A 252,045-nucleotide genomic window follows, 5' to 3' on the forward strand; every position below is an offset into this window, starting at 1 on the left:
TTGAGCAGATCAAATTTATGACCTCTGCACATGCAGTACCACAAGGTATATTATTGGTTATACAGTAAATCCTACAGTTGATCAATATCAATATTCCAAATGGGATATTTCTGCTGTGATTTTTCAGTGACACATGGGTTCTGCTTTCATCACGCATGTAAATCCTTGAACTTTTGCAATCATGTAAGTGTTACACTGCAAGATTAAACAAGCAAAATATTATGCACTGAATACATTCATGTAATGTTCTACCATTTCTTCAATAAAAAGCCAGTAATCACCTGCTTCATGGCCACACATGTAATGCCGTAGACTGCAGTTAAACTAGCGTCTCCCAGATGTGAGCATGTAAACTGAAACAATGTGGTCAGAGTAGCTTCCTTGCATAAACAAATGTTTAAAATGTAATTTATGACATACTTTATGTAAGTTGATCCCAGCTCAGAAGGCCTCAGTGATGCCGCTGTCATAATGATACACAGCAGAGATGAATTTTGCAATCATGACAGGCCCTTAACGCTCAATTAACAAACTTATCGGGATGATGTCTTTAAAAAACAATAAATGATGACCCATCGCACTACCACACCGAAAGCATCGGATTATGCGCCAGAACAAATACGGCGATTTGATGAGAAAATTCCCCCAATTTATGCTTTCTGTGAGGTGAGAGGACTGTATAAACATGCATTTTTGAGTCCTACAGATGTGCCAAGACACAGCCGCTCAGTCAAGTCCATATTTATTGAAAAATCAGTGCTGGATTTTGCCCAGATATAATTCTTGTCAGGCTTCATATATTTCTATTGTGTAATGATCTGCAGATTACAATGATAGTGCAGCTGTCATTTCATAGATGATGAAAACAGCTGAATGCAGAGCAAAAAGATAATAAACTTTGGTCTGCCGAGCTCTGGTGTAATTTGGACTCGGCAGCTACATCATTGTAAAGAGGGACGTGCAGCACAGTGCTGTTAATGCATGAGATCTGCTGTCATTTAAAGAATGCAGATGTTCCAGACATGTTCCAAAAGTCTGGGTAATAAATATGATACAGAGCAGTGTATAGAAAAAGAAGCCAGTCAGTGGTTAAGAAAAGTAGTAGAACAAATCGGAAAACAGAAAAGCAAAAAAGTGACCCGAGTGGTAAGGAGTTCAATAAAATCAGGTGAAGTGCATTGTGAGTTCAGCCCAGAATAATACAGCAGAAAAAAACCCACCCACTTCTAATCTCAATGTGCCAGACAGGGAGTCTGTTTACCTGCGGAGTGTTTACAAGAAACCTGGAATCCCCCTGCTGCACAACAAAAGGTGGACGTGTAAATGTGTGAGTGAGCTGTGTTTGTTACTATGTGTGTACTACATGCACGATTAGAAGCAACACTTGAGCTCAGCAGCCCATTCTCCAACTGTATCTCCAGTTCATTTAGGTGTGACCAGCTTTGTTTGGAGCCTGGCCTCCTGCTCTCTCCCGGCTCTCCGAGCCGGGCCGCAAGGTCGAGTGAGAAAGAGCCTGAGCGAGAGAGGGAGCAGCCCTGACCTCCGGCGCTCGCTGCGGAAACAATGGCGACGCGCCTCACAGTGACAGCGGGAGACAGGAACAGGCACAAACACAGGAACCGTCCATTCTGCCACTGAGACAGACCTGCCGAGGCCTGAGAATCTGGGGGAGGAACTGTCTCTGGCTCGCTTCGTCTCTCTCGCCTTTTCTTGATATGCCCTAATATGACAAAAAAGTGATGCACTTGTTGATTGTATGCTGTTGTTAGCCAGTGGTCCCTACGGGAGACGCTCCGAGCGCCACAGAGTCGTAGGGAATAGCACAGGGATATTTTAGGACACAATGATGGTCTTTTTTCTTTTGAGCTTATGTACCTTGCGGAAGAATTCAGAAGCTCAATTCACAAATAAGACAAACACGTCCATCAGAGATGATTTGACCTAAATACTACTGGATTAGGCTGCTAACACACCAATGTTCTAATGTTTCCCAATATAAAGTAATAAGGAGTTTTCATAACATCTTATTGGAATATGTCAAAGTGAAATACTGTTTATCAAGTATATGAATCATAATTAGGTCTGTAGAGTTACTGTGAGGACAAATATCCAAGCTATGTTTATGCCTGCTTCTTACCTATAGATAACTACCTGACCATTAAAACACACCTAACGTGACTTCTAAGGTAACTTGTTTGCAGCAAAGGACTTTCCTCCCAAAATCTTTATTACACACACAAACGTAGAACTAATTATTGAGGAAGTCGGACATAATATCAGCCATTTCCTCAATTTCCTCAATTTTGTCTTGTTTCCATTAGTCCATTCTTAACTAAAAGTTGAGTGTCTGTGTGTGTGTGGGCCTCACACAGATGTGTGTGTTTATATGGTGGCACATGGAAATACCAGCCCATATTCAATCAGTTCATAGTAGAAATAATGATAACAGCCTCCAGCTGATAGTTAAATAAGGGCGTGGGCATTCTTGAAATGGCCCAAGAATTTGAACTAAAAGATTTTATCTGATCCCCTGAAAATAAATCCGCTCCACACAATTGAGGGTTTTTTTTTTTTTCTCGACTTAGACAAAGTGAAATATTCAGTTTATCATAAAACACTGCAGTTGAAGTTCGCTTATTAATAACTGTTATTGACTCAGAAATTTGCCACGTTTTTCCTCTGAACCATAATAATAAAAGGCATTATTGATTCTAAGGAAATTATAAAAGCTTCCATTAGAATCTAATAATATCCTGTTATTACACTATACAGAAAATTGTAAACATTTTCTCAGCTATATATGAGGTGCATGTAGGCATTAGAATGATTTTATACCTATGAAATCTGTTATGAAATTACACCTAAATGAAGGGAAGAGCTACACTGACAGGAACGGTTGAGATAGATGACAGGAAAGCAGGGAAGGACGCGCAGCAAATGTCCCAGTGTGGATTCAAATCCTGACCGTTGCATTAGCCTCACAGCACATGGGGAGCCTTCTTAACCCGGAGACCTAAATAGCACCCCACCCTGAGACTAATTAATCACACATGCAACATTATGAAGCCATATTGGAGCCCTAAATTAATCATCTCTGTATCACCTTGATAGTCTTCGTTCCTGAAGCCATGGCTCATTTGTCAGCACCTTCTCTTGAGTTTAAGAGGAAAGGAACTAAAAGTTTAGTTGTTGTCTTAAACAAAATAATGAGAAGGATTAAATTTTTCCATTTGGTTCTTTCAGCTGCGCTGTGTCATTAAGAGTAGGTTCTGGGAAAGCTAACATGCTTTTGAGGAATGATTTTCTGGCAGAGATTTAGATTTCTCTCTGTGGATGTCACATGACTAACAGTAAGTGCAGTGTACAAAAGTACATGCACTGAAACTGAACTCAAGCTAAAACCAAAAGACAGATTCATGCTGGACAATGAGACTTCTTTATTTCAGTAGTGAAAAAAGAAAATGGAACCCTTTATTCAAAAAACATTTTAAAAATGTAAACTCATAGAAGTAGGAGGTAACTGAGGGGACCTGCCTGGACAACCTGGATGTAGTAGAGCTGGAAAGGAGGAGAGTTGTGTAACAGACAGCCTGAAAAGAAGGGTGACCCCCAGAAGTCAGACAGGTATTAGACCAGAAAAATGTGAATGAAGTGAATCTGACAGCATAGGAATACGTAAGTCACGAATATATAGAAGAGATCGATGCTTAACACAAGAGGAAAGATCTTCCTCAGTGAGTTTGTGTACAAACTTCATTCGTAAACAGTGGCTCATCATCCATCATCTGACAGTGAACATTTGCATTCAGGTCAGAGTCGGTTTCCTGGTCACTTAAAAATACAAAATTTTCTTCTTCTTCTTCTTTTTCTCCAAAGGTAAGCTCTAATAGACGTTTACAGAAAAGGGCATTGATTGAAGGGCCAGAGTCTTGGACTCACAAAGGAAGCAAGACAGAGTATATGTGTGACTGAAAAGTTGAAGCTGCAAGAAGCACAGGCGGTGAAAAAAAATGAGTTTAAAAACTTAGGGTCAACCATCCAAAGTAAAGGACAGTGCACAAGAGAGGTGAAGAAGAGAATGCAGGGTGATGACTGTCAGGGGTGATGTGTGACAGAAGAATAGCAGGACGAGTGAAAGGGGAGGTTTACAAGACCTGCTATGATGTATGAATTGGAAACAGCGGAACAGACAAAAACATAGGAGGCCGTGGTGGAGGTGGCAGAGCTGAAGATGTTAAGCTTTTCATTGGGAATGACCATAATGGACAGAATTAGAAATGAGTACGATGGAGGGACAGCTCATGTTGAGCGGTTTGGGGACAAAATTAGAGAAACAAGGCTGGGATGGTTTGGACATGTGCAGAGGACGTGCAGCGGATACGCTGAACAAATGATCCTGAATATAGAGCAGCCAGACAAAAGTGAAAGACCACAAAGGAGGTCAATGGATGCAGTAAATTTGGACATGCAGAGGGTTGGTGTGACAGAGGTGGGTGATCAAGATAAGCCGAGGTGTAGGTAGAGGACACTATGAGAGGATGTTGCATAAAAACAATCCACTGATTACAGGAAAGTGCACAAAATGTCTTAACATGAAAGCCACACATTACAGCAAAGCTGAGCAAATATTTTAATACATTTTTTTCAACAAATGAATTTAACACGATATTGCACCAGAGCGAGTCATAAAAGTGTCAATTTGCCATAGAATGAATATTTTAAAAATAGATGAGCCAATATAATGAGCTAGGTTCTGTTATGAATCTTCAGAATGAGTGAAACCAAGAGAAACTGCACAATAATATGGTATAAAAGTAAAGTTACGGGAGAAGTGCCATGAGGATTGCCAGGATTTATACATCGGGGAAACCAAACAACCTCTGGCGAAGCGGATGTCACAACACAGAAGAGCTACCTCGTCAGGCCAGGACTCTGCAGTCTATTTACACCTACAGGCCAGTGGACACTCTTTCAATGATGAGGATGTACACATCCAGAACAGGAAGGAACGCTGGTTTGAGCGCGGAGTCAAGGAGGCCATTTACGTGAAAAGGAAAAGACCATCTCTGAATCGAGGAGGGGGCCTAAAGGTACATCCTTCGCCATCTTACAATGCTGTGATTGCAGCCATTCCCCAACTCTCTGTGAATGGTACTCATGGCCATTGATCAGTGGTCTTTGATCAATGATCATGAGAATTTGCATATTAATGATCAAGGAACTGACCTCCCAGCCCACTGTTCATTCAGTGGACTAGTTTCAGTCATTATGCAAATGTACTGTTTATAAGATTGGGGAAACCTGCAGTCAACTGAGACTGAAGAAGTCACTTTGATGAGTGACGAAACATTTCTCCCACTGAAAATGCTGCGTCCAGATGAACAGAACCAACTTTTGGGGATAAAGTTAATGCTGTTTGCCATCTGTTTACTTTTCTGAGGACTCTCATTTTTTTGCATGCCACACAAGTGCAGTGTACTCAACAGAACTAAAATTAGCAATGCAACTGCACAACAACCTCATCTGACTGTTTACTCTTATGCACACGCATGTAAACCAAGGATCCAGGACTCTTGCCAGAACCCAATAAAAAGGCCACTGACGCTGAGATTTAATACATTTTTTATTCTCTATATGCATTATGTTTGAATTCATTCAAACAAATTACTAATGCCACTAAAAGTTGTTCAAACTTATGAAAAGGGACAGCTGTATTGCCACCCTTTATGCAGCGTGGACATTTTTGGGGTTACTTACAGCAGCCTTCTCCTTAAAATGCATGATATATGTTTTGGGGGGGTTTTTTTGCATCATTTGCATGCTAAGTTCTTTATCGCCTGTATCTACATCTATAATAATTCCCAGTCTATTCTTTCTGTGTATATATATCAATACTGTATGCTTCATCTCATAAACTACAGTCTACACAATGGAGCTGCTGATAACAGTACTTAAGCTATAAACCTGCCAACCATTGATATACACCAAAACCCGGACTTCCTCTCTTGCACATTGTGCTGTATTCAATGTAAGTAATTGAAGCCACGAGTGGCAACGCTACAATAAGTGACCAGATTACATCACTCAGCACCCAAAGGGCACTCGACACCCCACCTCACCCCACCCTCACACCCTAGTGCTACCTCCTTTCCTCATCCAGTAATGTGGCATTGTTCATTATTGATGAGATTGACCTTGAGGAAATCCCGCTTAGCTCTAAAGTGGAGACTGTCAGTCTGACATGTGCTGCCAAGGTAAACAGAGTTAATCAACCAAATCGGTCATCTTTATGCCCGTGTGACACCTTCCTTATGTGGATTAAGGCTCTTAGTCCCCATCAGAATTCAGGAATGCAAAACTAAGACTGGAACTGGCACTGGGAACACTGGGGACGTAATGTTGGGAGCAGAGTAGTCTTCCTCCCTCCATCCTGTATTAGTCTCTGAGGCCGAGCTTGAGTCGCTCTCCTCTTTTCAGCAGGAACCCCCCACTGGGTGAGGCATCGCTTTCAAAGAATTCAAATGTACAGCGTGACCCACAATTCTTTTCTCTGTAGGTCGGGTGTGAGAACGGGGCCTGCAAGTTGGCTTCAATGTGTTTTTTGAGGGAGGGAAAGTGTATAGAAAAGATTCAGCCCAAAGAAGGGAACCGCTGACCCAAGTGTCTAATGGCTGTTAACAGTTAATGATGTACATTTAACCCATGAACTCTGCTGGGCTTCCTGCAGGGTGGTGCAGTGTTTCGTGCAGGTCTCGTACCATATGCATTGTGAGTACCTAATTAACCTTATAAGGACAGCTGGAGCATATAGCCAATCCAATGCCATTTGGGAATACTACATGCAGAATAAAGAGTCTCCATCTCTGCACATTTTCAATTTATCCTTAAAAGAAATTCATTTTTACCCCTGGTACTGTCTGAAGATTCACACACAGAAATAGAACATTTTTTGTTGTGAATTCCCTGGTGAAAGAATGCTGCTATGTTATCAGAAAAAAAAGAAAAACAATTTTGGGTCCAGCTCAAAGTTGGAAATATTTGGACTCCACGAATTAAACTAGGAGACATTTTACCCGAGTACACAATAGGTGTTGTGATGTGTATTACCCATTGTCTATTGTCATATTCCCCCAGCTTCACCCTGTGTTACCCAACAACACATCCATTTGACTATTACTGGAAAAAACATGGAGTGAACCAGAGAATCTGTAACTTTTTGTTTTCATACATATCCCTCCAGCAAGTTCTTTGTCTGGCTTTGGTCTGCATTGGCAGGGTGGTGACACTCAAGGCTTCGTAAAAACAACTGATAAAAGAGAAGATGGCATAAAGCCTGTCAGTTAGCTTGCCAGTACAACAGAGGCTGTGCAGAGAATGTCTCCTCTTACTTTGCCTTTTCTCCCTTTCTTTCCTGTTGATTCTTTTATTTGCCACTGGTTGAATATATATTTATATAATGTCATGTTTAGAAAATGTTAATGTTAAATAATATACATATATACTGAGTCATAATATGTCTGTGTTTAATTTTGATTTCCTAATAACATAGACAAATGTTTGCAAACTGAATACAAGCAGTAGATTCAGTTTGCACATGGCTGATATGATATGATATCAGAAAGCCTTGGATGTACTCCTTGTTAGCAGGGATCAGTTGGATCTCCTGTTTTTTGTGGCTTTCAACCAAATGTAACTGTTTTCAATTACAAAATGGGATTTCCATCACTAATATATAATGTTTCTAATCAGACTTAAGGTCATCACCATATGTTTTAGATTTCCTTGGCGACATGGTGGACTAGGATGTACACAGGATCAGTAAATCTAGGAGGCTAAAAAAAGGCAAATATCCAAGATTTGCAGAGCAAGATTCTTTCTGGGTTATTAAAAAAACTGCTTCTGTTAAGTGATTGTGGAAGCACAAAGAGAAGTTGTGATTATAGAGGCAAATCTAAACTCTTATTCAGTTCTTTTCTTTTTTCCATGGGGGGGGGGGGGTATCATTTGTTCTTCTTCTGCAGTAAACTCACAGATGTGCAACAGTGCAGCCTTTGTTTTATGACTACTACTATTATGTGAGTCAAGCTGCAGAGCTTTGTCTGTAGCATAACCTCACAGTTCATTGATGACTATTTGAAACATACAGTAGAAGAATGACTGTTTGCTTCCCTTGTCTCATAGGCTTTCTCCATCCTGCCCTCTCATCCACCTGCACATTCTAATGAGGTGATCACAGCACTTAAATACCAGACTGTGATCACATTGCATGCTTGCCCCATGTGTACACTTTCCTCTCTTTGTTAGCCCACAGCCTCGCGCACACATGGAGGCCTGGGCTGTTTCCTGCAGCCAAACACAGGGATGTATGTTTCTAATTATAAACTTGATCTCAGGTTAAACACACTCCCTGCTGGCCACCGCAGTAACCAGGATTTATGGTGCCAACGTTTGGGCTCTCACCCCAGAAACCAAGCAGTGAAGCTGATCTGTTGTTGTGTCATTCACACGGGGAGAAAATAAATCTAAGGCAACAAATCTAGTTAGACGTGTGCGTCACTTTTGTATTTGTGTTGGCTTCTCAAATATAAACTTAACCTGTCTAAGTGTGAGCGCAAAATGTTTCTTAATAGGCCATTGCAGGGAGGCCAGGAATGCACTTTGAATGGCAGTTACTGTTTGTTAGTTGGAAATGTGCTAAAAACAAGGTGGAGTGGTTTTATTTCCTTTCTAATGGTAAGATTAAGGTATTTGGTTAAGGCCATGCAAATGTTTTATTACTTGTAAATTAAATTAAATTATTTTACTAACTAGTTTTCTGGTCAAGGATGGTAGATTCGTGAAAAAATATTTCAGCAAATATGTTTTGACTGGTCAACTCACAGTAATGAAAAACCCAAGAAAGTATTTGTTAAAAAAGGACTAAACAGAGAAAACATACCAAGTTTTTCTGAGCTAATCACTTTGAGCTCTTCATAATAAACAGACCTGAGACTTCATCCGACTATTGGTAAGAAAGCAAATAGGTGAATTTCCCAAAATGAGGAACTAAATACTTAAAAGCATCTGGCAAAAATATCAGTATTAAATAGTGCAGTGCTTTTCAACATGAATGTTGTGCAAAATTTAAAAAGTACAGTACTGTGCAAAAGACTTGATTCCTCTTGTTTCTTTATATTTTCCTTCCAAGGAGCCAGATTTTGTTGTAATTTTTAGAGTGATCTTGAGCAATAGTTATCGAGTGTTTCTGGACATTTTTCTTTGGCTGCTTTTTTACCGATTTTCAGTCCAGTGCTTGTACCTGACCATTTTCAGAGTAATGCTTTTTTGGGAATAAACATAATTGGCTCCCATTTCTTTAGTCGAATTGATGAAAAAATCAAAGATAACAAAGTTTGATAGACATAAAACAGTATTTTTGCAGCAGCAAGAGTCCAAAAATACAAAGAGCAATTAGCCAAAGGTATCTACAGCAGATGAACAGTATCTGAAAGTCCTTACCTTAAGAAATATTGGGGGGGGGGGGGGGGGGGGGGGGGGGGGAATCCAGAAAAGACCTGACACAGGACTTGGGAGATGCATCTCGTCCTTCAGTTGATTATTCTACTGTTCACTGAAGCGTCATCAGAAATGTTCTCAAGGGTTGCTATCAAGAAGAAGGGAAACAAAGGGAAAGGGCTGAGGTATACCAACTTACACAAGATCTGGCCTGAAAGTGGCAACAGGTCTGATGGAGAGATGAATGTAAAATCTTTGGTTCAAGTAATCATAAATATGTACAGAGGAGATTGGATATATGCCCCTGTCATGGTTTGGGGCGGAATTTCAGCCCGTGGCTTTCAGGATCTTATTAAAGTTGATGGAAATATGAACACAGAAAAGGACCGTCAGATTTTGATCCACCATACGTTACCGTTTGGAAAACGTCAGGCTGGCAACAGCTTCATTTTTCAGCCTGACAATAACCCCAAACACACTGCCAGTAAAAACATACCTGGATAGAAAAACACACAATGAAACACCATCAGTCATGGATTGGCCTCAGAAGAGCTTGGACATCAACATTATTGAAGCAGTGTGGAATCATATTGACGATAGATATATTCAAAGAAGAGCTTCTAAAATGTCCTTCAAGAAACCTGGAGAACTATTTCTGAAGACTACTTCAAGAAATCACAAGAAAGCTGTCTGATAGACTTAAGACTTTAGTGAAGAATAGTTGGTCTAACCAAATACTGACTTTCAAACTCCACTGAATTTTATAAACTCTGGTTTTGCCTTATATACTGTGTTTCCATGCATGGTTTGAATATATAATCCAATAAAGCATTGCGCCTATTTCCAATTTTCCTAGCGAGATATAAAGGTTGAGGGGTTACTCAAGACATTTGCACAGAATTGTATTTAGAGGAATGTCACAACAACAGGAAGGAATGCCAGTTTGTGTTAGTCAGAAAATGTCAAGGGGCTGTTGTTGTTGTTATCCCCAAACAGTATTTGAAATAAACAACATCTAAAATGTGATTCAAGCCAAGACGAATCCAGCTCTGGATTATTTTAGCTTGAGTCTTTTCATTATTCAAAATAAGAGGAAATCCTTCAGGGACAGGAAGGTTTCCCTTTTGTGTAATAAAGATCCAAAATGTTGTGCCAAAAACAATCTGGAATGTGGTAAACAATACAGGGGCACACACTACCCGCATGACACACGTGTGACTACGAGGTCTTGGCGTGGCTGGAAGTTCATCATAGTAGAGTCATGCAAACCCCAGGGAGCGATGGGCTTAGTTTAGCACCTACAGGGAGTTGTACAAACACGATAGTATCCAGGTTACACTGTGGTAAATGCCTGCCTGGCACAACACAAGCAGCATTTGGCATACTCAGGCGTATTACACATCAGTTCAAAAAAGCTGTGCATGCCTTCCTATATATTGTTAATGACTAATGAATCAGAGAAAAGCAGCCAAAATATTCAGAAACACAGGAAATTGTATTCAATCTAACAACAAAATCACTAGGGAGGCAATGGAGTCGAGGTCAGTGTAATATTGTTGATCATAGGAAGCTCGTCTCAGAGTGTTAACAATGACCAAACAAACAGAGGTGGGTCTGCAGTTGGACGCTTCGGATCAGGACAGCAACAAGTACAAGTGGGGCTTTCCTACAATCGAGTGGAGCTCCGGGGCCTGCTTCAAAACATGAAAGAAGCGCTTCGAGCTGCCAGAATCCTTTTCAATAACCTGAGGTTTTTGCAAAGGAAAAAATTCCAATCGAGTACCTTTGTTCCTTTGTTCATGTTCTCAAGTGTTCTTCTGGGAGCCCATAGGTGAACTGAGGGTGTTCTTTATCCAGGGTGTGACTGCAACCACAAAAAGTAGTTCCCATCTTAGACACATGTATAGATTATCAAAACAGCAAATTAACCCAGCCAGAAGAGGAATATGACAAAAGCGTGTTAACAATACATTTCCCATGGAATGTCGGGTGATGCAAGAGATGTGTTTATGACTTTGCATCTCTCAAATCCTGAAGAAGCAATAAAATAAATAAATAAATAAGTAAATAGAATATCAAATAGTATAAGGCATAAAGGTAACACTGGGGTTAGATGAACTAAATTGAATTATAGTGTTTACATTCATAGTTTTTCAGTGATGGATTTTGACATATTGTGCTCTTTTAGAAGCGCTTTTTGGCATTCTCTAGTTGTTCCTTGTTTAGCCGCCCAGAGACAATAGGACATTTATTTTAAATCATGTTCTTCTAAAGTGAATCTTAATCTTAATTGATTAATTTTAAAAGAACAGAACTTGATTAAAAGATCACACCGAGCGGTTCTGAGTTCAGTACAGAGCTGCTCAATTCAGTTCCAGGAACATCAGAGATGCGTCACATGGAGTCTAGTGACACCTGGCGGTGTAGACAACACACTACACAAAAGGGTAGCGATAACTGGAGTTACATGTGCTCTTAGCAGAGGGGTTATGCTATGAAGGAAGTTTTTCACAGCCAGGTTTTCTTTGCCTAAGCTGGCTCGACAAAACTTCAAAGCCCAGTTGGAGATGAATTTGAACTTTCTCTGTTAAGAAAGACTTTCTGTTGCATTTTTTTCATTGTGGCAGAAAAAGATTAATGCTGCCTAAAATACTTAATCTTTGGATTTACCGAGGGGTAAAATAAACATTTTAATTCAAATTATGTTATTCTCAATGCTGTTGTTTATTTTAAGGTGATTGCTGCACATTGCAGCTTTGAAACTTCAAATTTATACATTCAAACATGAAATATCGCTGTTAATATAGTTTAATAAAGGAGATGTGGAAACTGCTTCAATTTGTCGCCATACGAAGATGAAATTCATTTTACTGATTGAACAGGTGTTCTTTGTGTGTTCTGTATTAACAAAGAAAAAGAAAGCGAGGAGGATGGATGGATGGAGGACATCCAGCTAGTGAATCTGGAAGTACAGAGAATTACCACAGAGGAAATGAGGGCAGCTAAGAAGAGCTATGAGGATGAAGAGAGGAAAACTTGTTGGTCCAGATGACATAACTATGGAGGTATGGGAGATGTCTAGGAGAGAGGGCAGCTGGCTTTATAATGGAGTGAAGTGTGGTGCTGATTTTCAAGAACAAGGGTGATGTGCTGTAGGAATTACAAAGGGATAAAGTTGATGTGCCATACTATGGAGCTATGGGAGAGTTGTTAAGGACTTCGCTGATAACAGAGGCTTGCAAAGAACACAACAGATGTGATGTTTGTTTAGGAGTGTTGATGGAGAAGTACAGGAGTTTGCTCCAAGTCAGGAGTTTCACTACAAATCTAGATATCAAAGATATTGTGACAAAGGAGGGAATGTGGTACTGTATGAGGAAGTCAGGAGTGGCAGAGACATATTTGAGGGTGGTGCAGGCCATGTAAGAGAACAACAAGACAGTGATGAGGTGTGAGCACAGGGCCCACTAGAGGAGGTGAGGCCCCTCACCTCCTCTAGGTGAGGCCCCTCACCTCCTCTAGTGAAGTCTATTTCTGATTGGTCTGAGATATTCACACCAGTGGCCTACTAGAGGTCATTTTGCAGGGCTCTGGCAGTCCTCAACCTGTTCCTCCTTGCACAAAGGACCGTCCATGGTCCTGTCCTGCTCTCCTAGAGTAACTACCTTTCTCCTGAAAGCTCCTCAATGCTCTTGAGACTGCACTGGAAGACACAGCGAACCTTCTGGAACGTGTCATATTAATGTGCCATCCTGGAGGAGTTGGACTACATGTGCAACCTCTGCAATTCCAAGTATCGCCTTATGCTACCAGTAGTTACAGATGAAGACGGAAAAAAAAATGTCAGTGACCTCCACTTGTCAAACCATTCCTGTTTTGGGCATTGTCTGTTTGTTGCTGCTCTAATGCATCTGCTTTGAATTTCATTAACACCAAAGCAGCTGAAACTGCTAGTCTGCTATTTAGCTGACCAGATGAGTATCACAGAGGTTTAATTGACTGTATGCATTTTTGAACAGTGTATAAGTAGGCTGGAGTGTAAGTGCCACCATATACACCTATCTTCAATTAAACCACAACCCACAGGATCTAAACAAACAAATATCCGAAATACGTGACTAATACCTGACTAAATTTAAGCCGTTGTACATCAATAGGGATAAATACCAATCAAGAGTATCAAAACAACAAACGAACCTTTGATTGGTGTATAAGCTGAGGACTTAACCAATCAGAATGCACCTCAACTAAAGGGAACCCACCGATTGGTTTGTTGTCACGCGTGCCCCGTGAACGTTGAATCCTGCAGTTTGGGGACGAGCAGTGCAGGCGGTGTTGTTGTGACAAGGTGAGTTAGCTTTTCATTGTCGTATCCCTAAAACATTGTAATAACACGCTGTTTGTGTTTGTGTTCACACATACAGAGCCGCTCTTTAACGTGTGAGCAGCACAGTGTAACTATAACGGTAGCTACTTACAAAACACACGTACGTGCAGCGTCAGTTTTGTAACTGTTCCCTTCAGATGTCAGCTGTGGCTATCGGCCTCTGCCTGTGAAATATTTCTCCCAAAACTAAGGTTTTTAAGAAGATGCGTTAAAGGGATAACACAGTAATTCCTTCACCTGGCGCTTGATCAGCTAACAGGGAAATGTGGTGCATTAAAGGACACAAACTGCTTTTGCTGTCACGTTAGAAAGTGATATTGTAACCTTGTAAACAGGCTGTTTAACCGTAACCGTATTAGGCTACATAAGCATATATATTTTTTACTTTAAATAAATAATTTTAACTGGTGACAAGTTGTTTATTTTGATGATTTAAATCTTTTCTTTTATTTCCTGCTCGTATTTGTTTTTCTTTAAATATCTGCCTTTTCTTATTAAGGGCAAAATATAACCAGTATAATGGAAAACGAATTCCCACCAGAGCCCAACAGTGCCAAAAAAGGAAGAGCAATGATTGCTTTGGACGATGGCGATGATGATGAAGTTCTCAGGTATGAAGAAAACAAAGTAAATAAGCAGCAATTTATTTTTGCTGCTATTTTGTCATTCAGATAAACGGCTAAGTGTTCTTTTGTGTCGCCCTTCCTGTCCTTTTCTGCTTCACAAGTCCAACAGACCTGTCTGAGCTGTTGGCCGAGGGGACCAAGGAGGCCCACGACAGAGCAGAGAACTGCCAGTTTGTCAAAGATTTCCTCAGGGGACGCATTAAAAGAGAGCTGTTTAAGGTTTGATTATTCACTATATAAAGGCAAGAATTAAGGCAGCTAAAGTGTCTGTGAACAAGTGAAAGTAATGAACTACTGTACACAGGAGAGCATCACACAAAGGTCTTCAGTTTGACCCTGTATATCAAAAGTGCTTAGAGACATAGGCCTACATTTGGTGTTGTCAGTGTGTAAAGTCTCGATCTATGCTTTGCCTTGGTTCTAAGGCATGATCAGAAAAATCCTGCCAAAGAAACTGGCAAAATGTGAGCTGTCTGGAACATCAGTTTATCAAATAAAATCATATTTCTCCATTTAACTGTATATTATGTATATCAGTTTCTGCTAGATGAAACATTTTATGTCTGACTCTGACCCACTTATTCTCCCCTCTTTCCTCCGTCTGCTGTCAGAGAGGCACAGCAGCTCTATATTTTGTCTACTCGGCTATGGAGGAGGAGATTGAGAAGAACAAAGATCATCATCATATTGCTCCAATCTATTTCCCAGCAGAGCTGCACCGGTGTGAGGCCCTGGCCCAGGACCTTGAGTATCTCTATGGAGAAGACTGGGAAAACCGGGTCAGTAGGAAGCATATGGAGGATATATATGTCAGTCCCAGAGGAGGCTGGCCTTTTCTGGCACTTAAATTATGATTATACAGGTATCATCATCCCAAAAGCTGTATTTAATCAAAGGTCCTCTCTGCTGAGAGTGTTATATAATGAATTTAACACAGAAAAATCTTCTCCAGACAAGGTTTGTATAAACTGGACTTTCACAGTTGTGTTCTCTCTTCAGATTAGCCTATCTGCAGGCACCAAGCCTTATGTGGACCGCATCCATGAGGTGGGGGAGAAGGACCCGATGTTGTTAGTGGCCCACTCCTACACCCGCTACATGGGTGATCTCTCAGGTGGACAGATCCTTAAGAAAGTGGCACAGAGGGCTTTAAAGCTCCCCTCAACAGGAGAAGGTCTCAATTTCTACCAGTTTGAGGGAATCCACAGTCACAAAGGCTTCAAGCAGCTTTACCGAAGCAGGATGAATGAGCTGGAACTGGATGCTGAGACCAAAGACAGGATTGTGGAAGAATCTAATCGGGCTTTTGGCTTTAACATGATGGTGAGGAAACTGCTTATAGGAATTATACAATGTACAGCAATTTGCAAAAAGGTGCATTGTTTGAAAGAGAAATTTAAAGCTAATAAATATCTAATTTTATTATTTACAAAAAGGTATTCACAGAACTTGAAGAGCTTGGAAAGACTATCAAAGAGGAGGTCCAAGATGCAGGGTTTGGACACAGTCATGCAGAGATGATGGAGGGTGGGGATATCAACAAGTGCCCATATTATGCAGCTAAAATGGGTAAGAAATGCATCTGCTTTACTGTATTTATGAAATTTGTTTCTAGCATTTCATTCTGCAGATAGAAAGTTAAAAACTTGGTGCTCAGTTTGATAATAGTTTATAGACTTGCCTTTAAAAGATTGGACAGTGTCATCATGGACTTCAGTTAAAAAGGGATCCTTTTAACTGTGGCATGTCTGAGTGCAAAGGGTCAGATCATTCATAGCTACAAAGTTACATGAAGCACCTAATTCAATTATCCTGTTTTTTTCCCCCCTCTTTTTTCCTGTATTCTCATCTTTATGTCTCCTCTGAACAGCTGTTAGTGGAAATCCTACGCATGTGTGCCAGTTAGCCATGACACTTCTCAGACATCCGCCCTGCCAGGTGGTTCTGGCTGCCTGGATGGCTGTCCTCGCTGGGTTTACTGCCTGGTACTTTATGTGATCTCTGACACACTTGATCTGCTGAAGAACAGTCATGGACACTGTTAGATCCAGCCAAACTTCATCTTCCTTAGTTTGACCAGTACTATCAGAAAGGGCCAAACACTTTATCAGAAACTAGATGATTTTTGAAATTGTGCCAAGAGTTTTCCCCTATCAATCCCACTCTGCGTTCCACTGAATGGAAAACACAGCTTTCTACTTCGGAAACAGCTTATGGTGGTGAAAGAGCTTTTGCAGTGATGCAGTTGTTTGAAAAGCTATTTTATGATGCATGCACTTTGAGTTAAGCGACACTTTATGGATGTAGAAATATTAAATGCATACTCTTCTGTTAATGTTATTAAAATGTTTTTGAACAGTTTTAGTGTCAAGGACTCTTATGAGAGTTGAACACTTGAGGCAAAGTAACCAACCAAGAGAGGACCTTGGTCAGGGAGGACTGTAAATATGCAATAGATTCTAAAAACATGTTTCCACTTTGTTATGGTGGAGTTTTTATTGTATACATTTAAAGATAAACACAGTAAGGTGTGCAAAGACAAAACAAGAAAAATCTGAATTGTTTCTGAAGCAACTCAACATTAAAATATTTTATGAATTAATTCTGTTCTTTGACTTTTTATTGGTCAATTTAAAAGTTTCCTAATATAAAATTTCTTCATCATTTGCATGTGCTATGTTTAAATTCACCAATACTTTGTATGGATCAATTTCAAATCATGTTCTGCAACTGAAAACATGAAGGAAGTGAGAAAAACAAACAAATGTGCAAAAGAGCAAGAGAAAGCCAACAATCCCCCCAGAGGCACATACTGATGAGTCAGATTAAACTGAGTGAGTGCTTATAAATCACGTATTGTGAGTGTTTATCTGGAGTTGATAGGATTGCTGCTGATGTGTAGAATTCAGTGGAAACATCTATGCAGAGTTTTAGGCTGAGAAAGTTCTTACAAATGAGTGTAACTGAAGACATTTGGATTTGAAGTGGACACAAATTTTAATGTTCATGTTTTTTTACCTGAAACACCTGTTGTCAAAAGATCTCTACACACTTAACAGCTTTTGTGGAGCATTCATTAACTGTGTATCAGGTGCACAAGAAGCCTTCATTAAGCAGGATGTAACTAAGCTTTGAGCTCAATTGTCATGGTCAAACTGATGGGAATGTTTTTGGAGTTTTGAAGGTTTTTGATGCAAAGAGATCCCTAAAGTTCAAACAATTCATTTTGCACACACCATGAATTTTTAGACCGTTTTTGGAAATGTATTTCCCCCTTACACAATGAGAAATGAATTCCGCATATGCATTATTTCAGTTTTCATTCAAGATCTTGAGTTCTTGCAAGCACGAGACACACTTCTCCAAACTTTTCTGAAGTCAGCGATTTTAAAGGATTGCATTTTTGTCATTTCATTTCACCCTGAGACTGAAGCAGAGTGGTCTGCTTTTCACCAATATCTATTTACTTTGTCTACATTTAGTCCTTTTGTGAAACACATGTTTTGCATCCATCATCACATTCACCTTTACTTTCCCAGACAAAGCTGTGCCTCTCTTCTGCTCTGTTCTAATATTATGAATACAATCGTTATCCAAATGATTTGCAAATCTCATGATTGTTTTATTTTTGTCACAGTACCAAAGTCAATCCAATCATTCTGGAACTGTCAAAATATGTCACTCTGGACTGAAGTGGTTAACCAGCGTTACATTCATAGACCTCCACATGTGGCTAGCTCTGCTAACGCTGCAATTTTGAACTTCTAGACAAACTAAAATCGGTCCAGGTCCATAATAACAGAGTGAAAGCTGTTCTTTCATGAGACATGTAGAGTCACATGTTTTTTGTTTTCTTGTTTTTTTCAAAGAGGAAATAAAAGGTTTTGTGAAGCTGTGGCCATATGTGGCAATATTTCCATGACACATGTTTATGCAGTGCTTTTCTACTGTTACTGAGAACTCAAAAACATTTATAAAAGCTCTTTATCTATGATACACACTCCTTCATATTTGCAAATCACTTTGACATGAGCCAAGAAACCTGGATCAAATCACCAGCTGGTAGTTAACCTGCTCTACTTCTATTTCTGGATGTCAGAAAACATCTTAACCAAGATAGAACTGAAAACTCACAGGTTCTTAAAAACTCAGCAAGAGAAACTGGTCCCAAAGTGACATTTCTTTGAACCAAACCTGAGGCAAAATGTATAAATAATTCCCTGTTTCTACAGCCAGGATGCCCTAATCCTAGTCCAGTCAAAAACAATGTTGAAGAATACTTTCTTTAATGCATTTTACATAATAACAGAGTTTTTAGGTTTACACTTTAACCTAACACACAAAAAAATCAACATCGAGAGGAGACAAATTCTTTGGAGCTTGCAGCAAGAAGGATGTGGTGTAAAAATCTGACCTGTGGAGCTATCCTATCATGGTCTGATGATGCAACATGACTATTCGGACAATGTTAGGCCAATCTCACTTGATTTTTTATTTCAGCTGCATACATAGTCACCATTTAGTAGACAACTGTTAACCTACCACAGTCCAGATTTTTTTTTAAAATCTGCAATCTTACTTCTCAACCTTAATTAAGATTTAAAAATAAGAAAAGAAAAGAAAAATAATAATAAACCAGTAATTTATCAACTGTGGATGATTCAGATCTATGTCAGCTAAAATATCTTAGATATAAAATATAACAGCAAGCGTCCTCCACTGTATAATGCGTTTTAATTTAGAATATTGTTCATGGACAATAGATGCATCTCTTAATATGTTATATTTTGATAATACTATTCAGAATACCTCACATTTTCTTCTAAACAAATAATCATTTTAAACTTCCAAACACCTTTTTAAAAGCCTGTTCATCCACCACACGTCCAAAATGAGTTGAGAAATACAGAGTCTCCTGACTGCTGTATCTCTTAAATTTCAGTATGGTCTCATTTACGGAGTCCCCTGTGTCTCCAATGGTCATGACATCTGACACCGGCAGGTACATATCATGGCGCTTTCCCCAGAAAGTGAGGTGGGACACTTTGAGGGTGGTCTGAGACGGATCCAGATACATCATTCCCACCACCCTTCTGAAGAAGTAACTGGCAGTATACAGCATAGCACCAGCAAACAGAGCTATCCCTGTCGTGTAGCCGACAAGAAAGGTGGAGGCAGCTCCCTGGAAGTAGAGGACGTACACCGGGGGCAAGATGACCACAGTTATTGCAGTTTGGAGCAGTTTGAGCCTGGACACAGCTCTAAGGAGCTTAATGTATGGCAGGGTGTAAATCATAGTGTACTTCTCTGTGGACACATCCGAGTATTTAACAAGGGCTGTGATTTTAGGGATAACAGGTCCATGTAGGCGTTGCTGAATTGGCCTGAGACTTGGTGAACAAGGCTGCAAACTGTAAGGTGTTCGAGCTGTGAGCAGACTTAATCCTCTGGTGAAGGACAGGACGTGGGGAGTTAATCTGCACCGGAGAAGTGACCTGATCTGTAGAAAGATAAATAACATCAAACAGATAAAATCAACATGACATTTTTGGAGCCAAAACTGATATTATATTGATGATATAGAATATAGAATATTTGATCAGCTAACATCTATGAGAACAAACTGACTACACTACTTAATAAAATAACTCCTGGATCAGGCAACTGATGCATCAAAAATTAACATTAACACAAATCAAGACAAAACCCCTAAAAGTGCACAAACACCTTAGAATAGATCCCCATTAACAAAATAACTTTAAAAAATACGTTTAAAAAACTGCAAATTCTCTGTCAGTATTTCCTAACATAGTTCATCAATACTGTACATATGGTCTTTAACAATAAAGCTGACTTTGATCTTGCAAACCTTCCCCGTCACTCTTGCTGCTATCCTCCTGTCATATATCACCTCTGGCCTTCATCTCCACCCACTCCACCCTGCCTGTACTCTCTACTTCACTTATTTTGTGCACTGCACGTTGCTATTGCAGTAATATACAAAATATAATATTATGCAGTTGCTTAAAAAAATACAAGTGGTATTGTAGAGACGAACACTTGCAGTACATGTACAGCAGCTGCTGTGTAGCCGCTGTGTGGAATAAAACAACCTGAAGGTGCACATGTCTTGACTGAGCTGTCACCAACGACTGTAGAAAACACACAGCCCTGGCACAGCACTAATGACCTTCTGTGGCTAAAAATTAATCTTACTGATAATAAAAGTCAATGCTGGATAAGAGTTTGGATATAAAACGAGGCTTACCATGATCAGAGACCGGCTAAATGAAAGAAAAATGCAGAAACAAGAAAGATGGATCACCAAATGACATGACTTGAATGGGAGCTAACAGGAAGCAGTTATGCGGTGTAACCCGGATGTGCTCACCTTTAACGTCTCGTTTTTTTGTTAATGTTTATTTAACTTCTTTTTTTTTTTTTTTTTTGTTCCGAGACATCCTGTGAGAAAGCTGTCAACCATCGCTCTGTGACAGCTCAGTGAGAATAATAATTACAATTTTATTATAATTTTGAATAAATCAAATTCATTTTGGGGGTGTTAGCTTAAATGCGGAAGCATCCACCGGGAAGCGTAAATCAGCAGTTCCCTTCGAGTCACGGACTGGGGACTGTCTCTTTGTAATGAGTGTTTTATCGCCGGGCAAAGCATGTTCTTATCTCATTTAGGTCGTTTAAAGAAACTAAAATTAGGACAGTAAACGTCCCACACCTTAAATGCGGAACATTTTCTGCCAGGTGCTATTTTCTGCTGTGGGACAGGTGGAGAAGACAAAGACAGGTCAACGATGCTCCAGCTAGGAGATGAAGCCACCCTGTACTCCCTTATCTTCGTGGGGATCCTGCTGGGGACCCGAAGCCCGGTGTGGACAGTGATCCTCACCGCCTCCCTCTACCTCTTTCTAGCCATGTTCCGCTTCCCACAGGTACCGTCCAGCCGAACCCAGAAGGTGCTCCACCCAGTCAAGGGCACGGCGGGCACCGGCAAGGTGTCGGTGATCGCTCACCGGGGCGGCGGGCACGATGCACCGGAGAACACGATAGCATCTATCCGAGAGGTGAGAGAATGAGGTGGGGAGGGTTTTGGAGCGATAATCCTTCATATGCCCTTTTTTGTTATGGCAGTGGTTGCAAGGGGAACTACTGCGACGCCTTTAACTTCTGGTATTCACGCCCAGTTTGTATCTGGATAACTTATCAGCACAGAGAACATGCATTTTAAGGCCACCACTCTTCCAGCAGCACCTTGTATCACAATGTTATCAGCCAGTTCCCAACTAGCCAGCCTCGTTTAACTAATCTGCATGTTGAGATAAAGTAAAGATATGTGAGTAATAATTAATCTAATACCATCTGGATATGAGTAGTCCCATGTATTGGTTTTAATTTATACAAATAAAGATACCGATTACAGACCAAATGTTTATATCAGGTGTATATGAGGTGCGAGTGTTCTGAGCCAGAAATTTGCAAGTCAAAAAATACACCTGCTAGTGCTTTTTAGTGTACAGACTTTGTTGCAATGGTGTACCCTTTCGAATAGTATTTCTTAACTGTAATATACCCCCATTTATAGGTAAATGGACTGATTCTTACATAGCGCTTTTCTACTCTCCCGGAGTACTCAAAGCGCTGTATACAACATGCCTCATTCACCCATTCACACCCACTCATGCAAGCACTTCTAAACGCAAGTGCAAACTAATCTACATTCACACACAGTCACACTCCGATGAACGCAACGGAGGGCAATTTGGGGTTAGTATCTTGCCCAAGGACACTTGACATGCAGACTGGGGAAGCCTAAGATCGAACCACCAACCTTCCGATCAGTAGCTGATCTGCTCTACCACCTGAGCCACAGCCACCCTAGGTCAACACATAGAGTACAGATATAATCAGTTTGCTAGTCAAGTAAAATTTTCTTCAAATGGATCATGGCTTTATGGCTAATTTTGTTGTATAGTAGTTGCAAATTAAGTTGCAAAGTTCATAAGGAAGGTAGGAATGACTTTTGTTTTTCTAAGTGGGGGAGATTCGTGACCACCAACTCCATCTGAAAAAACATCCAGTGCTGAAAATTGTCTGTTCTGTTGTAGGCCAGTAAGAATGGGGCGACTGGTGTGGAATTGGACCTGGAGTTCTCCGCAGATGGCGTCCCAATACTGATGCATGATGAGACCGTGGACCGGACCACCAGTGGGTCAGGATTCCTCAGCAAGATGAAAATGTCAGAGCTGGCTAAACTCGATGCAGCTGCTAAACATCGACTCAGGTAAGAAAGAAGCATATAGTCAGGAAGGCGCAAACAAAGCACACGGTAGTGAGGTGCTTTAATGTGATACAGGTTCTTCCACTCTAATATACTAGCAGGTTTAAACATCCACTGAAATAAGGTAATTTTCCCCTCAAAGGGAGGACGTATGTAATCCGCTCAGTTTGTCTGTTTGTCAGCGGTCTAGCGTACACAGAAGCCACAACACAAGATTTAATTTTAAATTTTATTTTGATCGATTTGAGCTGATTTTAATTTTAGTGAACATTGGGTCATGGTTACACCAAATGTGAAATTCAGTAAAAACTTTGTAATCCAAAATTTATAATTTGTCTTTAAACTTTAAAGCAATATACTAGGCATTGTTAGAAATGAGTACCTAGGTGGTCAAGCATTTCACCTTGGCCTTCACTGCGCATGGAGAGAGCTGTACAACACACTTTTTTTCAATGTGACGTCATATGATGTCACAATGACGGCATAAAGTTTTGCAAAATCACACACTGGATGATTATATCTTATCTTAAAGTTGTTACAGCTTATCAATGCCAAAGATTTCAGCCAGTTCTGCTCCAATCATATGGGTAGAGATAACAAAATACACATATTCTAGTATGTAATGCTTCAAGGTCAAAAGTCAGGGTCACACAAATAAGAAAATACTTCAGTTTCTACTGGATCATATCCAACGTTTAAAGTAATATATTAGTCACTGGGGGGCATATGCATTTTTTTAACTTTAACTTATATGACTTTACAATAACACAGAAATATAAAGATTATATACTACACTAGACTTCCATATTAACAATACTCATTATACCAACCAATTTGTGCACTGTACCACTGGCAGCAAAACACCCCCGGAACATGATGCTACTACCACCATGCTTGACAGTTAGTACAGTGTTCTTAGGTTTCCGTCACTCCTACAAACACGTCTCTTGGCATTGTAATCAAAGAGCTCAATCTTTGTCTAATCAGACCATAAAACTTTTGTTTTGAAGGCTTTTGGTTTATCCATGTGGACAGCTGCAAATTGCAGTCGAGCTTGACGGTGTCAGTTTTGGAGCAGTGTCTTCTTTCTTAGTCAGCACCCTCTCAGTCTATGCTTCACTGTGGCACTGGTATTCCAGCAGTTTCCAGTTCATGACAGGTTTGAGCCTCAGTGATTCCTGGGTTATTTCCTCTCATCTAAGATTGACTGTGTGTGTCTTTGTCCAGACCTTGGCAAAGTGGTTACACATCTGAATAATTCATGTTTATGTACAACCGTTTTAAACGAATAATTTCAGACTCTTAACTCTTAACAAGAATTTAATAGGTTTTTGCTTCTCGATTTACACAAACCCAAAATTAACCCATTTACACACACGTTCAAATAATACTTTCTCTATGACAGTTTGATTGTACTGTGTTAGATAAACACTGTATTTTGCCCGAGGACGGCATGTAGATTGGATGTGCCAAGGATCAAATATCTGACTGAAAGATATAGCCCAGGGAAATATCGGAGCAGGTAAACGGCGGAGAACCGGAAACTTATGCTAGATGAGAGTGAACAAGTATAAAAGTGACTTTGGCAAACTGTATAGTGAGACGTATGAAAGATCACTGGCACAATATAAAAAGAAATCCAGTTAAAACGAGCCTTACTTGTTTTATTTCCACCAGGGACAAGTTTGCAGGAGAGAAGATCCCCACCCTGGAGGAGGCAGTGGAGGAATGCATCAAACTGCAGCTAACCATCTACTTTGATGTCAAAGGTCATCCAGATGAGGTAACGCCAGCAAAACTGCCTGCATAACTGAGAGATTGCACATCATCATCGTCACAGTTTGCCCGTGTTGATTTAAGTGATGGCTTGATACAAAATGATCACAAGTCCACCATTTCATTATTTCTACTTTTTTATTCATTACCAATAGAATGGCACTATAATACATGTCACCACTCTATTAGTTACACAAAACTAATCATTAAAATTAGTTGTGGCAAGCCAGGGTCATACCGGGGAATATCCAGAGAAGAGAAACACTACTAACACTGATGCACTTTAAGATGTCCAGAACACATGTTCCAGGTTTGTCTGTACTCAAACAAATAACAAACCCCTAAAACGCACACGGACACACACACACAGCTTCTCACGGATTGAGGACAGCACCACTGATAAGTAATGTTTTGTTTGTGTGGTAACATTGTGCATGCTGTTAGACATTCCTTGTTTGTTTGCTCTTTAACAACCAAATGTAACTTTGTTTGTGTTGGCAACATAAAAACTGAGCCAGGGGCAGTAGTCTCTTAGCTTAAAGTTAGGGTATTTACTCAACTCCTTAAGTGCAGCATTTGCACATTTTTAAGGAAGGGAAAGCTGCAGTTGTGGTTGGAGGTTCGCGTACTGACATTTATGATTTGCGGGCCCGCATGCCTGTGCATACACAGCTGCTAGTTACCACCTAGTGGTCGGAGAGGAACACCCACAAGCAAAAACATTAAATCTGCAAACAGCTGAATGACCTACCATAACCATTTGTTTCTTCTTCCTACTCAGGCAGCCGCAGCTCTAAAAGAATTGTATAAGAAATATCCGGTACTCTACAACAGCAGCATCGTCTGCTCCTTCGAGCCCAAAGTCATCTACAGGGTAAGACGGCTCATATCTGAAGAGTTTAAAGCTTAGTTCATGTCAGTAAACGCACTATTTTTCAGGGGGGATTTTTCTCTGTGGTTTTCTTTATATGATCTAGTGCAACTAGAGGAAAATTACAATTTAGAAGAAAATACACGGAGGTAAACTAATATGTAGTATAAAGAATCAAATTCCAGACATGAAGAGTTTCTGGTGAGTTTCAGGTCACGTAGCACCGTTTGTCTCCAAAGGGGTAATTTCAAGGGAGTTGCTTAGCTGCAATTACACACCCTTAAAAAGTACAAAAAATAAAGATGCACAAAGTTCAGACAGTTTGGCTGCACACAGTGAAACAAAAAAAAACCAAAAGAAGAAATGTAGAAACATGTTTGTGTGGGTCAGCTTATCTTATTTATCCTACATTAATTAACTTCTACTATAAACTAGAAGTTCAAAGTTCTCTATGCATGATTATGAACCCTGACCACTTTCAGAACATTTTTTTTTTTAAAACTTGCAGCACATTGGCAACGTGGTTAATGCTGTTGCCTCATAGTATGAAGGTCCTGGGTCCAAATCAAGCATTTGGCCTGGGCCTTTCTGTGTGGAGTTTGCATTTTCTCCCCATGTCTCTGTGGGTTCTCTCTGAGTACTCTGGCTTCCTACCATAGTTTTAGGGTTAGGTTAATTGCTGATTCTAAATTGGCTGTAGGTGTGGATGTAAGTATGCCTCTGTGTTAGCACTGTGACAGGCTGGAGACCTGTCCAGGGTGTGCCCCACCTCTCGCCCTATGGCAGCCGTTACAGGCTCCAGCCGCTCCGCAACCCTGAGTAGGATAAGCGGATATCTGTGTGTTACACTTTGCACCTGCTAGACACATTTAGGTGATGGATTACAAGACTAATTAAACAATATGAGCACACAGCTCTTAGTGCCTGAGCTCTTGGTTCCTATTTTCATTCATTTGTTACCAATTAATGTGAACGCTAAGATGACCTGACATCAGCTGACATGTGGCTCAAAGTAGTTTACAGTTTTAATTGTACTTATTTTTGCACAGTCTAAGAGTTAAGTTAAAAACGTATTGTAATAAATAGTGTTGACTCAGAAAGAGTGGGGGAAAAAAGTACACAAATTGCTTTATAACAAAACAGCATGCTTATCTCTCCCACATATGTGTTTCTGTTGTTGCTGCTGTTTTAATGTTCACCAACACTTTGTGTCTAGATGAGACAGAGTGACCCAGATGTGGTCACGGCACTGACCCACCGGCCTTGGAGCCTGAGCCGCTTCGGGGACGGTGCCCCACGTTTTTCATCGCTGTGGAAACATCACTGGATGACTCTCATGGACATCTTGTTGGACTGGGCACACCATCATGTTTTGTGGAAGCTCTGTGGCGTTTCAGCGTTCCTGATACAGAAGAACTTTGTCTCACAGTGAGTTTTGTAGCTGGAACATACAGTCATATGCAATAGACTTCATTAGAATACAGATGTGTTAGAGGTGCATTTCAATGGCACTGCTAACTGTCTTATTCCATGCTGGGGTTTATTGTTGTGGATCATCAATTGGAGGAAATCTATACAGTACATATATTTGTATATATTAAGTATCTCACTTTTACATTCATTTTTTATTTAAGTTGTACCAAAAAAAGTTATCGTTGCTTTGTACTCATCCTTAAAAGGTTTTTATCGGGTCATTCAGACCAGATGAACATCATTCACCGATTGTGTGTCCTGTCTGCAGGGACTATGTGCAGTACTGGGCCCAGAGGGGTGTCGAGGTTGTAGCCTGGACCGTCAACACACAAGTAGAGAAGGAGTATTACCAGGAGGTGCTAAAAGTCAACTACATCACAGACAGCATGGTGGAAGACTGTGACCCTCATTACTGATGTACACATAAATCCACTCCACAAAATGTTGGCATTTATTAAAGATAAGTCATTTAAAAAAAACCTGTCACCCATATGTAGGCTCAAGCAAGAGATCATATACTCCTTTTATTAAGAACACTTTCGCTGCTGTTTTTCTATGGGTGTATGTTTCCTGAAGAATTTTAACTGGGCGCCATAACAAAATACAAAGTAACAGATTTTATTACGACTAAATCACTTTAATAATGAATAATGATGAACTCGCCTGTTATATTTACAAACTTGTTAATGCAAGGTGCTGGTAATATGTGTCTATAATAGACCTGCAGCAATATGATGTATTCATCCACTCAGGACTACATTGGGGTTTTTGTTTTTTGTTTTTTTGTTTTTTTTGTATGTTTGTCTTGTTAGTTATGTTTATACAGTCTTTCAGATAATGCAGAGCACTGTGCGCTTTTTACTCATTAAAATCTGAAGAAATCTACCTTGAGATGATTTTTTTTGGTCATTTATGACATGTGAATACTATTTATTAAAGAAACATACATAAATGCTTTATAGAGCAGCATAGACAAACTAATAATAAGTAGGCTTGGTGATTACTTATGTTGTTAATGTATGGAGAAAACAAACTTTTGGGTTTTTTACTTTGCAGTACACTTAAAATTTTGCTCCTCGTTGTAATGGTTTTTTTTTTTGTTTGTTTGTTTTTTTAAACATTTATTTAATACTGCAGTGACAAGTACTCATTCTGGTTATGATCTCATTGTTCCTGCTTAAGGTGACAGAAGTGCTTTTTTCCCCAGTACTGTATATGAAACCACAAGGACATTTATGAGGGATCAATTGTGGCACAGATACACGAATGGAGTTAATGCATGGCTTTGTGTAAGGCTCAAGTGTTACCAATAACACAGTGCCTGTTTTTAAAGAGTAAACCATTTTTTAGCAGTATGACAGTTTTGTAACTGCTTTACTTGAATGGGTAAAAACTAAAGTTAGATGATGCTTGATGTTGCCGTTTGTCTGGAAAATCAACCTCATGCTTTTGCATTTCATATATGCTGAATGTAAAGTAAGCTGGCTTTACTTTTTTTCATCCTTAAACTTGAGTGTAGAATTTCAAAACGTAAATTACACAATTTGGTGTTGCCGTAAGGCTTTAAATGACTTTAATAAGCCTGACCGATTCTAGATTTTTGGGGCTAATGACTTCGAGCTTTTGGTGGTAATCACATTCTAGTATCTGATGATATCATTATATCTATACACTGTAGATATTACTGTACACCAGAGGTGGACAATTAATTTTCCTAAGTGGACACATTAGAAACTGGAACGGTTGTGAGGGTAAAATAAATATCAATTTTTTACTCAATCATAAAATCTATTTTTACTAATCAAATAGATCCAAATAACAGGAAAATGCATTAACAGCTTAAAGTAAAGTGACACGGACTCATTGCCTTAAATAAATGTATACTAATTTTACTTGTTTGCATATTTATTCCCATTTTGAGGCAGAAGAACCCCCTGTAATCAGACTATTTCTAATTTACCCCAGTTTTATTAACATTGGCCAGCCTATGCATCGGTCAGGCTCTTGTGAATAACTACTTGATTTTTTTTTATTTTTTTTTAAATAGTTGTGGGAATGTAGAGCTGCTTGGCCAAGTGAAAATGTTGGTCTGTCATGTTCTGTGTCATTATGTGACAGCTGTGGACACTAAAATGGATCAATAAAGGTGAACGGTTTGAGCTGATATCCTGCAGCGCATCATTCAGTAAACACAAAAACCTGGACATACTGTCTCAGGAGAACATAAAACTGTTCAGGTGTAGTGTAAAAGCTCATGCATCCACCGTTTGGACCCTGCTGTTAATGCTAAGCTTGTGTAGTGGGGACTGTTGATTATTAGCTTTTGGGCCTGCAGAGTCAGGCGATTGACCCAGATAGCGCAGATGAATGGGGGTTGAGTGAGAAGTGTAGTGTTGGATATCACCCTGGTTAAGCCTGTCTGAGCCGCTTCTTGTCCTGGCTGGTCTTCAGTTGCTAAATGCAGAATTTCAGCTCAGGCAGTTTGGAGGCACTCCGCTAATTTTTATCTGCGCAAAAGAATCAGGTTACCTGTGTGTTTAAGAAAAAGAAATGTTAGATTTCAGGTAGAAATTATCAAAGGATAACAATGATGATAAGTCCTCAGATAGATTATGGTGAGTGCCAAAAGCTGATTTAAAAACTAAAGGCCTATCCTTGTTAATACAGTATTTTATTTTAATGCTCACAATTGGTCAAACATTCTTAATCATTGTCTAATAAATATTTTTGAAGTGTTTAACCAAACCTTCAAACTGCACCAAAATGTAAGTTTCCTGTCAGCTTTCTTTATTACTGTCAAAGCGCCTGGAGATCTGCGCATTTGGTTTAATAGGTGAAAGGTGAGCGCTTCGAGGCTCCTAAAACCCGGCCTGAGGGGCGTTTAGTGACGTCACGCACAGGCGGACTAACCAGAAGTAAACAGAAACAACGCGACCGGAAACACAGCAGCTCCGACTTCAAAATAAAAGGCTTTTCAAAGTGTGGAAAAATTTTAAGATCCCAAGAAATGAATGTAATTTATTAATCGCAAGGTTGGGAAACAGTATGTAAATATTAAGTTTAACACAACAAAAATATGCTTGAAATAGCATGAAGCTCAGTGAACTAGAAAACAATGAAAAAAAAATCTTAAAAAGGTAAAACCTAATCTGAAATAACTATACAATAAAGTAAAAGTATACTAAAGAATAAAGTATAAGTATAATAATTATAGTAAAAGTCTAATATACATGTATATTTAAACTCTAAATTCAGCATTAAAAAATAATGGACTATGTAATAAAAATTAATAATAAAAATAATGGAAAGGTGTTGTTGTGTGTGTAAATCTTAACTATGTATAATTTATGTTGTTATTATAACTAATTCCAACTTAATTAAAAACTAAATTTAAACTATGATACGTTTTATTTATTTTGTAAAAGTAATACAAAAGAGAATAATTAAATGGAAAATCTGAAATAAAATACAGTGCTGTGCAAAACTTTATTTTGCTTCCAAGGACCCAGGTTTTCTTGTAATTTTTTTTTCCCGTGGTCCTGAGCAATACTTCTCGGGGCTTTTGTAGATCTTTTCTTTGGATAGTGGCAGCACCTTTACTCTTTTTCAGTGAATAACCAATTCTAGAGGGATGTTTGACAAGAAGAAGACAAAACGCAAACAGGAACACTTGAAAACAACTGCTTATGGAACATGACAAGAAGCCCAATGACCACAAGAAGTCAAGACACTAGAGGAGGATATCCCTAGAGGTCCATGCTCTGTTTGGTTCAGATGATCTTTACAACATTAGGCTGGGTTTTTAATGTTGTGGCTAATCAGTGTTTAAGCGCGTAGTATTTGTAGCTGCATGATTATCAATAGTATATAACTGTGTAGTTTTTAATGTGATATAAAAGTACATATGGTGTCATCTCAAGATTGTGCTTATCATATTTTAAATGGTGCTTCAGTTTAAAGTAGCTGTAGGCTTGTATACGGACTCAAAATTAGTTTTATTTGGAAATGTTCAGGCGGAAGCCCTGTTCTGCATTTGGACTTGCTTGACGCTAGCCCAGCATGCTCGCTTTCAGTCCTGAAGAGAATAAAGTGTGCAGTGCCCTTGTAACCTGTCAGAAATCAGAGGTGGTACAGTTGGTTCCGGAGCACCAGCAGAGGAGAGAGGGTAGGAGTGTCCGGCTTAGAGTGTCACAATTCAGGGACGTCAGGAAGCTTGCCCCCGCCTCCCATTAATGATCCCCGGCATGTGGAACTGCGTTCTCCTTGAATGACCTACACACAACCTATTGCACGAGTCCTGGACGTCGTTTCATCTCAGTTGAACCACCTGCCGGAGAGGAGCTGCAGCGGGCGGTCTACACAGCGGGCAGCAAGTCGAAGCGAGTCTCTGGCAGGCCTCGAGCCGACTGTGGAGCAGCTGACCTGGAAAACAATCATTTCGGGGCAGCCTCAGAAGGACCGGACAAGAGCTAGAAGTTTTAGAGTCAGCGTTCAATGCTCGAGGCCGACAATTAAGGAGAAGGGGCAGTGCAGAATTTCTCGAGGGTATCGGCGCTCACATGATGTACACAATCACCAGAGGTCCCAGCAAACTCGTTACACAACGGAGGACAGGTGAGTGAATGTGGCCGTTACCCTAAGGCGTGATGCAATGTAACGTCAGGCTGCTTTTGGCTCAAGAAAGCGAAAGTTTCGGGGTTGTTTCGTAAGGTGAAATGTTTCAGTGCTGGGTTACATCGAGCCTACAAACGCGTAATTTTTCCGTTTTTGCCCCAGGTAACACTCAGCAGGTCGAGAGCAAGTTCGGTGACTTGAAACTGAAGCCGACGTCCTGGCTCACGTCAAAGTGAGTATGTTTACTTTGTGTTTTTATTTAATGTTTACTTTTTTTTTTCTTTTTCTTTTTTTTGAGGGTTGCTTTGGGCGTGCTGCTGTTTGAGCAGCGCGAGCTCAAAATACTTTCCACGTGGACCGCGAGCGCGATCATATAACACGTCGGCGTGGCTTGGATCCATTATCGGACACAACTTCTCTGGCGGCCCGTCAGAGTTTCTCGGGCCAATCAGAGGCGCCATTAGTTGAGGTGTGACACTGCATGGTGTAGCCGAGAGCTCTGCTACCTGAGGGGCCAACCCAGCTCTCCAGCTGTGATTTATTAAGGTGTAGAAATGTGTTAATATAAAGAAAAGCCTAAATCTAGCCTTGATTGAAACTTCATCTACAAATGGCAAAACTAATTTAATGTACTGAGATAGTTAAGGTGGACTAACCGATACAAAGCTGCAGTCTCCAAAATGTCCAGGAAAAAAATGACCACTCTAAGAAAACTTTATTTTCTTTCTTGTGTGAAAGACTTAGATTTACACTTTAGATTTGCACTAATATATAACCCCCCACACCCTTCAAGAAAACACTAAGTAGGTCATGTATGCCCTTTTCAGCTCATGTTCACCCTGCTCATGAAGAACCAAGTCAGTCTGTCCTGTCATAATCAAAGTGGCCACACCTTCACCAAGTAATCCAAGCTGCTAAATGAACATAAGACTTTTACTCTCACTTTGTAACTTGACTCCTGTGACTGTCTTCATCCAAAAAGCTGCTCCTCTGCAATTAGCTCTTGTGTTTTCTCCATAGCTCTCCTCCTCCAAAGATCGTGTTCAATCGCCTCAACGGGAAACGGTACCACAGTGCGGCCGCACAGAAGACTGAAAGCCCAGCGGAGGGATTCACTCCTGCACACGAAGAGAATGTCAGATTTGTATACGAAGGTGAGGATGGGTGGTGATGTAAGTCAGAGTGCAAAGTGAGCCCTCCAAGACAAAAAGTCAGATCTTTATCTGAAAGGAGACACTGTATTAGTTACTAGAGTAGCTTTGCATGATTCGTAGTTTATAATGAGCCTTTTCAACCTGTTCTGGGCACTAGTGTAGCCCTTCAGTTCATCTCTTAAACCATTGTAGCTCCAGTTCCTCTTCTTTTTAAGACCTCTTAATACTTCCTATTGGCGGCCTCTCACAAAAGTTTGCACAGCAAGTGGTGGACCTGCGGTGCTCAGAGGCAGAGCTGTCTGCCTGAGGGGATCATACTGGGGCTTTCCACTCTCTCTGAAACCAAGCAGTTTAGAGCCCAAGCTTTTTGGTACTTGTACAATCAGTGATCTCACTTTTTGACACTTTGGTCATCTTTAATAAGCGTCTTTAATAGGCTGATGATAATTTGGAAATCAGATGATCTTCTGCAATACACGTCCTCCTCTGCATAAGAAGCTTTGGATATACAGATGTGCAGAATTTTAATATTTACTGTTTGTATTTTTACCGTGTTGGTCTGTCCATCCTGGAAGAGAGAATTCTCCTCTTATGCTTAGGTTCAGAATTTATATCCTTTTTTTATAAGGTAGTTTTCAGTAATGTTGGGTGTTGTTTTGCAGACTAATAACCCTTTTTTTAAAAGTGACAACTACCCGAACTACTGCAAAAATTCAACTAGTTGTCAGTAGGTCTCAGACGAGTGCTGCTTCTGGTCAGTAAACCCTAACAATGAGTTAAGTCCAGTCCCTGCACCATTCACCCCTGTCTTGGAAGATTATCCAGCATACCTCAGCGCCGGCCAGTATTTCATGCCATGCTCGGATTGAATGATTTGTGGAGCTGAATCGGCATGAGCCAGCTATCTGTGTTACTCTTGGGCTGCTGCCAGTAAAGACTGCTCTGTGGCGTCCTTTTGTGACCACAAAGTTCAGCGCTTCACTTTTGTTCTCTGCTCAGACACAAGGAGGAACCGCTCTCACGCTCTGTCGAGTTGTTCGAAGAGAGAAAACCTGCTGCGGTTTATTCCAGTTGAACATGTTCACACAAAAAAGATAAAATTATAACAAATGTAACCTGCAGACATGATTAGAAAGCGTTTTATGCACCCGCATGCACACGTTCAACTGGTTTATTGTTTAACATCCTTAAAGCCGTTAGACATTAAATGTTTGGCTGACTATTGGAACTCCAAGTAAGCAGAAGACTTGTCCACAGAAACTAAACTGTGAGATTTATCTTGATTATTAAGTGGAAAAACCTTCACCCTCAACTGATAAACACAATCCGCCTACCAGACCAGTCCTCTCAAGGTTTGCAGCCTTCAAATGAATTTAGATAAATAGTGGTCAGAGCTGTGTAGATGTGCCCTTGAGCTCAGCTGCTGGTTGAAGATTTATTTTTATTTTTTAGTGTCTTTTTGCATGAGTTCAGAGATTACAGGAAAAAATACAGCATTTGTATTTTAAACACCAGTGTATCCATCCAACATCCAAATGGTAATTACAACTCCACGCGTGTGTGACTGTTTGCAGTGTGGCAGGAGGTGGAGCAGAAGCTGGAGGACGGCGGCAGAGGGGAGCTGGCTGACAGCCAAGGGCCCGTTCAGTACTCCGAGAAGACCCCGAGTGCTGCGATGAAGAGTAAGTTCCCATGACTTTTAAACTACCTCCAGTCATTTAGAAACTAACGTGACCACACTCATTTAATGTAATCTTACTGTATGTCTTTATGGCATCCTAACAGATAAACCTCTTCCTACTCATTAAGCCGCTCAGCTTTTGAACCTGTAATCTATGCATTTATTATGTCTGGGCCTTTAAACCCCTGAACCGATTGGCTATTTTCATCTCTCTGAATGAACAGCATGCAAGGCAGAGGGCAACTGTTGTAATAGTATTGCTTTAATTTTTAACCTCCTTTAATTTGAGAACCTGGCTATTCCAGATAAACCAGCTGTGACAACCAAATGTAGTGCACACACCTACCTGTCTCTTCCACTTTCCTTCGTGTATCGCTACCCTGAAAAGCTTAAACCAAACCGGTTTCTAATACTGAATTCTTTAGAATGTGAAGAAAAAAAAATTATTATTATTATTATTATTATTGTTAGATTTTTTATTTTTAAAAAGACCGAAAGCTCTTCAAATCTGAGAAATTAACAACATATGACAAAAGGAGCTCTCCATTCAAGTGAAGGACAATGAATCGATCAAAGAGGCAGGCTGGAATTCTTCAGCTGTTAATGTAACATTTTGTTCACGTGTAGAAAACGTACTTGCTCATTTGATTCAAGTTAAGCTTCCGTCTCTTGTCTCTCCTGCTGTCCTCCCCTCTGTGCAGACTTTGTGCCCATAGACCTGGAGGAGTGGTGGGCTCAGCGCTTCCTTGCCAACATTGCCAACCTCTCATGACTGTGATGAGGCATCGAGCCGGGACGAGGAGATGCACCGCGCTGATGCATCCGGAACTTGCCGTATTTGACGATCGCCACACGGGTGGAAAGGAGGCGAGCCCGTCTCCGGGATCTGTAGCGTTGTGTCTAATTTGGAATGTGATTTGATGCCTCGTGCTTCACAACTGCTGTAGAGAAACCTGAATGCACAACGATGCAAACACAGCGACCTGACTGGGAACTCTTGACAGCATTGACTTTATGTTGTGCTGCTCTAACGGATCTCTCTCTCTCCCTCTCTCTCTCTCTACTTGAATGATGTATCAGAAGCTATGAGATCTTTTCCTTGTTCAACAACCTGCTTCCTTTCTCAAGTGTGTTCAGCTCTGTGAGCATCTTGGTTAATCTTTGGATATGGAAAAACACACAATGTTTTTTCAACAACTTCTGTGAGATGGCATTTCTTTGCGCTTAACTGGCTCATATTTTGTTGTTGCAACACATAACACCTGACTGTTGTGCAATACAACACACTGAGTGTAATATCAACTTTATTACATCAAGTGGTTTTGCTGTTTCGAATTTTTCAATCAAAAGCCCTTTTCAGATATAACTTTACTGGCTGTTAAAGTGACAGTATTGGAAAGAGTGACTATAATCAGTACAAACTTTAGTGAATGATAACTTTTTAATGTTAGTAACAATGGAGAAGAGAACAAAGAGCAGGGTGTATGTGACACGCTGTACTGCTGAAAGCTGTTCAGGCTGTTCTTCCGTGAGCTGATGTTTAAATGTTACTGTCTTAAGATTCCTGTCATGACTTTTATGGAAAAAGTGACCCGGGTGCTCATTTTGGACACCTTGTAAGATGCAACAGGAGTTTATGTCTGAAGGGGGCTAAAGCAGCCATTTGTAAACGCCACACTACAGCCGTCAATAATTGTGATTTATTTTCTTAATAAATGCAACATTTGGGGAAAAAAAAGACAGTTAAAATACACCCGGTCCTGGAGAAACGGTGTCAATATTTACATAGTTATAAACCAGTTTTTACTTAAGATGTTCTCACCTGGGAATAATCAGTCTTTGTCTTGATCATTTAGATTTTCTTGTGGTCTTTTCGGTTTTCAGACAAACGTTCCAAGCACAGAAATAAAATCTGCCATCTTTCAGTTTCTACATAAAACCATTCTTGCAGTCAGTTTAAAAGTGCGACTGTAATGCCTCCTTCCTCGCTTGCCTCTCTTTCACCTACTTTTGCCCGCCTTGCCTGTCCTCTTGACCCGCCTGCGGCTCGGTGCGGCGTGGCCTGGCTTGGCTGTGGTGAAGGTGATACACTGAGAGTCCAGGTAGTCCATGAGCTTGGCGGCCCCCAGGCGTATCCCCGCTGCTTTGAGTTGCTCCTGAAGCTGAGACAGAACCAGAGGCTTATACTGGAGGATCTGACTGTACAGCTTGGAGTCGGACAAGATGAAGGAGCGCACGGCTTTGAGTTGATCCTGGAGCCGGGACGCTGCTTGAGAGGCAGAAATCCCGCCATCGCTGTCGGAGTCGCCATCGGACGAGATGCATAATTCTGGATTGGACCTGATGAGAAAGAAGCGGTTAATTTTATAGACTCTATTAAGTGTCTAATTTTTAAAATGAGTGTCAGGCATCTAACTTGTATATCCGAGGGTCAAACGTGCACACACTAAGCAACAGCTGGTACTGGAAAGCTACTTCAACAGTTCCAAAATGTCTCAAAGCAGCCACATGTCAGTAGTTGTGTGGTCGTGTCTGACTCCAGCCAGGCGTGTAAGGGGTCATGTTGGCACCAAATGATCAATCACAAAACATGAATGAAATCAAGTTTTAACCTCCCAAATATGAGGAATTGTACCTGTAAAATGGGCTAAAAGCAACTCCTTATATTGGCTAAATTATCTGATCCAGAAACTCAGTTCATGGATGTGTGCAGGTTGTTTTTTCTCTCTCTGTCCTGCATTACTGGAGCTGCTCCTGTTTTTTCTGTGCAACACTGTAATTGTGTTAAAGGAAGCCAAAGATCCCTGAATACTATTGCCCTACTAATCCAACCACCAAGCGTCACTAAAGTAATCCCATTTTCCAAGAGAACTGAGCAGGTGAGTAGTGGTGCTTTTATACACACTGATCTGTTACCTGGTACAAAAACAGCATTCAGGCAAGTTACCTTAAATTCTAGTTCATATCAGTGCCATCAGCTCATGATGCAGAATATCTGTGTGTGAATTTGAATTTGCTGATAAAGTTTATATCACATATAATCAGCATCATCTTTAAACTTTTTCCCCATTCTGTGCATTTTAAGCTCTTTCTCTCAGGAGCGCTAACATCACGTGTCTTTGACTCATTGTTATATGGCTGTTATCTCCACTGTTAATCTCTGTTAATGTCATTTTAAATAGTGGACATAATTAGATGAAGTATTTTAAAATCACACTGGTAAGAGGAAAAATGACATTTTTATACATTTCAAATTTCCCCCAAATAATTTCATCCATAAAGGTTGTTTATCTTGACTTTATAGTTGTGCACTCACTACTGACTAAATTCATTGTTTTTTTCCCAGGTAGGAACAAAAAACAACATTCTAGAGCTCAATTATTAAAAACACTAAAAATGTAAGCACCCTCTGTATAGCTGTGGGTTGTGGTGTACACAGATGTACACTTTGGTGTCATTCTGAGGCAACAGCACAGCAAATCACGCACAATGACCATAGCAGGTTACAAACTCATGCTATTCAGCTGTGAAGGAGGGCAACGGTGTCTAACATCCTCTTCACAATCTTCATGCACTGTGTCAACTCTTGATGGACTTCAAATCTTTAAACTAAGGCGTTATCTTCTGAATGTTCACGACTGCCAAGAGATTACTTGGTGTGAACTTTTAATGTCATCTGATTTGTTACCAACACTAGTACATGTGCACACAGGCGAGCAACTCTGAATCCACCAGAAACATGGCTCCTGGAGAACACAGGTCACTGACTGAGTTTATAAGCAAGCGTGCTGTTATGTAACACCTAAGATGATCTACACACTGCGCAGTACCTTTCAGATTCTTCACTGGCTCCAGCTGAGGAGGTGTTGGAGCCCTGTGAGTTGGACAGAGGCTCCCCCACCTCATCACCGTTGTGCTTCACAGGGCACACATCAGCAGGTGCTTGGGGTTCTTTAAACTTCACAGTCTGGGCGCAGGACACTGGCCTGCTGGCAGGGGGCTTCATCTGAGCTGTGGCTCCTGAGACTGGGGCCTCATCCTCAGAGTCTGAGCTGACCAGCTGGTGTGTGTATTGGTGGATCTCCTTGAGTTTTAGGATCATCTGGCGCTTCGGTAAAGGCCGAACGCCAAACCTGCACAGAGGCGAAAGTTAAAGGCATTTGTAAGGCACAGACGGACTAACAGATGGACAGAAGGAAAACAGCCTGACAGCGAGCAAAGCCAGACAGACTGCGTTGACAGTGACACCAGGGGAGCTAATTGGATAGATTCCTCACTTAATCGCTGTGATTAGTTAGAAAAAAAAAAACAACTCGGCCTTTATCTAATCTTTAACAAGTGGATGAGAGTGAACCAACTGACCTGTTGAGCTTGTTCTTGAGCTCTGGCGTGTCCATGTCAGAGTAGTGGGGCATGGGAGTGATGGGCACCAAGGTGCACCGCCTTTTGCTGTGAGACAACACTGATGGAACACAAGAAGAAGACACTGTTTAGGCATAAAGTCTAATTTCTGCACTAGAAGTTCATAAATAGAAGACAAGTTCGTGCAGTCCTTTAAAAAAATCCCAACTAATTATTTATTCAACAGAAATTAAGCAATATATCTGTAATAGCCCGCAATCATATCTAACAGGTTTTGTTTTTTCCTAATCTAAATCAATAATTTAGGCACTGATTAAGTTATACTAATTGTAAAACATTTGAATGAATTGGTGATATTAAACAATATAGATAAAATGAACCTGATAAAGCAATAAGCCCCCCAAAAACACATTTATTCCTTGTTTTCCACTTGAATTTAACCTCCTAGGACCTGGCGTCCACATATGTGGACATCACATTTTGGGTTATTTAGACCAAAATACTCAATTTTGCTCTACATGGCCCTGATATCCACTTACGAGGACATTATACTGCTACTGTTCTATCAAAATTTTAAACAAATATCCTCACATGTGGCTCTCATTTTTCTTAAAAACAAAATTAAGGTAAAAAAAAAAATCTGGTAATTCTTTGTTTTTACATTCATCGGGCCCCAATATGCCCAAATATCAAAGAGAAATTAAAAATGCATGCTGTGGAAGAGTTTAGGTCTTAGGAGGTTAATCAATACTTCAAACTTTTACCACTCAATTTGGTTTTAACCTTGAAATGAGGCTCAGATATAACATTCTTTCACAATTAACAAGTTTGTGCTCATTAAAGTTAATGAGCACAACATTAATTAATGTTGCAGAGTCTCGACTTTAAAATATAAAGTGCCTTGAGATGCCTATTTTTTTTTTTTTTGGTTTGGTGCTTTTTAAATAAAAACAAACTGAATTAATTGTGGAGGTTGTTTGAGAACTTGTGGTCGATAATAATAATTATCTGTCTTTTTGTGATTTTTATTGCTCTGGAATGTGTCGGTTGCTTATGTATATAGGACTACTTTGTCTATATTTCTCTTGCTATAAGAGCTGTTTAACACTAAAATTTCTCATTTTTGGGATAATAAAGGTTTATTCTATTCTATTCTTTCTGTCTTGGTGGAGAAGAGCATGTTTTTAAGCCTGGCACTCGGTTTTTATTGTATGTGTAGCCCTGTGCAGGCTTGTTGTCCCAACCACAAAGGTACAGCGTGTGTATCACAGCATGTACAACCCTGTGAATACAGACAATAACTTTCTACTTCAGGCACAGGTTGTCTGATAGAGTGAAGAATCTGATTAAATTCTGAAACAACTTTCTAGTATAAATTATGTATTAGAGGAAAAATACTTCTTGATATTTAATTAAAATCAAGACCTGTTGATACATATTGGGATGTTTTTTATAATTTAGGCTAAAACAAATATTATTTAGTAATATGCAGTTTATATTTATGCTAGCAAATTACACAATAGAAATACTTACCTGGGGTCTTATGATAGGTTGAGGGGTTCACCCTCTTAGAGAGAGGAAGGTGTTCCTCCTCTTCTTCTTCTTCCCAGCTGTCCCATATTTTGGAGTCCAGGAGGCCGTTGTCAATCTCTGGTGTGGTCAGCAATTTGGCTTTAGGTGGGGACGTGGTGATGGAGGGACCTGCGTGCACCTGAGGACTGTGACATTTAGGCGTGGAAGGGGTAGTCACGCCACCACAGCGGTTTAAAGACTGGCTGCTGTGTCTGGACGATTCAGGTCGACTGATGGGAGAGGTTAATGACTGGGTTGTTTCTCGCTGTCCGCTGTCCTCCAGCCTCAGACTGAAGCATCCTGGATCAGCGTCTACACAGACATCAAGCCCCCATGAATCATTGAACGCTATGGGAGGCTCATCCATGGCCATGAAACTCTGCTGAAAACTAGATTCTTCAACATCTGCCTCTATTTTTATTTCTCCCTCCTGTCCTTCATTGAACATTTCTTCAGTACGATCGGAATCTGTCTCTCTTCCTTCCTTCTCATTCTTTAACCTCTTTTCATAAATGCTGGAATTATGAGAACGTCGCCTCTGACTAGAGGACACGGTGTGCCTCGGTGAACTTTCAAAACTATGAGAAGACAAAGAGCGTGGGCCTGAAGGGTCAGACACAGGGGAGAGGTGAAAGCTCCCCAGGTCTGTTTTCTCTGGGCTATCTGATGGTGCTCTCTCCCTTTTCTGACCCATTGAGTTCTGCTTACTGGCATGAGTGTGAAGCAGGGAGGAAGCAAGACGCATAGGGGAATGGTGGAGCTCCGTTTGTAAGGGAGTGCTGCTGTAAGGTTGGGGGTGGCGCTGAAGAGGAATATCACGCTTTGAAGAAACTTGGAGGGAATCAAGGTGAGTCGAGCTTGAGAGATTTGACAGTTTAGGCTGAGGCAGGGGAACTTTGAACCTCTCTCCATCGTTCCTTGAATCATCACTATTCTCTCTTTTTGGAGAAAAGCTGAAGTTCCTTTCTATCTTCAACCTGGAGACACTGCCCTTCATTTGGTCGGTGTCGGCAGAATCCTTGGTTTCACTGTTGGAGGGGTGAAGGGTGCTCTTAAGAGTAGGAGAAGAAAAAACAGAGAGTGATGATGGGGATGTTTGACTTCTCCGAAACAGCTGCGTCCTGCACATGCTGCTTCTGGTCTGAGTGGAGCTGCTCCTGGTGCCGCTGCCAGGACGGACAGGTGTGGACGGGATCAGCCAGGAAACTTCTGGAGAACAGTCTAATTGATCACCAGCACTGTGCCCCAAACTACTGGCCTCTTTATTCAAAGCTGGTTCATTGGCTGCTGAGTTGTGCCTGGATTTGATTTCTGTATAACTGGGAGAACGTGGTAAGGGGCTACGGGAACTAAGAACAGCAACATCCCCCTCAAGCTCCTCACTGGAGTCTGACAAAACTATGAGCTCGGGTTCGTCTTTCTTCTGAGCTGAATCAGGAGAATGAGGGGTGCAAATACTATAAGGACCTTGGCTTTCTCGCTTCATGTGTTCCAATAGATCTTTCTTGGGCATTTTCAATTCAACTGCATTTTTTCCCTTGTCTCCACTGCCACCCATGTCACCTACTTGTCCAGGGGACACACCTGGGACCGGCAAGTTGGATGTCCCTGGTGGAGGACTGATGGAAGGATCACTAACTACACTTGCTGAAGACTGAAGCAAAGCTCTCCCTGAAAATTCATATGATGGTTTACAGGGGGACTGCTGAGAAAGGTGCACCTTTGGCAGACCAGAGGTAGAAGCTAAGGAGGAAGGCTCTGCTTCCTCGTACACCCCCCACGAATCTGAGAAGAGACGGCTGTAGCTGCGATCCAGGCTGGGGTTGGGCTCACGTTGAAAGTCAGGTTGCAGTTTTTTGTCACTTAAGCTTTTTTTAGTTTCTCCATCTTCTTCCTCATCTAGCGCCTCCTCCTCCTCCTCCTCCTTCTCCTCCTCCCTCTTTCTCTGCGTGGACACAAACTCATAGATCTCCTCCAACTCTTCCTCATTCACTTTCTCCTCGTGAATCTCTCTATCGCCGGACGTGACCTCAGCAGCTTGATGATCCCCTTCCAGGCCTTCATCTCTTCCTCTGTCTGAATCTTCCCCGTCGTCACCGTCAGCATCGTCTTCGTTCCACATGGAGCGGAGGAGCTCGATGAAGGCCTGGTCTGTTTCCTCCTCCTGGGTTAAGTAGCTGCCCTCGTCTCTCAGAGTCTCCTCTTGCCCAAGATGACAAAGCTGTTGTAGCTCCTGCAAGTCAAACCTGAAACAGGAAAGAGAAACGAAAGAAAGAAGCTTTCACAACAACGTCAAATTTTAAGAGTTCTTACATGAAATTCAGAAAATATCAAAAAGAATAATACTTTTTTAAGTATTGTTTTTTAAATCATTTTAATGTTTTATTTTAAAAAATGGAAACTCTTAACAGAAGTTCTTTTCACACATGCATTGGAGCCCTGAACCTTTCTCAGCTTATGTAAAGCAGCTGTATGAGAGAACTCAAATATCTGACTCAGTCACATCACAGTCAAACCTGCCAGCTTCCAACATGCTCTCTCACATGTACGCTGTCTCCTCGTGTGTCTTACATGTGAGAAAGAACAACTGCGAACCACATCCTGACTGCATTCTCCAGATGCTGCCCATGTGTATATGTTTACAAACATCTGGGCTTCTAATTTAAGTGCAATTACGAGAACCAGCTCTGTTTAATAAAGAACAAAGCTAGACAACAAACAAGATCCTGGTTTATATGATGAAATATCGACTGTTTAAGGCATTTGAGCTTTTTTGAGGGAGCAGACATCCACTCTAGTTTTAGGTTTCGGCATTAAAACTTCCCTCTTTAATAAGGCATACTGTAATTGCTGGTTCAGGTGACCCTGAACCGCCCCATCGTTATGACACTATTGCCCTGGGCTACTAGGGGAACTCCAAGCGGCATTCTTTTTTTTTTTTGTTTCTCTCTCATTTTCAGTCTGCATGTATTTATGCCACTGCTGCACGCATGAACTTTTGCTTTGTATTTTGTGCTTGGGACTTTACGTCCTCCATCTCCTGGTACCTTTGTGCCAGCTCCAGCACATGAGGCTGCAGCGATGCCGGTAAGGAGAAGTGGGCTGTGTAGAGATACTGTAGCAGAGTAAACACTGCTTGGGCCGGGACGTCGCTGATCAACACCCTCTGAGCAGGAGGCACGCCTTCCTCCTGCACCCCAAAACCACTTTCATGCATCTGTGACACGAGCAGAAGAGCAAATAGACTCTGAAAAAGCTGAATTAATTCATAAGAAACTAAATAAACAACTTCAAACAAAACAAAATTCCCAATTAGTTTTTAAAGCGTTGAAATAAATTACATTCACACAGCTTATTCTTTCAAGCAAAATGAAATCTCAACCTGCAGCATCGCACACTACAGTATGCATCAGTGTAGACCTTTAATTACCTCTTACAATCATACTATTATTATTTATACTACTTACTTCAATTTTTACACTAATTAGATTATATTTCATACTTGCAAAACATGACAGAACAATATGCATAATAATGCGTCCCTGGTGTTGCACATCAGCAGAGCTTTGACGTGCAACACAGTAATAACTGATTTACCATTTCTGCCAGCAGGGGGCAGCGAGCATACACCATGAAGGAATGTGCAAAGAAGACTTCTCCACTGTCCACCTGGAGCTGGACATCACTGAGCTGAGGGTTGTTCACCATGCTGCTCAGGTCTGACGCCAATGTGGACAGCGCTACCTACAGGGGGAAAACCATCACAATACAATGACGTAAGTTAACATGTTATTTAGGTCCTGATATTTATTTTATTATAATTATTGCTTTAACAGAACACGATGAATTAAGGTGATTTAAAAACTGTGTCATCACAAAGTTAGCCTGCAGCATGCAGAACGGTTTGCATCACAGCTGGGCAGACGGGTGCTGAGCCAACCTGTGCACTGCTGGAAAGTTTATAAAAGATGACATCGTTTATAAACATGACATCATGAGTCATGTGAAAAAGAACGTTTTTGTAGGACTGTGCAACCATATGAAAAAACTAATTACACCCCATGACTCAGTAGGCTGTAGAAGCATATCTACCAGTAATAAACTGAAATAATTCTTTTATATGTGTGACTATATCAGTGTCTCTGTCTCGCATCACTGTGGAGGAATTTTGTCCCACTCTTCTTTACAAGATTGCTTCTGTTCATTAAGGTTTGTGGGAATTAGTTGGCAAATTCCTGCCACAGCACTTAAATCAGGTTGAGATTTGAATTTTGGGACAACTGCAACACCTTGACTCTTTTTTTTAGCAGATTTGCATCACTGTCCTGCTGCATGACCCAGTATGAGCGAGAGAGATGGGCTCAAATTTGACTCTACAATACTTTGTTATTCAGATGAGTTTATGGTCAAAACAATGACTGCAAGGTGCCCAGGTCGTGTGGCTGCTCTTCACCAGCACAGCAGCTCATACCAGCGTATGAGGTGTCTGTTCTGATGTGCTATGTTCGTGCAAAACTAAGCTGTGTTGCCATGTTGTTGTTTTTTATAAATAAGAGACTTTCTTGTGGTAGCCCCTCCAAATAAGACATACCTGTTCAGTCTTTTTCCTAATTTAACTCTAACATTACACATGTAAACTCTTTTCCTGTACAGTCTGAGATGTACTTGGGTTTTCTTCAGTTTCTCTGAGAATTGATGAAGGCCTGCTGGGACATCTACTCCCCATTAGTGAGGACGGCATTGTGTCAACACAATTGAATGCACCAGACCAGCAAACTGCCAAAACTTCTACTTCTTTTATAGAGGTGGTCAGAGTACTTCAAGATTCAAGATTCTTTATTTGTCACATGCATAGTTATTCAAGTACAACATGCAGTGAAATGTATCTGAGGAATGAGGAAGATGGTGTTGTTGACAAAGGTATTGCACTAACTGTTTAGGAATTACAGCCGTCTTTATACAGACCCCCATTTTCAGTGGCTAAAAATTTATTGGACAACTGACTGACAAGTAGCCGTATGACTGTTCACTCAAATAAAATATCTGGAGGTGATTCTTTATATTTGGCAGCTTTTTACAACAAACCCTTGTTTATACTCCAGAACAAGAGGGCCAGATTAAACTTGGCCTGGAAACATCTAGGGACCTTACTACAGATCTAACTGAAAGAAAATAAAGTGGTCCTACAAAAACAGTACTTAAAAGATTTGGTTAGATGAAATTAATGAACGTAATGGAAATGTTAAGAAACATCTTACTGATTGGTGGCTGTCTCCAACTTTTTCCTTTGGTTGCTCAGCTGCTGTCATCGCTTGGCTATGTCTTTCCTCAGCATGCATGTGGGCCCTTTCTGGCAGGAAGCCACTGGCACAGAGGTCAGCCTGCTCCTCTGATTCCTCCTGGATGAAGCCGCTCTCGCTGGCGTTGTCTGCGAAAAAAGGTTAAATAGTTTAGCCTCATGTTTAGCACAATGTTAAAATGTTTATAAAATGTCTATAAAACTTATATAACCAACACCCGCAGTTTTAGTTTTTCTTCAACATACACAGCAAGAACAGAAGACAGTGAACAAAGGTGTGTATGTGATGTGTTCACACATATTTTAGGCGCTTTGCCTTTTATTTAAATGTTCAAATTAAACTCTACAGGAAATAACATCATAATTTTATATCATATAAAATATCAAACTGTCAGTTAACTTATTGGTACAATTTTCACATTAGGTAAGGCTTTAATGCTGCTCCACTTTAAATAAAAAAATGTTTTAGGACATAATTTTTGTCTGCGTGTTTTACCTTTGGCTGTGTATCCATACTGTGTGAGTGTCATGCCTTCGTCAGCCAGGTCCATCAGGTCTCGAAGAACCTGACTGCTCACTGAGAGCTGCCCTGTGCCGGGCGTGGAGGGAGCTGGGGAGCAGGAAGCCGTCTTGGCAGAGGATGGTAGGATGGAGGTCCTGAACGCAGTGGTGGGAGTTCCTCCGCCCACAGGCTTGTCGTGGGAGCCTTCTGAGGCTGCATCAGTCTAGAAGTGGAGGAGTTTTTGGTCAGATATTGTAAGACATGCAAGATCACGCTCTTCTCAGTATGAAGATCCACTGGGACCCATTAGTGATTCCAAAACACATTTTTCTCTCAACAGTTTTATCTGTCCTTAAAGTTGCATCTGATTAAAACAAATGAACAAAAGAGTAGCTTCCATTCAATCTGATCGATTAAATCCTCCACTTAGTTCAAAACTGACGCAATAACACAATAAAAAATAAGCATGTCTTTGGTCTCTCTCACCATTGCTGATACCCAGGGTGAGAAGAACTCCCTGAGCTCCGGAACGTAGAAATCAGACAGACAGGTGGAGTCTCCGTCAAGCAGTCGGCTTTTCTCCCAGAGGGGGGCAGCTCCGCTCCAGCTATGCAGAGTGCTAGGGCTGCGAGGTGGGGTTGGGGGAGAGTCTGGAGGGCTGCGCAGGAGAAGAGCAGAAACACGTTCCTGCAACCTCCTCAGTGCCCCATCAGCATCCTGAATGAGAAGTAATGGAGCAGGGCGAGGGACGACTCCTTTTTTTCTCTTTCCACGCCCTTTACCTGCACGAGGGGAGCAGAGGATTTAGGTGCTGCCGCTATTTGAAAACTTCCTCATTAAATTTGAGTAAAAAACAACTTAATGTAACCTTTTAGTTATTAAATATCTAATAGACAGTCACATATACACTGCTGCAGGGCTTTAAAACGGCGACAGGTATGCAAACCCACAATCTACAGACTGTACTGTTAAACATTTGTTGTTCATTGACAAAAACAAGACGAAAACCTTCCTTGTTAAACCTTTTTCGCTTGGACTTTTCTTTGCTCACTTTTGCTCTTGAGCTGTTACTGGTATTTATTCTGACTTGGTTTGATAACTGAGAAATGACCGGTCCTCATCAGCAATCATAATTAAAGACAAAGCTAAACCAAGATCAAAGGCATGGTATCCTGGCTGCAGGGTGTGTTGATAATTAAATATTAAACTAAAGTTCAAATGTCAAATTAATAAACCACACCTAAGTTTCTGACTTTGAAAACTGAGTTGGGAATTCAGTAAATGTAAATGTGTTTTATCTCTTCTGTACTTTGGGCTTTTCCTCCTGTGACCTTGCTTAATGCAGGTATTTCTGTCTCTGGAGCTGCACGTTTCTGAGGTGTGATAGCATAAGAAGCTGGAAAAAGGAATTATTGTAGGAGAAGATTTGAATTTGGTACTCGAGTTTTATCTATCTTTATTTATCTTCTCCCCTCTCCCTGCTTTTTGAAAAACACAGATACCTGCGTCTGGCCTCCACTTCAGATCTTGAGTCACTGACGTGTGAGAAGTGCCAGTCTTTGTTTGATACTGCCTCTCTTCCTCTTTCTTTTGTTCCAGCAGGGAGGAGGACAGAGCCAGAGCCACCATGGTCTCTTCATCCAGGGGTTCGGGCTTTTTCTTGGGCTTCTTCCGTGCCTGCAGGCCTGGCTTGGTTGGGCCTTTCCTTTTGGTGCCCACAGCTTGAATGCTGAAGAAGACAATGGCTAGAGTTAGATGTCATCTATCTTTTAGTTATGCAACAAAGTTATTGTCTGACTTACAGTAAATTAGCAGTGGCAGCACTCTGGGTTTCCTCAGCTTGTCTCTGCAGAGCCTGTATCAGCACAGCGGGGGAGACGTCCATATCTGAAGAACAGCGCTTCAAGTGGACTGAGCGGCTCTTTTGGGACTTGAACTTCTTACCACAGATGGGACAATCAGGAACACCAGAAGGTGGTGGAGGAGGAGGTGCAGGAGCCGCAGGGCCACTCTTTTCACTCTCATCCAAACACCTGTACAGAGAGATTTTTGACAAAAATGAAAAAATATATATATTTTGATTATTCAGAGAGATACTTTAGGTAAAAGTTCATGTATCCAGAAAAGAAAATCAAGAATTTTCTAAAACACAGAAACTGAGGATGATTTTTTATTTGTGGAAAACTCTTATAACCTCAGGATTTCATTATTTTAATCAGATGTTTGTCATTATACTTTATGAAGTTATGACCTGAAAATTGGAAAAGTTATTGTTTTATTTTCAGACAAATCATTTAAATGCAACTTGGTGCACTCACTGAGTGGAATCCTTAAGCGGAGGTTACTTGTCCAATAAACATTCTCTTACAGTGCTTTAGCAGTGAAGACAGATTGTTTAATGTTATTTAGCCTCCCTGTGTGTCCACCAGTATGTAAAGCTATCATCTAAAATGCAATCAAAATCCTCAGACCTGTTAAGATGCTGTGTGCGACCCTCTGCTGTCATGTGTGTTAAGTCTCTGTGGCAAATCTGACAGAAGAAAAGCCCTCCATCCTCTAAGTCCACAATCTGGGCCTGCGCTGCCTCACTGTCCAGCTCCTGCTGCAGCTGCAGAGCAAGAGCCTCATCGTTGTCTTGAGGCTCTGGAGGAAGAGCAGAGCTGAAGGTATCTGGAGTATCTGCGAACAGCCCCGAGACAGAGAAATATACGGGTTAAAGTGAGGGATAGCAAGAATAACACAGCAACATTTCAGAAAACAGGATTTCAAAATAAGGAAAAGGTATGGGCCACATTTCCTATTTTTCAACAATAGAACCCAGTCCCTGGGTAACAGGTTGTTAGTAGTTTGTCAGCAGTCTACAGTTTATGAAGGTAAATTCTATATGGCCTATACTGAAATATAATGACGCAAATTTAAAGTGTAAAATTTGGAAAAAAATATGTCTCGGATCAATACAGACACAGAAAACCCTACACAAAATATTACAGTGTTTATAAGGTCTACATTTGTCTTCATAATGTTGCTGCTTTTGCCATGTTTAGACTGTGAGGCAGATTAATACTATCCTTGTGTCACAAATCACCCCTGACACTCACCATCAAACACTCCACCCTGTCAACACTGTCTTCTTCACCTCTTTTGTGCACTGCTCATTGCTTTTAATGGTTGAACTCAGGTATTTAAACTCATTCACCATTACTACCTCTACTGTTCAAGGTGTACCCCGTCTCTCACCCTATAACAGCTGGAAACAGCTTCAGCCCCATAAACCTGAATTGGATAAGCATAAGAAAGTAGGTGTATGCTTATTATAGTTAAGTAAACTAAACTAAACTGAACTGAACTAAAAGCTAAAACTTGATGTGAAAAAACTGTTAATTATGTAATATAAAAATAAAATCTAGACTAAGTAAAATAAAATAAGAATGTAAAGCAAATGTCTTTAGATTTTGTCAGTTTGATCAAACTTGTTATTGCAGCCAGTTTGATCAGACTCTTGTGCATCTGTTAATCCAGAGAGCAGAGATATCTCCTTGGCGGAGTCTTTATATTGTTGTATTTTCTTACTGTGCAGTTCTGAGCCTGTTAATTCTTGCCCCTGACAAATACCACACATTAGATAACAAAGGAAAACTGAATCTAATAAAAACCAAAGCTAAACATTTTAACTATAAAAACTAACCCACTCTAAACTGCCTGAACCTAAATTGAACACAAACACAACAGAAATAAAACTAATGAAAAAACAAAACTGAGCAGGAAAAGAGAGCACATCAAAGTAGGGAATGCAGTAGACTGGAGAGGATCATGTCATCTCACCCTGATTTTTTTTCTGTGTAAAAGGAGTATAGTTGTTCTCGTGGTTTGCTGGTTGGGTGTGATTTTTGTGCACCATCTTCTGTGGACTATCTCTCTTGAACTGCTTCATCCTCAGGAGCACTTTGTCTTTCGCTCTTAGGCCGCTTTGAGGACTTGGCCCTGCTTCCTTTAAAGGCTCAGCTGATGGCCAAGCATCCCCTGACTGATGTCCAGCCTCTCCATTGACCACACGCGTTTCTCCTCCACCATCATCGCCAGCACCACCAGCAGCAGCAGCAGCAGCAGGCTGGGTCCAAGATAGCCTTTTGATAGAGTTAACAGCTTTTTTGTTATTTCTCCTTCTCTTATCCTCTTCGCTTGCTTGACTGGAGGTCTGCCTCTCTGCTTTCCTCGCCTGTCTGGCTTCACCTGGTTTCTTGCGGACTCGTCTTAGACGCTTCGGGCTGAAATCTTCAAAATCCTGGTCCGAGTCATCCATTATACTGTACTTTTCTTCGCAATATGAGGCTTTTACGATCACCCTGCAAAAAGACAACTAGTTTAAGCTGGATCCACTGATGTGAAACGATGGAGGGAAAAAGTTTAATTTGCATGCAAGTAAATTTTGCGCGGGTAAATCTGTATTCAAATAAAAACAGTGATGCTATAATTACATGCACACTGAGACAAATGGAAATGGTTATATGTGGCGCAGATGTTTGACAAATCATGCCACAAAAGGTATGGAGTGAAAACAACAGCTAGCTACTTATGCTAGCACCTCTATACTTACCCATATTTGATGAATTAACTGTTTAATTTTCTGCCTCATCGTTTACAGAGGCCGCCGAAGAGTTTATTGTCATTTATTTAAAACTATATGTGGCGCTATAGAGTTTTTTATTAACTAAAAAGCCTGGAAGAGAGCAAACAGCACTTGTTTTCATTTCAAAGCTACTCCCCAAACCGCTTCATTTAAAACTTCCGGCCATGTGACGGTGAAATGAACGAATAACCGGGTGCTGTCGAGGTCATGTGACTAAAGCGAGCGGCTTTGGACGAAATCTATAAATAACAGTTTAATATAATCATTTATAAACGCTTTATTAAAGATTTCCAACACTTTATTAGTCGTTTTAAACTAAATAATGATTTTTTTTGAACCAGTTTAAGACCCAGGCTTGATTAACATGTTCCTTAAAGCAATCACACTGCAGCAACTCAATGAATTTACACGTCAACATGGTCAAGATGACCTGAAGTTCAAATCATACCACCGCAATGGGAAAGAAAGGTGATTTTAAGTGACTTTGCATGCGGCATGATTGTTAGCGCCAGACGGAATGGTCTGAGTATGTAGAAACTGCTGAGCTGCTGAGATTTTCCAAAACAACCATCTCTATGGTTTATAGAGAATGGGCCAAGAAAGAGAAAATATCCAGTTAGTTGTAGTTCTCTGGAACTTGTTGATGTCAGCGGAGGATGGCCAGACTGTTCCAGCTGATAGGAAGGCAACAATGACTCAAACAGCTGTTGCAACCGAGGTATGCAGAAGTGGATCTCTGCACGCATGACACCTTGAAGCAGATTAGCTAATGGAGAAAACCACAAAGCCTACCCGAGGATTGTTGCTGATCATGTCCATCACTTTATGACCACAGTGTAAAGATTTTATCCATATCGGATGGATAAGTTCTCTGTACTCAAAAAGCCTCCACAGTCACCAGAGTTTTGGGATGTGGTGGAACAAGAAATTCACATCATAAATCTGCAGCTACTGTGCGATGCTGTCATCAAAATATGGACCTAAATCTCCGAGGAATCTTTGCAGCACCTCACTGAATCTCTGCTGTGAAGAATTAAGGTAGTTCTGAAGGCACAGGGGTCTAACCAGGTACTAGCAAGGTATGACTTATAAAGTGACTGGTGAGTGGATAGGCTTTGATGAATACTGTTAGAATGTGAAGGCATGTAGAAAGCAAGCAAATTCAGAAACATCTTATAAATCTGCAGAGGTAAATCTACGGTAAGATTTACTATACACAGAGGAGTTTATAGTTTACGTCTTTGTGTCTAAGTGTATTTCTGTGCCTGGAGTTTACACAGAGGGACAGACACCGACTCAGACATCATAGACTTTTTAAAGAAAAAGACTCCAGTAATACACACTTAAAAGATCTTTCCAAACCTCATGACTTGAATTTGAGACAGGGACTAAATGATGTTACCTGACTGAAAATTTCATTACACTTTCACTTCTTAATGCAGTTTTTATATTTTGTAAATGAGCATTCAGATTCTAACTGGCTGCTACATGAGTGTGACTTCACCAACTGGGCATCACAACAAATTTCCCATAGCCATTCAAGTGGCAGAGACTCAGTGCAAGACTTTTGCAATCAGGATGATCTCCAGAAGATCAGAAACATTTGTATGGAGTACAAGCTATTTTCTAAGAGAAAGAACCAGAACTCATATTTGTGCAGCTGTGTGGATGTGATTATGCTGCACTGGCAGACACATAGACAACTGCTAAATCATTACCTGCTCTGATGAGCCTTGATGCTGCCACATTCAGATTGTAACGTCACACCTGGGACTGAAAAATTAACCTAAACGTGAAGTGCCAAAAAATTGTAGTTCCTTCACCGGCCAAGAGGCCATCTACACTGCATTAGTGAGTCAGTTTCCCTTATATCAAAATCGCACCCTACAGATTTCTACACTCCTTCATAAGGACTGTTTTTTTTTTTTAAATAACTTACTTTTTAAAAAGTTTATTAACATCTAAAGTTATGGGTGTAGCCACATACAACTATATCCGTTAAGTCTGCCTCCTCCACTGATTACTTTGAGCCACTAAGCGGCACTGGCCTTTTAGGGTATTAACTTGCACCCACCTGCAATCCATCATTCCACCACTTCTGTTTGCGAAAAACAAATAAGGTGGTAGCCAAAACACAAACAAATGGGTAAAATCAGTGTCTGGATTCCCCTTTTATGTACAGTCTATGCTGCATTGTAACAACTCTCGATGCTGATGGTGGTTGTCTTATTGGACTGCTTAGCACCAATCACCCATTATTTATATGGTACAGCCAACCTGAACTACTGTTGCTCGTTATGTCCATGTCTTTATGACCAGTGTTTCCATCTTCTGCTATTTTAGCAGGTCAGGTTTAGCACATCATAAAGTTCTTATTATTTGAGACTATTTTCTTCTAAATGACAATTACTTCAGTGCACTAAAATGTACTTCACAGGTTTCACAGACTATTGTGAAGGTGCTGCACAATGCCATCATGTACCAAATGTCTCTGAGGAATGTTTCCAGCAACTTGTTCAATCTAAAAACACCAAAAGATTAGCAAATGTGTACCTGACATAGTGGTTAAAATGAGTATTTTCTATAATCACACAGGTTCTCACTAGACTTTTTGTAGAGCCTAGCAGGTTACTTATTAATGCTTTGCACTTCGACTGAAAGAAGGGGGTCTTACTTTCCTGCTAATAATAAAAGCAAGTGCCAATTTTTGCTGACAATAGTCTGGCTTTGGTGGAAATGCATGAATCCGGTTCTAGTTCAGGCACCAGACTCACATGGGTGGAAAAGAGGCATCGGTCACTATTTGTAAAGTGCTGCATCGATAAATATCATTTTACTAAACATAACAATTCAACTCCATCTTTTTAAAAGTTCAGGATGAGGACTAAAGTTGAAATAAATGTTATTTTAGGTGACATGAAAACCAAACAGTTGTTGCTGGTAATGTAAAACCGGAAACAAATGAATACACACCAACAGGAGGAAGTGATGCCTCATTATTTAGTCAACAGAGTACTGGAGTTCTTCTGTTGCACACAGTTTATTTAACAATATGGTATATAAGTAAGAAATGAGTCTTTTACCAGTTTATACAGTGATTTCATTCGCTCTTCCTTATATCTATAGTATTTTGCTTAATAACTTGATTTACAATAGGAGAAAAAGTAAATCCCCCTAATTCAAGTTTTTTTTGTGAGAGGAATGAGGGTTGATGACATTTAGTTCTCCTCCAGGTGAATCTCAAATGTGCCCTTCATCCCCTGATAGCACACAACTTAGTGTAAAATTTGGAGAACTGGGCGTCATCCGAGACATTGCCTACAAACAACCACTGATCATTCCACCTCAGCTTAGGGGGCTGGTCTCTTTCTCGCACTCTCTTTACACTTTACAACATTTGTATGACAAAAAAGTATGACAAATTCTTTTTAATGTCAAAGCAACAACTTTCTACACCTGCAAGACAACGTTTCCAAATTCTAGGCCACTGAGTTGTAGGCTGCAGTCCTTATTGGTGAACCAATCAGCTGTATATCTCTTAAGCCGCGTGTCCACCCAAAAGTACCCAGAAGTCGTAGTCACAGAAATTTTTGTTTCCAAGGAAATAAAAAAGTTTAAAGGCCCGTGAAAATTAAGCAAAAGAAAAGAAAAAAAATCCACTGACATATCAAAAAGAGACGGCTGCTTTTACACCCTGGAGTTGGTGGTAAAGACGGGTACTCCAATCAGAAATGTTCAGCGCTTCAAAACCACCCAAAGCAGGGACTTTTTTTTTTTTTTTTGGTGGGGGTTAAATAATTACCCCAAACGTAACTGAAAGTATGGTCCCTAGTCCCTGGTAAAAGTTCTTGTGGTGGAAACGCGGCTTTAGTGACTGTGAGGGTTTGTGTCAGTGTCTTCATGTGCTCCTGCATACATGCCTGTTTACACAAACTGCTGCAGGCCATTTCCTACTTTAATACAAATGAGTGCTCTTCATACACACAAAAAGAATGGGAGCGGTCATTGTCCCTGAACGCATCTTCTTGCAGTAATAGTACAACACTAGATTACAATTGCCAGGAATGACAGCTTGTGAAGATAACAAAAACCTGGCCCAATTCCGAGACAAAATATTTTACAGTTTCCAAAAAAAGGAAAAAAAAAAGAAAACAACTCTCAAAGGTACAAAATAAAGATATGAATAATATAATGCAACTTTACATTTTTGTAAAAAAAAAAAAAAAAAAAAAGAAAAAGAAAGAAAGAAAGGCATGACCCCAAAAACAAACAACCCCCCCCCCCCCCAAAAAAAACAACAAAACAAACAAACAAAAAAAATTTAAAAAATGAGTACTGAACACATTTGGTCTCAACCAAAAAAATATATTCTTTGTGACTTTAATTTCATTTTAAGAAGCAACTTGCAAATCCCTCAACATCCCAAGGAAGAAATACCTACCACTTAGGGTTAGGAAACAATTACATTCCCTAAAGGTTTTGAATTTTTTTTGTTTGTTTGTTTTAAATGAACCAAATTTTCTTGTTTTGTTGCAACGTTTGAAACTTTTTACATGTCAGTACAAAAACCGTTGTCAGCCTTACAAAGAACAAACAAAGCCCTCTAACGGGATAAAGAGTTTGAGGGAAAACTAGGAAGAGGAGGAGTGGGAGGACAGGTCTGTGGGAGTGACAATATGTTCTTTAGTTCCCAGCAGAAATGCTACAATCCCTCCACAAACTTCTCCAGAGTGTCCCCTGTAGCATCTCCTACCATCCCCAAGTCATTGCTCAGCCCTCCTCTGTTGGGCGTATTAAGCTGCGGTAGCATGGCGCTTTGTTCTGGTGTCCCCAAGTGTCCTTGCTCCATTGACTGCAGTGGGCCCCCAAGCCCTGTGTGGGGTGAACCCGAGTGGGGTGGGGGTGGGTGCTGAGGTGAGGGTTGGGGCTGGTTCTGGACCTGCGGCGAAGGACTGGAATGTGGGGGCTGCTGCTGCGAGGGTGGACAAGGGGACTGGACTGGTGCTGGGGAGCGGACCTGGTTGCTGAGGGCGTTCGCTAAAGCAGGTTGGCCAGGGAGGTGGGCTCCGCCTTGAGGCTGCCCAGCCAGGAGGTGGGTTTGAGGGCTCATGGGGCTTGGTTGGCCAGGGGAGCCCATCTGCTGCTTTAGGACAGCCTGCTGCTGGGGAAGTTGCTGCTGCTGCTGAAGCAGTCGTTGATGCAGTAAATTTTGGGTCGAGTCCATCCCCATGCCAGACTGGGCCATCTGAGCCATTGGTGGGAGCTGGCCCATGGGGCCCCCAGGTGCCCCTGCCTGCATTTGCATTTGCTGCTGTTGTTGCTGTTGCATGCGGAGCTGGGAGTAGGTGGGTGTTGTACCCTGCGACTGAGCAGCAAACTGACCCGGGTGGCCCTGTGGTAACACTCCCTGCTGTTGCTGCTGCTGCTGTTGCTGTTGTTGTTGTTGCTGCAATAAGAGTTGCCTGCGGAAAATCTCCTGGATCTGGGGGTTTGCATTGTGCGCGGTGCTCAGCTGCCCTTGAGTCCCTAATGCAGCCATGCCCTGCACTTGAGGCTGCTGTGGTTGCTGTGGTGGCATCCCCGTCCTTTGCACTGCCCCTCCAGACATAGCCATATTCTGCATTGCTGGCATGCCAGGCTGCTGTTGTTGGCCTGCTTGTTGCTGCTGTTGCGGTTGTTGCTGCTGCGGCTGGTTGGCATGGTACTTGGCTGTTCGCTGTTTAATGAACGCAGCCATTAGCTGAGGGTTTGATTTGAGGATGTTTAGAACTTGCTGCTGCTGCTGGGGTGAGCTGGGAGATTTTAGGGTGCGGAGGAGGTCCTGCAGAGCATTTGGAGGTATAGCTCCAGCTCTCTGGGGAGTCTGTGGCCGGGCACCGGGCTGCTGTGGTATCAGCATCCTCTGGCTTTGCTGGGGTTGCTGCCCTGGTGGCATCATGGCTCGCTGCATGGTCATGGGCTGCTGTGGGGACTGGCCTGGAACAAGACCTGGTTGTTGAGTTTGACCTGGCTGGATGGGGCCTGAAGCTCCACCCCATTGTCCAGTGGCCATACCAGGTTGCATGACTGGTGGTCCCCGGGGCCCAGGCACCATCTGCATTGCTGGCTGCATTGGTGCCGTCATGCGCTGTTGTGGCTGCTGGGGATTCATGGGCAAACCATTCACGTTGACACGGTAGTTCCGCTGGTTCTGCTGGGCCTGCGCCATCATTTCAATGCGCTGTGCCATCTTGACTGCAGCGATGGGAGGTGGCTGCTGAGATAGCTGCTGTGATGGCTGGGGGGGCTGAGGGAGAGGGGACTGCTGCTGGTGTAGAGGGGAGGCCTGGGGCCCAGGTTTGCCCTGAGACACCGGTGCCTGAGCTTGGGCAGTGCGAGGTGCATTGGAGAAAGAGGGGGACATGACACCTGCTGAGTTGGGGGTCTGCGGCTGGTTGGAAAGAGGCTGCTGGGGTGTTTGGGGAGTGTTGGGCTGAGTGTGGGAAGTGGGAGTGCTAGGGGCAGCTGATGGCGGTGGGGATGGTAGCGGCATGGTTCTGCATTGCATGGTGGCCATTCTTCTCCTCATCAACTGGGCCTGCTGGAGCCTGTGCTGCAGCTGCTGCTGGCGAAGCTTGTGCTTGATGTTCAGGCAGAACGGGACAGGACACTTGTTCTCCTGACAGTGCTTTGCGTGATAACAGCATAAAGCAATAAGCTGTTTACATACAGGACAGCCACCGTTGGTTTTGCGTTTGCAACCCTTGGTGTGCTGTACCACTCGCTTCATCTTCTGGCAGGACGGCAGAGAGCAGTTGGCATTGCGACACTGACAAGCATGGACCAGGGACTGAATGCACCGTTGGATACTTAAACGCCGGCTCTCCTGTGGGCTCTTGGAGGCCTCCCCACTCTGGCCGTTGTTATCATCATCCAGGCCAAGACCCCACTTGACCATCTGGTGCTCGTGGCCCTTTGTGTTGTAGCAATTAATGCAAAGATCAAAGTCCTAAGAGGGAAAAAAGAAGAAAAGGGGACATAGTAATTAAAGTCCAACCAAAGATGGTAAACTAAAAAGTTTAACAAATGATATCTCTGACTCAGTTCATGTACGTCATTCCACATATCTGACAGATTTCCACTTCCAATCATCCTTTTGTTTTCTCCCTAGTTCCAAACTGACACAAAATAATCGAGTGTAAAAACAACAGTGCAGTGGAAACTAACCTCGCACACAGTGCAATGCCAGCGTGTCTCCACGTGGTGCTTGCACTCGTTACAAGTATAGACAAAGCGATCCTGTCCCTGGTTGTGCAGTTCAACAAGCATGCACATGGTGCTCCACTTGCACCTCCTGAGGGAGCTGAACTCCCAGTGCTTGTCCCTTGCCAGAGTCAGGAAGGCATCACGGCCATCCATCAGGTCACAGGAGAGCAATGGGTCGGGGTCCACGATGGGCGGCAAAGTGTTGACCATGGGCCCAGAATGAAGGTGAATCACGAAGAACACCTTCAGCAAAGGAGAGGGGGAAAAAAAGATTGAGATAGAAAATCAAAATAAAGTATGACTTACTTTTGTTATTGGGACTGTTTCCCACTAGTTAACCTTTTGATCACATCCATAAAATTATTGTTCATCACCTCCCGATTTTCACTACCACAAAAAAACAAGAAACAAGTCTGACCTCTTTATGCTTCTCCATGGTGGCGTACAACTTCTGAGACAAATCATTAGCTACATTCGGCATCCCAGGCTTCTTCTTATTGGCTCGGCTCACGCTGCTCTTGTTTTTATTGGTCTTCTTGTTGTTCTTCTTCTTAGCGTTTTTGCTGTCACTTGGTGTTCCCTAAAAAATATATTAAAGAAAACATGTTATGTATGAATTTTTCCATCATTATATATTCTCACTGCTGCTAAAAAGAATATCTCTAAAATTAGCACAGAGAGCACAAATTTTCACAGTTCATTAGTTACTCTCTGCCTTTGTTTGATGTCATCTTAATCTCATTATTAAATTCCACTGAAATTATTTTGATTCAAATATCCCTATGTTTAAGGTAGTAGTACATAAAAATACATTTTTTTAATTCTTTAAACTCCTTATATCGAATCATTCAACTGCAATGGAAAGACAAAGACAGTAACACAATACAAGATAGTGGAGTTTCTGCTGCTCTAGTACATCAAACCCTCGTATAATAGTCATACCTCTGGAGTTTCAGAGGCAGCTGTGTTCTCCTCCTTCTTCCTCTCTTCTTCCTCCTGCTCCAGCTCCTTGATGCTCTCTTCAAGCACATTAGGCCAGAAGTCACCTTCAAAGTAAGGCAGCTCATTGGCGCTGGTCAGTCGGTCTTCAGTTGCCTGTTTGAAGATATCCTGAGAGACGGATGGAAAACACAGTGGGTTAATCCCAACAACAGCTAGTAAGACATCTGATTAATATAACAAAGACCTCAGTAGTCAATAACATTATCATCTGCCCTTTACAATTTGGTCACTTTAGCTTTTATGTGGTAATAATATACCGTCCTTCATTTCGCCTTGTTACCTTGTAGTCATGCAGGATCCTCTCAGCAAAAGCCTTGTCCAACATCTTCCTGTACCACTCCTGCAGTCTTTTAGGCTTGGGGATCTTCTGGTCAGGAGGATGGCAGTGGAAGATGTAGTCATCACCTTCACTGGGAGGACATGCCCAGATGTGGGCCTGGGCATATCTGTGAACACATGTGAACAGTAAGTCAGGCCAAAGAGACAGTAATGACATTACCCCGAGACCTGGATCTACTGAGGCTTTTGCCAGTTGTGCAAGTCGTCAGGAAGAACAGATAAAGAATAGAGTGAGCCTTACCCAAGTTTCTTGACATATTCTAGATAGCCAATAAGGATCTCATGGTAAACGGCTGTTCGTAGAATCCGAGGTCTGAAGAAGTGAATACTGTCAAGGTATGATATGTAGACCCGTCTGCAAAGGTTAAAAAGAAAGAAGACATGGTAAATCTTACGTGAACCACAGAAAACAGCAAAGAAAAGTTATTATTTATTGCTGTGTGACATAATTAAATGCACAGACCTAGTGTTGGGGAATGGGCACTCAGAGCCATACTCCTGTACGTGCATGCCGAAGAAGCACACATCTACACCATCAATTTCCTCAAATGCGAAAAGTGCTTTGGTTCTATAAGGAAAGGCCTCTGGCATTTCACCTGTATCTACAAACCTGTTGAAACCAACAAAAGGAAATATTAAAATGTATAGCCATGATAATATGACTGAGCAATTTTGCATCTGAGGTTTTGCTGAATCTGGTGTCACATCATACCACCTAAAAAAAAATATAACAAATAAATGTTATTCAATACAGTGAATAGAATGTTAATGAACAGTTTTCTCCACTTTTATTGTGACTTTAGAAGCTTTTAGAAAGCTACAGCTACTGGCTTTCCACGTCTGTCACTGCTTTCAGCAGATGTGAAGAACACAATGGGACAATTCAAGTCAAGTTGCCTCTAGTCAATAAAAAGCTAAAAGCCTTAAATCATTTAACTTTAAGATAACAGGCTCTTGGAGGAGGGACTCCTCCCTGCAAAGATGGGACAAGCATTGTTGACTTTGATCCCATGGTGAATCTAACAACACCGTAAGGCCTCCTAGGAGGGTGTGCACGACATCTCATCAAACAGGCATGTTTCACAATTACTCTGAGTGGGTATAAAATCTTTATAGAGGACATTGCATTCTTTATGGCAATTAAAATAAGCTAGGGAAAAACACAAGCCTTGCCAGTTTATCTACAAATTAAGGAGGTTTGGCTACCCTCAACCAAACTGTTGACTCTTTGGTTGTTCATTTATTTGACTAAGGCAACTCTAGTAGACAAGTACAAAATATGTTACTTTCAATGGAAAACATTGTTTTTAAAATTCTAATATCCTAACATCCATCTTTCTCCTCTGTTAATGATGGTCTTACCTAGCTTTCATGCCTGGTTTAATCTCCACCGTTTTATCAGAGCTTGCCACCACTCGTACAAACACTTCCCCAGCCTCTGGGTGGTTTTGTCGCTTCAAGTATTTATTCACACGGTCCTCTATGTACGTTCCCAGTCGTGTTGCTTGCAGCCCTACAACAGACAAGCACAAGGCAGAAGTTTGAAAAGGGTCAAATCTGTTTCCTTGCATTTGAAAAATGAAAAGCAGGAGCTTCATTTTTCCAGGAAAAGGTACACAACAACCTGCAGCAGTCTACCATGGAGAGAACAACATCATTAGGACACTATTGATGGTCTATGTGAGACTATAAAACTTCAGATCACCAATATGTCACTAACATATTCCATCAAAGTCAGATATGGTCCTCCAGGCCTAAACTGATAATTAAACTACAAGGCTAACACCACACTGAGATGTATGCAGACCATGGGCACATGGAGGAAGTCTTAGCTTGTTAAGACAAATCTTCAATAATCTGTTGACATTCTGAAAAATCCAAAAATAAATAGCCGTGAAAGATGAAGCAAAGACTTCACATCTGAAATAGGAAGGAGTACTAACTTCTTGCTGAGAACTTGTTTTCCTTTCGTGTTTTTCCACTTTTCTTCAAACAGTTGTCACAGATAAATCTGAGGAAAAAACAACAAATCATATAGAGGGAGGTTAAACGCACTGTTAGCGTAAATACAAATTTGCAAAACTGTACAAAAAGCAATGACGGTCAAAATTCTCACCCAGATGGCCAAATGACCTCGTAGTGTAAGACGCATATTTGGTGCATCTTCCGTCCACAATCTTTACATTCAACAAACCTTAAAAAAAGAAAACATACAAAAAAAATCGTTAATATTCATCATCATCATCAGTGGGGCTGTAGCTTATTCCAGCTGTCACGGGGCACAAGGTGGGCTTAACGCTGGACACATCACTAGTCTGTTGCAGGGAATCACAAAGAGATGGAAAACCATTTGTGGATTCTCATCGACAGCTAATTCTGAATCACCAATTTCACATCCCCAACGAACCCAACACATATAGCTTTGGACTTTGGGAGGAAGCCAGAGTACAGAGAGAGAACCCTCTGTGTGGAGTTAGCATGGGATGCTTTCACTTTTCAAATTTAAAACCAAAGAAAATGCAAATACAAAAAAAGAAACACACACAAAATTTAACAGAACTAAAATATCACTCAGTTCTCACACATAGTTACAAAATACACACTATTCCAGTCGTGTTTCCCCGTGGTTATCATTTGTATGAATGTTGATATCTTTACTGCTCGGGCAGCAAGCAACATAGAGATCGTCATTCACGTCACTGTTCCTCCAGTCGTTACGCTCGTGCAAGCCAGCCAATACAAGAGCGCCTTTGTGGGAGGTTTAGCATAAGATTTGTGCAACATATCTAAAAATCACAGTAACCAATCTAAAAGACAGCTACATTATGACCTGTGCTCTCTAATCCAAGCCCTCACTAGAAAGAGAGAACTTCGACATCAAGCTACACTCAGCAGGTGGTGCTGCTGAGCTGCCCTTGGGCTTCACTGAAACCAAAGAGATTGATCAGAGAGAAAATATGCAGACTGTGCAGAAAAAAAACACACCAAAACAAAGCCAGATGTGGGTGGCAAGGGGAAAAAAAACTGTTTAAAGACGTGATCAGCAACACATGAGCAGAAAAAGGCATCAACACAGATGAGATTAACTCTGGGAAAAGAAGCAAAGACCGACCATTCTGCGTTCCTTTCACTGAAGGGTGTGTGGTTTGTGTTGACTTACGGTTCAGGGTCGAGAACATCGTTCTTCTTCCGCTCAAACTGGTCTTTCGATATCCTCCTAAAGTGTGGGCAAAATGACCAGAAAAAGTTAACCAAGTAATACCGTGACTATAAAATAGTAGATAAATAACACAGATATTGAATAGTAAGAAATCATTTTTCAAGCAATGTGTTCACATTAAGATGGTTTTAAAGCTAGAGATGTTGTCAATATTTCAGTGGATGTTCGCATCTTAACTATGAAGCAATTCTGCTGAAACAAATTGTTAACTTCACTTTTTTTAATTTTGAGAAGAAAAATATTATGATCTTGGATTGCAGTCGTTTTCTGTGGTTTGACCAAGGCGTGTGCAACAAACTGCATGTATCCAAACAGGAAATATTGGAGTCTGGAAACATCGTGTGGGATTACACTGTGCCAATTCCCAAGTTCGAAACACTGGACATCAGAAAAAAATCTCCCTCTTATGTATGTCTGGTACAGATTTCAACCATGAAGCAAAATCTTGATGTTGATTTAGTTTCTGTATTTTAAGAGACATTTTAAGGCATTGTTTTTCTATTATAATGAATTTAGTGTTGTAGGATTTTAAAGATCTGCAGAAGCCAATGTTTTACTTACGTCTGTGGTTGTGCAGGATCATCTCCTAACGTCACACTATCCCCCTGGATCTCATTGAAACATTTTTCACAGAAATGATACCTGCAAGAAAAAAACAAAAACAAACGCATTCAGCACGTTAAAAACGATAAAGATACCAGAATACAAGATTATCGTTGTATTCAAATGTGAGTCATATTGCAAAAGTTGATGTTAAGCTATATGATTGAGTGTGCCCAGGCAAATCGTACAAAATAACACTAGAGTTTTATGTAGAGCGGGGATTCCCTGAACTCCTACTGAGAGTGTAAATGGACTGCGCTGCAGGAGTCTCATGCCGTCTCTCTGCTGCTGCTGCGCTGCTCAAAAACGCTGCAATTCCACAGTTTATACAGGAGGGGGTGCAAGGTACACTGTGTAAAGCAATGTGCTGAATTCTACTGAGAAAAGAAGTCAATGATGGGGAAGGCAGCTTGTGGCCTAAACTAAAGCGTTATATTTTCAGTCATCACGCAACACGGGGCAGTGACACTGAATTCACATAGTCCCCTTGACAGATGCTGAGAGAAAAAACAAACACATGGCTTGATTTGGGTTTTTTTTGTCTGATGGTCATTTGGGTGTTTCTTCTAATGTATGACGCTGGAACCTGACAGTTAATAAATGCGAGCAAAACCATTTTGAAGTCTCATACTGTGCCAGGACTTGAAGGCAGAGCCATTAAAACCGTTACTGGTATGACAGCGATCCCACTACAGCTACAGATGAGCAGAACCCGGGCTCACAGGGGATGAGCAACAGTTCAAATGGCTGCAATTTCGGTCCATCAAAACTGTGCATGCAAATGTGCGATGCAAATGAGATTCCTCGGTGAGATTAAGCATGTAGTCACCCAACATTTGTTTTTTGACCTAGTTGAACAAAACACACACATGAAGTACATTTATTCATAAAAAGATACCTGTTCTGGTAACTGTAGTATGTGCCTCCAGTAGGTATGGTGCAGAGCTGCTTGCCATAACAACAGAGGGTTTGAGGGGAGAACTCGTACTGTAAACACAAGTGAGACGACAAGAAAGGTCAAGAAAGTCCAAATAAAACTGTTCAAGAAAAAAAGTTGTCAGAAAAAGTGAGTCTGAAGATTAGAATTTTGAGTTTTGGCTTTGGTTTGAAAAATCTTTGCCAAATTTCAGTTAGTACTCAAAATGTGGGCAGGTAAAACTTGGGCTCATCCTAGTGAAACATTAATTTAAACCGAGAGCAGAAGCAGAGTTTAACACTACATTTATAATATAAACAATATCCAAACAGTTATTTATAGAAGACAAAGAATATTATCCTGAAATAAAACTGCAGGCATTCAATAATCTATTGTCCACCCACTCAATCTCACCTTTCTCCCACAGCAGTAGCCCAGGCCCTGCATGACAGGGTCAATCTCTGACTCAAACACCTCAGCCAACTTAGAGCAGTACTTGTAGACACGGGATGTTTTGCGGTTGTAGAGCCAGGCGTTGTTGAACATCAGCCAGACATCATCCACATATTGCCAGGGCTCCTGGTACTGGCCCGTGTCAAGCTTGCGCTTTATTGTGGACAAGTCTATTGGGTTCTTCACAATGTCAAAGTAATCCTAAAGAGAGAAGGAAGAGGAAAGTTTTACACGATTAAGAGTTAAGATGGTGCATCTCAATTATCTGTTCACACCAGAAGTACAAGCAACACTTTGAAACATCTACAAGTGCTGCTGTGTTTAAGCAGCCAGCTGTTGTGTGCTACATACCGGGATACCCAAGAGCATAGGGTCTACTGGTTGTCTAAAGGGCAGGGACTCGGGGTCCTGCCTGTACAGACTCTCCAGAGTTGGCATCAGAGCCTGGCGCAACTCCTCGGGTTTAAAAACTGAAAAATATACAATGGAAAGCCAAGGTAAGGGAAAATTTTGGGTAAAGGTGAAGAGAAAAAAAATGACACAAAAATGTTTCTGTATTGTACGTTTAGTTACTTGACACGACCCCAAATTATTTGCCTGTAAGGGAAAACTACTTCTTTCCAAATTATAACCAATAGCATAACAATTTTTTCCCACCGTACCAGAGTTCTACAATTTCACTTACATTTCCCCGCACTTCTGCTCTTTGTAGGTTTCTATATAACAAAGTTTATTATTAAAGTTCAAAGTATCTCAAAAGTATCTGGACATTATTCTGTCAGCGCAACTAATGATGGTATTTTGACTTTATTATTGTATACATTAACAGCAATAACTAAAACTCTCCCTGATTACTGAGTAAACCTCAGTCAGAGTTTACGCAGAGTTTTTCATTCCCCTGGCCCTAGACTCACTTTTCCGCCGTGACTGAGATGGGGATGAGGTGGTTGTGCTGTTAGCTCCACCCTCTTCTTCTTCTTTGGGTTCCGTCTTAATTTCCGGCTTCTTCTCCTCCACCTCCATGGGCTCCGGCTTTTCCTCTGGCTCTTCCTTCTTGGCCAACATTGAAGCAGACTCATCTTCCGTCTATAAACATATAGGTAAAAGACATTTCATACCACAGTCATGTAAACAATAGAAATAGCCGTCTATTCATGACAGTAATACTCTTTAGAATAATGATTTTCTTGTTTATAACATCATGAGCTCAATTATTTGTGAATCCCTTGACTTTGTTATTCTAAGCTCTCAAGTTGACCAAATGCTTTATAAGGCATTTTGTAATGCTGACAGCTCACTAGCTACAACCAGCCAATGGTGTAGGCGGCATGTTGTTTTCTTCACAAAAACAGTGAATCCAAATTAGGTCATGATCTAATGAACAACTATCAGATAAGGTGCCTCTAAATTAAGATTAATTAAAATTATAAGCATAAATAAGTTATAGTTTAGGTTTTTACTGTATTTTAAATTGCAGTCACAGCTCACCTCCATCTTGGGCTCAGTTTTGCCACCAGTAGCCTCAAATTCCTGTTGATCATGGTGCGTCTCCGTTTTGACCTCTTGGGTAGGCAGGTCTGCTCCAACATGCTGCGAGTGCAGGTCGGCGCTGGCGGCAGAGGCTGGTGTGGGCACCCGATTATCCAGACTGGCTCCTGGCTGAGACAGCTGAAACACAAAGGGGAAAAAAAGGACAGGGAAGGACAGGGGCAGAGAGAGAGGAAAAAATACAGTCACTTTTTTTTGTTTGTTTGGGGATTTTTTTTGTTTTGCATGCAGGGCTCTGAGGCTATGACACGAATGCACACCTCCCGTATACATATCATTGCTCCCTTACGATGAGAGGTGTAATATTCCCATTGTGATGGGGGGGCTACAAACAGTGGTGAAAATGAAGTTATTAGACAGAAAAGGTGGATGTGGATGGGATGGTTTGGTACATGGCAGGCAGAGGGATGGGAGTTTGCACGGGAGGGAGGAGGGAGTCAAAAGTGGAGGGCATGCGAAGGGACTCAGTCTCACCGGCGTGGTAGGGGGCTGAGGTGGGGGCTGCGTCTGTGCTGCTGCAGGGAGCTCCGTCTGGGGTTGGGACTGGGTGGGGCAGGGCGGGGTGGCACCCTGGGCTGGGGCTGGGGCAGGGAGGGTGGGGGTAGAGCTGCGGCTGGAGGGCTGGGGGAGCGGCAGGTTAGTGGCCCCCCCAGCCGTAGAGGCAGAGGAGGCAGCAGGCGGAGGCGTGGAGTGCAAGGGGGTTTGGGAGGAGGCTAGCTGTGGGCCCAGCGAGGGGCCAAGTGCATTCATGGGGATGTTAGCACTCTGCTGCTGTTGCTGCTGCTGGAGAGAAGGACACACAAAGAGCAGGCAGACACACAAACACACGATAAGCAGACAAACATACAGTCATAAGGTCAAACAGACGAACACAACATAGCACACAATTTGGGGTTTAGAGAGCACCTTGTGATTGGTAAAAACAATTTAAGAGTAATTAGTGCGTTGTATGAATGGTTAAAGTAATTTGAGTTTAGTTCTTCAGCAACTAGTTGGAATTAGGCAAACTCTGAACAACTGTACAGAAATCAGCCAATCCAAATCCATTATGCGGCTCAGGTAACTACAGCTCCACCTCCTTCATGTCTCACCTGAGTGACAGCAGCCTGTGCCTGTGGCTGACCCATGCCTGGCACCACTGTGATATTCATTGCACCCGTTGCAGCAGCTGGAGCAGATCCTGGAGGAAACTGGTTCTGAGGCAAAAACTGACCCTGGTTGGCAGTCTGACCCACTCCTCCATTGTGTCCAGTCATCATGCCCTGGGCCTGGGGCATCCTAGAGGGAGACATTCCCATCTACGAGGCAGGAAAGAAGATATTACTAGGTGCAGTAATCTTATTTGTACACTTAAGTTAGCTTATGCATTCCTTGAGAGCGTGTAACTGGGTGCCAGCTCATGCTACACGCCTGCCCCATGTGTGGGTGTGATTTTTGTGGCCCCCGTTCTGCCCCCTTACCGCTGGGACTGAGTTTATGTTCATCTGTTGAGGGTGATTCATGGGTGAGGCAGCACGGGGTCCCATTGTTGCTTGAGACATCTGGGCATTGGGTAGAGTCATGTGGTTGAACTGGTTGATTCCTGTACAGAGGAGTAAATCAGACACTTCAGAAATTGGCACAGCAAATAGGAATAAAGAAATGTGACCCAAAGCCAAGCTGGTAGAGAGAGATGTTTTCCTGATTTAGTTCAACTGTAACTTCCCCATTCTTCTTCTTGCCTCTCTTGTATACAGCTCATTATTTCCTGTACCATACATTTTATGCGGTGTTAATAAGCATGTCTGGCTATCCTGTCTATTCTACCAGTTGTTTTATTTCACTTTTTGCTCAGTCTGAAACTCCCATATGTATTATTAAAAATGTACCTTGTGAAGCCTGCATGCGACTCATGATCTGATTTGGCATGTTGGGAAGAGGAACAGGTCCATCTGGAAAAACAAAACAAAACAAACTTGTACAGTGAGAAGAAAACAACAATAACAATTAAAAGATAAATAAATTGCAACACCAGCGACAGATGCTGCTGTGGATAGGCTGCTCAGTGAGTTCAGCTAATATAGCCATTTCAATTTCAAGCCATTTTCAATTTTAGACTGGGGGGGGGGCTTTTGAAAGTGATTAGACCTGTTAAGGAACATATATAACAGGGCAATATGGATAAAGCCTCTGGGCATACAAACATGACTACAAGTACAATTTATAACTCTGCCATAAGCCTTTCAAAGTGAGAGGGCTGTACAGGTAAACCACTGGTATTTTTATATAACCCTAACTGGGTAATAAATAAATTTGAAAACAATGTGATTTTACCCAAAACATGTTCATATAATCTTACACTTACTCTGTGGTCGTGGGCCCAAGGCACTGGGCTGGGCTAGGACTGGTTGCTGGGTTCCCTGGGCAGCCATAGGTGCCTGGTTGATGATCTGTTTCTGAAGCCTTGAACGCCTTTTCTCCTCCAACTCTTTTTGGATTTTGTATATTTTCTCAGCCAAGAAGTGATAGTACTCGTCCTAAAAGGAAGAAGGTTGGAGGGATGAAGAAAGGCAATATGAAACATTGAGGGAAAAGGCATGTTCTGTGAAATTTTGAACTATGGTAAAAGCCTTTGAAAAGCGTTTGATGTTGAATGTGTCAAGTTGAGCAATTCAAGTCAGTCCCTGGCTGATGCGGTTTTTCAGGATACTTACCCGGCTGTTAGCTGACTCATACATATCACCTTCCACCTTTCTGGCGTAGGCCACTAAGTTCTCCATTCGTCTGTCCTTCAAAGCTGCCGGATCAGGGGTAGGGAATATGGCTTGTACTCTGTTGCAGGAAAACACAAGATAAGATAAATAGAACTTCTGATAACTTCTACTTAATTTCAAACCATTGCCTTAAATATCCAGCCGTTCAAACAAAATCAAAAGGTGACTAACAGGTAAGGATCTCTCCAGCAGAGGTATACACTTACAGTTTGTGTACGAGGTGATTGCGCAAGTCCTGAGTGACGTGCTCATGCCAGGCTTTCCTGGAGCCTGTGGCAGAGACAGGTGCTGCTGTGGGTAGGCTGCTCATTGAGCCCACAGCTGACCCGTCTGACAGCAGCTGACTGCAGGTGCAAATGGAGAAAATTTAGAAATCACACATCCATGGATATCTATTCCTGTGGTTACTCAATTTAAAAAGATATATATAATTTAAAAAGAAACCTTAAAAAAAAACCCAAACAAACAGGCCAACAAGTATTTTTAATAAATGGAATGTAATTATTCTTATTATACTTGACAGAGACTGACTTGTTAGTGTTGAGTGTGTTGGGAAGGGAGTCTGTGTGCAGGTTTGTCTGTTCTGAAGTGGGCACACCCATTGCTGCATTTCCAAGAGCCATCGGGTTACCTGTGAATACAGAATACAGTGAGCAGACGGCACTCCCTTGATTTAAAAATCAAACTCAGTGAATAAAATATGGGTATGAACTGTCATTTTTTAAGCATAAAAAATTAATTTACCAAGTGCACTGATGGGTCTCATCTGCTGTGGAAGTTGTTGTTGAGCCTGCGTGTTCGGTGCACCTGCTGTCTGTCCTGCGCCTGGAGCCTGCTGGGTTGGAGCCTGTCCAGTGGCCTGACTGCTGTAGGGCAGCCCAAGTGCCGCATAAGCTCTCTGCATTGAGCTGGGGTCTATGGGGGTTGAGGTACTAATGGTGGGAGTACTAGGCTGGCCCACGCCTACAGAGGACATGGAGTTCTGGAGGCCTGTATTCGGGGAGCTTAGCATGGCTGGGGAGGGATATCAAAAAGTCAGCCCACAACATCCACATGACATCATACTGTTTTATATTGGCAACAACCTGCAACCTGCCTCTTACACTAATACTGCAACAAGTCTGTACACAAAATGCACATGTGAATACTACTAGCCAAGTGACAAAGACATGAATAGAAACATTTTTTTGAATACAGAAATAATTCAAATGCAGTCATCTTTTTAAAAAGAATACTTCAACAGATAAAAACAAAAACACACATACATCTGCATCCTTTGACTTCGGACAAGATTAAGTCACAACACGGCAGTATGATACAATCAGAACATTAGTGTAAGGCTAAATGCTTTAAAAAGCCAGGGACTGAATAAATGTATAAATCCCTTTAAGGGGAAGAGTATTCGCATATTTTTCCGGGTTCAGGTGTTGGTTGGGCTAAAAGACCAAAAAACATCTCTTAGTATGTGCAAAGACTCAAATCAAATGAGGCAGAACAAAGAAAAACTACACCGTCTGCATTGGCAGGAGCACAAGCCCCAACATCATGTTTTTTAACATGCAAGCCAAACTGGGGAAGACTAAGACTAAAATGCTTTAAGTGTTGAAATATGACGTGCCAAAATAAAATAAAATAAATCCAGGTAATCTAGGCAGAAGAACGAGATGATAGGACCTAAAATACAGCAAACCAGCCAGATGATAGCAGGTACATGAGAGAATCAACACTAAACAGGAACAACAGAAGCTTCCAGTATGTGTTGGAAAGAGCGTCAAACTCAGCTCTGTTCTGGTAGAGAGAAGAAGTAAATAACCCAACAGCCAATTGCTCCGTCGGACTCCATGAGCACACGCTCTCTGTATCCTCTCTCACCCTCGATCACACTGCTATACCTCCTGTGTGTCAGATTACAAGCCCAGCAGGACCACACTCTTATTCGCTGAGTGCTTTTAGTCATCACGGAGAAGCAAAGGCCTAGAAATAAATAGCCTGACTGACTCTGAATGCCAAGATATACATAATTCCAACACACACATTCCTGACTTTCGAAAGCGAGCCTTTCTAAAAATGTCACTACTGTCACCATTACAGCTCAATATACCAATCCTGTAATGACTGAGATACAAATTGAGGCCGTTGACAGAAAGCTCACCAGGTTTCAGCATCTTGCTTACCAAAAACAATCTCTGAAAACAATTTCAGCCTAGCTTTTGATTTCTGCGGATATAAGTGTCCTGACAATGCTTAGGCGATGGTGGGCCAGAGATCGCTACTTAGCTACTTACGCTGTTGGGTGCGTTTGTCGCTGGCATTCTTCAGCGGCAGGCAGACGGGACAGTCGTGTCGAGTGCAATTTTTCCAGTGGGAGATGATCTGTCTGGACGACGCACAGTGAGCCACTGCAAGAAGAGAGGACGAGAGAGGAACAAGGTTGAAAACTGTGATACCATCTGTCATATTTGGTCACATCCAACCTGACTAACTTGAACTCATTATGGTTGTTGCATTTATTCCAGTAAGACGACATTAAATTAAATTTCATTTTACTCCACACTAGTCAACCTGTGACCAACATCGCTTCTTCCCTCCTCCTTTTTTATGTTTACCAAGAATCCCCAGCTGCAGTTTTTACTTCATCTGAATAACATCTATCACAGACAAGGCACTTGTGGTAGATTACATCACTTCAAAAGACCCAGGTTGAACAATTCAGACCGGACGTTCTTGATGGATCATTGATTTAACATCTGATTCACAGTTGTTACTGGGTTCTGTAATGTACTGGCTAATTGCACATCTAACCTTAAGCTTGCCTCTTTTGGGAGAGTTTTTTTTTTCTCAAACTGCATAACAACTGACATAAGAAAATTCTACACAGAACACTAACACACAAAAACTTGCTACACCACTCTTGTTTACTTGTCCTCTGAGAAAAAAAGAAAGAAAATTACAACATACTGACACAGTAAATGAGAGACACTGGAGAACAGTCCAATAAGTTAGCTCACCATTTCAGCCCACTGCAGTAATTTTCCCTCTTGAAAGGCTGCCGGTTGAGCCTAGTGGAGAGGGGACCTACACTGCATTTCCTAATGGGAAACTGAACAAACCGGGGTACTTCATTTCATCTCTGGCCAGGCTAATGTAGTAGGAGCTAATCTGACAAGAAATCACAACCTGGCGCTTGCTTGCTCCTTGGCACTAAGTAAATGCTGGTCCACATTAAACTGCTACATGGATTCAAGGGCTAGGCAGAAATTAACATAATTATGTTTTATTATTTTTGTAAGAAAGCCAAAAGAGCTGGCAAAGACTCAAAGTACTGCTATCATACTGGTATTTTTTTTATAAATTCAGTATGCAAAGAAAGGCTCTCATATTTAAGTCCACTGCCAATCCAAGCACGACTCGCACTGCTCACACTATAGACTCTGGGGTTTCTCACTCGAGAATAAACGGAGCCAACAGACTTCAGATAAATCTATAATGTTAGTGATAACTGTGTGTCGGGGAACAAAATCTCACTACACAGTTATTTCAGTGGTGCTGAGAGGCAAGGATCCAAACCAAGAGGAAATGAGCTGGTATGGAGAGAGCAGACACAGACTCCTTTACACTTAACACACCTTGGCCCCTTGTGTGTTTGGCTTGCAATTGAACTTGAGCATTCAAGCCCAAAAGCTGTGTAAAGGACGCAGAGCCAAATTTAAATGAGAGTAGCTTTGGGGGAATTTTTCATGGTAGGAATGCTGGGGCCGACACAGAAAGGAGCAGACAGAAACAAACAAGGAAAAATTCACCAACAGAGTGAAATCAACTTATGGAAGGAGCAGGAGCAGACTTAGTCACAAACAACGATAAGTGTGGGAGTTTCCCTTGTGCAAAGTCTGGTTAAGATAAATAGACCTACAGCAACCATCAAACTTGCATATGATAAAAATGGACTTAAATTGGACTTAAAAACTAATATATCATCTATGAATAACAAAAAACAAAACAAAAAAAACCCCACACACAATAGAGATGTATGAAAATACTTATGAAGACATATTGAGTTAGGAGATGTTGTTACTGTTTGTTCCCCTGTGTTGCAGATTTGCTAAATTGATAAAGCTGACACGTCCATTAGTTTACCTCAAATAACCTAATCACAAAATATACATTTCAAACATATACAGAACAAAGAGGAAAAAACCTAACCTGTAGGTGATTGTGGAATTTTTAAAATTCTAAAGTACCTGAGGCAAAAGGAGACAGGGTTGAGAAACTCAATTTTATGTTCATGATCCAACAAATAGAGAGGACAAAAAACAAAACATCAAGTTCAGTGTCTCTCTTTAAAAATGACGGAGAGGCATGAACCATAAAACCTTTGGATGTCTCTAGAAGCACACTAGCTTCAGAAACCATGAGATGCATGAAGGCAGGAATTTCTGAATTTCTAAATTTGGAAAAAACAAGAACGGCTTTGGTAACCAAAAACCCACTTCTACCGTTCCATTCACCTTTCAGCACAACAATAACCCAAAGCATACTGCCAAGATGCAGCTGGAGTAGCTTTGGGACAATTCTGTGAGTGTTCTTAGTTTAACTGCCAAGATCAAGGTGCACAGAGCTTGTGGAAACTTGGCCAAGAAGGATGTTCAAAGAAGCAGTTCCTACCAAAGGGGCTCCTACATGGAGATTTATACATCTGAAAATGTTTGTGAATGAAATCCAATTTTAAATTTATTCCATGAATCTAATCGCTGTTTCAGGATGATGACAAAAAGGCATACTTCTACCAAAAATAGCAACACAGATGGCCACAATATGAGAATAAATGAAAAGAAAGCTGCTGCTAAAAAAACGTTATCCCAAATGCATGCTCAAATGTCAGCAGTTTTCTTCTTGAGGCAGCTATTGATCAGGTTTGTGTGTAAAATAAGTAGAATTATCACTGTTGTATGTTCTCCCCGGATACTCTGGCTTCCTCCCACAGTCCAAAGACATGCAATTTGTGAGGTTAGGTTAATTAATGATTCTAAATTGCCCATATGTGTGAATGTGAGTGTGAATCGTCTGTCTCTATGCGTTAGCCCTGTGACAAATTGGCGACCTGTCCAGGTTGTAGCCTGTCTCTCGCCCTATGACAGCTGGGATAGGCTCCAGCCCTCCCTGCAACCCTGATAAGGATAAGAGAATGGACGGATCACCGTGCTATCTATTCAAGAAACTATTTTTCCTTCTGAAATGGTAACACAGCAACTGAATCTGCAAATTCAGCTGTCAACACAACGCAACCTGAATTAAATAAACCTTAGATTCAGTTACCAATATTGGATCTTAGCAAAGAAAGCTCACCCAGTGCAGATTCTTTCCCTGGGGAAAGTCCAGTCTATGTGGCTCAAATTCCTGTGGCTTAAAAAAGTGATGTTATGATGTTTTAATTTCTAGCTGTATGTTGTTTTGTCATTTGTTTTACTACTCTTATGGGTAGGAGGGGTAAAAACAAGTTAATACTAAATAGATACAGGTATAGATAAAATAGACCATCTTTTTTGTTGTTAAGGGCAGTAGAGGCCTTAAAAAATGCAAAATAAACAAATAAAATAAAACAAATTTTTTGTTAAAAGCAGCTTGAATAAAAAGCTGCGGGTGTTTACTAAGAGCTAAGCTATTTTTGTTCTGACCCTTTAATGTCTCAATCAGTGTAAAAAGGGGTCGACTTCCATGAACTGTCCATCTGGAAATTATCGTTCATTTCCTTCACTTCATTTCAAATGCTTCTACTCACCCTGGCAGGATTTGCCAGCCTGGCAGTGCGTCATGTGATTAAGGACGTTCTTCATAGTGCGGCAGTGAGGCAGGGCGCAGGCCCTCACTTCCCCATTAGCCTGTTCTCGTCGCTGGCACTTATGTGCGTGGAGCAGCAGGACCAGCTGCTGCTGGATCAGCTTGCGCTTCTCAGGGTCGGCTGTGGGGCCTGCCGAAGGCACTGCCACACCTCCACCGCCGGCCAGCGGGAGCATCGCTGCCTGCTGCTGAGGCGGCTGCTGCTGGAGCTGCTGCACGGATGAAACGGGCAGACAAATGTCAAAGTTTTGATGAGTTATCAGCAATTCAACAGTGTGACTCAGAAATGGTGCCAAAAAGGAGATCATTTATTTGTAAATGGTACTGATAAAGAAAAACAAGAAAAATAAATGTTTTGTGTACAGTAATATCTGAATATGTCTAAAACGTACTGACCATGTTTGGCACGCTAGTAACAGCAGCTCCTTTGAGCTCATTAGGGAAGGGTGGCAGGCTGTTGGCAAGGGCAGACTTGTTCTGGAGCTGCTGCTGAGGGTTTAGCTGCTGGCCAGGTCCTGTAGCTCCCTGACCGTAGGACTGCGCCCCAAACGGACCATTACTACCCAGGCCCATCTGAAAATACGGACAAATGACCAATAAGTCAGCACAGTAATCGAGCAGTGTTGTTAGCTGCGGGAAAAAACCCCCCCACAAAAACAAAACCGCTTACAGTCCAGAATCCTGAAGGGACGGACTCAGATTGATTAAAGCACTCACAAGTTTAAAACATTTGATTTGATGTGGTTAAATGTTTACCTGAGGGACTATGTTAGTTCCTCATTTACAGCCTTAACATGCCAAAAAAGGTTCTGCCTCAATTTCAATGCCAATTTGTCATTACAAGACCCCCTCTGCCAAGACAAGCAATTGCGTAGCTGCGCCAGGATAATTGTGCCTGGTCCTGTTCTAAGCAGCACAGTGATGCTCTGGCATCCTGTCAACTCAGCATGACACAAGCTATTGCCAGGAAAGACTTCTTGACTACAGAGTCATTTTTCCTCCTGCTCCCTTCTTTTCTTAAGCTAGTTAGTAGGCATGGCGCAACTGAAAATGTTACTAACAATGCAGCAATTAACATGAGTCACCAGAAAAATGCTTTTCTACTCTAGCTTTTTTCTTTAATTAGCTATTTCAACAGGTAATTAATCATAAATTGTGATCTCAAGATCCTTTTGGGTTGTAGGAGAAATTGTTACTAAGTTTTATTAAGAAAAGCTTGTATAATAACAAATCTGCACAAATTGTCAGGAACACAATGTATCTTAAAAGATTATGACCCAGTTTCGCAGTCTCACATATGCGACTCTTATCACATATGTGGGTGGAGTTGTGCACCTGTTATTTACTCTGGAGGTGTTCCTGTCAACTAATTTCCCTCAACTAAAACAAAACAATGCCACAGTCTAAAGGGCATGGTTAAGCACCGTTTGAAATTGGAAATCTGTGGCATCAAACACACAATTTCACATCAGTGTGGCCAATGGCAGCTTGTGTTAACGCCAACCTATTTCACCTGCAGGTTAACATCCACACACCCTTGGAGAAGGTGGTTACATGCCACTTTAACTCAGCAAACAGTCATTCCTCTTCCAAGTTTGCACAGGTTTTTAAGCACAGACAGTATAAAAGATGGACACTGCCGCTGTGACGCCACCCATTGGTTTTGGACTCTACATTCTCAACTTTTGATGTGATACGGCATATTTGTTTTTCAAACCTAAATGTACCATATACCATACAACAAGCCATAATTTTAAGCAGATCAGCCATTAAAACTTCTCCAAATGCTAGTAATAGCTCCAGCTTCCTATTTGGGACACCCATCCAACAATGCAGCCAACTCCACTATCCAAGCGCTTGAGGTGCACAAAAAGTTCAGCTGACTCAGAGCCGTTAGGAGGAAGAAAACCCTTCATAGCTGCCAAAACTTAGTTTGTACCACACTGTAAATACACCTTTTTAATGCTGTAATATTGTGCATTTTAACATAGGAGTCTATGGGGGTTACCTTGCTTTTGGAGCCAGTCTCAAATGGTTACAAGAGAAACTGCAGTTTTTGACACTTCCAGACTGCCATTATTTTTCAGCTCCAGAGATTGCTCTGTGGTTTTTAGGATTGTCTCACATTCCTTGTTTACAACTTCCCGTCACAGAGACAGAGGTGCTGCCATTTACTGTCTGTGTAACATCTTAAAAGGCATCCAAACAGGAAAACATTCTGGTTACACCAACCGGAATGTTAATGACATTAAGCAACTTCAATGGGCACAAAAATTTTGAATCAAATCAACTGCAACCATCATTGTATAGTTATAAAATACAAATAAGGGATTTAATAAACATGTTCTTCTGGTGCACAACGAAGCAGGCAGCAAAGTTCAAACAACTACTGGTCTAATTGTGGGCTGCAGCTATCAATTATTTTAGTAATCGAATAATCTATTGATTAGTCCTCCGATTAATCGAGTAATTGGATAAGAGATAAAGTGGTTTCCATTTTAGAAATTGCAGTGTTGTAAGTTTAACTGCATATAACATCTGTCAGAAAAAAAAAACCTGAAAAAAGATAAACCCTTTGATTGTAGTTACATGCCATATTAAATTTAATTTTTTAAAGAAAACATTGTCTTGAATGCAAAAATATATAAACACTCAAGTTCTCTCTGGCAGAGTTTTATCTCCTGGATGAAGCAGATTTGTTGTGTGTCCATGTTTACGGGTTTTTGTGCATGTGTGTCTAAGTGTGAAGAAGTCGAGCGAAAAGTGAGTTTGCGTCTGTAAGACTTTAAAGGAGAATGTGGTGGCTGCAATGAAGAAAAGCGAGCATATCAGCATTCTGAAGTTTGTCCTGCGCTCTGACGCAAAGTTTCTGTGCTGCTGAAAACAGATGTGTAATGGTTTAAATGTTAATTAATATGTGTCATCATCACTGCTGTTGTGTTATTGGTTTTTGTTTAAAATTGGGGGCTGCGTGGGCTTAATGTTGTCATAAATACGTTTCTATTGCAGGTCTGTTTTCCGTCGCAAATGTGTGCGAAATAACACAGAGCCACGTGTTAAACGAAGCATCGAAGCAAAGAATGTTTGTCGAGAATTTTTTATTATCGGATTACTCAAATCGTTGGAGCTCTAGTGCATTCACAACTTAATCTACTTGAATGGGCTAGATAAACCAAACAGCTGTCAGCAGAGCCTAAAACAGAGAGCACAACAAACCAAATCAGCACTGCAATACAGCAGCCATGACTGTCATAAGTTTCAAAGTTTGACTGAAGGGTTTATAAAAATCCAACTACATCCAAACTAAAATAGCGCTCACGCTCAAGAAGTCTGAGTGCATACATTAAGATGTGTGCCGCTGGAGGGAATAAAATCCTTGTTAGTGCCTTGCATTATACACTGATTAACTTGCTGCTGCTCTCTCATCCAGAGAGCTGCTGGGAGACCAGACCAGACTCTGCCATGCCAGGCCAGGCTGTATCCCCCTCAGGCTGTTGACACCGCTCCAACAGACCAGATAAAAAAGACCCAGCTGAGACGACCAGACACTGGCAGGCTTTCAACACAGCTGAGCAGACGGACACACACCCACACCCACCCCCTTCGTTTCACTCTCTCCATTCAGTCCCCCGCTCTCTGACACACTCCACACATCGACAGGCAGGACAGTTGCCAACTATCATCTCACCGCGTTGCTGCCAGGCGAGACTGTTCAGCTGAGCTGGCCTCCCTCCTTCATCCCAAGTGTACTCCGCCTCTGTCATTTCAACTTATTAAGTGGTTTACAATACCTGTCTTTCTCTGCATCACTGAAATGGTAAGCAGCCACCCAATAAGCCGGAGAAGGCTGGACGAGTGCTCATGCGTATACAATAACAAAAGGAGCATGTGGCGGTAAGAAGCTTCTCACCAACACAAATGCCCAGAAAGAGATTTACAACCTGCGATTAAAGGACAATAGAGGAAGCCGCATACAAAGAATGGGTCTGGTGGTTTTCTCCTTCAGAGCAGTTGGTGACATGATAATCACAGAGGACCAGCTGAGCCTAAAACATGCACACGGACAAGGTTTCTCCTGGCTCAGAACGGGCCTCGAGTGGGTGACTACGCATGGCCATAAATGCAATCAGCCCAAAATGAGTCTGTGTTGTGTTATTTGAAAGAAAACTATACATTTAGTTGTTAATAAGCAAATACTATAAGTAAATAGATGAACCCTTTAAGACCTACCATAGAACCAAGTCCACCAGAGCTTATCTTTATATTTTTACATGCTGTAGTGCCATTTGTGGAAGCATTTCAAGTTGCTATACATCAATACAACAGTTATATCCCAAATTTTAATAATATATATGTAGGGATGGGTATCGAAAACCGGTTCTTGTTGAGAACCGGTTCCCACTGTTTCAATTCCTTGGAATTGTTTGCCATTTTTGCAAACAATTCCCTTATTGATTCCAGTCGCGCCGAATGACGTCACCGCGTTGCGGAGCGTCATTTACCTGGCAGGAAACATGGCGGCTGAAACGCTAAAAAGTCTGGTCATACTTTACGAGAACGGATGACAACAGGGCAACTTGCAATACTTGCAAAGTAGATATTTCATTTAAGGGAGGAAACACTACGAATATGCAAAAGCATTTGCTCACAAAACACGCGATGACCTTAAATGAATGTCGTCTTTTTAATTCCGCTCCGGACTCGTGAATCTCAACCCAGCAGCAGCGGTAACGTTTGCACGTCCTCTCCCGTTAATGCGGCAGGTAAATAATCAACTAACAGTGCATATTATGTTAGCGCGACCTGCCTTATTACAAAACCTGCCATTACTGTGAATTTAGGTGACCATGATGAGAGAGACAGACAGAGTCTGGATGGCTCAGATGCTGGCAGTTCTCGCTGCAGTCTACCGGTAGCGTCTCCTTTCAGGCCAGAATGTCACCGAGCAGTGACTAAGTTTGTGGTAAAAGGCATTTGCCAGACCAGATGCCCCCGATTTTTGGTAAGTGAATGTGTTTAATTGTAGGCAGGGACATTACTGGATATTCTTGTGTAATTGCTACAGAATAATTTATGTTATACTTCGTTATTGCTACAGAAGAATATTTATTTTACATTTACAATTTTTTCCCCGGGGACCCTGTGACACCCCATTGAAGAGCCATAGGCTGGATCTCTTAAGATCTCACTGTTGGGTTTGTAAGGCCATGTTACTCCTAAATTTCTATCTTGTTCAAAGAGAAGATATAAAACAAAGTTCTAAGCTAATCGACCTTAGTGTCCTTTTTTTTAAAAAAAAGAAAAAAGGAATCGATAAGAAAATCGATAAAGAATCGAATCGTTATACAGAATCGAAAATGGAATCGGAATCGTGAAAATCTTATCAATACCCATCCCTATATATATGCATTAAGTCCATAGTAACTACATAAATTGCCAAAAAGTGGAATAAACTACAAAAAAATAAAAAAAAATAACAAATTGAAAATCGTTTTTTTTTTTAAACATATATTTCTAGTCAGAGAAATGTAAGAGGCTTATCCCTCAAAACTGTAAATACAAAAAAGTTGCACAAAATAGTTTCCAACCATGGAAAATTTATTTTGAGTGTCTTCATAGTTTTATTTTTGAAATACACCAATTTTTATATACTGCAGGAAAAACAAAAATAAATATTATAATGTAAATTGGCAAAAAAACCAAAACAAAACAAAAAAAAACAGCATGTGCATCAAAATAAACAATTTCCAGCAGTGCAATTTGAGTTCTAAGCATCCCAGAAACAATACAGAAAAGCATAAAGTCAAATATAACTTTTAAAAACACCAGTATAGGCTTATAAGGCCCTGAAGGTAAAAAAAACCCCTACATTTTCCGCGAAAATGACGTCACTTCCGGTTTCGGGCAGATAATGGCAGACACACGATAGCTCGCGCTGACGTCTATTCCAACGTAGAAAGTGTTACGAACAGCTGATCGGATCAGCAAAGCACGTTTCTGGAATATTATGTTTTTGTTCCTGCAAGTGCTTTTTATGCATTTTTTGGGAAGCTATATGTGGAAGGAAACTGTGACCTAGGACAAGCTAATGGCACAAGTTGTAGGTACAACTCCTCCGGTTTCATATGCAAAAAAAAAAAAAATATTGCGCTAGCTTACGTGGTTCCAGTTCTACAGAGATTTAAAAATAGTTACGCAAAACGGAGCATGCCCGCTCCGACCAGTTTTAAAGGGTTAAACACAAACCCTATATGATTGGACACGCTGAGCTATGATTCATATTTGGCCATAAGCCATGGGGTAAAAATAAGGTTTTCTTTCTTTCTTTCTTTTTTTTTTTAAATTAAAAGTTAGACCTAACACTCTTTATTGCAGGGGTGTCAAACTCAATTGCACAGGGGGCCAAAACTCAAGGCACACTTTAGGTCGCGGGCCAAACAATATAAACATTTATTGGGCCATTCAGTGTCGTACTTTCCCTTGAATGTATCATTACACTGCAGCTCCATCTGAATCTGCACAGGTGCAGTTCAGCAAAGTCCGCTGACTTGGTTAAACATGACTTGGCAACAGCGAAAGTGAGGCAAGTTGCACTGGTGCATTTGTGACAGCTTCACTTGAAATGCCTTCACCGCATCATACATGCCATGTCCATGAACTGACAGATTTCCTTGCCAAGCTCAAAAACTCTATTGAGAATTTTTATCCCAACTCAGCCAACGGACCTCTGTATGATAAGGAATGTCGGCAAACTCTGAATCTAGTTCCCACATAAAAGACTGAAATTGACGGTGATTTAAACTTTTAGCTCAGATAAAATTTACGGTTTGCGTTACGGTGATCATTACATGCTCCATTTTTAGGACTTTACAGCACAGCCTTTCCTGGTGTATGATGCAGTGATATGCTGTTAACTCACCGGTACAGTTCTCCTCCTGCATCTTTACTCGCATCCTGCTGACTAGTCCACTTTTTTTCACCGCACAAAACCGGCGCTCGATCTGTTGTAAGTCCAACAAGTTTGTCCCAGGGCAGTTTCATGTCGGTTACACTTTGACATACGTTTTAAAAAATGTCTTTTCCTGTCGTTGTCCCGTGCATCGATTTAATGTTCAATATTTCCTCTCCACGGATGAAGATGGCCAGCTGTGCAATGTCATGTCTATACTTTTCTTGTCTATACATGTCTGTACTTTTCAGCTTATCCTGACGTTTTGTCTCGTAGTGCCGTCTTAAATTAAATTCCTTAATTACAGCCACATTAGCTCCACTAATAAGACACACGGGTTTACCAGCAATGTCTGTAAACATATATTCAGTCACCCACTGGCGCTGAAAGGCTCTGCTTTCAGAATCAACTTTTCTCTCCACCATTGTGAGCGGCTAGCTTCGCAATAACAGAAGTTTGACTTGATTGACGCGGGAATGTTCCCAGTTAGCCTAGCGTTCAGCAAGGAGGTTGCAGCGCTGCATTATGGGATCTGTAGTTTGTATATTATTAGCTCCTCATATCGCCGGGCCATGCGTAACAATAATAGTACATCTATATAAAATGATCTCGCGGGCCGGATATAAATGTACGCCGGGCCGGATGTGGCCCGCGGGCCTTGACTTTGACACATGTGCTTTATTGTCAACAAAAACTTTCTTTTTTTTTTTTTTTTTTTAACCAAGTAGGGGTTTGTAGTTTGACTTAAAGTGAATTGGCCCATAATTTAATTATGACAGGCAGCTAGAACAGAAAACAAAACAAAAAAAACAACTACAACTTTTTGGGTTATATTTAAACCTGCAGAACATCCGTGGACTCTTCGTGTACACCACTCCACTTTAGCTCCTGTTTTCCCCTTCCAGAAAGTTGGCATATGACAAATGAAGCCGTTAACTGTGTAACTTCAGCTCTTGACCTGAGGGCTACAAACTGTCAGTGTAGCTGCTAACGGGAAGCTTCAGCAACATGTAGCTTTATCTGTATTCTCATGCAAAATAATGATTCAGAACAAAATTATGAAATCAGAGATCATTCTAGGCTTTTTTAAAAATGTGAATAGTGACTCTGTCAGATGACTTTGGTTATAAAACTGGGATACGCTAAACAGGTTCGAAAACAGCTTGGAAGCAATGCCCGGCTTACAGTCTCAATTGCTATCATTTAGGCGCTTTTGATTTTTCTTGGCATTAACTGGCTGTGGGAGGCACCAAAATCTGTGCAGGAAAAATCCCTGACAGAGGCACACACACAAAAAACAGGCCTGTTTCTGTAAATGCTGACAGCCCCGTCACTGTAACTTCGACATCAGCTTTTAATTGTTTCTGTGGTTAAATCGTGTCTACAGACGCTGGGAATGACTCGACGCACATTCACTATCTCAGTAAGTCTCTTCTCAGAAGACTGGAGCTTCTGTGTATGTGTGTTGTGGTTAAGAACAAATTTGGTGTCTTGGCTTTGACACAGCCAGTTAAATAGATGGCTTCCTAGTGATTTCCTGCAAAACCACATTGGTGACAAGTGTACGTGTAAGCCGCAAATGACACTATAAACTCTCGCATAGACACACACATAATTATGCATCCCTAGACTAATCTTAACAACAACTGAACAGTTGACAGCAGTGTACCAGTCCCCTGCCAACAGTGGAGTATGCATTTTTTGAGTGCTTAGGACACTATAAACAAGTGGACTGGAAGAAAGAACTGTTTAGATGAACCATAAAACGTGACTAGCGAAGTGTATAGATACAGATGCACTCATGCCTACCTTCATCACACAGAGTGTGTGTTGAGGAGGGGCTTCAATTAAACTCCTAATCAATGATAACAAAAGCTTTGGTGTGTTGCTATAGTGAATGTAAAAAGTCATTTGAGATGAATCTCCATCTCATTACACAGCCAATTAAAAGCTATATAAAGCTAAGCTCTAGTAATTTTTTCAGATGCACGAAAAGCATTTCAAAATAACTGTCTATGCAAACCAAACTGTGTCCTATATAATTTGAGAATAACTGCGAGCTAGGGCTGGGCCATATCATACTGTTCACGGTAATACTGGTATAATGTTAGGCAATGATAAGAAAATGAAATATCGCGATAGAATATGGGTAAAACGCGCATGCGCAGTGCCTTTGTTTTCATACGCACATGGTGGAAAAAGCATGGCAGAGACGGAGAATAAGAAGGGCGAAAACGGATCGTTGAATGAAACGGATGAACCAGAATTGGTTTGTAAACATGGTGTAACTTCAGTGGTTTGGAACTGGTTTGGCTTTCGTCCGGCAGATGCACACCAAAGCACTTTTTTTGGTAGAGCATGCAAGCGGGCCGCCGTTATTACCAAACCGATTTTATGTGGTACACGGCGCTCAAAAATCTTTCAAAAAAATTTTTTAGTACGATATTGGTAAGCTACGAAGCCGCACCGCTTGATGGATTGCCGGGGCATTACGGCTACCGTAGTCAAGAGCCTCGCGGAGTAATACGTACTGTGCTTCAACATAATATTACCGCATTGTGTGTGTTTATAAGCTCTTTTTAAGTTTTGTGGATATTATACACGGTTATGCTCAGGATATATCAGCCAATTTCCACTGGAAATACCTTTTGGTTAAACTGTCAGCAAGGAATTTGCGTTTGCACTAATAAAGTTGTGCAGTTGTAAAGTATTTTGTCTCGAGTTAATTATATCGTCAGTTATATCGTTATCGCAAATTTTAAAATATATATCGTGATGAATATTTTTGGCCATATTGCCCTGTCCTACTGCGAGCTGTTAATTCCACGAGTCTAGATTTTTAACGTTGCCATTTATGAAAGGTTGCTACACAAAGCAAAGTAAAACAACATTTATAATGGGATTGGGCAATAAGGAAAATGTAAGATGTCTTTTATTAAAAATCAACTGAAATATAATGCAATAAAAACAATTCCATAGATCTCGTTTAATGCTAGTTCCTTTTCAGTTAGGATCTGCTGCAAATTTTAGGAAAGTTGAACAATTCTCCATATTTCACAAGATAAATTGTGAATGAGATTCTAAAAATAAAAATCACCCTAATTTGCACTGACAGGTCAAACGGATAACCAGCAGAAACATAAAAAAAATAGGAATTAAAGAAAAGAAAAAAATCCAGCAATTTCAATTCAATTTAATTAAAGGTGTTTCAAGAGTTTTTAAATGCGATTTCTATCCAAAAGGTTATTAATGAAAATCAACAGTATAGACCTTAAGTATGTGCCAAAAAAATTGAAGAAGAGAAAGGCACAAACATGTAAAATGCTTTAAAACAGATGTTTTCTGAGGTAGCAGAACATTTAACATAGTTTTGTGGTGGATCTTTAAAGACATGTCATATATTTAGGGAGAAACAAAACCTTTGTTTACAATATAAACTTCATACAGCAGTTTTAATTTCTGCTGTGTCACTGTAGTACTAAAAATTTTTTTTTTCAAAAATCCATGAGCACAGTTTTAAAGCTGCGCCAGGTGATCACATAAAAGGTCGTTGCTGTCCAATAATGTTGCTTTCACTCCCAAATAAGTGCGAACATTTGTGCATAGTAACAAGGCTCAACAAATCCAGCCTCCGCATCGGTTAAACTTTTTACAAAATAATTTTACTGGCTTAAATGTTAGCGTCAATTAATAGAGGATCACAGCATAAACTGGGCCCAGAATGACAAGATGCAAAAATGCCACATTAACAAGCTTTTCGACTTCGCCTATACAATGAGTGACCACCTAGTTTGTGTCCAGTGTTAAAGTTGTTCCAATACACCTTTTCATTAATCAAAAATGAATACTTCAATGCAATTTAAAACAAAACAAAAAAAATCAGTGCCACAGAAATATCCCGTGTGTGCCAAAAAATACTTGGGGCTCACAATTTGCGTGTGCAAACACTTGATATAAAACAAACACAAACAAAAAAATAAGCTTCACTCACCTTGTTCATGTTGCCTCCTTGCTGAGCAGTACTGAGGGTAGTGTGAGCTCCCATCTGTTGCCCTCCCTGTGTGAGCGTCTCTGCCAATGCACTACCTGATCCTCCTTGTCCTGTTGCAGTTCCCTGCATTGTCTGTCCCTGGTACTGCATGCCTGTTACCCCTGCCCCACGTCCTCTCCCAGCTCCAGGTACGAGGCCACCATTCATCACTTGCCCAGGCTGCGGCTGCCCTCCCTGGTTCAGGAGTCCAGTATGGCCCTGGTTGTTGTTAATCATGGCCTGACTGAACCCAGTTGTGTTTAAGCCCATAGTTGCAGTATTGTTGTTGTTGTTCTGTCCTGCTACTCCAGTTGGGGTTCCTGCTTTTTGGGCCTGAGGGGACGGGTGGTTGTTGGGGGAGCCCTGGCCAAGAGGGCTCTTACCCAGTGGTGCTCCTAACTGTGGCCCCATGCTGCCTGGCTGAGAGCTAGCTGTGCCTATATTAGAAGTGCTACCAGCCCGAAGGAGCTCTGAGAGCTGCTTGTGCTTGGCCGCTGCATCTGGGACGACAGAGGCACTGCCACCGCCAAGTCCTGACTGAGTGCCTCCTGGTCCGCCAGCTCCAGGTGCTGCTCCACCATTTGAAGGCATCCCGCCCATCAGGCTAATATCACCTCCATTGGGGATCAACTCATCTGGAAGGTCATTCTCCAAATCGTCCCAGGAGAGTGACCCAAGATCTATGAGAAGGGATAGAGAAGCAAAATGTCACACAATGTTTTATACAACCATGTGAATCAGTGCCAAGCATTCATTCTCCTCTGCATCAAATAAGCCTGTACTTAAATCACTGAGTACCAGAGCATCTAGATCTTCTTATCTACTGCTAGCAACTTATTCTACAATGCAACACATGACACTGGGAAGATTTTTTTCTACTTTTTAACAGTTTTGAGTCCCCACCATAAACATTCCAACCAGAGCAGAAAAATAGCCAGCATGGTAATAAAACTTTGTAACCATTTTTGTCCGTTATGGTTTTCATTTTTATGAGAATTAGAGGCATTTGCTTATCAAATGATCAGAAAATGAGAAAAACATGATTTTTATCAAATAACAGATTCAATACATTTAGTTAATGGACTGTAAAGGCTGAGCCATGAAAAATCCTGCTGTGTTTAAAAAAGAAAAAGAAAAAAGGGCTCTTACTCCTCAGTTGACCCTTGGTCTCAGTCCAAGTGTTCACAAACATTCTAATTATGAAATATTAATGAGCCAACATGCTAACTGCTGCTGCACTGTGGCCTTGTCCCTTGCAGTGCAAGACAAAATAAGCATAAAGCGTGATAAAGCATCGCTACTGGCTGACAAACACAGTGTGACAAGAGAATCCAGCAGCACTCGGGGTTCCTGCTGGGTGGCGTAGGAATATTTGTGTCACACCATCCAGAGGTGTGAGCATAATGGTGAGAGCCTAGGGAGCCACGATTTGTTTGAGAATTAGTGATTAAGATGGTGACAAAAGCACAGGAGCTGTGCATGTCTTACAGCTTTGAATCACTAAGAAGAATCAACTCTTTGGACAAACTGTGAAACAAGATCACTTTCCACAGCCTTGATCACGAGTTTACCTAACGGCACAAAATCACCAAAGAAACATGCTTCGAACCCTGCAGCTCTCCGTTTTTATTTCCCTCTATAAGTGACATTAACTTGCCTATTCAGTATAACGTGCCTGACGAGAGTAGAATTACCTGAAATCTTATTTGGCTAACTTGTTTCTTCAAAAGCATGTTGTGAAGCGGTTTGTTGGTCTTGTGTAAAGAGTGGAGGACATAACTGGAATGTATGCAACTGGCAATTTCTTCCACAAAAGTGCCAATTTACTGAATTTGTGCAACTGAAAGTAATGAAGCCAAGAAATGTCACTGTATGAAAGGCGCTGTTAAGCAAATCACTTTTCAGTATATGATGAACAAGACCTTAATGCTACAGGACTGAGGACTGCTGCTGGATGTCTTCATTGAGATTCAGTCAGGATCCCGGTTTTAATGAGGGCACTTGGCCTACACACTTCCCTGAGTAAACACAGGCTTGCAGATCTGCCTTGCGAGCTCGCTGTCTGTCCCCAGCATCAGGCACGCAGGTGCTCCATGTGGAGGAAGCTTGTTTGAGGCTGAAGGGACAATCCATCTTTTCCTCTCTCACTCCTCTCAGCCCATGCCGTCTATCAGGCAGGCACATGGATGCTCTCCAAGCAGCTGTATTTACTTCAACTACATACGCTAAGGCCTGGCATTGCATTTTTCATTTCAAAATGGAAATCTAAACACAAACACACCCCAACCTTGCCCCTAAGCTTGTTGGCTGGATACCAAAAATGCAAAGCAATGTTTTGGTTGGGTATGGCCACATGCAGTCTGGGGAACCCCAACCGTAAGGAGGGGGAAGGTGGGCATTAACCGTTTTAACATATGCACTGCAGCCCTGAAGTTTTCTTCAGACATAATCCATGGAGCTGTATGTAGGAATGCAAAAGTTTAAATCGGACCTTACAATAAAAGCTCCCTTGGACAGAGTCTGCATAAAGTTGAACCAGTGTGAATTGATGTGATAACCATCCGGAGGATTCTCATCGAAAAATTCACATGGGAACGTCGATTACATTTCACTTTCCACATTTCACTGTCTCAAAGGCAGAAGAAAACAAACATCCACAGGTAAAGAAGGGTCACTTACATGAGTGCAAATATGACAACAAAAATATGTAACTCGGGAAACAATGTGTGATTTACTCAAAAGTGGATACACACAAATCAGTGTGTCAACTTTTCACACATTCATTCATAAAGCTCCTTTATACCCTCCCATAGCTGACTTTATCACTCTCTCCCCCGCCCCCCTTTGGCTACTGTCTTGAGGTGATGGCTATAAATATCTACAAAAGCAGCCCCAGCAGTGGTCCCGCCTGGAGATTTCTGTCATCTTGCCCTAAAGCCATGTGCGTCTGCTCTCAGAGTGACAGGTGCAACATGGCTACTGGCATTCTTTTAATTGTTGCTCAATATAATATGGTGGATAGCAAAACAAATCCACTTAATAGTGGAAAGGGACTCTTATTTTAGGTTTCCTTTCTGCAGTAATAAATCCTCCAAGAAAGTATGCCATTATAACAACAGTTGGAAAGAACAGCAGAGGAAAATGACTTCACTGAGTAAATAAATACTGATTGTACCCAGAGACACTCAAAAACAATTGTCAAGAAAAGTTACAGACCTTCAGTTTAAAACATTTTTAAAAACCAACAAGACTACTTCTATTACAGACAATAGTCAAACTGCAATAGCTTTGATTCGAAAAAGAAGGAAAAAAAAAAAAGTATGTGTATGGTGTGCGTGGTCAGTCTGTCAAGCGATAGTTATGGCCAGCGCTAGCGGTCCAAGTGGAGGAGCAGAGGAGTTTGCGGCATTTTAGCAGCCCTTTGCTCCCCAATCCGACCGGGCTAAAGCTATTACAAAAGCTACTGGGGTGTTTAGCTGCAGACGGGAGGCCGTATTCCCTTGTGCAAAACAAGGAGTTTAAACTATGATGAACGTGCTTGAGCCACGCTATGATATCCCGTTGCGCGTCCACTTCAGTGACAAGATCGTACCCAGGCATGCATGAGCAGGAAAAGTTTAAAGTTATGGCTGAACTGTCCCACGCATCTTTTGCTGCCCAACTACAAACGGGTGGACCTCCAGGTCAACGGAAAGCTACGTGACTGTGACCGCTCATTATATCACAGCGGAGTGGTAGATATAAAGCCCTGTACTGCCCTATATTGCACCTTAATTTGTTTTTATATAATTGCGTGGAATGAGTCTTGAGTTGAATATTTTTAATAGGCAAAAAATACTTAAAAAGTTAATAAGTAAATGTTAAAATTTTGTCTTTTTTTCTTTTTTGCTGATCCGAAAATTTATCCGATCCGTGAGTTAAAACCGTGATCCGATCCGAACCGTGAGCTTTTTGATCCGTTGCCCCACTAGTACTCAGCCATATCAGAATTGTCATTTAAAGCAAAATCTGAAGTGTCTTTCCTCCTTTGTATGAACATGTGCTGGTAGCTGAAATCACCAGTTCTACATTGAAGGCAAGCACAAACATACAGAGAAAAGAAAAGAAACAGCAGAGTACAGCCAAGATGATTTTAAGAGCAGAGTAATAGTGACACTTCATTTTATTAAATCAAATGCATTAACTAGATAGCAAGTTATCCCAAGAGGCAGTAGCAATAAGTGTGCATGCAACTAGTCAACCAGACTTTTAATGTTGCTTCCCTTGCCAACTGGTGCCAGAAAAACTCTGAAATATATTATTTTATTTTTTGGCTTTTCAATATAGAGCGGCAGGTGATGATTGGTCAATGCTGACTTTTTCTATCTAAAGCACACTCAGTTTTGTCTCTGGTAGGGAGTGAATGTGGATCTGTAACAGGAAGACTTCTCTTCCCTCCCCATTTTTAACAAATACCATCATCTCATCTATGGTGAACAAACCCTTGTTTTTTTAAACAGACTAATTTAGCAACAGCAGTTAAGATCCATTTACACCTGCATGGAATCTGCAACTGGATACATGATATCTGACCCACAGGTTTGTTTCCTCTTGGCTGGCTGCTTGGATTTGATGACAACAGGGGAAACCAAGTTTTTGAAGTCTGCACCCAGTTTAGAAATGCATTCTCATTATATCATTTGTGGTTGCAATATGATCCAGTGATCTGTACTGTTTGTGTTCCTCATCGCATTAACACAGCTACATGCTTTAGTTTGGCTTGCTTGAATCAGCAGGAAGAGATGGTATTGTTCACCTTTAAACTTCGTGGATTTTGTTTTTCTTAAGAAAATACAACCAGAAACGTCATCCATTGGTAAACTTATAGTCATGTGGAGCTCCTCAAGTACTCCTACTTCCTCTTGGGGATTTAGTTTAAGTTTAATAGGTTTTCTGCAAACACAAACACATACTGAGCTTCAGTCTAACTCTTCTCTACCTCATGAAGCTAAAGTTGTTCCAAGTAAAATGAGCAAAAACAGAACAGTCAAATGGTCTGTTTAAGCTTAAATACAAGCACAGACATGAGAAATGAGTGGCATTTAAAATACCATGTCGCCCATTTTTATTGATGCCTATTAAGTCAGCTAAAAGCAGTAGGTTGGTGGTAATAACTCCGATCATCTGCCTTTATCCATTTCGCTGATCCTCACCATCATTCTCTCATGATTTCTCTGGTTGCCCCAAGGCACAGGCATAAATGCCTCAATCAGTGGCTGCATTGCAAGCTTACCGCCTGTCCTTTTAGATATTAGAAGTGCCATTTGTGCAGGAGTGAGCAAGAAACTGGATGTCTGGGGGTTGGGAGGTCCCTGACAAATCTTTGACAACTGAAACAGAACTAAGACGCAAACGAGTATCAAACACTAATTTTTCTTAGGTTTCAGCGCAAATTTCAGCTTTTCTAACCTAAGACAGACACAGATATCCTGAGGCCCAACCTACATACTTACAGAGTGAAAAGTTTTCGCTAATTAAAGAATGTGAGAGAATCCACAGGGCACAGTTAAAAAATTAAAATATGGTGACTATGAATCTTTACCAATGAAATAAAAAACAAAAACCTGCTCTTTCATTAAAATAAGTCAAAAGGTTAAATCACATAAACTGCATGCAAAACCACAATTTTTTGTGGATAAAAGGGGTAGAAGAGAAGGATGACAGATGGCCTTAACAGAAAGACGGGGGCTTGTGTTTGTTCTGCCCCACCAATTTAAAAAAGAAAAAAAGAAAAAACTCCCCAAGTGCACGAAAAACTTGACTACACGTAATGTTCTACCTCTCACTGAACTGCAAAAATGGTTTTCTTTATAAAAACCATTTTTAACTCATTTGTTTTTCTGACCCGTTGTCTGCTGTGAAACAAAACTAAATCGTACCATGCGATACTCTGGTCTTGCTTCCTTACCAGCTCCCGTTATAGAGGGTGTGGATAATGCTAATACAAATACCATTACTAATTCTGCTTATAGGTTGGACTTTTCATCTTAGCCAGTTTTCTGCATGAGAGAGAGAAAAAAAAAAAAAGACTACTTCCATTCATCTTAGGTGTGGAAAAGCCTCATCACCATAACTTTGACATTATAATTTTACACTGTATGACAGACAGAAAACATGCCAGCGGTGATTAAAAATATATATACACACACACACACACACACATCAATGGAGTCATATGATTGCAATTAAGTGAACAATTTGGAATCTGATCTCAGCTGGAACTGGTTCTCAATTCCCATTGCTACAAAGGTTTAAATAGGACTGCTCACGCATACACACATCACAAGGAGAACAACAGCGTATGTTAATGCGGTCATTTCTTTTTAAAATTTGGCTATTTTTCTCATACAAGAAACCAGGCTATGTTAGGAAAAGCGAAAGAGGAAAAGGCCAAATGTTAGGGCAGATGGGTGCTGCATATAAAGCTCCAGGCATGACTGTCATCAAAGAGGGAAAGCCAGCTCTTTATCTGCAGTAATTTACAGCTGATGTTACTGCTGCCCTGCGCTGTCCCATGGGGGTCCGTTGAGTCCCAACTGCAACTGGCAAAAAGTATAAAGAGGGGGCGTGGCAGGTTTATTGATTGATTACAGACATGTGGTGCCTCTGTCATGTGTGATAGCTCTTGTAATTTATAATCACTGATGTTGTGACTGCCATTGTTCCTGAAAGGTCTTCCAGCTCATTTTTCTTGAAGACTTGACAAAATCAAACACAATGAGGCACATGTGCAAATGACAGACACAGGAAAACTATTTTTTCTGGCTACATGTAGACTGTGAGGCTGGGCTTAAAGTCAGCAAATAATAAATACCACAAACTTAGTAAGCCATACACCTTTTTTGGCAGTTTATATATGTAATGCCTTTAATGACAGTGTAAACAAATGTAGAATCAAAAATAAACATACTTATGTTGCTCAATGAGTATTTCTGCTTTGAACGAATCCCTATCATATGAAATTTAAAATATATTTGCACAAGGGCTGTGCGATATGACCAAAATCCCATATGCCGATATCACAAAAATTTTACATTTTCTGTAAATTCTGTGAATTTCGGGCAACTCGACTTGCGTGAAGTGTTTTCAGCTGGGTGCCGTGTACCTGGAGTCGAGTGTTACATAAGTTGAACTGGCCGCAATTTTCTTTTTGAGTATTTATTACACGGCGTGCTGCGGGGAAAAGCCTGTTCTAAGGTTTATTTTTTTTTAAGCACCTGACAGCTCTTTTTAGCTTCTCGTCCGTAAACACACTGCATACTATTTCACGTGATTCAGTTTATTTTGAAAAATCTCAACAGGATCTTCAGCTTTATTGTGAAAGGTTTATGTGGAAAATAAACAAGCGGACGGTGGAGACACGCAATGGCTTTACCGTCGTTGTTGCTAACAACAATGCATAAAAACAGTCGCTTGTCCGTCCGTAGTGTGGTTATATTAAATATAAGAGAAAGAGAGAACTTTAAGAAATTCTACAGTGACAAAACGATGAAAAAATATTGCCGAAAACAGTTTATTTTGCGACACCACGAAACAAACGATAGCATAATATGAAATGATAGGCGTTTTCATATTGTCATCTGATATATATCGTTATATTGAACCTATTCTGCAATGTATATGGTTCTAAACTACTGTGATTATTGTTACTTGTGTTAGCAGCAGAAATGTGCAGCACCACTCAATGGCTAGACGCTATTTAACCCAGCTAATATTTCTGGTGCCAACTAGCAGTAGTAACCACATTTCAACATCTAACTGACTAGTCACACATGTCCCAGCTTTAAACATTGCTGTCCTAGGTCTCGTTTCCCTAATCCACAGCCGGAAAAAAGAGCAACCAAGTGTGAGAGTAAAGCCAACACAAAAGTGCCTTGATTCTTTTTAATGGTTAGCAGGGACACCCCAAAGTTGCAAAAGACTTCCACTTATATATGGCAGAAAAGAAAAAGAAAATCCCATGGCTATCTTTCCCAGTGAACATACATTAGTGATCATTTTAAGGGCTCAGTCACTTCATTGTGTAAATTATGGTCACTCTAAGAGTCAGAAAGAAGGATTATCAAGGATATGCCCATTAGTTAGCAACTTATCAATCACATAGATTGACAGTTAAACTCGCTCCTTGCAAGTCAAGTTTGGCCTCGAAAACGCTAAAGGTGGTCAAAACAAAAATGCTCCGCTCAAGGCTTGATAGCAGCACTTCACTAACAGAGGAAAACAGCTACCCTTAATGGCATCTACACTAAAAACAGCTTTCTTTTGTTTTCAAGACGTTAATGTGCCACACGCTGTAAACGATACAGTTGAAAAACACATTAGTTTAATGTTTCTTTTCTGGGCTCTAAAGTTTCAGTTCTTGGTTAAAAAGCAAACATACAAGACACCAGCTAAACAAATAGGACTTTTTACATCGTAACCTAATGTGCCTCGATTACAGCAAAAATCATAATCAAGATGACTTTGATTAATACAGTAAGCCAGAGTTTCTACCCACATCAAAAAGATTTTGGATACAGTGTATTTTCACAGAAGCCTTTCATATGTTTAAAATTTAAAAAAAAATAAAATAAAATCAAAACAATGGGTAAAGGGAGCAGGAAGGACACATGGGAGTCTGATAATACATTTTAGGTCCAGACTAATGGGTATTTTTATGAGATTTTTAACTACTCTAGAGCGATCCGGTTAATGTTGGGCTCCAGCTAAAATGTCATTGTGGCGTGAAGTGAACCAAACAGCAAAAATATGCACTATAAATGAAAGGTCTGTGCTTGATGTACAGCACACGGGAGAAAGATAAGAGAGAGAGCTTTGCAGTCAAAATTTGTTTTATCCCTAACACTTTGTTTTCACTGAAATACAAAAACTGGAATTGAAATTATACTTGGTTAATTGCTGACCCCTAGCTTAACTGTAATTGGGGGTGCTTCTGCACGTAAAGCATAAATTACTTTCCGATTATGGTGAAAATATGAAATCAACTCATTTTTGTATCTTCATACCAGGAGCAGCATTTTCCCATCACAGAAACAGCGAGCGCTGCAGAAATGCAGTTCAGCTACTCCACTTTTGCCACACAGTACAGTAGATGAGTTAAGAGTGCTGCAATAACTCGGGTTTTCACTGAGGGCTCACAAACCACCTCAACAAAAACAAGCAGGGACAGTCTACCAGGTGAAAGAAAAAAAGACATGTTACTCAAGTCTCCAGATGACTTTATAATTTCAGCTATAAAGTTTGGAAGAACAAGTCAAAAAGTTGATTTAAAATAAGCACTAGTCTTGTTTTATAATAAAAATGAACTTTTTAAGGGCCAAGTGGGAACTTGCATCCCCAACCTTTGCTTTCCAATTACAAGAAATATGACAGATACAAGACAGAAATTTCTTAATCACTCAGATTCCAATACTCAGAGCACACATACAGATTTCTATCTTGCATTCCTACACATTTATTTTCAGCAGTGCACACGTCTGCTGAGATGTGTGACGTTATAACCCTATCTGCACTCTCTGCAAGAATTCAATGAGTTAAAGGAAGCTAGCACCATCGAGACTGAGTGTGGCTATGTAGGCTTGCTCAGGGATAGATGGAGTGGCCATTGAGATGAGGGTTGTTTTTATTTTGCCTATTAAGGCTTCGTTTTATAGCCACAAGCTGAACCAAGTAGGCACCACTACCAAAAATTTCCCGTTTTCTCTAACTGGTGATTACACACACCTAAAGTCGTACCTGAAATAAATGGAAATGGATGAAAACTTTATCCGACTTAGAATTAACAGGTGTACAAACATTGGTTGGTATGTGATTTGTGATTTTGAAGACAATATTATTTAAGCTAATTAGGGCCTAGGTTACCTCTGTGAGTCTATCACGCCATGTGTACCTGCTGTTAATGCAACATCAGGCTACCACAAAAGACACCACTTTGCACCTGAGTCGAGAAATAATTACCATTTTAGTCTTTTGATTTTTCGACTGTAACCCTTCAAATTCTCTTTACTAACAAAAGCGTTATAGTAGAGCAATGCAAAGCTAATGCAACACCTCTGTAGATAACAGAAGTTTTATTTTTGCTGCAGGTAATTTAAAGTTAGTTGTTGTAGCCATGACCATTTTAGACGCTCAAGTTAGTTATTCTGCTGATCGTATTGTGTTAAGGTTTGCTGCAGAAGTTAAGGCGAGTGTACCAAAAGACTGGCATTAGCGTATTAAGGGTAGGTGCAGTAAATGCTCACCTCAGAATGAAACCACAACACTGCGGTAAAACCACATTAACTGCTACCGAAAGAACACCCAACCGACTGGATAACGTGTAACGTTGCTACACGGGCATCGGTTGATTTAATGCCAAGTAGTAAAAGAGAAGTTTCAGTGCAAATGTTCATTACATTTGGGTTTGTGTGTGCCGACAGTGTCGAGGCCTTTACCTTGTCCATCAGACGTTGACAGGGCAGGTGAATTCAGCTTCGGCCGCTTAGAGAGTGGAGGTCCAGCGTCCAGCAGGTTTTCAGCCATAGTTGAAATCTTGCCTGGTCGGTCGCTTAAGTTGATGATTCTGATTAGCTTATTAGTAGAAAGTTGTTCAATCACCAAAAACCTTCCCGGTTAGCACGTTAGCAAGCTGACAGCCTGCTAACGTTGGCTAACTGGCTAATAGCTAGCTAATTGCCTGCTACCAGCTAAAGTAACTGTTAGCGTTTAGCTACTCCTCGCCGTGAGAGTCGGTGTCTTTTAAAAGAGATGCAATAGCGCCCCGCTTCGCCACCGCCATTCACCCCATGATAATCCAACACCCAACACCCACATTATTATCGTTAAATACCCCAAAATAAAATATTCCCCATGTAAAAATCGAGCCTCACACTGACGATCCAGTTAAATCAGGTGGATTGCTGCATTCCGGGAAAAAAGTCGTAATTTCTAGATGTTCAAAGTACCCATTTTGCGTGACGTCAAATTTCTTCATGCAAAAATCGCGCGAAGCTCCACAAAAATGCACAATTGCATAAAAATGCCGTATTTTTGCAAATCTCTTCGAAAGTCACGATCTGCTCTCCGCTTGCCCACGGTAAACAATACTGCTCCCGAACGGCGACAGGGGCTGAATCACCGCACTCTGAAGGGGAAATCAGATATACGGAGCTTTTCTGCCCGACGACCACCAATCCAATTCCCGTTTTTTCGCACAAAATGTCTCCGAAGCGATATTACGATTTCGTTTTCGGCAGAAGGCCGCTGTCATATCACGGGAAGGATGCTCGATTTCTACGTAAAACCCAGTGTTGGACCGAAATCCTAATTCCGAGCCACGACAAGATGGCGGCTGTTGATTCCTTCGGTACAAAAAAGTTTTTTTTTCTTTTCCAGATCGGCTGTAGAGGGGGAGGGGCCGCGCATTCACGCCCTACGTGAAAACACCGTCACCGCTGACCGCTGGGGGCGCTACAGCACAACCAGTGATTCACACATGCACTTTACAACCCACTTGATCCCATCTTTTTTGTAAACTCGGGGCAAAATATATACATTAATGAATAAAAATATCTTTTTTAAGATGTTAACTTAAATATTTTACCTTATTTTTGCAAACTCACGTGATTTTTTCTGGAAAAAAGAAATTAGATATGAAATGTATGAATTTCCTTTAATAACTGGAAAAATACGAATCTCTGCATGATATAGGAGTTTTTTCGACTACAATAAAAATACTTAAAAGTTGTCAGTTTCTAGCCACTTATTTGTCATTTTTGAAATCGTGTTTTACTAACCTTCTTTTAAATTTGTTAACAGTTTGCAACAAATTATTAAAACATACCTTCTTGCAGTTAAAATGCACTTGGTTAATATGAACTGTGCCCCAACTTCAGTCATCAGCTGGCTGCTGATGAAGATCACAACCCTGTCTCCAATTTTGAGACCTTTTAGGTTAGGCCTAATCCTCCCTAAAACCTGGCAATTTGCATGTTGCCTTTTTGAGAATCTCTAAGTTGCTTCCCTCACCTCTTATTTAGTTTTAATAATACAAAACTAAATGACAGTACAGTCTGTCATCACTCATTATATGCACAGAAATTCAACTCTACGTGACTTTACACGTTACAGTATGCTAGACAGTCCAAGCTTTCTGCTTGGAGATTTATTTCTCTCATACTGAAAAAAAAAGAGGAATAAAGTCATATAACTCACACATAAGCAAACAGACACACAAAAATCAATCTGATAATACGTGTCTCTTATTCATTGTTGTTGGACAGAATCTGACACATGCACATGTATAAAAAAAAAATCATATGTGACAAAATAACTGCATATGTACAAACACTGAGCGCTTTGTGCAAATGTGTACAGATTACTATCACGTGTTGATAAATGATACATGGGTAATGTGCACAAAACGTACATTATACATCTCATTCATGAACATAAAACAAATACATTTCAAATCAAACAACACTGTTTAAAATCTGTCCCAGTGTAACTTAGAACACATACGGGTAGAATTTACTTGCAAATTATAATGAAAAGACGTGCAGCTGACATAATTTAAAATGAGTGACAATGTGATGCTTAAGTGCTGACACTCTATGCCTTTATGTATTTCCCTTATTTCTCTGTCATAAAGCAGAATCACACTTCTGCAAAAAGAAAAGAAAGAAAAAAAAGAGATGACTGAATGCCATGAACTTATCCTTTTTTAAAACGGGAGAACTAGCTTCTGCCAAAACTGAAACAAATCATTTATAAATACACTGTCAAAGAAGGACAGTATTCAGGTAACCTTTAAAGAGCAAAGCTTAGTGATTTGAATTTCCTGAATACTGGAAATATCTGCATAATAATTAACATATATGTAGAATGACATTGAAATGAAATAGGATGGCAGTATAGTACAGAATCAAACAAAAAATAAGGAGACTAGCAAAGAAGGAAACTACTCACATGCAAACAAGTCTCACTCACACACATCTCCCCCTACTGCACCCCAGATCACATAAGTCAGCAGCGTGTAATATTTTATTTATATGTGTGTGTACAGATTAGTGCTACTGGAGAGGATGTGCACCCACAAACCTGTGGAGTTCTTCCTACGCCACCTCAGATCTATGGCTAGTTAGTGTCACTGCTGTGCATGGTAGGGCTGCAGGCACATGGCCTAAAAATCCCATAGATCATCTAACAACGCAAGGCAACAAGACGGTGAACTTTCCTTCACAGCTGATACTCGATATTCTCCTTTATTTGTGTTACATTGTGTGCTATGCTTCATTAGATTTGGCAAACAAGAGCAAGTGGAGAAAATGCACAAGTAGTGTAAATCTTTCAAAAAATAATGATTCTGGGCAACAAAAGCAGGACTCATTTAACTATTTCAGCGTCTGCAGTGACGGCTTCTGGAGAAACCTCTTTGGAATTTCAGGGTATTAATGCTACAACGATTATGATAGTTGATGCTATGATTAAACATAGTCCACATTCAAAAGGCACAGGCCGTGTATGTCCAGAGAGCTTAGTGAAAGAGGTAAATAAACATGTTTTGCTACAGGTCCCGACAGCTACATAACTCATCCTTCTTGTCATTTTGGCATTTTTGCATGTGGACAGATTTCTGAACAGAGAAAGTCCATCTAACCCAACTGCTGACTAATTTTTTAAACATGTGGTGGTGAAAGCTGAAAATGAATAATCTATGGATAAGGCAATAGCAAACTGTCCCCATTTCTATCTTTTTTATATGATTGAGTTGACGTAAAACCTTATATTTCTCACACACTTAGGAAATATAAGAGAGAAACACGTGCTTTCAGGAGAAAAGACAAAGCACGAAGTGAGGAAAGAGAAAAGAGAAACGAGCAAGCGATTTAATGGGAGCACCACCACACTTTTCCAGATGGCTGGTTTGTGTCAGCAGGAAAGAACTGGAAAGAAGCACAAAAAAAATATCTGGAATTTATCAAAAAAGAAACAAAACCTGCACACAATGACCATTAATTTTCTCAAATATACAATCACAATCTATCCTCTGCATAATGACAGCTTGGTAAAAAAAAAAATTAAAAAAAAAAAAAAAAAATGAAAGAAGAAAAACTTTCTGGAAACCAAAAACTAAAAAAAATAATACAGTCATACTTTCAGGCACCACAAACAATCAGCTAGATTAGGCTGCACTGCACCCATAATCACTCAATTAAAGTGGCACAATTTTATTAATTCAGTAGAGGCCCCGATTGGTGAAAAGACTGTGACAGGATCAAGGTAATAAGTCCCAATCTTTCAACAGCAAATCACAAAGATAAAGGCAGACGACAATGATCTGTTGGGTAATCTGCACAGATGGGCTGACCATTGTTTAGATTTTTTTTTTCTTTTAGCAATGAAGGCAACAGAAATTAAAGAAAAGTCACAAGATTTGAGTCTGAGGTTTTACACACAGTACTGTGGAAACTGTCACTCATCTCTAAATTTAAACCCACGCCAACAGCCTGTGGACCACCCCATCACTGACCAAGAACTATGCAGTGATTGTCCCTCACAGTCCCATTTAAAGTTATACTTCACCTGAAATCCTTCAAGTATCAAGCGCTCACCTCATCAGAAGACAGGAATGGTGATATTCTGTATTTGACTTATTGACTCCAATGAAAACAAAATTAAAGCTGCCAATGCTGCCAATACTTGCAAGTATCATACTACCTCCCAGCATTATTAGGACTCTCTTATAATTAATAATGAGTGAAATCTGTGTTGTTGGTGTGAATGTGAGTATGGTAAATGGGAGTATTCAATTTATGGTAGTTTGAATGAGTGATTCTCGTATTTTGGCTATTTATCAGGATTCCAGTAGGAGCAAATGGGAGAGTGGCAGTATTCAGAGACAGGCCAACACGCTGCTGGCTTCCTCTTCATTCTTTTTATTTGGTCAAAACAAAAATACAAAATATCACCAGAAAGATATTTGGTCTTCCAAGCAGCCCGCCATATAAAGGAGTGGTTGCTGATCAAAGAAAAAGCTGAAATATCAGCTAGCTCGCATCGAGACAATTTTACACTACCTGTAAAATTGGACATGTGTGCGAGAGGTGAGCGTTTAATACCTGAAAGACAGATCCCAGTATATTTAAAGTGCCTTCCTGCATTTGTGATGGTCTCACTTTTTCAAACCACCTTATCTGTCCCTTATCTGATTAGATTTTGTGCTTTTGATTCTCTCACCTCTGTTTAAAGTTTCTTAAAAGCTATTTATTGGTAATAACTACTGAATACAAGTGGTCGAAAAAAAGAAAAACACTGTGCAAGACCTTTGCTTAATATGTGCATTGAGCTGCTACACAAACTAAAATCTCTGCAGCCTGCATGTCCCTTGAAAGTGAGACTCTGGCACAAATGAATACTGTATTAAGCCCTGATGTCAAAGCACAATACATAAATTAACACTGCTTCATGTGATTCCCTCATTCTTCCCAAAGTTTCCTGCTCCACCTGTCATTCTGCATTGGCACTTATATAAAATCTAAAATAATTTTCCCTTAAGTAAGGTCAGGACTTTGATCAAGTTAAAACAGTTGATATGGCACAACAATAATGATTTCTGTAAGAAATACTTGCATTCAAAATAAAAGCATGAAATAAGAAACCACAGCATGTTCTGTAGTCAAACATTGTTAAAACTTGTTCAGTATTCATATTTTTGTTCACTGTTCTAGTCCTGAAGGCACTTAATAACAAAAGCATCAACAACAACACCACCAACAAATCCCTCTTTCCCTTTTCAGCTTGTTCGCCATCATAAACTGCTGTGCTCAACACAGGTAAAACCCGCCCCAGGACTCAGGCAACACTCCCATGAAAGACATCGAGTACAATCTTATAGCCACTGCATCCACCGGTTTTGTTTTTGACGTGACCAGTCTGTCTTCCATGCCAAAGACACTTGCTTAAAGGAAAAGACATCCCGCCAACATCAGTAATCAGTCCTGGGGAGGCAGCAGCTGGGGGCAGTAAGAGGAATAGAAGACTGCGGGAGGAGACAGAAGGGATCAGAGACGAGCATAAAACTCCTCATTGAGTTTAGTTAGCTCATTCGCTTCCTCATCTTCATCCTCCTCTTCTTGAAGCGCGAGAGGAGCTGGCTGCACCTGGGAGGGGCCTTGTGCACCACTGGGCTCTGGGCCTAGTTCAGAATGGGGAGGGGTGTGAACGTCTGTGGCAGGGGGCTGTCCAGCGTCCCTATATCCTTCCTCCCTCACTTCTGTGGGCTTAACTGAGACAGGCTCAGGGCCTACTCCTGGAGGCCTTACAGCACATTGGGGTTGAGTAGAGAGCGTGGAAAGAGAGGAGGAGGGAGGAGTGGAAGAGGTGGAAGGGGCAGCCACAGGCTGGGCAACTGAAGTCTCACTGGCAGGTAATACCAGGGACGAGGGTCCAACTCTTACAGCCTGCTCTGCTTGATCCTGGTATATACTTTCCCCACTTTTTGGGTAAAGGAAAGTCCTCATTTGACCTTTGCCCTTAACATTCACAGTACCTCTATAGTCAAACTCTAAACCCATGGCACTGAGCACAGCATGGCTTTCCTCGCTCACTTGCACCCGACACTCCACGCCGGTGGAGTCCATGCGACTGGCAATGTTTACTGTGTCTCCCCAGATGTCATAGAGTAGCTTTGTGGTGCCGATGACCCCTGCCGTCAGGGGACCATGGTTAAATCCAATGCGGAGCTTAAACCCAAAGCCTAGCATATTCTTGTTGAAATCATCCAGGACTCCCATCATCTCAAGGGCAAAGTTGAAAAGGGCCATGAGGTGAGCATGCGGAGAATCCGATTCATTCTCAGCCATCTGCTCGACGTTCAGTCCCGACGCAGCCATGTAGGTGGCCCCGATTGTCTTGATTTTTTCCACGCTTGAGAATTCAGGTTTGCGAAGGAGTTCGTCAAAGTCTCCAATCAGCTCATTCAGGACACGGTAGCACTCTTTTCCACCTTCATAGCTCTCTTCATAAAACTCACTGAAGTTCACAATACTGGCAAAGATCACACCCACACTGTCGTGGTTCTTGGAGTAGCTCTGGGTCACCTGAAATATATGGAGAGAAGAGGGTCACGTTATAATGAACTCACAAGAGAGAACTATCTTCAACTGTAGTCAATAGTTTGAACGTGTGTATACATGAGATTCTTAATGAATTTAGATTTCATTGTAAATGAACACAACTGCCATTTTTTGCTCATTAACTGATAAAACTACTACTGCTGTATTTGCTTGATAATAGTTGATTACGGAGAACAAAAAACAAGAAAATGTTTATTTATTGATCAGTATTTAGACGATTAAGTTCAAGTTTAATAGTTCATTTAAATGGCAACAAAACCTTGAGCTGGTCAGCGACATGGATGGGGATGATGTTGCCGAGTAACCACTCAGCCTGATCTCGCATCATCTGGATCTTGGTGCGGTGCTTGTCAGCCTCGACGTTGCCATGGTAATGGAGACGGTAGCTGATCTCAAACTCGCGGTTGAGGAACCACACCAGGAGAAGAAGCAAGAAGAAGGCCAGGATGGCCTCTGAGATCAAAAGGTCAGAAAACATCTTAGGACCATTTTCTGAACTGCCGTCAATCAATGTTGAGGTGTTTGGTCTGTGGAAGAAAATGATGGGAGAATCAGAAAAGAATGAGGGACATATGGGAGAAATGATCAGGTGAGAATTGAAAGACAAAAGATGGTAAGGAGACTTCTACAGGCATTTCTTAGAGAATCTACAACATAGCATCTTAATAAAGGTTTAACATATATCTTGCAGTTCTGAGCCCAGTTTTTAAGTTACATGTGCTTAATCCAGATAACATGCAGTAATGCTGGGAAATTTAGGTTTAGCCTTGATCAAATTTGAATTAAGACTTTACCAAAGGGCAAGAGCACAATTTTGGACTTGCACTAAAATTTTGATTTATCGCAGAGCAGGCAGTTCTAACTCCCCAACCATAGAAAAAAAAAAATCAAAATCAATGGACACAATTAGTTGACTCTGTCAGCATTTATAACTCCATGTGTCCATCTCCAAATGAAAACAACATGTTTCTGCTGCTTCTCTGCAGTTTTTGCCAAAAGTCATTCTGGAAGATTTAGAAATCAGACTCAAGTTAAAGTATATGAAGGATAAAATTTCCCGCGAACTGTTCTGTCTGATTTAAAAAAAAAATAAAAAAATCAGTTTATGGATTTATGTGACAAATAAGATAATTTAAGGACTTATGCCAGTTAAATGTTTATCTGATAATGCACTTCAGCTAAAAACTGTAATTAGCACTAGAATTAGATAATTTATTCTCAATATAATATTATTTGAGGGGTTATTTATCATTATTCACCTTAATGCAGAACAGTTGATACAGAACTCAGTTATTTTATCAAGATGAAAGAATGAGGGGAAAAAGTACTTGTGTGTGATCTGTGATATACACAAACTAACCCTGTGAATACATTGAATGTATAACATATGGGAACAGTTTGTAAAGCAGGTGTGCAGCACAGTATTTGTTCTAAGTAACCACACCTGTTTTGCATAGGCCTATGTGATAACAGGCAAAACAAGAGGTGTTTTGTTTTCAGCTTTGCCTGGTCCGATGAGTCTCAATTTCTGCTGCAACATTCAGATGTAGGGTCAGAATTTAATGTGAAAAAACAAAACAAAACACTGATGTATCCTCCCTTGTGGTTCAATCTATTGTTGGTGTAATGGTGCGGGGAGCTCCCCTTCACACGGTTTGTTCCCCTCAGTACAAGTTTAGCACTGTTTAAATGCCACAGCCTACCTGATTATTTTTGCTGACTGTGCCCATCCCTTTATCCAAGCTAGTAGTATCAAAGTGTACCCAATAAAGTGGCCAGTAAGTGCATAACTATTAAGTATAATATCCTGGTGGAAAATGCTTTTTTAAAACCTTATTTTTGACAAAGTCCTATAAGTTTTTAAACTTTTTGTTTTGTCTTTTTAACTCAGATTTGACTGGTGATTCTATACCTATATATGAAAAATGTAAATTAAAGTGAATTTGCATAAAACTTCAAACTAGCTGACATAACAACGGTCTAGAGGTGTTTCTATCCCCACATCCCCAGACTTTTTTTAATGTTAAGTTGCTAAGTAACCACCAGCTGCTGGGCTACTGGCAAAGGTGGATGCTGAAGTTTTTCTTGCAAAAAACATACCAACGCTTTATGACCCATGTCTGTGTACAATAACTGCATGCATCTCACGCAAAGATAAAAAAAAGAATAGAAGATGATCTCCGTGGCACATACACACCGCTAAATGTGGTGCTCTCATGTCTGGTGTAGCCACTTCCACTGATTATAATAGAATTAAAATGCATACTTTAGCCACAGTAAAAGGCTGTGGCTACACAAATTATGGAGAATTTGGTTGTTTCAGTTTGTTTTTGTAATTCCCTTGATAAAACTAAAATAAAAAATGCAATGTAGAGGTTTACATATCTAACTGTAATATAAACAGGTGTATCGTGAAAGCCCAGAAAAGGAGCCAACAAAGACCAAAGAATACAAAGAAACAGCTCTTTTCTACTGCGGCCTTGATTAAGGCTTAGTTGTAGCCCTCATACAAGATTTAAGCCAGCATGAGCTGCATGAGTCATTTCCACCACTACTGGCATTTGCAGGCATTATTACTGCAGCACACAAAGAGAAAAACAGAGGAGGAGAGAGAGATGGATAGGAGAATAAAAAGCATGACCGTGTGAGCATAGGTTAAAGCTAGAGAGAGCTGTAGTTATGACAAGTAGAGAAAAAAGCAGTCGCTCCTGTTAACCCTTCAAATGTCAGTCATCAATCAAACCCCTGTTTCCACGGAGACACTCACCCTTGAACTGCTAAGCTGTTATTACTCGAGCTGAAAGACACAAGAGTGGTGTCAGTCAGAAGACCAGTCAAGAACAGTCATACACATGCACGCAAACACATACAATACGCATGCATGACAGCATATAATCAGGGGTTAAACTAGGCAGAACAAGCCAAAATGGTGTTTCGACATCTTCAATTACAGAGTAATTAAATACGATAGGTGGCTTAATACACCACAATATCAAGCTGGATCATGTTTCATTTGCTATAGTATGGGGTTCCTTCTAGCTGATGCCAGGAAGATACTCAAGAAATCAAAACGTAACATCACCCCATCATTATTTAGCGAACTAGTGATATGCTAATTTATTTTCAAAATAGTAGGTGGGCGGTTAAAATCCCAAAATCTATAGCAGCATCACAGGACAGCTGATCGCAGCCTTTCCACAAAGAAAACAAATCTACTGGAGCTCACAAAACAAATGAATTATAAATTATTCTGAGGAAAGATATTTTTCCTGATGAACTGCTTCACTGGATCTTGAGTGCTATTTGAATCCCTGCATATGATGTAGATATTCTCATTTTTGTTGCAGAATCTGCTACAGGTACAGTGTTTAAAAACTACCAATTCAAATCTGAGCCACAAACAAACAGGGCAGACTCAGTGCACCGATGCAAACCTCTTTTTTTTTTAGCATAAAAAAAGGACCTTTATTATTTACTAAAGAAGTTCAGTGTTAATTTTGAGACTAAAAGGCAATAATTGCAATATTTCTTGTAGTTCTATTGATTGCATGACGGGGTTTTGTTTTTAGAAATTTATTTTTCCCAAAGTGCAAACTTTGCAGGTGAGTGTATTTAAAATTAACAATACAAATGCTATTTAAAAAGGTTAGCAGGAGGCAATTAACTGAAAAAAGTGCTAAAAAAAAAAAAAAAAAACAAGAAAGGAAAAAGCCTGCCTTCTTTTGTGCCTGCTGTGGAGGTGATAGTTGCTGCTCAAAGTGTTAATTTGGAATGCCAGGGGGAGATATTATCGGAGTGATAATTGGCACGAGAGAATGGTTGGCATGGAAGCGCCATGTAAAACTTTGGCTCTGTCCTGTAGCTCTTACTGAGCGCTTGTCCTGAATGTTTAGAGCTGAGTCCCACATCTTTCTGGTCCTCTGTAATAGTGGCATTTTATTGAAACTGAGAAGAAGTCATCACACTGCAAATACAAAATGCATGCATGCTATGGATGTTTTAAAGGCAGCAAAGTTACGTTTTTACAGCGAGCAGAGCAGTTTGCGCCGTAGATTTTTAATCCTGTACACAGAGATCAGTTCATAATGGAGCACAAAAGCCTCTGCGGTGTCTCTGTGCATACACAGATGCCCACAATGTCACAAACTCCCTCATGTATTTTGCTTTTTTCCCTCCTCTCCATCAGATCAATTACATAATATAATGAAATGTGCAGCTATTAATGCGACTCGGATCGGAAGCATGCAGAAAAAAGCAAGAGCAATGTGTGCATTTACAGATGAGGCACAGCTGCAGTAACTTCATTATGAATGGATGGCAAATAGCCTTTTATGCTCTTCTCTACATCCTGCAGGTCAGCTGTTATACACAGATGCCGTGTTTATATGGTAGAACAGTTTGAAAGCTAAATAATATTTGAATAATCTCTGGACGAATCCTACATCTCACCCGAGCTCTCCGCTCTCCCCTCCTCAAAAGTCTCCATCGGTTTCTAACAGAAGACTTCTCCCTTTTTATCAAAACACATTGATTATTCTCCGGCTGACTCTCACTGATCTGAACTGCTGTTTCTGGAGAGAAAATGTGGAATACCTGCACTTACACTGTGCCATTTTAGTCAGTACATTGAGGATTATATGTAGTGAATATATGCATGAGATCTACAGACTAAACTCAAAAGGTGCAAATTTGTTTTACATTAAGGGCTGGCTAGAAATCACTGCTCTACCCTACTCTACCCTTGACTACTTAAGCCTTTTATAGGGATTCATGATAGCATCCCACAGAGTACCCTGCATTTAGTGTTTGTGTAGTGTTTGTGTGTATGTGCAGTTAGCGTCTCACCTTTCCCCATCCAGAGGACTGCACAACAACAGCAGCAGCAGCAAAGCAACCCCTGTAGCAGTGGCCAGGATTGAGCGCATCCAGAAACTCAGCTGACAGAAGTTACAAAACTGGATGATGGCCAGGATGGTGGCACAGCACAGGAACATGGTCACCTGAGGAAAAACAAAAGCTAGTTATTCAAATGTCTTAGCAAATACAACAACAACAAAGAATTCTTGCACATCCAGCTGAAGCATGTGCTATAAAAACACCTACTAAGCACGTAGTGATGTAATGATGTACTGGCTACTCTTCAGCTGTAAAATCCAGGTTTTCTGTTTAAGCACTTAGTGGTTATGTTGTGTAACACAAGTGCATCACACTACATCTTTCACCACCAGAGCCAAAGCCAGCATGTTGTAGCCCAAAGACAATCCATAGGCTTATTGAATAAAATATGATAAAAGCTTGAAGGTTTTTGGATCAAAGTACTACTGTTCAGTTCAGATAACTGCAACCAGAAAGTGCCTTAAGATGATTACCCTTGTGAATTATTGCTATATAAATAAAATTGAATTAATTAGCTTCCCATTTCCCCCACGGCAAATGTTTTTCTCTACAGTTCTTGTTGCCATTTCCTTGGTATTTCCCTGGATCGTGTCACCAAAACTGCAAAATATATGCTAAAATGTCAAGAGCAATTCAGGGAATAAGTGCACAGACATTTTCAGTTTTCAGGACTAGCGCTATAATTTCATGGAACATTTTTTTAAATTAATGAATCATTTTATTTGTTTATTGTCACAAATAGACCTTTACGACAATCAAAGGGATTCTATTTTGCTCATTTCCAATTTTCTCCATATTTTATTCTTGGACCTTACTATAGTATCTTTGCATGATTTTGATTTCAAAATAATCCTTATTCATCTTAAATTGGGCTGTGATGCGACACCTCACTTCATGCACACTGTGAAGCAAGATTTTTTTTGCACCTCTTCCTTTAAACTAGCTTTCTTCTGATTGGCTGGTCCTTGCAAATGATTAGAACAGCAGGTGGGTGGAGCTGTGGTGCTGCTGCATTCCCAGCCTAAGGTGGCATTATTAGGAATATCCTCTGTCACCGACATCTTATAGAGCCAAGAGCAGGAAAAATTAAAAAAAAAAAAAAAAGCTTCCTGGTAGATGCACTTTAATTTGAAAATCCTAGGCGATTTTCAGAAAAGTTGACTCTGGTCCTTGAGATTCAAACTTGTTTGAGATTTTTAGTAGGTGCACCTGAGGGATGAATTTAAAAATCTTACATCACCTCAACCTTGAGTTGTCATATTCACAAACTTGGGTGTCAACATTAACAATACCCCATCAACCTTTTAAGATTGAGGGGTAAAAACTGTCTACAACAGTGTTTAGTGCAGTCTGAAACCTGCACTTTGGCTTGCAGGGATTACTTCTATATATAGCATGAAAATAACTGGATGGATTTCAAAACAATGCTGTCAAAATTAGTTTTTCACCAATGTTGAAGATTTAGCACTGAACAAACTGTAGTGTGTTCAATCTCAAATTGAAATTCACCACATGAGCAAGTGTTGGGCCATCTACACTAAAGCAGAGTCATGCTGGAAGAGAAAACCTAAGCACAGAATAGTCCAAAATGTGTTGGTAAGCTGAGGCATTAAGAGTCCCCTTCGCTGGAACGTTCCAGACTCAGACTCGTCAGACAGAGTGCCAGATAGAGAAGCATGATTTGTCACCCTACAGAACATGTTTCCACTGCTCAGGAGTCCAGTGGTGGCTTGCTTTAAGCCACTCCATCTGATGCTCGGTATTGTGCTTGGTGCTGTAAAGCCTGCATGTAGCTGAACAGCCATGGAAACGCATGCAGTGAAACTCCCAGCACACAGTTTTTGTGCTGATGTTGATAAGTCTGCAGCACTCAGCAATCCCGCTCTGTAACTTTACATGGTCTGCCACTTCATGGCTGAGTTGCTGTGGTTCCTAAACACTTCCACTTTGCAATAATAATACCACTTAAAGTTGATCATATAATATCTAGGAAGACAGAAATTTCACAAACTGACTTGTTGCAACAGCAGCATGCTATTACAGTGCCACGCTTGAATTCAGGGAGCTTTTCACAGCAGCACCGTCTTTCACAAATGTTTGCCAAAGCAGGCTGCATGGCCAGTGGGCTTGATTTTATACACCTGTGGTAATGGGCGTGAAACAGCTGAAGCCAGTGATTAGGAGGTGTGGCCCAGTACTTTTGTCCATAAGATGTAGCTTTGTAAAGGGATCCTTGACCCAATAAAGTGAGCTGTTTTGTCATAGTTTTGGGGAAATGTCTTAGTGGTCAGGTCTAAGCCTGAATTTCAAAAGCAACATAAATGAAATATATTGTGATTTGTAAAAGTCTAAAACATAGTGATTTAGGCTCTTAGAAATACGCAGAGCTCTTTTCATGCAAAAACATGCAGACAGCAAAATGAATTTGGGGACATTTTCACGCTGTTAACGATTACATTGACAAGATAAGATCTTTTCCCAGCTCATCACTACACATGTCCTCCCCTCTCCCTGTCATGCCCTTCCACCCCACCCTAACACCCCACAACCCTCACTCAGCACTGTTATTGGGTCTTAACATCTTCAAAGGCATTAAAGTCCAGAAAACTGCATGTCTAATTAGCAACTCTCCCTGAGACTGTCGCTTTGATCTGCGAGCCCTGAAGCGATGGCGAGAGCTGAGGCGAGAGAGTGAGCAGGGTGGGAGAGAAATGGATAAAGACATAGGGTGTTGGAAAAACAAGATATGAAACCAATGCACATCTTGCAAGCAGCCGTTGGCTCCAACCTGAAATACGAGACTCAAACGTATACAGAGCTGGAAATGCACTTGACTTAAAACGCTGCAAAACAAGCGCAACTCACATCTTCACACATGCAGGACTCAAAGAAGAAAAGTTGACATTTCTGGTGCCAAAATCCATGCGTGTTCATTCTAGTGGTCCATTAACAGGTTAACACCAGCTAATGAGCTGTTTTAGACCATGATGAGTTTCAAATCAGCTTAGCGATAACAGTCAGAGTAAACCATTACAGCTACAAAGGATACTTCCAAAAGCAGGGACAACAGAGGCACAGTAGTTGCAGTTAAATCAGCAGCAATACAAGTACTATTAGTCCCAGCATGGCATCTTTAGTAGTAGTCCTGGCAGCAGCGTCAACTGCAATCTCGCTGAATGATACCAAGACGGAGCAACTATGACGGTGCAAGTTTAGTAGGGTTACATTTTTACTTTAAACTTCTCCTTGAGATACTTTCAGATAAGAAATGTGTCAAATATTTTGAGGCTGTGAACCAGAATATATTTGGGATGTTTAAGAAATTTTGTTCTCTGATCACAACAAGAGTTTAATTTTAGTGTTTACCTGAGGTTGCAGCTGATCACCTGAAGTGAGGTGGGACAAGACAGAGATGGCAGGGAGAGAGACCAACACGGCACCGATCACGTGACGAGAGACCCAGCCAGAAACTACCAGGAGGAGGGAGTGAGTACAGCTCATCACCTCCTCCAAGTAGAAGGCCATGCTGCAAGAGAGGAGAGGAGAAGAGAAGGGGGAATCATTTATTGTCTTAATGAAAATCAGAATGAACAAAAACTTTAAACAATAACTGAAAAAAATCAAAGTTAGACAGAAAATAAAGTAGAGAAAAACATGCCGCCTCTTCTCCTCTAACTTCCTCAATCCTTGCTCGGTCTGGGAAAAAACTGCAGCAGATTCTCATTACCCTTAATTATGATACATTATTAAAACAATAATACTGTCCAAGTCACAGCAAGAAGATGAAGATTTATTGCCCATTTAGGCAAGGCAATAAGTGAAAATTAATTAATCTTTAAATACTCTCCATGCACAGTCATTAAAGTAAGTACCACAAGAAAACACATCCCTAGCACTACTCAGAGTATTGGAAAATCCAAGAATAAGTTTGTTTTTTTTCTCTTTAAGCCTGGTATGAGTTTGTCATTGTGCCGGTTTCTAAGCCAGTAATTGACTGGGGAAATTTATCCATGGTGTGGAAGCCAAATAAAACATAAAACAGTGTAAAACAATTCATGCTAGTCTCAGTGGAAAGTCATAGTCCTGCATGTTGGTCTATCAGTAGTTTCAGTTCCGTGGCACTGAAGCCCAAGAGATACAGATTTTTATTCGACTGTGACAGCACTCGACTTGAAAACAAACAATTGCGTATTCTTACGCCCAGCTGGAACCGCACCGAGAGCAACGGTATAAATAACACTTCAGAGATTTTGCTATCCCGCCAGGAAAAATAAAATCTGGGGAAAACACTGAGGCCTTGTCATTGTTTCGTAAAAAGGTCAAATGTTGAGACAATGAATGTGTTACGTTATAAAATATCTTATACAAATGTTTTTATTGGCATATCGGTCAAAACATTTTTGATATACAACATGTGTGCACACTCACTAACACCCACAAACACTCTCCATCTGCATCAGCTGCCTAAACATCCTCACCGTATGGAGAGCACCAAGGACGCCAGCTCAAAGAGACCGGCCAGGGGAGCCAAGGCCAGGGCAGCGGTAGCCGGAGTGGATGAGCTCATGAGAGGTGGAAGAAAGCAGGCCAGGGTGAGGGCCAGGAAGACAAAACAGCTGAGGAGGACATCCAATAAGGAGCTGAAGGTAGTGCTTGCAAAAGTCTGCACCGGAACCATGTTTCTGACCTAAATGGGAAGAGTAATTGCAATTGCTCATTTTTACAGAAACTACACCCACACCTTGCAATGCACACATAAATGTATGGATGTTTTACAATCAGGTCTAAAATGTGTAAATCTAAATGCAAAACAAAGTTGAATGTTATGAATCTTCTATACAGACACAATGAAACCTTCAAAATATTTTTTTTTACCTTTTTTAGCAGTAGTACCCAGATCTGCGTTGTTTTTACATGGTTTCCTAACCTGATTTAACTTAAAAAAATGTTACTGCCTTCTGTAAACTGCCAGATTATTTTTAAATTAATCACACTTTTCCAGTGGGTGTTAAAAAACCCAACTAAATCCTATTTTCATCTTTAAAGGGGGGTGCAAAACAACAGTCAAAGCGACAAATAGAAGCTTTTTTACAAATGCAAAAATCACCTGAATTCTTCCAATCGTTTAACAATTCTTTCTAGAAACGAATGCACAAACTAAAACTTGTGCTGCTTTAGCAAATAACAAATATTATATCAATGTTTACATACTGAATATATTTTCGCAGCTAAACCCAAAAGTCATAGTCATGTGCAAACTCTTATGATCACACACTGTAGACATTTTGCGTGAAGTGATCCTAGTGTTGTGGGGTTTTTGTTTTTTTGTAGTAACACTGGTTTAACACCAGGTGGCTACAAGACTTTGAGGTCAATGCAGGCCAACTGGAACTGGTCCTGTGTGTGTGTGCCTGTGTGAGAGAGCATGTGGTATAAAATTTCGGAAACAAGAGGGGTACAAGGAAAAACTTACAACAACTCCACCCCATCGGTCAAAGAGACAAGCACGCAGTGACACAGAGAGAATCAAACGCTCTGCCTCAGATTCAAAAGATGCATTAGGACACTACTGTTTGTCATTCGTCTCCTTATTGCCTTCTGCTTTTTAACAGTTCAGTTTTTCTTACCCACGTAGGAAGCCCTCTCTTCTGCTGGGTACTATTTTTAGTTAAGCCTCAAGTTAATCAGTGAAGAGTGTTAAAATCACAATCGCAGGTAGGATCATCAAACAGTTGAGTAGAAAAATGTGTTTGTGTACTTGTGTGTACCTCTTTCTTGTAGCTGCTCCGATAGGCTTTTTCCAGAGGGCTCTTTAGAAAGTTAAGGCTGATCTTATTGATGGGTGGTTTGAAAAAGTAATCCTTCATTAGACTGGAGATCAGAGTAAGGAAAAAAAATACGACAAAAGGTCAGAAAAAGTTAAATGGTTCACTTATTATTTTATTGTGGGAAAAAAATGCAACAACTGTAACAACTCATCTACTGATTCAGGATAAAACAAACAAACTGTAAGTCTGAAACAACTGCTCCTACATTAGCATTAAACCCTTGAGTCCTCAAGTAATCATACAATGTTTGCATTTCATCTTTAAGAGCATCCTGAGAACTCTGTGTGTGGAGTTTATGCGTTTATCTGTGTGATCTGGCGAGGCGAGCCCTCAGTACAAAGGTTTATTCGTAATAAACCTTTAGAAAATTATGAAAACATGGCATCATATTCAATGCCAAAGTGATAACTTTTACCCACTCCTGCATAATTAGTCACCCTTGAGTGACCTTATCAGATCATAAATTCCACCTTTAACCACTTTGCTCACCTGTCCTCCCCTATAACATCCACGAAATGGGCGTCGCTCTTCTGTCTGTAGTTCTTGGCACGCAACTGTATCAAGGCAGAGTGATCCATGCCTGTACCTGCTGCCCCCGTGCCCCCAGCCATGCCGAGACTGGTGCCAGTTCCCGTGTCACATAGAGAACTCTGACTGGCCCGCACTGGTTCCTCCAGCGGTGGACTCAGCAGGCCGTTGACTGCCCTGGGGCTGTGACCTGGGATAAACTGTGATGAGTAGATGAGATAAAGGCGATGAAAAAGACAGAGGGACCAGAGTCAGAGGACAGACGACGGAGGTAAAAAAGAAGAAAGCACACAAAAAGCGATAAGCACGGGGCATGACTGTCAAGTAGCTTTAGTGACAAATGCTTAATCGAGTGCTTGACAAGTGCACCGATGCTGTCGCTGCTCGTGTGTGCGTGTTGTACCTTGGCACTGCTAATCTTGTGCTCTTCCTGGCAGCCATTCAGCACAGCCACATCATCACCCTGCTCTGCCACGGAAGACAGGACCGTGTTATGAAACACACAGGGAGGCTGGAGAGAGAGAAAGGCAGCAGGGGGAGAGTTTGACAAATTAAACATATCATACAAAAGCGGCTTGTGCAATAACAGCATCAGATTATATATGAGCTGAGCTGTGCGCACTGGCATGTTTTAAGTTTAAGTAAAAGTGAAATGATGAGCTGGAGTGTTTCAGTTTTATAATAAACCCCCCCAATAATTAAGACTTAGCAATGCATACGAGACAAAATAACTCTGTGTGAGTCACACAATGTTCAAAATGAGCTTCCCTTCATCACTGACTGGTTCAATAATGACACAGAAGCACTAGAAAAGCTTGACAATAGGTTACAAGAACTATTTTTTCATGCTGCGGGGTGTGGATAGCAACATTATGCACCAAAAGTACTTCAGTTTAGTATGTTACTATAGACAAGTGGTTCTCACTGCTGGGGCACAGAGCTGGAAAAAAAAGAATATGACCAAGGGAATCCTTTTTATTGTTAATGCCTGATTAAAACAATGCAGAGTGAGAAGTGTTCTCCATTTCTTGATATGACAAGTATAAGAGCCACTGCTTTAAGTGAGGCATTCATCAGAAGGACAACAAGCATCAATGCTAGTTTGAGTTCCTCATATGTGGTTTTAGACATGCGGAAAGTGTCTTTATCACTTTTTTCCTCTTACCCCAATCCGGTCAGGTGGTTGGTGTGGCAAAGGAGGCTCAGCGGCCTTCGCCCCTCCAGGTATGAGGTCTGGTGTGTGGGTGGGAGGACAGGAGGAGCGGCTGACTCCTTCAAAATCCTCACCTGGCAGTGCCATCTGAGAACAGCCACACTGCACATCATGATCCGGCTTCCTCCCTGATATCAGGTAGGTTTTCAGTTCTAACAAGAGAGCAAAAAGCAATGCAGTTTAGAGGAGTGTAGCATAACTTTCACTTTACTGGTCGAGTGAGATTACAAAGAAGTGAATTGCAGAGCACAACCGATGATAATTTCTTCAAAGTGGTGTCACATAACACAATCTTAACAGCAGTGGCTTGCAATTGCTAATCTATTACCCAAGAATTTGTAAAGACCAGTCATCAGGTGCCTCTGAATTCCCAAAGAAAGCAAATTTTCTTACTTACATAAAAAAATCAACTAAAATGGTGTAGCAACTTTTATATTAGGTTCTATTTCCCTGAGAGGCACCACTGCACAGGTCGCTGATAAAAATGGACTGGATTATGTTGAAAATATGGACTCTGGGCAAAATGTTTTTCGCCATTATGAACAAACAGATGGTCATATTCAGGAATATGAATATGAACTGCTGACATAAGTCATTTTTATGGTGGTATGTACTGAGATGATCCACCTGGGTTTTAAATGTTAACCACTTAAGTTGTAACCAAAAATCTGATGATTCAGTCAGGTCTCTAACTGATTTGTCAATAAACTAATTTAATAATGAAAGGACAGAAACAAAGTAATTTGTAGCTGTGTCAGGTGTGTGGATACAAAAAGGAAGCTCTAAGGACACACCCTCCCTTCCCAGATCAGCACAACGCTGACCGTTAGCCATTAATGGCATTTGAGGAGGAAATTTTATACTTGTAAAAATCATGGCTAGGTGTAGACACACACTCTTCAAGCACACATGATCCATGCTTAGTGGATTTACACAAATGCTGACAAGCCAACCGTAATGCAATATTGGTTGTTTCACAAACTGTGTTTGCATATCAACCCACGGCTCAGGCCTATTCACCCCGCTGAAGAGCCAACAAGGAAATATACAAACAGTGGATTAGAGAGATGGCCCAAAGCCAGCTACTATCAGCCTGTCCAAACATACAGTAACCTGGCTAGCTGGCCTCATTGTTCAAACAGCTAAAGACGCTAACCATATTAGCAAGGGGGGTGACTGGAAGAGCATCTAAAGGGTTACAGTGACATGGTCTATAACAGGTCGTGTGCTCTCTACTGTAAACTGACTCATGAAGTTACTATCATTGCAATGTGAACTATTTACTAGTAAAATTGAACTTGCTGGCCTGCAAAAAGATGTTTTCAATAGACTATCATTTATTCTACATAAGTGCTATTCCAGGTATGCAAGATAAGAGCTTTTAGGACAAATACACATTATTATCAGTGCATGCCTAGCTCAGCTATGTATGAGACCTTTTCAGGGGTTCTGTGGTCCTTGCAGCTTCATGCATATGCTATGTGCAAACACATGCTTGCATGCTTCATACACATGTATTAAAGATTTAATGTTTAATGTTTCCAAAAACCATTCAGGTGAAGACTGAACTGGATACATCACAGTAATGAAGTAAAGAAGTAATGAATCTCTGTCATAAAAATAAATGTTAGATTTTGTTTCTGTTTTCTTCTTGAAAAAACAAAACAAACAAAACTGAGGTATGAACTGTAATTCTGGCCTAAAAATTGAGCTACGAGCCAAGCTGTGGATCTGGAGAATCTGTACAGCCCTGAGAAATCACATTTCTGACAGATACTCTATTGTACAGTCAATTACTCTACTTGGGAGGAACGAAAGCATAATTCAAGAGTTCTGAAATAAAGATCTGAGTGCTCGTTCTATGAAATTCCTCGTGATCTGTCTGCATGCCAATGTACTGTTTTCATTTAACTGAAAAAAGAGAAAGATATGTAACCATGTGTCAGTCTGATATGTGTGACTGATGAGCATCCAATTTATATGTGAAAGCTTGTGCGTCAGTCTGATGCTGAGTGGGAGTGTTTGTAAGTTGGTCTGTGTACTACAGAAGATTATCAAACACACACACACACACACACACACACACACACACACACACACACACACACACACACACACACACATATATATTTCCATGTCTTTCAGTCCTCCTACAGGGAGTTAACCCTTCTACTCTCTTCAGTTTTTGTACTTTTATTAAATTAGTCTAATGGAGCGAAATGTGGATACAAAATTTTTACGCTCCTCTAAAAAGTCCAAGGGATGGTGTAAAGTAACAAAAAAGAAGACATGGAGGCTAAATTATTAAAGTTTTTTATTTATAAATAATTAAAATGAAAGAGACGGACAAGCTGATAGCCAGTACTCTTAAAAAAAAAAAAGAAACCCAGAAGTTGGCCAGCAAACAAAAGCCGCACACACACAGTTCACAAGCTGCACAAAAACTCTCTGGTACTAGAGCTCGCCTTTCTCTGGCCTTAAGTACTCTGGCCTAATTTCTGAGTAGAGTCAGCTGCACAAAAGCGTGGCACCTAAGGCGGGAGAGACGGTGGACACACCCACGCAGAGTCAAAATCACAGCAGGCCCAGCTGGGGCCGTAACAGATACTGTATTGGTACAACTGACACTAATACTTAGGTATCAATTTCTTTTTCTAACCTGTTGCTTTCAATAAAAGTCTAAGAAAACTTCCAACTGATAACAGTATTGGCTGAACTAATTTTATTATTAGATGTATAATAGCTTTATAGGGTTTTAATCCACTGTAAGATGCAAAAATTCTCTATTTAGAGATTAGAATCAACAGAGTTGGTTGAGTGAGTTGCAGTTTCACCAAAACTTGTTATTAAGCTTCTTATCACCATAAAAATCATTCTGTTAAACTAATTTAATCATTCGAGTGTCCTGTGCTTTATTTTGGGCCCTTGAACTAGTCAGTGTCCTCACCCTGTGCTACTCAATTACAAGAATCTGTGTTACTTTATGTATGAATAATTTGTACAACAGTGACGTGGAACTTCAGCTACAGCAGATTATCAGGAAATATATCCAAGTAATTGTTTTAAATGGATCATTTAGACAACGAGCCTAAATCGGAACAAAATAATGGAAAAAATATTAAGAAACACAATGACTGATGGTTTTGTGGATTAAAATTATGTGAATTAAATGCTTTGCACTGCACAATCAACATTTCATAACCTGACCAGACAACTAAAGAAGATTTTTGACTGCAATACTAGAAAGCACTGTTTGCGTCAAAACACCAAATGAGGGAATGTCTTTTGGAAACATATCATTCATCACCCTAGTGAGGTTTTAAAAGCCTGTGCCCAGAATCTATGTCAATGAGGCTAAAAGCTCTTCTGGAGGCAGTTGGCCCACAAGCTTAGTAACACACTTTCATTTTTCATAGATGAGAAGCCAAGAAATTCCTTAAGATGCATCAGTCTGACACCAAGAAAACTCCAACTGTACTGAATTGGCAGAGAAACCAGTCAGTAAATCTGATTACATAACCGGTAAGCAAGAGTGGTCTCGGTGGAAACTTTGAAAATTTGTGTTCCATCTGCATCTATAAGTAGGAGAAATTTTGACTTGTATTAATAGGAACTGCACCAGTGTTAATAACTTTAAAAAGTTAAAGAGTATAGATAGACAAACATCTATTTTGTGAATTTCCTTCTTACTCCAACATGCCTTCTTCATAACAAAAATGCTGACATGCTACAGACAAAGATACGGACAACCCAAGAACAGGCACTAGCAAACGGCACACAGATTGTAAAGATGGTGAAATCGACCTAGAGTATTTTGAAGGCCATTGAGCCTCACAATGCCTGGCATAATCCGCATTCCTTGTCTTCTTCCATTTCAGATTTCGAACGTTGTCAACAGCGTGCTTGAAAGTCTAAAACAAACCTTGAGGCAGTTAAAAGCTTGACATAACAGATAGTGAAAAGATGAAGTTTTCCAGCAGTAAAGTGCACAGCAGGTTGATGGGTGTGCGAATGGATTCAAAGGTATGAGTATCTACTACTTTCTAAGGGCACTACACCACTACGTGTCTGTCTATTGATCTTCTACAGGCTCTGTAAAGGCAGCACTCTGGGAGAAACTGACACCAGTACTCTAAGCCTCAATGCAGTTCAACGGGCTTTATTGATTTATTCAGACCAGCTGCCTGGAGCAGATAGGGTTCAGCTGGGGACAGCTACACATACTACAACCACACATACAAAAACACCACAATGCTCATGCTCTAAACACTTAGCCATATACCTAGACATCTATCAGAGTTAAGAACCTGACCAACCTAAATTATGTGGCAGGATATCTTAAAGTTTCTTCCTCTTTAGTCTCCTTTCGCATATTATTTTTCCAGACTAAGCCATCGTCAATGATTTTCATAACAAACATTTTAAACTCTGTGCGTGCATTGCTGCAACAGAAAATTACATCTGTCCAGCAACACCACCCCCCCCAACCCCCAAGAATGCTGTCTGTTCCTTGTCAATTAACATCAAACAACATTTGATGTATGTTACAAGACTCAAAAGATTTTTTTTTAATTATAGAGACAGATAAGATAAGACGTGCTGGCACTGCATGTAGGATAAAACCCAGTTGTTGCTGTTTTCTGCACAAACTTCCAATTTATTGAAGTACGGACAAACGCACAGAGAACACATCAGAGATGTAACAACTCATCGTGATTACATCTTCCGTGATAGCCATGTGAAGCTGCGTTGCAGTGTTTTCAGATCATTCAGGTAACCGAAATGGTAAATAAATTGGGAATACATCAGAATAGTCTAGCTTGTTTTTCCTTCATGTTCTATTTGCGATCAAATGTTCAGGCCTGTGGTTAAAAAAAAGACACAAACCGAACTGTGGTTTTCAATAATTATTACTTTATTATTATTCATCCTTTCACAATCTGTCCATGCATCGCTTCATAATGTTTGTTTGTGTTATTTAATAGATCTGCGTTAGATGATCTTAACACACATTGAACCCAGTTATTGAGGTTAAAGCCTGTTAAAGACTGCTAAATCATAAACTAACACACAATTACAATGGAAGAACATAAATAAATAAATAAATGACAACACAGCAAATGAGATTTTACATTAGCAGCTCCGATGTTATCTCCTCCTGTATTAGCTGGACTAGCTTCTTTATGAATTAAATTATGTTTTGTAACAGTGTAACGTGTCTCTTAAGCTCCTTGTGGCTTTTGTTTGGACCCTAAAATTATTTAAGAATGAATGGACATCCTAATGAGAAGGCCGAAATGTACCAGTGTGGTCAAGGAAAATATTTGCAACACGCAATGTCAAAACTAACCACATATGACGGTAGTGTTGACACATAAAGCGACAGCTACTTTCAGTTTGCTATCTAGGACTGCTCTGCTATGCCTTGTTTATGACAAGTTTCTTAGTTTTACAGCTGTATTAACACGCAACTTTAACTTAAAAATGACACAAATGACCAGATGACACTTAATGTCAACACTCATAACAATTATAATAACCAAAAACAAAAACAATGTTCTTTTTTTTTTTTTGCATATCTTACCTCCTTAGCGTATACCGTTTTCAGGAAATATGCAGCATCTCCATGTGGGAGACACGTAAAGTGGATGAATCAAACTAACATGCACACACAAAAGTACCATTTTCTAAGCGTATGACTCATCGAAGGTAGTGCAATGCGGTACGATTGCTCTTTTCCCTTATAGTCTCATATATTAGAAACCATCTCCCAACTTCTTAACACACGTGCACGGCTGGTTTTATGACACCAGATCCACACAGGCATGAATCAATTAATCAATCAGTGAGACATGAAGATGAATGGAGAGGAAGTAAAGCTGAGTCGTCACATTCCACATGCACACTTGAAGCCCATACACATCATGGCTACACATACTCACCTACACAAACACACACATGCACACACAGAAAATTACTCTCCTGAAAACAGACTCCCAACTCCCTGACACTGACACACATACAAACACATTACTCTATCAACATTAAAGAGCACCTACTGCACTTTTTCATTATTTACACTATATATACTGTTACAATGGCGAATGCTCAATAGTTTGAATTTTGTGTTTATAAAGTCCTGTAGTATACCTTTACGTGAGTGAAGAGATTTCTATGAAATACTGAGAAGTACTACTCCCTGAGCAGTTAGTAGTACTTGGAGGGCAAAATGGCAAAATAAATTCCCAGGAATTTAGTCCTTGTTTGAAAACACCTGGACCAGGAACCAATGCTTATCCCAGGGGAATTCTCCTATGATGTGACGCACAGTGTGTTTAATTTAACAATTTAAATGACAAATAATTATATTAAATATAAATACAAATATTTTAGAGCCTAATTTTAAAGATACAGTGTGTAAAATACCACTGCTAGATGTCAGATTGCAGTCAAGTGAATACTGTCTTCTTACCCCAACCAATTCAAGTGCACAATCCTTCTAAGGTGATTTGTTGAAGATCTCCTGAACTTTTGTGTCGGTAAAAGTTGCTGCTTTGGCCTAACAGTACCTGACAAGCTGGTGACAGGAGGTTAAGATGTATAATCTTCTGACACTAAGTGATTGGGCCAATAAATAAGCATATTTGTGCAAATTTTTGCTTGTTAGAGCCTTGACTTCAGTTCAGGAGATGAGTGTTGAGGTGAGGAGGAAGAGGATGATGTGGAAGGAAGGAGAGGGGACAGGAATGGAAGAGGAAGATGAGAAAGACGTAATTCAAAAGAGATAATATACATGTATAAATGTGAAATGGTTAGCTAGAGATATCTGTGATCTTTAAATTATTTTACGTGGCTGGTCTCGAGCCGCATACATAAAATGCGATCATTCAGGACGGTGAAATCAGTTTTGGCCACTATTTTCAAAGTGGAGACCAACATGGCGACTTCCAGCAGCTGCTCCTTTGCATATTTAATAGATTAAATCAAACTTTATAATGATGCAATCATCAATTTGTTGCAAGATTTAATAATCAATAGATATTTATGAGTGTAACATTCTTTTTTTAATTAAATAATATTAAAAATGACTTACTTTATCTTTAATATAAATGAATTTCAGATCATTTCTAAAGCTTTGATAAATTGTGATGGCCTTTTTCACTTTCCAATGTCATACAGCACAATGATTTGCTCGTACAGACAGGCTGAATGATTTTGCAGGTTTGCATTGATACACACCCTTAGTACATATAAACATAAACTCCTGAAAGGTAGTTCTACAATTCGTAAGCACAAACGTAAACATGAATTGAGACAGAGTTGCTCCAAAAAATGTGTACAAGTGTGCAACAAGCATACCGAGACAAATGTCTGGGCAAATGTTTTAAAACTACATCTGACATTTCAGACCATCCCCAGAGAGATGGCCCATTCCCAACTCACTACTTCCTGACAAATGACCTTTGACTTTATGGCAACTTCCAACCACATGATCAAAACAGTGACCCAAAGGTCGCCGACTCCCCTCTGGTCCCACACACAGAGAAGTGAACGTATGTGAATACAAAAGAGGGATGGAGACACTTCAGCAGACTAATTAAAGAACTTCCATCGTTCTTTGTCGTCTCATTCTTTCATCTTGCTGCTTGAACAATCAGAAATAAACAAATCCAGAGCTAAAAATAGATTTAAACTTGTTTCCCCCTTTCATAGATTTATCCTTCCAACTGTCCAATTTTATTCACGTTCACCTTCTTCTCCTTTGTCTCGCCAGACCTTACATCTCGCAGCACCTCTCGCTACCTATTTTTATAGTTGATCTGCCTCGTCTCTGCTGTCTTGTTCTTTCCCTTTTTTTTTCAACTATCTGCCTTCAACTTTCTCCCACCGCTCACTCTTCCCCTCTCCAGCCCTTCCCTTTCCTATCCTCCAGTTTTCTCCCTGGTCCGTGGCGGGTCTTGAGAACAGGGCTCGACAATAGCAGAAGCCTCCATATTTGGACACGCTGATGGAACCGAGGGATGAGGCTCTCACACGATCCTCCTTCAAATACCCTCCCATTCCTCCCTCTCATCCATCCCTCCTCCCTTCCCTCTTTTGTGCCATCATTTTAGTCCAGGGAGTTCCTCACTCTCTCCCTCTGCTTCATCCATTTCTTTTCCTTTGCACCACCTCCTTGATCTTTTAAATGTCATTGCTGGGATTTAATAAAGCGTCTATAGGGACCCTGGTGGGTTTCTTCTTGGGTTTTGGTCAAACACGAGACCTTGGTCCCATCACCCAAGGGTTTGTTTGCATATTTCTAAATTGGCCTAATCAGGAAAAGTTGTAAAAGTCTGACAAACAACACAAAATGATGACCTCGTTTATTCATATACATATTTTGGAGTTGGCATTAACGGATTAAGGTTGGGGTCATGGGAATTTCCTATTAACATCATGTTTTAAGAAAACATATTAGCATTTTCATCACCCGCAGTTTGTTTGCTCCACAATCAGGAGGTCCTACAAGTGTGTGAGTGCGCGGCATGCAGTACAGTGGGTTGACAGGAAAAGTGACGCACTCCAACTGCCACTGCGTCACTCTGATAAACATACAATCACGCACACACAGCTGTTAAAAGGCATTTAAGTGTCTCACTTCGCAGAGTCTCTTGAGTTTCGCTCGGGGAGGTTGCTGTTCAGCGGCAGAGGAAAGTCCTTGAGGAAGAAATGACCAACCTTGGTCTTGCTCGGGAGAGCTGATGACGACTGATGCATCACTTTTTTGTGTGTTTTAATGCATGCGCACACAGATGGGCACATACTAATCCTGACTCCATAGTGTGGTGGTTAAATCTAATGCAAAATACATGCAGTGCGGTGAGAGATATTTATTGTCTCCATGAGATCTTATCTGCTTCTTGTGCAAATGAACTTGATTTGCAACACTACAGAGAACAACTGTTGCACGGAGTGAATCATTCTGCTATCTGCCATAGATTCACAATGCCCAGTCACACAGTCACAAAGACACATACACACCTCCTTGCTGCCCAAAGCTAGTTTGTGGGAAATCCTTGGGAAAAGGTCATAACCACAAAATATGCTCCCTCTCTTCTTTTTCCCCTCCCTCTTTTTCGCTTCCCACTGATGTCACACAACTCTCTCTTTCCACAGACCACCAAGGGACGCCACTTTGCATTCCTATTATAGTATGATTTTACTGATACAGGTTTTTGAAGGCTATTAAAAAGATATTTGGAAAAAGAACTTCTGCCATGTTGTTGTTCAGTGGCAAACCTCCACTAAAACAGTTCACTGTCTGGGCAGTATTTACTTCTAAGGAAAAATAATTGTATTTTGTGTACAATCAATTTGTCTTCTTTGTTCTTTTTAAACATAATTGTAGGCTTTTGTTATTTGCTCAATAAAAACAATAGATAATCATTTTTTCATGATTTATGTGCATTTAATACATCTGTAGCATTCATTTCATTGTTCCTTATATAACATTCTTATCACTTTGACATTCAGATATATCTATTGACACTAAAGGAAAGGTCAGAGGTCAAATGTGACATGATATTTTACATCTTTATATGGTACTTTCTATATAGTTTACAACACACACCACACTTGTAGAATTCATAGTTTCTAAGTTATAATGATTTTTAATCCATTTTCTACCAATAAATCATTAAGTTTACCCTAAAGGCCTTGGTGGATATAAGCAGAATTTGAAGGGGTTGTTAACATGACTCCACTCTATATTCCTGCAAAGTTTCATCAGATTTCATTCAAAGCTTTTCGAGATCTCTTGTTTACAGACAGAAAGACATGCATGCAAAAACAGAACCTCCTTTGTGAAGGTAACCAGAAAGTGAAACTCTGTAAACTGAGAATCTCCTTTGTGGGACTGTCCGGCACCGTTATACGTGGCATGAACATGTTTTTAAATGGCAGGAGAAACCTGAGCAAAGCTGTAAACAAGGATGACATGTGAACTCCATACAGAAAGGCCATGGCTGGGTTAGAAGCTAGGACCATCTTTCTATGAACCACTTGGCCATTTTGGGTACAACAAACAAGTGTTTTAAGAAAACACTCAGTAACTCATAACTTATGTAAGGTGTGCACTTCTCGCTTCTCCATAATTGGATATGCTAATTCTCAAGGTCTCACACCTGCAGTCACGTCTTCTATGTGACCAAAGGGCATGTTGGGAAACAAAGGAAATTATTGACTGAACTTGGCAGGTTAGCGAAAAGTCGCCACACCCAGCAAATCAGATCCTTTGTTGAACAGATAACCCCCCTTTGGAAATCCTCAACAGATTGCCATTTTTTACTTAACTGTAACTACTAATGTGAGTTTTTCTTTCTTTTACTCGGTGAAATTATTCTGACTGTGGATACTGTGTTGTGGAGTGCTTGCACTGTGTCTCTATAATTATGCTTGCAGGTCATTTTGACCCACGTGCCATCAGAAACATACAAAACACAGACACAAAAAATCTGTTTTTGTTGTTAAAAATTACTTTATTTTCACTAATTACAACATTGAAAACATTGAGTAACAGTGACTCATCCCAGTGGCTTTATAGCGCGGCAATGTCAGAGGCAGAATAAACTGAGACTCAAGCTTATAAATGCTTTTGTTTGTAGCCTAACCTTAAACAACTCGTTTGCTATTTTTAACTGAGTTAGTGGCTCTGCAGGCCAGGTGAGTTTGCTATTTTTGTTTTTTAAACGAATGAATGATGTGTCTGTGATAACATCTCATAATATGTGATCATTCAAATGACTCATTGCCAAAAAATGATGCAAGTGATTTTCTTTTAGTTTCACAATGAGGTTCCCACTGACTAACTAATGTCACCACTGAAATATGATAACGGTATTGTCCACATAGCTGGAAATGACACCTAAAACTATTTTTCTACATTACGTTCTGTAAAAGAAAACAGACTCAACACATATGCTACATACATAGGGAACACTATGTATGTAGCATACAGTGGTCCTAATATGTCAAATCCAAAACTTATTTGAATTCATTCAATTAAAACAGAAAACTGTAAAAGCCAGAACGTAATACCTCCCTGTCTTTTTCTATTGCAGCTGTGATATTTAAAAAGAACATTTTACACACTTAAAAAGGAAAAAAAAAAGACATCTACACAAAACCTTGCCTGCAGTACAATGTGCCAGTCAAACATTTGAGCAAAGTGTTTGTCTTCCATTCTTTGCTCATGCCTTGACATATCTGGGATGTGACTGCCCAAATCTTATTCTGCCTGTTCCCCTCACAGGCTATAAACTCTTTTTCTCCGTCTCTCTCTCATGAGCACTTCGGCTTTTATAAACCAGTGCAACGGAAGCTCATGGATTTTTTAACAGGCTAGGGGCTGCGCTCCGTATCTATTATTCAGAACAGCCGTTTAACACAGCACCACTCCAGCAAACCATAGCTGGCACACACACACACACACACACACACACACACACACACACACACACACACACACACACACACACACACACACACACACACACAGGGCAGTAAAGGCAAACCATGATGCTGCCAAACTGACACGCGCAGCTGCTACGAATGTGGAATTTTAAACAGCTGTCAGATTACACAAACAGACATAAAGAGCAGAATAACTAGCAGGTAAATTAGACATATTATTGTGTCATGTGCAAACCCTAAATGAAAGTCCGCAGATGTCCACGGCCCAACCTTGAGCCACGTGCCAACGTACACATGTTCAATTTTTGCGATTCTACCAATCATAAAATCTCTTTGAGCTGGTCAATTAGTAACAGCGAGGCAGGAATGTCAGGTAGGCCTTTGCCCCCAGAAAGTGAATTATTATGGCAATCTACCATTCGATGGTGAAAGGGATGACCATGACAAGGCAAAATCTCTCAGGGTCTGATGGCACGAACTGCATCTTACCACATAACCATGATATCAATGGGTTAAACCCGGTCACAGACCATAATAAATGTTATCATCTACTCTCCGAGTCCTCCCACATTTCTTGTGTGCCTCTGGATGAATTCATCGGAATTTCGTCCCCAAACACCCGGACTGATAAAGAGCGGGATTTTTATTGTGTTTTCACATGATTTTAGTGTTTACACAAGCCAGCTTTATCAATCTCTACCTAATGTTGACATTTTTAGTCTCCACTTTAAGCTGCGCTAGCTATTTCACTATATGTCCAACACCCTTTGTACTTCACACAAAGGGTGGCACCTTTGCATGAAGTAAAAAACCAAAAAAAACCAATCAACAAGTAATATTCTAGCACCGTCACATGGCTTCATGTGATCATGCTGAAGGCTTCTGAATATGCGTTAAACGCAGGCAAACATATACCAAATGTAAAGACAGCGCAACGTGTGCCAACGCTGTTAGGTAAAGCTCCACTGAAGCTCAAATATGAACATGAACATGAGCATGTGCAAACACACAAATACATGATGGACTCATGATGGACAGAGCTATCAGTCATATGAGCAGGTGACTCCCGAGTAAGGTGTAGGTCGTAGAAAAGACTAGTTATAGATTAAATGTAGTTGTGTGTGTCTGTGTCTGTGTGTGTAGTCTTCTTGAGGACCAGTTTGATTTTTAAAACACAGACTGGAGGATGTTTTGGCTACTTTCAAACATCTCGCTGTTGGGTTATAATGGTTCGAGTTAGAATTAGATTTATTTACTTCTAATACAGGTTGACTTCATAATTTAATTTAATTACATGTACATGTACAAATGCATGTTTGTGTTTGCTATACATCTGCAATCAGACTAGGACAGGGCAGGGCACGCTTATCAACACTGAACACACACACATACACATTTGACTCATGTCATTCTTGGGCAATGGAAATGACAAACTTCTAGTGAAATAAGCCGGTTGTTTGAATAACAGCAAGGTGATTAGACAGCTGCCTGGGTGAGGGAAAACTAACTGTTACTACAGATCTATTTAAAGAAACAGATGCAGAGGATAACAGAGCGTTATTACAGGTCATTCAGACGTTAGAAGGAAGGGAAACTGTGTTTCTGTTAGAATCGAGACAAAGAAGACCATCTGTAGAAAGGTCCTGCTCCTATTATATTCTGCTGGTTCATTAGCTCCTGACAGTCAGAGTTACATTATGATTTACTATCAGATCTACAACATCATTTCTCTCTCTGGGACACACAGAGCATTAATGGTAATGGAATTAGGATGTACTTAATATAATACTGCAGGAGACCATTTTGCAAGTCATTTCTGAGCAATATGTGCATGTACAAGACTGGAGAGCAGAGCAGCGTCACGCTGGTAATGCTTTTCGGCTTTGAACGTCTTTATACTTTGCTAAACTTCATCAGGTGTCAACTGAAAATCATTTTAAATTTTAAAAAGTAGTAATATGAACTAAAACACGCACACAAAGCTTTATCAGGACAAACTAATTTGCTACGCCTACAAAAATCTCACTCGTTCAGCTTAGTTTCACTTGGATCATATTTTTCCCCATCCATGCCTGCAGTGTTGCTTCCATACTATATTTCAAGGATGTACATATTTGACTCCAGGTCTGAAAAATGAAGCCGATGGAGAAGATCAAATTCTTTTTAAAGGCCACCACAGGCCATTTTCTCCGGCTGCAAAAAGAACCCTGACTGTACGGAAGTCTATGAGAAAATTGCTTTACTATTTCAGTAAACATCTTTAAAATGAATTTTAGAAGTTTAGAGTCTTCCTCAGTACAGTATGATCTCATTTTGCAGTTTATGATTCTAGTTACAGTAAAACAGGAGGGCTTCACTACTTTGTGACTGACTGTTGCTACCATATGAATCTAAGATATTTTCTTTAGGTTCTCAGTCAGATACACATCTCACAGTCATGTCCAGTTTCATGCATCCATCCATTCATTTTCTTCTGCTTATACAATTAAAGTTGGCAGCGGGCTTGAGCTTATCCCAGCTACCATGGGGCAAGAGGCAGGGTACACCCTGGACCGGTCGACAGCCTGTTGCATGGCCAATACAAAGAGACAGACAACCATTCATACTCGCATTCACACTTACAGCCAATTTAAAGTCACCGATTAACCTGACCCACTCACGGCATGGCTTTAGACTTTGGGAACAAGGTGTACTACCTGGAAAGAAGTCATGCAGCCACTGGGAGAACATCCAAACTGCACACAGAAAGGCCTGATGGTGGATTCGAACCACCAAAGTGCGGCCCAACGTGACGTCCAACCTCAAAACATGACCATTTTGAGGTTGGACTATCCAGGAGGGACCAACCTCCTGCATGAGAGCCAATCAGCAAACAAAAGAGTTGATAAAATAGTTGGAAAATTATTTTTTTAAGCAGTTTAGAACACGTGTCAGAAACCAATGTAAACTTCCTAAAATGAAAACATAACAAATAATCTGTAAAGTTTTTCAAAGGAAAAAAACATATAAGTGAAATGTTTGATATTTCCAATTAAAAAGAGTGATTTTGGAGCCCGTGTCTGAAAAAAAAAGAGCTCTACATACAGAAACTACAAGTTTTTCACTGCTTACATCCCCCTGTGGTCAAACACTACACCACACCTAACAAACAGTCCCAAATAACAAGAAGAAGCTACTTTTAGCTGCTTCATAAACGTGGTCGCCACTGCAGGTAACTGATTTGATTTTTATGCCACATGTTCTTCCTGACGTAACCCCAAAGGGATTTGTGGCTCCTCTCAGGATCAAACAGAGCATCTTCTCTCTTGTTAGGCGAATGTGCAAACCTTATAAGTAATAATATAAGTATCAAAATAGTGCTGCTGCCAAGGATTTCAGTAGATTAGCATTTAAAGAAGCTAGAGGAATTAAATCAGAACTGTTTTTACTAGTATGTTACTACCATCAAGTCCCATAAAGCGTTTCATACTGCGCTTTATGGGACTTATAGGATTAGTGAGTGATAAGCATAAGCCCTGGTCCTCTTTAATTGCCTGCAATGTCTGTCACACCTAGAGTAAGAACATTAAGTAGTAAAAGTGGTTATAAAAGCCCAATCATATTGCCAAACGTTTAAAATATATATAGACCTAGTTTTTCCTTTGTTTTCAGCTCTAACGTTACTGTACTTTTGTACTTATCACTTTTATCATACGCAGCGGATACCGAAAGACACAGAGCCACTTGCAAGACCACCTAGAGAAGTGACTTCAAGTGACCTTTGAACCTTACAGTGAACGCATTCCTCCAAACAAACAGATCACATTCGAGGTGATGCACGTGACAATACCATGAGAGAGCTTTGCAAAAGCAGATGAAATGAGACAAAAAAACAAAGATTTTCTAAGAGAAAGAGATGAACAACCACACAGAGTTTACTGTCAGAAAAATGCGTTTTAAACGTTTAAAGCCACCCCGGCAACCTGAGTTCACCTGTGAGTGATAAACTGATGGGTACAGTAAAAGCGCCTCTGTGTACATAAGACACAAAGACTTTGATCAGCCATTTCTTATCTTTACTGTAAAACACACACAGGCGGAAGCACAAGCCCACGTTTTGTTTGACTAGCCAGCGCGGTGGTGTAGCTCCCAATGAAGGGTGAAGATCTGAAGAGCAGAGCAAATTATAGCGCGGCAGCAAGCGCACTGCTGTGTGTTTCTGTCTCTGTGTTACTGATCATCTCCTCCTGACATGTTTTGTTAAAAATAAAAAAATCAGGATTAACAGCTGAGAAACTGCAGCTACAGAGCGAAAGCATAAAATACTCTTTGGCTTGTGCAGCTGTCGTGGTTCTTTTGTGCAAAGACTGGTTACATCCATGATCCTTTTATCATACTGTCAATTTATAAAGCAGTTTTTAATGGTTAATTATCTACCACACCAGACATTTCATCAATACATGTGCGTGCCTGATAAATGTTCAGTGGTATTTCAGATGTTGTTCAGGGGTTTTTTGGGTTTTTTTCAGTGTTGGTTGTTGTTGGGGTTTTTTGTGTTATTTTACTGATCAGCTAAACGATTAGCAAATCCAGAATATACTTCTTTATACTGGCAAAACTCTAACTAATTAAATCACTGTTCAAGTGTTCCAGTAAGGCTTGAAAACACCAAGGTTTTAAACTGAAACAGCTAAAATGGAGTTCATATACATTACATGTAATTAATGAGCCAAGGAAAGCTTGTTTTGACATAGTGTGAAAGTCACTGTCTGGGCAGCTTTTGAATGTATTTGCATGAGATTTGGAACTTATTTTGTCACTTGGCCCATGAATAGTCCGATCGTGTTGAGACAGATAGGAGGAACGTGCATGGTGGCTTTCACAGTAAAATGATTTTGCTAACGTGTAAGATCTGAGATTAATGGAAATGCTGAAAATGAGCCAGTCACCTTTACCTCCAGAAAACAGTGGTTGACGCCAAATATAGAGAATAGAATACAAACGGCCAGCCCCGTGACACACTAGGGCTGGCCTGGTACGGCTAAGGATCTGCTGTTTGCAACTGCATATTTAGGTGACATGTTTGATTTAGCAAAGACTAATCAGCCTGAGGGCATGGACTTTCCACTGAAACTCCATGCAAGAGTAGGATGGACCAGTTTGTAAATATGTGTGCGAGTGTGTGTGAAAAAAGCCAAATGCATGCAGCTTGCATGTATACACGTGCAAGCTCACAAATATGTATACACACGGGCAGCACGTTTAGACGCATATCGAAACTGAAAAGGCGCTAGTGCTACGCCATGATACCATGAGAACAGTTCAAGGCCGATACCTTGAGTCTAGCAGACGTATAACAGGCTGCTATATTGCACTGTAAAGTAAAAAAATTGAGACAGACACTCAACAAGGGAAGACCAAATACGCATTAGCGCAAGAGATAAAGCAGGGATATAGAAACCAGCTAAACACGAATACGCGACAGAAATGTGCTTCCCTCACCACCTGCAGTGAAATCTGAGTGTGTATGTGTGCTTGAAGCTAAACGAGATATGGCAGGCCTGGATTAGAGAGGACGGAGGCGACACGAGCATTTGAGCAGAGCAATCAGTGACACAAGCAGGATTTAAATACGAGGCGAAGCAGGAAAATTGAGGATGCAAAAATCATCTCGCTGGAAATAAAATCTGCGTGTAAAATCTGACAGCACGAACAATAACATCAAAAGGGTCAAGCAGAAAAAAACCACACGCACAGGAAAGAAATACAGCAACACACACACAGGCCTAATGGGCTTTAATAAAAAGTTGCTGTAGATTTGGAGCTTTTCAGTTGTGGGTGTGAATAGATATGCATCAAATGAGCAAAGGTAAATGGAAATTGTCACGTACCACTGAGCTGAAGGGAGGATTTGGACCCAAAGTGCAGGATGCAGGACGCAGGACGTGAAAGCGCTTTAACTTTATTACTGGTAACTTAAGAAGCGCTGCTATAACTACCACATAGTTAAAAAAAATTATGACTTCTTGGGTCAAGTAAGGCAAGTTGTAAAGAAAACAGATTCCTCATTGTGCACTGAGATGTGATTTGCAGCTGCGTCATCCATTGCACAAATTGCATTTCTGATACAGGCTGTGCATTTGTAAAGGAGAGAATGGCAAGTGGTGTTGCAGTGAGAGAGAATGAATGAAAGCATGACACCGGAGCCGGCTCATTCAGCCTAGCGAGGGATCTATAGCAAAGCTGTGACTAAAGACAGACAGCAGACAGCACTAAAGCACTGTTACACAACAGGACCACATGTACAGGCCTGGGTGACAGGTGGGAGACTGAGGCAATGAATGTGTTACACAGTGAGGATGAGGGAAAGCAGAGGGAGAGATGTGGTACATGAAAGGGAAGAAGACCCCGACATGGGGTGAAGAGGAGGGGGAAACGCAGCTTACAGACAGAGAACACTGAAGAAACGCACAGAATTAATCACTCGCGCTAACAGCGACGGTGTCAGACAAGGAGAACGGACACCGTGACTCATAAAATCTCAGTTTCGCAACTGTCTGAGATTAAAGGTACCGGGGATTAATAACTACTCTGTAACCTATTTTCAAACCCAATAACTGACTAGGGTTGTGTGTTTGAAATTGAGGCGTATGGATAACAAAGGGAACATTGAGAAATGGGACAGCTCAGTTAGCATTTCACAGTAAGTCAATAAGCAGTATATCAGAAAAAGCTAGCTTGGAGACAGTGACAGTGACAGAATGAAGATGAGAGAGGCCATAACCACACAATAAATTGAGAAAAATGTCCAAATGGGAACATTTGGCTACAGCAGTTGCAACAGTTTATCTTCAGAGTCAAAGACGTCTTAAAGAGCACAATATTCTGGCAGCTTTACAAATCTCTGGTTTAAGGTGAGAAAACTAACACTGGGAAAAGCTACAAAAGTTGGTTAGCTTGCTGATTCTTACCTTTCTCATTACCTGCCTATTTCTCCAATCTAATATTCACACAATATTTCTCAATAAAAGTTTCTACATTGAGATTCTCTGAAACACAAACACGTCGATGTGCACCGACGCACAGAACAAAATGCAGAAAAAGATGCTGGTAGGTACAAATGGTATCACTGCTCTGCAATCGTACATGCACAGCAGCTCTGAACATGCAGATGAGAACAGAAATGTCAAATGTTGCCTGATTAGCTGGTCTTCATCTCGCCAGCTCTCAAGTCTAAGTGATTTAAAAGTGCAGAAGATGTGCAAAGGTGTGAATTTTGTTACATTTACTGCTAGCGCGTGGGCGTTTCCTGCACACTTTATCCAGGCAGCTCCCTTCCCTCCCTCCCTAAACCACATGGATTGTTTGCATTAATGTGACTGCATCTTAAGCAGACTACTTCCTGCTCTGTGCTACTCATGAGAAAGGATAACTGTGGAAATGATCCTGAACTGGATGTACCGGAAAACCGTGAAAATTGCTGTAATCTGAGTAGTTCCAAATGCAATTCACCTGGCACTGTCGGCAGCACATGTAGCAGAGTATGCATCACAGCTGAGCAGACGATTCATTAAGCTGCTTGTAAAATACATAGCTGGGAAGTTCCCTTTTTAGAATTACATATTAAGGGCAAATGCAATTTCTGTCAGTTTATCCATATTAGCACTATCTCTAAAAATCCAGTCTGCTCTTTTATAAAACAAAAACAAAACAAAGAAAAACACCTCTTTCTCTATGCAACAGAAGCAAACTGTTATTCTCATCTCTCTCCCTGAAGGAAGGAAACTGTGGGTTTCTGTTTCAGAAGGAAACTAGATGCCATTCTCCACTTTTCTCTCCCTCAACAAAAGCTGCTTGTCAATATCTCATGTTGTCACTGTTCGCCAGTCTAGAAATAGAGAGTGATGGCACCATTTAGAGCCAAGTGTGAATACGCTCTGACATAAGGCCTGACAATAGAACAGACAGTCTCTTTTCACAAGCAACCCAAGATTAGACGGCCCACGAGGAATTCCCTGCTGGATAGATTAGTTCCACTGATGCCGCTTTCGGCAGACTATTGAGACACACTCTCTGTGTCTATAGGAAAAGATATGTCCGGTGGTTATGTGTCATATTATCACAATTTATCAATTTTTAATTATCAAAAATTATGAAAGAAGTCTGTCATGTTTTGTCTTAAGAGTCCTAACTTAATCAAACCACCACCAGCAGAGAAAAGGCTCGAGCATTGGTATTTGGGAGGCTGTGACAATCACTGTTTATTTTTCACATGATAAATGACTAAGCAATCTATTGCAACTAACTAGACTAAATAAAATATCCTGCTCTTTAATCCCGCTAAGCCCACTCCTAAGAACACACAACTGTATGAATTGCTGAGATTCTAAAAACCACCAAGGACACCAAAAAAAATTCCTATACATTTTTTTTTCCTCAGCAAACTTTATGAATTATTTACTCATGGACTCCAAACCCTGTAAATGCTGAACAGGTTGCATAAAGCTTCAATTTCGTTCCATACTTTTAACCTTTTCCCTGCTGTCTGTCTAGTCCTTCCAACCTATCACCTCCTTTTCCTACAAACGGTGGGCACAATACGATGAACACCTGCTTAATCCAGAGGAATCCAGCAGAATACCTGCCTCAGAACAGTAAAGCCAGCCAGTCCTGCTATTATCAACCGCTATCTCCAGCTCCTGCTGCCCGACCGCGACAACAAATCCCAAACACAGTCAGAAATATGCAGCAAACACAGCACTGACTGAGAGCGCTAAGAAAACAAAAGTCACGTATGGAGGTTATTTACTTTGAGGAGCACAAAACAGATGGTTTGAAACTGGGTTTAAATAAAGAGTGCCTGATTTGTGCAGCCACGTTGACCTTGTTTGACTTCATGGGAACTGCTTGATCAAACATAAACTTTGTGTATCAGTCACGCTCACAAATCTAAGCCATCTCTGCTGTATATGCCAATGCTTATCCTGTTACCCTTGTGCCACAAGCATCCATTTATGTCAATATTATGCAAGTTTCCTGCCTGTAGTGAGGACTTCAAATCCATTTGTTGTTTTGGGAGATTAAAAGGTTCTAATCACAATGACACAAGACTCTGTCTGCAGACTTGTGCTCCCAAATAGCACTTTTATCCCCACAAAACCGTTACTGTCATAATTAGGGTATTGATGGAGAGGGTGATATATGTCCTTGAGCAACAACGTGACCTTATAAATATGCATTGAATGCTGTATAAGAGTTTAAATGTATTGCAGTGGTTTAGTCAAAAATCCCACGTGCAGAGACAACATATTAACTGACTACTACTTGAATGACATCCAACTGACAGAAACCAAAACTTGTCTCTCTTCCTGGTGCTCTAATCTCTTAGTCTTGAAGGTTGATCTCCCACTTCTGCTGGTAGACTGTTTCAACAGGAATAACTGGTCAGATAACATATTTTAGTGCTGTCTAGACATGCAGTGACCCTACTCATTCGCAATGACCAAGTGCTAAGATGCACAAGTTTAGTTAGCTCTCAAGCTTCCACCTGTGTGAATTTATTGAAATGTGATAGCCCGCTCTTCCTGCTGTTTAGCAGCTAATTAGCTCTTTATCCCAGTCCAGTGTTCAGTGTGAATGTTACAAACTCAAAGAACTTTGAAGATAAACCAACTGGTAATCTTTAATTTGTTAATGTATCTTTTAAAATAATAATCCATGTCTAAGCAGAATTCAAAGGCAGCGACCCTCTCTGTGTGACTGTCATGTAAAGAAGGAACTCACCGAGAGTTGAACGACCACTTACCCTTCAGTTTCTCCATCACGCTCGGCCCGGCTCTCTCTGCCACACGTCCATCTTCTCTCAGGTAACGGTCATCCAGGAATCCGGCAGTGGCTCCTGATAGGTGAACCTTTCCTGCCACACCCAGTTGCTCCATCAAGTTAGCCAAATTGACATCATTTGACCATACGTCAAATTTAAAGCGTTTTATTCCAAGAATCCCACACAGGACGGTGCCTGTATGGACTCCAACACGCATGCTGACCGTCTCACGTGTCTCCTGGCAGAACTGCTCGATGGCTTGGATCATGCCTAAGCCCATCTCTACACAGCAGTAGGCGTGGTCCGGTCTGGGCTCAGGGCAGCCTGCTACGCAGTAATAGCAATCACCCAGAGTGCTGATCTTTTCACAACAGGTTAGCTCACAGAGCCGGTCGAAACGTCCAAAAAGGTCATTGAGAAGGCCCACCAAGGCCGGTGCCGACTTGTTGGCAGACATTTTGGTAAAACCCACAATGTCTGCGAAAAGGATGCTGACAGGGTCCATGCGTTTCATGTTGAAAGGCCTAAATATTATCTGCCCACTAGGGATTGAGGTCTTTTTGCGTTTGTGATTGTTGTGGGGGTTATTCTTGGAGTTTGTGACACTTTGGGATTGTGAAGCTCCACTGCCCCCTCCGCCACTCACTGAAACTGCTGAGGCTGAGCAGGCACCAGAGGAATATCTCTTTCCAGAGTTCTCACCACCGCCCTCATCGTCACCCTGCTTCATCAGCTCGTCTGCGACCGGTCGTGGCATGACTGAGTGGATCATGCGCTCCTTCAAGGCCTTCTCAACCTCTAAGTCCTTGCCATGCATGATAGCCTGGCCCACTTTGAGAAACGTGCTGCGAGAACGCACGTCTGACATAATGAACAAATGGATGCCAATCACATGGGCACACAAATGGAGCAGAGCTTTGGCGGGTCCCAGCCAACGGAGAGTGTCAGAAGTCTTTTGAAGGAACGGCAGCCATCCTAATGCCTCAAATAATATAGAATACAGCAGCCCCAACATCACAGAGGCATACAGGCGGACATGGAGGACACTATATAAAATCAACAGCACCTCCATGCACAAAGAAAAGGTTCCCACAGAGGAAATACAAGGGGATGAACATACTGGTGTGCTGTCCTGTAAGGGATGTGAGGCATTCCCACCACCGGCCCTCTCCAGCCCAGTGTAGCCATCGGTTTGTATCTGTGGAGCTAATGTGATGGCGAAGGTAAACGCTATCAGGAGCAAGGAGGTTTGGTTGTACAGCAACGTGTATGACTTTGTGAAAGTAAACAAAAAAAGGAGCACTAGTAAGACTAAAAAGAAGGCTGTAGGGGTTAGGAAGGTGACGGGGTTGCAGCAGTCACTTCTGACCCCAAAGTACACCCCCCAGAGCACAGATGCTACTGCCAGGTAGAACAGCACATAACGGAACTGCCGCTGGGTCTGAGGAAAGCACCTCTCTTGGCACGCCTCCTCCAGGATGGGAGAGTCGAACTTGGGGTCCCAGCACTGAGCAGCAGAGCGTTCAAACAGTTGCGGTACCTTCCTGTGAACCCTGGATGTGGAGGTCACAGCCGGTCTGGAGTCTGCCGAGCTGCAGCTGGAGGAGATGCTGCATTTGTGGGTGTTAGGGTTCGTTTTATTCACAGCCCCACGGGCAGCAGCCCCTCCTCCTCCTCCTGCTCCACTGTTGGCAGCCCTCAGGGGCTCATGTTGATGCACACGTGGCGCACTGTTGGTAATCCGCACTGTCACGGCGCCGTCCCCGCTGGAGTCGCATGCCACCTCCGTGTCACGCATAAGAAGCTGCCGATGATGCTGTAGAGTGGCCATATTGACTGGTGTGACGCGGAGACGAGGTGTCAGATATTAATATTTTATGTTGATATCTCCCGATGATTGCTCAGGCAATTAGACGCGGTGCGTGGGCACAAGTGGCACGCAGAGAAGGGAGGAGGCGGCGGTGATGGAGTGACAAACAGGCAGACAGAGGGGAAGCGAGAGCAAAGGTGTTTGTTGGAATAATCACACTGCATGAATGGTGAGCACGGGACAGACGTATTTGCTACGCACGCAGCAGCCCGCACACTCACTCACATAAGACGCGCCGTTCCAGTTTCTTGAGCAGTCCATTATCCGACCCCGGGTTTGCGTCAGTACTCACATTACATGTATCCTTCTCCAAAGAGGCTCTGGGTATGAGCCCGGCTTTCTCTCCAGCTGCGGTAAAAACACCGTCATCACTCTTTCTGCCTCCTGAATAGAACATCCTTCTCGGAAAGGAGCATTTAGTGATGCATCTGTTTTTGTGCCTTTATCAAGTCGGCCCTGTCGTTACATGACTGGAAATGACCTCCTCTGAGTGTGCGCAATATTTCGGTACTACTGACATTACAGTTAGATGCCGTTAGGGAAAAAAACCCTTACGAGTTCCCTCATTCCACAATAGCACTGTTTGTTTGGTAGGGGGGAAAGCATTCAAGGCGAATGTTTCATTGTGTGAGCAGATGCTAGATTTAGACTGTCAACAGGCTTCTGGCTACAAAAGTTACTCTGTCCCTTTTTATCTCCACAACATGCGGGACAAATGATCCCTTTACACTCCTTGTTTAAAAAAACAACAAAAACCCCTAAAGTCTGTGTTATGAACAAGTAGTGCTGACACGAAAACGCGTGGACACTTTAAATTCCCTCATTGTAAAGGATCAAAAGAAGTAAACTGTTTTCAAAAAGGTAATGTATGAGCTTTATTCTCCCTTTACACAGAATGTATGTTTTTAAGTACTAAATATTTAAATTCTTGTTTGCCTAAAATAAGGGCAAACGTTTAATTCCCTTATTTCCTTTTTAAAGTTTGTCATTAAGCTCTGTAATGAATGCGGCTTTACCTTCCACTACATCCACTGTCATTGCATGGCTCAGGCTGCTAAGGATTTGCATTTCTTATTCCCATATATTCCCCTTTTATCTTTACAGCGGGCCCTTGCAAATATTCCACACCGAGTTATTTCGCAGTCCTGTCCAGTCCAAAACCCAGATCATAAGAGGCCTGACAGGCAGGCCTATTCCCACGGATCCAGCCCCGTCCTTTCCTGAACTCCCTCTCCGGATCTCCACCGTTTGTTTCCCCTCTGCCTTCCAAAGAGGGGCTCGGGGAGGGGGTATGCGCTATTCAAAGACGCATGATCAGAACAGAGAAGAGCAGAAAATAGGCTACCATCCGCTGGCCCAAATTAGCGTAGGTTTGCCTCTGCTGGGAGTGTCTGCAACTTGTTGCGCGCAGTTGGCAAAACATACAGCTATGAGGAACACCCTCGGTCGGAACAGGCTGGTCTATAAATAGTGATGATCAAAACTGTTGCAAATAACAACACCGACGGCGTGTAACATCTTAATGCTTTTCTTCTCCTCCTCTGTAGAAAACCAGAAGCGCCAAAAGCAGAAAACGTTCCCGGTTTTAAAAAGTCGCAAAACGTGTGCAAGTCGTCCGCCACAAGCCTCCTCCACTTTCCAAAAAGCTCCCAAACTTTTATCCCAGGCCGTATTTCCTGCGTTTGGAGAGGAGACCCAGTTAGGAGTCTCTAGATATTTGGAGCTGAGGCTGGATTTCCTCCCCTCGCATTCCCTTAGAGCAAAGAAGGCGAAAATCCCCAGAGCAATACAGAAAACCCTTGGATCTCCTCGGTGGGATTAAAAAAAAACCACCCACCAAACAGCGGTGTCTTCTAATCTCAAGCAATTCCTTAGGTCTGGATAGTGCTAGTTTTCGCTGGCATGTGTGTGTCCAACAAACACAACACTGTGCGCTCTGGCTGTGGTGCGTCCTCTTCCGTCCGTCGTTGGTGCCACCCTTTCTCTCCCCCCCTGATAAAGCTCTCTGCTGGAGTTGGTGTGGTGGATATAAACACATACAGGTTTGTGGCGGCTTTCGCGGTCTTATCCAGCCGAACGTGGTATCTCCTCTCCTGCAGCTTCCAGGGGTCTTCGCTGTGACTGAAATCCTCGCCCCAGCTGGTGTGCTGGTTGTGACCGAGGAGCCTGTAAAGCAAACCACAGTTTAAAAAACATGGTTTCCGGTCTTGCTTTTCAAGAAACGCAAAGACAGTAAAACATTTTTCACCCCCCTCCAAAAAAAAAAAACCCTTCACCTCGCTGCTCTGTAAAGGATAGTGACTCCGAAAAAAACACGGATAGAAACAGGATCACTTAAAAAGCGCACGAACAGCATTTTGTAAGTTAAAGTTAAAAAAAAAAAACCCCAAAAACGTTTAAAGCTGGGGAGGGGTGGGGGGCAGCAGGTTTTCACAATAAAAGCAGCGCACCACTTACACCTAAATAAATATAGTACATTAACAGTATTTTGTCCATGGCAGTGTTTGTGGCGGTTTCAGTTAAAAAACAAAACAAAAAACAGTTTGCTTCGTCACAAACAGAAATATCATTTATCAAAAAAAGAGAAAGGTATGCTGTCGTTGCCTGGCCTAGTTTGCAAGTTAAGCCAGTTTTAATGTTCTTCATTAAAAGGAACCATACAAAAATGTTATAAATGTAATATATATATATATAGCTACATATATAGCTACAGTAATACTTTATTACAAGTACTTGGTTTTTATGTATTTAACTGGAAAATAAGTAACTCAAATAACTAATCAAATAACATAAGTTTTCCAATATTAGTCAGCACTCACCTTAAGCTAAAAGCTAAAGTATAATTAACCTCATATCAAGGTTACAGACAGCAATAAACCATTTAAAAGTGATCTTAATTTACCATAATAATACGACACAATTGCCAATTGATCATTTTAAGCTAGACTCTATTACCTTCCTCGATCAGTGTTTGTTGATTGGTGGTTTCCATAAATAAGTACGAAGCTTTGCTGCATCTGGTCAGAGGGAATAACTGAATGTTTTCTGAGTGATTATCTTCACGCCTCTTCACGCGCTTAACAAGCGCTGTTAAATTAACAGTTTGTGCTTATAAAGCATTAATTACAGTAACACCCACAGAAGAACAAGATATTAATCGGCGTGGTTCCTTTTTTGTTTTGCTTGAAATATCATTTCCTGACTGTGGATATCTTGCACTACACTCCGTCATATCTGATGTGTCTGTTGACTGGAACTTCAGATGAGTCAAGTTTTCAGGTTAGAAGATCAAATATGGCAGTCTTTCCTATTGATTAAACCCATTGATTAAACCGACAGTTAATTACTTCAATGCTGGCCTTAAATAGGGGGGGGGGTTGACATGACGGTATGCATATGGGACACTAAAACTCGTATTAAGTATTGGGTTATACTATAAAATACAACATTTTTTTTGTTCTGGTTAGACCTTGTACATCCTGTCTGATAGTAGCAGAACGTCTTACTTTGTCTTTGAAACAAATGAACTGTCAGTGCCTAACTTGTGCATCCTGATCCACATCTATATTTGTAGAATCCAGCAACCAAACTCTTCAGATTAGTCTGATGTGTAGGAAAATATGAAATCTAGCACTTTTTTTCCAGTTGTAAAATACTAATGTTTGCAGTGCAATCAGATCAGATCAGAATCACAATACATTCGTCTTAAGTTAAGAAGTACAGTAATGCTAAATTTCATACCATGCTGGGCAATTGTGTAACCACAGTAGCAGCACACCATGCAAATTGACTACAATATGTATGAATTAGGGAATTAAGGACTTTTGCAAAAGTCATTGAAAAGTGGTTAAATGGTTAACTCCACAACTTTGACATTTGATGCAATAGCAATTATCCATGGCAAGCTTGTGGATTAATATCAAATGTATTTTTTTTTATGTCTAAGGTGTGTTGACCCTCAAGGATCAGTAATGTGTGCTTTGATATTGTGCAGCACACTGTGTTCACTGAAGCTGAATCAAATAAGCGTTGACCCGCCCGTGAATAAGAATATGATAAACAAGGTAATAAATGTTTATTATGCTTATTTAATGTATTTGTGAATCTTTAAAGAAGCAATAACGTTTTAACTTTGAATTGAAGCAAGTGGCCCTCTGAAGTGTGTGTGTATGGCATGTGGGTGGCGTGTGCATGCTTGTGTTCAAGAGCTTACAAGAGAGGCCTGTTTGAAGAGCTGATAAAGCTACGCTGATAAGTCTGCGCTGACACTGTGCATGGCCCCGTCTGTCAACTCAGCAAACACAGATTATGCTCAAACACAGACGAGGATGTGGAGCACATGCATAGGTGAGTTTGCACTGTACCGTAAACATGGCTGCTTTTGCATATTGACCACAGCAGGGAAATTAAGCTCTTGTCATAGAGCTCAGTGTGAGCAGCAGGCCTGGAAGGGTGAAAACACATTTTTGTTGTTGTGGCTTTTCACAGCAAGATGCTAAAACTGTGGTGACAAGCAGCATGCTCGGCTGATGTAAACGTTTACCCTTAAATATATCCCACTTTTGAAAAGCCTACAATAAAGACATTTTTAGCCTCGCTATTGTCATATGGCAAAGTCAGTCCATTAATCTGCGTCACCCCACCACACTGCTCGACTCAAAATATCTCAGCAACTGCTGGATAGATTATCCTGATATTTTATAAGGAAATGTGTGGTGCTCTTGCAGTGAAGTGCATACGCAGTGATCCCCTGATTTTTCACTTCATCATCATCAAACTGTGGTCTGTCTGTGCTCCACTTTTCTGTCTTTCTTTCCCCTTACCCCCAAAGAGCAGATGCCTGTCCCTCTCTGACTACAGTTCCACCGAGTTCAACTTCAAGTTCCCTTTATTTGTCATTCCAGCTGTATTAAAACACACTGGGATATAATTGTGTTTCTCCCAGTCTGAGTGCAAAATTGCAAAACTGAAAACCACTCCAAACAAGACAGACTTCTACAATAAAGAGACAGTACAAGGTCATACAGTGCAACCAATGCCGGAGGTCTCCCTGTTAAAATGGACATTTTGCTCCCCACTGTTGCCAAGTATTTGCTCGTATACGATTGCCTGATTGTTGGAGTTCTTCCTCTAATACTCTATGATCTATGAACTGGCACTATACAGATAAAAATGAAGTTTAATTGATAGATAACCCTAATTTGTGTGATTATTTGGGTTAGTATCAAATATTCCATATGCCTTACCATTTAGAGTGAATGAGCCAACTTAAACTAACATATTAAACATGATAAGCATGCTTTCTTTACATTAGTATGGTAGCAATTCCATATCGGAACAATCACACTCAGGCGCCTAGCACGAAAAATCATTTATTTGATCTAATTCAGACAAATAGTGGTAAAAATACACTGAATCAGAAGTAAACATGTACAGTGACTTATTTCCCAGTGTCCAAACAGTCTGGAATAAAAGAAAGGCAAAAAAATAAGTGAATGAACGACAAGCAACTTGAAATGTTGCTTGTATGCCACCATATACACTAAAGATGAGTTTGTTTGGAGTGTGTTGTCAAGTCACTTTTTAAAGTACTTTCTAAGTGGTCTAGAGCATTGATTATTCAGCTCAGTTTCAAGGTTTCATTGTGTGCTTTTGAAGCAGCGAGACACTGTTGCTTGAATTGCCTGAATTGCCTCTTTGTTTAATTTCATTCATCACTGAACAGATCTGCGATGTGGGCGGTGATTTAGAAAAGCCGCGCTAATTGTGTAGGCCACCATATGCTGTATTTACAGAGTGTGATCTTTTATTATTGACTGTCTATATTGTCAGACTTTTGTCCTACAACTATGAACGCATCTCATGTTGCTTGCCTGCACACTTCTGTGCTGACTGTGCAGCATTGTCTGGCACACGATTGTAGTGGCATCCATCCAAATCACTTCACATAGATATACAATTATACTCACGCACACAAAAACTTTTGATTGATGAAAAATGCACTGCTTTAAAGAAATTTGAGCCTATATAAAACGATAAAGCTGCTGACAAACCATGAGCAAGCATAAGAATTGTGTCTATACCAAGTTTGTGCTGCTGTTAAACAAACTGCAAAAAACGGGCAGCTTATAAAAATACATCCAACCTATTGCTTTCTTTTCACCATGCAGTGCTTTGAACTCAATTAACACATTGAATGGAAGCGCCACCTGGTGTCTGTCTTCACTCACTGCAAAGGATAATTAACCAGCAGCTTATAAAAAAGCTTAGCGTTTCTTTTCTTTTTGCTGTGATTTGGGCTGCTGTGAGCTCACTCAGCTGCTACACGCTCAGCTATGCCTCGGATCCGTAAAGCATGTATCTGGATGGATATATGTGAATAAATCTGACTGCAGTTTCTTCCTCTCGACTGACAGTCCAAAACAGCATGTTGCGAGAACTGATGCTTTTACCTTGTGTATTCCCAAAGCCTTCTAAATTTTGCAGCTGAACAACCAAATGATATGAATTATAAATCGTTTCAGTGGGAGAGATTTCATCGGTAATGTCTTTGAAGGCTCACAAAGGAAACAGGCACGATTCCTGATTTTTGGTGTTTACTCAAAAGAAATCACACAAAACAATGACAATGAGAAACAGGCCTAAAAGAATGAGAAGAAGATTACACTTTAAAGGAAATGCCCATGTGGTCTGCAGCCGTTGTTGAGGTAACACTAGTATCAGTTTGGATGGCTGAAAAGGCCACGTGTTATTATGGTTTTTTGCATTGGATAAACAGAGAATCACCAGAGATGTTCAAATAAAAACAGTTTGTATAATGAACATTGTATAGTAAAATACAGAGTTCAATACAGTTTACAGTAGGGTAGTGGAATTACAACTAAATGTGGTACAGGGACATTTGAAAACACAACAGGAGCACCATTCCCTCTTTCATTGTACTAATATAAACGTATTCTGGTTTTAGGACATTTAACCTGGTGGCTAGGTGAGTAGAGGCCATAAGAACACAGCACAGCAGATCTCACTGAATTTTCAGACATTGCACACAAAAGACGCAGCGTTTAATATCGCTGGAAGAGTAGAGTCACTGCCAGCGAATTTTCTCTGATGAAAAGCAGAGCCAATAAATAATATACAAACTTGAAAGCTGTGAGATAGAATGCCTCTCAGATTTCATTCAGATATCTTGTGAGATTATACGAGCCTGTCATGATGGAGGCAGTTGGCACATCTTGTAGACAGCAGTGGCTTCCGATAGAAAGGTTAGCATACGTGTAGTTATTTATACTTCAAATTAAAACTGCAGTTAAAAAGGTATGTGCAAAAATGTTGTAATTCTTGTTTTGTTATGTATTAAATTCATTCCAGAGAGCCGTTATTACCGAGCGATTAGATAAATGAAAACCACATGGTTAAATATTCTGTCTGCTTGTTACATCATAAAGACACAAACAAGCACTAATAAATAAACTTAAGATTTGGGTCTTCCAGATTCTCTAGTTCATGGTGCGTTTCTCGTCTCATTTCTCAGTCTTCCCAGCCACCATCTGCCTCCTCCTCCACCCTTCTCCTCCATCTCACTGTCTCCTCCAGCGGTTTTTGGGCTTCTCCTCACACACAGGGCCCTCACAGGTACCAGGGAGGGGGGGCGGCGGTGTTTTTGCAGCTTTCGCAGGGGCGGGTGCATCTGTCCTCTTGCTAACGCTGCTGAGCAGAGCCGGGAGCTCGTGTGAAATGGCTTTCTCGAGCTTCTCCAGCAGGCAGCCTCCAGTCCAGCTGCAGTGATAGGAGAGCTGCTTGAAGTTGGAAATCGGGTTGACCCCGAAGAAGTCCTGGTAGGCCTCCTTGTCTGGCAGGTCGAATTTGCTGACATTTGTCTTAGCCAGAATGGACTTGAAGATGTAATACTTGTCAGGGTCATTGACAATGTCTTGGAACACCTCATGGGGGTCACCAAACCAGCCCAGCTTATCGTAGTAGGTCTGGAGGTAGCGATCCACCAGCAGAGTGTGGATGCGCACACGGATGGCGTGCTGCCGAATGAATGCAATCTTGTTCTCCATCTGATTTTCAATCACCTGCAAGGGAGGAGGAAGAGAAACGAGAGAGAGTGGGTGATACAAAACAGATAAAAGGACCAAACTGAAACAATGAATTATAGATTACTAGCACGAAAGTGTGCTTTGATTGCAGTGATACCATCATGAAGTCCAGTAGTACTGAACCAACAAGTAGACTTCTGAAAAAGTTTGAAAGCTCATACCCAACATCAGTCCACTACTTCTCCACTTAATATGACATATGTACTGCTCTCAGTAAAACACAACCTCCTCTCTGTAATCACAATCATAATCAAGCTGTATTTCGGTAATTCTTTTGCATCTGTGCTGCCACACTTCTCACTTAAAAGATTTGCTGCTACTTTTTGCTTCCAGTGTTTCAAAAGCCCCCACTTCTACTCCAGCATCCACCTGAAAGCTAACTCCAGTTAAATCCTGCTTATTAAACTAATAAGTCAACAAAAACTGCTGTAGAAGTTGCACCTGGTTGAGGTCCTCCAGCAGTGAGATCTCCTCCTTCATAAACAGCTCCCGGCTGGTGTCTGGAGCATAGGCGTGAGGCCAGAAGGAGCTGACGTACACTCGAGGGGGTTCGGTGACATTGATGAGCGGTGCCATGCTCCAGAACAGGGCTCCGTAGACCCTCATCAGGTCCTGGGTCGAGAGGCTGTCTGCCTTGTTGAGGATGAGGCGGATCTGTGATTCACGGCCCTTCATCTGACGAAAGAGCATCTCCAGCTCACCTCCCACATCCAGTTTAGTAGGATCAAAGACCAGGAAGATGAGATCAGCCCGATCAATGAACCATTGGCACACCTCATTGTATGGGTATCCTGAAGGAAAAAGAGGACAATTTATGTGATGTGTTTTAGAGTCAGAAAGCTTCAAGGAAACCTCTCATTGCATCCAGAAGATAAACCAATAAGCATGCTTTTTATTAACAGCTATTCTTTGTTTTCTGTGAAAGGCTTAGTTAAAAAAAACATCATAAAAAACAAATAACTAGCAAAAATATAGGTTTAATAAACTACTAGCCTATTAGTGTGTAGATATCCGATAGTGCTGTATACTGATTTAATCCACTCTCACAACTCTCTCTATAAACCAGTGTGGAAATGTCATTGTGGTGGGTCACCCCAGTAATAGCAGCCTGCAGTTAAATTTTACATGTCTAATTAGAGAATTAGAACAAAAACATTAAATATTTCATCAACTGCTGCACTAATAGAAGACATGTGACTATCACCTCTTTCCTGCTGCTTTCGGTTTTCAATGATGCCCGGTGTGTCGACTATGGTGACCCTCTCCAGCAGCTTGTGTGGCATCTCAATGCCGACCAGTCGCTCCAGAAAGTTCTGGCCGAACTTCTCCAGAGGCGAGAAAGGCCTCGAGCTATCTGCCGCCATGACGATGCCCTCTACGCTCCGAAACTTCTCGCCGTGCATTATGACAGTGTACTCGGAGGTAGTGGGTTCAGCACCTGTTGCCATGATGGAAAAGGAAATGCTTTATTAATTTACTTAATTAACTTGTAATAATGACTTAATTGTGAATTTGTTAATGCCAAATAACTCCAACATATAATTTTAGTACTAAAACAAAATGCTTGTCTAATGTTTAATGACTGTAAAAATAAACTATTGTTTAAATGTTTAACTAAACTTTGAGCCTTGTTTGTAAAATGTTTCCAGACAAATGTGTTTTTAACATGTTTAAAAGAAGGGATAAAACTTTTGGCAGATATTCAGGGTTGTTTTATTTGTGTCATACGGGCCAAAGTGGCAATGAACCTTCCTTAATAATGAAATAATATATATTATGTTATATAGTCTGTCCCACTGAAAACATCGCATCCAGGAGAACATAATCCACTTTCTGGGATTTCCTCACCTGGATTATTGAGCATGCATCAAGCTATTATTATCACTATTAATACTATTCTGTTTATTTACACTGTTACATTATAGCTACAAGTCAAGATGAAGCTGTCACTGACAAACTAACAATCATGCTTTATCTGTATGAACCTGTGTAGAGTTCCTGGGGGGTGCCGTGAAGACCCAGCAGATAGTTGATCATAGAGGACTTTCCAACGCTCCAGGGTCCCAGAAACAAAACCATGGGCTTGGATGTGACCTCGCCCTCTGAGTATGTGAGAGCCAGACATAAAAAAGAAGGATGAAGAAAAAAGGAACAAAGACATAGACAAAGAAGTCATTAAACACATCAAACCCTCCTCTTTTTTGTTTTTGAAAAACTTAAACTATACTACTGTTTAACTACTGTTTTTTTTAAACATCTTTCCCTCCTTGGGTGCTTACTAGAGCTAATCCTGGTTTCTGTCATTTTTCAGGCTTGCTTCCAGAACAAAATGACTGGCTGTGCATCAGAAGCTACTGAGGGTGACCTCTGCCTTTACAGCTTGCTAGCATCACCCTTTGAAAAAATCACTTCAACATATTGATATATTGATATATGTTGAAGTGTCAAAACTCATCATTAAGGGTACAGGAAAGGTCACCAAATGTTCTCTTTTTGGGGGAAAGAGTTAACAGTAAATCCACAGCTGCAGTCATCCTGCTCATGTCACCACACCACACACTGGTTGTTTGGTTTGCCAGTATACAGTGGGTATGCACCCCTGACACTTTAATTCAGAGCAACCCAGGTCAGCAAAGACTTTCAAGAATGCTAGAAAGTTTTGAAGGTGACCACTTAAAGTTTTGGTAAATCCCTCTGATTATTCTTTTGTGGTGTCCTTGGCTTTAAATTAAAACCTCCCGTTGGACAAAGGAAATACCAAAATGAATGGGGACATTTAATTCAAAGCACATTTATTCTCCCCTCAGAATATAAACTTAGAAAACAAAGCATAGAATCTCTTAATATAAAAGACCTTAATGGTACACTTTGTGATATATACTCACCAATGTAAAAAATAATAATAACAATAATAAATGAAACTACCTTTGAATTGATTGTAATTGTGTACTTCCATTCTGGAACACAAGGTGTCCCAGAATCACATGGCACAGTGTGAAGTCTTGATCCTGCTCCTTAGCATAAATAATACTCCATGCCCTGAAGTGCTATGGAACAAAGTTGCAGTGCGCCTGGCCCACACAATGTTCCCTTTAAATTTCAGCAGACAGAGTCCTTATTGTGCGCCTGGTTTGAATAATGTCACGTCTTGGCTTCATATTCATTTTTAATTATGACTTTATTTGTACTTCAGGGTTTCTGTGCTGTTCCATTTCATTAAACCAGGCACTGTGTACATGTGAACTGATAAAGGAATGTGGGTAGGGTGTGCTGCTTTGGTTTTACACACCACAGTAAACGGCTGGAAAAGGAATGTGTTGAAGTCGTGTCGTACGTTTTGTGTTTCTTTTGACTAGTTACCAGAACTGTGGCTTCTGACTGACATTCACAGCAACAGCATTTCTGTGACAGGGAAGCATGTGAAATTCTGATTTCTAACGGCCTGCAATTAAGAGTGAACTTTATAACACAAGAGGCCGCTGCTGAAGTTAAAAATAGACGTGAAGAGATCATGGCCAACAGTTTCTTCCCATGTTGCTAATGTGGACCTGTAAAACCTGTTTGTGACTGTACAGACAAACTGTTAGTGCTTTGGTAAGTGCAGTTAAACTCCACAGGAAGCTAAATCACCTGTGACTTCATGCTGCCTGAGCTCATTGTACTTGAAGGCTTGCTCTACTGGCTTGACGGCCTTGTGGTAGATGTTCAGCAGCGTCTTCACGGCACCTGGAGGGGAGTAAAGCAAAGACAACCTGGACTGTTGGGATGGTTATGTAAAAGAGCATTACGAATGCTCTTACTACCCTTACTGACGACACCAATTCCTTCTGCTGTATGTGATGAATCGGCTTCTTAAAGTTTACTGAATGGATCTGAGGTGATTAGGGGCTGGCTTTGCTCAGCTCTTTGGCCTCACCGCAACAAAACAATCTAGCTCAACAGAACAGAGGGGCTTTTTGTGCGCTGGACAGAGTTGGGCATTTTCACTGATTAATCACCTTCCCTTAAGACACATCTGCATACACACACACACACACACTTTCATACTGTACACACATGCTCACATAAAGGCCTCAGGACCCAGACATCGGGAAGCAATTTTCAGAATAGTTTCTGCAGAAAAAAACCTCCAAAATTGTTTCAAACTTCCTTTCATATGCATGCAGAAAAGCATCTGTTTTTCTTTTCCACTGACAAAGTAGCTGCAAACATTCTCCTGCATTTTTTCAGTACATGACTCCAGGCGTTATTTCTGCAGCAAAAGTCTGAAAGATATTTGAAAGAGTGTGCAGCGTAGCAAATGCGCTCACTGAAGAACCAGCTTTTTATTGAGAGGATGTGTTTTATGGGAGTTTTAAAGAGGGAGATTCTTAACCGCCGCTGTTCGTTCCTTACCTGAGAACTCTGCTGAGGGTTCAGCAGACGCCAGTCGCAGCGTATCCTCAATGTGGGAACGGTTCCTCAGTGCCACGCTTAATGTCTCTCCTTCTGTGCATTTAAATTGGAAGAACCAACTGTTTAGGTTAACACGTGACAATTAATATGGAGAAACAGGCACACAATGACAGCAAGTAATCAAATTTTATCTGTGAAAAATATACACAACTGCTGACATGGTGGGAAAATAAAGGTGGACTCAATGTAAAATGTCCTAAATTGTTATGTCATGCTGTTATATATCTATCTGTCTATTCCTTTCCACAGCTACTCCCGGCTGTTTATTTCTGTACCAGAGATTGTTTCTGATTCCTCTTTAACTACACACAGTGTCATATTCTGGGGATTTGGCATGTGCACAAAAGAAAGAGAGAAGCCGGATACCATAGACCTTTGCTGTCATTTCATGACCTGTCTCAGTTAAATGCCCAGTGACACAAATATCTCATTACCAAACAGAATTTATGTCATAAGGCACATTTTATATACACAAAACACAATGTCTTTATTAAAGTTGCGACAGACCAACAAGCTGCCTAATAAGCAAATTGCACATTACAGCATTTATATATAAAAAAAAATAATCCTTTCATCTCCTCAAAGCTTGGGTTGTTTTCATTTATCAATAGATTCTTTTCTGGGTGCTCCACCGAACATTTCCAAAGGGTAAGCACGAAATGTTCCAGTGAGGCGTTCTTTAAATTAAGGGACTCATTTTTTTATTTTTTATTTCCTTCTTGTCAGAAGCTAGATGAGAAAATCAGTAGGCATGTCATACTAAGCGACTCCAAGGCTGAAAAATGAAGCCAGAGCACAAGTGCCAAATATGGCAGGTCCTTAAGTGGCCACTTGAGTCTGCCTCCAAAAGTGAGCCAATGTGAAAAGAGGCCAACTTACAGTGAAATGAACGTGTTTACAATGGGTTAAAAATATTAGTCTTGTAGATAATTTACCCCTTCGTAACAAAAATAAAAGGGAGGATTTTTTTCACTTTTATATTTTTCAAATATATATTTTTTGGCTTTTTAGCCTTTGTTGCAGTAGGACAACAGGAGAGAGACCAGAGGTGAGATTCAATCACAGGCCTTCAGCTTTAACCTTATGAACAGTATGAAGACTTAAAGTTTAGTAACCGGAAGCTTTGATTGACAGGTGGTTGTCACCAGAAACTTTTAAAGCAGTTTTAATGTAATTATCTGACTGGCTTGCTGTGTGGCTAGCAACCTGCAGAGTCTGTGGAATATTTCGGTTTTGCAGTCATGTGACTGCAAACCATGTGAGGGTAACTTGTTTGCCATTTTGGATGTGTGACCCTGTAAGGTCAAGTGAATAAGGTCCCAGTCAGAACATCTGGCAACCATCGGTCATGTGGGAATAATTTATATTCCCTGACCGGTGGGAGAAAATCTAATTTCGGTTAGTTTGCAGGGAAGACGCCAACATCTGCAAAAACTCTCACCAACTACTCTCTGATTTTCAACAACAAAGTCAGAAACAGAAAATGTGCCTTCAACAACTCCCAACTATTGTGTGCATGATTTCACTCAAGAAACTGGTGCCAAAGAAGACAAAAAAAGTCACATGGTGGCCATAAAACTTCAAAATACTGCTCCACAAACCAACTATGCTACGATGCCTACAGTCTACATACAGTTTTAGGTCTGAAAGCTAAGAAGCTACTGCTATGAAGTGACTAGAAGATCAGTTTAGCACAAAGACTGAAAACAGATATAGCTACATAAAATATAGGGAGATTATATAAAAAATAATCTCCCTAATATCACCCATAAGGTCCACTAACTAAAACCATAAATAATGTTTGTTTTATGCTTGCAAGCGAACAAAGTCTAAAAACCACATGTCGTTGCTTGCATTGGGTTCAGTTTCTCTCCCAGCTGGCTGCACTTTCATATTTAGTCTGAAAATATGAGATTTTTGTCAGTGTTCTCATCTAATATTTACAAGCAGGCAAAGAAACAGGTCTTTTTCATTTAGGATAAAAAAACAAAAAAGACAGCATACACCCCACTAAACATGATGCATGAACAAATTAATGAAGTGGGATCAGAGTAAGAGATTGGAATCCCTTTAGGACTTTGCCTTCCTCTTTTATAGTAGGTGTCAACACCCGGATACCAGATAATGACATGCTTCCTTAATCACAGAAGCACCAGCTGGATGGGGACAGATTTTCTGTAACACGATCCCTCCAAGTCTACTTGCAGGTCAGAATGAAGACAAGACATTTAGCTCTGGTTTCAGCAAAAACATACAAGTCACCTTGCTCTTCTCCAACCCCCCCCCCCCCCCCCCCCCCCCCCCCCCCAAACAAATAGATTTTATATAAAAGCTGAGCATATACGTCAGATATACAAATCTAAGCGACATCATGTTTTTGTACCTTTGGATTTAGACTGTGAAGGCTCCTCTGGAGTCACCTCCTCCACTGCCTCTACTGTAATTTCCTCAGTTACATCCTGCACTCCTGCTTCCTCAACCGACTGTGGTGTGGTCTCCTCTGTAACAGCTTCTGGGTGAACCTGTGGAGTGACTCCTGGCTCTTGTTGCTTTTCTAAAATCACTCCAGCTGGAGACTCTGCAGTGACTTCAGGTTCAGGTTCAGTCTCTAAACTATCTGCTGATACTGTTTTTGGTTCTTCTATCAGTTCTGGCTCCGTTTCTTCAGACTCAGGGTTGGTTTCAGGAACCACCACTGGTTCTTCTTTTGATTCTGATTCGGTCACTTCGACCGCCTCCCTCTCAGCTGCATCCTCCACATCTGTATCGTCTTGCAGGACTGTTTCCACAGTTTTCATTTCTACAGAAGCTTCCTCTGCTTCTTCCTGTACGTCTTCATCTTCTGATTCCTCAGTCTCTTTAACCGCTTCTTCTCCATCAGTATCCTTAGGTTCAATCACTTCTTCTTCCTCCTTGGATATTTCATTTTTGGCTTCTTCCTCACCTTCCTCAGCCACAGCCAAAGTCTCCTCCTCGTCTTCAGGAATAGGTGGATCATCTACTGTCTCCTCAGTTTCTTCCTCTGATGTCACTTCTTCTTCATCCTCTTCTTCACTTGCTGCCACCTCAGTGGAAGAATCATCTTGTGGTGCTTCCTCTTCCTCCTTATCCTCTAAGGAGGATGGGTCTTTTTCATCTGCAGTCGATGGGGCTTTGCAGGGATGGCACACGGCCCTCTCTGGGGCTGGGGTGTCATTGGAGGAGCTCTGGCTGGAATGCTCCTCTGATGTGTCACAACCACAGGAAAAGAGGTCTCCCTCTGGCCGCTGGAGCTTCAGACGCATCCGAGGATCCTCATCTTGGACAGAGGAGTCTGTCAGGAGATCTGAAAAGAGAGGGAAATATGATTTTACAAAAGTTTACCTTTCATCATGACAGAAACCTTTGAAATATATCTCTGATGACAGAAACAAGTGATTGTTTTTGAAGTCATTGTCATCTCAGACTTTAAAAAGATGCAATGAAATGCTTCACATTTCATAGTCAAAAATCACTGTTATACAATTCAATTCAAGTAGACATGTACAGACAAGTCACCCTTGTTTGCTACGTCAGCGTTCGACCTGCATTCAGTCAGGATGCTTGAACAGAGCAGATCACATGTTTATCACCTCTTGGATTTCTGACTCAGATTTCAGGTCCTTGAATGGTGGAATGAAGGAATGGACTATTTAAGGCTACAAACACTGGACAGTGGCAGAGGACGCCAAACAGAAATGAATTCATGTAAGGGTACACATTTTTGCTCATGTGGTGTTTTTAATTAACATGAAATTTCTGGCCGAAAGTGTGAATGAATAAATAAGTTCCTTTACTTCCTGATTTTCAAATAAATTCTATTATGCTATCATTAATAAGGACAAATAGAAGCATCACTTGATTAGTACTGAATCGAAAACTGTGATGTATGCCATTCAAATCTTCTGTTTAGATGGGTAGGCAATGGAAGAAAACTGCTAACCTGACAGGCTGCACCAAGACCAGGTATATAAAAAAATAAGGATTATTTGCAACTGTAGAAGAGACCAAGAAACATGCTGTTTAACCCACACATTGCCTTTTCCCACTAAATAATGTTTTCTTAACTTTAAAGCCAAAGATTTGTTCAGTGATTGATGATAAAATGGTTTAAATGTTTCTCACAGGTCAATATGACAATATTAGCAGAGACTACACCAAGTTGCTCGCACCCATTCAGGTCAGCATTGTTCTACAGTTACTGTGGCTTCTAAAGAATCATTCCTATAAACAAGCTTCTCCCTCTACATTACACTACATACATGTGCATTAGATACGCTTCACAACCACAGTGACCAAAGAGCACAAGGCCACGACCTCTGTTTAATTATAACTGCGTGTGAGGAGGAATGCACAGTGGTACAACGTGTGATGTGAGGGAGTTAAATACATGTCTACAGTTCATGTTACATGATGGGGTCAGTGTAATGGATGAAGACTAATAGCCTCAGGCAGCTGTCATGGTTATTAGATTGTCCTACGCCGATAAGTAATTTGTGAACATTTCATTTACATTGTTGCACAGCAAAAATACTTCCGACATGAATGTATTAAAATTCTACTGATTTAATCAAGTGCATGAATTATATTGCTCGATAAACTTTCTTTGGTTAGACTCTCAATCCAAAGCTTTATCTTTCAGTTTCACTGTCACGGTTTACTGGGACACTTGATGAAACTAAATCATTATTACCCAAACTTGTTTCACTTGCGCTGTTCCTGTTTTGACAAGTTAAAAGGCTGCTGGGGGAAAAACTGTAACAACAGCATAAAATCCACAACACAGGAAACTTTCCCTGTTTTGCTGTATCAGGATCGGCTAGTTCCAAACCTCTGAATCAGTGTGCACATCCAAGATTAGTTCATGAAAGAAAATCCAGATGCTGAGTGAGCCAAACTATCAGGTTAGTATCAATGCAGATGCCTTTCCATTTTGTCTCTGTGGGCAAAGAGTAGTGCGGCTATCGGCTACTTTCTGTCTAAAAGGTGGATGTGAAAGTAACCAGTAGCTCCCTCTTGGACTTTAAGCTTTGATTTATGTTTTCTTTCCTAAGGCCTTGAATCAAACACCACACATCAACTTTATTCTCATGATGCTGCTTATCACCTCTTGGAAGCTTCATTAGCTTATCACCTACTGAGCTGCTGTCAGTATCTGTGACCAGAGAAGGTTTCTAATCCGACAGGATCCTCACTTTTCACGAACTATAAAGGTTATAATTTAAAATGTTTTGGACACTTTGTGCTGGAACTCAATCCATTCATACAAGTGAAAACAACAAGATTTGTTTCACTGGTCCATCGCTAAACATGGCTTTAATGCACAACCTACCTACTAACCGGCTACAAACAATTCCTTTCGAAGCAGAAGAGTCTAGTGACTTTTACCACACTTTCTGAGAGTGATTAGCATCAGAGAGACAGCATTTGGATGCGAAGATGCTTCCTCGCTGTTATTGAAGGAGGCTAAGTCATGCTTGTCCAGACTCTGGCATTTTGGGTGTAACAAGGCTAATAAAACACATCTTGGCCAGACTCAAGTGCACGATGGGTGTCAGCAAATGGGTGACTCAAAGAGAGGGGATTAATGAGAGGAAAAGTTAGGAGGGTGTTTGGTTCAGAGATTCTGATCAAGCTTGGGGGAGGTCTGGATGCTGTCCATAGACATGTTGTTACAGCATTGTCTGCATAGTAACACGAACAGCAGCAGGCGCTGCAATCCTGAGTTTAGTTAGTGAATGAAGGTTTCCAGAGTTAAATGACATTTCACACCAAGGTCATTGTTTAAAGATCATTCACTAATTATGTAATATAAAACAGATTAAATATCCGCTGTTTTTGTCTTCTGATCAATTATCAAAGCATATGTACCAAACATTTATTTGAAATCCTTGATATGATAATTTAGTGGAAGGCTCTTTATCACGCTAACTGCTGAAAGTGCATGTTTAAAGAAACTGGTATTTACATGTAGTTTTTAAACTTGCAAACACTGCAGCGATGCTGTCTGAACTTCATGCACACGCTATTCTCGAAACTGCTGGTCTCAAGATCACATCAAGCAGGGAGATCATTTTCTGCTGTGCTAGTTGCCAGCAGTGGCCAAATTAAATTAAAGTTAACATAATTAAAAATGGGAATGACGTGCCAGTGTGAAAGGAAAAAAATATATGAGACATAGTATGTGTGAAAATAATCCCCTGTGCTTTCAGAGACACAGCTTTCCAATGTAAAAAACATTTAGAAGAAACCCAAATAAGAGTTTTTCTCAGGGTAATAAGGGTCTGCTGCTGGTCTGCTGTACATATTAGATGGATGTAGCCACTTTTATGATACCCATGGGTTTGTGAAGTCCTCTGCTGAAACCTCAAACTCATCATTTTGATTCAGTTTCTGAAACCAGGCTCGACGAGCAAGGGTTGCATCACCTACTCATATACGCTTGATGTACCGGGTAGCTATGAGCTAAAAGTTACTGTTTTTGTATTTATTTTACTTTAGATGGGGCTGTATTATAAAATGTGAGCATCATGAAAAAAATAAAAAAGATTTCAGACCATAAACTCATCAGCAAAGTTGGCCTCAGTCTCACAGACCAGCTGGCGACCATCTGATAGAGAAAATGTACAGAAACCAGTCACAAACAAAGTGTTGTAAAAAAAACAAACAAAAAAACCCCCTTCCTTGTGATTGCTTTGGCTGCTAGCAGATTGCCTGTAGGAGATGCTGGCTGGTCTGCAAACACCTACTAACTACTAGCTGGGTGGTAGCAAAACTTCAATAAGCGCGACGCAAACTTGAAATAGAGAATATTCACCTTCAAGTAAAAGTTGTGCCTTAGTACTATAGGCTAGACGTTTTAAAAGGTTCAACTTTTACTTTGAAAGCAAATGGTCTCCATTTCCAGTTTGTATTACGCTTTTCACAGTTTCACTACCACTTGCTTGCAAGACAAACCAGCGTCTTTCATGGAAACTACAGCTCACTGCGGAAACCTGCTATAGACAAGAACAATTGCAAGGAGGTTTTGCAATTTTCACCATGTGATTGCCAGGAACCTCTGGCAACCACTCCCCAAATGGTCTCTTCTTTGGATACTGATGGTTAGCCACACAAATATAGAGATTGGTCTTTGTGCCTTCGTGACTGGAGCCTTACTATGAATAATGTCATGAATACAGTTATCAGTGGTCCAGAACAAAATATATGGGATTTAAAGCTTCTTTTGTGTTAATCTTAGCAAGCTAATGTGCTAATCTAAAGGTGAACTTTGCATGCTCTGTATCTTTGTTGATATTAGTATATTAAAAACATTTATTAGATGATGATTCAGTTTGTAAAGCTATCAAAATCAAGGAGCAATGTGCTCCTAATCCCTGCACCGCCGGCTGCTGCAGTGGAGCCTGGGCAGACCGTGGTGTTGTGGGGATAGAGTGGGACAGGTGCCTGGGTGCTGGATGGTACATCTTTGAGACAGAAATAGTGACACAATGAGTCAGAGGGTGAAAAGAAGGAGGGATAATTCCACTCCTATTTTCAGGAAGTGTGACGCTCTTCTTCTCCATGTGATTCTCATGAGGCAGGCCTGCATCTGTGCTGCACTATTACACGCAGCCCCTGCAACAGTGTGCAACTGCACAAAGCTCTTTTTAAAGACCAAGAACAATAAAAGCATCAGTGGTGAGATCAATGACATGCACCTATGTATTGCACTTTGAGCATAACAACCACAGTTAAAGAAATGTTCGCCTACAGGATGGAAGGACTGTTAAATTTTGGGTCGATATGTGTGTTTTTCTTTAGTTCTTCTTCATTCGACTCCTGACATCTTATATGCTAGAAGGCCACCAGCAGTTAACAAGTACTTAAACACATCATTTAGCATCATCTTTAAACAGTTAATTAAATACAGTCATTTAACCCTCCAAAGACAGCGTGCTTTCTGTTAGCAACTCTATCACCACAGTTTATTTTCATTCACCTCGACTTTTAATGCCCCATTATGTAATTTTAAACAGCCCAACTGTTGGGCTTCTCGGCTCAGGTCTTATATTCCCTGTGTCGAGCTTCTCGTGCCTGTTTTAGAAGGAACATCCTGACTGGACAGCGCTGACTGGAATGACAGATTAGCGGCTCTGCAGAGTGGGAGTGGTGAAGCTTTATTGAGACATTAAATGAAGTACTGACTGTCTGTGCTCATGTATGACTTTATGATGAGTGAGTCACCGTATGTGACTATTTACACAGCGCAAATATGTGAGCATTCCTGAAAGAGAGATATACTGATCCCCGGCTTTGGTGACTACAGTATCTGATGACGACTTTGTGACACCTGACTACAGCAGCTTGTAAGGGCCAAAATGAAGCAATGCAAGGGCAGACAAGGGTGTTCTTGGCCTCAACTTTAGTAAAGAAATCAATTAAAAACAACTATAACGTTCTGAAACAACTTTCGCAACAAGTTTGATTAAGTGTCATGCCTATATCTGTAAGGAGAGCAAGCAAAATGTAAGCTAACCTAAATCCTTACTTGGGCACCGCACGGTGCTGTTAATGCAGATGATTTGTATTTGCATTTTCAATCACTGCGTTTACTTTGGATGCAGAAGAGAATGTGATTCTTTGGAGTATGTCCAAGTTACTCTGTCAGTGCTGTCACTGTGTTCCTCTGGAGGGCACAGACAATAAACAGCAGGCAGGACAGTTTCCATCAGCTGGAGTCACACCTCAGCCCTGACATTTCCACTTATACAACCAAAAATTCTGCACTGCACCACAGAAGCATATACTACACACCTAAACGTCAAACCTGAGAATGCTTTCAGTTAGCAGTGACCCCATTATAGTTTCCTGGCTCAAATCATGAGAATAATAAATAAAGACTATTAAAAAATATTTAAAATTTCCATTTGTTGTTCGTTATCATTTCAATTTCCAGCAAGATGTGCAAAAACCCACATGCTTAAAGACACAGGCGAAATATACCTACAGCCATCTAAATGTATTGGATCAGCTGGTCCATTTCAAACATAACGCCTGCTTGAATTACACACCCATCAAGCGCTTTTACAAAACTTAGACATTTTGACAAAATCCCAGCTTCAACCCTCCACCATACCTGCAGCAGACAAGGCCAGAAGAGACAGCAAGCAGCACACAGACACCACAGACTTCATTTTGGCTGCCAGGGACCTGCCGCTCATCTCCCTCAGCTATATATACTGCTCTAGCTGAAGGTCAGAGGGCATGCCAGTGAAGGGGGGGGGGGGGGGGGGGGACAGCAGCTGCACCCATGTCGGCCATTGTGTGTCAGAGCAGCTGCCGGTTCTAATTGGGAATGTTGAGAGAAGAGGGAGACTAAGTGATCATGTTGTGCTTTGGTTTGCAGGCTGTATAAAAGGACCTCGGAAAACTGAAAAATAAAAATTCAGAAGCTTTACATTTTGATGAGTTTTTAAGTCATATTTATAGTGCAGCAGTAATGCCTTTCATTTGCTTCATTGCTTTAGCTCAGATTAAAAAACACTGAATGGATTACCATGGGTTTGGGAGCAAAAAGTAAGTGGCCACTTTATTAGGTACAGTCATGGAGTCACGAAGGTCCTAGAAACATTCCTCTGAGATTTTGGAAACTTTTGTTTCCGAACATCGCTCTACTGAATTGAGTTCTGGAGACTGTGGTGCACATTTGACTGCAGTGAACTCATTATGATGCCCAAGAAAACAGTTTGACATAATTTGAGCTCTGTGTATGGTGTGTTTTTCCTGTTGGAAGCAGTCATCAGAAGACTGGTACACTGTGGTTAGAAAGGGATGGACAAGGTTGGCATCAACAATGATTTAAACAGCACTCATTTGGTATTAAGGCGTCCAAAGTGTGCCAAGAAAATATCCCCACACCATTTTACACCACCACCAGATTGAACCGTTGATAGAAGGCAAGGTGAATCCAGGGTTTCATGTTGTTTACACACAAATCCTGACTCTGTCATCCAGCTGACATAGCAGACCTTGAGACTCAGACCAGGAAACATTGTTCCAATTTTCTATTGTCCAATTTTCGTGAAGCTGTGTGAACTGTAGCCTCAGTTTTCTGTTCTTACATGACAAGAGTGGGATCCAGTGTGGTACTTCTGCTACTGTAGCCCATCTGCTTCTAGGTTCAATGTGTTGTATGATCAGAGATGCTCTTCTGCATACCTTGCTTCTAACAAGTGGCTTTTCAAGTTACTGCTCTTCAAAGCAGTCTGGCCATCTTCTGACATCAATGAGGCGTTCCTGCACAGAGAACTGACACTCACTGGATTTTGTCCTCTTTGTCGAACTATCCCCTGTAAACCCTGCAGATGGTTGTGTGGCAAAATCTCAGAAATACTGAAATACTCAGACGAGCCAATCTGCCACTAATAACCATCCCCTAAAAGTTGTGTCAAAATTAATAAAATTCATTTGAACGTAAACATTCAGAAAAGCCACGCAGATTCACTGACTTCCTTCAAATAGACTACAAAGCTCTTGTACACTATGCATCTTTTAATGGTGCTATGAAGTTATTTTAATAGAATGACTCGTGTTCAAATACTACTGTCATACTACAAATACGTAGTGGACTGCATTTAAATCTGTCAAAACAAATAGTACACTACAATATATTATCATTTTTAATAGTTGTTGCAGTGCACATGTGTATGTGCCACATCTTCTATCACCAATTTGAACTCTGCGCAGCAGTAATAGTCACTCATTATCACCACCTGGTGGGCAGAAATGGTCATATGTATGAATAAAAGCAACCAAACAGAGGGAGTGTAATAAAAAAGTACAAATTTTTATTTTTTCGTCTTTACAAAGGCCTGTTTACCCAAGGTTTTTCTTTTTTTATAAACAAAATATAACAGCTTCTCATCGACCTGGACTGATGCAGAACAAAAAACAAAACTTAAAATCACAATATAAAAGGCTTGTCACTTAAAAAATGAAAAGCGAGACAAATTAAAGATTTTAAACTGCGTCACAGCAAAGAGCGTATGGGGAGAAAAACAAAACAAAACAACCCTTCCTGAAAGCTGATTCAGGCATTAAAGAACAGCAAGTGCTTCATATCAAATATGTCAAATTCCACCAAAAGACAGCAGTGCTGCAACACAATGTACAGAAACATTTGGGTGTAAGAGTTTCTCTGACCAACAACAGCCCAGATTAAAATCAGGCTGTTGTCATATGTCAGAGCAACACCAAACCCTTTAACAAAGTTTCACAAACAAAATATGAAAAATACCCCACGTTTGGCATGAAAATGCTAGTCTAGCCTAACCTGATGCCTGGGAGTGACTAGTGTCCACACATCCTACACAAGACAGTGTCACTGAACGCATCAGTCATGTGTTCATGAAAAAAAAAAAAAAAAAAAAAAAAGAACCCGCAAGAAATAAACAAAATGTCATAACAAAAGATTACTTCAGATGAGAGAAAATGCCGATTAGTAATATGCATTCAGTTGGCAACAGAACATACAAGAGATCAAAAGACAGATACAAATCCAAAAAAGGGAATGTTTACAGCATCAAGTCAGCGTATCAAATTGAGTATGACAGGAGAGAGGCTTGTAGCAGGGGTTTCCAGTCAAATTCCCAAGAAATATGAACAAAGTAACATGAGGTGGACAGACTTGGTGCTTTTTTGAGACACACAAATGGAGGGACTGTAGCTGGGTGTTGTATCAATTTTACATTTTACCAAACAGTGTTTTTGCCCTTTTTGTAGCCAATGTTGATGCCCTGAAAACCGACAATGATCTGATTATTTGCTCAGTTTTCCCCACCTAAAGCTGCTCATCATGAATTGCCGTGATTAAGAGTTTTCTTCCCAGTTATTTCTGCGTGTGAGCAACCCTGAAAACCCATCCCTGCTCTACACTCTGAGCATGTTCAAAGTGTGTAAATGACAAATATTTAAAAAACAAAACAAACAAAACTGGATCTGTAGGAAATGTGATTAACGGTTACATGAAGGGTTTTGGCCTCAGCTCACTGCTCATCAGCAGAGCACCAGGGTTATCAAAAGAGCACCTTGCAAGTAGAGACTACATTCTTTGACACAAGCTCATCAAGTTTCATACATATACTGTAGGCGCATGAACACCTATTGACGGTGCATAGAGATCTTCACCTCATGTAGAAATGACACCAACAAATGTAATGAAGATGGAATTGCATAAATACCAAAAAACGTTAGTGCATAGTCACTGAAATTAATAAACCAGGACTAAAAGAGACTTAGATAGTCTTTGGAGGAACACCAGAAGCCTGCATGCAGTGCAAGCATATGAATCATCCAAATCGCATCAGCTAAACTTCACATATTTTCATTTACAATTAAAAAAAGAAAAAAAAAATCTGATTCAGTCAAATTGTCTGGGAGCGATCATAAATTAACACCAGACATGAACGTTGGTTAATATTTTCGAGCGATAAACCAACATTTGATGGCGGCTGGTTCAAAACTGAAATCAGAATTTGTTTAAAAAAATAAAATAAAATAAAATAAAATCCCCTCAGGGACCCCGGTTCCCTGTAAAAACCTGATAAACCTCCAATTTGATAAATTCAATTTAAGAAATTGTTCACCTTCCGTATTCAGTAACGCTGACATAAAGTTAACAAAAACATAACCAAAAAGACGACCAAAGTAAATTGATCAAGAGCTTATTTTAAGGGCTTATTTAGACATCAAAAGCATTTTTTCTTTCAAGTAAAATCAGACAATTTCTTTAAGTGAGTATTCTCAAATTAAACTTGTAATTAGGTGAATTTCATTCCAAATTCTGACATTTCGAAACTGCTTCAGCTGTAGTTTGAGTTTCAGAATCGAGAGCTGCTCGGTTATTGCGATCATACATTCAGCTCTGTTACACTGACTCCCATCAGTTTGAAGCACATGTAATACTGCCGGTGTGCCAGTGACGATGGATTACTGCGACACGTAAACACAAAATGAAGGGCGGACTGATGCTGATAGCTGTTTTACACTAGAAGACCCTCAAGTTTCATAATAGTCACAGACCGGCTCTGCCATTGAAAGACAGCCTCGAGAGATCCCACAGTGTCTCCTCTGCACGCTGACAATCCTATGTTTTCAATATTAAGAGATTTTACAGTACAAGACTGACACAGAGCTTAACCATTGGATTTTAGGAGTTTGGATAATGCCAAAGAAGACTTTTTTTTTTCCTTTTTTTTTTTTTGTCAAAAAGCAGTCAACCTCCTGGAGGGAATCTTACAGTGAAAAGGTATTTATGTGTGTGTGTGTGTGTGTGTGTGTGTGTGTGTGTGTGTGAGTGTGAGTGAGGGAGAGCAAAAGAGAGAGAGAGTTCATGGGATGGATCAATTCATTGAACTGTCCTCCCCCTCTGTGTCAGTGTCTGTGTCAGAGCAGGCGGTGTCCATGGCGATGTGGGCGGGGCTTACAATGACAGCTCTTCTCTGCTCCTCCTCAGCGCTGGCTCTCCTCTCCTGAGTGCGTTCGATATGCTGGATGGCCTGGAAAGGTAAGAAAGTATACTATAAATATGAGGCAATAACCAGACTAACAATCAAAAGCAGCTTTCCATACAAAGTACACAGAAGTTATTTTTTCCTCTCCATTGCAGTAAAGACCCATGAAGATCAGGCTAATTAGTCTGCTTGAACATTTTGTTTTAACATGCAGAAAAGCATAGAGACCTGGGTCGTGCACTACGAATCAAGTTCAGCAAACCCACGCTCTCTTTCTATTATCTGGCTTCACTTAACCCAACATTGGTAATCAGGCTAATGCTTGTTTTATGGTAACACGTGTTCATTTTTGTAGGTTTTTGACTTTGCAGAGGGGTATGCAACCAGCACAAATGTGGTCCTCCAATGACGCAACAGCATGTAGCTCGACAAGCATGACAGTATGTGTATGCTGACTGGTTGAGAAGTGGGCTGGAACAAGGAATGGAGCGATGGCCAAGTTTCTTCCAAACAGGATGTCAAAAGATGATAAAATAGAGCATGAGAAGCACAGATGGTGACTGCAGCGGACACTTTTGATTGTGTTTAAACAGTCAGTTTCACTTCAGCTCTTTGTATGTTCTCTGCTGCAGCTGGCAAGGACCAAGAACAAGCAAAAACAGCCCACAGACTAAGGACTGACACCACTGTAACAGCATTACTACTCTTAGTGGTAATGCTATTGAACCGGTGCTTTAACATAACTCCTATCAGATCATATATGATTTTGTCATTTATCATCTGTCTAGAACCCTCAAAATATAAACATAAAATATAATGAATTAATAATAATTAAACACGAGAAGGGAGCCGGAGATCGACAGACGGATTGGTGCAGCGGCCGCAGTGATGCGGACGCTGCACCGGTCCGTCGTGGTGAAGAGAGAGCTGAGTGTAAAAGCGAAGCTCTCAATTTACCGGTCGATCTACGTCCCTACCCTCACCTATGGTCACGAGCTGTGGGTAGTGACCGAAAGAGCGAGATCGCGGATACAAGCGGCGGAAATGAGCTTCCTCCGAAGGGTGGCCTCTCCCTTAGAGATAGGGTGAGAAGCTCAGCCATTCGGGAGGGGCTCAGAGTAGAGCCGCTGCTCCTCCAGATCGAAAGGAGCCAGCTGAGGTGGTTCAGGCATCTGACAAGGATGCCCCCTGGGCGAGGTGTTCCGGGCATATCCCACTGGGAGGAGGCCCCGGGGCAGACCCAGGACACGCTGGAGAGATTATATCTCTCGGCTGGCCTGGGAACGCCTTGGTGTTCCCCCGGATAAGCTGGAGGAGGTGGCTGGGGAGAGGGAGGTCTGGGCTTCTCTGCTTAGGCTGCTGCCCCCGCAACCCGGCCCCAGATAAAGCGGAAGAAAATGGATGGATGGATAAACAATACACTGTAAATTAAGTCCATGTACACTGTATCCAATATGTAAAAATTTCAAACCTCTGCACTGAACAGATGTTGCGGGCTTTTTAAGACAAGTTATTGTGCAGTGACATTAGTTTGAGTGAAGCCTCCAAATCACTGAGTGATCTGAAACTGAATTTGGGGATTTGGGATTGGGAATTGAAAGTAATGGTTCAGAGGATGTTTTGACGACCTTGGACTGAATGCATAACAATCAGCTTGTTAGTAATTACTTTTGATCATTTAATCATTAAACCACTTTTATGTTTTAGATAAGATAACTGATAACTTAGACAATTGTGTGCATGTTTCAGGGTGCTAGTCTTACATAACTTGACAGCGGCAGATGAACTATGAGCTAAAAGGGAGAAAACTTTGCTTTTCTTTGTCTGAATGTGACGCATTCAGACACCCAAAACCTGCCTAGGAAGTACTGCAGTGTGAAAATGTAAAGTAATGCAATGTCAATGCCTAATCAGCAAGGATCCTCTAAAGTGAAAAAAAGTTCAAACCTGCACAATGGTATCCAGGTTCTGTCTAGAGGTGGACACCGTGCTGGTGTGGGCTGATGGGCTCATGGTGACCACTGTGACGTGATGGTGGGGGTGCTGGGTTAGTGTTGGAGCTGGGACTATCACCGTGGGGTGGTGGGTGGGGGCAGGTGGAGAAGCCAACACCTAGAGGAACACAAAATATTTATAAAACAGACATCAAAGTGTGTTTTCCATTCCATAAATACATATGCCCACATCACAGCTGAGCTCCATACAATATTGGCCACTTCAGAGGCTGTTGGAGCAATCTTCCGCCTCTTCCAGTTCAGAAACAGTAGCACAGGTCACATTATGTTTTGAGCATGTTTGTTTCTAACCTGTGGACTGTGTGTCTGTCTGTCCACAGCGTGGATCTGGTGTAGCCGTAGCAGGGTCTGACTCTGGATGAGTGCATGCTCCTCTTCCACCTGCTGGGTGATCACCTTCAGACGCTCTGGGTGCAGCTGAGTGTCCAGAGAGCGCACCTACACAATGCACACAATTACGTCAACCAAAGATAGACTGCCAATTTTAAGAGCAACAGAAAATATATCCCAGCATTCTTGCCAAATAAATACTCTAATGGGAAACTTTATTTTAACACTGTAATATCAACACAGTGTTTCCACTGGAAACATAATGACTGTCTGAAAAAGAAAAAAAAGTGTCCAAGACACAAAACTGCCATGCATTCTTCTGATGTTTACCTTCCACTTAAACAACGTAATTAAAGTCTTGTTTGTCTTCTGCACCTGTCCCACCTCCTTTGTCTCAACCTGCTCTTCAGGTCGATCCAGGATGCGAGCTTATGAGGAACTGGCTCAAGTACCGGAAAATCTATCAGCCCCACAAGCTGAGGATTTTATAATTTGATATCATGAGCAGTAGTTGAGACTATTTTGTAGCCTGAAGGTGTAAACTAACTTATTTGTATAACCTGGGTAAATCAACAGTCCTATTTTTGTACCTTTTCTTTTGAATCAAACGTTCTCTCTTATTTGTAATGACAGAAAGAAAGTGAAATGTGTTTTAAATACACATAATAACACGGAAGGAAAAGGATATTTCTTTTCCAACTTCACTTCCAACCCCCTGCTTTAACCTCACCTGATCCTCCAGCTGCATGCGAGCCGAGCGCTCCTTATCCAGTTGCTGCCGCAGCTCTAACATCTCCCTCCTCAGCTCTTCAACCTTCTCCTCCTCCAACATGTCTGGAGACCCAATCCCTTCATCCTTCTCCTCTGCTCGCCTCCTTTTAGGCGATGAGCCACTTAACTCCTGTAATGACATGGAAACCACATTCGGTTAAATGTGAAACAACACGATTGGTGTAATTTTCTTCTCCATTTAAGATAACACACAAAAAAATTCAAGCTATCTACTGAGTTTGGCTACAACTGTAACTCCATGAAGCTAAACAGGAAGTTAAAATTGGTCTGTAATGACAAACGTGTAAGATGAAAAGCTTAACAACTGACTATAGGTAAGAATCACAGACCAACTCGGTCTGTGATTCTTACCTGTGGGCTTAATATGGATGTGGTTCACCATATTAAGCCCACAGGTTCCCCTCGGGATCCTGTCCCTCCACAATTCTTTAAAGAAATTTTTCCTAGTATACGACAGTATATCCTTGACATTATTAACAGCAGTTTGTCTTCTGGTGTGGTTCCTGCAAATTTCAAACATGCAGTAGTGCAGCCACTGCTTAAGAAACCTGGCCTTGATCACACAGTTTTAGCGAACTATAGGCCTATTTCCAAGCTGCCTTTAGTCTCCAAGGTTTTAGAGAAAATTGTTTTTAGTCAACTGAATGATTTCCTAGATGATAATGGCATCTTTGAGGTTTTTCAATCTGGTTTTAAAACCCTCCACAGCACAGAATCTGCATTATTAAGGGTTTTTAATGACATCCTTCTGGCATGCGATTCTGGTAACCACGTTGTTCTTGTCTTGCTTGATCTAACTGCTGCCTTTGTCACCGTAGACCACAATATTCTAATTTCTCGATTACATGATGTAGTGGGTATTGGTGGCACTGCACTTAATTTGTTTTGGTCTTATTTGCCAAATAGAACTTTTTCTGTCAGCCTTCTCGGTTACGAATCGTCTTCTGCTCCTCTGTCATGCGGCGTCCCACAGGGCTCAATTTTAGGGCCACTGCTCTTTTTACTATATTTATTGCCTCTGGGTTCTATCCTCAGAAGGCATGGGATCTCATTTCATTGTTATGCCGATGACTGCCAAATTTATTTGCCACTAAAGCATAAGGATGGCATCTCCATAAAACCTCTCTTGACATGTCTAGATGACATTAAAGCTTGGTTGGCTCTAAACTTTTTAAATTTTAATGAAAAGAAAACAGAAGTGTTGGTGTTTGGACCCAGTGGTCCCTGTGAGCCCTCCTCTGTTGTTTTAGGATCCCTGGAAGTCTATTTTAAACCTGTTGTTACTGACCTTGGTTTTAAGTTGGACAGTGATTTTAAATTGGACAATCAAATCAGAGCAGTGGTGAAGTCCAGTTTTTATCATTTAAGGCGACTGGCAAAGAGTAAAATATTTTCTTTCGAGGCAGCACCTTGAAACAGTGATCCATGCTTTTATTTCTTCCCGCCTGGACTTCTGTAACTCACTTTATGTCGGGGTCAGTCAGTCATTGCTCTCACGTCTGCAGCTGGTTCAAAATGCGGCTGCACGACTCCTAACAGGAACTCGAAAAAGAGAGCATATAACCCCCGTGCTAGCCTCTCTGCACTGGCTGCCTGTGTCTTTTAGAGTTAATTTTAAAATTCTTATGTTTGTTTTTAAATGCCTTCACAGTCTTGCCCCGCCTTACCTCTCTGAGCTTCTTCATCTCCACACACCCTGTCGGTCTCTAAGGTCAGCTGACCAGCTGCTCCTGGAGGTACCGAGATCCAGGAGGAAGCTCAGAGGGGACAGGGCCTTCTCTATTGTGGCTCCAAAATTTTGCCCATGCACATTAGAGAGGCCCCTTCACTGTCCACTTTTAAATCGCGTCTTAAAACCCACTTTTATTCCTTGGCTTTTAACCTCAGTGAGACTTAGTTTCTCTTTTAATTGAAGTAGTTATTTAATTAATGATTTCACTCTTCTTTTATTTGGTTTTTACTTATATCTAATGTAATTTTATTTTACAGTTCTAATGTACAGCACTTTGTCAGCTGTGATTGTTTTAAAGTGCTTTATAAATAAAGTTGATGATGATGGTGTAATCTGCTGCTCACAATAATTGAAGTGATTCTGCAACACTCAAAAAGCTGAATTTCTGTGCTGTCAGTGTGCATCTGTATTTATAAAATGAAATGTTTTGTTTTTATTTATTAGCTCTCAGGTTAGCTTCCTCTCACTGAGCGTTTTCAAGTAGGTTAACTTTTTCCACCCCGCTTTATTTGCCAATCTTCACTTCAGGAGTCATCAAATAGTGACTCGAGTAACTGAAATTGGTGGAGGGACTCAATTAAGACTGCCTCCCATCTCTATATCTAATACACTGTCTGCTTACACTACTGTCTAATACCTTTGAAGAAAATGACCAGTCTGTGTTGTGCAATCAATGAAGGTCAAAGTGATTGTCAATAGCTCTCCATTCAAAGCAACATTTAGCTCATTTCCCCTTTCATGCATTAAATTAACATCTCTAATCAGAATCAAAATGACCTGATTCTGCCTCACTATAGTTTAATGTTGCATCTCTACACAATCACGTTTGCAACCGACGTGACTGGATGTGCACGAGCAACTACAACCAACTGGTTGTGTGAGTTAAATCCACTGATCCATCAAACAAAGGGAGGAGATTTCCGACCACTGGGGTAATCTTTAAATTACAACATAATGTGACTGCACTTGCAGAGACACTCGTTTTTCCCTTAACTTAGCTGTTTCTGTTGGGTGAAAAATTTGGCTGTGTGTGGAGGGTACAATAAAATATTGAACCATCAAATATTGAGATTTAACATAGCTGTCAGCCTACTTCCGTTAACAAGTTAAAGCAAAGCTAGATCGTTCATTTACTGTATGTCAATATTGTAAAGATTCCCAGTGTGTGTGTGTGAGACCGCCAGTGCTACCCCTCAGCCTCGTAGTAATTACACCTATAGTATTAGGGCTGTGCGATATGACCAAAATCTCATATCCCGATATAAAACATCTATCGTCCGATAACGATATAAATCACAAATAATTTAATATTTTCTGTAAATTCTGTGAATCTCGGGTAGGTGAAGTGTTTCCAGCTGGGCGTCGTGTACCTGGAGTCGAGTGTTTTAACCGATGCATGAAAGTACACATTTTTAGACATAGGTTGTAACTGCCGCCGTTTTCTTTGTGAGTATTTATTACACGGCGTGCTCTGGGGAAAAGCCTGTTCTAACGTTTGAGTCTAAGGTTTATTTTTTAGCACCTGACGACTCTTTTTTCGCTTCTCATCTGTCAATACTCTGCATACTTTTTCCACGTAATTCCGTTTATTTTGAAAAGTTTCAACAGGATCTTGAACTTTATTGTGAAAGGTTTATGTGGAAAATAAACAAGCGGACATGCGATGGTTTTACCGTCGTTGTTGCTAACGACAACCCATAAAAACAGGCGATTGTCCGTCCATAGTGTGGTTATATTAAATACAAGAGAAAGAGAGAACTTTAAGAAATGAATATAGCCACTACAGTGACCATCAATACGATGAAAAAAATATTGCCGTAAACAGTTTATTTTGCGACACCACGAAACAAACGATAGCGTAAAATGAAACGATAGATGTTTTTATATCGTCATCCGATATATATCGTTATATCGAACAGCCCTATATAGTATCATTTTCAAAATACTACATTTCCTTGTTCTCAAGTTATGGCATTCACCAGACTTATGTGTCCATGCTGCCCGGCAGGAGGACAATTCCCCATCAGCCTTTTACGTCTGAGGGGTAAAAACGGTATCTGCTCTCGTGAACACACAATTTTGCCATTGTTGAATAAACAACTATTATTTTAATCAGGCCAATGTGGATTTATGGTCACACAGAACTCACACACTATCAGAGCTCCCCCTTAACAGAAAAACAATGCATCTTTTTGACTGAAGGTATACTGAAAAAATATGTCTTATATATTCTCTAAATTCTGTTGTACATGTCAGTGATCTGGATCTATTCTACATTCAACAGCATACTACATTCAAGTCTCCTCCTGGGGAGGAACCTGAGCTGAAGACAAAACCATAAAGATTGTTTTGGCCCTAAAACAAACCATTAGTACTCATGTAAGATAATATTCTGTATAACAGATCAGTATCTCATCTGTGTGACACTGACATTAACTCAACCAGATTTTATACTTAAGAACATTTTATGTAAAAAAAAAAAGAAAAAAAAAGGGAGACATGCTGTTACCTGGATGAAGCGCTTGAGTTGATTGTTCTGTGCCAGAAGCTGCGTCTTTTCCTGCTCCAAGGTGAAGATATAGTCTGCTGTCTGCTGCAGGATGGCCGCCTGCAAGTGGGGGGAAAAAAACCAAAAGCTGAACTCTAGAGCAGAGCCTGGACATGTGACATTAGTGCAAGCCCAAAAACAGGCACAAATTAACTTTATTCCCTTCTTTGCGCATTTGTGCTGAGTCACTTTGTATTCTTGCTGTGCCAACATTTGGTTCATTGAACAACACTGTGCACGCGCACGTGTGTGTGTGTGTGTGTGTCTCAATGTGTGCACGTTTGGAGCACCTTGCTGAGTTTCTCCCCGTCGGTGTGCGGCAGGAGTGTTTTCAGGGACTGGAATCCTGCGTTGATGCTCTGCATACGCCGGCGCTCGTTGCTATTAGCGATTTCCCTGCGAATTCGCCTCTCTTGGTCCTGAGCAGTCTCTGGACTGAGGGGGATGTTGGCCAGGCTGAAGGAGAGAGGTCAAACGAAGAAGATGATCATGACTGTGTCCTGAAGTCACCAAGAAAGCGTAAGTTCCCCTCTCAAACATAATTAAGGTTAGCATTAGATCTGAGCAAATCTGTATTCTGGGTTAAAATAAAGTCTGTAACTAGCTGCAATCTGAAACCTTTTACCTGGAACTTTACAGGACATTCATCACAGGGAAAACTCTTTGAGTTTCCCTGAGATGAACTCGTTGCCCCTTAAAGCACTTGTAGAGCATGAGTATGAATATCATGGTAACAAAACCTTCTGACATATTTACTCAGAGGGAAAAATAAGTGAACCATTCAAGTCAAAGACTGCCGCCACAAACCTGAAGAACCAGATCTGTGATGTTTTACTAGGCCTAAAGGTCAGACAGAACACACGGCTCACATAGTTGTAAACATGTCTGTCCTACAAAAGATGAAAGAGTTGGCAGGCATGTGCCAATCAAATTGTAAAGCTTGCAACTTAACAACATTTAGTGAACATTAACTGTGATATTAACATATAATCAGTAATCTTTCTCTATTACTTAGATTAATACATATTTAAAATATTGTATTAGATCCTGAGGGTCTAGTTCTAGAGTGAAATATGCAAATTATGCATTATTTACTTTCACTTTTATAAATTTAGACACGAGGAAGACATCTTTGGGAAGGTAAATATCCTAAAACGTTAATTTTTAGATAAAAACTGTCTTTTTACCTGCCATTTCTTTCCTTGGTGTTAAATATATAGTAGGAAAAACTATTCGCGGAAATTCTGTACCATATCTAGACCAGTGTTTAGGCACACAAAGGCTTTTCTTTGGCTACAAAAAGTGAACGATTGACTAAAGAATAACAGATTAACAACCAAAACTGTGAATATCAAAGCCAAAAAATAATTATCTAAACAAAAAGATCTGTTTCTACACATTCAGTTTCATATTAACGTTTGACACAAATTATAGGGGTGTTTACATCGACTCAGGAAGAAACAGCATTTCTCCCACAGACTTGAACGCGCCGGGGTTTGCAGCTCAGACATAAAACCAGCTGTTGTCTGCTGACGCTGCCGGGAGCTGCGGGCCTCCGGCACGGCCGCCGGGGGGCGCGTCTGCACGGTAGCAGCCGTGAAACGTGACTCCACTCCGCCACAAGCCGCAGGCCCCCCTGGCGTCATAGAGAACAATGCTTTCCCCGTTTAGCATGGAGCTAGAACTTAAGTTATCGATTCAACATTAACCGATAAACACTCATAACTGTCGCACCACACAACAAACGATGTATTTCTGCTAAACGACTCAGGAAATACGAGTTATGAGACGCGTATGTGTATTTCATACGGCTGGAAGGAGTGCGCAGTGAGAGCTAACTAGTTAGCCACGCTAAGCTAATTTTAGCACAAGACGCAACGACGACTACGCCGCGGATCAGTATTTAAACACGCATTTTTTATCCCCGAACACGGTTTTACACCACATACTTCATCATAGCTACACATAGATGAGACACACGAGCGATTTAATTAATATGAACAGTTTTTTGGGGCAACGGTGACGTTACAAACGTGATTTGTTGTGTAGCAGCAAAGCGGCGGGTTAACTACCACGTGCTCTGGACGGCAATGTATCGATTTCACCTCACTGATTTACATATTCCTGAGCCAGGCGGTTACAAACATGCTTTATAATAAGTTATTACAAACAATTCAGCCAGCATATTTAAAAGCAAGGGGGTGAAATGTTACATATATCCTCGTCTCTAACAACATCAACTGGCACAAGCACTGGCAGCTAATTTCCACAACCACGCTCCTGCTGCCAAGACATGGCAGCGAAGCTAACAGCATGCTACATGAAGGCAGACTGCAGCGCACACACATACACGCGCTACACGAAAGGTTATTTATTCACGCAGTCCGGTAACAACACCGATGGTTAGCATTTTTGCGCACCTGCAGAGACCTCCAATAACATCCTTCTCCGATTTCTTGAACTGTTGTAAGGACTGTATCTTCTCTGTCGGCATCATGAAATATTCCATGCTTTCAAAGCCACCTTCAGTCCGTGTTTGCTGTTTTCTTCTCCCTCCCCTGCGCTCCTTGTTAAAATAAATAGATGTTCGGTTGGTTTTTGTTTCTCCCTCGCAGAACTCCCACTGTACTCGTCAATAGCTTACATCTAAAAAGCCGCTTTCAATTCGGTTTGACTGAAGAAAAGCGTTAGAAAAATAACAATTCAAGCTGTGTTGCTTTCCCCAGCTGATGGGGCTACCTCCAGTGTGTGTGTGTGTGGCTTCTTGCCTCCGCCTACTACGAGTGTGTGTGTGTGTGCAGCTGATCTATGTGAGGCGGGAAACAGCTGGTTGGAATCAGAGCTCGTTTTCCGGAAAGCAGAACAAACAGACCAGCAAGAATCTGACTGCAGTGCTGCAAATCTACGAGCAGTGAGCAAAATACCGACTATATTATTTGAACTACGCCAAACTATAACCCGGGAATCAGCAGGGTTAAAGGTAAATTTAAACTGCAGCGGTTTGCGTTTTGTTTTTCCAAGTGCAGCGACTGACTGTCCAGTGTTGGTACTGCCAATAGCCGTATCACATAAAAATCAAATTCTGACATCTTGATTGTGATAAAAGTGTAAGTAATATTGTAAATAAATGGCATTACCAAGCTTATGGACAAACCGTCCTACAGTTCATTTCATTTTTGTCATAGTTAACAAAGGACCAACATGAAAATGTGTTGGACGAAATAAGTCAGTCAGCATCGTAAAATTTTATAAAAGAAAAGAAAAAAAACCCCAAAGCAACACAAGTTTAAAAAAACACTACTGGAGACAGAAATAAAACAAACAAGTAATACAGAGATAAACACTCCTACATATACACATGTGGTGTTGAGGTGTGCAGCATTAATAAGTAAATAAGCATGCATCTTCAGGTTGTTGTGTTTCAGCTTCTAAACACTGTACAAACTGTTTTTGGAGGATTTTTGGGGGTGAAATCACAATAAAGGTTTGTTGCTTTCATTTTAAAGGCGACAACTCTTTTTTTAAATGTACTCATATATGTGTATTACCGCTTAACTGTTTGAACTTTATTTAAAGATTACAATTTAAATGACCATAATGACCATTACAAGACTAAATCCAGAGAGAAATGCTCATGTGTAGCTCAGTTACAGACTTATTAAACAAACAGAGGTGCCGCACAAGAGTTTAACATAATTTTGTGTTTCATGATCATTTCACAAAGTGGAAAACATATGATTAGATGCTTTTACTTAAGTAATAACATTTACTACTTAAGTAGGCTTATTTGTGCAGTGGTATTGTGCAGTAATTGTGTAGTTTTTGTCTACAAGGGCATCCAAAAATCTGCCAAATAAAATATTCAGAATTACCTGCTGTAGAAACTGCTTATGAACAAGGGAACAGTTGAAAGTAGCTTTCAATGTAAAAATGTTCATTATGAAAAGTGTCCATCTAATCATATTATATTACATTCATTGCTGCTGTTCAGGATACTTATAACCTCTTCTTTCACCTGCACCCTTTAAGGATCACTTCATCTGTCCCCATAATGCAATTTGTCTGTGAAATAATAAGTAACCAAAGTTTTAAAATCAATATTATCTAATAAAAATGTTTGCAGCAGAGTAGGAAGCTTAGCAGCAGCAAAAACTCTTAATTTCTTCAGTCTCATTGCCACAAGTGTATAAAATCAAGCACCTTCTATACAGTCTGCCTTTACAAATATTTGTGAAACAATGGGTGGTTCTAGAGCACCCAGTGCGTTCAAGTTTACTACAGTAAGTGTTGTAACAAGCCAGCGTGTGAAATTTCTTCCTTCCTACATATTCCACAGTGAGCTGTATGTGGTATTAATGCAAAGTGGAAGTGTTGAGGAACCACAGCAACTCAGCCATGAAGTGGTAGACCACGTAACTTTAAAGAACAGAGTCACTGAATGTCGGGGTGCATAGTGCATTAAAATTACCAACACTGCTGACTTAATAATACCAAACTTTCAAACTACCTCTGGCATTAACTTCAGCACAAAAACTGTATGCCAGGAGCTTCGTGGCATGACTGAGCAGCTCATATGTGCATATATATATATATATATATATATATATTTCCCTTTGCATCGGTTTTTAAAAAATTATTTTAAATGGCTCCCAAATAAGAAGTACTTGCTCTTAACAGCTAAGAAATTTATTTTTTAATTTGTCATCTTAAATATGAATACAAAGGACACAAAGTGAAAAGTAAAAGGAAACATTACAGCTGATTTATTATAAAAGGAAGCTCCTCAGCATAAAAAACTCCGGTTTAGGACAGCAGGTGGCAGTATTAAACTGGAAAGTCACCCAACCAGAAAATCTGGTTCTTTGTTTTCTTTACATGAAAAGTGGAAAATAACCATTCATCCATTCTCTTCAGCTGGCGCCTATCACAGCTGTTATAGGGTAAGAGGCGGACTGGACGGGTTGCCAGTCTATCGCAGGGCTAACACATAGAGAAAGATAACCATCCACAGTCACACCTAAGGGAAATTTATTACCATCAATTAACCTAACGCCACTAATTATGTCTTTGGATTGTGGGAGGAAGCCAGAGTACCTGGAGAGAACCCACACAAACACGGGGAGAACATGCAAACGCCACACAGAAAGGCACCGGCCAGATGGTGGAGACTTCTTGCTGTGAGGTAACAGTGCTAACCACCACAACACCGTCAACATAATAAATTCCTAATAGCTTCATTGCTGCTGTAATGAAACCATAGTATGTCATCTAGAACAGCATGATATCAGCAGGCCTTTTCACAAGCCTTGAAGCTTAACCGGTCACATGTGCCTCTGGACAGTTTTTTTGTTTTTTTAAGTTATAATATTTAAACCAACACACATGCTTTATTGTTCTCAGGTTTTTATTTTCCCCATGTAGCACATGTTAAAGAGATAGTAAAACGACATTATACACTGATGAAATATTTGGTCTTAAAAAAAAAAGTGATGAGCTCTCCTTATTACCACAAATCTTTAAGTAACTAATATACAGAGAAAGTGTTTCAAAAATGATTCAATCTACTATATTCACCTTTAAATAACATATTTATATTTATGTACACATTTTTTTGAAATAATAAAAAAATGATAGTATTCTTCATATAAGAAATGCACCATAGTCTATATTGAGATATATTAGTGTATCTAATGAGTCATCATTTGTAGGAAAATGTATTCACTAAGGCCACTTAGTACAATTCTTCAAAAATATCTAACGGTAAACTGTATTGGACACCACACAACAGAGCATACGAAGGTGCACCTTCGTATGTCAGCACAGAAGTTTTCTAAATTTGGAAATTAAGCATGTTAAAGAAAAGAATGAACTTAAGCCATATGTTCACAACATCTTTAACCAGAAAGGAGCCGTTATACTGTTAAAGGCACTTACATTTAGGACCTTGCTAAAATAGGCCTTGTCTTTGGCAGATAGAAACTTTAAACGCTTGAAAATGGAAATCTGGATCAAGACTTAAATAGGGGTCTCCAGAGTTGACCTTTTAAAGCCTGAAAATATAAACCTAACTGGAGGGATGATTATCCTTTACTTGTAGCATGATTGGCAAATGCCCTCTGGAGAGAACAGAATAACAGAACATTTTATTTTGTAACTTTGACAAAGTGCAAGCATCACTGAGTTGACGGGATCCCTGCCATCTGTACTGATGGTCTGATCCTCTTGGCAGCATTTTCCTCCACGGTGAATGTGTAGTTATACTGGGGAAAAAATAATCAAAAAACAATATGGCAATATTCTCAATTTATATACCCAATAAAAGTATCAGATGAGAACTTACCTCATTTTCAATGTCTTGGAGAGACTTTATGGGAATATTCAAATCCGAGTTCTAAGACAAAAATAGTCAAAGATAATTGTATAAGAGAATTGGGATGACAAAGGAAAGTCAGCGGTATTTGGCATTGGAATCCATCCCTTGAATACTGAAAACTTGAAACATACCGTCTCATTTGCCTGGGTTTCAAATTTTGGGTGGAGGCTGAAAGGAACGCCATCTAGAGCTGCAGAGAATAAGAGTATGCCTAGGTGAGTGGGTCTCTGCGGTGAGAAGCGTAAATAAGAATCCCTTTGTGTGACGAGAGACCCATGGTACCTGTAATTCCATGGATGCTTCCATCAGCAGGTTTGTCTAACTCATCCTTTGTTTGAAGAGTGTGGCGTCTGTGACTAAGTCTGCTGGGTGGCAATTGGGGAGGAGGAGGGTTGCTGCAGAAATAAATAAGATAAACAAATAAGATGTCGACCACAAGAGTAAAATGCCTCCAAGAGAATACATTTTGCTGTAATAATGTCACATCACTAAAATTTGTAACTATGTAGACTTCTAATAAGAGACATATGTGACATTTTGATAATAACGTCTCCATTTTAAATATACATAGGCATTGTACCTAGGTCTGAGGGGTAGAGGAGGAGACGGCTGCTCTAAGGAAAGTTGGCGGATGTCCAGGCTGACACTGCGGGGCTTAGCTTGAGGCGTGGGTTTAGAAAAGTAACCTTTTCTGTACCACAGCACATAGCCGTGGATGTCTCTGAAGAAAAAGTGCATGTAATGACAAATTATATGCAACATAATATTCATAAAAGTTCATAAAAATACTTTGATAAAACAGGCTCAAGACAAAAGTCCATGTATCTGAATGTACCCCACAAATGTGTAATGCTGCAACATCATTTTGCTTTTGGCTGTCAGCTTGATATCCAACACAGCTGTTTCCACACTGCCCACTGGGACGATGCGTACGCACACACGTTTTTTCTTGGAAACTGTGGCCTCTGGACAAACAATCACACGGTAGGTCAGAAGTGAATGAATATGATGCATTCTGCTAAATAAGTATGAATGTGTGTGTGCTCACTTGGTTCAAGATGTTCGGCTATAAAGCAGTAACCATGAGGAAGCGAGTCCTTATCAGAAAGAATCCGGATGTCAGACACTACCATACCACCTGCTGAGTCCTGCATTTATGGAAAATTTAGAAAAATAAATGATGTATTGCGGCAATATAAAGGTAATACATGTATAAGTTTGCATTTTTTGTTCACCTTGCTAAAACAGAGGTAATATCCAGACTTCATCCCAAAGGTGCGTGTAAAATTTGCTGATGCTCCGTCTTCTGTGAGGCTGATCTGCAGAAAAACAGGGAGATACAGTGAGACAGCTGTGGCATCACAAACACATTTGATTTATTTCAAAATAAGCAAGTACCATGAAAATTTGAGTTAGCTTGAGTCAGTCAGTTTAAAAGTTGGGATTTTGGATTCAACAGAAAAGAATCATTGCACATTTGTTTAACTGTTCTCCTTCAGAGTCGCGTTTGGGATCAAAATACTGGCCATCAGCACAAATATGTTTGAACCTTAGACGGAATATAAAATATGGAAATTGGCACTGTGACATCACCTACTTGTTTGTGGACTCTTATTTTTATGGCTACTGCCATGTTGGCTTTTTTTTAAGCCAATAGCGGCCAAAGTTTGATAAAATGGTGGCGTGCACAGGGAAGTTATGAACAGGCTGTTTTAATATACAGTAGTCCCTCGCTATAACGCGGTTCACCTTTCGCGGCCTTAAACATCTATAATAACTGTAAAAAATAAAGTTGTTTACTTCGCGGATTTCACTTATCGCGGGTTATTTTTAGAACGCAACTCCCGCAATAAACGAGGGACCACTGTATATATATTAAGTTGCTTAAGCTTACTTTCTCAAAATCCCGCTTCCCAGGCTATTACTTACTATACAAGTTAATTTATCAAGGAAAAAAATACAAGTACTCTTCTACTCAAGGAGCATAAAGAGCCCTCTTGTTGTAGAGGTTGCTGGCTATCATTGGGTTAACATGGTCTGGTAAATGTACTGGGTCCTATATAGTGCTTTTCTACTCAAAGCGCTTTATACAACTTGCCTCATTCACCCATTCACACAGACACTTATTTCTATGCTTTTCCTATGTAAGTGCTTTCTATCTAACATTCATACTCTAAAGCAGACCTTCCCAAAGTGTGGGGCCCGCCCCCTAGGGGGGGCGCAGAGCCATTGCAGGGTGGGCGCGGCATGAAAAGGAAAAAACAAAACAAAAAAAACAACGCTTGGACACTGCTAGCACGGGGCGCCTCCACAAACGCAAATCAGGAGATGAAGCATAGCTGAATATGTTTCCAAACCAACTTCATTCCAAGCCAAAGACTAGAAAATATAGTGAAGCATATCTTCCCTTTGGCTTCACCTGCACAAGTGCCGAGGTAGGTCTCTCCTGCATAATTGGTTTTCCCTGCATCGGGAGCAGCGCTGGGCTCTTCAAATCACAGACAAACAATATCCCACATTCGTGATTTTTAGTTCACAAACACTTGTTGTAATAACTAACTACTCCTGACATTTTGGAGATGTTAGCTCTTTATACAGTAAAGTTACAGTGGGATACAAATAACATCAGGCTGATCCTGCCACGATTTGTTCCCCCTGTTCAAATCACGGACAAATAGCATCCAACAGTTGTTTATGTTTTTGAACCCATTTTGCAGAGGGATTGAAAAATGTATTGATAGCAATGTTGAATATTATTACACAGGAAAAAAACAACTACATGTAAAATAATCACACCGTGACGCCTCTGCCTTTGTAAATGGAGGGACAGTAACTGCGTGTGTATATGTAAGCGTGTAAAACCTGAAGATTATTTTGTCTCTATCTGCTATTTTGCAATTCATCTCATGTAAACAACGTGGCGCACAGCGTGACGTGAAAAAAGGTTGTTGCAGCGACCGTCTAGTTACCCAGAAGTTGAGTGTGCAACACCTTTGCACAGGTCACCTGGTGGAGGCAACCTGTTTCAGTACAATTGTGATCTGACTGGGACTAAATGCAATCAGACAGATTAGCGAAGGTTTGGAAGTAACTCCCATCTAATTTGTAACAATCAATGTGAGTCAAGTCTGGGCAACTCAGCGCAACTGCAATGTGTCTCTTTAGAACAGGGGACTCAACTCAACTGGCTTGTATTTTGGTTATATTCCTATAGAAAAACAAGGGCAGTGAGCATCTGCAGCAACCACATCACTATTTCAGGAGGAATTTCTGTTTGAAATCAAAAAGATTCTGGCTGGACTCTAAACGTAAGTAGTTCAAGTGAATTTCTGTGTATATCGACAGCAACAGATTTGTAATCCTAGCTGATTCACCACGAATAATTGTTGAATGCAATCAACGGATTGCATGTATTGCTGGGGCTTATCAATTTCACACCAACTGCTAGCAATTTCCAGCAACTACTTGCACCCAATAAGGGGACGCAAATTTTTCCCAAGAGACTGGAGGTCACCAATCAGTTGCTAACTAGTCTCTAGGTGATTGTGACCCTAGAACAAGGACAAGAGATTTTATTGTAAGTCTCCTGCAAACTTTGTGGTTGGAGTTAAGTAAAATGAAATATCTATAATCTATCTCTGTTCTTACAAGGGTGAAATCTTTGGGGCAAGTGCCAGAGTTGGAGGCCCAGGCCACAGCGGTCACTGGCCGGACATTCCCACGTTCCATCAAAGACATCTGAGGAAGACACAAACAAAAATTTTAATAAATATGGAAGGTAAACAAGGTACAAAATGGTTTAATGGTTGGTTTTAACATAAATTATGTATCCAACATTTTATTTATGTATATAAATAAAATGTTGACAGTCTTCTTATTGCCCAAGGATGTTTTTGGATTGTCATTCTAATACAAACTTTCTCAAAGCCTATCTGTTTTTTTCAATTTCAATGCGTGTACAATAACATGTTCCCTCGGAGACTGAGGCATTGTCACACCCAAATCGTTTAGTTCATGTGACTCATAAATGGGAACTCAATTAGGTCAAAATTACCTTTAGATGAACTCTTACACTGAATAGTGTCATTCTCTGCCCTAATATATATGGACGACAGCCTGAATAGGGAACGATCCTATTCAGGCTGTCGTCCATATATATTAGGGCAGAGAATACACTATTCAGTGTAAGAGTTCATCTTAAAGAGCAGCAAAAGTATTTAATCCACTTGCATCACTTTTAATATAGATTTTAATGTCTTTGTTTTTTTTAAGCATTTACTCAACTTTTGGCTACATGACACCCATAAACATAAATACATTTCTATTGGTAAAGACTTTTTACTGCGTGGTAAATTGTTCAAACAAGCACATTTGACTAAACAAAACCGACTAGCACATTGGAACAACAACAAAGTCACAATGTAACAGAAAGACAAACAAGCATATAAAGCTCAGATTTTAAATGAAGATGAAAAAAAAAATCTCAGCAATTCATGATTTCACAATTGAATTTTTTTGCAATAACTTCTATTTACTTGACCAAACTTCCTGACATAGTGCTTGCTATTGTTATAACCTGAGCTCTATTTTGGTAAGCGGTTGAGGAAATCGATACCAGCCAGATGCAGGTATCTTAAAACAGCTGCTAAACTTCCCTATCCACATTTTTAAACACACGTCATCACACGTCTGCCTTTCGTGACATGTGTTTATTGTTACATTTATTAATAACAACACCTGAAATTATTAAATTAAAGACAAGTACCGTGTAACATCCCTGTCAAGACTAGCTTATGTGGCATTAGCGATTGTTCCGATGACAAAACTTCACCGCTTCTTTGTTAAATAAGCTAAATATTTACCGCTTCGTGAGCTCATTCGTGTAATTATAAAAATACACACTTACTCTGTATATGTATTTGCTTTTGGCTCTCCGAGGTGGTGTTCTTTTCCGAGGTGAAAGAAAAACTTTTTAGTATCAGCGGAAATTTTCCTGGACGTCCTCGTAGGAGCAGGAAGTACTTTGACTCCGTCCCGACTCCAACTCCCATCATCCTCCGAGGCATGACGTCAGCTTTATAAAACAAACTCCCTTCTGAACGCTAGATGGCAGCAGTTGCGTGAGAATACGGCTCAAATTTTCACAGCTTCCATTGAACTTGCTGCTTTAAAAAGTGTTAGAATTAACGATAGAAGAAACACTTTGCCTCATTTAATCTCTCTGCATAACAGAACATAGATGTTTATTTTTTGTGCTACAATCCACTATCTCTGCACAAGCAAGAATTAATAAATCAATGAATGAAGGAAAGCACTGCATGTTCTGGGTGACATTTTCTTTAACATACAGTCTACAGAATACTTCCTAAAGTTGCACTATTTTATCCTGTCTTATTTGTTTTAAATGAAATTATTCAACAATTTAAAGAAAGGAAAACAAATGTTTGCCCTTTTTGCATGCTTTTAGTAGCGAGTGAGCAGCTAAAACTGTGAATAATTATATAATGAAACTACCAGACAGTCCTCGTAATCCTAATGTGTGTGTTTGTGTGTCGGTTTGTGTATGTGTATGAAAACCAGAAAAAAGACCCTTGATTGCAAGCATCAACCAGAGGGGCTTAGGTCCCTGTTGGCATGGCAACATGCAGAATGGATGGCAGTATGCTTGTGTGCTTGTGTGCGTGCATGCAAGAGCGGGGGTGGGTCGAGCAGGTGGACTGTGGACGAGGAAGGAAGTCAGTGCTTATCCAGTGCACTTAGCTTTATTGGTTGATTGGCCAGTTAATTAGTAGGTAATTAATGAGAAGGAGCCAGCTGTAATCTGCTGAGAGTAAAACAAGGGGCAGATGAGGTAAACTGCATCTGTGTGTGTGTGTCCCATGGACACATTTGCATATATATATATATATATATATATATATATATATGTATATATATATATATATATATATTATTGCGGTTTCAATAATGCATAATACATCTCCGTTTTGAGATGTTGTGAGAATACAACAATAATTTAGTGTTAGCGCCACCTTTGTTACAGTAAAACTATGATCCCACAATAAAAACCCTACAAAACCAGCTGATACTAACCATGGGGGCATCATCATCTTAAGCACCACCAGCCAACATGGTCTCCACAGCGAAATGACGACTTCTTCGCGGTTTCAAATCAAAGAGCAGCACTCCCGGGAGCCCGCCAACATACTTACTGATGCAGAAGGCAGCCACAGAGAACAAGCGCAAATCCGGAAGATAGTCAGTGTCGAGTTCAAATTAAAACTTGGAAGACTTGAAGTTTTGCAGGGCTAACTTCTTGTACACCCCCCTTCTGTGTGGGTTTACTGCATTTACACTTTTTAAATTTATTTTAATTATAGTTTAATGTAAATGAGTTTAATACTACTACTACTACTACTACTACTACTAATAATAATAATGTATACTTAATTGATCCATCCATCCATCCATCTTCATCCTCCAGCTTATCCGGGGGAACACCAAGGCGTTCCCAGGCCAGCCGAGAGATATAATCTCTCCAGCGTGTCCTGGGTCTGCCCCGGGGCCTCCTCCCGGTGGGACATGCCCGGAACACCTCACCCAGGAGGCGCCCAGGGGGCATCCTTGTCAGATGCCCGAACCACCTCAGCTGGCTCCTTTCGATGTGGAGGAGCAGCGGCTCTACTCTGAGCCCCTCCCGGATGGCCGAACTTCTCACCCTATCTCTAAGGGAGAGGCCAGCCACCCTTCGGAGGAAGCTCATTTCTGCCGCTTGTATCCGCGATCTCGTTCTTTCGGTCACTACCCACAGCTCGTGGCCATAGGTGAGGGTAGGGACATAGATCGACCGGTAAATTGAGAGCTTCGCTTTTACACTCAGCTCCCTCTTCACCACGACGGACCGGTGCAGCGTCCGCATCACTGCAGCCGCAGCACCAATCCGTCTGTTGATCTCCGGTTCCCTTCTCCCATCACTCGCGAACAAGACCCCGAAATACTTGAACTCCTCCACTTGGGGCAGGAACTCATCCCCGACCCAGAGTGGGCACTCCACCCTTTTCCGGCTGAGAACCATGGCCTCAGATTTGGAGGTGCTGATCCTCATTCTCGCTGCTTCACACTCGGCTGCGAACCGTTCCAGTGCGAGCTGGAGGCCTTCACTTGATGAAGCCAACAGAACCACATCATCCGCGAAAAGCAGAAATGAGATTCTGAGGCCACCGAAGTGAAAGCCCTCCGCCACTTGGCTGCGCCTAGAAATCCTGTCCATAAAAATTATGAACAGAATCGGTGACAAAGGGCAGCCCTGGCGGAGCCCATCACCCACCTGGACCGAGTCCGACTTGTTACCGGCAATGCGAACCAAGCTCTTGCAACGGTTGTATAGGGATCGAATGGCCCGTAGCAATGGGCCAGACACCCCATACTCCTGCAGCACCTCCCACCGAACTCCTCTCACACCCGAGTTTTTGCTTCAGCCACTGCCCGAGCCGCATTCCGCTTGGCCTGTCGATACCTGTCGGCTGCCTCCGGAGTCCCACAGGCTAACCAAGCCCGATAGGACTCCTTCTTCAGCCTGGTGGCTCCCTTCACCTCTGGTGTCCACCATTTGGTTCGGGGATTACCACCACGGCAGGCACCGACCACCTTGCGGCCGCAGCTCAATGCAGCAGCTTCGGCAATGGAGACGTTGAACATGGTCCATTCGGACTCAGTGTCCCCAGTCTCCCTCGGAATGCTGTTGAAGCTCTGCCGGAGGTGTGCGTTGAAGATCTCGCGGACTGGGGCCTCTGCTAGACGTTCCCAGCACACCCTCACTACGCGTTTAGGTGCACCGGGTCTGTCCAGCGTCCTCCCCCGCCACCTGATCCAACTCACCACCAGGTGGTGATCAGTTGACAGCTCAGCCCCTCTCTTTACCCGAGTGTCCAGAACACATGGTCGCAGGTCTGGTGATACGATTACAAAATCGATCATCGACCTGCGGCCTAGAGCGTCCTGGTGCCACGTGCACTTATGGACACTCTTATGTTCGAACAAGGTGTTCGTTATGGCCAAACTGTGATTTGCACAGAAGTCCAAAAACAAAACACCGCTCGGGTTCAGATCAGGGAGGCCGTTCCTCCCAATCACGCCCCTCCAGGTCTCGCTGTCGTTACCCACGTGAGCACTGAAGTCTCCCAGCAGGACAACAGAGTCTCCAGGTGGAGCACCTTCCAGCACCCCACCCAGGGACTCTAAGAAGGCTGGGTACTCTGAACTGCCACTCGGTGCATAAGCGCAGATGACAGTCAGGACCCGTTCCCCGACCCTAAGGCGCAGGGAACAAACCCTCTCATCCACCGGGAAAAACCCCAACGTACCGGCAGCAAGCCGAGGGGATATTAGAATACCCACCCCAGCCCGCTGCCTCTCACCAGGGGCAACTCCAGACTGAGACATAGTCCAGCCCCTCTCCAGGAGACTGGTTCCAGAGCCCAAGCCAGAGGTGAGCCCGACTATATCTACTTAATTGATCCCCGTGGGGAAATTACTCTCTCTGCATTTGACCCATTCACTCAGTAAAGCAATGGGCAGCCACTAAGCAGGCGCACCGGGGAGCAGTGTGTAGGGATGGTACCTTGCTCAGGGGTACCTCGTGGTAGCCGTTCAGTGGATTTGAACCTTCCAATCGTGGGGCCACCACTCTACCTACTTAGCTATTCCTGCCCCCTTTTGCCTAGTGCTTCGCCTGAGCCTTCACAAAGAACACTGCAGCATTTTCCAACAGCGAACAACTACGAATGAAAAATGTCTCTATGCGATCAATGAGTGCTATGGATGGTAACTTAAGAAAGCGGCGACCTGCCCCGGGGTACAGACTCCAAACATCTGCATACGCTGTTTATGGTGAAATTATGATTCTAATGCTTCCATTTAAGCCGATAAACAGAAGTAATAAAAGCCAGCAGTCCATGCCAAGACGGCCAAATTCACTGTGATTAAAAACAGTTATTTTTATTCGCGTTACAAGCGGAAATCGTCTTTTCCCCTGTTGTCTAACTTGACAGTGGGCAGTGCTGCTCCACGGCGTTTCCCTTGGAAGGGTGGTGGTACGCGCAAACAGGAATTACCAACAACAAATGATACAAACGTGGCTGTGGGGATCTTGGATCGAACCAGATGGATGAAGTTAATCGGGAATGAGCATGCTTACTGACCCTGTCGGTTTGCGCTTTTAATGAACGAGTAGGCATTTGGGGATAAAAGGAGAGCAGGCGAAGACGACGGCATGAGAAAGGCTCTCAGGTTACGAGATAGCCAGCTTTAACGTAATACACACAACTGTTTCACACAGTGGGAAAGTCATTTGGCGTATCTGTTTCGTTTTCTGTAGTATTTCATTGGCGTTTGAAAAAGAGACTGAGTATTCCAAAGCAGCAACGAGTTGGCGAGTTTGGCAATTGTTGTCATTTTGTTGCCAAGACCGCTCTCCATGTAAACAGCCTGCTTTCTTTCTCTTTGAGATTTTCACCCTCCAGACCCTGCTCATTAAAATAACAGAAAAAATATTTAGTGAGCTGTGCCCTCTCTTGCCAAAGAAAAAGATCATTAGTTAAGCTCATTAGTTAAGAGCTTTTGCCCCCCCCGCTATTATTTTGTCATAGTGAGTATCCTTGCTGCTGAGGCTACACAGCTCTTACCTTTCCGTTTTTGTGGGAAACCTTTCAGTTTGCTGTAAGTGCGGAAAGTTGGAGAAAGAACTTCATTTATAGCTATCCTCCTCCCATCTTTCCCTCCACATGGGTATAAGTGCCACATTGGAGGTATGGAGAACAGAGCCCACCAGATATCGTGTCATATTGGTTTAACTGGAGAGGAAGTGGATGAGCCACACGATAATAGGAAACGCCATAACAAGTGCCAACCGCTGCAGGACATCGGCGACATCCTCCAGCAGATCATGGCCATCACAGATGGGAGTCTGGATGAGGCCCAGGCCAGGTAATAACATAGGTACAACGTGAGAATTAGATTTGAGACACTGGATTGGAGGGATTCGGTATCCCTCCGAGTTGCATGGTGGTTCCACTTCGCACTCATCACACACTGAAACTACCAACCCCCAATACTGCTGAATCCTTTTGCACCTCAGAATATCTCCATCTTTATCCCATAGCCCAGACCAACAGGAGCCATCATCTCACTATAAATACAAAGCTGAGTTTGCAAGTCACCTGTGATTCATTGACCAACGTGGCAGTAATGCTAAATAATGACTAAATAAACCAGAGAAAAAATGAGAAAGGATTTGAACTGAGTAAGGAGTTCTTGATCTGAATATTTTTATTTGTTATATGACTGTATTCACCGTGTATCTGCTGTAATTTACTTATAAGATTGAGGGGACCCCTTCAACACACAGTGCCATTCATAAATCTTTAGAATACTGGACTTTGGCAGCAATCCATTAGCTCTTCCACCGTCTGAAACAAGCCATTTTAGCTCCTCTCCCTTTATTAGCTTCCAAAGACTTAGCATTTTCTAGCAAAAAAAAATAAAAACCAGAAGTACTCTGGTTTTGTCTTCTGGGTGTTTGTTTTACTGTGAATTTGCTGAAAAATGATCAGCATTGTTACTGCTTCTGTCACATGGCTGCAATTAGTCATAGCAAAAACTTTGCATCAGGCAGGTGACCGTGCAAAGTATGTCTGTGTTCTCACCTCTGATGGTTTATCAATAGAAGACTCCAGGGTCAAAGTTCATTTGTGGAAAATTGCTTTATCTGTTCGATAAGAGCATTTTTTATGGGTGTAAATGACTGATAATAACAAAGAATTGTTTTTTAATGCTGACTCTTTTGTCTTTCTGCCACATTCTATGATTTTCCATGAAAGGAAACATGCTTTAAATTGCCACAGAATGAAGTCTGCCGTCTTCAGCGAACTGTGTGAGACCAAAGAAAAGACAGGTAAGATGCATATGTAGCTTTCTTTCTATATTTATCAACCAGCAAAGACACATTGCATGCTAATACAAGACTTCTACTCTCATCCAATTCATTATAGGCTTAAAGTTGACTTTTTATTACATTTGAATGACTCTTGGTCAGTCAGTGTGTAAGGATAAGGGATTTAAACAAGACTGCAAATAAACTGCATCTCTTTTGAAGATTTAATTTGCTATTCATATCTTAGGTAGTGACTCACATGACATGACAGATGACACATCTGTGGCAGAGAGCGAGAGAGAGATTGGAGACACATAAGCAGGATGTACACTAGTTTATCTACATTTTCTCCCGTCCTCATGAAACTTGTCATTAATGCATCTCTCTTTCTCCCTCTCCTGCTCTTGTGCTCAGTGTGTCACACTCTATCCCCAACAGTTTGCCATGGTATTTTTCCAAAACTCATTCTCTGCTGGCTTTCTTGATGATTTTTGATGATGCTCTCCTCCAAATGCTCAGATGGTGAAAAGGCTAGAAGCACTACTGCAGGAGGAGCGTCATAACAACAGATGCTTTTGACTGAGAAATACATGGGAGCAACAGGATTGTCTAACTGGGGTGACTGACATTAGGAATCTGTGCCAGCGGTTGAGATGACGCAATGTTTAAATAGGTAATTGTTTATATGGAAGAAGAAAGATTGACTCAGTGACTTTAGACTCACAATAATACTCCTGCTTTTCTTATCCTGCATTTATTCCAATCTCATTTTGAATTTGCAGTAAGTGAACAAATCTATATTTAACTAGGCAGGAAAGATTCGTAATTTAATATCAGTCGACAACTTTTCCCTTGTTTAAAAAAAACCACCCCAAAAAAGTACAAACTGCACCGTACTCCTTGGTATTACCACAGTTAGCTTGGAAACAGGAAGCTTAAGGGTGGCAGCAAGAAGGATTCAGAGTTTCCAAGGTAAGTAGTTGTCTCACCTGCTTATTTTCAAACTAAGAGCCCAGATTCACAAAATTGGACATGAGGGGAAAATGAGGGCTGGAAAAGATGACATAAAGAAAGGCTAGTGTGTGTGTGTGTGTGTGTGTGTGCATATGTGTAACAAAAATAGTTTGGAAGAATTTGGAAACCAGCACAGAAGTGATCATATGCTTTCCAATAAGCTCATCTTAAGATAAGGAAATACTTTATTTATGTCGACATAGCAAGGTAATTAATTAAGAAATGTCTTTTATTTTCTCAAAAACACAGGATACTTCTTTTTACTATAGTTTTCCTGAGAGGTCCTAAGCTCACAACCTTCTGTATGACCAAGTCAGTGTAAACTGCACTAAGTTGTTTGAGATTTTGGAAAATACTGGCTTTTTGTTAAATAAAGATATTGACACCACTCTTATGCCTCACCAGTAAATTTTAGTGATACACCTGTCAATGTGGTAAAACAATAGTAACAATAATGACGTTTAAGTGTTGCGATGAATAACTATCCTTTTGGACTTTGTTAATCAAATGAACCAGCACGAATTCTTCTGTTAATCTTCTGTTATTTATCTGTTATTTTATGCTCTTTTTTACAGAGGTAGCTTAAATGAATGTGAGCAACACAAACTGAAAGTGAAACTTATAAAATATGAGAGGAAAATAGCGGGGCTGAGTTCAGAACTAGCAGCAGGATTATTGGAACAAAAAAGATCTTTTGGGGGCCGTCAAAAAAATGTGCACTTTGAAATGTGCTGTTAAATATTCATACTCCAGCTAGCTGTAGGATGCTTGCCTGTGTGCAGCTGTGGCTGTTAATAATAACCAACCAATTATATTGTATGAATTCTTAATCTTGTTTCTTTGGATCATATTAGTAATATGTGCCAGAATCCACAACTACAAACAGCAAATTATGTAAAGTATCATCAGGGAGCATCACAGAGGACGATAAATGAGCAGTGCGAAACAGAGAAAAACTGGGCGTGGGGATACTCTGATCTTCACTGTTTGTGATCTACTGGCTTTGGAGAAGCTCACACACACACATACATAGATACACTTCGGGTGGGCTACATTAGAAAAGTGTTAAATATTGCGTTTCTGGATTATATCTGATGTAGTTGTCAGTGTGGCACATCGGTCTGCTAATTGCTGTCTACTTATACTTTAATTATGCAATACTGAACATCTTAAAAATACTGGTGTATGAGACCAGTGTAGTACTAGTGCTCTACAGTAATACGGTTCACTGGTGTGCCTTATAAAGTGATCACAGCGTTGGTGTACTGCGGTGCGTTTGTCTAATTCCTGCAGAGGTTAAGCTGGATGTGAAGATGTGAAGGCTGTCATAGCACTTGTTAGACACTATGAATGGGAGATGCTACCTGAAACTGCCTGTAATTGCCGTCTGATTTGCATAACTGTGCGCATTAACAACCTCTCAAATGAGCTTTAATTTTTTTCACTGAGTGTTTTGATGCTCCTTAAGAGTTGGTGTTAATTAACTAACAGCATGTGGGTGAAGATGAGTGTGTGTGTGTTTGTGTCTCTTGCATTTTCTTTGCCTTGGACTTGATAAGATGGCATTGCTACCATAGCAACAGACACTAAGGTCTTTACCTTACAATATTAAGTGCCTTGAGGCAACTATTGTTGTGATTTGGCACTATATAAATCAAACTGAATTGAAACTATGCTTGCTCATAGGCGACTGATTGTTGGGGTCATCAGTTTAAAACTGTAGGGTCTTTGTCGTACAGTGTAAAGACTGCTGAGAACTGGTGTTGCATTGATGAAATTGAATTGAACCATGAAAGTGTTCTGTTGATGCAGCGTTGCTGGTTTGTGCTGGTTAATTTTTTTCTGCAACATTTGAATGCATTGCTTCACTATCATTACCACCTTAAAGCCATGCGGCTTAGAGGAGACTGACTAATCTTAATATTCTGATTTGACTAATCTTAAAAAGTTTGAATGTCTTTGGGGTTGATTGTACTGTTCATGCTGTTTTCTAAATCTACACAGCGGAGGCTGAAATTCTGATGGCAGTATTACACAACCAGGATAGGGAGTGATTCTCCCATTTTTTGTCAGCTCCTTTTGACTTGTTGTATCTACTTTCCCCCTTCTGTTTGCCACTGATTAAAAGATGCTCCACATTTTGAACATATTAAGATCTTATCAGTTCAAGTAGTTTTTAAATTCAGTACAAACTATTCAAAAATGTGTCAGAAAATGAAAAAATGAAGTATATTTGAAGAGTGTAGATGCTTGACATGCTGGATGTCTTGAACTTGATTGATTTATTTCGAATCTATTGTGGCCATAACAGTTTATATTCTCCTCTATAGCACTGAGTATCCAAGGTGTTCAACAAGAAGACCCTCCAGATGCTCAGATAATGCGACTGGATAATATGCTGTTAGCAGAGGGGGTTGCTGGTCCAGAGAAGGGTGGAGCCTCTGCAGCAGTGGTGGCCGCAGCAGCCGGAGGAACGCCTGATGATGGGAGCTTAGAACATGCGGACTACAAAGAGAAACTCTCTCAAATTCGAGAGATTTACCATGTGGAACTGGACAAATATGAGCAGGTGTGTTGTTAAGAGACTTCAGAGTGAACAGGCAAGGGTGTCGACTACACCATTTAAGTGTGTTAGAATTCTTGTCTTTGGCCTTCTTGGTCACATTCACGCCTGAACTCTTTGCCTTCATCACAATCAGGCTTGCAATTAATTCACCAGCCATGTGATCAACTTGCTGAGGGAGCAGTCCCGCACGCGGCCCATCTCATCCAAAGAGATTGAGCGAATGGTTTCAATCATCCACCGTAAGTTCAGGGCTATCCAGACGCAGTTAAAGCAGAGCACGTGTGAAGCTGTCATGATCCTACGTTCCAGGTTCCTGGATGCAAGGTTGGTTTTCATATTTATTTCCTTGCCTCATCTTTAAGTTTAGTCTTCAGGTGTCTGCCAGCATTTTTTTTTATTAAATAGTGTTTTATATATGTATTGCCATCAGACGGAAACGCAGGAACTTCAGCAAACAGGCAACAGAGATTTTGAATGAATATTTTTATTCCCATCTGGCCAACCCTTACCCTAATGAGGAAGTCAAGGAGGAGCTGGCCAAGAACTGCGGCATCACTGCTGCTCAGGTTAAGAAAGATCAGAGATAGCACTTGGTTTAATCTAAAGAAGCCAGCTGAATTTTCTGACTTGCTCCCTTTTCTTATCTTAATCCTCTCAGATAGCCAACTGGTTTGGAAACAAGAGGATTCGGTATAAGAAGAATATTGCAAAGTTCCAGGAGGAAGCTAACCTTTATGCTATGAAGACAGCGACAAGTGTGTCTTCGCTTTCCAGCCAAGCCAACTCTCCAGCTACGCCAAACTCAGGTATACACCCTCAAGGTTACCTTTCTCTAAATGAAAATGTGGAAACCCTCAGTAGATGTCCAGATGAAAAAAATGCAAATATTTATCACACTTTCAAAGAAGAGCCACCAGGTGTTTGTTTTTTTTAGATTATGGAAATGTGTGTGTGCAAATCTTTTCTTCATGCATGTGTGGAAAACGTTTTCTTCAAGTGTCCCCCTATGTGCCAACAGGAGGATACCCAGCAATATGTACCCCACCTGATGGGAGGCTTTGAGGAGTCACTGGAGGTGCTGTTCTTCATCCTCTCTGTCTCCATGTGAGTAGTTAGTCTAACACATTGCTGTTCTAGCCTCATCTGCTAGATGTAGAGTATGAAACAAGGTCAAAGAACAACCACTTGCTTTCTGCAGAGACCTCTATTTGTGTGTCCCAGGTGCTATAGCCACATTTTACCCATATTGCACTGCACTGGCGAGTTTGAACCCCTTTTAGGGGGTGCTCAAGAAGCCCCAGATTTCACTTTAACATGCCTGAAAATAACTGCAGTAGCCTAAAATTAGCAATAATCATGTATTTTAATTTTGTTTGTCATTTTATTTTAATGTTATATTCTAGAGCCTATTGGAGACGGTACAGGTTAGAACAAAAACAGGTTTAAATGTCTTGTGATCGTAACATAATGATTTTATCTGCCACACACACACATAAGCACTGGATTCTTCAATAGTGAAGCTTGTCATGAATAAATAAGACTTGTGCTGCTCACACAGACACTGGAAAAATCAGGGTGGCAATCAGACCCTGATTTTTCCAATGTAAATAATGCCACGTAATTGAATGTCATTTGCTGTTGACAATGCAATCAGCCATCCAACTAATTAGGCTGCTTTTGAAAGAAACATTATAACAGATATCCAGTTAATTTGACTTCTCCAGAGTTATGGAGGGCTGAATACTTTGGCCAGAAGCATTATTCATTTCCTTAACAAGTATTTTGTGACATAAAAGTCAAGTTACTAAAAGTAATTTATTAACTATTTATTAACTAATTTAGTAGCTATTCTTCTTTTATTAATGTATAAACTGGGAGCTGATTCCCCCCCCCCAAAGGTTTGATGTTAAAATCGTTCCTGCTGTGTCAGCTCCTGAATATTAACATTAGATTACAGACCAAGACTAAAAAGTCATCATCATCATAAAAATCGTAGCTCAAACTGAAACATCATTTTGTTACAAATGAATTCCGTATTTACTTTGTATAAAAATGGCTGTAATTTCCAAACAGTCAATGCAGTATATTTGTGAAACCTTGCAAAAAACAGCTGAAGTCTGCACTTCTCTGGCATTTTGTGTGTCATCGACCAAAAACGTACTTATAAATTTCACTAAAAGTGAAGCGTCAGCTGTAAACTAATAGTGGTTAAAGTCATGGCTATGGCTTTTTGTTGTATCAGAATTTATTTGTTTTATTTATTTATTTGAAAATTTATTGATTTTCATTTATTGACCGAACATTTAAACACACATAAGCAGGATTTTTAGATCATCTGTTTGAATGAGTGATAAGCTTATGTCATTTATGTCGCAGAGTGGCGTCTGCTGTCTGTCCCTTTGTTATTTACAAGAATCTTTACTCCTTCTACAGTATCGATTAGAATTTCATCATAGGTATTTTAGCTTAATGGGGAGCGATCAGTGATGTGTGTGATGGACTGTGAACCTGATGAGCTACTACGTCTGTAGTGAAAGTGAATGCAACAAAATAATAATACCCTGAGATTCACAGAAATATTTAGGAAAGTCCAGACTGACTGAATGTTCTTTTCATCAGGTTGAAGGAGGCTGAAGACACAGTCGCACATATCTCCCCTCACCCAGACCTCTAGGCGACGTGTGCTCTGTCACAACTGACAGTATACTATCCCTTCCCCACTAGGCCAGCGTCAAGTGGCGTCACAAACGAACACGGACAGATCTTCCCCAAAACTTTTCTTTTATTTGGATTTGTGGTGCATTTGTACACCTCTTTCTGGGATTCCTTTTTAACCTCTCACATTTTATTTGTGCTGACACTACTATCTTTTTAATGATAAAATGAAAATAACTTAAAAAAAAAAGGACTAGAGCCTGCATGTGGTGTTAAAACAGATGTGGACCTTTCATCTTAACGCTGTATTAATAAAGCAAAAGATGCATGTTGTTCTTTTTAGGTTTTGAAGCTATGATTGTATCTTTCTTTCTTTCTTTCTTTTTGTAAAAGCACATCACAAGACAAACATCACTTAACAAATAAAGCCGTTGTCATTCAACAAGTTTCTGTAGAGTTGCTTTGGACACAAACTTGGTATAATATGATTTAAATAAATTCAAATTCTCTCATCTTTAAACAGGTAATTATTTTTGCCTTAACTGTTATGAGGAAAGGGGATTGTGGTCTCATTCTAGAACATTCAGGGCTGCTTATGTACGCAATCCACTCTCCACACCACTAGAGGGCATTCACATGTCACTGCATCTAAATTGGCTTCTGGGGACTTTGTAACCAGGTCATGTATACTCACAAAATTTTATTGTCTCTTGGCGTCTCTTTTCTTTATTTATTCAGACTTAAAAAAAATTAAAAATTAAAAAAAAAGCCACTGTGGTGAATGTCAGCAAATCAAAGCCGAGTTTTATTCTTGGACATTCTTTGTATATAGATTTAAGACTAGTTTTGGTAATATGTTTTAAAATCATGAAATATATCCAGTGTTGGGAAGGTTACTTTTAAAATGTATTCCATTACAGAATACCGAATACATGCCCCAAAATGTATTCTGTAACGTATTCCGTTACGTTACTCAATGAGGGTAACGTATTCTGAATACTATGGAATACTTAATATATTATCATGCTGTTTACAACTACGTGAATGTACTATTGCTGTGATTTATTACTGTTACTGAAGGTCCGCGGCTCCGAACCGTAGTAAAGGGACATCTGGCTAATACGGTGGGTTCCGTGTCGGGCTCGTAGCTGAAAACTAGCTTTACTTTGTTGTCTGGGTCAACTTTGCGAGCGAGAGACAGAGAGAGGCGTTGAAAGACTGCTCCAACGGAACTTATTTTTTCCGGAGGAAAACACGAACACAGTGTACAGTTGAGTCTTAATAGCTTACTTACAAATGGGCTCGTCAGGCACTCTTCTTGGCTGCGGTGGTTATTATTATATTTACATGCTTCCAGCTCCCGTTTTTGCTCCGTGACAGCTCGGACTTTTCCTTTCTCTCCCTCCCTCGCTCACAGACACATAACGTGTATGGTAGTCCATTCTCCCTGCAGCACGGACTACACTGCCCATGAGGCTACATTCTTTAGGGCTATGCATGTAGCATTCTGCCTTTTAGCTTAGCACAACAACAACAAAAGCGCTCTCTCACCCAGGAAACACGCAGAGAGAGAGAGCGTCACCCTGTAACCATGGCAACCGTAACGCTGCCGCCTGGAACAACAGAGCGTAGCTGTCAAACAAACCCAAACAGTCCTGACCCGCGACAATATGAAACAGGAAAGTACCGCCGTGTAATCCATTTATTTCAACAAGGTAACTGTATTCTGAATACCACCTTTTTAAACGGTAACTGTAACGGAATACAGTTACTCATATTTTGTATTCTAAATACGTAACGGCGGTACATGTATTCCGTTACTCCCCAACACTGAATATATCTCTTATACACTACCAGTCAAAAGTTTGGACACACCTTTTCATTTAATGTTTTTTTTTTTTTTTTTTTTACTACTTTGTACAATGTAGATACTGAAGACTTCAAATATATGAAGTCTGAAAAAACTGATAAATAACTCAAAACTTGTGTTTTATATTTTAGATTCTTCAAAATAGCAGATGGCACAATCAGTTGTGCTGTGCAGAAGTCAGGTTGGTGCACAGCTAACAGCCCTGTTTGACAGCTGTTATAATTCATATTATGGCAAGAACCAATCAGCTAAGTAAAGACAAATGACAGTCCATCATTACTTTAAGAACTGAAGGTCAGTCAGTCTGGAAAATTGCTAAAACTTTTGAATGTGTCCCAAAGCGCAGTCGCAAAATCCATCAAGCGCTAAGACAAAACTGGCTCACATGAGCACCGCCCCAGGAAAGACCAAGAATCACCACCGCTGCTGTGGATAAATTCATCTGAGTAATCAGCTTCAGAAATTGCAAGTTCACAGCAACTCAGATTAGAGCCCAGATAAATGCCACTCAGAGTTCCAGTAGCAGACACATCTCTGCATCAGAGGATGTTCAGAGGAGAATGCGTGAATCAGGCCTTTATGGTCCAATAAATGCTAAGAAAACACCACTAAGGAAAAGCAACAAGCAGAAGAGAATTGTTTGGGCCAAGAAACACATAGACGAGTGGAAATCTGTGTTTTGGTCTGATGAGCCCAAGTTTGAGATCTTTGGTTCCACCTGCCGTGTCTTTGTGCGACGCAGAAAAGGTGAACTGATGGTCTCTACATGCAGGGTTTCTACCGTAAAGAATGGAGGAGGAGGTGTGATGCTGTGTGGGTGCTTTGCTGGTGACACTGTTGGGGATTTATTCAAAATTGAAGACAGATTGAACCAGCATGGCTACCAAAGCATCCTGCAGCAACATGCCATGCCATCAGGTTTGCATTCAGTTGGACCATCATGTATTTTTCAACAGGACAACCTCCAGGCTGTGTAAGGGCTAATTGACCAAGAGGGAGAGTGATGGTCTGGCCTCCACAGTAACCTGACCTAAACCTGATCAGGATGGTTTGGGATGAGATGGACCGCATAGTGAAGGCAGAAGGGCCAACAAATGCTCAGCATCTCTGGGAACTCCTAGAGGACTGTTGGAAAACCATGTCAGATGATTACCTCATGAAGCTCATCGAGGGAATACCAAGAGTGTGCAAAGCAGTAATCAAACCAAAGGGTGGCTATTTTGAAGAATCTAAAATATAAAACATTTTTGAGTTATTTAACACTTTTTAGTTTACTACATAATTCCAAATGTGTTCATTCATAGTTCTGATGCCTTCAGTGAGGATCTACAATGTAAATAGTCATAAAAAGAAAGAAAAACCATTAAATGAGAAAGTGTGTCCAAACTTTTGACTGGTAGTGTGTATGTCTGACAAGGATTTCAGTTGAACACATACAGGTTAGTAAAAAAGAAGTTGTGACTTCTTTGTGCCAAACTAAAGCATACTGATTGATTAACTGCAGAACTGAATTCACTGAAAAAGTGAATCAGACGTTCCCATATAACTGCAATGACATCATCCAGATCAGAACTGTATACTGATCACGGTTTTAAAGTTTTGGCTAATTTAATGTTCATTTCAAAACAGGAGAATGTTGTGAAAATGTCTTCTTCCAGGATTAGAAAATCAGTCCTCAAAAGACATTTGAGTAAGAGGACAAACTGATTAAGTTAGTGGGTGAGAGCTGCCAAGGTGGACTGTTGCTGTGGAGTATCTGATAATCAAGTGAGTGCTACACAGTGTAATCAATAATTTGTATGATAAATGATCATACTAATATGGTGGAATGTTAGTTTTTTAGTATTTAAGTAATTTAGTTACAGTAATTTGTTGATCTGCAAATATGTTACTCATTATTTGCTACATGGCATTTTATATTTTATGCAATAAAAACCGCCAGCTTATTATTCCAACAGTAGTTCTATTAGAGTTATATATTAAAATGTTGATATGAGCTTATCTAATATGACGACAATAATGTTCTTATGAGTGATATCTGGTGACATTGCACATAAATGGCTGTCTTTATCTGCAGACAGTACAAAAACAAGGGCAGCTCTGTTTTCACAGTCCTGAAAAATCAGTTTCATCAGCCACTATCACCAAGCTCACCAATCAATACAGACACATGGAGGCTTTTCACTGCAGGAATGTTATTTTCTTGGAAAGCAGAATAATCCTCTAAAGCACAGCCGTAAAATCACAGTCCTCCTGTAGTTCGACAGACTTATAAATAATTACGCAGTCACTAAATCTAATTTCGGTGCTTTTCCCCATATATCTCCTGCAAGTTCAGTGCTTGTCAACTTTGTGAAATTAGTTGTTTTAGTTGGCGTGGTTTTGGTTCAAAAGACATATCATTCAGGTCACCAGAATCAGAAAATAATTAACTGAAAAAGATTGCAAAAATATAACCGTTTAATAGCTAACTGGCATTTGTAGAGGATATTTGAATAGGGAATGGGGTTGGTAAGGGGTTAAAGGTTGAAAGTGATAAGAGGCAGAAAGACAGACAGTGAGGTTGCACAGCAGAGAAAGTTAGTCTGCTCTGTGTTCATCATGGATTTATCACGTGGGGCTCTGATCCTGTTCTCTCTAATATACTCAGGTGAGTCATTTCATTTGATTTAATGAAAGAGGAGAAAGGCATTTGTTGGAAGATGGCAACACAGTGTCTGTTTAAGTACTTCAAAGGCCTAACTGAAACAAGATTGAACCCACTGGAATAAAAATACCTGCAAGATTCACTGGGGATTATTCACAGACTGCAGTAGTTCCCATTGGAACTACTCTGTACGATAAAAGTACTTTCTAACCAAAATACTGAAAGGCATTAACTGTTGAAACAGACTTTTTTCTCCCCAGACTTAAATATAAGGGGCAGCTGTCTCAAACTCCACATGTGATTTAGATAAATTAAACACGTCTAACAATGTTCTGATGTTATTCAGCAAAGTCTTCATTGAGAAAAAAACCTCATCTTTTGTACATTGTTGTTTCGTCATCGACTGCCTGTTCAATCTGAGTATTTGTTCGGGTTGTTTGCTTTGGGCTCGCGTTTGTGTACTCTGTGTTTTACCCAGATGTGTCAAAAGGTTCACAAAGACGTACGTGTATTCTTGCACGCAGTATAAAATTCAAAAGATTTTATTTACATTTTAAAAAAATATAAAAAGTATTCAAACTCAGTTCCTAGAAAAATGCAAGAATGAAGAATTGAAATAAGCCATTACTTAAGTTGAGCAGTAAAATGAACATGACAGATAATCTGCACTTTATAAATGCACTTTATATTAGTTTGGATGACTTAATAATAATAATTAATAATTCACACAAAGTGACTATAAATAACTTGGTTTATTATTTGAATTTTGTAATAAAATCTAGAGCTTTTTGCAATATACTGACACTACATGAAAAGCTAGTATAGCTACAGGAACAGCAATTTAATTAACACTGAATGGCAACTGTGAACATGAACACTGGCCAGGAGTCATTAAACTCTACAGTAACCTCAGTGACCTGTTGCTAATATGATCTTAAAGCAGCACAAACACTGCAACCTACATTTAACGTCCAAGCCAATTATTTCCTAAATAGAATATAACTGAATTAACAATGAAAGCACTATTATGTTTATATTCTGAGAAAAAAGACTGCCTGAACAATAAGTCATTGTAGATTCATTACTTAAAATACTCAAAATAATAAATAAAGTGTGTGGCCACAAAGTTTATTTAATTAAAGTATGTATTTACTATGCGTGCTGATAGTTGTGTTTCTCTGTGCAGTGGCTGGTCAGGCTCCTGTCATCTCAGTGGAGCCACGAGCTGCTACTGTGCGCAAAGGAGAGTCTGTCAGTTTTAGGTGCGATGCAAAACTGACAGGCTCTAACCCACGGCCACTCGAGGTACAGTGGAAGAAGGCCAACAACCAAGCATTACCAGGTCAGGACAGACAACATGTTAAAACAATCACTGTTGTACAGCATTTGTAAGGTCTAACTTAAGTCTCCCTGTTTCCCTCTAGATAACGTAAAAGTCGGTCCTGATGGGTCTGTGCTCACGGTTGCTAGCGCTGTACCTGGAAACCACGGGCAGTACCGCTGTATGGTATCCTCCGCTGCCGGCCGCAGCACTGCCAGCGTTATGCTGACCGTCAAATGTGAGCTTGTATTCAAAATCCAGTTTTTCCCAACTGTGCAAAACCAGAAAGCGTGGGTTCCCTGGAAACACATTTTATATGCAGATGTTTTCAATGACACATAACCCTGTAAAAATTTACTATAACTTTTGTTAATGAAGGGTAAATTAGTATTTAATGAAACTTTAGGAAAAAATTAATGTTAAAAACCAAATGTTTAGGGTTTCACTGAGTAAAATGACCGGTGCTGGTGGTGAGATCAGACAGCGTTGGGACCCGACGCTGGAAACAGTAGCTATGGTAACCGCTATCTCCACAAATTCTCTCAAAGATACGCCATGATTTTCTTCCCAAATTAGTTTAAGCCCTGCTATTAAATTCTATGTAACATTATATTGAAATGTGTGCTGGTTCTTTTAAAGGAACCAAAGCAGAACTGGTTCTGCACTGGCACCAACATCATATAGGAGCAAACTATGTATTACAGTGCTGTAGGCATACATAACCAACTGTTTGCTGTCAGTCTTTTGTAAAAGATAAAAAAAAGAAAAAAAGAAAAAAAGGCATATTTAGAGTTTTCAGCATGTGTAGTGTATCCCTTTCTTGCTTTTAGACGCACCTAAAGTACGACTAACACCTTCGGGGCCGCTGAGAGTCAGGAAAGGTGAGGCTGTGTCGGTGGAATGCCGTGCCCAAGGCAGGCCAAATCCCACGCTGTCCTGGAAACGCCAAGGCTCCACCCTGAAGCTGGTTACCGCTGAAGAAAATGATGTCAACACCATCAAGGTGAAATACTAACTTGTGCTCAAGTTTTGGTTAAATTGATTTTCACATTTAGGATAGAAAAATAGTTCAAATGAATGAAAAAGAAAATAATATTCTGTTTTCTTAGTTTCCTGCGATACATCCAGATGACTCGGGAGTTTATATTTGCCTCGCTGAAAACACTGAGGGGATGACTGAGGCCAAAATTGAAATCATTGTTGAGAGGGAGCCCGGATCGCCGGTAGCTTCAGTGACCCCTACTGAAATTACAGCAGTGGAGGGACATACAGTCACAATAGAGTGTCAGGCCAGTGGTAAGATGCCTATAATGCTCATATTTTAGATGGCTCATAATTCTGCTTCTCAGTTTTCATTCTGCCCTTCAAATTTGGTCTTTCCTTTTAGGTTCCCCTCCTCCTGTTATCACCTGGTCCAAGCTACGAGCTCCACTGCCATGGAAACACACAGTTAATGGTGGAGTTCTAACACTAACCAGCGTGGGGCGCCAAGACTCGGGACAATACATCTGTAACGCGACTAACATACATGGCTACAGTGAAGCTTACTCAGATATGGAGGTGGAGAGTGAGTGGACATAAGGATATTTAAACACAGATCCCACACATCCAGAGTCCTTGCCACTGCTCATGGTAAGCAAAATTGTATCTTTCTTCTCTCCACACAGCACCCCCATACACCACCATCCTACCCGATCAGGTGAGGCTCCAACCCGGAGATGCACTGCAGTTGCAATGCCTTGCCCACGGCACTCATCCCATTCAGTTCACATGGAGTCGGGTGGGCCGGCCCAGCCTGTCCCCCGCTGCAGAGCTCACAAATGACGGAAAGCTCCTGATAGCCAAAGTTAAACAAAGCGACAGTGGAACATACAAATGTGTGGCCACAAACCACATTGGCTCCACTGAGGCTACAACCAGAGTGATCATAAGAGGTGAGCTGAGTTTAAAGTGAGCAGTTTCATGACTACAAATGATCTCTTTCTTTTAGATTCTAATGCTATCATGCTTTTTTTTGTTTTGTTTGCAGCTTAAGAAACCCCAGCGTGTCTCGTTGGTAAACATCTATGCAGTGCTTACACCTTGTGCAAGAATGGATCGTAATGCTGATGACGCTCTGGCGTTTAATTCAAAGAAACCAGAGAAAATATTTAATAGATTCATCTACATTGATGTTTGATTAAGCAAAATATGCTGAGATTTAAACACTTGGTATTACTAGGCATGTTGGGTTAATTTTCATATTTTGCAGAAATTTTTTACTCCTACTATTGTTGTTGTCTCGTATCAGCTTTCAGGAAGCTTTTACTGGAACTCGGCATCGACTGACAGCTAACAGCATGTATGTGTGGGAGTTTTTTCTTCCAGTGGAATGCATCTGCACACTGTTCTCCTCCCTTCTTGTCATCTGCTTAGCTTACACTGTCAAAATGCAACGATACAAGATAGAAACGTTCCTGATCTAATGTACAAAACATTATAAAAGCCTTTGTTAAGAATCAAATCACTGTATACCATATTAAACAAAATTGTCTAATCTGTATTAGAAGAAATATTTTTTTTCTGAAGTGTACTTATATTAGGACTATGCACGTTTTGAGCTATAATAATGCAATCATAAACAGTTAAACCACTCATTTGATATCCATGTTTTTAAAAATTGCTTGTAAAAATGACTTAGGGTGCCTTCTGAAGGGGGAAAACATACAAGCGCGAAACCACATGGGAGGAAATATATTTCAGATTCAGATCCACAAATGACAAAAAATACCAAAATGCACAGAAAAAATAGCTGAAAAAAACCCCCAAACTAAAATTACAACCTAGCAGCTGTGCAGTCCGTTCACATCTGTGTGTCTCCAGACTCATACTATATGTAGTGTGGAAGAAATTTCATAAGTAGGTATCAAAGATGTCATCAATTCATAACCGACCAAATATGAAATCTGGTCATCTTCCATTACAGAGTTTAAACATTTAATAATGTTCAGTAACGTGTTTTTTTTCCTTCATAGTATTACGAAGTTGGAGAGAGACGGACTTTTAACATTTTAAAACATGAAATGTCTTCACGTCATTATTTGTTCTTTGAGCCACTTGACCAGTGGCACAGATTTGTCATAATTAGCATATGAATTCTCACGAGTCTGGGCCAAGAATGTGTTTTTGTGATGTCACACGGTCGTGACCTTTGCTTGCTGAATTCCCGTCAGTTTAGATTTGTGTCCAGATCTAAAGAGCTTCCCACAGTTGTTTCAGTGATGCCATGGTCATGAGTTTAAAAAGAATGAGCATGCAACTATATAAAAAAATGCTCTCAGCAATGACAGCATGACTATTGCATCCCCTTTTTTCTGGGACCTAAGAGGAAGTGACAATGTGCTTAATTTGGACATCACATGAACAGTCTTTTATTTTAATTCTAAAATTGTTACTTTAATTTTTGATATTAATATATAAAAAAGTAAAAAAATATAAATTTTCAACATGTGTTAGCAACATTTATGCAAAAAACATGCTCATTTTTATATCTGAGCATCTGTAATTGTGAGCAGCTGCATGTTGGGATAACTAGTCAACTATTTTATTTTTACCTATTGTCAATTACAAAATCAGTTCCTGAAAAAAAAACTACATTTGACCCTTTCAATTCAGATTAGTTTGTCACAGCACATTGAGCTTGTGTTAAAGTGTAATTGCAAGACCAACTGTAAGTAGACCTTTGAGTCTGGACTCAAAGTTTCTAAGTTGCCACGAGGTCATATTGTGTCACTGACTCCCTTGTGCATCATGGAGCATTTCCAGGGAAGCATATTTGTTTATGTGCTTTTTTCTGCTTGTATTTCCCCTTTTGGAATGCTTGGCAGTTTTTCAGTATTCTGGAGTTTTGGGCTTGTTCGCTTTCATTTTGTATTTTCACTTGTGTATGTTTCAGCACTAATAGTGCGAGTTACAGAAGAAAATGTTATAATAGCAGCACCTTGCTTTTGAAAAATTGTGAAACCCAAGGTTTTCACGTAACTCCCCAAACACAAGGTTTTCATGTCATCATTTTGGCATGAGATTGCCTTGTGACCATGGTATCACTTCCCAGTCACTTCCTTGACCACATGGTGGCAGTATGTGGAATTACTGCACATACATTTCCATTAGGGCAATTAAGAGCAACCCGAGGCCTCGCACCCTTAGCCAAAGGAGTGCCAGGTGATGCACTGCACTATCACAGTATTAATTTCCGTATGGCTACAAGAAGACAGCTTGATCATGGCAGTGCTTTGTGTACAGAAGGACTGCCACTCCCTGTTGAACAAAGAGCTGTGTGTTCAAACAAATGTTGCAAAAGGATGCATCAGTGGTTGCGCTGTTATAAAAACGTTAAAGCAGCTCTGGCGTAATGAGGTGTTAGGTCGACATTTAGGGTTTGCAGCTGCAGCACAAGGTTGAGCAGTGAGCTACCATTTCCAAAACTGTTGCCAGAATCAACTCTATATCTGCTGCACGCGATTGTGGGTTCCCTCGTAAAAACGCCCAGCCTCTGTGGCGTAACAGGCGTATACCCCGATAGTGATAGTTTCTCTCCTGATCTTTATAAGCTTCTTCAAAGCTGGGGAGGAAACATCTGCCCTCTATCACCTCATTCCGCCCCCTCACTTCACAGAGAGGCCAAGGGAGGGAATATGAAGAAGACAAAATAAAAGCAATAAACATGATAGCTGAGGAAGACTTTTTTCCCCCAATACAGGCTGATAAAGATTCATTTAGGTGGAAAAGAGGAGAAGACGTCTTTAGTGAAATAGTGCAAACTCTGATAGTGCAAACTCTCTATTAAATCTAATCCCTGTCTTTCTCTGTATATCTTTGTATGCATGTTAAATAGACATAGACACATTTTATGTAATGGATCCTGATATAAACAGAGAAGTTCATAGGGCTCCAGCTGACGTCCCACCAAAGTGATGTGCGCACACATTCAAACAGAGAGTTTGTCACAATTTAAGAAGCATCAGATTGGTTTACATTCGAGGAGGCTTGGACAGGCGTCCTACGTCTATCCTGGACCACACATTGCTTATGCTAGGTTTAAGAGGTGAGTAGAGGATAAAACAAAATGGTTATAGCAGTGCACACAGAGAAGAAAACACACCCAAATATTAGTTTTCCTTTCAACAGTAAGAAATGTGACTGGTTTTGGATGGAGAAATGTAATCTTCCAGCTGTAAATCCCTCTCATTCAGGAAGGAACATGAAGAACAGGAGAGGAAATAATAGGTGGAAAAGGGGCGCCTGGCAAGTTTGTTGCTAGGGTTTCCCTCCGGTGAACCTGGATAAGCTGTAAAGTGGCTGCAGTTAGCAGGAAAAGGAAAAAAAATAAACAAAAAACATTTTCTTTAGGGCATAGGAAGGCCGACTAATGTGCCGATAATGAATGGAGTTCCTGTACAGTATTGGCTCCAGAGCTAGGATGAATACCAGTGCGCAGACTAACAAACGCTGTCTGATCTCACTTAGTGTCAATAAGACATTCCTGTTTGTACAACAGGATGTTACAACAATATACTGTGTGTGCTAATCTCACTAAATCATCTTGTATAAATGAAGTGAAATGTTTTCTGAGGAAAAATCAGTAATCCCTGTTGAGAGACTTCTCCTGTAAACTGCATAATAATTCTTTATTTTTTTTTCTGATCCAGATGAATGATATATGAATTTGTTGAGTTGTTCGATGTGTGATCCATTATATTTTTACCTGCTCAGGTTGTGTTTTATTGACCTTGGTGTTAGAACAGTAAAGCTGTGAAAACACAAGTGCGTTAGGCTGCTGTGTTGTTGACTATCACCATGTTAGCACTTGCAGAAGCATGAAAAGTGTTGCTCTGCCTGTGCAGGAAATGTCAAGTTGTCTTGATAATAATGCTTATCAGAAGCAAATTATCACTTACCATATAAATATTGAGAACAGAAATGAGGTCTGATCAAGTAATGATTAGAATTAATATCAGTGACTGTGTTATTTAATTTGAAAATGCAATTGGTAAACACCATCAGCATCTAAAATATCTCTACGCAGCATGTAGAGATGGGAATTAATAAGAATTTAGTGATTCTGATTCCATTATAAAAATTACTTATTGATTCAACCCCTTAGCAATTCTCTTATAGTCTCACTGGTTTCTGCTTTGACAGTCACCACCATTGCTAAGCAGCATATCAAAAACATTACATTTGTACAAATTGATTGCATGCTGTGTTGATGTTTGTGCATGTTGCTGGTGTTTAGTTCGTAATAAATATTACACAAGCACTCCCAGGAGAAAGTAATTAATTATACTACTCGTTACATTACTTTCATGTTATTTCATGTAAAATAACCGAAACACTCATAATATTGAAAATTACCATTTAACAACATAAACCTGAGGCTACAGCCCTGCACACCAACACAAACCCCTATCCTAATGACGACACACATATGACCTTTCTATTAGTATTTAGGTATGAACAAAGCAAAGTCTTAAACAAGCACTAAGAGACTTTCGAGCACTCACTGTAGTGATTCTATTCTGTAGAAATACAAACAGGTAGAAACAGATTCAGCAACCTGACTGCTCATCAGTTTGTTACCCGTTGAAGTTCAGGTCTAACTGCTTAGCTGGGGTCGGCATTCACTCGGGGTGTTGGCTAGCTTAGTGTTAGCATGCTGTTTGGCTAGCTTAGCATTAGAAAGCTGTCTGTGCGCATGCTTGCAATAAGGCAACGTTGCATTTAGTAGATTGCAGCTGTTTCTGTCCTGGATGCAGTTTGCACTTTATGATCACACTCTTATCATTTTGTGCACTAAAAATACATAATGTCATAATAAGTTATGTCCATATCACGCTGTAGACTGTGCTGCTATTTTCATTTGCTATTTGACACAAAACTGAACACACGCTGATTTAAGTGTGAGCACAACTGGAACTAATAAGTGGGATCAGCAGGCAAGCAGACTAACAATTCCAAGGAAATGGACTACTGGGAACCAGTTCTCTACAAGAACTAGTTCTTGATTACCATCCCTACAAAGCAGTTTAATCCAACCAATTTAGAAAAGGTACTAATACATTTTAAGGATAGTTTATATTCAAGAGTGTGTGCTTATTTAGAGGTACAGCAGAAGGGAGAGCAGGTCATCTACTGATCAGAAGGTTGGTGGGTCAATCCCTGGATGCTTCAGTCTGCATGCCAAAAAATCCATGAGCAAGATAATTAAACCACGAGTCCTGAGTTGAGTGTGAATGTTGAATAGAAAACAATCAGATATTTTTAAAAAGTGTTTGAATGAATGAATGTGTGTGAAAGGTTGAATGAGACACGTTGTATAAAGTGAAGTGACATGCTTGGAAGTCTGTGGTAGTGAGTGCCATCTGCTTTGCTGTTGTCTGCTGGGGAACAGCAGGGAACATCATCAGTGCCAGAGATGCCAGCAGGATCAACACACTAATCCACATGACTGGAACCATCACTGGTTAGAATTTTGAGGCATTTGTGAGGGACAGGAGGTGAGGGACAGTATGTCACAAACTGCTCTCCATCATGGAACACCCAGCTCACCCACTCCAGCCCACACTACTGAGGTGGCGGAGCTCCTTCTCCCTCAGACTAATTCAAGCCTGCTTCAGGAAATCAATCCTGTTCACTCCTTCCATTATCCACCTGTCACAGAACAAAAACACCAGTCAGGCACATGATTTCCCACGTATTTCTGTATTCTCTCTGTCACAGTATAAGGCCCGTACTGTGCAACTGTGGCCTATTTACTTTCATTTTGTTGTTAATTTGTTGCTTATTAAAGTAGAAAAGTGGCATATAAGAACCAGTCCACTTACTATTGTAATTTCAAGCCATCAGTAGCCTTTTTTTTGTAGATCTGTTGACTTTTTGGGGCTCATAGTGTGCAGAAATGATTATTTAGCAAATTTAAAAAAAATCGTGTATGTTAAAGTCCTCTTAGTGAGTAACTAGGTGAATGAAGCCTAGAGAACACATACTCTACTAAACTTTTTTAATGTTATGTAATGTTTTGGTTTTCTCTCACGGATCTTATCAGCTTTGGTTTCAAGAGGAGGCGATCGTTTGTAGGGATAAAAGTTTTAACGAACAGGCTGTACAGTAGCTGCAAAGGACTATAAAGTGCAATGCTGTTACTCTGAATAATGACTAATAGTTTAATTTGCATCCCAATTTGCATGTGCCCTGTCTCTATCCACACTTCTCAGCTTTTAGTGCTTTCTGTTCTCGGTTTTAGAAGTGTTTTTGCATTTCAGTCACCCCACATTCAGACTTAAGACCGACAAGACCTACGTGCACATCTCTGAGATCTGCTTTAATCATTTTACTAGTAAAGCAAATAGCACTGATGGTTGTTAATGCTTGACCAAGATGTGATTCCACTCTGTTTAATCATAAAGAGTAAAAATAATCACCCATGATTTAGTCATCCAGTTTACTTAGTCAAGGAAAAGACTTCAGTAAATACTGTGCAATAACACAGAAAACACATGTCTGTATTAGTTGAAAGAAGATGAATTATAATCCGTCTTTTACACTAGATTATATTTGTTGAAGAGATTTAACACTGTGGCAACCATAGGTGGGTGTAACACAAAATGAGACCGCTGTTGTCAGCAGCAGCCAGCAGTGGTTTAAATTAAAGCACAACCAGTTCCTTGCGGCTGCGCTTTAAAGCTGGTGCTGGTGCTCTTTGCTCCGTAAATACGAACCGGTGTCAAGGCAACCCGTGATCGCGACCTTTGCCTCTTCATTTGAGACTCTAACCACATAAAAGGTCTTCTCAATCGCATAAAATTTGACAACACTTCGTTCTGCATAGCAATAACTTGGCTAAACCTTTGCGTGTGCAGTGGGAGATCGAACACAAACATTACTGCAGAACCTTTACCACAACTGTGTGTATATTTGTGTGCGTATGTGTCAGTATACCTTGCCTCCTTTCACTTGCGTCTGTGGCGCTTAAAGGAAACCACAGATGTGAAAAAAAGTTGTTGCACTTCTGGTTAAAAATACAGGGTATAAAAGCAAAAGAAGTGGAGGCACACAGAATGATGGTCACAGTCAGTGTGAAACGACGTGTACGGTACATTACATGCTTTCATACTTGTACTTGTCCAATTCAGCAACATTCAGGTAAACAAGTTTGTGTCTAAGACAGAAATAACCCTTTTTAAAATCACTACAAAGCACTTTGTAAATTGATCTGATTATTGAGTGTAATGCAACACTAAAATCAGAACTGAATGGAATCTGCTATTTTCTTTGCAATCACTGTTACTGCTATTATTAGAATAGCTACCATTAAAGTAATGGCTATGCACTGAACTACCATCTACAATACTGACACCTAAAATAACAAGTTTATTTGCCCATAACAGGTAACGTTACAGTATTTAAACCAAACTTTTTATAATGTGTAACAACTTGCACAGTCTTATTAGCCCTAAAGTTAAGGCTCACATTAGCTTGAACTATTCCTGACTTTACTCAGGTTTCATGCAGCGGTGCTTTTTTTTATTTTTTATTTTTTTATTATTACAAAGCTACTTTTGGCAGCTGCCTTTTTCACAAGTTGGCACAGTGGGTAACTTTGCATGTTTGATGTGGCTGATTTTTTTTTTTTTTTTTAAGCCTGATGCCCTTTCTGGCACATTGTTAGCTGAGCACTACAATATGGAACCACTTTTTAAAAACCATACAACTATAAGCCTCATAAACAGAAGACAAACTTAGACACACTTGGTCTAACGGTACTGTGGACTGATGGGAAATAAAAAAAAAAAAATGGGCTATGTGTCTCAGGATGTAAACAGCAACTGCAGCTATATGATTATGATCTATTTGCTCTGTTTCAATATGGAAAGATCCCGTGTGTGCTTGCATCTGTGTGTGTCTGTGTGTGTGAGTAAGTGGACACCGTTATAAAATTTCCACAGGAAACTTTCCACCACACCACTGTGATGTAAGACTCGAGCAGCTTCTACTTTCAGACTGCATGGCAGTGAATTCTGCTTTGACCCTAAATGCCTGCTGATACTTTCTTTTATTTAAAATTTGTGATCAGCATATAAGATATGTTTCAGAGATATGTTTTTAAAATACAACTCTCCCATCACCATGAGTGAGCTGCCAAAGCTTTCAAACCCCTACTTTATGATACTTATGATACTTTTTATTTTTCAGTTATAGCGACTGCAGACCAAATTTCAAGCTTCTCCATTTTGCAAGTCAGGATTTCCTGACAAAATTTAAATGAATTAAAACTTTATTTTCATATTCATCTGCCTGCTTATCTAGATTTCTGTGTCAGTAAACCACACTTGCTAAGTTTATGCAGTTGTCATGGAGATGACCAAGCTCTTCTTAAGGTTTTGGTTCTCAAAAACCAGAGGGTGATGTCGCAATGGCTACTTCTGTCTTTTACATACATCTATGCACATATCCTTCATAAAGGCAAATACAATTTTATATTTAAAATAAAGTTTAGTTAACATCTTCTATTTATTGCTCATGTTGCACTTTGGTTTTCTTTCACAATCAAGCTGTTAATTAATCAATCATTTAAGCATGACAAAAGGCTATTAAAGCTGCTCTGATCAAATGGCTCTGGCTTAATATTAAAGGGTTACACATTCCCAAAGCTTCCTTCATTGCTACAAGAAATGTTAGCTTCCTTTAGCTAGTGCTTTGGGGATTTTGGTTCTAATCACTTTGCAAAATTTGTCACCCAAGTTTTACACCTACTCACCAAATGTGAGAGAGCTCCCTCTTCTCATTTCTTAAATTGCACGCCCTTGATTGTAAATCCTCTTTTTTCCTCTCCTCACCTCCCAGCAGAGGTGAGAAAGACACGAGGAGTGAAGAGTTGAGACAACAGCAATTTAACAAAATAGGACATTCTCACTCCTGAGCTGTCATTTCAAAGCTATGTTAATTATATATAACAAGCGGCACAGCTGAATCGTCTGTTCACTAATCTGTTACAGCCGACTGCTGTATTATATAATCTCAAAAGCCAAACAACCCCATTCTGAATAGTAACGCTTGTGTTGTATCCAGTCACTCTTCTCAGTAGATACAGCCCTGCTTCCTTATGTTCCCTCTTTTCCCATGTGTGACTTCTATCCTGAAATTAAAATTTCTCTGTGTCTCTGTTTTCCTTTGCTTGTGTTCTCTATACTACTTTTTTGGACATGAACTTCATCCCTCTGATTGAGATTTCCCAATGGTGAAAAATCCATCCATCTTCTTCCGCTTATCTGGGGCCGGGTCGCGGGGGCAGCAGCCCGGCAGAGAAGCCCAGATCTCTCTCTCCCCAGCCACCTCCCTCCTCTAGCTTGTCCGGGTTGTACACCAAGGTGTTCCCAGCCCAGCCGAGCGATATAATCTCTCCAGCCTGTCGGAGGCCCAGAACACCTTACGCAGGAAGCATCCTTGTCAGATGCCCGAACCACCTCAACTGGCTTCTTTTAATGTGGAGGAGCAGCGGCTCTACTCTGAGCGCCTCTCAGATGGCCGAACTTCTCACCCTATCTCTAAGGGAGAGGCCAGCCTTTGGAGGAAGCCCATTTCCGCCACTTGTATCCGCGATCTCGTTCTTTCGGTCATTACCCACAGCTCGTGACCATAGGTGAGGGTAGGGACGCAGATCGACCGGTAAATTGAAAGTGTGGATCAAGCTCTTGCAATGGTTGTATAAGGATTGAATGGCCCGTAGCAATAGACCAGACACGTCATACCCCTGGAGCACCCCCACAGGACCCCCGAAGGACAAGGTCAAATGCCTTCTCTAAGTTCACAAAACACATGTAGACTGGTTGGGCAAACTCCCATGCACCCTCAAGTAGGAGGGGAGTCCATGGTGAAAAAGTCTAGAACAATCCATAGTCAAATTAAAACAAAACCAGAACAAAATCATAAATTATATTAAATATTATGTATTATGTCAAGTTTCAGTCCTTTGTTTGTTGACTTTAATACCACATGATTGACAGGTATGACTCAGAGTCATAAAAACACAGGAGATCTAGTTCATGTTCTGAAAAAGAATCCAGTTAATTCAGTTCAGTATATTTTTATAGCTCCAATTCACAACAGTAGTCGCCTGAAGGTGCTTGATTTTGCAAGATAAGGCGAGAAAACCCCAACAAGTATAACATCTGCTATGAGCAAGCACAAACCCTGTTACTGAAGTCTCAGCCACCCTAGCACTGCCCCCTGAAGCCAGGGGGCAGTGCTAGGGTGGCTGGCAGAGAAGCTGGGACTGATTGTCTAATAATGTGCTCCCTATTTTAGCAGCCAGTTCAGACCGGATGAGGAGAGCTGAACTGAACTGGAGACTGAAAAGTCACGGAAGCATGAGAGTGTGATTTAGTGTTGTTGTGTCTTGGTATTCTAAATACATGGATGCTCACCCTGCAATGCTGCCTGTGTGTGCGTCAAGGTCCTTGTCACAGGCAGCCAGCTCTGGGGGATGAGGGTAAAGAGAAGAGGAAAGAGGAAACAAGCATGAAACACAGACTCTGGGGGAAAGAAGAGTTAGTTAGAAGTGTATAATTGAAGTTCCCGAGCAGCCCATGGCTATAGCAGCATAACTAAGGGATAGTTCAGGGATATTTATTATTGTAAAAAGAAATATTAATCTCGGAATTTCTCAAAAAACAGTGGTATTCTGACTTGCAGCAAAGTACTTCTAAAAACAAGTCACCGATCACTTATTTTGACAGTTATTTTTAGTTACAGTTCTCATAAAACAACTAAAAGTGCTTCTTTTTTGTAAATGTCCAGCGCAATTAAAACCTCCACTTTTACTCTTACAATTATTGCTTCTCAAGCCAATGTTATATTTGAAACCTGCTGTTTTCACAGGCTGAACTGAAGCTGTTTTCAAAATAACAAAATCTTCCTCTTTTACAGTATTAGTGAGAAGTTATGACCAACTTGTTTATCTCTATTTCATTATTAATTAACATATTTATAAGTCTAACTTCCTTCAAAAAGTCATAAAAGACACACAGTGCTCAAAAGCGACACCTAAACTCATAGCTATGGAGTTATAAATAAAAGCTTCTGCACAGCATCTGTTACATGAGGTAATTGCCTACAGATGGATGCATTAGATTTGTACACGAATCAGCAGTTTTTAAACTTGTATATATACTTAAGAAGTACAGATAGTTAATCAGGGGACGGTTTCATTTTCCACTTATTTGGTCTAATGAAAATGTGGCACACACTAAAAGCAACCAAAGGAATCCACTAACCACTTGCTGTGATCACATAGCTTACTCAGAGCTGTCATTTGATCATTGCTATTTGCTCGTCTTGTTTAAAAAACACTCTCCCTCTGACAGATTGCATTTTTCCCATAGAGCTTCTCTTTTTGGATGACTGATGGCTACAATGGGTAGGCATCCATTAAGTGCATTTGGGATTAATGTTTTGTGGTTGCCAAGCGCATGCACACACCCACCCACACACACACACACACACACACACACACACACACACACACACACACACACACACACACACACACACACACACACACACACACACACACACACGGTAAATGGATCTTGCCATATGTTAGCACTAAAGTATATAATAATACAGCTGCAGATAAAGTTGCAACTGATTTTCATAGGCTGACACTCTTCTTTCATGTCTGTGAGGCACAGACATGAATGAACAGAAAACTTTTAAATAGGTCAGTGCACCCTGCCTACACACATCCACCCTATGCACACAGAAAAACTGACATCGCATCTGCTTTTACTTAAACTTTTGTTTACTCTAGATGCTGAAGGGACATGAACTTGGATTCTCTCATCCTCTTCCTGCCTACATGTGTGTGTGATTTGTCTGTCTCCATGTGTCTCCTCATTTGTCTGTGAGAATATGAGAAAATATGAAGATGCAGAGTCAAGATGATGCTTCAGAAGACCGTGACAGTAAGAGAACAAGAGACCAAAGGCAGGAAAACAGGTCACATCAATGAGATTTACTTTCAATGTGAATCAAGCAGAGATTTTTCAACTATCTCATCATGGAAAGTGCACTTGTCGCTGCATGCAACAGGAAGAGGTAACTGGTTATCTACGACTGCTATCTGTGCCGCACACTGAGAGACTTCCATCAGTGGTGGACACTGTTTCTGTTAACTGCCCAGTAACCATGAAAACAATCTCTAAAGTATTTGCAGTACACGTCTAAATCTTTCCTTTCCCCCTTTCGACTGTGGGTTTTCACACCTCTGTCACAGCTTTTGTATATGTGCATCTTAGTAAGATGTTCTGTGTTGTCATCACAAGTGTCCTTTGTATACCTCATTGGGTGCTGACTGGTGGCAATATATTTTTCTGTCGGAGTGTTTTTTTTTTCAAGGTAATAGTGTTACACCCGGGGAACGTATGGGGAAAAGATAACCTCAAAAAAGTCCCCTCATGTATCATTGCGAGTGAGAGTGTATGTTTGTGTGATAAACTAAACTACGTATATAAAACAAAACAAAACAAGTAGCAGCCGCATTACCCAATTGGGTAATGTGGCTTGATAAGTCTTGATAAATGTGTTACTGATAAAAAATGGAGTTCGCTGCTCATGTGCAAAGCACTAACTATATAATCAAAATTGTAGGTATCATGCAATCTATGAGAACTGAGTACTCATGCAATAATATGTCAGTATATATTAATTACTACTTTATCATATGTGTGGAAACATAGACATAGAACATAATTATTTATGTTTATTCTTAAATAAGCAATACAATGAAAATTATATGAGAATTTGCACCACTGCCCTGCCTAACTGTGAATGTCTCATAGCTTAGCAAAAGTTGCTGTGTATTGCAGGATTTTGTCAACATGCTGAAGCAACCTGTTCTCAATTCTAACTCCTCACCCACTGAGGCTTAGTAAAGACCCACAAGCTTCTCGTGAAGCAGCAGGTAACCGTAGTTTTAGTTTGTATTTTTCAATCTTCAAGGCACATGAATAGGACCAAACCAGAGATCATTGAAATCAGAAAACCATGCAATGACACTGTGGGTTAAAGGGCTCCACAGGTGTTGTTATGGTTGCAGAACGTGTACCCATGGTAACCAAGGATGTGTAAACCTGGGTAACCAAGGTAAAATGAAAGAAGTGTGTTGCAGATAGTAAAAGTTCGGAAAAGTTTAAGGTTTAATTTGAAAGTGTGTATTTTGATGTTCTTTCCCTTAAACCTATAAGCACATGGTTTGGTAGCTAAATGTAATCACTCAATTCTATACCTAACTAAAGCCCAAACCTAATTATAGAGCTGCAGTAGAGTCAAAAAGAAAGTAAAATGAAGTGGAAAAAAAGTCAAACTGGTTACATAATCTTGTGGTCTGCTGTTTTCCACCCCAGCTGTTACCTATGGCAAACTTTTGAAGGTTTATGTCTTCATATTTGCAGTCAGTGCATCGGAAAATAAAGCTAAAGGGATATACCTTTACAATATGAAAATAATGATTCCCTGACTAAGTGTCAGTGTGTAACTTGTCATGGTTCAGAATGTATTTGCTAAGCAGTGTGTATAGGAAGATATTAAAAGCAATAATATAGATATAAGGATGAGTGTGCATTATTTTTAGCATTTCCAAACATTTTCAAAATATGATCATAAAACTGATTTAACAAAAATCAGTTTCTTGATCACGATCATGTGTCTGGAAGCTGGAAGCTGGTTCGAGATGTTACACTTCAGTAACCCTAACAATCTTAGTATGTGATTCTGATTCTTGTTAAAGGCGGGATCAATAGGACTCACATGTTTATATAATGATCCTTTATTACTAATGAAGATATAGAGCACTCAGCTACAAAAGACAACAAAAGATTGGCCCCCACTTGTTTTCTAGTTAAAGAAGTTATTTCTTTACATGATAGATTTTAATGTCAAGTCATTTTTGTTTTACTAAAATGTTTGAAAAACAATAAACACTGACCAAAGTTTTGTACAACTAAAAGAATAAAAGCAAGAAAAACAAACAGAAGACAAACAAATGTCAAGTCTGGTTTCAATGCCAAGGAATAAAAATGAATTTTCAAGCAGGCTATGAAGATGTCGAGTGTTGCTTAAGTCGTGATGTGAAAGACCAGACTGTTTCAAAGTTTAGGGGCAGCTACAACAAAGGCTTGATCTCCTCTGTGCCTTAATCTGCTTCTCCATATAACCAGAAACATCTGGTGAGCTGAGCTCAGTAATCTTTTGGGAGTGTGCATAGTTAATAGATCAGAATGATAAGAAGCTGCTAACCCATTTAAAGATTCAAAGACAAGCAAAAACTTAAAAAACTAATTGTAAAACACACTGCGAGCCAGTGCCTGGAAGCCAAAACTAAGGAAATATGGTCTTATTTGTGTGTGCCCGTTAGGAGTCGAGCTGCCGCATTTTGGACAAGTTGCAGATGGGAAAGCAGAGCCTGGCTGATGTCCAAATAAAGGCTATTGCAATAACCAAGCCTGGACGAAATGAAGTGATGAGAGAGGGTGTAACCTTTGCAAGGGCCCTCAGCTGTAAGAAACTAATTCCAACAACAAAAGCATTTATTTCTTTATCAAATGTAAAGCTGTTGTCAAACCCCTGCTGTTTTCTGTGAACCACAGCATTATGCTTGTGTGGTGGATTTTATTTTAACAGAGGTCACTCTATCTGTCTCCAGTCTGTTTTCTCGCTGTCTGGGGGGTTGAGAAAATGCAGAGGGTTTGTCAGTGGAACTGGGTGAAGGGCTGAATGCTGAGCAGGCAAAGAAGAAAATGTAGAAGAAGAGCAGAGTAGGACTTGGAGGAGAATGGGAACGGATATAAGATTACTTACGGGCAAAACTCAAGTACAGCAGCAGCTGTTTAGGCTGAGTGTTAGTCATCGCCCTCTCTTCAGTCCCCCCCCCCCCCCTTTTCTGTCTCTCATGTGAATAGCTCCTGAAATAGAGGCCACTGGAGCGTAGGGGGAAATGTGAAAGCTGGTGTAGACAGAGGGGGGTTGTGTGTGCAAGCAATGTGATATGTGCCAGTGTGAGAAACGTATTCATGTGGAAAGACACAGAGTCAAAGAAAAGTGCAAGAAAGAGCAGTGTGAGGGAGACAGGGCCACGCTGATAAATGAAAAGAAAGAAAGGAGAGAGAGAGAGTCTGTGTGTGAGAGAGAGAGAGAGAGAGAGACTGAGATAGAGAGGTCTCGCGCGCGCGCGAGAGAGAGCGAGGGGTGGGGAGTCGAGCGTGAGCCATGCCCAGGCTGAAAGTCTGAATCTGAGGGAGGAAGAAAGCTGGTGAAGGTTCATTCTTGTTTTTCCTGTCACAAGTAAAAACTTGTACAAAAAAGGACGTCTTTTTTCAGTGATCGGTGTTTGTTTTGTCACTCAAATACTTTTTCGATTTTTATGGACCTGAAAATTTTTTCTTGAACCTTTGTGAGCGGACCGCCACCAGATTTTCACTTCATTCATAGTCGCGATAGTTCAGAAATAAACTTCTGTATGGAACTGTTTTTCCTATTCAGCATGGGATTTGGGAAGGAACTACTTCTGCTTGGTAAGTTTTAAAATGACTTTACCTTGTGTGTGTGTGTGTGTGTGTGTGTGTGTGTGTGTGTGTGTGTGTGTGTGTGTGTGTGTGTGTAACGAAGTGACGAAGAGTGTGCGAAGGGAAAGTTCAGGGTACATAAAACAAATTTCTTAATTTTATGAGACATGGGCAAAAAAGAGAAAAAATTAAAAATTCAAGAATTAGAGAACATTTTAATCCACCCAGCATGGCATTAATCAAGTTTGTCACTCGAAAATATAATATTATTACTTTTTTTCTTTTTAAAAGTTATTTAGGTTAATTCTAGCTTACAGTGGTAACATAACCCTGTCAAACAGTGATTGGCACCTTCCTGATGTGTTTTTCCCCCAGTTTCTGTTTCTTGAATGTTGTTCTCTATGGTCCTTTCCCTCACCCGTAACTAGTCGCGGCAGATCGTTACACATCACTGGTTCTACCAGTTGTCTCTTGGTGTTGAAGGAGTTCTTGCTCCCCACTATCGCTAAGTGCTTGGTTATGTTTTCAGATTGTCCGGGTTTTTTTTTTTAGCTTACATTATGAATCAGCTTGAGGTGACTGTTTTTGCGAACATGTGCTATATAAATGAAGCTTAGCTGAACTCTAAGTAGATCTTTCTTGAGGTAATTCGCTTTTATTGAATGGCTGTGCTTATCAGACTGATTGGCGTCAAGTAAAAACCTCCAGAAAAACCGCCACATCCTCAGAAACCCTGAACCTGAATCCAGTATCGCTGTTCAGTCAGACCGTTGCATATGTCACCAGTAATATGCAAAGGTCACAGACAACGTGCCTCCCCGTAAGAGGAATCTTCAAGTCTTGTTTGAATAAACCGCAGATGTATCAGAGCATGACGTTCGTGTTAGTTCTTCTGGTTTGTCTAGTGGTACACCAGAAGTGATGGTTCGTGTAATGTAGGCTGATTTCAGAAGCTCACTTGACTCTATTTTATGTCATCTTTGTACAGATGCCTTACAATATTCTTTAATGAGATCATGTTTTTATTAAGATAAATACATCTAAAACGTACAAAACAATCATCAACTAACAAATATATCCATAGATTGTGTATAAAAGTTGTTAATAGAGTACAGGTCTGAAAAGTAAAGACACCTAACACAGGGTGACGCATCTGGCTGCAGAAAGAAACCTATGAGAAAATGTGTTTGTATTGTTCACTTGATTTATAATCCCAGTGAACAATTTCCTGGTGTGTTTGTCGGTGAAACCGCTGGCTTCAGATTTTACTGAATAGAGTTTGATGTTCACATTTTCAAAATTTTGGTCCCTGTTAAAGCCAAATGAATAATAGTGCAGCGTCCAGGATGGCTGCCCTGTGACTGACAAGTAGCTGATGTAAGACAAGAGTCACTGAGGTTTGAGTCGTATGCACAGTGACATCTTGTTTTAGCGTGCCAAGGTGGCCACAGACAAAATGGTCAGCTTAAGGCTTTAGAATAAGACTTGACAATTCAATTCAATCAGTTTTATTTATATAGCGTCAAATAACAACAACAGTCACCCTAAGGTGCTTTATATGGTAAGGTAGACCCTACAATAATATATAGAGAAAAATCCAACAATCACATGACCCCCTATGAGCAAGCACTTTGGTGACAGTGGGAAGAAAAAACTCCCTTTTAACCAAAAGAAACCTCCAGCAGAACCAGGCTCAGGGAGGGGCGGCCATCTGCCGTGACCGGTTGGGGTGAGAGAAGGAAGACAGGATAGAAGACATGCTGTGGAAGAGAGCCAGAGATTAATAACAAGTATCATTCAGTGCAGAGAGGGTGACATCACAATGCTGCTGCGATTTTTATATAATAATAATAATGTATACTTTATTGATCCCCGTGGGGAAATTACTCTCTCTGCATTTAACCCATTCACTCAGTGAAGCAGTGGGCAGCCACCAATCAGGCGCCCGGGGAGCAGTGTGTAGGGACAGTACCTTGCTCAGGGGTACCTCAGGGTAGCCGTTTAGTGGATTCAAACCCCCGACCTTCACGGGGCAATATGCTGTCTACTGAGCTATCCCTTCCCCATATACAGTCTATGTTTATTTCCTATATAAAGTTATGTACACATGTTGCTAATATGCCAATTCGTTTTCCTTGTATTTGTCAAAATGTTGCTTGTTCAATGCTCAATATAGCACTGCTTCATAAACAAACACAATAAGAGTTATCGCCCACTGCAGCATTTGTTGCTTCTTTTAGTCAACTTTTTGTTGTTGTTGCTGTTTTTTTTGGGTTTTTTTGCATCACAGTTTCACGCTTTCTGTGCTTACTACTTTCGAACCTGTCTGTGTTGAGGTCTCACAATATGTGGCAAAACTCTTCTTTTGTTAACATGAAACCAGTAATGTGTCGAACATCCTGTTATGTCACCCAAGTGTTGCAACTCTGACCTCTGTTGTCAAAACTGAAGGTCCCTGGTCTTCGGTTGTGAGGAATATCAAAAAATGAATTTGTGTGCTGACCAAGTCAAAAGTTGGTCAGTAGCATTTGAATGAAATGAACATTACTTCCACAAGCTGCTCAGTAATGATAATGTGACATAAAAGGCAAAAGGGTCAATTAGTCCCCTCAGAAGTTGGTGAAAATCTAAAGTACATGACATTTTTCAAGACATCTTTTGTGACAGCACTAAATATAAAAGTCAGCATTGTGTACTATGTGTTAGACAGGAATACTACATGTCTGAATATGTGGTCTGCAGCCAATTTTGGCTAGATGTTTGCGCTGTGGTAAAAATAAACAGTTCAGATGAATATAGGTTTAAAGTTGAAATTAACTGTGGCCTACAGAAACCCAGTCTAACAATAATGATAGGGGCTAAAGTCTTAGTAATAACTGAATGAATGATATCACCAAATGCCAGCAATTTAGTTCAGCACCCAAACATAACAATTTCAACCATAATACAAGGCTCTGTTTTTTCTTCAAATCACAATATTTTGAAATAACTAATATAGCTAAAAAAAGATGCTGCGCGAGTATAGCAAAATAGCTCTTGCATGATTAATTTCTTTGTCTTTGTTCACATGCTATTACTGTAACCAAAGGCAAACAAAAGCTGGACTTTTTCCAGCAAACTCAAAAATCTCCTTTATTTTGAAAGAAGCAACGCGTGTTGGATGGTAAACATATGACCGATCAACACCTACTAATCAGCTTTACTTCTAACAGTAAGCCCTTTAGCCAAAAGACAACCCACCTGTGTTTACAAAACTGAAACAGTTTACAGAAGGAAGTATTTATTGTCTATCAAGTCAAAATATACTTCTAGGAACAGAGAGAGAAAAATAGACATGCAGTTTACAAAAGATGGCAGAAAAGGCAGAGGAGTCAATCAGTCAATCAATTTATAAGCACATTCAGGTTAACCAAAGTTCTGTACATAGTAAAAAACTAAAAAGTAGATCAAACACACACAAAGAACAAAACAAAACTCAGTCACAATTAAAAGCTAGAGAGTAAAAATGTGTAGGAGTCATACAGCTAGGGCACATGTGCGCACTGGTCAGTAGAGTCGTCTGTATGCGAGCATGTGGTTAGTCTTTAAAAAAATTCAGGTATTGTTTCTGTCTGTTGTTATTTCATCATATAATAAGAACAAGTCGGCCTCTTTCACACTTTCTGTCACTGTTCACTGAGCAACACTGTCTGTGTTTCCTGTGGCATTACTCTGGGACAGTTTAGCCTCATCGTGAAATAACAGAAGCCTCATTGTGGTAGAAGAAGGGAAACACAGAAGAAGGATCTGGGAGCATTAAACACCGTGTGTGCAAATTGCTCACTGAGGAAGGAAACATAATGACTTTTGCAAAACTGTGAACTAAGCAAATAATTCTGTTTGCATAGTTCACACTCTTAGCAAAGTGTGTTAGCATGGAAGAGTACAAGTGATGGATATTTGTAGATGGGAACATAAACAGAGACGTTAAAATGAAGTAAACTTTTTGAAGACACAAAATATTACATGGCAACTTCACATTCGCAATTTGTTTATTTAAAACTTTGCTTCTCTTTATATCAGAAGATGGATTTCCAATAAGATCTGTAATTTAATCACATTTTTTTATTTTGCTTTTTCTCCACAGGGTTAGCATGTGCACTGGGAAATTGTGTCCTGAGGTGTGAAAATGGCTTTAGCTACAACAGAACTACCAAAAACTGCACTGGTAAATCTGTCATTACCTATCGTTTTGACTCTTCTTCGACATTTTCTTGTTTCTGTGCGCCGTTTCTCAAAACAAGAACTCTCAGACAAACATGGCATTACCATTATGCAAGGACTCTTAGGATAGTTTAATAGGAAAGTGCCCTTTCTTAATGACATTCTTCTTTATTTTTTCCCATTTTAGGACTTTTAGCTCACGTCCAGGGAGGATTACATTTGAAACAACAGTAGAGGAGTTTGAAATTGTTAGATCATTTCAAATACTAGCAGCTAATTAAAGAAATATGACACAAAGAAAATAATCTAATAAGATAGCTACCAAGTTTGCTTTAAACTGAAATAATATTTTTCCATTTGTAAAAAAATAAACTAAAAACTTAAAAGTGATTTTTTACCATCTACTTATGCGTTTCCATTTTGTATTTAAATTTACAGATGTTAATGAGTGTTCAGAAAATCCATTGTTCTGTGGGAATCATTCAAGATGCTTTAATACATTTGGCAGCTACTACTGTCAGTGCCAACCCGGATTCAGTTTGGCACGGACAAAGGAGGTTAACTTCACAGCAACAACGGGAAGTTGCCATGGTAAGTTTGTGCGAGACATGCATGTCTCCAGTCTGCTCTTACCATTTTTTGGTGTGTTTTTTCAGAGATCAGTGACCACAACAATAATGTCAACAACTGCTCTCATAAGCTAAAAAATTAATTGGGAGATACAATTGTACTCAACATTTTGCCTATCTCACTGCCATTAACAGCAACAGTGAAGCAGCTGTGAAGGTGAATGGTGTTTTTTTGTACGTAGTGTCATCAGTTCAAGTTCAGTGGTGCTGTTCCAAAAAGATTAAAATTAGGCTAAATGAGGTGTGATTGACTGATTGGCCTGATACCCTAATCTTGTGCTTTATTATCTATTGATGGCTATGCTTTATGATTTTGTATTGAAATTTACAGATACAAATGAGTGTTTAGTTTATCGATCTATATGTGGGGAACATTCAAGATGCATTAACACAATTGGCAGCTACTACTGTCAGTGCCAACATGGATTCATTCACAATTCGACAAAGGTTAACTTCACAGAGGGACAGTGCATAGGTAAGTGTGTGTGTGACATGCATTTCTCCAGTCTGCTCTCACCATTGTTTACAGTGTGTAATATTAAAAACAGATATCAGGCTTGGAAAGCTCACTATAGTTTGTTTGCTAAAGCTAGAGATCTGGGATTATCTAATGAAACTCAGTTATAGTTGTTTAACCAGATGGTATTACCTGTATTGTTGTACAGGTGTGGTGCCATGAAGATATTTTATATATTGATGTTTTCCATGTTACATTTTTGAAGAAGCTTCTTAAGTTAAATAAAAAAAAGTGTGCTGTGTATGGAGATTTGGAAAGATTTAAATGGATTAAAATTGTTGAATGTGGGGTGATTGGCTTCTGCTGTAGATTATTGAACACAAATAGGAATAAGTGATCATTTCTTGTTTAGTTTTTTGAAAAATTACAATGATAAAAGTGTTTTTAAGTCATGGTGAATAGTAAAGTAAAAGCAAACATTTTCTTATTTATGGGAACATACCGGAGTGGTGAATAAAAGCAGTAATCATGATTAGAGCAGGGCGATATGGCCAAAAATATTTATCACGATATATATTTGAAAATTTGCGATAACGATATAACTGACGATATAATTGATGCGAGACAAAATACAACTCCACAACTTTACTAGCGCAAAAAAACACCATCCATTTATTTTCACTTAAACAAGAAGCTGTTTTTTTATGTGCATTAAAGCTATATAAAAATTTAACAGTGCAAATGCAAATTCCTTGCTGAAAGTTTAACCAAAAGGCATTTCCAGTAGAAATGGGCTGACATATCCTGAGCATAACCATGTATAATATCCACTGAAGTTAAAAAGAGTTGCTTTGCAACATTAAACTGCAGTGTGCCAAATAAAAAAGTCAAATACATATTTTTTGGACCATAAGGTGCACGGGATTATAAGGCACATTAAGCGAAACAAAGCAGTCAGATAAATCAAACTTTATTCAACTCATTCTTCTTGCTTCCTCCACTTCTGTACCATTGATTCATTAATGTTGTATTATATCACAGCTGCTCTATTCCCATGTTGTTGCAGTATATTAATGACTAACCTTCTATTGTGGATGGATTATCTCAGTTGTTCTCCTGACTAAAGTTTGGTCCGTTTACAGCATCCTGCTATGCGATTGCATTTGTCTCTAACCATCAGGAAACTTCACGTTAACTTTTATTGAGTGGAAAAGTGTTAGCCTTGATTCCTCCAGATTCACTGTTTATGTTATGCTAACATAGCTGTGTCGCTAGCAATCACGTAGCACATCATTACATACCAGCTAGCCCAACTTCAGTAACCTTACAAACGTCACTGCTGTTTAGTTTCCTGTCTTCATTTATGTTGGAAGTGATAGCAGAGCTGTACGTTTGAATTTTTTCAGAAATCTCTCAGTCAGAACATGCTATATCATGCTTAGGTAACTAGCAAAACTAGCGAGCTAACTTCCGCTAGCTTCCTGCTAACTTCTAACTCCGTTAAATGTAATAAATTCTGTTTTCATGTATGCCTGGATCTTAAACTTCATAGTTACACCTGGTAAAGCAGCAATGCTGATCATTTTATTAAAGATGAAAGAATTTAGACAGTTTTTAACTCTTAGTGATGCTGCAGTGTTTGTTTGACTTTGGGACCTGAAGCAGAGGGAGTTTAGGACCCAGATTACTCCCAGATTTACGAGCACCTTAGTCCGACAAATACGGCAATAACGACAGCCCGCTTGCATGTTCTACAAAAAAAATGTGCTTTGTTGTGTATCTGACGGACAAACACCAAACCAGTTCCACATCACTGAAGTGGCACCATTTTTACAAACTAATTCTGGTTCATCCGTTTCACTCAACAATCGGCCATGTGCGTATGAAAACAAAGGCACTGCGCATGCGCGTTTGACCCATATTCTATCGCGATATTTCATTTTCCTATCGTTGCCTAACATTATACCGGTATTACCGTGAACGGTATAATATGGCCCAGCCCTAATCATGATGAGGACATCTGATATCCTGAGGCAAAATTTGAATTCTGGAATGTTTAATAATGGTCTTTGTATAAACTACAGAATATTGAAGTGAGAGTTCCAACTGGAAAAATTGTTTGTGTAGTTTTGATCATTCCATCTGCTGTTATTTGGCAAGGTTCGGATAGTGGTATCTATGGAAGCCTGTTTCCGCCACTGAAAAAAAATATATAAATAACTCGAAATTTAATCACATTTTGCGCAGAGGAATGCGCACAATTTGTTTAGTGCGCATTCCTCTGCGCCATATCCTTCCGGGTAACAAGAAAATGACGTCATTCACGTAGATTACTGATTGACAGAGCTAACTCGAAATTTCGAGTTACTTTTCTCAAAAATTCTAGTTAATAAGTCAAAAATCTGAGAAAATAACTCGATATTTCGAGAAAATAAGTCAAAATTTCGGTTTATTTTTCTTAAAATGGATACTTTCTATTTCTTTTTTAGTGGCGAAAACGGGCTTCCATAGATATCGCATGGAGCTGAATATATTAAAATTATGCTCCCCCAGATTTGCTCATTTGGGTTTGAATATTCTCGTCAAGTTCTTCTATTTCATACATTTCACAGGTGTGTTTATCTGTACACCCATTGAGTACAAACAAGCTCAACATAAAAAAAGGAAATCAAATCTGTCTCCAATAACAAAAACACACAAAAGAGAGAGAGGAGAGAGTGGGAGATCAGGCTTACAGTAGCATGCAGCCAGCAAGAGAAAATGAAAGCTTACAAAAACTCTGCCAGTGCTGATGTGATCTTTAAAAAGTCTTACATGCCCTTTACATTATAACACAGTGTCCTCTGAGCTAAACTAAAGAAATCTCCTGTGAGTTCTACTTGCAATAACTTGCAATAACTTGCAAGTAGAACTTAGTGATCCCAAAATACAAGACAAGATTTCACAAAACCGTTTGCTGGGAAAGTTTAACTCTTTCCTGAAGATCCTTTTACCAGCATCATAAAAGTCACATGACTGTGCGGGTAGCTACATTTCAGAGACATTTATTCTTTTGAAGGATGGACCAATACCTCCTATATTCAGAGTTGTTTCTGTCTGTCTAATCAAAATTATTACTTTTGAGGAGTATAAGCCTTTACCTATGCCTTTGCTCTATATCCCTACACAGATATTAATGAGTGCACAGACAGTGAAAATAAAGAAGAGCTCTGTGGACCCAATGGAGAGTGTAATAATATTATTGGGAGTTATTGGTGCAACTGCTCAAATGGATACACCAATTACAGCGTGGAAAGGACACCATGCTCAAGTAAGTGTGCAGTTTTTTGTTATTTCCTATAAACGATTGCACTTCACAGCTTTTATGTCCTCATATTCTTCACATTAGGCAACACACCTTTATTGCATTTTTGCAATTTTCCTGACACAGACGTCACTGTATTAGTTGCAGACTATATTTTCACCATCTTTTACACCACCACGTTTAAGTAGTAAGAAAACCAAATTTCATCCACTGCGCTTCCTGAGTACAGTCCCTTTTTTTCCTTCTTAGTCATGCAGCTTGTGGTTTTGCTTTCTTTTATCTTTTGGGACTCAGTTTCGTTTTTGATATCAGGGCTTACTCTACACTCTATCTACTTTCTGTATGAACTTATCAGTTCAAGAATCTAGATTGTGGCTTATGTCTTCCAGCACATTGCATAGTCTTGTTCCTTTACTGTGAGATTTTTATCACACACTTCATGGTGGAGCAAAGAATCCCAGTCAGCCGGTGTGGTGATAACCTAATGCTTTGTTTTGTCTAGAACTCGATTGTGATAACTTCCGTGCTGAGAAAAAGCCAACACAGGTAAGTGTGGAAATAAAATTATGATCATTATCAACATAATGGAACAATCACAAATATAATTAGAAGAGCCAGTTATAGTTCAAAAATAGATAATACATATAGCTCAAATTCTGTTTATCAGGTGTTTCAAAGTTACTTATTTACTGCGACAATAACATCTGGCTGGCAAAAAAATCTCATAGCACACCTGGATTCGCACACAAGTACACCAGTTTGCTTTGGCACACCACGTAGGACCTGCTCCTCTAGACGACCCTATGGCCCTGCAAGGTTCAAAATACATGAACTTTAGAATAGGGCAGGCTGAATAGTGTCTTTATTCTCTGTCTATGTGTCTCCCAGTTGCTCGGGGGCCTGGCAAACATCATGTCCATGATGAGAAACAGCTGTTTGGCTCTGTCTGGAACTGGCAGCAAAGTAAAGCTTGATGGAGATGCGCTACTGGAGGTTAGGAAAAGATACAAGTATGCATACACTCATACCAAATGCAAATGCATACGCAGTATTCACAATCCCACCTCTGTGTCTTTTATTTGTGACAGAAACTTTTCACAGAGACTGATGCGATGCTGTCTCCTGGAACCCCGAACATCGATGCAAGTGTGAGCGGGCTGCTCACTGCTGTGGAGAAATCGATTTTATTCATTGGGCCTCAGCTAAAAGACAACCACACTAAGATGGAGAACAACAAGATAGGTAATACTTTTGAATTAATGTAGATTTAATTAATTTCCATCTTGGGAACTAATAGTTAGGATGCAAAGTGCGTTATGATTTGAAATGAGTGATTTGCTTGAATAGATGCACAGATTGCTGTTCAAAGAGGAACGACTCGACCAACTGGAGATATTCGTCTGTCCAGTGAATATGCTTATCTGGACACAGACTGGGCAACAGCAGCCGGGACAAGAAAATATCCTGGTAAATTTCAGTTCTTTTCTGTCCAGTTCAAGTTTATAAGTTTATAATATTCTAATATTCTGAGGATCTTTTATAGGTTTTGCTGTGGCTGCATTGTTGAGCTACAAAAACCTTGAAAGCTCTGTGAACAGGTCTTTCGAGATGGTCAAAGGAGCTAAAGAAAATGGAGCAGACCCCTCCTACCAGGTCTTCTCTAAAGTTGTGTCTGTGGTGGTCTCAAATCCGTCGACTCAGAAACTGAGCCGCTCTGTCAACATCACCTTCAGGCATCTTGAGGTAATCCCACCTGTGTCACATCCACTTTTTTAAAATCAGTCATTTACTTATTTTGAGCTTCACAGTAACAAACATGAGGAGCAAAAGAACAAGAGATGTAAATAAAACATAAATCGCGTCTTTGACATCTTTGTTTTGGTTTTAGGACATAGAGGAATCGGTTAACGTGAGTTACATCTGTGCATATTGGACCGAGACAGGGGCCTGGTCCACAGATGGTTGTTCTAAGCAGGACTCCAATGCCTCACGCACCATATGTACATGTAACCATCTGAGCAGCTTTGCTGTTCTCATGGCTCTTCACCCCATCGAGGTAAGAAACAGCTTAAAAAAGTGTAACCATGTAAGGTTTAAGACCTCATCGGTGACCCTGACCCTAAACCTAACGCTTGATTAAAAAAAACAAACAAATTCTGATGCATGTCAGTTTGAAATTTTTCTTGTCCCCTAATTCCCAAGACATGGGAGAACAAATGTAAAATTACTCTATCTAAAAACATAGGGTAAGGGTCATCAGTGTTCATGACTTATACCTCAATGAAATACAAATCATTTTCTATTAGAATAGCATTACTTTATAAGTTTATAAGTAAAATTATTTTATGATCTTGAAAAGAAATGTGCAACAAAATGTTATTTACTGGTAACCAGCTGCACTCACATTCACACTTATTGTCTTCTCTTCCAGCACACCTATGGGCTCGAGCTGGTGACTAAAATAGGACTGACCATCTCCCTGTTGTGTCTCACACTCTGCATCCTGACTTTCAAGTTCTGCCGTTCCATACAGGGAACCCGCACCACCATCCACCTGCACCTCTGCATCTGTCTCTTTATAGCTGATCTTATCTTCCTGGCTGGCATTTCTCAAACTAAACCCGTGGTACGTTTCTAAAAGGAAAAAAAAAGCTACATGTGACATGCTCTACATTATTTAAGGAGAAAATGTAAATTCACCAGCATTCGTGGTAACAACAATATCTTGTGCCAGGCATGGCAGCTAATGGCCTGTACTTGAGAATGTTGGTCAAATCATAGTTAATGTAACTAACTAGTTTGTCATATAGTGTCATGCAACTTCTTCACATGATACTTACCTTTCTGTGTATATGCTGTGAAGCAGAGTCTTTCTCACTTTAACGCTGGAGCATTCCTGCAGAAATAAATCTCGAATGGCGCTTTCTGACATGATAAAGCAGAATACCCTTGTGGGTTTTCTAAAGGGGAAAAAATGTACTTTTTTAAAAATAATCTGTCCGTGAAAATTTTTCACAGACAGATTGTTGGAGTAGGCTCAGAATGGAGCAGAAAATTACAAAAATGAGGACAGGGAAGTTTGTTGCAAAGAAAACTTCAGTGTGAATCAGAATCTATCCCATAACCTAACCTATTCCACATGTGCTAGCCAGAGGCACGGTTTTAGGAAACATTTGCTTTGCTTGATTATTCCCATTTAGTTGTAGTTAATGCCATTTCATTCATTGATGACTTTGTGAGTAGCTCTAAAAATGCCTCTAGATGTCTGTGGACTAATTTTTTATTGAAATAATGTTGGCTGACATTACCTACTGCAGTCACACTTAATTACACTTCACTGTTTGAACTGTGATTGTTTGAATTGGGTAGTTTACATAATCACGACTCTGCAAAAATAGATGAAGACTTGTTTACCTCTTAATGCTGTCGTTTATTCGTCTGACTAAGAACAGAATATATTTTGATCAGACACACTGGCTTGTTACAGCAGCTCAGCTATAAACTAACCAATGCAATAATAAGAAAAGACCTGTATCTGAACGAGACCAGAATAAGTACTGCTGAGGCAGCGTGGCAGCTCAGGATAGTACCAGAGAACAGTACCTAGCCTAGCAAGTGTAAAATGCCATTTTTTCGATATTTTAACACCTCAAAAGTACAAAAACCCATTTATAATTTGTCTCATTAACAATTAGATTGTTTTCAGCGCTCATATGTTGCAAATGGAAGTAATACAAACTAACTGTAAACAATCATGAGCTCAGAAAACCGTGGGCGGATTTCAGCCTTGCCAGGAGCATCTGCCAACGCTGAGAGAGGGTGTCCTTGAGCTGATAAGCTTCCACAGATACATGGATAACAAACTGTAATAATTATGGCAAGTGGATAATTACCTGATAATGCAGACGAGGTAGCAGCTTGCTGGTTAACCTGATGCTTCTTTTTAGTTCTCTCTCTGTTAATCTATTGATCGGTTTTGGGATTCAGCAGAAGAGATGCACCGAGGAATTATCTGTGGTTAACTCTGACAGCAACAAAGTAACAGCCAAGCCTGGCCACTGTTAAAGTGTTGCTGTTGGCTTGATTTGTCACACCTTGTGCTTTTCACAGCTGTCAATAGTTACTTTGTAGTCTCTTCTCCATCAGAGAGATCACATGACTGAAGGTTCACGATAAGCAAAAATGAAACAAGAGCACTTAGTGAGCACACCTCACCCTGAAGTGCAAGGGCTATACTAAGACTAAACTATAACTGCTGATGTCTGACCTTGAAGCATTACATGCTAAAATAGTGTATTTTGTTAACCTTGTCCATACGATTGGAGTAGAAGTGATGCTGTGGTACTGTGTTTTCTGATGTTTATGTACATCTTTGCTCCATTAATACATTGGCAGTAAAGCTGTAAAATGCTACTAAGCTACTTATTCATGTGGTCTTAATTAAATTTGGAGAATGGAAAATGTTTGTGTGAATAATTCTCACTCACATAAACATTGCAAGCAGCTGACTGCTGTACGATCAGGGATAGAGCGGTGCTTTCTCCTCTCTGACATGTTCTTTTTCCGTGTCCTTTCACATTACAGGGTGGCTGCAGGTTTGTTGCAGCAATGCTCCATTTCTTCTTCCTGGCGGTATTCACTTGGATGCTGTTAGAAGGGGTGCAGCTGTACCGTATGGTTGTTCTGGTGTTCAATGCCACCATGCGGCCCCTCTACCTATATGCTGTGGGCTACGGGACGCCTCTGTTTATCGTCATTATATCCGCCTGCGTTAGACCAAACGGATACGGCACTAAAAAATAGTAAGTCTTCCAGTAACTAAAAGCAAAATAAATAGTTTGTGATGAACAGAGAAGGCTTGTCTGTGCATGTGTTTCTACAGTTGCTTAATAGTAATGACATCAGTAGATTACATAAACTTAATGCTATCTATCTCAGTGAAGCAAAGAACATCCTGTTGTGAACGTGTGTTTTATCACTCCTAAACGTAGCTGCTGGCTATCCACGGATGACGGCTTCGTCTGGAGCTTCTTCGGGCCTGTGTGCTTAGTCATCTTTGTGAATGTCTTCTTCTTTATCATCACCGTCTGGAAACTTGCCCAGAAGTTTGCCAGCCTCAACCCAGACCTCTCCAACCTGCACAAAATTAAGTCAGTCTGTGTATTAATTTGAATGTGTAACCCTTTCCACTGCATGACCAAACTGTGTAACTATAAAATGTACAATATATAGATTCAATATGGCAGCTTCGGGACTGGGAATTGCTTTGATAGAAAGAATACGTTTTGTGAGGGGGAAAAAATGGAGGGAATGTTTTCTTAGTTGTGACAGCTCCCTGATGGGCTCCTGTTAATGGATTTTGTCTCGCCTGTCTACCTACAGTATGCTCATACTTAGCTCACGGACCCTCCGCTCATAGCTGCAAAAAACATTAGAGTCAAAATGAAAAAGAATCCCTCTTTCCTTTTGCTAGTCGATCATGAATGATGTGTAGTTCAGTCCAAGGAGTTGGGAAAGTGAACTTCTTGTGCCAGAAACAAGAGAGCAAGATGTTTTTTTCAGTAGAGAAAAAGTCAGAAGGCATTAAATTATAATCCAACACTTTCTGTCAGTGGAAGAAAAGTCTCTTTTTCACACTCTTTTTCGATCTTCTTGTTTGCTAAATGGATTCTTGGCTAAGTTGGTAACTTGAGCTAGGCTGGATAAATAAATAGAACAAAGGAGCCATACAGAGCAAACTGACAGAAACTTTTTTTAAGAGTGCCTCTTTTAATCTCTCTGTTATATTTATCATTAGCCTTTGGCTTTTCTGCTTCCACATACATTCAGCAGACAGCAAAGTGAACTAAAATGAGCTGTTCTGTAGCTGCTTTGCCTAGAACACATGTCTCATTGTGTTCTTTCACTTTTAATGGGGCTTTCCAAACACTGATGTAGTAACTGAGTCATCCGTGTGTAACCTTTACCATTCTCCGGTAATCTTTATTGACTTACCCTTTGTTTCATCCTTCTTTTCCGTCTTCAGAGCTTTCACTGTGACAGCTATAGCCCAGATGTGTATTCTGGGTCTGATGTGGATATCTGGGGTCTTCTTGTTTCAAGAGGATCCCCCTATTGCGGTGTCGTACATTTTCACCATCTTCAACAGCCTGCAGGGCGCACTGGTCTTCATCATGCACTGTCTGCTGTCCAAACAGGTACGAATACAGTATATTTGTGTAAAGCTTGATGTGGACATGATGCTAAAACAGAAATTAAAACAGCATGAAAATGTATATTTAAAAAAAATCAATGAAAAGGGCAAAAGCAGTGACAAACATGCTAGATTGTGTCAGTATGCGAGGTGGCAACACAGATTTGTTTCTTAATGTTCTGTTGCCCTCTGTAGGTGAGAGAGGAATATGCCAATTTCCTCTCCTGTATCTGCACATCACAGAAGAAGAGATACTCAGACCTAAGCACCACAAATCCCTCCAGCAGTCAATCACAAGTAAGCATGCAATAATACCACTGGATATCATCATCGGTCACAAGCACACTTTGTAGTGGAAAGTAACAAACTGCATTTTCTCACTTGTAGCACTTTAGTATTTTTTAATCTACTAGGGATGTTTAATTATTAGCTTTTCAGAACAATTACTCTGTTTCTAACCGTGTGGTTTGTCTCCCTTTAGGGTTCAAAGAGTGGGCAGCAAACAGGAGAATCACAAATATGAAGAGCTCAAGCTAAAGCTGTCCTCCAAAGACTTAATGACTATCACACATTCAGCCTATTTTGTCACCTACAGCAATTCTTCATTTAAACTTGAAGTCTAAAAGCAGTGACTCACTAAATGATTACACAATGCTGGGGGCTGTTGGCAGATTCACCCACACTCGGTGACTTAGGAAAAAAAGAAAAAAAGTGGTTCCTGGATATTTGCATTCAAACTATAGTTCCTAGTTTTATCCAAGTCCTCTTAAAATCCTTTATTTCAAAATAAAATGTCATTCTTAGGTACTGATAGCAAGCATTTATAGCTTGTCTTTAATGCGTCACATCATAGAACAGTTAGAAATGAAATCGTGACCTCTTAAGCACAGGTTATTCCTCGTAGGTAGGTAACGTAATGTTAATGGGACCAAATTTCAGTTCAATCCAGTAGCATCGTCTGCTACTCACAAGGTCGCAAGGTCCGATTTACCTCCTGAATTAGGTCATTTTCCTCATTGTTTGTGTGCTGTAGCACTCTTTGTAGTTCAAGGCGTACTGGTAATGACAGATTTTTATCGCTGAGTTTAAAAAAAAAATGTCATTAAAGTCACAGGCAAGAAGAAGCCGGCTATTAAAAGTGTTTATTCAGGAGTGTGAAAGTGCAGCTGCTCGAGTGGCTTTTTGGTTCATGCAGAACATATCACAGTAATAATATAAGCTGTATTCCTTTCAAAGTCATAAAAAATGATATAATTATGTTAGTATTTATTTTCAGTGCAGACAATAAAGTCTATGTTATGTAGGCTACAAGAAAAAAACGAGCATGCAAACTGTTCTGTTTTACATATTTGTATTTTTGTTTTTGCATAAATGGCTGTTTGTATATAAGATTGGGAATGTTTTTTGTTACTGTTGGATAATATTTGTTTTCATGTACTCTATTTAACAGTAGGCTGCAACGGAAACAGCTGACCAATGATGCAAATTACCCATGAAGTGTCCCTGAGTTTCCCCTTGTTCCCATGTGGATTCTTGCAAGGAGTTTATGTCTGCTTCTTTGATTATGAACAAAACAAGTGGTTTTTTAAAAAACCACTACTTGTGGCTATTTTCAAAGACTCGCCTTGATTAACAGCTGCGCTGTGCCTTTTTTTCCCCACCCCAAGTGCATATTTCAAGGGTTTTCTTTTTATTCTTGAAATTGTGAACTTGAAATTCTAAATCTGTCCCAAAATGAGTGGGCAATTCACAAAAACAGACCCACCCTACTGATAAGCCTGCAACTTCCTGCATGCAAAGTGTGTTTAAGCCTGTGAGCTGTCACAATGTGCCTTTACACATCTTAGTTACTGTAAAACTTAAGCGATGTACAGACCTGAATTTATTTTGTTGCACTTTTCCATGACGATAAATATCATGATCCTGCACCTCTTTACTCACATAGTGCACCAGCCTCATTTACAGATCCTGAACAGTAAAAATAAACTTTTTAATATATTTCCAGTTACAGAAAAAACAAAAAGTGACAAAGATGTTAATATAAGGAAACATTTCGATTGTTTTTATTGTCTTAATCCTTACTGCGAAATATATTAAAGTCACCTCGTTGTTGGTTTTAACATCTACCCTGTTCTTCGGTTGGTAAGTGTGATTGCACTTTTATGGCCATCAAACCTTTTTTTCATACAATGCTATGGATATCAATGTGAAAATAGCTACATGCTTTTTTTGTTGTATTGTGAATGTAAGTTATATGAACTTATTTTTTTACTTTGTTTATATTTGGTACTGTTTTCTTTGAAGAATGTGCACCATAAGATTTATTAAAGCTTCTATTTCATCTGAAAAGAAGATTGTGGTTTATTAGCATTAATCGATAACATGCCACCTTTTTTCCCCCACAAATTGACCTGTTGATCCATCCATCTTCTTCCGCTTATCCGGGACCGAGTTGCTGTTGATGTAAATTCCAAATCCATCCATCCTTTCATGGAATGGAATGATTTATAAAGCATAGTTTTCATATTGCTTGTTAATCCAAATAGTCTTTTTTAATCTTAAAGGATTTTTTTTATAAAATTTTCCTTTGAAAACTGCTTTAATCAAAATTATCTATTTAGTAATGATTTTTAAAAAAAAAGGAAAAAAAAAAGCCCTATACACCTAATGGATTCAAATGTTATAACTTCGACGCATTCAATAAAATTGAACTTCTCTCTGCTTTTAAAATCTTGGCGCTCATTAGCCTTTCTGGGAAATAATAAATACTGATGATTAAACTCTTCCTTGATTGTAAGTGAGTAATCGTCTATTGTAGTTATTCAGATAAAGAAATCGTGCCTATGGATGAACCCAGTAAATAATTTTCCTCATGAAAGCACACATTTCTGATTTTATAAACAGGACCTGCAGCGCTTTGATTCAGGAGTAATGAATCGCACTGGCTCTGCGGTGACGCAGGAACTGCATGGGTTGTAACTTGTGCAACTCTCTGCTGCGTGCTGCCTCTTATCAGGCATTTCACCTCTGGCTTTGCAAACATCTGACAGCTCTTTGAGCTGCTTCTGGTGCTGTTACTCAATTTAACAGTGAAGCTGACATTTAACTCTTCACAGCACACTGTTGCTACTGAATCCCTTTTTATTTCTCTTGGACTATCATAATTAAGAATCTTTAAGAGGTAAGCCTCATCTCATGACATTTCAGTTGAGTGTATTTTCATGATTTTTGTACCTGAAGTCATTGTTTGTAGTCTCAGAGATAAGATCATGGAGCGAAAGATCGGTGTCATATTGAGCTTCGTTGGTTTGGGCGCTGTGTGGCTGCGCTCCTTCCCCTGGCTCTGCAGTCTGCTGGTGGGGCTAGGGCTGTGCTTGGTCCATATGGGATCTTGGAAGAACATTCATATAGCTTTACATACCGTTAAAAGAGACTTTATGTAAGTAGGTCGTTTGCATGGGCTTGTCCCACATTTGCTTCTATGCTGGTCCATTCCTGTTTGTAAATGCCCTTCACTGTTCTCCTGTCCTCTTCTTTGTGTCTAAAAGGTGTTTAGCTATTATAATTAAAGTGAGAATTTCCATGTATCACCATCGGCGAAACCGAAGAACCATCCCTGCCCTGTTTGGCCAGTTAGTGAAACAACACCCCGACAAGCCCGCCTTGATATATGAGGCCACAGGAGAGGTGAGGTCTCATCAAGAATAAAAAAATAGAAAGAAAACATAGCACCTTAATTAAAACAGCGAATAAACTGAATTAAGATGACTGATTTTACATTTTCATTTCAGGTTTGGAGTTTTAGAGAGCTACAGGAGAGATGCCACGCTGTGGCCCACTGGGCATTGGCTCAGGGGTGGACTGAGGGTGATGTGGTGGCTTTGTACATGGAAAGTCAGCCTTTAATGGCAGCTTTATGGCTGGGTTTTGCTATGATAGGTGTTGAGGCTGCTCTTATCAACTACAACCTTAGACAGCAGTCATTGCTACACTGTCTCAGTGTTTCTGGAGCTCGAGCGATGGTGTTTGGATCGGAGATGACTGGAGGTGGGAACTAAATATACTTTGCTTATTTGGCCAGAGGTGGAATAATCTGTTTTCAGCTAATAAAACATGTGCTGATTTGCCTGCTTTACATTTTTCACACTTTTGATTGTCTTCCAGCTGTAACAGAGGTGAGTAGCATGTTGCAGCCCAGCGTGGTTTTGTTCAGCACTGGTAAGCAGGAAGACAGGGATGAGCTTCAGGTTCAGAGTTTGGACTCTCTGCTGGCCCGTTCACCCACACACCCACCACCCTACAAGATAAGGAAAGAGTTCAATGGTGAGGCTCTGTAGAATTTGTGCACGTGGGTAGGGGCATGCTGCATTTTACATTTTACAAAGTTTGATTGCAACACATTCTTGTCCTTAGCAAGTCTTTGCCTGCTAGAGTAAATGGCTGGCTGCCAAAATTGGCTGTCTTACGTATTTTTTTTCTTCTAATTTAGATCACATGTGTGTCAAAAAAATGGGAAAAAAAATGGAAAAAATCATCAAGTTACTACAAAGTTCAAGACTATGAACAATATTTCTCTTTTATTTTATATAATGCATGCAAATACAACTCTGGGCATGTTTAATTCAATCGTTTACATTGTTGTGCATTCGTTCTCTTGTTTTTAACAAAGGCATTGTTTTTGTCTTTGTTATTGCTTAGCATTCCTATGTTGACACACTTCAAGTCTTTACTTGATTAGCCTGTATGGGACGGAGAAAAAACAGATAGACTAACAAAAAAATATGTAAAGAATGACGGGAGCGTCACGGTGCATGCCACCATGTGAAACACCGTCAAAAGGTTTTGAGAATGCAATATGGAAATTTCTTCTTCTCATTGTATTTGCAGACAGGCTTTTCTACATCTACACTTCTGGTACAACAGGAATGCCAAAGGCAGCTGTAGTGGTGCACAGTCGGTAAGTTTATCTGTGGACACATCTGCAAAGGTGATGCAGTCCACTTAGGGACCTAAACAGTTTTATCAACAGTTAATAAAACTTACTCTTTGAATTTTGTTGTAAGACATGTCTATGACATTTCAGTCACAACATTGCACTTTTAAGAGAATCCTTTAAATAATGAGATAAGTAATAGTGATGACTTCTGTCACTTAGTTTGGTGTTCTTTTTTGTCAGGTATTACCGCATCGCAGCTTTTGGTTTTCATTCTTTTGGCTTACGTCCTGATGACATCATGTACAACTGCCTTCCTCTCTATCATTCTGCAGGTAGGCCTTGATTCTTCTCATCCATGTTTTCAAAATACATTTAAAATTAATATAAAGTAAGATTTCCCACGCTTACACATCTTTAGAAGCATGATGCCATAATAATGAGAATCATTCTTCATAACTCTCATATTATTATGTCTATTCTAAAATAATATATTATCCCATTTTTAAAAAGTATTTATTTTTGCTTCCATTGGCTTTGATAAATGATAAAATCTATTTGAGGTTTACAAATCTTATTATTATACTAAAAATACATTTTTTCCTGAAGCCAGACATTCATCTCACCAGACATTTAGTGATGTCATTTTCTGGGCTAAATTTGATAAAGGCTCATCAGTTTTGGTGCAACTCAAATGCAGGATGCGGAGGAAGGCAAAAATAAACAAAAAGTGAGATTTTATTGCCGATACAAAAATCCCCAAACATACCAAAATCCAAAAGAGAAAACAAAACGTGAATCAATACCAAAAAGGGCAGAAGAAGAAGAACCCTAAAGTCACACTCAGGAAAACAGTGTTTGGAGACTGGAGCGTGACTAAAGTTATTGCAACTGTGTGCAATGAACCTGCAATTTCGGTGCTTCTGGAAAGGCTGCCTTGCAGTCAGGGACTAACTCTGGGACCAGTCGTGTCAGTCATTTGCTGTCTTCAAGGCAACTTTGGAGGAATAGTGATTCAGTTGCTACACAACCATTAGCTGCAAAATGACATCGATGCTTGAAAACCTTGATCAAAACCAGCCGGCAGTCAGTTGAATGAGATGTACTGCAGACAAGCTCCGCTTATCAGCTGAGACTGACTCACTCTTAGCAATCTGTTTGTGTTTGTTAATGAGACTGATTATTGGCAACATTTCCCAATTTGTCTGCATGTGACTGCAGATGGATGGCAGTTTTTCAGAGGCAGGTTGCCCCACCAATTGACCTGTGGAATTGTCTTGCAATCAGAAGTGGTTGTCCAAAGTTGAGGGTGTTGTTCAATCTCTGGGCAACTAGTTGGCTCAACTATTTGCAATCAGTCTCCGACAGCACAACAAACCCCGCAACGACAGCTGCCTCAACACACTTTATATAGGATAAAAAATACATTGAACAAATAGACAATATGACAATAAACTGACATAGGACAGACAGGCACACCAAGAGAAGACAGGAAGCAGGCAAAGGTACAGGTGGTAAAGGTAGATAATGACAAAGGAGGGCTAGCAACAAAAAGCAGAAAGTGAAATAAGAAACACAAGAAAATTAATCTTCAGTGTGACACAGAAAGTAAACAAAATAGGCTACATATGACTGAAACATGAAGGTGAGCAGTAAACATGATGAGAGAGGAGCATAGAAAGCATGGGATAAAAAAACACTACAAACAAGAATAACTTTAAATTTAAATTCTTTAAATTTGGTTCAAAAGTAAAAGTAGAAAAGGGCAAATGTTATCATCTTTAGGTTATTACAAAGTTTTTCACTTCAACATAATTTGAAATCAAGGACTTAGGTTTACCCACTGAGCAATTTTCTTTTAATGAGAGGTCTAAAAGAGGTCTACTGGTAACTGTCAAGGCTAAATCAAGCTATATTCAAAAGTGAAATTTTAATAACTGTCTAAATGTCTTTTGAAAAGCTTTTCACCTTTCATGCTTTATACAAGTGTTAACACTGTTCAAATGGCTGGCATGGTTGACTAGGAGGGATACTGTTTCTGCAAATATGTAAAAGAAAGAACAAGTTTACAAGTATATATTTGTTTTACAGAAGTCCTTGTTGTATGTGCTCATGTGTTCATGGTGATATTTACAGGAAACATCATGGGTTTAGGGCAGTGTTTGCTCTTTGGTTTGACTGTTGTAATCAGGAGGAAATTCTCAGCCAGTCGCTTTTGGGATGACTGTGTCAAACACAACTGCACTGTGAGTACACACTGGTGCAATAACTGTGCCTAGCCACAGGCCAGATGTCCTATTGATTTTCTTGAGCCAGTTCTATAAACAAGACTTGCGATTTGGTTTTAGTGTGTAATTGTACCTCTATGTCTGTGCGCACACATAGGCAATCCAGTATATAGGAGAGATCTGCCGTTATCTGTTGGCTCAGCCTGTTGGAAAATCAGAGGCTCGTCACCGGGTCCGTGTTGCCATCGGTAATGGACTCCGTCCCTCGGTGTGGGAAGAGTTTGTCAAGAGATTTAGAATCCAAAGAATTGGGGAATTTTATGGCGCCACAGAGTGCAACTGCAGCCTGCTCAACATAGATGGAAAGGTATGCTTACCTGGATGTTGTTTTACTGATTTCTTAGGAGGCTAAAGAATTTAAAACACATCTTTTTTACGTACCTGCTATATTGTATGTTTGCACATCCAGGTCGGGGCGTGTGGCTTCAATAGTCGCATCCTACCAAATTTTTATCCCATCAGACTGGTCAGGGTGCAGCAGGATAGCAAAGAACTACTGAGGGATTCACAAGGCCTCTGTATACCCTGTGAGCCAGGTAACACCCTGCATACACACACATACATGCAAAGCTACAATAGAGAGAAAAAAGGCAAACAAAAAAGTTGTAAACAAATGCAAAAATCATCTTTCATCTTTGCAGGAGAGCCAGGCATGTTAGTGGGACACATCAACCACACCGATCCGCTCAGAAGATTCGACGGTTATGCTGATCAGGATGCCACCAAAAAGAAAGTTGCTCGCAATGTGTTCAAGATGGGAGACTCTGCTTATGTCTCAGGCATGTTTTATTTTGTCTCTTTAACGTTAGTCAGAATAATAATGATGGACTGTCTGTTTCTTGATTTCCAGTTTTATAATATCATACATGCTTCATCTCACAGGTATCCAGAAAAAGAAAGCTGCAGATGCTAAATTGCCATATGAACTTTTACCTTTGTTTATAGTTTTTACTACATGCAGTTCACATTTTAATTGGCTTCTGTTTTCATAAGAAAACTGAAAATAATTTATGATCATGACACCACTGGACTGCTTCCAGTACTTCCGCTATTTTCAGCAGTGAAAGTCCCATTCGGAACACTTTCACTGCTGCATCTGTAATTTCACCACAGTCAACATTTTTTTCACAGAGCAAACATCACCTTTAGTGTTAAGGATCATTGATTGCAATGAAAGTTTGCTCCCTGTGACAGTTTCCAAGCCAGATGATGGTGCATTGTGGGGAGTAAGCTTGTCATCTTTTTCATTCAAGCAGTTTGTGAATCGTGAATTCAACCCTCACTGAAAGTAGTCATTTTCTGGCTTTGTCATTCTCTCACGTTGTTCTGGATGAATTTTGACTCTTCTTTACAAAGTTGCTTCTGTTCATTGGTTTATTTACAGCTCTCTTAACATCCACAATAGAATTTCAATCAGGTTGAGCTCTAGATTTTGACTGGGCCATTACAACACCTTGATTCCTTTTTTTGTAGATTTTTTCAGACTTAATAATGTGCTTGGAATGACAGCCCTTTGGCTAAGCTTTAGTTGTCAGACAGATGGCCGTAAAGAGCAGTGATTTTGCTCGGTGATTGCAAAACAAACCCAAATCACCCCTCCACCATGGTACTTGACAGCTGATTGTAGTCAAAACTGGTGCTGTGCATTATGGCCAAACATCTCTACTTTGAACTCATCTATTTAAAGGACATTAGAAGTATTGTGGTTTGTTCAGATGCAGCTTTGCAAACCTAAGCTGTGTCATATTGTTTTTAGAGAGAAGAGGGTTTTTTCTGTTTGGCAACCTTTACAAATTAGCCATACTTGCTCAGTCTTTTTTCTAATTGATCTAATTAACATGCTAACTAAAGCCTGTAAAGTCTTTGGCTTTTTCAAAATTAAAAAGCATCTGGCTGCTGCTTATTTCTTTAATTCCTATGGAAGCAGTAAGGGTATACTTAGTATTTCCCAGTCCTGTGAATACGTTCTTTTTCACGACTGTCATTCATTTTCAGCGATTATTTTATTGCTCTGTCACTGTCTGTGCTTTAGGTGATATACTGGTGATGGATGATTATGGCTACATGTATTTCATGGACCGCAGCGGCGACACTTTTCGCTGGCGAGGGGAGAACGTTTCCACGACAGAGGTGGAGGGAGTCCTCAGCAAACTACTGGGACACACCGATGTTGCCGTCTATGGAGTGTCTGTGCCAGGTATAGATGAAATGAATTCTTTCATCGGCACATTTCAGGCAAATAAACAGACTCAAAAGCTGATGAATACTCTGTGTTTTATTGTGTTCAGGTGTGGAAGGGAAGGCCGGTATGGCAGCAATAGCTCAGGAGGGAAACCAGTTGGACCTTGATGCATTCTTGATCGGTGTACAAAAAGCTTTGCCCTCCTACGCACGCCCTGTCTTCCTTCGGTTCATGCCGTCTGTTGACACTACAGGTGAACATCAGTGAAAAAACATTCAAACGGCAATGTGATTTTATAAAATTACATAAAAACTATATATATATATATTTTATCTTGTTCACAGGTACTTTCAAAATTCAGAAGACACGGCTGCAGAAGGAAGGATACAAGCCACAAAACTCGAGTGAAAAGATTTATTTTCTGAACAGTCGTGCTGGACATTATGAGTCTGTCACTGATGAATTATATGATGCCATCAATGAAGGGAAAGTGTCTCTTTGAAAGAAGGAGGAGCTAACAAGGCTACTGGGTTAACACAACTTACTCTCACTGTGTTTTTGATATAGTTACTTTTTGTTTGTTGTTGTTTTTAAGATGAACATTAAGCTCACCTACCTGAATAGATTTGGCTTGGTCAGATTTCTCTGAGGCATTATATATATATATATATATATATATATATATATATATATATATATATATATATATATATATATATATATATATGTATATATATATTTATATATATATGAACAATGTGTGAATTTCCCATCATAATAAATAAGAATTTTTTTGTATTTCTAGTAATAAAACATGTTCCTTCTTACAAGAAAAGGAATGACTGAAAACTCAGTAATTTATGGAAATTAAGTAATAACTATATCAAATAACTATTATTTGAAAATTCATCTTTTAACATGACCAATACTCCATAGCTGCCTAAAGACTTGTTTCAAACAGAGCAGCACAGAAAGACTCAGGACAGCACTGCACGGCAAACTTGAATTACCAGCTTGTGAATGCCTGTACCAGCCAGTCCCGGTGCAAGTTACATTTTATCCTTCTAAGCATTTTTCTCAAGTTATCATGTGTCAAAATTAGCAGCCTTGAATCATGGCACAAAATATGTGGGTTCGTTTTGTGAAAGCAAAGTCACTTTTAACTTTCATCACCTAATACCAGTCACGTTGAGTCCAAGCACCAGTGTGTTATATTACAGTACATCCTGGGCATTGATTGGCTTTTAAGGCAGACACTGACGTTGAATTGTATTTTAAAGTTAAAAATGATATCTGGGTTAATATCAATCATTCTCCCAAAAACTTGCGACACATGGGTAGCTGTCTGCAACTGATGTGCTGAGAATTCCAATGTGGATGAAGCAGATTCAACAACAGAAAAACGTCTTTATTAGGCTGCAAACGAGAGGAACAAGGAGCAGGTTCCAAGGAAAACAGAGCGCCAAGGTAGCACATGAGAAAAGTGACAACAAAGACTAAAGGAATGTATGGGCATATATTGACACTGAGAACTAACTGGGGTTACATGTATGAAGATAATCAGACAGGCAGAAAGTTACAGACTTATATAAACAAAACTAAAGCTCAATAAATAAATAAAGGCCAATCAGACGCAAGTGGACAGTTTTTTTTTCTCATCTGACTGAAACTATCAGGACAAACAAACAAGGCTGACACTGTATCCTAACAGCATATTCAAGTTTTAAAGACCCCTCCTGCAGCATGCATGAGACTAGGGATGGCTGTGGAAGTGGCAAACTTACCCATATTTTGTTCTGTTCCTGTCTGTGTGATGTGGAAACTGTTGACCCCAGGAGACTCCCTCAGATGCTGTCCATCTTTTATGGGGTCGAAGGCCTCTTGAGTTCATGAAGCGACCAGAAGGTTGCATGCATGCATGCAAACTAACTCTAGAGGGCAATGTGTTTCATCTTATCAGACATACTAGCAGCTACCCTAGTGTTTTCCCACAGGTACTAATATAAAACGTATCATATCGTCAGGCACAATCATGCTTGTCTGTTAAAATAAACAACAAAGCTACAAACTAATTAATTCCAACCTTGCAGTTGTGTGAAAAAGAGTTTGTCATTTTAAATACCCATTCTCATTCATTGACTAGTTGTGAAACATTTGATTGAATCAAGCTTCTCTTTATTCAGTGACAATTTTTTTCTTTCAGGGATTTCACTGCATGACTGATTCACTTTTTCCATTCCAGTGTTCAGTGTTACTCTGGTTGTTTCACAAAAATCTTTCACATAAATCCCTCTCCATGTGTTCTTCTGTGAGTTTCTTGTCAGCCTAAAACACAATGAAAACTGTTTGTAAAGTAAGAAGACGGTAAAATAAATAAAACATCAGCTCCAATCATTTGAATGCATGTTTACAGGTCTGTGGGACATTTTTGCAGTGAGGCATCTTTTTGCTCATCCCATTTGTGATGTTCAGAGCTCCCCTTAAAGGCAAAAAGACTTTCTGCAATAAGTGCCCTTCTGATTAGCTGCTAGTTATCTAGTATGTAACATATGTTAGTACTTTACCAAATCAAGTAGTGAAAAGCAAGTACATTTACTCAATTGCTCAAGTTCTTGAGGAGTCTCCAAATATTTATTCACAGTTGCAGAAGTCCTTATTTATCTTATACTTGATTTTGGTGTAGCCCCACAGTTCATTCTTTGTCTGAAGCTCATTTGGCTCCTCTACTATAACTCAGCCTTCCTCTGATTGGCTATCCCTTACACACAAAAGGGTTGAACAGTCACAGATGTGTGTCCAAGATGCCCATATAAAGAAGATTTCCTCATATAGACATCATACATAGGTTGAACACTCTAGCCTGAGCTTTTGTCAGATACCAAATCACCGTGAGTGGTATACGCAAAATGTTTGTTATAATATTGCTTATTTATTAGGTTTTTTCATATTTGTTAGTCTCATATGTTTCGAATCATCAAAAAAATTTTAATATTAGACAAAAATAGCCAAAATAAAAGTAAAATTAGTTTTTAAAAGATGTTTTCATTTACTAAGAGGAAAAAAGCAATCCAAACTTACTTGACCTAGTGTTAAAAAAGACACCGGTTTGTGATGTTAAACCCCAGTGTGGCTGAATTAAAATAATTCAGAGAAGAAGAATTGGCCAAAATTTCTCCACGATGATGCCAAAGACTCATTGCCAGTTATTTAAAATATTTGATTGCAGTTTGTGCTGCCAAGTATAGCAGAACCAATTATTACTTTTCATGTAAGTCCAGGTAGGTTTGGATAGATTTTTTCCCTTAATATTTTTTCCCTTAAAATATTAAGTCTGGTTATTTTCATTTAATATTAACATTCATTTGATATCAGAAACATTTTAGTGTGACAAAGATGCACAAAAAAGGAAATCAGGAAAGGGCAAAGAGTTTTTCACAACACTATATAACAAAAACTAAGAAGAAGCATAACTGATGCTCTGATCAAGTGCCACAACAGGAGAGCAATGACGAGATCATTCTGCACAAAAAGTACTTTTACTTCATTTTTGACATGTTTCTGTACATTTTTTAAATAAGTAAAAAGCAGAAACACTACTACCACTACTTTTTCATAAGTTATACTTTGAATATGATAATACATCTTTTCTCGTATTTGTAAAGACTTGACAGAAGCACAACCCACCTCTCCAGGTCTTCAGTTTTTCTTGGCATTGTGGTCTGCATGTGTGCGTGTATGTGCAGCTCAAATTTCATGTCTTGACTCTTGTGAGACAGCACATATGTAAGACAATGATAGACACAGTTATTACCAGCTCAGTTTTCAGCTCGATGCTGCTTTGAAATTCACTCTAAATTCAGCTTGAATCAACTAATCTTGGATTAACACAAGGCGGCATCTGTTTGGGAAGGAAAATGAATATTTACAGGAGATTTTTTTAAAGCCCGACTGCTGCCTTGTTTAAATATCCGCTTGTGGTTGCAGGAAGCATGCAAATGAAAAAGTATGAAACAGTCTTGAGAGGGCCCCCTTAGTCTTTGCAAAGAATAGGGTTCAGATCTTGTAAGGCTGCGAGAGCTCTGCTGTTATTTGATGTCTTCGTGCTAATGTTTGGTTTGGCTTCGTGACATCGGTGCAACTGCAACTAGAACACCAGCATTCAAGCACTCTTGCTGGCAATCATCTACCCCGCTGAAGTGTCCTTGAGGAAAAAACTAAATTCCTGCCAGCTGCTCTGCATCTGATCCTTCAGGAAGTTGCTTTATTGCTTTCAGTGAAATAAACAGATCTCTTCTAGGTCTTTCACTTTTGTGATTCTGTCAAGAGAAATCTGAAATACATCCTTGAAAAGAAAAATGTGTGAAATTACTTTTTTTCCATAAAATACTGGCTAAGTTTAGTTGGTGGGGCCTCTGATCGTATTCACATGAAGGAATAAGTTGGGAAAATAGTTTTGGTTAATCTTCTGCTCATAACTCACAAGGGATGCCAAATAAAGAGGTTTCTTTGCTTTGGTAAAACTTGGAAAACAACATTGTGAAATTTGAGGTGAAGTGTGAAGAATTAAGAATACCACAGTGAGATATTTGGTAAATGTTTATACGAGCTCCCTCTTTTCATGTAACCTCAATTTATAAAGTCTGTAATAGGAAAACAGCAGTGATTATTTTCTATTCTTTCTTTAAATGTAAAGTCTTATGATCATTACCTAACACTTTTCAGCGTATAGCTGCCCATGTTAAAAGGTAAACCATGTGCCGTGCATGGCTTCCAGCTGCAAATAGTTTACTTAAGGGGTCCTAGTCATCCAAACAGAACACTGACAAGTGCTCTTCACATTTCTCATAACACTCTGGAGAGTCAAGTAACAAGAGAGGAAAGATAAGGCTTTTTGCCTTAAATCCAGGAAGAGGTCTATGGAGAGGGACTTGGTGGTGACAGTTGAAGCCTTCAAACGTGATGCCAGCTTGGTTTCACGAATGCAGAAGCTGGATGTTTGTATGAAACAGATGACAAATAATGAAAACAGCTTAGTGGAAGTGCGCTACATGTGCCCATGTGTCTTGGTATTGGAGCTGCATGTGCAATATGTCGAGAAGCAAGGCTTGGCTTACTTTTTTCTGTGACCTGCATGAAACGATACCTCCACCTCAAACGTAAAGCTCAGGCAATGTGTGTCCACCAGATGTAGCCATATATCACCCTGCAGAGTCAATTTGACTTTATGACCCTGTAATTTATGATATATATTTTCATATCCAAGGGCTAACTTCATTCCTTTCTTAGTTTTTTTTTTTTTTTGCTACCTCAGTCGTCTCCCTCCCATTGAACTGTAGCAGTAATTAAGTTCTGGTCATGTTTGGTACTTGCGTGTGTTTGTCGGAACGTGCACAGTCACAGTTCAGGGGTTCTTTTAGTTTTCAAATTAAGACATGTAGTATCAAGTTTTAAATTATTCAGTGTTTGCGCTACCAGGATTAAGGCTTTATGATTCAGGCTTTTATTAAAATAACAAGACATTTTTGCAAGTTGAATATGTGCTCGTGAAGCACTTCACAGTTTAGTCTTTCCTTTATCCATTAGGGGTCATGCTTAAGTGAACCCTGAAGGCAAAATACAGTTGTTAAAAATGGTTTTATTTTGGTGAGTGAGTAAATATAAATATAAATATTAATGTCATTAAATAACTTTTGCAGCTTTGCACACATAGAATTTAATCAGGCATGACATCTTCAAATGTTTTGGCCAAAACTCTGAGCAGCAAGTTCGGAGACAGTGGCAGGGACAAGATGAAACACATCAACCTAAAAAAGCTGCCTCTGCCTGCATCTCTTCATGTGTTTACCATACAGGTTTTATAGAGTTCGGCTTCATGTTTTTCCTCTGTCAGCTCTCTCTTATCATCTTCAGATGTCCTCCCACTCAGCCCCAGTAATCCTGACAGCTGACTGTTACCTCTCTCTCTCTCTCTCTCCAAACGTTATCAGTTTCAAGGACAGTGAAAATTGGGTCTCTGAAGTAAAATTGTTCAATGTCTTAGTCATTCTCTGTGTGCTGCACACAATTACCCCTCTCAGCTGTATAGCTCTATCATCAGTTTGCTCAATTACAACAGCTGATTCTGTGCTGTGCCACTTCACCTCTGTCGCACCATTTTCAGAGAATGGATTTTGTGGCTTGATTCCAAGTTGATGAGGGTGATGAACAAGAGGCAGGGCAGCATCTAGCTAGAACTTCCCTTTGTTATTCACCATAGTTTCAGTCAGGTCAGTGACAGTTCATCCAGCCCTTATGTTCTGTTAATACTTCAGACGTGCCAATGTAATGGCGGCTGGGTGACAGCAGGAGATGAAAACTCCTTTGTTTAGTAAAAGCTTTAATGTCAGTCTGCATAACGTGTCATCAGATAAAGATAATAAATGAGGATAGCTTGATAAATGGGCCGAATATTAGTTTTTCCTTGCTGAATAATTTCAGCATAGCAACAAATAAGATTAAAAATAAGCATTTATCAGTGTCAGTGATTGTGTGACATGAATTTTGTGCTAACTAAATGTTTAACATTCATACAGATCTGTGATTTTTTTTTTGTGTGAATAATAATGGGGAAACAGTAAATCTGCCAAATTCTCATTTAGTAACACCTCAGAGTTTCACAATTGCTACACCCGTAATAACGAAAAAGGCAAAGGTGGAAGCGTGAAGGTGGAAATGACAAACATTATAAAAGCCAAAATGAAAGAGACAACTGATTTCTGAAGCTTGAAAATAGGAAAGCAAAGGTCTTTCTGAGGGTTTACTAACTAAAATACCACGACTGACCTTCAATAAATGGAGATCCATCCTTTATCAACAAACTGAGGGCTTTAAGGCTTCTTCGCAACTGCCTATATTTATTCTACATCAGAAGCAGAAGATGTGACTATAATCACGATCCATTCTTTAAAACTGCTAAATAAACTGCCAAATGAATGGGAGTGCACAAGCATCGACATGCTTTTATTTGGCATCTTTGTCCAGAGTGTTGACTGCTAACATACGATTTATGGACTCCACCACAGTGAAAAGTCTGATGAAGATAAGGTAAGGATAAACAGTGTGAACGGATTAGGACAAGAGCTAACGTAGATCCAAAGCGATGAACTAATGTCAAAATCTGTCATTATGATTTTTAAATAATGTCACTGGATTGCAAATGTTCACAAATCAAACCAGTGTAAAGAATTTTGCAGATTTTGTCTTACATTAACAAAGAAAACAACAAATGGACGAATCTTATTTTCTTTAGGTGACGAAAGAGGTGATTCCTCAGTTTCTTTACCCGACTTTACTTTTTAACCCGGCAGCCATGCAAAGGTATAAACATAGTATGGAATGTGAAGTATTGTTCATGCCCTTAGATGCATAGAGTATTTTAATAGAAGTTGATGTAAGCTTTTCTTTTTAAACCATGTTAATGCCATGTTTTATAAAGCCTATAGGTAGTTTTTATGCTATTCAAACCAACTGCATAGCTCTAATATGAGCTGATAAAATTGGTGGCTTATTCACAGTGCAATTTGCTGAATTATTGAAGGGTAAAATTTAAGTGTCGTTATCTGAAATGCTGACACCTTTGACTTGGAGCAGATGGATCTTGCATGCGGCAGTGTAGGTTGGATTTGTCAGCAGAAGGCTAAGAGACACTACTGGACACATAGGAAGCCCACTCAGAATGCTCTCCGCAAAGCTAATTAATGAAACATTTTGTATACCCAGTAAAGTAATGCAAATAAAAGCATTTCTAAAATGCCATCACATTGGTTTTCCTATCCCGTCACTCTTCTTTCTTTCCACAGGGTTAATATGTGTGCTGCGATATTTTGGAGCTCGGTCTCTGATCACAGCAGTGCTGTGCAGGATCAAAGACAGAGTGATTAAGGTGTGTAATAAGGTGAGATTAATTGTGAGTTTTATGCCCCAGAGTTTGTTCAGATTGTGCTGTCACAGAGTAAAATGCATAGCTATTGAACATTTCCCTGTATGTGTCTGTTTCTGTCTGGGCATGTTCATTTTACCCTGCACCTGGGAACAGAACGGTTGACTCTGTGATCTCAATTAATTCTGCAAATGATCCTGTAGATATCACTGCCAGTACTTGCACAAGGTGTGACTGAGCAGGTATTTCTTTACATTCTTATGTCTGTAAGCTGCTTAATTCCCTTCTCACATCAAAATTATTAATATTCTTGTGATAAATTAATATGGTTTTATTATCTGACCCTGCTATGATGCCAGGTATCAGCTTGAAAAAGCTCTCTTTATCCATCCCTGTACTATCTTTGAATTCACCCTAAGAGACATCCTGACTTCTCATATCCAAAAAAGGTATATGTAATTTTTAGTCACCGGCTAAGTCAGACTTAAGGAGTTGTTTCTGGTTTAAAAATAAGTGTGCCGTGCTTATCTTGAACCAATTACTTGTCACGCTGTCAGTTACATGCTACACTTTGTTTTCCTGCTGAGATGAGACAGTCCCACAGCAGTTTGTGCATCTCCATGTCAATCCCAACATCCCCCACAGCTCCAGCTCTGGTGTCTCTGAACCAGTACATGACAAGCTGCTCCGTCATTGTGACTGCCAGCAGAAGCCCAGCCAAACCTCTGAAGGCTCTTAATCAGAATCTGAAAAACTCATGCCAAGCATCATGTTTGACAGAGGAGACAGGGAGCCCGCTCTAAAAACTCAGAAAAACATATGCTCTCAGTCCTTGATGAAGGCAATGAGCCATGAAGGAACTACATGGCGGCACAGTAGAGGCTTTGACCTCTAAAATTATATCCTTTGCATGTTTCTATTCAATTTCCAAGAAAAAAGAAGAAGAAAAAGACAAGAAAAACATAAATATGTAAAGTCTTGTACATAAAGGTCATGTACATTTATTTAGGTTGTAAAATGCACATTAATTAAACTACCAGAAGAAAAGAGACTATATATACACCCATCAGGCATAACATTATGACCACTGATGGGTGAATAACAC

The 252,045-nt window shown here is 40.4% G+C and overlaps 13 protein-coding genes and 1 pseudogene across 17 annotated transcripts; 7 read left to right on the forward strand and 7 right to left on the reverse strand.

The window, feature by feature from the left end:
- The first annotated feature begins 13,798 nt into the window (after window positions 1-13,798).
- On the forward strand, window positions 13,799-17,096 carry hmox2a (heme oxygenase 2a). Its single transcript, XM_063476624.1, has 7 exons — window positions 13,799-13,843; window positions 14,382-14,493; window positions 14,610-14,727; window positions 15,120-15,287; window positions 15,508-15,831; window positions 15,945-16,077; window positions 16,379-17,096. Exons 2-7 carry the CDS (start codon window positions 14,402-14,404, stop codon window positions 16,504-16,506), a joined length of 963 nt encoding a protein of 320 aa, XP_063332694.1. The 5' UTR covers window positions 13,799-13,843; window positions 14,382-14,401; the 3' UTR covers window positions 16,507-17,096.
- Window positions 17,097-17,187: 91 nt separating this feature from the next.
- tmem186 (transmembrane protein 186) lies at window positions 17,188-20,904 on the reverse strand. The gene is made up of 2 exons (XM_063476625.1): window positions 20,777-20,904; window positions 17,188-20,008 (listed from the first exon to the last, which is right to left on the reverse strand). Exons 1-2 carry the CDS (start codon window positions 20,777-20,779, stop codon window positions 19,343-19,345), a joined length of 669 nt encoding a protein of 222 aa, XP_063332695.1. The 5' UTR covers window positions 20,780-20,904; the 3' UTR covers window positions 17,188-19,342.
- Window positions 20,905-21,077: 173 nt separating this feature from the next.
- Window positions 21,078-29,080, forward strand: gde1 (glycerophosphodiester phosphodiesterase 1). The gene is made up of 6 exons (XM_063475426.1): window positions 21,078-21,587; window positions 22,629-22,804; window positions 24,479-24,584; window positions 25,359-25,451; window positions 26,665-26,876; window positions 27,190-29,080. Exons 1-6 carry the CDS (start codon window positions 21,318-21,320, stop codon window positions 27,335-27,337), a joined length of 1,005 nt encoding a protein of 334 aa, XP_063331496.1. The 5' UTR covers window positions 21,078-21,317; the 3' UTR covers window positions 27,338-29,080.
- A 1,901-nt stretch (window positions 29,081-30,981) lies between these two features.
- Window positions 30,982-36,350, forward strand: mcrip2 (MAPK regulated corepressor interacting protein 2). Its single transcript, XM_063476628.2, has 5 exons — window positions 30,982-31,535; window positions 31,698-31,767; window positions 32,556-32,689; window positions 34,264-34,371; window positions 35,072-36,350. Exons 1-5 carry the CDS (start codon window positions 31,481-31,483, stop codon window positions 35,140-35,142), a joined length of 438 nt encoding a protein of 145 aa, XP_063332698.1. The 5' UTR covers window positions 30,982-31,480; the 3' UTR covers window positions 35,143-36,350.
- Window positions 36,351-36,370: 20 nt separating this feature from the next.
- slx4 (SLX4 structure-specific endonuclease subunit homolog (S. cerevisiae)) lies at window positions 36,371-50,867 on the reverse strand. Its single transcript, XM_063476626.2, has 14 exons — window positions 50,700-50,867; window positions 49,928-50,448; window positions 48,577-48,784; window positions 47,908-48,138; window positions 47,608-47,834; window positions 46,592-46,887; window positions 46,100-46,328; window positions 45,563-45,732; window positions 43,902-44,048; window positions 43,352-43,521; window positions 40,266-42,550; window positions 38,733-38,832; window positions 38,201-38,503; window positions 36,371-36,710 (listed from the first exon to the last, which is right to left on the reverse strand). Exons 2-14 carry the CDS (start codon window positions 50,403-50,405, stop codon window positions 36,371-36,373), a joined length of 5,184 nt encoding a protein of 1,727 aa, XP_063332696.1. The 5' UTR covers window positions 50,406-50,448; window positions 50,700-50,867.
- A 4,158-nt stretch (window positions 50,868-55,025) lies between these two features.
- crebbpa (CREB binding protein a) lies at window positions 55,026-96,996 on the reverse strand. 4 transcript variants are annotated; one of them, XM_063476631.1, is made up of 31 exons: window positions 96,098-96,996; window positions 85,587-86,305; window positions 75,043-75,219; window positions 74,588-74,855; window positions 71,097-71,210; window positions 69,556-69,825; window positions 69,343-69,442; window positions 69,018-69,155; window positions 68,752-68,869; window positions 68,403-68,574; window positions 67,927-67,989; window positions 67,519-67,640; window positions 67,150-67,356; window positions 66,533-66,841; window positions 65,999-66,178; window positions 65,425-65,596; window positions 64,862-64,980; window positions 64,472-64,711; window positions 64,040-64,128; window positions 63,100-63,180; window positions 62,479-62,535; window positions 61,435-61,512; window positions 61,262-61,329; window positions 60,681-60,831; window positions 59,782-59,928; window positions 59,560-59,673; window positions 59,260-59,425; window positions 58,920-59,087; window positions 58,396-58,557; window positions 57,939-58,220; window positions 55,026-57,720 (listed from the first exon to the last, which is right to left on the reverse strand). In XM_063476631.1, exons 1-31 carry the CDS (start codon window positions 96,183-96,185, stop codon window positions 55,435-55,437), a joined length of 7,425 nt encoding a protein of 2,474 aa, XP_063332701.1. In that variant the 5' UTR covers window positions 96,186-96,996; the 3' UTR covers window positions 55,026-55,434. The 4 variants fall into 4 exon arrangements, with proteins under 4 accessions (XP_063332701.1, XP_063332700.1, XP_063332699.1 ...); XM_063476630.1 differs by having other exon boundaries at window positions 66,533-66,838; window positions 74,588-74,858; XM_063476629.1 differs by having other exon boundaries at window positions 74,588-74,858.
- Window positions 96,997-97,930: 934 nt separating this feature from the next.
- On the reverse strand, window positions 97,931-140,512 carry adcy9 (adenylate cyclase 9). 2 transcript variants are annotated; one of them, XM_063476633.1, is made up of 11 exons: window positions 136,482-140,512; window positions 115,196-115,395; window positions 114,434-114,541; window positions 113,992-114,230; window positions 113,443-113,545; window positions 112,153-112,361; window positions 111,041-111,200; window positions 107,624-107,778; window positions 105,546-105,575; window positions 103,038-103,305; window positions 97,931-102,742 (listed from the first exon to the last, which is right to left on the reverse strand). In XM_063476633.1, the coding sequence occupies exons 1-11, from the start codon at window positions 138,328-138,330 to the stop codon at window positions 101,705-101,707; spliced, it is 4,359 nt and encodes a 1,452-aa protein (XP_063332703.1). In that variant the 5' UTR covers window positions 138,331-140,512; the 3' UTR covers window positions 97,931-101,704. The 2 variants fall into 2 exon arrangements, with proteins under 2 accessions (XP_063332703.1, XP_063332704.1); XM_063476634.1 differs by lacking the exon at window positions 105,546-105,575.
- LOC134629767 (sarcalumenin-like) lies at window positions 140,241-160,129 on the reverse strand. The gene is made up of 9 exons (XM_063477286.1): window positions 160,066-160,129; window positions 153,313-154,254; window positions 150,870-150,962; window positions 150,105-150,200; window positions 148,460-148,576; window positions 147,679-147,912; window positions 146,916-147,265; window positions 145,954-146,450; window positions 140,241-140,535 (listed from the first exon to the last, which is right to left on the reverse strand). The coding sequence occupies exons 1-9, from the start codon at window positions 160,121-160,123 to the stop codon at window positions 140,241-140,243; spliced, it is 2,682 nt and encodes an 893-aa protein (XP_063333356.1). The 5' UTR covers window positions 160,124-160,129.
- Window positions 160,130-161,786: 1,657 nt separating this feature from the next.
- Window positions 161,787-174,722, reverse strand: LOC134629357 (transcription factor AP-4-like). The gene is made up of 7 exons (XM_063476635.1): window positions 174,278-174,722; window positions 172,148-172,313; window positions 171,819-171,917; window positions 167,516-167,686; window positions 166,747-166,893; window positions 166,388-166,552; window positions 161,787-164,485 (listed from the first exon to the last, which is right to left on the reverse strand). Exons 1-7 carry the CDS (start codon window positions 174,364-174,366, stop codon window positions 164,330-164,332), a joined length of 993 nt encoding a protein of 330 aa, XP_063332705.1. The 5' UTR covers window positions 174,367-174,722; the 3' UTR covers window positions 161,787-164,329.
- Window positions 174,723-177,257: 2,535 nt separating this feature from the next.
- mvb12a (multivesicular body subunit 12A) lies at window positions 177,258-183,243 on the reverse strand. The gene is made up of 10 exons (XM_063476636.1): window positions 183,137-183,243; window positions 181,879-181,968; window positions 179,466-179,549; window positions 179,279-179,378; window positions 179,066-179,195; window positions 178,811-178,951; window positions 178,513-178,625; window positions 178,362-178,420; window positions 178,198-178,248; window positions 177,258-178,117 (listed from the first exon to the last, which is right to left on the reverse strand). Exons 2-10 carry the CDS (start codon window positions 181,966-181,968, stop codon window positions 178,031-178,033), a joined length of 855 nt encoding a protein of 284 aa, XP_063332706.1. The 5' UTR covers window positions 183,137-183,243; the 3' UTR covers window positions 177,258-178,030.
- Window positions 183,244-188,038: 4,795 nt separating this feature from the next.
- LOC134628679 (pre-B-cell leukemia transcription factor 1-like) lies at window positions 188,039-195,561 on the forward strand (annotated as a pseudogene).
- Window positions 195,562-201,055: 5,494 nt separating this feature from the next.
- On the forward strand, window positions 201,056-203,731 carry LOC134629769 (basement membrane-specific heparan sulfate proteoglycan core protein-like). Its single transcript, XM_063477287.1, has 7 exons — window positions 201,056-201,254; window positions 201,337-201,471; window positions 202,064-202,236; window positions 202,343-202,529; window positions 202,621-202,800; window positions 202,901-203,167; window positions 203,263-203,731. Exons 1-7 carry the CDS (start codon window positions 201,056-201,058, stop codon window positions 203,265-203,267), a joined length of 1,146 nt encoding a protein of 381 aa, XP_063333357.1. The 3' UTR covers window positions 203,268-203,731.
- Window positions 203,732-218,538: 14,807 nt separating this feature from the next.
- On the forward strand, window positions 218,539-235,943 carry LOC134629360 (adhesion G protein-coupled receptor E5). The gene is made up of 16 exons (XM_063476637.1): window positions 218,539-218,842; window positions 222,960-223,040; window positions 223,475-223,627; window positions 227,292-227,432; window positions 227,929-227,972; window positions 228,315-228,419; window positions 228,515-228,668; window positions 228,774-228,893; window positions 228,970-229,169; window positions 229,315-229,482; window positions 229,858-230,052; window positions 232,011-232,228; window positions 232,418-232,576; window positions 233,452-233,623; window positions 233,815-233,916; window positions 234,101-235,943. The coding sequence occupies exons 1-16, from the start codon at window positions 218,788-218,790 to the stop codon at window positions 234,140-234,142; spliced, it is 2,109 nt and encodes a 702-aa protein (XP_063332707.1). The 5' UTR covers window positions 218,539-218,787; the 3' UTR covers window positions 234,143-235,943.
- Window positions 235,944-236,888: 945 nt separating this feature from the next.
- Window positions 236,889-243,666, forward strand: LOC134628680 (long-chain fatty acid transport protein 1-like). Its single transcript, XM_063475427.1, has 13 exons — window positions 236,889-237,058; window positions 237,168-237,306; window positions 237,411-237,666; window positions 237,784-237,942; window positions 238,507-238,576; window positions 238,796-238,887; window positions 240,689-240,798; window positions 240,938-241,147; window positions 241,250-241,376; window positions 241,482-241,619; window positions 242,873-243,037; window positions 243,129-243,275; window positions 243,367-243,666. The coding sequence occupies exons 1-13, from the start codon at window positions 236,889-236,891 to the stop codon at window positions 243,522-243,524; spliced, it is 1,941 nt and encodes a 646-aa protein (XP_063331497.1). The 3' UTR covers window positions 243,525-243,666.
- The last annotated feature ends 8,379 nt before the right edge of the window (window positions 243,667-252,045 follow it).

The sequence above is a fragment of the Pelmatolapia mariae genome, linkage group LG6 (assembly GCF_036321145.2).
Source record: "Pelmatolapia mariae isolate MD_Pm_ZW linkage group LG6, Pm_UMD_F_2, whole genome shotgun sequence".
NCBI classification, from domain to species: Eukaryota; Metazoa; Chordata; class Actinopteri; order Cichliformes; family Cichlidae; genus Pelmatolapia; species Pelmatolapia mariae.

What these genes read in the sequence shown, in the direction of transcription:
- hmox2a (XM_063476624.1), top strand. Translation starts at nt 14,402, where the DNA reads ATGGAAAACGAATTCCCACCAGAGCCCAACAGTGCCAAAAAAGGAAGA. An exon ending in GATGATGATGAAGTTCTCAG is followed by an intron (nt 14,494 to 14,609) that starts GTATGAAGAAAA and finishes CTGCTTCACAAG; the next exon opens with TCCAACAGACCTGTCTGAGC. An exon ending in TTAAAAGAGAGCTGTTTAAG is followed by an intron (nt 14,728 to 15,119) that starts GTTTGATTATTC and finishes GTCTGCTGTCAG; the next exon opens with AGAGGCACAGCAGCTCTATA.
- gde1 (XM_063475426.1), top strand. Translation starts at nt 21,318, where the DNA reads ATGCTCCAGCTAGGAGATGAAGCCACCCTGTACTCCCTTATCTTCGTG. An exon ending in CGATAGCATCTATCCGAGAG is followed by an intron (nt 21,588 to 22,628) that starts GTGAGAGAATGA and finishes GTTCTGTTGTAG; the next exon opens with GCCAGTAAGAATGGGGCGAC. An exon ending in AGCCCAAAGTCATCTACAGG is followed by an intron (nt 25,452 to 26,664) that starts GTAAGACGGCTC and finishes CTTTGTGTCTAG; the next exon opens with ATGAGACAGAGTGACCCAGA.
- mcrip2 (XM_063476628.2), top strand. Translation starts at nt 31,481, where the DNA reads ATGATGTACACAATCACCAGAGGTCCCAGCAAACTCGTTACACAACGG. An exon ending in TGTCAGATTTGTATACGAAG is followed by an intron (nt 32,690 to 34,263) that starts GTGAGGATGGGT and finishes GACTGTTTGCAG; the next exon opens with TGTGGCAGGAGGTGGAGCAG. An exon ending in CCCGAGTGCTGCGATGAAGA is followed by an intron (nt 34,372 to 35,071) that starts GTAAGTTCCCAT and finishes CCCTCTGTGCAG; the next exon opens with ACTTTGTGCCCATAGACCTG.
- slx4 (XM_063476626.2), bottom strand. Translation starts at nt 50,405, where the DNA reads ATGGATGACTCGGACCAGGATTTTGAAGATTTCAGCCCGAAGCGTCTA. An exon ending in GCCCCCTGCTGGCAGAAATG is followed by an intron (nt 43,522 to 43,901) that starts GTAAATCAGTTA and finishes CTCGTGTCACAG; the next exon opens with ATGCATGAAAGTGGTTTTGG. An exon ending in GTGCTGGAGCTGGCACAAAG is followed by an intron (nt 42,551 to 43,351) that starts GTACCAGGAGAT and finishes TTCCTGTTTCAG; the next exon opens with GTTTGACTTGCAGGAGCTAC.
- crebbpa (XM_063476629.1), bottom strand. Translation starts at nt 96,185, where the DNA reads ATGGCTGAAAACCTGCTGGACGCTGGACCTCCACTCTCTAAGCGGCCG. An exon ending in GCTACTGCTGTGGGAGAAAG is followed by an intron (nt 64,129 to 64,471) that starts GTGAGATTGAGT and finishes TTGTGTTTACAG; the next exon opens with TACGAGTTCTCCCCTCAAAC. An exon ending in GGCATTGCACTGTGTGCGAG is followed by an intron (nt 57,721 to 57,938) that starts GTTAGTTTCCAC and finishes TTTCCCTCTTAG; the next exon opens with GACTTTGATCTTTGCATTAA.
- adcy9 (XM_063476633.1), bottom strand. Translation starts at nt 138,330, where the DNA reads ATGGCCACTCTACAGCATCATCGGCAGCTTCTTATGCGTGACACGGAG. An exon ending in GGAGCAGCTACAAGAAAGAG is followed by an intron (nt 112,362 to 113,442) that starts GTACACACAAGT and finishes CTTCCCATTTAG; the next exon opens with GTCAGAAACATGGTTCCGGT. An exon ending in ATGTCGCTGACCAGCTCAAG is followed by an intron (nt 102,743 to 103,037) that starts GTTTTGTTGCCA and finishes CATATATTTCAG; the next exon opens with GTGACCCAGAGCTACTCCAA.
- LOC134629767 (XM_063477286.1), bottom strand. Translation starts at nt 160,123, where the DNA reads ATGAAGTCTGTGGTGTCTGTGTGCTGCTTGCTGTCTCTTCTGGCCTTG. An exon ending in CCGAAAGCAGCAGGAAAGAG is followed by an intron (nt 147,266 to 147,678) that starts GTGATAGTCACA and finishes TTTTTCCTTCAG; the next exon opens with GATACCCATACAATGAGGTG. An exon ending in TGCTGGAGGACCTCAACCAG is followed by an intron (nt 146,451 to 146,915) that starts GTGCAACTTCTA and finishes CCTCCCTTGCAG; the next exon opens with GTGATTGAAAATCAGATGGA.
- LOC134629357 (XM_063476635.1), bottom strand. Translation starts at nt 174,366, where the DNA reads ATGGAATATTTCATGATGCCGACAGAGAAGATACAGTCCTTACAACAG. An exon ending in GCATGCAGCTGGAGGATCAG is followed by an intron (nt 166,894 to 167,515) that starts GTGAGGTTAAAG and finishes TGCATTGTGTAG; the next exon opens with GTGCGCTCTCTGGACACTCA. An exon ending in ACCTGGATACCATTGTGCAG is followed by an intron (nt 164,486 to 166,387) that starts GTTTGAACTTTT and finishes TTACCTTTCCAG; the next exon opens with GCCATCCAGCATATCGAACG.
- mvb12a (XM_063476636.1), bottom strand. Translation starts at nt 181,968, where the DNA reads ATGTCTTTGATGGAACGTGGGAATGTCCGGCCAGTGACCGCTGTGGCC. An exon ending in AAACCCAGGCAAATGAGACG is followed by an intron (nt 178,249 to 178,361) that starts GTATGTTTCAAG and finishes TTTTTGTCTTAG; the next exon opens with AACTCGGATTTGAATATTCC. An exon ending in TCCAAGACATTGAAAATGAG is followed by an intron (nt 178,118 to 178,197) that starts GTAAGTTCTCAT and finishes TTTTTTCCCCAG; the next exon opens with TATAACTACACATTCACCGT.
- LOC134629769 (XM_063477287.1), top strand. Translation starts at nt 201,056, where the DNA reads ATGTATTTACTATGCGTGCTGATAGTTGTGTTTCTCTGTGCAGTGGCT. An exon ending in CAACAACCAAGCATTACCAG is followed by an intron (nt 201,255 to 201,336) that starts GTCAGGACAGAC and finishes GTTTCCCTCTAG; the next exon opens with ATAACGTAAAAGTCGGTCCT. An exon ending in AATAGAGTGTCAGGCCAGTG is followed by an intron (nt 202,530 to 202,620) that starts GTAAGATGCCTA and finishes CTTTCCTTTTAG; the next exon opens with GTTCCCCTCCTCCTGTTATC.
- LOC134629360 (XM_063476637.1), top strand. Translation starts at nt 218,788, where the DNA reads ATGGAACTGTTTTTCCTATTCAGCATGGGATTTGGGAAGGAACTACTT. An exon ending in GGATACGGCACTAAAAAATA is followed by an intron (nt 232,229 to 232,417) that starts GTAAGTCTTCCA and finishes TCCTAAACGTAG; the next exon opens with CTGCTGGCTATCCACGGATG. An exon ending in CCTCCAGCAGTCAATCACAA is followed by an intron (nt 233,917 to 234,100) that starts GTAAGCATGCAA and finishes GTCTCCCTTTAG; the next exon opens with GGTTCAAAGAGTGGGCAGCA.
- LOC134628680 (XM_063475427.1), top strand. Translation starts at nt 236,889, where the DNA reads ATGGAGCGAAAGATCGGTGTCATATTGAGCTTCGTTGGTTTGGGCGCT. An exon ending in GTGTCAAACACAACTGCACT is followed by an intron (nt 240,799 to 240,937) that starts GTGAGTACACAC and finishes GCGCACACATAG; the next exon opens with GCAATCCAGTATATAGGAGA. An exon ending in TGCTCAACATAGATGGAAAG is followed by an intron (nt 241,148 to 241,249) that starts GTATGCTTACCT and finishes TTGCACATCCAG; the next exon opens with GTCGGGGCGTGTGGCTTCAA.